This window comes from Schistocerca cancellata, chromosome 1 (assembly GCF_023864275.1).
Source record: "Schistocerca cancellata isolate TAMUIC-IGC-003103 chromosome 1, iqSchCanc2.1, whole genome shotgun sequence".
NCBI classification, from domain to species: Eukaryota; Metazoa; Arthropoda; class Insecta; order Orthoptera; family Acrididae; genus Schistocerca; species Schistocerca cancellata.
This window is the reverse complement of record NC_064626.1, coordinates 1,070,460,054-1,070,748,411: the sequence shown is the minus strand read 5'-3', so window position 1 is coordinate 1,070,748,411 and position 288,358 is coordinate 1,070,460,054. Positions and strand designations below refer to the sequence as shown.

Sequence of the window (288,358 nt, the reverse complement as noted above, 5' to 3'; positions counted from 1 at the left end):
TCGACGTCGACGGACATCCCGTCAAGTCGCAAGTGATTTTGTACCGGTGGCAGTTCACGTTGCACGAGACAGTCGCTCTTGTCGTCAGCAGGACAATAAACTTTTTGTGGACTTGGACATTCACGGCAAAGTGATCCCGTTCCAGCTCGATACAGGAGCTGCGGTTTCACTAATCAATCACGACACGTACCAACAGCTGGGCAAACCTCCGTTGCGTGCCGCAAATGTTAAGCTAACTACATATTCAGGTCACAAGATCCCTGTGTTAGGACAGTGCAGCCTTCTTGCAACATACAAGGGACAATCAAAACTTGTGTCTTTTTATGTCCTTCGTTCTTCTTCTGCTGTGAACTTGTTTGGTTTAGATTTGTTTCAGTTGTTTAACTTGTCTGTAGTCAATCAGGTCCTATCAGTGACCCAGACTGTGCCTTCAGACAGTGTTTCTCGTCTATGTGAAGAATTTGCAGACATTTTTGCACCGGGCCTCGGTTGCGCTAAGAACTATAAAGCACATTTGGAACTGAAAGTAAACGCGCAACCGAAATTTTTCAGAGCGCGCAATGTTCCCCGCGCATTGCGTGATGAGGTCGCACAAACGTTACACGATTTGGAATCACAAGGTGTCATTGAACGTGTGCAGGCTTCTCTCTGGGCATCACCCTTAGTCATTTAGCAAAAACCTTCCGGAAAATTGAGACTCTGTGTGGACTTCAAGGAAACAGTGAATCCACAACTAGTGACTGCAACTTTTCCTTTAACCCGCCCAGAAGATCTTTTTGACAAACTGTGCCCGGGTAAATATTTTTCGAAGTTGGACCTAGCAGATGCGTCCTTGCAAATACCGGTGGACGAGGAATCCCAGCGCGTATTGGTGGTTAACACGCATCTTGGTTTGTACCGATTCAAACGACTGCCATTCGGGTGTGCATCCGCCCCTGCATTGTTTCAACAATATTTACAAACTGTTTGTGCGTCGGTCCCTACTGCAGCAAACTATTTGGACGATACTGTGATCTCTGGCAAGACGGAAGAAGAACATTTAGCCAATCTCAGAACATTATTTCAGGTCTCGCGACAAAACGGTCTTCGCTTGCGGAAGGACAAATGTGTGTTTTTTGCTCGTGAATTGCCATATCTGGGACATGTACTCAATGACCAAGGCATACATACCAGTCCAGAGCACCTCCGTGCCATACAAGACTTGCCTTCGCCGCAGAATTTGAAGCAGCTCCAGAGTGTGCTGGGAAAAATTAATTATTACCATAAATATGTGCGCCACACCTCTTCCATTTCAGCTCCGCTTCATCGCTTACGCCGTAAAGGTGTTCCGTTCCTCTGGACGACGGACTGCGAACGCGCCTTTCGCAAGTTGAAATCGGCGTTGCTTTCCAATACTTGCCTTACGCCCTTCGATCCCCAGAAACCCCTTTTGTTGATGGTGGCTGCATCGGATTTCGGGATCGGTGCTGTGCTTGCGCACAAAGATGGATCGCACGATCGCCCTATTGCCTTTGTGTCCAAATTGCTGTCGTCTGCGCAACGGAATTATTCACAGATCGAGAAAGAAGCATTGGCTCTCGTCTTTGGTGTTACAAAGTTTCATGATTTCTTGTATGGTCGTCGCTTTACCATCATCACAGACCACAAACCTTTGACATCGCTTTTTCATCCGACCAAGCCTGTACCTCCAAGTACAGCGCAGAAATTCATTCGCTGGTCTATTTTCCTCTCGCAGTACCGCTACGATATCTTGTATCGGTCCACTGCTAAGTACGGAAACGCCGATGCGTTGTCCCGTTTGCCTGTTGCTGAGGATAGAGCATTCGATTCCTCCGAACTTGCTTGCATGTTCATTGATTCGGAAACCGATGACGTGGTCGAATCGTTTCCGATTGATTTTCGTCGTGTAGCTACAGCCACAGCTGCAGACCCTGTCCTTGCTACCGTTCTGCGTTTTGTTGCTACGCAGTGGCCCTTGTCCAAGTCACGGATCGAGGATCCGTTGGTTCGCCGATTTTTTGCTCACAAGGAGAGACTTTTTGTACGACGTAGTGTTTTGCTGTTGCGTTCTGATAATGATCAGTCCAGGGTCGTGGTCCCACGTTCGTTACAGTCCTCTGTCTTACAGCTTCTCCACCAAGGACATTGGGGTATAGTGAGAACGAAACAACTTGCTCGTCAGCACTGTACTTGGTTCGGAATCGATGCTGCGATTACGAATCTGTGCTCTTCTTGCATGGCGTGTGCCGACCAACAATCCGCACCACCGCGGAAATTCTTTGCATGGCCAAAAGCCACTTCCCTTTGGCAATGCTTACACATAGATTTTGCTGGTCCATTCTGGAATGCTCGATGGTTGGTTGTTGTCGATTCATTCAGTAATTTTCCTTTTGTTGTCCGGATGTCTTCCACGACGTCATCTGCCACCATCCAAGCGTTATCTGCTATCTTTTGCATTGAAGGTCTTCCACAGACTATTGTTTCCGACAATGGCCCACAATTCATGTCCGCAGAATTTCAGTCATTTTGCAAGGCCAATGGTATTCAACATCTGACGTCCGCGCCGTTTTCGCCACAGTCAAACGGTGCCGCTGAACGTTTGGTCAGGACTTTCAAGTCACAGATGTTGAAGTTGAAAGAGTCGCATTCGCGGGAGGACGCGTTATTGCTCTTTTTGTCCTCGTATCGCTCTCAGCCCCGAGATGGTCGCTCGCCGGTTGAGTTGCTCCACTGTCGTCCTCATCGAACCTTGATGTCTTTGCTGCATCCGCCGTATCAGGTTCCTGTGCAGCGGCAGACGCCTGCTTTTGCTCCAGGCGACATTGTATCCTATCGCAACTATCGATGTTCACGGCGTTGGCTCGCAGGGCGCATTCTTCGCTGCCTCGGCCGCGCTATGTATCTGGTTTTGGGGGCCTCTGGTGAGGTGCGTCGGCATCTCAATCAGCTGCGCCTCTGTCGTCGCCTGTGTTCTGCCGCTCCCCGTCTGCTTTCAGCGACGGTGCCGTCCGGTCAGCGCCCTGGGGATCCATCTACTGGCTCGCCTCATCCCCAGGTGTTACCGACGCTGCCTTCCATTTTGCCCCATGGCGACGCGCCGCCGCCGCCGCCGCCTGTTCTCCCGCCGGCGACGCCCGCAGTGGACGCTTCGCTGCAGCCGCCAAGCGCCTCCCTGGGACACGCGCCGCCGATCGCTTCCCGTGACCAGCTGTCCTCCGACATGGACCTCTTGCCCGCTCCGGACCACATGGCGTCTTCGCCCGTCGGGTGCCCCGACGCGGTGGAGGTCGACCCTTCGGCCCCTCCTGACTATCTACGGGCGCATACACCGCATGTTGGCGTGCACCCTGGACTAGGTTTTCAGGCGTTTCCTAGCTCCCCTCGGACCGAATGGCAGGGTGCGGGTGGCACAGCCTCGCCTGTTGTTAGGCTCCCCACCTCGTCGCATACGTCAACATGGGGTCCTCCCCACGGCGGGCGGAAGCCTTATAACACAACCGTTCGCCGATTTGCGGGGGAGGAATGTGGTGTCACCGCCAGACACCACACTTGCTAGGTGGTAGCCTTTAAATCGGCCGCGGTCCGCTAGTATACGTCGGACCCGCGTGTCGCCACTGTCAGTGATTGCAGACCGAGCGCCGCCACGCGGCAGGTCTAGAGAGACGTCCTAGCACTCGCCCCAGTTGTACAGACGACTTTGCTAGCGATGCTACACTGACAAATACGCTCTCATTTGCCGAGACGATAGTTAGCATAGCCTTCAGCTACGTCATTTGCTACGACCTAGCAAGGCGCCATGACCAGTTTATATTGAGATTATAATTCATGTATCAACAAGAGCGATGTTCTCCAATTATGGATTAAAGTTAAGTATTACATCAACTACGTACTTTATTTGCTACTATAATTCCCTTAACAGTTCCAGACCTCACACCAGCCTGCGTGAGCTTTAACGCGTGCCTTTCGGCTTCCTCGCATAGTGACTTGGCTGTCTTGCCAAGTCACAACACTATATTGTTATTAAATTACATGTGAACGCATGGAGCACATGACCATGCAGCGCCCCCTGCTGAGGGCGCTACGCTGCTAGTTGACTTGTTTAACGTTAGTATACGCTCTGCTTCAAGACTTCTTGTGTCGCAGTTATAGTCATATGTTATTGGACAGTTTCTTTGAGCTGTCAAGGCTGTACTCCTGGTTGATTAGGAAGGTGGTATGTAACTCATATGACCGATCTCATTTTCTTTAACGTTGAGACGTGATAGGTGTGCTGTTCACTTATGTTTTTTTACTTTTTTGTAACAGATTTTTGAAGATGGGTGTAATCCCGAAACGTGTAACATGGTGTAATAAAAGAGTCGATTGAACATCTCATGACTTTATTGCGATAATACAGCATTGGTTGCCAATTGTTAACATAAAAACGATAGCAGGCCTCAGACGGGATTTCATGTCCTGTATATCACCCCACAACAGTCCACAGCAGTCCACCCACCCCACCGCTGCCCCACACCGAACCCAGGGATATTGAACGGTTCGGCCCCCAGTGAATTTTTCCGTTCCTAGCGTTTCGTCTAGAACTGGGCTGGACATCTTCAAATATGCTCCTGATTCCGCTGAGTCTTGCAGTTCCAGATGAAACATTAGGAATGGAATAGTTTCATGGGTCACGACCATACAACCAGGAAGACTCACCAGCAACTTAATTGAAACTTTGTGTGTTGTAGGAGGAAATTTCCATCCAACGAGGAGGTAGTGGTCTTCATAATGATGTAGTCTGACAAGTGGGTTAAGACCAACTTCTGTTACTAACCCCATTGGAGACTCAAAGGAAGCTGTCTTCAGCAAGGTTTTGTTTTGTATGTGTACCATATGCTACAAATGAAAGTGAAGCACGAGTATGTCATTATAATTCAGTAATAGATAAATGTTGTATAAAAGATATTAACTGATAAATAAAGCAGACTAGCTGTGTATGCTTTCGTGGCCAGAGCACATTTTAATACAATTATTTTCCGTGCGTGAGTGCGTCATAAAGTAAATAAAACTACGCGTTTATCCATTAAAATTGCAAAGGCAGAAAGGATAGCAAATCATGAAATTTAATTTATTGGACGTATGTAGTGTAGTAGGAAGACTACCTGTAGACGTTTAAATGAGAGCATTTTAGGTTAGGCTTTACGGTGACTGTTATTGACATTAAATGATTTAACAAGTTTACTGTTACCAGTCACTGTTTATTTATCTCCACAACGTGTTTCAAAGGTTTAAACCTCCATCATGAGGTTGATTTACATTTGTTAGTATGACATTTGCGTGTATGATTGTGTTACGATTTTTTGGAGGAAGCTGTGGCAATGTCGACTGGAGAAACAAAACACTACACTATTTCAGAACATGGTTTTGGGTTTCTTATGACAAAAAATTAAACATATAACTAACGGTAAACGTAAAATTAGTAGAGTACCTCCAGTGGTCACAGGTTCCTTTCACTGTTGTAACAAATCACATGTATACTGTCATTTGGCCGGCCGAAGTGGCCGTGCGGTTAAAGGCACTGCAGTCTGGAACCGCAAGACCGCTACGGTCGCAGGTTCGAATCCTGCCTCGGGCATGGATGTTTGTGACGTCCTTAGGTTAGTTAGGTTTAACTAGTTCTAAGTTCTAGGGGACTAATGACCTCAGCAGTTGAGTCCCATAGTGCTCAGAGCCATTTTAACCATTTGAACTGTCATTTTTGTAAACAAATATGGCGTCTGGAAACTATTGGGTACAAGGATCGTATAGCAGAAGAGAAACCATTATCACAAAGTACATGCGTTGGAATAAATACTGCCGGCCGGAGTGGCCGAGCGGTTCTAGGCGCTACAGTCTGGAACCGCGCGACCGCATGGGTATGGATGTGTGTGATGTCCTTAGGTTAGTTAGGTTTAAGTAGTTCTAAGTTATAGGGGTCTTATGACCTCAGCAGTTGAGTCCCATAGTGCTCAGAGCCATTTGAACTATTTTTTGAATAAATACTTCAGGTGGTATGTAAATCCGATTTTGACAACTTGAAATAGCTTAAACTTCATACTCGTGCTTACGTTGTGGGATAACGTCTGTCCAATCTTGTTGTCTGTGGTAAAGGATACGATTATGCTTTTTCGTTATTACATGTAACAGATATAATTTTGAGACCCCCTTCTTTGTAAAGTTTGCTCTCATACAGTCACTCTTTCCAACCTCTCTCCCCCTCTCACTTTCTCCTTCTCATCCTCTCCCTCTGTCTCCAATCTTTCATATCCATCTCTGAATCCGAACAAAAACTGTTATTTGTATATAATTCTACCGCTGTAGCTAATATTATTATACACTCCTGGAAATTGAAATAAGAACACCGTGAATTCATTGTCCCAGGAAGGGGAAACTTTATTGACACATTCCTGGGGTCAGATACATCACATGATCACACTGACAGAACCACAGGCACATAGACACAGGCAACAGAGCATGCACAATGTCGGCACTAGTACAGTGTATATCCACCTTTCGCAGCAATGCAGGCTGCTATTCTCCCATGGAGACGATCGTAGAGATGCTGGATGTAGTCCTGTGGAACGGCTTGCCATGCCATTTCCACCTGGCGCCTCAGTTGGACCAGCGTTCGTGCTGGACGTGCAGACCGCGTGAGACGACGCTTCATCCAGTCCCAAACATGCTCAATGGGGGACAGATCCGGAGATCTTGCTGGCCAGGGTAGTTGACTTACACCTTCTAGAGCACGTTGGGTGGCACGGGATACATGCGGACGTGCATTGTCCTGTTGGAACAGCAAGTTCCCTTGCCGGTCTAGGAATGATAGAACGATGGGTTCGATGACGGTTTGGATGTACCGTGCACTATTCAGTGTCCCCTCGACGATCACCAGTGGTGTACGGCCAGTGTAGGAGATCGCTCCCCACACCATGATGCCGGGTGTTGGCCCTGTGTGCCCCGGTCGTATGCAGTCCTGATTGTGGCGCTCACTTGCACGGCGCCAAACACGCATACGACCATCATTGGCACCAAGGCAGAAGCGACTCTCATCGCTGAAGACGACATGTCTCCATTCGTCCCTCCATTCACGCCTGTCGCGACACCACTGGAGGCAGGCTGCACGATGTTGGGGCGTGAGCGGAAGACGGCCTAACGGTGTGCGGGACCGTAGCCCAGCTTCATGGAGACGGTTGCGAATGGTCCTCGCCGATACCCCAGGAGCAACAGTGTCCCTAATTTGCTGGGAAGTGGCGGTGCGGTCCCCTACGGCACTGCGTAGGATCCTACGGTCTTGGCGTGCATCCGTGCGTCGCTGCGGTCCGGTCCCAGGTCGACGGGCACGTGCACCTTCCGCCGACCACTGGCGACAACATCGATGTACTGTGGAGACCTCACGCCCCACGTGTTGAGCAATTCGGCGGTACGTCCACCCGGCCTCCCGCATGCCCACTATACGCCCTCGCTCGAAGTGCGTCAACTGCACATACGGTTCACGTCCACGCTGTCGCGGCATGCTACCAGTGTTAAAGACTGCGATGGAGCTCCGTATGCCACGGCAAACTGGCTGACACTGACGGCGGCGGTGCACAAATGCTGCGCAGCTAGCGCCATTCGACGGCCAACACCGCGGTTCCTGGTGTGTCCGCTGTGCCGTGCGTGTGATCATTGCTTGTACAGCCCTCTCGCAGTGTCCGGAGCAAGTATGGTGGGTCTGACACACCGGTGTCAATGTGTTCTTTTTTCCATTTCCAGGAGTGTAGATATCAAAGTCAAATTCGGTCAAAAATTTTATTGATATTTCCTCTACAAACCGGAAATGTCGAAGAGCAAAGGAGGAAGTGCCGTCGGAACAAAACAAAATTTCGATGTAGACCTCCAGGCGCGGTATGTCACAGGTCAGCTGGCTCGTCTGACATCAAAACTGTGTTGACGTTAGCGAAGTATATAAGATTCTTTAGGAGTTGGACCTCGCTTAAAATATTTGAACCATAGGCAACAAAATGGCGGCCATTTGAAAGAAAAAATGTTTTTTTTCATCGATTTTTCGACTTCGTCGCAAAGCAAAAATATTTATAGTTTATGGGTCGGAATAAAAGTGGTACATCTCTTAGACAATTTAGTTAGCTTCGTCAGAAACAAAGAATCATGGCAATCGTTTCAGTAGATTTGAAGTTACTATACCGCGCGATAAAAAAACACCATTTCGAGAAAAACGCGTTTGAAGTTTGACTACATATAAATGCAATATTATGCAACGTACGTTCAATTTGTTATTCCGAGTCAATAAACTAATCCTTCCTCTTCCTCATAGAGGACATTCTACCCGATCTGGGCCATCCTGCGCTGCTCCAGAGCCGCTCGTACGGCCGGTGACAAGCGTTTTTCGGCAGCTTGAATCCGGTGGTCGGCCGAATGCTTGGCGAACTGCGTCGAATAGTCCCAGGGTGACGTTCATCGTTGTCAAGGTCTTCAGAATTGCTGAATACCCTTCGTTGAAGTTGTTCACTGCCAGGAAAGTCGCAGTCTCCACACAGTCTTCGCACCAGAATGCGAATGCTTGGGGGCTAACTTCCAAACACACGCTTTCAAACTCTCATTTGAATTTTCTGTGTGTCCTCCCAAGCACCGGCACAATAACCCGTCCTTCGAAAGAAAAAAAACAGGTGCGCGAAAAACGCCGATTTCAGGCAGGTGCATCTTTTTGTTCAACGGCGAATAACGAACATTTCCGTTCTGTAAAAGTCCCCTTAAGAACGAAAATAACATCCGCACGATGTGTCTCTGTCAAGTAACATAGGTCGATGAAACTTGGACCAAACGTAGAAAGAACTGCTACAGTATAGTGCAAAAGGTAGCTGAAAGAATCGCGCAATGAGTACTACAGAAATAACATTTTTATTCAAGGAGAATACTTACGCTGAAGTCACCGCGATTTATGATGGTCCCCTTGACATAAAAAAGGCTGGACATGGTTCTTAGTAGGTTGTGGCATCATCAAGGACAGCAGTGCATGCTCTGCAAGGCACTCCCATGTTGACCACAAATTTAGTAGGCAGTTCCTGTAGTAGGGCGTTTCATTCCTCTACCAGCGCGATTGAGAGCTGCCTGATGGTCACTGGTGCATGTGGATGTGCTATAAACGCCTCCCCGACGCGTACTATACAGTTTCAATGGGATTTAACTCGAGGGTAAAGGGCAGGCTAGTGCAAGAGCTCCATCCACATTCGCTGTTCGATGCGGTAGCGCATTTACAAAAATAAAGTCGGACCGAACGCACCCCTGAAAAGATACAGTTGCGGAAGGAGTGAAGTGCCACAAAAACGTTTACCTGTGAGTGTACCGTGTTCAAAGATCTGCATGTCAGTGCACATACGCAACATTATGTCTCCCCACACCATTTCGAGAAAAACGCGTTGAAGTTTGACTACATATAAATGCAATATTATGCAACGTACGTTCAATTTGTTATTCCGAGTCAATAAACTAATCCTTCCTCTTGGATTACCAAGACGATCGTGTTTGGCAATGATGGACCTGCCCTCATATGGCGAAAAGTGGGGACACGTAGTTATTCTGATTATGTGGGACTCTTCTAAAGAAGTATTTTGATATTGTGCTAATATGATAGTTACCTGCTTCAGACACTGTTACAATAAATTACGCTTAACCATGTGCACATCTATGGTACTTTTTGCCTAAACACAGTAGGACAGACAAAGGAGGCGACAGAAATCATGAGTCACGCTGAAGGCCTACTCTCATGAGCTCTATATCCGGGTATTATAGAGATCAATGCGTATGTGAGATCTTACCAGAGAGGCGCAAATGGCGTACGAATGAAGGAATGACGTGGCTTTAACATGAAAAGAAGGCAGAATGGTGAAATCGCGTAAGAAAAGTGAAAGACGTTTCTACAGAGTGAAATTGTACCTTTTCGTCCGCCTGTATACATGACGAAACGCACATCTTACCACTTTTTGCCACTCTGTTTTCTTTTTCGACTCTGTATGGATCGAACGGAAAGTAATTGGCTGTACACTTACTTAAGCGAGTTAATCTTTCTTAGTTTTGATGAAGTGTGTGCATAAGCTCGTAGTCTTCTTTGTCCACTACCACAACAGTGCGATATTGAGGATTATATTTCGACGACATTTATCATTCATTATTTGGATTACCGTCCTTGTAAATTAACCTTGAACTTGGGTAAGGTGGAAAAATATACCTTATTTGTAACTCAACAAAATTTGTAATCACGCGAACAGAGAAACGAACAATCCACCGTATCCTTCATTTTAATAGAGAAAGTAAGGTAGAAGAGGCTATGAAACATTTATGCTGCAAAGGGAGAGACTACTATTGGAGAGAACACTTTTATGTCATTTTAAAGGGGCTCTGTTCGATACGGACGAATCCGCAAGTCAAGGAAGGCCATCACGTTTTGCTGAAGAATTACACACACTTTAATCCGGAATTATGTATATTGGCAAATTGGGAATTGCCAGATGTGATGAACTGGGGTCTATTACCTTTTATGCCATTTATACGTCATGTGAGGGATTTAGAAAAAGCAGTGTTTGGGTATTGTACGCTTTAAATAAAAGTTCCAAAAAATTTAATAGATGACCATTAACGTATCACTGCTTGCTTGTCACCAGTTATCTTGTGAGCTAATTCGAATTTCATTATACAAGAGTGTTGTTGGCGATAAGAACTAGTGCCTTTATGTAAAAGTCAAGGAGGAAGGAAAGCTGATGCCTTGGTGTAAACGCCAAAAAAGAAGGAAAATTGGTGGATTTATGTAAACATTAAGAAGGAAAAGAAGCTGAAGAAAGATCAACATAGACAGTGTCTATCCGAGATCCAACACGCAAGCTTCCTTCATTCGGACTCAGAGTAATAACCCATGGTTTCATAGATAAAGTGGTAGACAGTCGGTGCACTTTACTATGAGTTCCTGCTGGCTCTGCTGCGACTTGCGCACTAGTTCACACGACCATTTAATGTGACCGCAGAGAAGGGGACCAACATTTCGACGTGAAACTAAACCACGGTAAAACTTGGCTTTTTCCTCACGTCGCGAGCTTTGATACAGGTGAAAGTCGCGGTAAGAAACGAGACAAAGTCCGAGCACAAACAGAAAAAGCGCACAGGAAAGGAAAGGCCGAGAAAGGTGACGCGGGAGTAAGTACTGAAGACAATCACAAATTTTAATTATCACCTCAAAAAATCCAGCTGCGACCATGAAACGTGGTGCCAGATCGTCTCCACGTATTCACCGTTCAACGAGTCACACTCTACCCCAACGATGGATAACGTGCTGTAGATCTTGGTGATAAAGCTTATATTTCGGCCGTTCAGATAACGTTCCACCTCGGCAATCACCTCGTCGTCATTCTGGAAACGCCTGCCACGCAATGGTTTCTTCATTTGAGCAAAGAGGAGGAAGTTACCGGGTGCCATATCAGCAGAATATGGGTGGGCTGTGACAGAATTTGATATCCGGAAGGAGCAATACGTGTGCCCGTATTCTGTCCTTGGACAGCTACAAGTCACGCTTCGTTTTGCACCCTCCTGTAACTTGGTCAGGAGGTTTCGGTAGTGTGTTCCTGTGACGGTTTTCTCCCTATAGGCATCAACTGTTAGCAGAACACAAGGACAGTGTTGCAAATTTCAGAACACTTAAGAAAGTGATGAGAAACGACTGGTAAATAATACTTACAAGCAAGTATAGATTCACACACTTAAAAAGCCCTCGGTGTGAAGGAAAGCGGAGGTGGCTCCAAGAACAATCAGTCGGGATTGTATTCAACAGTTACATGCACAACACGCACACAAACACACATACACACAGACAAACACACACAGACACAGACACAGACAGACACACACAGACACACAGACACACACAGACAGACACAGACACAGACAGACACACACAGGCACACACACACACACACACACACACACACATACACACACACACACACACACACATAAACAGAAAGAGAGAGAGAGAGAGAGAGAGAGAGAGAGAAAGAAAGAAAATATGGAGAATGATAGGCTATGCTAGGCACAGAGCGTTCAACGTAAAAGAAGTAACGAAGATTGTTGTTGTGGTCTTCACACCAAAGACTAGTATGAGACACCTCTCCATGCTGTTCTATCCTATACAAGCCTACTCATCTCTGAGTAACTACTACAACCTACATCGTTCTGAATCTGCTTAGTGTAGTCATCTCTTGGTCTCCCTCTACGATTTCCCCCCCCCCCCCCCGCTTCCCTCCACTACTAAATTGGTGGTCCCTTGATGTCTCAGAGTGTGTCCTACCATCCGATCCCTTCTTTTAGTCAGGTTGTACCAAAACTTTCTCTTCTCCCCAGGTCTATTCAGCACCTCCTCATTAGCTACATGATCTACCCATCTAATCTTTAGCTGTCTTCCGTAGCACCACATTTTGAAAGCTTCTATTCTCTTCTTGTCCAAACTATTTATTGTCCATGTTTCACTTCCATACATGGCTACACTCCATACAAATACTTTCAGAAATGACTTCCTGACACTTAATTCTATACTCGATGTTAACAAATTTCTCTTCTTCAGAAACGCTTTCCTTGCCATTGCCAGTCTACATTTTATATCCTCTCTACTTCGACCATCATCAGTTATTTTGCTCCCCAAATATCAAGACTCCTTTACTGCTTTCCTAATCTGATTCCCTCAGCATCACCCGACGTAATTCGACTACTCACCCGACTTAATTCGACTACGTTCCATTATCTTCGTTTTGCTTTTGTTGATGTGAACCTTATGTCCTCCTTTCAAGACACTGTCCATTCCGCTCAACTGCTCTTCCAAGTCGCTGACAATGTCATCGGCAAACCTCAAAGTTTTTATTTCTTCTCCCTGGACATTAATCCCTACTCCAAATTTTTCTTTTGTTTGCGTTACAGCTTGCTCAATATGCACATTGAATAACCTCGGGGATAGGCTACAACCCTGTCTCACTCCCTTCTCAACCACTGCTTCCCTTTCATGTCCCTCGACTCTTATAACTGCCATCTGGTTTCTGTAAATATTGCAAATAGCCTTTCGCTACCTGGAATTTATCCCTACCACTATTAAAAATTGAAAGAAAGTATTCAAATCAACATTGTCAAAAGATTTCTTTAAGTCAACAAATACTATAAATATAGATTTATCTCTCCTTAGCCTATCTTATGAAAGAAGTCGTAGGTTCAGTATTGCCTCCCGTGTTCCTACGTTTCTTCAGAATCCAAACTGATCTTCCCCGAGGTCTGCTTCTACCAGCTTTTCCATTCTTTTGTAAAAGATTCGTGTTAGTATTTTGCAACCGTGACTTATTAAACTGATAGTTCGGTAATTTTCACACCTGCCAGCATCTGCTTCCTTTGGAATTGGAATTACTATATTCTTCTTGAAGTCTACGGATATTTCACCTGTCTCATACATCTTACTCACCAGATGGAAGAGTTACGTCATGGCTGGCTCTCCCAAGGCTATCAGTAACTCTAACGGAATGTTGTCTACTTCGGGCCCGTGTTTCGACTTGAGTCTTTCAGTGCTTTGTCAAATTCTTAAGGCAGTATCATATCTCCCTTCTCATCTTCATCTACGTCCTCTTCCATTTCCATAATGTTACCCTAAAGTACATCACCCTCTATATACTCCTTCCAACTTTTCTGCTTTCCCTTCTTTGCCGAGCTCTTGATATTCGTACAGGTGGTTCTCTATTCTCCAAAGGTCTCTAATTTTACTGTATGCAACATCCATTTTACTAAGCCTGATGTAGTCGTCCACCCTGCTCCAGAGGAAGCTTCTCGGCCCAAGGTCTGGGCATTCACAGAGGGTGTGTTTGCTGGTAGTTGGGAGCTCCAACGTTAGGCCCATAATGGGGCCCTTTAAAAACAAGGCTGCCAAGGAGGGGAAAGAAGCCAGTTTGCATACCGGGGGGAGTCATTCCGGATGTGGAAAGGGTGCTTCCAGATGCCATGAAGAGTACATGGTGCAGCCAACTGCAGGTGGTGGCCCGTGTCGGTACCAATGACGTGTGTCGCTTTGGATCGGAGGAGATTCTCTCTGGTTTCGGGTGGCTAACGGAAATAGTAAAGACTGCCAGTCTTGCTTGCGAGATTAAGACGGAGCTCACTATCTGCAGCATTTCGACAGAACCGACTTTGGTCCGTTGGCGCAGAGCCGATTGGAGAGTCTGAATCAGAGGCTCAGGCAGTTCTGTGACCATGTAGGCTGCAGATTCCTTGACTTGCGCCGTCGCGTGTTGGGTTTCCAGTTTCCGCTTAATAGGTCAGGAGTCCACTACACACAGAAGCAGCTACGCGGGTAGCGAGGGCTATGTGGAAGGGACTGGGTGGTTTTTTAGGTTAGAGGGTCTCAGGAAACTACAGAAAGGGCGTCCGTCTAAAAGGCGACAGGTAAAAACACAGTAACGTAATTGTAGAAACAATCGGTATTGTAGTTGTAAATTGTCGTAGCTGTGCTGGGAAAATATCAGAGCTCCAAGTCCTAATAGAAAGCACTGAAGCTCAAATAGTTATAGGTGCAGGAAGCTGGCTAAAGCAGGAAATAAGTCCAGCCGAAATTTTTTCAAACGACCTAACAGTGTTCAGAAAGGATATATTAAATACAGTTGGTGGTGGAGTATTTATTGCTGTCAGTAGGCCGGCCGGGGTGGCCGAGCGGTTCTAGGCGCTACAGTCTGGCACCGCGCGACCGCTACGGTCGCAAGTTCGAATCCTGCCTCGGGCATGGATGTGTGTGATGCCCTTAGGTTAGTTAGGTTTAAGTAGTTCTAAGTTCTAGGGAACTGATGACCTTAAAAGGTAAGTCCCATAGTGCTCAGAGTCAATTTGCTGTTAGTAGTAGTTTACCTTTTAGTGAAATTGAAGTAGATAGTTCCTGTGAAATAGTATGGGTAGAGGTTATACTTGACTATTGGACTGAACTATTAACTGGGTCGTTTTACCGACCCCCCGACTCAGAAGATATAGTTGTTGAACAGTTCAAAGAAAACTTGAGTCTTATTTCAAATAGGTACCCCCCTCAAACAATTATAGTCGGTGGTGACTTCTATCTAACCTCGCTATGCTGGAAAAATTATACGTTTAAAGCCGGCGGCAGGCATAAAACGCCATCCAAAATTGTACTGAATGTTTTCTCAGAAAATTATTTATTTAATCTCAAGTTATTTTAATGTAAATCCAGTATTTGGTATGTGTTTCAATATGTCTGTGAGTGTGCGTTGGTTTGGAGACACGGTGGGAGCGCTCTAGCCAATCACAGCGCTCGTTACTACGGTAGGCGACTATCGAAATCAATGGAGGGACTATGGAAGTGAGGGAGGAGCATCGGGTCGCACACGACACGGGGGAGTGCTGGATGGGAAGGCGCGACGGACGGTCACAGGAAATACTTGGAGAGTGTTGAGCAGTTTGCGCATGGTCGCGGGAGACTACGTTCACTTGTATTAACGTACCACAGCAATGCCTCTGCGACGTGGTTACCGTCGTCGCTGGCGGCGCAGTGTGCCTGTGTATCGCACTTTGAAGGCGATTGATATTGACTTGGCTGGTCAGTTTAATAAACAGCAACTGATTGGAGGTCCAAATGTTTTTCGTGGACTCCATCTGAACTTTACCTGTGATGTTCAAGCAGTGTTTGGAGGTAGTACCTGGCTCACACTTGCTGTTGTATGGGGCAATCAAGCAGATTATGGTGGCCTAGAAGCATTTCCAGATGCTAACATTTTGGCTTGGAAGCCATGGAGTATTGCTGAGACTAAAGGACTGTTGGCTAAACAACCTTATGGTACTCTTGTTCCAAGCATGCCGACTTGTGCACTTGTGAGATTTCCGTGGCTTCTGCAGTGAGGACGTAGTATGCGTTTAGAAGGGAATATCTCGCGAGCTATGTCGTTGTTCATAACTAATTTCGTGAAGCAGGAATCTACTGTTTCTCTGTTATTCAAGTTATATTTTATTTAACTGCTGGACCATAGACAAAAATAAGTGTTTTGCAGTAATAAACGGCATTCTTAAAAGTACTTCTGCTGTCATACTCATCAATTAAAGTCGTTAAAAATAGTACCTGCAGATTTTATTTAATTGCAATCTTTCATTTAGCCATACGGGGTGGCCGCTCGGTCTGAGGCGTCTTGTCGTGGTTTGCGCGGCTCCCCCCGTCGGAGGTTCGAGTCCTCCCTCTGGCATGAGTGTGTGTGTTGTCCTTAGCGTAAGTTAGTTTAAGTTAGATTAACTAGTGCGTAAGCCTAGGGACCGATGACCTCAGCATTGTGGTCCCCAATTTCCAATTATTTCTTTCACTTATAAATTTCTATGTTAAATTCAAAATTTGCAATGGCTGAGTGATAGGAACCTTCGACCATTCGATTCATGTGTATATTCATATTGTATACTGTACACTTAGTAGTATTTGGCTTGTAATGAGGCAACTACGTATCCCAGCCATAACTTATAATATTTCAACTCTGAGTCTGAGGGCCGGCCGGGGTGGCCAAGCGGTTAAAGGCGCTACAGTCTGGAACCGCGCGACCGCTACGGTCGCAGGTTCGAATCCTGCCTCGGGCATGGATGTGTGTGATGTCCTTAGGTTAGTTAGGTTTAAGTAGTTCTAAGTTCTAGGGGACTGATGACCTTAGAAGTTAAGTCCCATAGTGCTCAGAGCCATTTGAACCATTTTTTGAGTCTGAGGGTACGTAGTTGAGGGCCACCATTAATTATTTTTTGAAAGCCCGCAGACGGAAAGTCATTGTGTAAAACAGAAGTAATATCCTGCGTTCTCCAAGAAAATGTTATAGGTCCACTATTGTTCCTGATCTATATTAACGACGTGGGAGACAATCTGAGTAGCCCTCCTAGATTACTTGCAGATGATGCTGTCATTTACCGTCTTGTTAAGTCATCAGATGACCAAAACGAATTGCAAAATGATTTAGATAAGATATCTGTATGGTGTGGAAAGTGGCAATTGACCCTGGATAAAGAAAAGTGTGAATTTACTCATATGAATACTAAAAGAAATCCGCTAAATTTCTATTACGCGATAAGTCACACAAATCTGAAGGCTATAAATTCAACTAAATACTTAGAGACTGCAATTACAAATAACCTAAATTGGAACGATCACATATATAATGTTGTGGGTAGAGCAAGCCAAAGATTGCGATTCACTGGTAGAAGGTGCAACAGATCTACTAAAGAGACTGCTTACACCACACTTCTCGCCGTTCGAGAGTGGAACGGTAGAGAGACAGCTTGAAGGTTCATTGAACCCTCTGCCACGCACTTCATTGTGAATAGCATAGTAATCATGTAAATGTAGATGTAGTGATACATGCTCTACATCCTCACATTTGTCCTCTAGCCATTCCTGCTTAGCCATTTTGAAGCTCCTGTCGACCTCATTTTTCAGACTTTTGTATTCCCTTCAACCTACCTCATTTATTGCATTTTTATATTTTCTCCTTTCGTCTATTAAGTTCAATATCTCTTCTGTTACCCAAGTATTTATACCAGCCCTCGTCTTTTTACCTACTTGGTCCTCTGCTGCCTTCACTATTTCATCTCTCAAAGCTACCCATTCTTCTTATACTGTAATCCTTTCCCCTATTCTTGTCAGTCGTTCCCTAATGCTCCCTCTGAAACTCTCTACAACCTCCTGTTCTGTCAGTTTATCCAGGACCCATGTCGTTGAATCCCTCCCTTTTAGCAGTTTCTTCAGTTTTAATCTGCAGTTCATAACCAATAAATTGTGGTCATAGTGGACATCTGCCCATCGAAATGTCTTACAGTTTAAAACCTGGTTCCACAATCTCTGTTTTACTATTATATAATCTATCAGAAACCCTCCGGTGACTCCAGGTCTCTTAAACTTATACAACCTTCTTGCATGACTCTTAAAGCAAGTGTTAGCTGTGATTAATTAATGCCCTGTGCAAAATTCTACCAGATGGCTTCCTCTTTCGTTCCTTTCCCCCAGTCCATGTTCGCCTACTACTTTTCCCCCTCTTCCTTTTCATACTATAGAATTCTAGCCCCCTTGACTATTAAATTCTCATGTCCCTTAATTACCTAAATAATTTCTTTTATCTGATCATACATTTTCTCAATCTCCTTCTCATCTGCGGAGATAGCTGACATATAAACTTGTTTTATTGTGGTGGGTGTGGGCTTCATATCTAACTTCACTACAATAATGCGTTCACTATGCTGTTCATAGTAGCTTACCCGTGTTCCTATTTTGTGACCGAGCGAGGTGGCGCAGTGGTTAGACACTGGACTCGCATTCGGGAGGACGACGGTTCAATCCCGCGTCCGGCCATCCTGATTTGGGTTTTCCGTGATTTCCCTAAATCACTCCAGGCAAATGCCGGGATGGTTCCTCTGAAAGAGCACGGCCGACTTCCGTCCCCATCCTTCCCTAATCCGATGAGACCGATGACCACGCTGTCTGGTCTCCTTCGCCAAACAACCAACCAACCTATTTTGTGATTCATTACTAAACCTACTCCTGAATTGCCGCTGTTTGATCTTGTATTTATAACCCTATATTCACCTAACCAAAAGTCCTGTTCCTCCTGCCACCGAACTTCAATAATTCCCGCTGTATCTAGTTTTAACCTATCCATTTGCTTTTTTAAATTTTCTGGCCTACATACCCGATTAAGATGACGCTGAAAATTTCCTCAAGCACAGAGGTCATACAAGATGTAAGTCGGGGAAAGAGCCAGAGATGTGGTTTCCTACACAGACACTTGCATGGAGGAACCTCGGGAGGCCTAAATAACTTTGGTCCGATGGTGATTTGAGACTTTTTCGTCTCCTCCGTGCGTGAGCCGTAACGATCGTGAGTGGTAGTTACCTTTGAGATTGAACGTGGTGAGTTGATGCCAGTCAAGAATGACTTTAAGGCGACAAAGACGCCATTATCAATACCTCACTGAGTTTGAACGAGGTCGTGTAACAGGGCTACGAGAAGCTGGATGTTACTTCTGCGATATTGCAGAAAGAATTGGCAGGAATGTAACCTTGTACATGATTACTGGCAGCTGTAGTCGCAAGAAGAACGGGCTCTGTCTGCCACATGGCACTACCAAGAGGGAAGACCGTCGTGTTAGGCGTACGGCTCTGGCGCACCGCACTGCACCTGCAGCAGCAATCTGAGCAGCAGTTGGCACCACAGCGACACAAGGGTTACTTCAAGACCAGCTGCTGCGAGCCAGACGTCCTGTAGCGTGAACTCCACTGAACCCAAACCACCACCATTTGCGACTTCAGCGGCGTCAACCGAAAGATTATTGGAGGACAGGATGGAGATCTGTTGTGTTTTCTGATCAAAGCTGGTTCTGCCTCGGTGTCAGTGATGGCCGTGGTCGGTTCGGAGGAGGCCAGTTGAGGAGTTGCAGCCAACCTGTATCTTCGTGCTAGACACACTAGCCCTACATCTGGAATTAACTTCTGGGGTGCAATTTCGTATGACAGCAGGAGCACTCGTTGTTATCCCACGCACCCTGGCAACAAATTTGTACGTCAATCTGGTGATTCGACCTGTTGTGTTGCCATTCGTGAACAAAATTCCATGGGTATTTTCCAACAGGACAACGCTCGTCCACACACCGCTGTTGTAGACCAACGTGATCTACAGCAGGTCCGGCCACGGCGTGCCAAACTTCACGTGTATAGTGTGTGCAGGCTGCGGGCGGGCCAAGGCTTGGCATGTCATTCGGCATTGCTCGGTCCTTCCCGGAAGTATCCGGAAAAGCGCGACATTTCATTTAGCACTGCGTTGCGGCATTTTAAGGTCAGCACAACTCTCTGAGTTTGGCAGAATCGTGGTGTCGGCGCAAGCGCTGTATACCCTTCGCCATTTGTTCATGGTATGAAGGACGTTCACGTCTCCAGTGGCTGCTTGCACAAGAAGAGGCAGTTTAGCGATCTACAGACACAATTCTTTAAAATGAAGGGGAATGCCAGAAGATAGGAATGAGAATTCTCAATTCATATAAGCGAAGGCTACTGCTTATTTGCTATGAAATGGCATTATAGTACCATGCAGAAAGAATATATATTTTTAGATGACAACGATAGAGCAAAAAATTTCAACGATCGACAGACGGGATTCATTGTCATGTTCATCAAGAAGCACTTTGTGCTAAATTTACAGGCATGGAGCACTTGAAGAAATTGAGGTACGAATAGTAAAATTTCGGAAGTTGCTCCCATTATTCCATTTTCAGTTGCTTTCAATGGAAATAAATGAAGAGTATGGAGGCTTCACATATAACTGCAAAGTATGGTGGTTAAGTCAAGTGGAATGTCTGGCACGATTTTTCGATTTAAATCTCGCTATTGTTGAATTTATGAGGGGAAAAGGAGGGCAGGAATGAAAATTAGAACATCCGGAATGGATTGCAGCCTTCGTGTTTTGAGTGGACTTTGCACACTGCCAATAGTAAGACACTTCAAGATCAATTCTGTTTGATTTGATGGAAATGTACACTCCTGGAAATGGAAAAAAGAACACATTGACACCGGTGTGTCAGACCCACCATACTTGCTCCGGACACTGCGAGAGGGCTGTACAAGCAATGATCACACGCACGGCACAGCGGACACACCAGGAACCGCGGTGTTGGCCGTCGAATGGCGCTAGCTGCGCAGCATTTGTGCACCGCCGCCGTCAGTGTCAACCAGTTTGCCGTGGCATACGGAGCTCCATCGCAGTCTTTAACACTGGTAGCATGCCGCGACAGCGTGGACGTGAACCGTATGTGCAGTTGACGGACTTTGAGCGAGGGCGTATAGTGGGCATGCGGGAGGCCGGGTGGACGTACCGCCGAATTGCTCAACACGTGGGGCGTGAGGTCTCCACAGTACATCGATGTTGTCGCCAGTGGTCGGCGGAAGGTGCACGTGCCCGTCGACCTGGGACCGGACCGCAGCGACGCACGGATGCACGCCAAGACCGTAGGATCCTACGCAGTGCCGTAGGGGACCGCACCGCCACTTCCCAGCAAATTAGGGACACTGTTGCTCCTGGGGTATCGGCGAGGACCATTCGCAACCGTCTCCATGAAGCTGGGCTACGGTCCCGCACACCGTTAGGCCGTCTTCCGCTCACGCCCCAACATCGTGCAGCCCGCCTCCAGTGGTGTCGCGACAGGCGTGGATGGAGGGACGAATGGAGACGTGTCGTCTTCAGCGATGAGAGTCGCTTCTGCCTTGGTGCCAATGATGGTCGTATGCGTGTTTGGCACCGTGCAGGTGAGCGCCACAATCAGGACTGCATACGACCGAGGCACACAGGGCCAACACCAGGCATCATGGTGTGGGGAGCGATCTCCTACACTGGCCGTACACCACTGGTGATCGTCGAGGGGACACTGAATAGTGCACGGTACATCCAAACCGTCATCGAACCCATCGTTCTACCATTCCTAGACCGGCAAGGGAACTTGCTGTTCCAACAGGACAATGCACGTCCGCATGTATCCCGTGCCACCCAACGTGCTCTAGAAGGTGTAAGTCAACTACCCTGGCCAGCAAGATCTCCGGATCTGTCCCCCATTGAGCATGTTTGGGACTGAATGAAGCGTCGTCTCACGCGGTCTGCACGTCCAGCACGAACGCTGGTCCAACTGAGGCGCCAGGTGGAAATGGCATGGCAAGCCGTTCCACAGGACTACATCCAGCATCTCTACGATCGTCTCCATGGGAGAATAGCAGCCTGCATTGCTGCGAAAGGTGGATATACACTGTACTAGTGCCGACATTGTGCATGCTCTGTTGCCTGTGTCTATGTGCCTGTGGTTCTGTCAGTGTGATCATGTGATGTATCTGACCCCAGGAATGTGTCAATAAAGTTTCCCCTTCCTGGGACAATGAATTCACGGTGTTCTTATTTCAATTTCCAGGAGTGTATTTAAAAATCATTGTGGCCTGGAAAGAATTACAATGATAGTTCTATAACGGTTCTGAGGACACTGTCCATCTTACTTCTGTTTTCGTGCTGTTTTCCAGACCATTTGCCGTTTCAGTTGAAAGTACACCTGTGTATGTGAAGACGTAACTGACTGACCTGCAAGAAAATTTCAGTTTGAATTACAAATCTTTTCACGTTGAAACTGTCCAGAACATCTACATTGCCTTTTCCAGGTAGATTTTCCAAGCCTCCATAATGAGGTTGCCAAAGTGCTGCAATATATTGATCGACATGTTTGTGTGAAAGACCTTTTTTCGATTATGAAACTGAATAAGTCACAATACTTGAGTGTGAAACTCTGTGAAACTGTAAATGTCTGTCCATATGCCGATAGTTTGTACCAGATGAAAATTACAGCCGGCCGGTGTGGCCGTGCGATTCTAGACGCTTCAGTCTGGAACTGCGTGACCGCTACGGTTGCAGGTTCGAATCCTGCCTCGGGCATGGATGTGTGTGATGTCCTTAGGTTAGTTAGGTTTAAGTAGTTGTAAGTTCTAGGGGACTGATGACCACGGATGTTAAGTCCCATAGTGCTCAGAGCCATTTGAACCATTTTTTGAAAATTATTGTGTCTTCAGCGCGCCAAAAGTAAATGATTAATACAGAAAACTTAGTTTGTTGGTGATCTATATTCTTGAGAAACGTGAAATATAAAATCATGTCGTATGCAGTACAACTGCTCCACAATTTAAATGCAGCGCGTTTGCTGTTTCCCCTCTACCCCCTCCTCGCGCTCAGACAGCGTGGCGTGGCGGTGGGGGAAATGTGAAGCGAGGCTGAGCGCTTTGGCACTCAGGCCCATACACGACCTGCGAGCCGAAATCTTGGCCATCCCTACTCTACAGAGTGTTGACATGTTTCCTTAGCCTTGATCACCAGATCTGCATCCAGTGGACCACAAATGGGACATCATTGGACGACAACTCTAGCAACACCCAAGAACAGCATTAACCTTCCCTGTATTGACTGACCAAGTGCAACAGGCATGGAACCTATTACCACAAACTGACATCTGGCACTTGTACAACACAATGCATGCACATATGCATGCTTGCATTCAACATTTTGGTGGTTACACCGATTACTAATGTACCAACATTTCACATTTGCAATTGCTTATCTTGCACTTGTCCGACCCTGGTAGCTGAGTGGACAGCACAACAGAATGTCATGCCTAACGGCCCGTGTTCGATTTCTGGCTGGGTCGGAGATTTTCTCCACTCAGAGTCTGGGTTTTGTGTTGTCCTTATCATCATTATTTCATCCCCACCGACACGCAAGTCGCCGAAGTGGCGTCAAGTCGAAAGACTTGCACCAGGCGAATGGTCTACCTGACGAGAGGCCCTAGCCACACGGCATTTATTTATCTTGCACTTACATTAACCTATGATCTTGCAATGTTAATCACTTAAATATATCAACTGAACAAATATATCCCCAAAATTTCATTAATCTACATTAATTATTTTTTGGTGTTTGCAATTTTTTCTTTCAGTGTATGTAACAGCCTCCAGTGTGCTTCTTTCTGGAAAATCTTGTAAATAACCTTTTAGTCGTTATTAATGTATGATTTCTATGCCGTATTATGATATCCACTTGTACATGACAACCAATGTGTAGCGAAGTGAAACGAAAGGCAGACGACTGGCTACATCGAGGAGAAGATGTATGTGTTTAAACAACAGTATCTACTGGAAATACATAGTGGAGGAAAATAAAAAGTGATAGAGATAGCTAACTGTTTTAATTTATTTTTTGTACCATAAACAGTGGAATTTCCAAACTGTAGTCCAACATGCGTGAAATGAAAACGGAACATGCTAAACACCACTGCTAAATATTTTGAGTATAAGAGACCCAAGGTTTGAGAAAGCATATTTCCATTCAAGGTTATTATGCCGTACTAATGACGATTGCTTACACTGAAAGAGGTTTACGGAAAATGAGAAAAACTGAGGTTACAGCAGGCTGAGTCATGCTACATAGCAGGCTGAGTCATGCTACATACAGAAGCTGTACAGTACGTCACGCCATTGAAACCGACGTTGCTTGTGGATGGGAACCTCGCTTTAACTGATCCTGTGTAAGAGTGCAGGCTTTTCGTGGTTGGAATGAATGACTAATTTATGTAAGACTCCAGCTTAACTCTAGTTATATTAGTTGCGTGGATGAAAAGAATGTAAGTGGACACTGATTAGTCAGCCAACTGAATAGTTCATAATTATTGTGTCTCGAGAAACCTGACTGAATTTGTGTAGGCTTCCCTTACATTTGTTTCAGATTTGATGACTTGAGAGAACAGTTACAACCAGTGCCTGAGCAATTATTGCTCAACATTGTGTAGTGGCGCGTTATACTGTGTAATGAAAATGGTTAGTCAATCAGTAAATTGTAATTATCTCATCTCGATCAATTTTCAGTCCCAGCTACCCCCACCCCCTTTTTCATGCTAGCAAGTAACCGTTTAATGAGGATCCCGTGTTCAGGAAAGCGAGATGAAACGATGAGTGTGCTTGCCAAATGGGCAGTTCGCAAGACAAATACACTCGGTAACGCACAGGCTTCAAGGGGTAATGGAGATCGGCGTATGTATCAATCTAACATACAAAACACTGGGCCAAGACGAATAGGACGAAAGTTATTAGCAAAAAAGGAAAAAGAAAGAAATTTGGCCTTAGGATCTTGATTATAAAAATCCGTGTACGCTACACGTGTTTTGATACCTTTATTTATATGCAAAACTTAAGCAAGATGATACATTCACAGCAGAAAGTGAAGCCAATTTCTTTCACGCAAGAATGAAGTTCTGTCGTACACATTCAAATTACTCCTACATTGAAACTTCTAGAGAAATTCAAACTGTGTACCGGATGGAGGCTCGAACTCGGAACCTTCTCTTTCGCGTTCAGTGCTCATTCTCAACCCCCTATGTTGCTCGGATAACATCGCATGTGTTGAAGCATCTTGTTAGGATACCCTTCCAGTCTTCTGTCCACAAATCGGTACGAATTTAGAAAGCATACCTCCTGCGAAACTCAGCTTGCCCTTATCTCAGATGATATCCTGCGAATCATGGATGAAAGGTAACAGGTAGATTTCTTATTCCTAGATTCCCAGAAAGAGTTTAACACGGTGCCCCACTTCAGAAAGTTAACGAATGTCCGAGCACATAAAATAGGTTCCCACATATGTCAATGGCTCGAAGACCTGCTAAGGAATAGAACCGAGCATGTTGTCTTCGACGGCGGGTGTTCCTCAGAACAGGAATGCGCCAGGGAGGGATATGATGAGCAGCAATCTGCGTCTGCTTGTTGATGACGCTGTGATGTACGGGACGTTGTTGTCGTTGAGTGAAAATACATTATTACTTCGACAAAATTTCTAAATGGTGTGATGAATGGCAGATTTTCTAAACAAAAAAAAGTAAGTTAATGCAGATGAGTAGGAAAAAAATCCCGTAATGTTTGGATACAGCATTAGTAGTGTGCCGCTGGGTACACTGACGTCCTTTAAATAATATCTGTGCATAACACTGCAAAGAGATACGAAATGGAACGAGCATGTACGGACGACAGTAGCGAAGGCGAATGGTCGACATCGGTTTATTGAGAGGAGTTGTGCAAAGTGTAACACATCTGCAGAGGACACCTCGTATAGAGTACTAGTGCAACCCATTCTTAACTACTGCCCGAGTATCCCCATCAGGTCGGATTAAATCAGATTAAAGAAAGTCATCGAAGCAATTCAGAGACGGGCTGCTAGATTTGTTACCTGTTGGAGAGGTCAATGAGCAAGAGGTTCAAAATGGCAATCCGTAAAGGGAAGGCGACGTTTTCTCCGCGAAACACTATTGAGTAAATTTAGAGAACTAGCGCTTGAAACTGACTGAAAAACGGTTCTGAAGCCGCCAACGTAAGGGCCACGAAGATAAGCGAAATTAGGGATAAGGAATGGCAAATAATGATACAAGGTACCCTCCGCCATGCACCTTGTGGAGGATGTGTGATGCAGATGTACAGGAATCTTCAGGAGTCAGATCAGGTGAACTTACTGCCCACAGAACAGGACCTCATCTTCCCACTGTAATGATATGTGAGCCTCAATGCCCTTTTTTTAACTAATTTGTGTCTGATTTTATTCTGAGAAGCTCAGTAATGTATGTAAATACCGTAAATGTAAATGTGATTCAAAAAGTACTTGAAGTGAAGTGAAGCGCAGCCGGACAGCAAGAAACTCTTTAACGCGCAATCCCCGCAACGATAGTAGTTGTGAATATTTGAGTAAAAAGAAAAAAAAAAAAGACGATTGATTCATTTAAAAAAAAGCGGGACTGTTAATCTGTATCTTGTGGAAAGAGGACGTGTTGTTAGGCCGTCGCTCAGAACATATTGTTACATGTATTGAAAATTGCTATTGTAGCGATAAATCTGAGTAAAGTATGTGCAAGAGTTGCCAAACATTTATGTATACAAATTTTCTGAAAGTGAAGAATAGAAATATCTTGTTTTTAGAAAAGGAGGCGAACTTCATTGTCGTCACCGGCTATCAATCGACAGAATTGTAAGTGTGCAAATTTCACTAAAATACAGGAAAGGAAACGCATTCTCTATAGTTTTCATTCAATACGTAACAACCTCTCATAATTTCTTAATTACAGTAATTGCATTATGTTCTTGTACAATAGTATGGTGCTGAACTCCACTGACCAATTTTGATGTAGCAGGACGTGTAGTTTGAAGGAAGTTTGTGTGCCAAGCAATCTCCTTTTCTAACGAAAAGCAGATTGCTGTTTGATCTTATTTACTTACAACAGTGGTCCCTTAGGTATGATAAGCTTCTAATAGTTGGGCTCAAAGCTACCCGCAATACGGCCAAGTAACCAACAGAGTCGTACTTTAAATCTAAAAGAACAATAACTTCCTCCAAATTATAATACGTCACCAACTGGTGCAAAAACCGATCATTCAAGGAGGCAGCAACCAAAATTCAGGTACCAGTTACGACTTAAAATCTCAATCAAAATCAATCTCTCTCTCTCCAAACAGATACATAAATATTCATATTATTAAGATAAAAGTCATTTTATACCATCCACCTTTTAGGCTCCGCCTGACCCAATCGATCAGGAGGAAGAGGTTCAAAATGGGCTTGATCTTCATCACGCTGGAAACACATGCATGCAGGAAGCTGCAACCATTACAAAACATCGTTAGCAGAATTTCGTATCCCTGCCGCACATGGTGTACGTCCACACAATAATCGGAGCAGTTATACTGATGATCCAAAACATTATGGCCAACTCTCCAAAGCTAAACTGAACGACGCCTGATGGCCTTGCGGGCAAGGCGTACAAGGTGAGCAGAAGTGAATGGGGAATCAGTGTCGTAACAGGCCGGTAAAGTCCACTGACATAAGCAACTACGACGAAGGGCAGATTATTATGGCCCGGCACCGTGGAACGAGCATCTTGGAAACGGCGAAGCTATTGAAGTACGGTGAAACCACCAGTAGGCGACAAGGTGTTGGACGACCACCACTCATCACAGGAAATGATCGGAGGCTTGCCCGCTCTTTGAAGCAGGATAGGCAGACCTTACGACAGAGAGTAATGCTGGTGCAGGCAGAAGTGTTTCTACATCTACATCTATACTCTAGAGACCACCGTGAGATATATGGCAGAGGGTGCGTCCCATTGTACCAGTTATTAGGGTTTCTTCCTCTTCCATTCACGTACGGAGCGCGGGAAGAATGATTGTTCGAATGCCTCTGTGCGTGTAGTAGTTATTGTGTGAACGATACGTATGGGATTGTATTATATTCCTAGAGTCATCATTTAAAGCTGGTCCTTGAAACTTTGTTAGCAGACTTTCTCGGGATAGCTAACGTCCACCTTCAAGAGTCTTCCAGTTCAGTTCCTTCAGTACCTTTTGTGACACTCTCCCAAGGATTAAAGACACATGTGACCATTCATGCTGTCCGTCTCTGTAAACGTTCAATTTTCCTTGTTAGTCCCATTTGGTAAGGATCCCACTCATAATCGTAGTTTCGGAGCACACCATTTAGGGCCCGTTGTTGAGCTTGACGTTCCTCAGCATGCGATCCCTACGTGTTCCCTTATTGACCCAACGACATCGTCAATCCCGACTATAGTAGGCACTGGATCATGAAGACTGGACTGTGGATCAACGGAAACGTGTCGGAGAAATCACGTTTCCTATGGCACCAGGTCGATAGTCGTGTCCCGATACACCCTCGGCCTAGCGGTTCTAGGAGCTTCAGTATGGAACCGCGAGACCACTACTGTCGCAGGTTTGAATCCTGCCTCGGGCGTGGATGTGTGTGATGTCCTTAGGTTAGTTAGGTTTAAGTAGTTCTAAGTCTAGGGGACTGATGCCCTCAGATGTTAAGTCCCATAGCGCTCAGAGCCATTTGAACCATTTTGATACACCCTCATTCAGGTGCACATTGTTCGAACATGCACCGCACCACGGACGCAGGCTGGTGGTTTTGTTATTTTGCTATGGACGACATTCACTGCTGTATACATGGGACCTGCGATGGTAATTGAAGGTGTCATGACAGCTGTTGACTATGGGAGCACTATTGTGCATCCCTTCATACTTATCCTTGTCAATGGCATCTGCCAGCAGAATAATTATCAGTGTAGTTTAAAGGGCATGATACAGAACTCGCTTTGGTGTCTTGGCCACCAAATTCGTCTGATTTGAACCTGATGGACGACGTCTGGGGCGCTATAAGGAGACAGCAAATCATCTCCCGGTAACTTGCGGGAATCGCGTGACCTTTACGTAGATATCTAGTGTCACATGCCTCGAGATACCTACCAAGTACTTGTGGAATTTATGCCAAGCAGAATCGTTGTTGAATTGTTTCCAAAGGTGGACGAATTGACTGTTGAGAAGGTGGCCATAATTTTTCGACTTATCAGTGTATGTACCCAATAACATAGACGGCCCTAGTCTATCCGTCGCCGGGATGCGAGGCCTATCTTTGTGCCCCTTGCTGTTTTTTTTTTTAATTTATTTGCTGTGTGCTCCATTACTATTTGTAATACTACATGTATGTGTTGTGTCTGCGTGTAAAATTTAGTGTAATGTTAGTGTTGTATGGTGATGATGATGATGATGATGATGATGATGATGATGATGATGATGACGATGAGAGAAGGGCACATAGCCTACCCCTTGCGGCTAGCTAAGGCGGCCGCCGAACATAACGTCCCCATCCGACGGATAGATCACCACAAGCAGTGACACATGCCCTCACTTCATGAGACACTGCGGAGAGGTTTGGTATTTAAACCAGGACACTGGCGCAAAGTCTGGTGATCAGGATTCGAACCGGCTTACCCCCGGGTCGAGGGCCATCGCACAAGCGTGTGTTAGCGACCTCGGCCACGGAGCCTCTGCTGAGGTTGAAGTTACTTTGTGTAACAAATCCAACCTTAGCGTTCAAAAATTTGTTGTGGTACTAAGTGTATTTAGTGACTTTCACAAAAATAGTATTACACTCATACACGTCGCTAAAAACATTTGTTACTCATTTACCTTTGAAAATAAGAGTATGTTTACAGAAAAGCCATTTCCCGAGCTTCAGTATTCGAGAAATCTTTGACAATGTCATTATTTTCAATATGAATATCGCTTTCACTACTATTCAAAGATAAACTGTTTAGTCTACTCTTCGACGACGTCGACATGAGCTTAATTTTTATAATTTTTCAGTTAGAAAAATATGTTACAGTGTGAGCGATTGTGACTCGTAATGTTGACATAAAATCTAAGTGCTGTCGGTAAATTCGGGGATACAGAAATAAATTGTTTAGAAATAAAAAAAAGGAGTATGTGTAACTGGGTTGTGCAGTCATCCAGGAAGAATGGTCAAAGCGAATTACACTAGTCTTGCTTACCAATATGATTTTTATTAATTTCACATTACGTATTTCGCGATATCCCCTTCAAATCTGTGGTACAAATATACAACATAAGATAGGAAATGAAATTTATAATTACACATGTCATCATGCATTGAAGCTGACTGACGCACAAACAGGAAACCATACACAATCTCATGTCGTCTCCCACTACTTTCTGGCACACTATCAGTGCCCAAATTGACACAAGCAGTACACCATGGCACACTGGGAGCTAACAATTTTGCCTCTAGGTGGCATTCATAACAGTCTTCTTGTGACGACAGATTAAACTGTTATATGCCAAGACTGAGGATAGAATAATTAACTGATATATTATGTAACTTTTAGTTTGTGTAAAAGAATTTAAAATATTTTATGTAATACAAGAATCAATTGTAAAATAGCCGTGGCTGTTAATTCCGAGCTGCTATGTTCTACACGTATATCTACATCTACATCCATACTCCGCAAGCCACCTGCGGCGTGTGGCGGAGGGTACCTTGAGTACCTCTCAAGGTTCTCCCTTCTATTCCAGTCTCATATTATTCGTGGAAAGAAAGATTGTCGGTATGCTTCTGTGTGGGCTCTAATCTCTCTGATTTTATCCTCATGGTCTCTTCGCGAGGTATACGTAGGAGCGAGCAATATACTGCTTGACTCCTCGGTGAAGGTATATTCTCGAAACTTCAACAAAAGCCCGTACAGAGCTACTGAGCGTCTCTCTTGCAGAATCTTCCACTGGAGTTTATCTATCATCTCCGTAAGGCTTTCGCGATTACTAAATGATCCTGTAACGAAGCACGCTGCTCACCATTGGATCTTCTCTATCTCATCTATCAAACCTATTTGGTACGGATCCCACACCGGTGAGCAGTATTCAAGCAGTGGGCGAACAAGTGTACTGTAACCTACTTCCTTTGTTTTCGGACTGCATTTCCTTAGGATTCTTCCAAAGAATTTCAGTCTGGCATCTGCTTTACCGACGATTAATTTTATATGGTCATTCCATTTTAAATCACTCCTAATGCCTACTCCCAGATAATTTATGGAATTAACTGCTTCCAATTGCTGACCTGTTATATTGTAGCTAAATGATAAAGGATCTTTCTTTCTGTGTTTTCACAGCACATTACACATGTCTACATTGATATTCAGTTGTTGTAAGATAGGAGGGGACAACGTTAAAAGCAGTCTTACTTGCCGTAACAAAATTACAAATAGTTGTATATACACAAACTGTAAAAAGACAATGGTATGCAAGAGTCAAAAACAAAAGAACAGGAATATAACTTTTAAAAAGTGTTGATAGAAAGGCGCAAAGCATTTTTATTACGATAAAAGGAACCGTAAAAATTACGACTAATAACAGATTAATTTTATAGCATCATAAAAATTATATTACGCGTACTATCTCATTCAGTGTTAAAGATAGTCGTAGATCTTCTTGAATACGATCCAATGGTAAAAGCCCTGTTTTATTAAAGAGGTCATTTTGACCCGTATAGGAGTTTAAGCCGCTGCTCAGTTTATGTTGTACATTTTAAAAGGCTTCTTCTTCCTTCTGAATTTATTTTCTTTTTCTGTTGTGTAAGTTTTGTAGGAAGGAGAAAGTTGCGTGGTTTTCATTAAAAATAGTTCGAGACGTAAGTCGGATTTTATTAAATCGGTATTCAGCAAATAATAATAGAAAGTTCTTGGTTATGGATCATGACGTCAGCCTTCAGTGCCCCTCTGTAGACGGCACACGGGTGCATCGCATTCCTTGCATCTCCGGGTAGGTCCGCTTCTGCTTAATAAATCATTTCAGTAGATCGTACAGGCAACGTTTCATCGGCTCTCGCAGTCAGCTGGCAGGATTACCCCAAAACACTTATGCAATGATACATTTGCTCTCTTACTTCATCTAACCAGTTAATATCATCGTTTTGGGAACATCCTATTGTGACGTGGTTGTTGCAGATCACGTCACGATCCTGTATCGGTTCAGTTACTGTTATTTTATTATTAAAGCGGGCAGTGAAACTGCTGGTTTGCGGCTGAAGGGTTCTCATGTAAGCAGCGGATTCCAAGACATTACATGTTTGCTATGGAGTTGTGACAGATAAAGCTGGCCTCGAGCTGGGTGGTAGCCTGAGCTAATTTCCGGAGGCTGTTCGCCGGATTGTGAGGTTGTGGTTTCCGGTAATTGATCCCTGTCACACGGCCCTTCGGTGCCTTAGCCCCCAAGTGCCCACTTCAGATGTAGCAAGTATCTATTCGGCATGAAAGTCAACAAGAACCTTGTCTTCCGAATCCCATTAAAACGTGGATAACTTCGCACCATCTCAACAGTATTTCTATTGGGCCAATCCTATTTACTACCTCTCTACTAGACACTGTGTATACTTCGTCTACCAATAGTAAAAGTCCGGTCAGACTCGATAACAACCTTAAAAATTGCTTATGCATATTTGTATACCGTATCAGGGAAACTTCTGCACCATTTTCTTCTATTTTCGTGCTTAGTGGTACACTTATGTTCGTCAAATTGGCAACAAGATATCGCTGCCCCTCCAAAGAGAGTTTGGTTTGAGAATAGAGAACTTTGAATTCTTGTCATTCGCTTCTAAGAATCATCACGTGCCGGCTATCATTTGCTCCCTGGCTGTCGTCCAGCGCTGACTGTGCAGTCTGAAGATGCAAGTGTCGCTTTCTGCTATGGTATGAGGCGTCAGTTTCATACCTCAGAGACTGTACTCTGAGCAGCACGCATTTATCTGATTGTCTGCGCGTTTTGGAAGCGCAGTTCGTTGGGTTATTTCTCTTATTTACTTGAAAATGTGAGTTGCGCAGGTGAGGAAATCTTATTTTGTTCCTCTTTCAGTCTCCCTAACGGCGTCAATCATGGTTCCGCTTACTTAACTTCAGGATTTCATGTTAGTTTCCTGTGTTTCTGTTTCTCAAAAGTAGCATTGCAATAAGATTCCGTATGGTTTTGGTTTTGAATAAATATTTATATTGCGATATCGACTTCCGTTTATGAACCATACTTCACAAAACCTATCCCTTTAATAGCCAACGCATTTTTTACAAATATAATCAAGAACACACTAACGTGTTGTTTAAGTGTGATGGTGCTGCCGTTGTGCGTAGTGGCCAAATTATTAACACACCACTGCATAACACGTAAAGCTGTTTGTTATGGTGACGAGTGGGTGGTGCTCCTACGTTTTTATTTCCGAGCTCAAACCGTTGCTAATGCAGATTAGTTTCGTTGCATGTGGTGGGCAGCTGTTCGATCCAGCCTGGCGTTCACCACTTCGTTCGTCAGATAATATGAGGTTAACAGTCTTCTAGAACAAGATAAGATGTCACGTTGCTTTTAGATCAGCATTTCAATATCTTTGGGAGAAAGCAATTAGGATCTACATCTACATCTACATTTATACTCCGCAAGCCACCCAACGGTGTGTGGCGGAGGGCACTTTACGTGCCACTGTCATTATCTCCCTTTCCTGTTCCAGTCGCGTATGGTTCGCGGGAAGAACGACTGTCTGAAAGCCTCTGTGCGCGCTCTAATCTCTCTAATTTTACATTCGTGATCTCCTCGGGAGGTATAAGTAGGGGGAAGCAATATATTCGATACCTCATCCAGAAACGCACCCTCTCGAAACCTGGCGAGCAAGCTACACCGCGATGCAGAGCGCCTCTCTTGCAGAGTCTGCCACTTGAGTTTGTTAAACATCTCCGTAACGCTATCACGGTTACCAAATAACCCTGTGACGAAACGCGCCGCTCTTCTTTGGATCTTCTCTATCTCCTCCGTCAACCCGATCTGGTACGGATCCCACACTGATGAGCAATACTCAAGTATAGGTCGAACGAGTGTTTTGTAAGCCACCTCCTTTGTTGATGGACTACATTTTCTAAGGACTCTCCCAATGAATCTCAACCTGGTACCCGCCTTACCAACAATTAATTTTATATGATCATTCCACTTCAAATCGTTCCGCACGCATACTCCCAGATATTTTACAGAAGTAACTGCTACCAGTGTTTGTTCCGCTATCATATAATCATACAATAAAGGATCCTTCTTTCTATGTATTCGCAATACATTACATTTGTCTATGTTAAGGGTCAGTTGCCACTCCCTGCACCAAGTGCCTATCCGCTGCAGATCTTCCTGCATTTCGCTACAATTTTCTAATGCTGCAACTTCTCTGTATACTACAGCATCATCCGCGAAAAGCCGCATGGAACTTCCGACACTATCTACTAGGTCATTTATATATATTGTGAAAAGCAATGGTCCCATAACACTCCCCTGTGGCACGCCAGAGGTTACTTTAACGTCTGTAGATGTCTCTCCATTGAGAACAACATGCTGTGTTCTGTTTGCTAAAAACTCTTCAATCCAGCCACACAGCTGGTCTGATATTCCGTAGGCTCTTACTTTGTTTATCAGACGACAGTGCGGAACTGTATCGAACGCCTTCCGGAAGTCAAGGAAAATGGCATCTACCTGGGAGCCTGTATCTAATATTTTCTGGGTTTCATGAACAAATAATGCGAGTTGGGTTTCACACGATCGCTGTTTCCGGAATCCATGTTGATTCCTACATAATAGATTCTGAGTTTCCAAAAACGACATGATACTCGAGCAAAAGACATGTTCTAAAATTCTACAACAGATCGACGTCAGAGAGATAGGTCTATAGTTTTGCGCATCTGCTCGACGACCCTTCTTGAAGACTGGGACTACCTGTGCTCTTTTCCAATCATTTGGAACCTTCTGTTCCTCTAGAGACTTGCGGTACACGGCTGTTAGAAGGGGGGCAAGTTCTTTCGCGTACTCTGTGTAGAATCGAATTGGTATCCCGTCAGGTCCAGTGGACTTTCCTCTGTTGAGTGATTCCAGTTGCTTTTCTATTCCTTGGACACTTATTTCAATGTCAGCCATTTTTTCGTTGGTGCGAGGATTTAGAGAAGGAACTGCAGTGCGGTCTTCCTCTGTGAAACAGCTTTGGAAAAAGGTGTTTAGTATTTCAGCTTTACGCTTGTCATCCTCTGTTTCAATGCCATCATCATCCCGGAGTGTCTGGACATGATGTTTCGAGCCACTTACTGATTTAACGTAAGACCAGAACTTCCTAGGATTTTCTGTCAAGTCGGTACCTAGTATTTTACTTTCGAATTCACTGAACGCTTCACGCATAGCCCTCCTTACGCTAACTTTGACATCGTTTAGCTTCTGTTTGTCTGAGAGGTTTTGGCTGCGTTTAAACTTGGAGTGAAGCTCTCTTTGCTTTCGCAGTAGTTTCCTAACTTTGTTGTTGTACCACGGTGGGTTTTTCCCGTCCCTCACAGTTTTGCTCGGCACGTACCTGTCTAAAACGCATTTAACGATTGCCTTGAACTTTTTCCATAAACACTCAACATTGTCAGTGTCGGAACAGAAATTTTCGTTTTGATCTGTTAGGTAGTCTGAAATCTGCCTTCTATTACTCTTGCTAAACAGATAAACCTTCCTCCCTTTTTTTATATTCCTATTAACTTCCATATTCAGGGATGCTGCAACGGCCTTATGATCACTGATTCCCTGTTCTGCACTTACAGAGTCGAAAAGTTCGGGTCTGTTTGTTATCAGTAGGTCCAAGATGTTATCTCCACGAGTCGGTTCTCTGTTTAATTGCTCGAGGTAATTTTCGGATAGTGCACTCAGTATAATGTCACTCGATGCTCTGTCCCTACCACCCGTCCTAAACATCTGAGTGTCCCAGTCTATATCTGGTAAATTGAAATCTCCACCTAAGACCATAACATGCTGAGAAAATTTATGTGAAATGTATTCCAAATTTTCTCTCAGTTGTTCTGCCACTAATGCTGCTGAGTCGGGGGGTCGGTAAAAGGAGCCAATTATTAACCTTGCTCGGTTGTTGAGTGTAACCTCCACCCATAATAATTCACAGGAACTATCCACTTCTACTTCACTACAGGATAAACTACTACTAACAGCGACGAACACTCCGCCACCGGTTGCATGCAATCTATCCTTTCTAAACACCGTCTGTGCCTTTGTAAAAATTTCGGCAGAATTTATCTCTGGCTTCAGCCAGCTTTCTGTACCTATAACGATTTCAGCTTCGGTGCTTTCTATCAGCGCTTGAAGTTCCGGTACTTTACCAACGCAGCTTCGACAGTTTACAATTACAATACCGATTGCTGCTTGGTCCCCGCATGTCCTGACTTTGCCCCGCACCCGTTGAGGCTGTTGCCCTTTCTGCACTTGCCCGAGGCCATCTAACCTAAAAAACCGCCCAGCCCACGCCACACAACCCCTGCTACCCGTGTAGCCGCTTGTTGCGTGTAGTGGATGATTAATATTAGCGCTAAAAACTGTAAAAGACGATACGAATAAAGTGGGTTCAGTTCTGTGTGAACGATGAGCTCTTAAGTAACAGCCCTATTCAGCAAGCGGCCTTATTACGATACCGACTTGCTCACTGGAGCTTTTTTCATATACCGGTGGACAAAAATACGGGAACACCAAACACGCTTTCTGTTTTGAGCCATCAGTCTTCTGACTGGTTTGATGCGGCCCGCCACGATTTCCTCTCCTGTGCCAACCTGTTCCTATCAGAGTAGCACTTGCAACCTACACCCTCAATTATTTGCTGAATGTTTTCCAATGTCTGTCTTCCCCTACAGTTTTTGCCCTCTAAAGCTCTCTCTAGTACCGTGGAAGTCATTCCCTGATGTCTTAACAGATGCCCTATCACCCTGTCCCTCCTCTTTGTCAGTGTTTTCCACATATTCCTTCTCTGTCATATTCTGCGCAGAACCTCCTCATTCCTTACCTAATCAGTCCACCTAATTTTCAGCATTTGTTTGTAGCACCATATCTCAAATGCTGCGACTCTTTTCTGTTCCCGTTTTCCCGCAGCACATGTCTCACTACCATGCAATGCTGTGCTCCAAACATACATTCTCAGAAATTTCTTCCTCAAATTACTATGTTTGTTAGTAGTAGACTTCTCTTAGCCAGAAATGCCAGTTTTGCCAGTACTAGTCTGCTTTTTGATGTCCTCTTTGCTCCGTCCGTCATTAGTTATTTTGCCGCCTAGGTAATAGACTTCTTTAACTTCATCTACTTCGTGACCGTCAATCCTGATGTTAAGTTTCTCGCTCTACTCATTTCTGCTATTTCTCAATACTTTCGTCTTTCTTCGATTTACTCTCAGTCCGTATTCTGTAGTCATTAGGCTGTTCATTCCATTCACCAGATTAAGTAATTCTTCTTCACTTTCACTCAAGATAGCAATATCATCAGCGAATCGTGTCGTTGATATACTTTCGCCCTGAATTTTAATTCCACTCCTGAACCTTTCTTTCATTTCCAACATTGCTTCTTCGATGTACAGATTGAACACTAGGGGCGAATGACGACAGCCCTGTCTTAAACACTTTTTTATCCGAGCACTTAGCTCTTGTTCATCCACTCTTATTACTCCCTCTTGGCTCCTGTACATATTGTATATTGCTCGTCTTTTCCTGTAGCTAACCAACCCCTACTTTTCCCAGAATTTCGAACATCTTGCACCTTTTTACATTGTCAAAGGCTTTTTCCAGGTCGACGAACCCTATTAACGTGTCTTGATTTTTGTTTAGTCTTGCTTCCAATATCAATCGCAACGTCAGAATTGCTTCTCCGGTGCCTTTACCTATCCTAAAGCTCAACTGATCCGTGCCTAATGTCGTGTAGGAAAACTGTTGGCGTTGAAAACAGCTTCCAGTCGTCTCGAAAAGGATAAATACAAATCCCGTACGGTTTTCAAGGCAATATTAAACCATTCTTCCTGCAAAATAGTGACAACTGTAGCGAAGATGGAGGTGGATAGCGATCACGCATAATTCTATGCAAAGTAGACCACAAAGTCTCAATAATATTGAGATCTGGTGACTGTGCTGGTCAGGGGCAATGCGATAATAGAACCTCGTGTTCACAAAATTAGTCCTGGTCGATGCAAAGTGTTTAAACTGGGAATCTGTCGTCCTGGAGCATAGCATCACTGTTTGGGAACTGACATTGTACCATGGGATGGATCTGGTCGGGCAAAATGTGATCTTGCAGGATAATCATTTGGTACATGGAGTACTACGATATGGCTGCCCAAATCATCAGCGAATCTTCGCCATCTTTCACTCTTGGGACGTAAACTCGGCCCAAAGTTGGAAAAGGGTTGAAACAAGAAATCATTCGACCAAATGACTTTCTTCTATTGCTCCATAGTCCAGGATTTAAAGCTTAGGCACCACGTTTTCCTGTTACGGGCATTTACATAACTGACGAGTGCTTTCGGAACTTCGGTTCGACCTGCAATTCCCTGCTTATGGGGCTCCTTTCGTGTTGTTTTGATGCTGACATGGTTCGTGAGTGCGACATTCAGTTCTGCTCTTTTTAGCTGTCGTTCTCTTATTTTCCATCAGAACTTTCTCCAGTACTCGTCTGTCACGATCACTCAACAACCACTTTCGTCCGCGTTGTGGCTTAGCGGATGATGTCTTCCCACTTCTCCTGTATGCGATTATAAGAGGTCCATGACTAAGGAATTTATTGCTAGCGCACTCGAGCAGATGTAATTTCGATGGATTGCTCACGCGCTGCCAGCGATATGTAAGCTAGAATAGAACCGCAGGCCAGAGAGCAGTGTCGGCGGCAGTAGTTAGCAGCATCTCGCAGTCGGGCGGTTGGATCAGGTAGCTCTTAGGCTCGATTCACACGGCGGGCCACGTCACGTCAACGTCAGTTTGCCTGCCGGCCGGTATACTTCGAGGGAATAGTTTGACGTTGACGGTGGGGGTCACGTGGTTGGCGAACTGCTTACGATTGGCTGTTACTTTTCTCTCTGTTCTGCGGCTGCTCTCATGGCAAGAGTTTGATTCTGCTAGCAGCGTTCTCCACATCGAAAACATCTGCTGAGTTTTTAGTTATAAAATGTTTTTATATAAACATGAACGACGAGAAGTTAATCGAACTTGTTCGCCAAAATGTGGAGTTGTACGACATGAGCTGCAAAAAATACAGCGACACTTTGTTTACAGAAGAAAACTGGGTTGGTTATCGGTCGCCCAGGTAAATAACTGTATGAATATTATAGGCCTACTGCAGATTATATTTATTTTGTATGTAATGTATTTAGATGTATAACATCGCACCTGCATGTATTTATGTATGTATGTACTCACGATTAGGAGGTGAAAACGCTTAGCAGAGGTTAGAGCCTTCCTGCTTTCCAATTTCGCAATTATTCGCGAGTCGTGAAAGTTTATTTCGACCATATTTATATGTAATACTTATCATTCCGAAGCAAATATGAGTATTCTACGCCACATAGTCATTTTGGCTAGTAGTTTACTTATGTACAGTATTTATTTACATACTTTCTGGTACTGAGTCTCACTCAACATTTCGTATGGATACTGCTTATTTAAGTACAACTGCAGTAAAAAGTTCGATGTTCCATATTCATATACGCTGTGCAGTCGGTTGTCTGCAGTGCCAAAGTTACATTTGCTTTGCCGACGTCTCCTCTTCTTCCAGCTCTCTACACAATGTGTGATATTCGCCTTCACACATTCTCTTCAAAATCATTTTCTTCGCCCACGTTCGTTTTGATGGCTTTGCCAATTTCCGCCCTCTTTCCTCATCATCTAAAGCAATTGCAATCGTAGCAAGTTCACCAAGACTAAATTTAATGTCCGCCATCCTCTCTCGTGAACACTTCTGCGAGTTTCCAACAATGCGCCAAAATGTGGTTGAAGTTTTGCCGTCGCTTGACGTTCCGTCCAGTGTGAATGCAAGTGGATTTTTGACGGTGTGTGACGTCACTAACTTTGACGTGACGTCGCACACCGTGTGAATCGAGCCTTAGAGAGCAGTTGTCTAGTTGTGTAGCTCACAGAGAGTACTTGTGCCCTGTGTGGAATTACCAAGGCCGGTCGTGGAGAACGACGGCGCTGCCTGAGCGATGTAGTATAAGGTAAAAGCAAAAATTATTATTATTTATTGCCGCGCGCATATGTTATTTGCAACAACTCATTTGGTACTATTGTTATATCAAAGTCACATGTAAATAATTTTCAATAATTTTTCAATAATAATCTTTCTTACAAAGATAATTTTTTATAGTCATTCATCTGAATTTAAAGTTAATCAGTTATTTTTCATACACAACAAAATCTGGTGGCCAGCTCGGCACTGGACTGTGCCAAAAAAATTTCTTATAGGAGCAGATATGTAAGGGTTATCCGGCGACTTAATTGCGGTAAGAATTTTCAGTTTATTCAGAATGACTTTTCAGGGCCATGACGCAGCATTGCTGACGTCCAGATTTACCAGTTTAGGTTCACAGTCACTTAATTATTGAAAGGTTATATATGAGTCACATTTTCATTGGAAGTTTAGTCACATTTTTATTGGGAGGTTACGGAATACATTTGACTGTTGGGAGGTTACTCGGTGTAAATCGTTGGTACGGTACCTCTTGAAACACCAAACACTTTGGCTAACTTGGTTGCGGAAGCACGCACCACACTAGCACCAGCAATTTGCTCGAGATCGAATTCACTTAGCTCCGACGTAATGCCCTTAAAACTACACAGAACACCGCTCCGACCACAACTGACACCTGCAACGTATAGAGAACATTGCATAAGTGCCTTTCGTGGTTAAATACAACAGCTAAATCTGCAGGCTACGCTGGTATCTGCATTTACGTTCAAGTGTCGATTTCTCGCGAAGTTTTCATATTTTTGTCCAACTCCTGTACTTTTAGCATATCGCGTGTGATCGCTAGCGTCGGGTTACTCAACGTACCGACAATGGTCTATACTGACTCATATATCACGGTTGGATGCTGCAAATAAATTGTCATCAAATTTCTCATCATCGTGTGCTTTGTACTGCCACTGGAACTAGTCAGAATATAATGCTTTTATGAAACACATTTACTCTTCACTTAGCTAGCTTCCGTGTCACTAAAAGCTTATCCTCAAATGGTGAGCATTTACAAGCACTTTAAGTTTTATACCAGGTGCATCTAGTCGCTAGACTCGTGGCGCTGGTAAAAATAGTTGCAACGTACATAAATTCTGCTTTCTTTCGCAAATAAATAAAGGATTGACGACTGTAGCGACTTACAAAAGCATCTTCAGAGGACTGATGAATGGTGTATGGACTGGCAGTATCACGGTATAAGTGTATATGTGTGTGTGTGTGTGTGTGTTTATGTGTGTGTGTGTGTGTGTGTGTGTGGCCACTTATCACGGGATAATTATATATTTTTATTTTTATAATTATATTTTTTATGATTTTGGTTGAGGTGGCTTTAAATATTGTGGGTTAGCATGAGACTTTTAATTAACTTATACCGCCATAGCACTCGTGCGGACATAGGTTGCCCCGAAGCTCGTACGACATAATATTTTTAAACACAACGCGCGACTCACCGCCCTCTAATAAATAGTTTGCGTGAGCGCTGCTATTTACAAAAGAAAATTTGCATATTCTTACGCAAACTGTTATTATTAATATGGTTCTCAGGGGCTATTGGTAATTTATGTACCAAATGTCACAAAAATTAACTGAAATATTGCGGAGCTTATTGAATGGAATGATTTTTAATATTTCTTGTTCATTATTGGCAAGGCAGAACCGGAGAGAATCTCATCTGCCGTTGTTGTTGTTGTTGTGGTCTTCAGTCCCGAGACTGGTTTGATGCAGCTCTCCATGCTACTCTATCCTGTGCAAGCTTCTTCATCTCCCAGTACCTACTGCAACTTACATCCTTCTGAATCTGCTTAGTGTATTCATCTCTTGGTCTCCCTCTACGATTTTTACCCTCCACGCTGCCCTCCAAAACTAAATTGGTGATCCCTTGATGCCTCAGAACATGTCCTACCAACCGATCCCTTCTTCTGACCAAGTTGTGCCACAAACTTCTCTTCTCCCCAATCCTATTCAATACTTCCTCGTTAGTTATGTGATCTACCCATCTAATCTTCAGCATTCTTCTGTAGCACCACATTTCGAAAGCTTCTATTCTCTTCTTGTCCAAACTATTTATTGTCCATGTTTCACTTCCATACATGGCTACACTCCATACAAATACTTTCAGAAATGACTTCCTGACACTTAATTCTATACTCGATGTTAACAAATTTCTCTTCTTCAGAAACGCTTTCCTTGCCATTGCCAGTCTACATTTTATATCCTCTCTACTTCGACCATCATCAGTTATTTTGCTCCCCAAATAGCAAAACTCCTTTACTACTTTAAGTGTCTCATTTCCTAATCTAATTCCCTCAGCATCACCCGACTTAATTCGACTACATTCCATTATCCTCGTTTTGCTTTTGTTGATGTTCATCTTATATCCTCCTTTCAAGGCGCTATCCACTTCATTCAACTGCTCTTCCAAGTCCTCTGCTGTCTCTGACAGAATTACACTGTCATCAGCGAACCTCAAAGTTTTTATTTCTTCTCTCTGGATTTTAATACCTACGCCAAATTTTTCTTTTGTTTCCTTTACTGCTTGCTCAATATACAGATTGAATAACATCGAGCCGGCCGGTGTGGCCGTGCGGTTCTAAGCGCGTCAGTTTAGAACCGCGTGACCGCTACGGTCGCAGGTTCGAATCCTGCCTCGGGCATGGATGTGTGTGATGTACTTAGGTTAGTTAGGTTTAAGTAGTTCTAAGTTCTAGGGGACTGATGACCTCAGTAGTTAAGTCCCATAGTCCTCAGAGCCATTTGAACCATTTGAATAACATCGAGGAGAGGCTACAACCCTGTCTTACTCCCTTCCCAACAACTGCTTCCCTTTCATGTCCCTCGACTCTTATAACTGCCATCTGGTTTCTGTACAAATTATAAATAGCCTTTCGCTCAGCCGGCCGCGGTGGTGTAGCGGTTCAGGCGCTCAGTCCGGAACCGCGCGACTACTACGGTCGCAGGTTCGAATCCTGCCTCGGGCGTGGATGTGTGTGATGTCCTTAGGTTAGTTAGGTTTAAGTAGTTCTAAGTTCTAGGGGACTGATGACCACAGATGTTAAGTCCCATAGTGCTCAGAGCCATTTGAACCATTTTTTGAGCCTTTCGCTCCTTGCATTTTACCCCTGTCACCTTTAGAATTTGAAAGAGAGTATTCCAGTCAACATTGTCAAAAGCTTTCTCTAAGTCTACAAATGCTAGAAATGTAGGTTTGCTTTTCCTTAATCTTTCTTCTAAGATGAGTCGTAAGGTCAGTATTGCCTCACGTGTTCCAGTATTTCTACGGAATCCAAACTGATCTTCCCCGAGGTCGGCTTCTACTAGTTTTTCCATTCGTCTGTAAAGAATTCGTGTTAGTAATTTGCAGCTGTGGCTTATTAAACTGATTGTTCGGTAATTTTCACATCTGTCAACACCTGCTTTCTTTGGGATTGGAATTATTATATTCTTCTTGAAGTCTGAGGGTATTTCGCCTGTTTCATACATCTTGCTCACCAGATTGTAGAGTTTTGTCTGGACTGGCTCTCCCAAGGCCGTCAGTAGTTCCAATGGAATGTTGTCTATCCCGGTGGCCTTGTTTCGACTCAGGTCTTTCAGTGTTCTGTCAAACTCTTCACGCAGTATCATATCTCCCATTTCATCTTCATCTACATCCTCTTCCATTTCCATAATATTGTCCTCAAGTACATCGCTCTTGTATAGACCCTCTATATACTCCTTCCACCTTTCTGCTTTCCCTTCTTTGCTTAGAACTGGGTTTCCATCTGAGCTCTTGATGTTCATACAAGTGGTTCTCTTATCTCCAAAGGTCTCTTTAATTTTCCTGTAGGCTGTATCTATCTTACCCCTAGTGAGATAAGGCTCTACATCCTTACATTTGTCCTCTAGCCATCCCTGCTTAGCCATTTTGCACTTCCTGTCGATCTCATTTTTGAGACGTTTGTATTCCTTTTTGCCTGCTTCATTTACTGGATTTTTATATTTTCTCCTTTCATCAATTAAATTCAATATTTCTTCTGTTACCCAAGGATTTCTTCTAGCCCTCGTCTTTTTACCTACTTGATCCTCTGCTGCCTTCACTACTTCATCCCTCAAAGTTACCCATTCTTCTTCTACCGCATTTCTTTCCCCCATTCCTGTCAATTGTTCCCTTATGCTCTCCCTGAAACTCTGTACAACCTCTGGTTCTTTCAATTTATCCAGGTCCCATCTCCTTAAATTCCTACCTTTTTGCAGTTTCTTCCGTTTTAATCTACAGCTCATAACCAATAGATTGTGGTCAGAGTCCACATCTGCCCCTGGAAATGTCTTACAATTTAAAACTTGGTTCCTAAATCTCTGTCTTACCATTACATAATCTATCTGATACCTTTTAGTATCTCCAGGGTTCTTCCATGTATACAACCTTCTTTCATGATTCTTAAACCAAGTGTTAGCTATGATTAAGTTGTGCTCTGTGCAAAATTCTACCAGGCGGCTTCCTCTTTCATTTCTTAGCCCCAATCCATATTCACCTACTACGTTTCCTTCTCTCCCTTTTCCTACTACCGAATTCCAGTCACCAATGACTACTAAATTTTCGTCACCCTTCACTATCCGAATAATTTCTTTTATTTCATCATACATTTCTTCAATTTCTTCGTCATCTGCAGAGCTAGTTGGCATATAAACTTTTACTACTGTAGTAGGTGTGGGCTTTGTGTCGATCTTGTCCACAATAATGCGTTCACTATGCTGTTTGTAGTAGCTTACCCGCATTCCTATTTTCCTATTCATTATTAAACCTACTCCTGCATTACCCCTATTTGATTTTGTGTTTATAACCCTGTAGGCACCTGACCAGAAGTCTTGTTCCTCCTGCCACCGAACTTCACTAATTCCCACTATATCTAACTTTAAGCTATCCATTTCCCATTTTAAATTTTCTAACCTCCCTGCCCGATTAAGTGATCTGACATTCCACGCTACGATCCGTAGAACGCCAGTTTTCTTTCTCCTGATAACGACATCCTCTTGAGTAGTCCCCGCCCGGAGATCCGAATGAGGGACTATTTTACCTCTGGAATATTTTACCCAAGAGGATGCCATTATTTAACCATACAGTAAAGCTGCATGCCCTCGGGAAAAATTACGGCCTTAGTTTCCCCTCACTTTCAGCCGTTCGCAGTACCAGCACAGCAAGGCCGTTTTGGTTATTGTTACAAGGCCAGATCAGTCAATCATCCAGACTGTTGCCCTTGCAACTACTGAAAAGGCTGCTGCCCCTCTTCAGGAACCACACGTTTGTCTGGCCTCTCAACAGATACCCTTCCGTTGTGGTTGCACCTACGGTACAGCTATCTGTATCGCTGAGGCACACAAGCCTCCCCACCAACGGCAAGGTCCATGGTTCATGGCGGGAGGCATCTGCCGTTAGGCGGCCAAAATGAAACATACTAAACTCGTTCTGTGCTGTGAAATTTGGTAAATGAAATCTATCACTACTCTCTTTAACTTTGAAACTAATAAAAGATCAAAACTGAGAAGTCTCCCGCCTTTACATTTAATATTATGACATGAAATTTTAATTAAATAATACAGTCAGCGTAATGGCCGACTAAATCCTACTAGGGGAGATGAGCTCCCTGCACTACGAAGTTCTGTAAAAACTTTGTTATTTATAATTAATGGTTGCGATCATGAGAGGTGACAACTAAGTCAATAATACACACTTTCTAATAACGATTATATGTATATTTTACTAAGTTACAGCCAAACTTACATTAAATATTATCCAGCGCTTCAATGGCGGCCTACCTCTAGACGAAACCAAAAACAGCAGAGCTGGTTCAATCAAAGCATTGACTCTGATCTTCATTGACTACGTTCCACAGAGATCATACCAAAAAATTGTGTTTTGTTAGTTACATCGATATTTGTGTTTTGATAATAATAACTTACGTTCTTTACTATTTGTTATACATCGCGCAGACGTACTTAGTCTTTAGATAATTTACGTTTCACACGTCTCATTGCAAAAACTTCTTTTTCCTTTCTCCAAATGTACCGTCACAGCAGTTGACCCTGAACGTAAATAATTGTAACATATTGCGCGTACATAGGAGAAGAAATCCACTGCTGTACCACTACACCATTCACGACAAACTGCTGTAAACAGTATCTACCGCAAAATATCTAGGCATAACATTACGGAGCGACCTTAAGTGGAATTATTACTTAAAACAAATAGGAGGAAAAGCAGATGCCAGACTGAAATTCAAAGGAAAAATCTTACGGAAATGTAACTCCCCCACGAAAGAAGTGGCTTACAAAACACTTGTTCGGCCGATTCTCGAATACTGCTCATCACTATGGGACCATTACCACGTAGGACTAACAGAAGATATACAGAAGATCCACCGAGCAGCGGTATACTTCGTCACGGGGTCGTTTAGTCGGCGCGAGAGCGTTACAGAGATGGTCAACAAAGTATAGTGGCACACACTATTAAAGAGCCGTTTGCATCACTGTGAGATTTACTGTTGAAATTCCAAGAGATTACTTTCCGGAGAGAGTCGGACAACATATTATTTCTTCCTACATACGCCTTGCAAAATTACCGTAATGAGAAAATTAGAACTAATACAGAGGTTTACCGACAATCATTCTTCCCACGCGCCGTTCACGAATGGAATGTGAACGGGGGGTGAGGGCGGGAGGGGGGGAGGGAGGGGGTGGTGTCAGTGGAACCAGAAAAATACCCTTCGCCACTCATCGTGAGGTAGCTTGTGGAGAACAGCTGTAGATGTAGATGTAGAGGATTTTGGTGTTATTTTCTTACTTATTTGTAGTTGTAAGCACGGCACTTTAAAACCGTCCACTACGCTCGAGCGAGGAAAACACAACACCTACATGAATTTGGTTTAACAAGTGACCATTTTTTAGGATACTCCCTATCGACAACAACATACAATATAGTGACACGAAGGGTCTCATTCTTATCTAGGAAGAAGAGTGGCCTGGATATTAAGAACGCGTCTTTTAGAACCCTTGCGTCCATTAAGTTCTCATTCTAATTAAACAGGCTGGTCCCAGGCGGAACGATTGTATCGCTGCAGAGAAAGCGAGCTGCACGAGGTCTCTTGATGAGAGTTTTCGGAAAGTGTAGTACAATTATACGCCTATTGAAGGGAATGGCTGAGTTGCATAGGATTGCGCACGCAAGGAGAAGCAAGGTTGGATGTTTGCCACCCGGTCCCTCGACGTATTCTGTGTACATTCCCACCCCTAACTTCCAGTTGGTTTTTATTAGATATGATCTTGTAATCTGTTTCTCCTACTGTGTCAGAGTCAAGTTGATGCTGCTGTGGTCTTCAGAACGAAGACTGGTTTGATGCAGCTCTCCACGTCAGTTTATCCTGTGCAACGCTCTTCACCTCTGGATAACTACTGTAACCTAAGTACATTTGTAACTGCTTATTGTAGGCGACCTTTGGTCTCCCTCTATAATTTTTATCCTTCGACACTTCCTCCCATCATCAAACTGAAAATTCCTTGATGTTTCATAATGTGTCCTATCAACCGATCCCTTGTTTTATGTCATAATTTTTCTCCTCGATTCAATTAAGCACCTCCTCGTTAGTTATCTGATTTACCCACCAGTCTTTATTTGTCAGTCTTTATTTGTAGCACCAAGCACTCTAAGACAAAAAAAAGAAACAATGCAACACGAAGGCCCGCATCTCGTGGTCGTGCGGTAGCGTTCTCGCTTCCCACGCCCGGGTTCCCGGGTTCGATTCCCGGCGGGGTCAGGGATTTTCTCTCTGCCTCGTGATGGCTGGGTGTTGTGTGCTGTCCTTAGGTTAGTTAGGTTTAAGTAGTTCTAAGTTCTAGGGGACTTATGACCACAGCAGTTGAGTCCCATAGTGCTCAGAGCCATTTGAACCATTTGAGCAACACGAAGGAATTATCTGTCTCGTAAATGGAGCGGAAATCGGTAGATGTGATGTAGTTTAGAGACCAACAGATAATTAAATTTTCATAAAAATTGAATTATTTATTCAAGAGAAAGAGCTTCAAAAATTGTGCTAGTCAATAACGCGTTGGTCCACCTCTGGCCCCTATGCAAGCAGTTATTAGGCTTGGCATTGATTGACAGTGTTGTTGTACGCACTCCTGAGCGATATCGTCCCAAATTCTGTCCAACTGGCGCGTTAGATCGTCAAAATCGTGAGATGGTTTGGGGCTCTGCCTAGGCTCCAGACGTTCTCAATTGGGCAGAGGTCGGCGACCTTGCTGGCCAATGTAGAATTTGGCAAGCACGAAGAAAAGCAGTAAAAACTCTTGCTGTGTGCGGACAGGATTCTCTTGCTGACATGTAAGCCCAGGATGGCTTCCATGAAGGGCAACAAAACGGGTCGTAGAATACTGTCGGCATACCGTTGTACTTTAAGAGTGGCGGAAATGGTAACCAAAGGGGTAGTACGATGAAAATAAATGGCATCCCAGACCATCACTCCTGGCTGTTGGGCAGTCAGGTTGATACCCCACCACTGTCCACGGCTTCTCCAGACACGTCTTCGGCCTGTTATCTCACTGCCTGGAGAACTGTCTTCAGTGATGAGTCCCACTTCGAACTGAGGCCGAATGACAAACGAAGACGGACAATGGTGGGATACCAAGCTGACTGTCGCCCCATCATACGGCCCGACAACTGGTAGCGATGGTCTGTGGCGCCATTTCATTTCATAGTAGGCTCCCTTTGGTTATCAACCACCACGCCCTTACAGCATAGCTGTACGTCGATGGTATTCTACTCCCCGTTTTGTTGCTCTTCATGGCAAGCTATCCTGGACTTACGTTTCAGTAAGACAATGCCCGCCCGCACACGGCGACAGTTTCTACTGCTTGTCTTCGTACTTGCTAAAACTTACCTTGGCCAGCAAGGTCGCCAGATCTCTCCCTAGTTGAGAACGTTTAGACCATTACGGGCAGGACCCTACAACCAGCTCGGTATTTTGACGATCTAACGCTGCAGTTGGACAGAATTCGCCACGATATCCCTCAACAAGACATCCAACAACTCTATCAATAAATGCCAAGCCAAATAACTGCTGCTTGCATAAGGGCCAGAGGTTGACCAACGCGTTATTGACTTGCTCAATTTGTGAAGCTCTTTCTCTTATATAAATCATCCACTTTTTCTGAAACTGTATCCATTTGTTTGTTTGTACATGTACAACACATCTCTCGATTTCAGTCCCGTTCGGATAATTCCTTCGTGGTGCGTAGTTTCATTTTGTGCCAAAGTGCATAGTAGAACCTTCTGTTCTCTCCTTCTTCGAACTATTTCATTTCCGTACACTCTTGATACGTAACTGCAAAAAAACTTTCTAACACTTAAATTTATATTCGAAAAGCAAACGTAAACGCCACTAATTGATTAGGCCTGTTGTGACTCGCCACTAGCTGCCTACAAGTCAGTAAGAGGATCGATCTGTGATCATGGGACATGTGATCAGTATGTCGCCACTCCCTCCAGCCTTTATTGCCAGTAAATTCATCCTGATCATGCCGCTGCTTCTTTATTCAAGCAGCTCCTCATTCGATAACATAGGACAGAGTGGACTCTGTCCCAGACCTCCCTACCTGAGAAAAATACGAGGACGTACCGGGAATCGAACCCAGGTCTTTCCCATTGAATGAAACGACGCTAAGCACTCGTTCACAGAGGCCGCCTTTATATTCCACGTTTATAAATCTCATTTTTATGTTTTTCTTGATGTTCCTGGTCTGTGTTTTATATCCTGTAGACCACGGCCGGCGTCAGGTATTTTACTGTCTAACGCGCTGCTTCCCGACCGAGAAGGCGTGCCGGTCCCTGGCACGAATCTGCCGGCGGATTAGTGCCGAGATCTGGTGTGCCAGGCAACCTGTGGTTGGTTTTTAAGGCGATTTTCCACCTGCTTCGGCGAATGCAGGCTGGTTCCCCTTATTCCGCCTCAGTTACACTATTTCGGCGATTGCTACGCAAACACTGCCTCCACCTATGCATACACCACAATTACTCTACCACTCAAATATTTGGGGTTACACTCGTCTGGTGTGAGACGTTCCCGGGCAGTCCAGTGGGGGCCGAACCGTACAATAACCCTGGGTTCGGTGTGGGGCGGCGGTGGAGTGAGTGGACTGCTTTATTTTTGTTGATTGTTTTCAAATCTCTATACATCCCGTTCAGGTGATCTCACAAATCCTTTGCCATCTTATGGAATTACAGAGTCATCCGAAAAACTTAAAGTTTTTATTTCTTCCCCCTGAGCTTTAATTCCCTCTCTGAGTCATACGTCTCTGCGACAGACAATAATAAGTGGTACTTGCTTTCTCTCGTAGAATTTGGAACACAAGCTTCTTTATTTATCTCACAATGGTATGGGATTTTTCAGCAAAACGCACTGAAAATAAATAGCTAAGTATAGAAACACATAAAATATAGAAGTACGTTTTTACGAGAATAGAACAGGTGTACGGCCGTGGAAATTCTAAAGGCACGATCCCGTTATTCTCCTGAAACATTTTAGGGAAACTACGGAATACATAAACCAGACTGGCTGGACGGCTCTAACTCCATCTCCCCGAACTTGAGGCCAGTGTCTTAACAACAGCAGAACCTCATTCGGTTGCTCCCTATTGTACAAATTTCTCTTCATTACACATAATTTGCACAAGGCAGCTTTTAAATAAACATAGCTTTGTACTGCATCACTTTACAGACTATGGCCAACCACTGGTCCCTATTCGTTGTAGATATCTTACGCATTTCTAGAAATTATTGTCTGTGATTCAAGTAAATCGCAGTTTTAGTCTGTTCTGGCATTACGTTGCCATGTGTGATCGGAAACACTTTGTTTCAACAGCCGTTACATAGTTAAATTTGTTTGGCGGTCATGCTGTTCACGGTAAAATATTCCGTTACCTTTGGTCCAGCTCCACAAATAGCTCACTGCGAAATTCTAACCCTAATTTTTTTTAAAAAAACTAATATTCTACAGTTTCACAAAAAACTTAAAGTTCCTGAAATGGATATTAACAATCAGGAAATTAATAAAACCACATATACAAAATATACAAAATTCCTAAGCATCCAAATAGACACTCAGTTAAGAAAGACAGACCAAATTGATCAGCTGGTCAAGAAAACTAACTTACCATGCTTTGCACTGAGAACATTTCTCACTTTGTCGACAGAGAAATAATACTGTCGTCATGTTTTGCGTATTTCCTTTCTCTATCCTACTGCGGTATAATCTTCTCGGGACATGCTACAGGAGTTGGAAAAGTCTTCAAACTTCAAAAACGAGCACTAAGATTATTATATGGGGTCTCTGACAGAACATCCTACAGGGGTCTCTTCAAGTCTCTCAGGACACTTACTGGTACACATCAATATACATACTCACTAATGATATTTGCAGCGAACAACAGGGAACTGTTTCAGAAAAATTGTGCCATTCATAACCATGACACAAGACAGATGAAAAATTGCCGCTCGGAATCGACTCGAAAAGACCTCAGGGGGTGGCGCAAAGGGCGTAAATGAAACCATCCCCACCCCCTATTAGGGCGTTGAATTCCGACACGTTTTGCAGATGAAAACGACGACAGTTCGCAGTGCAGTGAGCAACAGGAGGACATTATTGACAACTTTGGACGCTGCTGACAGCCCTCGGGCCACTCAACCTTTGTCTAAGGACATCGTGGACCAGCAACCCCACTGAACGTGACAGTACCACTTTGGAGTGCCGTGTGACAACAGTTTGATGAACACTGCTGCTCTTGTTTCTGCTAACAGGCATACCGAATCGGAGGGATGTCGAGGGCTTACCTGCCTGCTGCGCCTAGAACCGTTCTCACTGATTGCCTCTCTACAGCTGTATTTTTGAAGTACTCAATGAAGGCAGGCAGGTGCCACCAAGTGTGTTGGTGGTGGAGGGGGGCTTAGAGGGACACTTTGGCATTTTATTCACGCATGTGTCAGTGTCGCACCCCTCTGTGAAACGCCACAGGACTGGAAGAAAGAGGAGGGCTGAGAAAGCATAAGCACCATTTGCTGCTTTGGATCATGTTCAAATTTCGTCGAATGGTTTTGAACGGTCTCTAGTGGTTCCATCCTGTACACCAGAGCAAAAACCGCGGTCGCACTGCTCTCCAAAGAGTTTCAATCACATTCAATTGGTTTGCTGGCCCACGGTGTTCTTAGAGAAAGGTCGAATCGTCCGAGGGGTGTCAGCAGTTTCAAAGGTTGTCAATAACGTCGTTCTACTTTTCACTGCATTGAGAACTGTCGGTTTCAACTGAGAAACGTGTGGAAATCAGTACCCTAAGGGGGAAGGAGTAGTTTCATTGAAATCCTTCGAGTTGACTCTGAGCGATGGTGTGCCTGAAATGTTTTTCCTCGGCTACCCATACGAAAACTGTGTGATTTCAATGTTGGGGGTCGCGGTTCTGATCTACAGCATAGATGCATCAAAAGAACAGGTGAAATGCGGGTAAGGCAAGATACGACTACCTGATACATCCACGGAGGCAATGGGTAGAACTGAGGTGAAATTTGGTGCCAATGGGACGTCATTAACCCACCTCACACCTCATATGAACTTCTGAGCTCTGGCCTTTTCTTTCTCATTTGTCGACACCTTGTTGTTGGAAGCGTCGCCGAGGTCGAGGATGATATCGCATGGTGCCGTGCTTTTTCACCTTTACAGAAGAAGGCCAAATTTCAAACTTCTACATCGCACTGGGAGACACCTACGGAGTTCAGAAAATTTATCTCTTAATTGTGTTGCACAGTATATGTCGAGCAATTTTCATCCGCAGGTAGGATTTATATTTATATTTTGTGGGTTATGTATATATTAAAATCACTGTGTTCATTTTAAAGTATTCGCAACAAGAAGGTTTAGCACTAGTATCTGTTGATGTGTAGAATGATTGTTTAAAAGAATGGAGGTTAAATAAGCGGTCCAGTCACATTAATGTAGCCACCTCCGATGTTCGACGTCAACGTGCCGTAACCACTCTCAGACGGCGTGTGGCAGCACTAGCAGTGGAGGGTGTAGCAAACGTGTCGGGGGACGCGGAATACAGTGCAGTCGTTGTCGTAATGCGAAAACAGAGCGATTTATGTGACGTCCAAAAGAGCATGATCATTGGCTTTAGGGCTAAGGGTGGAAGCATTTCCGAAACGGCTAAGTTTGTAAACTGTTGGCGTGACACAGTAATTAAAGTATACCAAGTACCGCAAAAAGGAACTATCCAAAACCGGTGTTGAGCCAACTGTGGTATTTCGCGGGCTTTAGATAACAGGGGTGTACGACGGCTGCAGATATGTGTATGGGTGATTATAGTTGAGCAACTGACCGCCCAGATGAACCAAGGAGCTACCAACGGTGTCCGACCGTTCAGCGAACGTTGCTGCGTCTGAGCCTCTGCAGCAGGTACCTGGTTCATGCACCCATGCTGACTGCTGTTCATCAGCATGAACGCATTGGACGTCCAATGGGTGGCGACAGATGGCCTTTTCAGATGAATCACGTTTTGTGTTCCATCAGACAGATGGTCCTTGGAGTGTACGGCGCGAAACGTCTGACAGCAAACACCCTCCAGCAATCGTCGGAAGAGTCCAGAAGGGAGCGTTATTGTCTGGGGAATGTTTTCGTACCATTCACTGAGTAATCTCGTAATCTGGAAAGCATAATCTGGAAGGCACAATGGATCAACATAAGTATGCCTCAATCTTTGGGGACCACATCTAGCCCTACACGAAGATTTTTTCCTCGGAACGATGGCATCTACCAGCACGATAATGCAACGTATCACAGTTCGCAATGTACAAGTATGGTACAAAGAGCACTAGTACTCAGCAGTGGCGGGCTCGCAATCGATTTCGCGTGCTTGGATTTCAGCACTTTTGGCAGCGCGAATCGACTGTAGCTTGTCGCTGATTATCTCTGGCAGAGCGAGTTCTAAAGCACGCTTTGAGCAGTGTTGGGAGGGCAGTAAGAGTGAGGCAGCGAGTCACAGCAGACTAAGAGGGCATCACGGACCGAGTTCCGGACACAGTGCGTCAGTCGGCCGTTGGCTCCGTTTATGTGCAGACGCGGTGTAACTGCTGAAATCGGAGTTACGACACCGAGCTCAGTACGGCGTCCTTCTTCCCGCGGCCGTGGATTTGCCCGGCTTTGATGTTCCATGCTGTGCGAGACTGGATGCTTGGAATTGCACTGGATTATCAAATAATGCCATATCTTGCGTTTATGGTCGGTATTTCTCGTACTACGATACTTCCACATCTACTGCCTGCGCTTGTTGGGTTGCTGAAATACTTGTATTTGTTTGAATGTAATTATCTGAGCCAAGATGTTTCAGATTACTCATATTTATTGTGGTGTCACCGCCAGACACCACAATTGCTAGGTGGTAGCTTTAAATCGGCCGCGGTCCATTAGTACATGTCGGACCCGCGTGTCGCCACTGTCAGTAATTGCAGACCGAGCGCCACCACACGGCAGGTCTTGAGAGACTTACTAGCACTCGGCCCCAGTTGTACGACGACTTTGCTAGCGACTACACTGACGAAGCCTTTCTCTCATTTGCCGAGAGATAGTTAGAATAGCCTTCAGCCAAGTCAAGGCGCCATTAGCATTACATTGCATGTATCTAAACAGTCTCACTTGTATCATCAAGAATGCTGTATACAAATGATGGATTAAAGTTAAGTATTCCAGCAGCTACGTACTTTTCTTTATAGCACTCATTACGTATCCTGTTTCAGACCAAACGCCAGACGGCATGTGTAAACGCGTGCCTTTCGGTTACCCGTCACTGTGGACTGGCTGTCTTGTCAGTTCACTACATTTATGATAAGTCAAATGTGGCTGTAAATATACTACTAGCCATTAAAATTGCTACAACACGAAGATGACGTGCTACAGATGCGAAATTTAACCGACAGGAAGAAGATGCTGTGATATGCAAATGATCAGCTTTTCAGAACATTCGCACAAGGTTGGCGCCGGTGGCGACACCTACAACGTTCTGACATGAGGAAAGTTTCCAAGCGATTTCTCATACACAAACAGCAGTCGCCCGGCGTTGCCTGGTGAAACGTTGTTGTGATGCCTCGTTAAGAAGGAGAAATACGTACCATCACGTTTCCGACTTTGATAAAGGTCGGATTGTAGCCTATCGCGATTGCTGTTTATCGTATCGCGACATTGCTGCTCGCGTTGGTCGAGATCCAATGACTGTTGGCAGAATATGGAATCGGTGGGCTCAGGAGGGTAATACGGAACGCCGTGCTGGATCCCAACGGCCTCGTATCACTAGCAGTCGAGATGACAGGCATCTTATCCGCATGGCTGTAACGGATCGTGCAGTCACGTCTCGATCCCTTAGTCAACAAATGGGGACGTTTGCAAGACAACAACCATCTGCACGAACAGTTCGACGACGATTGCAGCAGCATGGACTACCAGCTCGGAGACCATGGCTGCGGTTACCCTTGACGCTGCATCGCCGCGTGTGATTAGCCGACCGGTCTAGGGCGCTGCAGTCATGGACTGTGCGGCTGAGCCCGGCGAAGGTTCGAGTACCCCCTCGGGCATGGGTGTGTGTGTTTGTCTTTAGGATAATTTAGGTTAAGTAGTGTGTAAGCTTAGGGACTGATGACCTTAGCAGTCAAGTCCCATAAGATTTCACACACATTTGAACATTTGATTTGACACTGCATCACAGACAGGAGCGCCTGCGATGGTGTACTCAATGACGAACCTCGGTGCACGAATGGCAAAACGTCATTTTTTCGGATGAATCCAGGTTCTGTTTACAGCATCACGATGGTCGCATCCGTGTTTGGCGACATCGCGGTGAACGCACACTGGAAGTGTGTATTCGTCATCGCCATACTGGCGTATCAACCGGCGTGATGGTATGGGGTGCCATTGGTTACACGTCTCGGTCACCTCTTGCTCGCATTGACGGCGCTTTGGACAGTGGACGTTACATTTCAGATGAGTCACGACCCGTGGCTCTACCCTTCATTCGATCTCTGTGAAACCCTACAGGGTAATGTACGATCGCATGTTGCAGGTCCTGTACGGGCCTTTCTGTATACCGAAAATGTTCGACTGCTGCCCTGGCCAGCACACTCTCCAGATCTCTCACAAATTGAAAACGTCTGGTCAATGGTGGCCGAGCAACTGGCTCGTCACAATACGGCAGTCACTACTCTTGACGATCTGTGGTATCGTGTTGAAGCTGCATGGGCAGTTGTACCTGTACACGCTATCCAAGCTCTGTTTGACTCAATGCCCAGGCGTATCAAGGCCGTTATTACGGCCAGAGGTGGTTGTTCTGGGTACTGATTTTTCAGGATCTATGCACCCAAATTGTGTGAAAATGTAACCACATGTCAGTTCTAGTATAATATATTTGTCCAGTGAATACCCATTTATCGTATGTATTTCTTCTTGGTGTAGCAATTTTAATGGCCAGTAGTGTATATTTCTACCCGTATTTTCAGCGTTTTTAAGCATCTTGCGTTTAATCTTTTATTTTTTATTTATTTATTTTAACAGAAATTTTCCTGTATGTAATACATGTTTTAAAATTGTGTTGTAGATTTACATGTCTATATACAACGGAAGGAGGCATTATTTGAAAGATCTAAAGATGCCGCCTTGCAGGGATAAGCTTGTCATTTTCCTTACATAACTGCTTCACGCAAAGTTCCTTGCCGTGTGATTTGACTAACATACTGTCAGCTTTTTTTTCCACTGAGCGAGACGGCGCAGTGGTTTGAACACTGGACTCCCATTCGGGAGAATGGCGGTTCAAACCCGGGATCGGCTAACCTGATTTAGGTTTTCCGTGATTTCTGTAAATCGCTTCAGGCAAATGCCGGGATGGTTCCTTTGAGAGGGCACGGCCGACTTCCTTCCCCATCCTTCCGTATTCCGATGGGACCGATGACCTGGCTGTTTGGCCCCTCCTCCCAAATCAACAATCAAACCATATTATTCTGTGTCAAATTTTATTCTGCTAAATGCTGTAAGAGACGTTAACTTCAGCACTGCTACGCCTTTTGATATCAATGTAAATTTGGCTCAAATAGCTCTGAGCACTATGGGACTTAACATCTGAGGTCATCAGTCCCTATAACTTAGAACTACTTAAACCTAACTAACCTAAGGACATCACATACATCCACGCCCGAGGCAGGATTCAAACCTGCGACAGTAGTGGTCTCGCGGTTCCAGACTGAAGCGCCTTTAACCGCACGGCCAGGCCGGCCGGCTAGGCGCTTCAGTCTGGAACCGCTCGACCACTACAGTCGCAGGTTCGAATCCTGCCTCGGGCATGGATGTGTGTGATGTCCTTAGGTTAGTTAGGTTTAATTAGTTCTAAGTTCTAGGCGACTGATGACCTCAGAAGTTAAGTCGCATAGTGCTCAGAGCCATTTGAACCATTTTTTTGAAGCGCCTCTCGGCCACAACGGCCGGCATGTAAATTTGGTTAAGGATGAATTTTTGAAATTTTGTAGCAGATTAAGAGCACCTATGCTGATTTTTATCGAGATGGTGGCCATTAATATTTGCCTAACTTGTTTGTTTGGCCTGTGTTTCATCTACGTGGCGTTTCTTAACAGCCTTACGCGGCCGGGTTTTCAGCGGCTGGTGGCCGTATGGGCTTGTTGCCGTACGCACCGCTTTTGTGTTTCTCGGCTGCCTTTTAAACGTGTCCACGATCGTCTTAGCCCGCTGGTTCGCACTGCCTGCTAAAAGATTTTAAGTTAAGTAGTGGCTATATTACTTAATGTTCTGATTTATGAAACCTTATTTAAAGTTTAACATTTCCTTTGGAATCTGCTTGTACTGCACATTTTCTGAATTCCGGGTTGCTAGTTTCCATTAAACAAAGCACTGCCTTTATCATTACGGTACGCGAACGTTCCTAAATCAATCAACCATAATTACTGTTTGAGCCTAACTTGAGATTGTACTTTCCTCACGTGTGGATAACCTTAATCAATTTGCTGTTTTGGTACTTGATAAATTTTTCAATAGATTTTACGCTGATTTTTAGCAGCGTTTTTGCCGCCCTCCTGTGTGTTAAAGGCCTGTTTGATTTTTAAAAAATTGTCAGCTAGTTTCCCCAAAAACCCCTTGAACGCTTTGTCACCTTTTCTTAAATTATCTCAAGAGATCGATGCTGTTGCACTTTGAGCAGTTTCTGTTTTATGAGGAAAGCAGCTTTTTAAAATTTTTATCCTGTTTTATATTTAATCTGGCACTGAATTTTGCGGCTTCTTAAGGCAAAATCATTTGTTAAAGCAGATTATTGGCGTAAGCAACTAATTAGCTTTACCCTGTCACTCATAATCACGTGCGGTTATTATATCAATTTATTCATGCTCTAACGTGACGGTTAAATAAACGTAAACAATCAAAAGACAAATGGCGCTGTTATTCAGGGTTCGCCCTTCCATGCTTTCCTTGTCCTACCCCATCCTCTATTAACGGATTTCAAGGATGAGGTTGTTGTATTCTCCTGGCCTCCGAATTTAGACTCAAGCGAGAATCTGTAGGACTAGCTCGATCGGGCTGTGCTCGCGCTACGGATCCTCAGCCGGGAAACCTAACGACACGAGAACCGGCATGGATCCACTCGCCTGTCATCGGTCCCTTCCAGAAGCTCATTGACCCTCGTATTGTAGCGGTCCGCACTGCAAAATGTGGCTATTCAGCCTTCCGACAGATAGTCACATTAATGTGACTGGATATTGCATATAACGGCCTTGCCGCAGTGGATATACCGGTTCCCGTCAGATCACCGAAGTTAAGCGCTGTCGGGCCGCCATGCGTTGTTGCCATTTTTCAAGGTGCATTCAGCCTCGTGATGCCAATTGAGCAGCTACTCGACCGAATAGTAGCTGCTCCGGTCAAAGAAAACCGTCATAACGACCGGGAGAGCGGTGTGCTGACCAAACGCTCCTCCTATCCTCATCCTCAACTGAGGATGACACGGCGGTCGGATGGTCCCGATAGGTCACTTGTGGCCTGAAGACGGAGTGATTTTTTTTATAGTGCATATGCTACGTGAAAAAAAAAACAGTAGAATTTCGTTCCTAAAAAATTTCAAAGTGCGACAAATCATTAATTTGCTTTATATCATAATTCCGAATTCTATGGTTTTCAGGCCGCTTTCACTTTGGCGTAGTTGGACGGCACCATTTCGCAGTGCCACTGTAACATAAATTCAACACATCAAAAAACGTTTTACATCAACTCGGTTCCGAGAGTTCCGGAACCTGTACAGAAAACTGGTATAGAGATCAACATAAACATCATTTCCGATATTTTTATTGCTCGTGAAAACCACGCATTGCATGTTGTACCCCCATACAGCGAGATCTTCAGAGTTGGTGGTCCAGAATGCTGTACACACCGGTACCTCTAATACACAGTAGCACGCCCTCTTGCATTGATGCATGCCTGTATACGTTGTGGCATGCTATCCACAAGTTCATCAAGGCACTGTTGGTGCAGATTGTCCCACTCCTCAACGACTATTCGGCGTAGATCCCTCAGAGTGGTTGGTGGGTAACGTCGTCCACAAACACCCATTTTCAATCTACCCCAGGCATGTTCGATAGGGTTCATGTCTGGAAAACATGCTGGCCACTCTAGTCGAGCGATGTCGTTATCCTGAAGGAAGCCATTCACAATACGAGCACCGTTTATTGCAGATATCAGATGCAAATTACGAAAAGTGATTACGAAATCCATTGTACTTTATGTGGAGGTATCTCTGTACAAGCAACGCGGTTTCCTTTAGGTGGCCGAGGTAAAATTTTCAGACACATCACCGCTCAAAATCGACACAACGAGGCCGCAGTGGGTGGCATAAAGGGCGTCAATGAAGTCACTCCTTTCCTTACGGCGTTGACTCCCACAAATTCCGTTTTCGAAAACGACGGTTCGCAGTGCAATGAGCAACAGCGTTCAAAAACTGCAGAGCACTTCTGGACGAACCTTACGCCACATCAGACACGTGACTTTTTGAGTCAATGTATATTGGCGATAAAAAATCTATTCTGGACATCCGAATGCTCACTCCATAGACTAGAAATGTTCCCACCGTGTTTGATTCCACAGACATTCCTAATTTATGAGGTCCCCATAGAGAACACTATTTATTATTTTGTTGGTTCTTTATTCAGATAACACTATAAAAGAATAAGGTCAAGGAGACGTGCAGGCAACCGAACTTGTCTTATCTGTCTGTCTGGCATCGAAGATGTCATCCATCACATCTTGAAAAATGTGAGATGTTCTTAGGGTCGTAGCACTATGGAACTTAACATCTGAGGTCATCAGTCCCCTAGTCTTAGAACTACTTAAACCTAATTAACGTAAGGACATCACACACATCCATGCCCGAGACAGGATTCGAACCTGCGACCTTAGCAGCAGCGCGGTTCCGGACTGAAGCGCCTAGAACCGGCTTGTTCTTAAGCCGCAGAGTTCATTAACCAACTGTCCCCACTTATTTGCAGGGGACACCCTGTAGCAAGTCTGGGAGAGTGTTTTAAGTGAAGTTCTTGTAACTAACACACGCATAAGGAACTGGAAGAACGTATGAATCTAGCAGTCACCGACAATTCCAGCACACGCATTAAATTGGTCCTTCTGTCTAGCGTCACTTCTACCATGAGAATTTCCATTCGCCCTCAAAAATTGACTGGGAAAATATGCAATTTTATCTATTCCAAATGTTGCTTCATTTGAAAACAAGACTGAAAATACAAGCAACAAAGAGGCAGTCTGAGCAACAAACTATCAGCAAAAGTCCCCCCCCCCCCTCCCCGTGTTCAATGATCTGGCGCATGACATAACCATACACACACACAAGATGATACAAATAAATGAACCATCGGTGAAGTGCCATCCGTACGGTACCAACAGATGTATCACATGCTATGAGTACAAACCGTGTTCTTCGACATGAAATAGAATCCATTCTTCCTAGTCTGTTAAAGTAACCCTATTGTCTGGTGTTTCTAAGGTTCCTTATTCCAAGGATAAAAACAGAACCTTTATAGGATCTGTTTGTTTGTCTGTCTGTCCTACTGCTCAAAACCCTTTTCCTTCATAACAGGTAGGTGTATCAAACAGAAAATTATGTCACATACCAAGGTGTACGGTCTCTTGGCGATGCAAAAAGCGAAGCTGCCAAGTCAATGCAATGCAATCAAAAGATACGGCCATTTACGTCACATATTTAGACACTCGCAAACTCATTCATCAAAACCTACTTTTTTTGTAATTTGTCATCGGACTGTCTGTCAATCCGTCGGTCTGTTAAGACCCCTTTTTTTCTCAGGAACGAGTAGACGTATCAAGTTGAAATTTGTGTCACATGGTGCTCTATGGTTCCTTGGCAGTATAATAAACGTTAACTTGCAAACCAATGCAGGCAAAAGATACGGTCATTTATGTCACAATTTTGATATTCACAAACTAACTCATTAAAATCTATTGGATACTTCCCTTGTCGTAGAATCATGGAATCTGGTGAGAAGAGAGGTTTTACAAGTAAAGGAAAAAACTCAGAAATTTGTTAATTCGTAATTATATCACATGAAAAAGTATTCTTTTGTGTGTTACCCGACTTCAGATTCGAAATTAAAATAATCTCGAAAAACTTGGAATTCCTGGGATCGACATCTTGCCAGTATCAATGTCGATAACAGGCAAAACTCGTCGAGATCACCGACGTTTGTTTGTTGCTACTCTTGTTATACATAGATTCGTGGTGCTCCTCCCCCATGCTTTGCGCCCGTGTCTGTTCATCTACGTAGTTTTCTTGTGTCGTCGAGACTTTCTTCTGTGCGTACATAATCTCCTTGTGTGTAATCGTTTTCTTGTCGCCGTCGCCGTCATAGCCACCGCCACTGCCGCAGTCTACTCGTCGTCGCCGCCGCGGCCATTCTCATCTGCTGCAATCACATCACACCGGACTTCACTTCCATTATCCCCCATCATACTTGCGATGGTCCGCCACCGGTAATTATCATCGACCTTCTGTCTCCCGTTTCCTTGGACCCACAATGGACACTTCAGCCACCGCCGTCATTTACAGCGCCCCCTCCTCTGTTCCCACTATGGCTTTGTGGAGCACTTCATCTGGCCCATCACCCTATGTCCTCCCTCCCCTTCCAACAGTATCGTCTTCATCCACAGTCATTTCCTTTTCATACCCTGACCTTTGCATGATGCCTTCCATGTCTTCTACCACATCCTTTACCTATCCCCCACTTCCAACTTTTCCCACACCAAATACCTACACAGAATTTCCAGCTAAAATTAAAATTCGCTGAGCTACCATTGCAACACCTGAAACCATGTCACATCCCACCTCCTCCAGTTCCCCACCCCCTACCCAATCCCATATAAAAACCTGAAGGAGACCCTGCTACTAACATCATAACTAAGAAACCACAAACAACTCCTAATCCTACTGACCCTAACACCCTCACCTGCACCTCCTCCCCTGGCTGTTTCCATTTTCCTTCTCTCCAACTCTGACCCAAAATCCTTCAATGCCAAATCCCTCACTCCAGAAATTCTAAAATAAATTTCTCACATTTCCATCACTCACATCCCCGCAAAGAACTGGTCAATAAATCTGCGAATCCCAACTTCCACTCTGACCTCCTCCTCAAACTCCCCTGTATTGCCTTTGGCTCTCATGCCTCCCTCACTCTCTTCAGCACCACTTCCACACCCAAAAAACGCCAGCCTCCTTGTCGACCCCCCCCCCCTCCTACCTTCACTACCATGGTTCTGAAATCACAGTAGAGAAAGTGGTTTCCAAACTCTATTCCAGTTCTGCTTTAGACCTCCAAACAGCCCATCACATCTACAGTGAATCAGATCCCACCTACCTCATGCAAGTCTTCAGGGTCTGCCCCCTCCATAAATCGCCCCCTCAAAGAGGGAGCCCTGATTTACAGCCGCTGGTATAAAGTCGAACCCTCCAGTCCTACTGTTTTCAAAAATGCCTTGTTTATAATGACCACGTCACTCCCTATTATAAAAGTCCCCCCACCTGTCCTCACTGTAAAGACTCTCAACCTCGTTTCCCCTCCCACCTACAACACCTACAATGATGCCCATGCTACCTATTCCACCCCTCAAACCAGAATTAACAGTAATCATCGGTCCTATTGATCATCCTCTCCATCCCAATAAGTCACTCCACCCAATTTCCACTGCTAAAGACATCATCAGATTCACCACCACTTTCTTACCTTCCAATGACCACATACTCTACAATAAATTTCTCTTGCTGCCACCCTGTTGGATTTTCTTTATTTTCACATTCTTCATTTACTGTATTCCAAGCTGTTTTACTAACATGTCTGGATTCACTTATCTGTTCAGCATAACAGTGTGCATTAGAGTCTTCAGGGGTTCCCTGTATGTTCTTCTGGTATTTTAGTACTTTGTTAGGAAGTATTGCAATTTCATATCTCTGAATGGTACAGGTGGGTCTTACATATCTCCCTTTAATTTGTGGACTTCTGGAGGAATTTTACGATTCTTTGTGTAATCTGATTTCCTTTTTTTTACTATCGGACACACCCAATTAGAATTATATTTCAAAATTTCATAGAAATGGCCTCACTTTTCGTTAATACCATCTAATTTGCAAGATTGAGAGTCAGATGTTATTTTGGTTGCTAACGAATTTATGTGGGTATTGTTGCAGCAATATAACAAGCGAGAATACCTAAGACAATTTACATCATAGGTAAAGGGTCTATGTTCGTATCTCCTATTATTATAACGTGTTTTTTTGTCTGTTGATAGTTTTTCCGGAAGTTCTTCCAAATGGCAGAACAACTCATCTACATCACTATTTGGTGATCTACATAACCCTTCAATTATTAGGCTGTTTTTGCCTATATTTATTTTTACTGACGACGATTCAAAGGACATCTACACAACAAGTTCATCAGTGCAATCTATTTTTTAACACTAAATGTTATTTCTAACATACATGCCTGCACCACCACTCTTCTGTACCTTTCTACAATATGCACTCATGTTTTGTAATTGTTTAACTTAAAACTGTGCATCTCTTCAGTCTTGTGTGCAAGTTCATTCACGATATGTAAGTATGCCTATGGTTCACTCTCCCCTAGAAATTCATCAGCTTGTTTTATTTTTGTTTTGTAATTGCCTAGCTTAAAACTGTGCATCTCTTCAGTCTTGCATCCAAATTCATTCACAATATATAAGCGTGCCTCTCGTTTACTCTTCCCAAGAAATTCATCAGCTTGTTTTATTTTACCAATTATGTTCTGGACATTCTGGAACATTATTTTACATTTTTCTCGAGTGCTTTCAGCAAGTGTTTTGCCTTTTGTATGCATACTGATGGCTGACATATACTAACAAAGGGACTTCATGTTCACTCCAAACGAACTGTTTTCATATATTACGCTACTTCGGTCGTTATTTTCTGTAATTAGTTTGCTTAATTTTTCACAAAAAAACGATTTCCCTCATAGTTAAAAAGCAATCCATGTTTAGTGTGCATGCTTTTATCTAATGTTTCTATACTTAGAACTGAACATTTTTCGCATCTTGAACATAATTTAATTCTTCCATTTGTTGTTTTCTTATTTCGTTGTTAACACACGATTATTAAATCATGCTGCTGTGGAACGGTGGCAAAGTAGTGTTTTTCCGTTTTTTTTTTTTTTTGTTTTTTTTTTTGTTTTCAAGACACTTAGTCAAACCTCAAATACAAATGTCAGCTTCATTACACGTCACATCATTTGTACTGTTATACTACATCTACATCTACATTTATACTCCGCAAGCCACCCAACGGTGTGTGGCGGAGGGCACTTTACGTGCCACTGTCATTACCTCCCTTTCCTGTTCCAGTCGCGTATGGTTCGCGGGAAAAACGACTGTCTGAAAGCCTCCGTGCGCGCTCTAATCTCTCTAATTTTACATTCGTGATCTCCTCGGGAGGTATAAGTAGGGGGAAGCAATATATTCGATACCTCATCCAGAAACGCACCCTCTCGAAACCTGGCGAGCAAGCTACACCGCGATGCAGAGCGCCTCTCTTGCAGATTCTGCCACTTAAGTTTGTTAAACATCTCCGTAACGCTATCACGGTTACCAAATAACCCTGTGACGAATCGCGCCGCTCTTCTTTGGATCTTCTCTATCTCCTCCGTCAACCCGATCTGGTATGGATCCCACAATGATGAGCAATACTCAAGTATAGGTCGAACGAGTGTTTTGTAAGCTACCTCCTTTGTTGATGGACTACATTTTCTAAGGACTCTCCCAATGAATCTCAACCTGGTACCCGCCTTACCAACAATTAATTTTATATGATCATTCCACTTCAAATTGTTCCGCACGCATACTCCCAGATATTTTACAGATGTAACTGCTACCAGTGTTTGTTCCGCTATCATATAATCATACAATAAAGGATCCTTCTTTCTATGTATTCGCAATACATTACATTTGTCTATGTTAAGGGTCAGTTGCCACTCCCTGCACCAAGTGCCTATCCGCTGCAGATCTTCCTGCATTTCGCTACAATTTTCTAATGCTGCAACTTCTCTGTATATTACAGCATCATCCGCGAAAAGCCGCATGGAACTTCGGACACTATCTATTGGGTCATTTATATATATTGTGAAAAGCAATGGTCCCATAACACTCCCCGTGGTACGCCAGAGGTTACTTTAACGTCTGTAGACGTCTCTCCATTGATAACAACATGCTGTGTTCTGTTTGCTAAAAACTCTTCAATCCAGCCACACAGCTGGTCTGATATTCCGTAGGCTCTTACTTTGTTTATCAGGCGACAGTGCGGAACTGTATCGAACGCCTTCCGGAAGTCAAGAAAAATAGCATCTACCTGGGAGCCTGTATCTAATATTTTCTGGGTCTCATGAACAAATAAAGCGAGTTGGGTCTCACACGATCGCTGTTTCCGGAATCCATGTTGATTCGTACATAGTAGATTCTGGGTTTCCAAAAACGACATGATACTCGAGCAAAAAACATGTTCTAAAATTCTACAACAGATCGACGTCAGAGATATAGGTCTATAGTTTTGCGCATCTGCTCGACGACCCTTCTTGAAGACTGGGACTACCTGTGCTCATTTCCAATCATTTGGAACCTTCCGTTCCTCTAGAGACTTGCTTTTCTATTCCTTGGACACTTATTTCGATGTCAGCCATTTTTTCGTTTGTGCGAGGATTTAGAGAAGGAACTGCAGTGCGGTCCTCCTCTGTGAAACAGCTTTGGAAAAAGGTGTTTAGTATTTCAGCTTTACGCGTGTCATCCTCTGTTTCAATGCCTTCATCATCCCGGAGTGTCTGGATATGCTGTTTCGAGCCACTTACTGATTTAACGTAAGACCAGAACTTCCTAGGATTTTCTGTCAAGTCGGTACATAGAATTTTACTTTCGAATTCACTGAACGCTTCACGCATAGCCCTCCTTACGCTAACTTTGACATCGTTTAGCTTCTGTTTGTCTGAGAGGTTTTGGCTGCGTTTAAACTTGCAGTGAAGCTCTCTTTGCTTTCGCAGTAGTTTCCTAACTTTGTTGTTGTACCACGGTGGGTTTTTCCCGTCTCTCACAGTTTTACTCGGCACGTACCTGTCTAAAACGCATTTTACGATTGCCTTGAACTTTTTCTATAAACACTCAACATTGTCAGTGTCGGAACAGAAATTTTCGTTTTGATCTGTTAGGTAGTCTGAAATCTGCCTTCTATTACTCTTGCTAAACAGATAAACCTTCCTCCCTTTTTTTTATATTCCTATTAACTTCCATATTCAGGGATGCTGCAACGGCCTTATTATCACTGATTCCCTGTTCTGCACATACAGAATCGAAAAGTTCGGGTCTATTTGTTATCAGTAGGTCCAAGATGTTATCTCCACGAGACGGTTCTCTGTTTAATTGCTCGAGGTAATTTTCGGATAGTGCACTCAGTATAATGTCACTCGATGTTCTGTCCCTACCACCCGTCCTAAACATCTGAGTGTCCCATTCTATATCTGGTAAATTGAAATCTCCACCTAAGACTATAACATGCTGAGAAAATTTATGTGAAATGTATTCCAAATTTTCTCTCAGTTGTTCTGCCACTAATGCTGCTGAGTCGGGAGGTCGGTAAAAGGAGCCAATTATTAACCTAGCTCGGTTGTTGAGTGTAACCTCCACCCATAATTATTCACAGGAACTATCCACTTCTGCTTCACTACAGGATAAACTACTACTAACAGCGACGAACACTCCACCACCGGTTGCATGCAATCTATCCTTTTCTAAACACCGTCTGTGCCTTTGTATACTGATGACAAACTCATTGTCATGCAGCATTTTTCCTGCTAAATCTATGGCTACTATGATGCTTTTTGCTCTTGCTCCTGGATTCACGACACCACTATTATTTTTTATGCTTTGTAGAGTATGGTATCAGTAAGGTATCACCACCTATCAGCACGCAAAAGTATGTTCACTGTATACTTTCCGAGTGGACAGAGTTTGTTAACCTGTTAATTGTCTTTTTCCCATCTTATTCTGCAAGTTCACTACCTTTAGTCACTGGAGATTGATTTCTGTTGTATTCTTCTTTTGCAGACTTGTTTGTTTTTCTCTCCATATGCTGTTTAAGAAGTGCATCAACCTTACTGTAGTTATAGGAATGCTAACTTATTCTCACGTTCACAATAAATATCGTTCAGTATTCGAGAATGAACTTCTTTGCAGAAGCACAGAATGGCAATGCACAGTAAACTACACAACTGTAAGATATGTTGACAGCGGCAAAGATGCTTTTATGTTCGCAAAGATTTCGTCCATTTACCGTGGTGAAGTATAATATGGTGTCGCCACATCCACTACTTCCCGCTCCCACCCACCATTTTTTGTGATCCAGAGCTCCCGGAATGTGAGGGAACTTGTACTTAATCTGCCTGGCGGTCTTTGAGCAACATCTGATGCAGGCCAAGACTGCTCCCGATCCGAGGTAAATGTTCCGACGTCTGCTACCCATACTAAGGGCTCTAACTCCTCATTGTGATGTGTGAAGGCTGTGATGTTGTGGTATGCAGAGGGAACATACCCTTGCTGGTATATGCAGAAGTGAGTCACTCTACTGACAGCGTCTCCTGTTAATCATCTTTTTTAATCTAAAAAGTGTGGCTCCCCTACGTCATTAGTCTACATGAGTATTGGGGCAAACCTACATTCTGAGCCACTCTGCAATGTTGCCAGATGTATCCAAGATGGCGGCGATGACGTCATCCAAGATGGCAGTGTGTAGACTTGGCAACAGTGCATGACATCATCCAAGATGGCGGATTTTGGCAGTAAGTTTGAGTTTTGGGCTACCTCTACTAACCTAACCCCCCTCACTCTCCTACCCTATAAAAATGGAGGGGAACTTCAAATTCCAACAGGATAATGCTAACTAACCTAAGATAATCCGACGGCCACCTCTTCCTAGGAACTGGCCCCAAATTTGAATTTTGGTGGTAAGGAAAGGTCAATTGGGCTATTTCTACTAACCCAAGATAATGGCAGGAAAGAAAGGACAGTTGGGTTACCGCCACTAACCTAAGTCACCCAACCACCACCTCTTCCTAGGGATTGGCGGGAAAAGGACTCAGCCTGCACTGCACTGCTGGAGAGAGGAAGGAGTGTACTTTACTTACTTTGAACAATTTATTTAGGGATGGATTTCGAGAGATAGTATATTTATTACATGGACACAAAACACATGCTTTGACATGCTTGGAGTCACACCAAACACCCTACAGACATGCAAACCACTAAAAGACTCTGCAAACATGTTTTCTAATCGTCAATTGTCGAAATCATGGACCAGTCTTTATTTAAACAATTTGAGGCACTAAAGCCATCCAGTGTGTTCACCATGAGGCCCAGAGCCCAACTGACCTAGTACACAGTACCACCACCAGAGGGCACTGTCGTCCATTCCGTGACGTAATCCAAGATGGCGGCCATGACATCAGCTGATGACGCAAGTACCATTATCCAAGACGGCGGATTTTGGTGGGAAACAGTGTGTTCACCAGAAGGTCTAGAACAAATACACAATACTGCCACCAGAGTGCCCAGTCGTCCATTCCATGACGTAATCCAAGGTGGTGGAGGGAAATGGTGGGAAAGAGTGTGGTTGCCATGGGGTCTAAAGTCCAACTGACCTAGTACACAGTCCCACCATCAGAGGATGATATCATCCCTCCTGTGACATAATCTAAGATAGCGGTCTGGAGGGGGAAAATGGCGTGAAAATGACTCAGCCTGCGCTGGGCTGCTGGAGAGAGTAAGGAAGGAGTGTACTTTATTTATTTTGGAGCAATTTATTTAGGGATGGAGTATATATATCACACTGATACAGAACACATGCTCTGGCATGCTTGGGCTCATGCTACACAGCCCACAGGCCTGTGAACTACTCCTAAATAACACTCTGCGCAGACACAAAAAACTCCCAAATTACCGAAATAATTTCAGTACAGACATGCTACCTCACCCTAAATAATGCAGTACACAGATGTGTAGACACAAAATCTACTCGTAAACTGTTCAAATAGCACAGCCTACAGACCTGCTCACAAAATAATGCAACAGACACACAATCAACATGCACAAGCACCGTCCGCCACCCCGTATCCAGTACACTGCACGGGAGGCTACCTGCAGCCCCGTGAAGTAACGCAGCCATCAGCTGTCAAACCATACACAGATGCCCTCAAGCATGAGGTGACAACATTCCTTTCATACTTGGTACGTGAGAAATTCCTCTTGAAATATGTGTTCACCTAGGCACCATTGCTGACATGACCGGACGGGAGTGCAGCTGCTCCAGGGGCACGCACGCTGACACCGCTGCAAGACACCACCATACAGAAGCCAGTGCAACCCATTGGTCCCACGCCGCTGCAGGTGAAAGCTGCTTCTATTTTCGAGTATACAGTCAGTGTTATACTGGCGTCACAGAACTCCAAGGCACGCTCACACCACTCCCATATGCGAGACAGCACTGGGTGGCATGTTTGTTTACCATCGATGACAGAATAGCACAGTGTGCATTGTTCCTAGCTGGACATGTGAGCTGCATCTAACTGTGCATGCCAGCACGATTGATACAATGCCACGAAGTAGCTACAAACCATTGCAAGCTGTCAGACCATGCACAGGTGCCCTCAAGTATGTGGCAGCGACATCCCTTTAATACTTGGTATGTGAGAAATTCCTCTCGAAATACATGTTCACCTAGGCACCGTTGCTGACGCAACCGGATGGGAGTGCAGATGCTCCGGACACGTATTCTATGTTCAAAGTTTGGTCTACCATGCAGGTGACTGGGTCCTGGGAGCCGTCCACAACACATGCAAATACACAGACATACAGAAAAAAGAGCAAACACTCTCCAAATGTGAAAGGTGACTAGACACACTTGCAAACAATGTGATCAGCATAAAATAGGTTTTTACCGCTGAAGTCTCATCTGCAGAAATAAAAAGAAAAGGCAGAATGTGCTTCCAAACCGACGGCATCCATAATTCGGTGGGTAAATTTGATAATAGCCAATCATAATGCTCGATTCATTCACAAGACATTCTTTTTGCTGCGATATAGGAGTCTCTACATAGAGGAGGGGGCAACGGCCTTGCCGCAGTGGATGCACCAGTTCCCGTCAGATCACCGAAGTTAAGCGCTGTCGGGCGTGGCCGGCACTTGGATGGGTGACCATCCAGACGCCATGTGCTGTTGCCATTTTTCGGGGTGCACTCAGCCTCGTGATGCCATTTGAGGAGCTACTCGACCGAATAGTAGCGGCTCCGGTCAAAGAAAACCATCGTAAAGACCGGGAGAGCGGTGTGCTGACCACACGCCCCTCCTATCCGCATCCTCCACTGAGGATGACACGGCGGTCCGATGGTCCCGATGGGCCACTTTTGGCCTGAAGATGGAGTGCTAAGTGCTACATAGAGGAGGGAACGTTCGTGTATGTGTTGAAAGCAGGAAGGGTAACATGTGACGGAGGGGATGCCACGTTAGGACCGCTAGGAAGACTGCATTCAATATACAATTTCCGAGAGGTCGACTCGGTTCTGATTTTGCATAGCCATGTGACATCAGTATAAGATTGAGAACCTTGTTAGATGTCCTTGCAATGGTTTGTAGCCACGCACGCACACTTCGTGGCGTTGTGTTAGTCACTCTGGGCACTTAAGCATGGTTAGATGCAGCTCACATGTCCAGCTAGAAACAATTCACACTGTGCTACTCTGTCATCGACGGTAAACACACAGGCCACCCAGAGGTGTCTCGCATATGGGAGAGGCATTGGCACGCCTTTAAGTTCTGTAACGTCAGTATAACCCTAACTGCATCCTCGAAGATAGGAGCACCTTTCACCTGCAGGGGAGTGAGACCAATGGGTCACGCTGGCTTGCGTCTGGCGGTGTCTTGTGGCTGTGTCGGTGCACGTGCCCCTGGAGCATCTGCACTCCCGTCTGGTCACGTCAGCAATGGTGCCTAGGTGAACACATATTTCAAGAGGAATTTCTCACATACCAAGTATGAAAGGGATGTCGCCGCCACATGCTTGAGGGTCCCTGTGCATGGTCTGACAGCTGACGGCCGCGTCACTTCATGGGGCTGCAGGTAGCCTCCCGTGCGGTCTACTGGATACGGGTTGGCGGACGGGGCTTGTGCATGTCGATTGTGTGTCTGTTGCATTATTTTGCGAGCAGGTCTGTAGGCTGTGCTATGTGCTATTTGGACAGTTTATGATTTGATTTCGTGTCTGCACATCTGTGTACTGCATTATTTAGGATGAGATTGCATGTCTGTACTGACATTATTTCAGTAATTTTAGTAGTAGTTTACAGGTGTGTGGGACGTGTGGCATGAGCCCAAGCATGTCAGAGCACGTGTTCTGCATCAGTGTGACAAAGCCTACCAGTCTGGCACAGAGAAAGACACATATTTGTTCACAAGGACCTATGTACTAAATCACACATCTGCCTCCAAGACGATACAGTGCCCTTCCCCCACCCCACACTACGCCAACCATATACTAGACTGTACAAGGTACTCTCAAGGCACATAAACACCTTCAAAATTGACCAAAATGGTAGACAAGAAACACTCTCCATAGACTGGTTAAAGACAGTATATCCAGACATGGAGAAACTAGCACATCACCACTTCATCAATTCTACACTGGCACATGCAAATCCGACAGCACTGAGTGATGCGGAGGGCTTCAAGATGACTGTGGAAGACACTGCTGTGCCACTCACTGTTAACATACCAGAACCTCTGCAGCCCATTGTTACGAGGGCCGGGCGTCAAGCCCAGCACTAATACCCCAACATTTGTCGGACACGAGTTTTAAAAGATGTATGGGAAAGGGGGGTGTAGTGACATTAGTATTTCACTACAAAATACCAGACAAGAAAGTGAGAATAGAGCATTTTAGTGGCAAGGAACTTGTAAATTTTATGAACAGTTTTGTTGTTTAGTCCATGGTTTCACTGTTTACCACTGAGTGTTGAATAAAGTTGCACACTAGAGTATCTAGAGTCTGTGTTATTCAGAATTGGTCATAATTGGAGGAAAGGATCCACCAAAACTTGTTTTATTGTGTGTAACACAGCAGGACTTCTTCAGCTCAGAATTTTCACTTGTTAGATGTGAAATAAGACGTATCAGAACTTCAACAGTTATTTGTAAACTTCAAATGAGTTTGTCTAGTGTGATCATTTCACTATTACAATCCCCACAGATTCCTTTTTCTACAGTAGAACTGTAACTTTTATTCACTTGATCACTATGCATACTCCTTCTATTTGTGTCACATTGTGTGTATTAAAAACTTGCCTGAACAAGATTCTATCTCGTATGCTTACACAGGGAAGTATCATTGTTTTAGTTTCCTCAATCTGCACTCAAATACTGTTTTTGAGACATGTTTCACAATACGAAAAACAAAGGACAACTTTACAGCTTATGGGCTCACCACAAGTCAAATAAGTAAAGCACTATCTAGCCCGGTAGTATTTCATGCAAACAACAGGTGGCTTTATGTACCCAGCAGCCTAGCTTTTTTACAAGTTGCCTGGAATGCTAAGGAAGATCAGAAAATTAGAGGTTAATGCCTCTTCAATAATGAGATCATTACAGACAGGACATATGCTCAGACTGAACAAGGATAGAGGAAGGAACCACCTCAGCATTTACCTAAAGTGGTTCAAGGAAACCATAGAAAGCATAATCTGGAAGGCAAGAAAAATTTTTAGTCAGGCTCCTTCAAAATTCCAGTGGCTTGCATAACTTGATATGGTCATATCATCATCTCTGGCAAGTTAACATCTATATATAGTCTGATATAACGTAATCGGATAGAGAGGTGTAAAAATACCTATGGAATTGATGGTATAGCCAACCTGTGGATACTACAGCAATGATAAGTGTAACACACCAGGAGGGAACAATAAATAAGATGCAAACTTCGAGAATGTTAGGTGTCCACACTGATGAGAATTTTCACTGGAAAAAGCACATTTTGGAGCTCCTAAAACAACATAGTTCAGCCAGATTAGCACTTAAAATCATTGCGTATCTTAGGGAGAGACAAATCTGTAATATGACATACTTTCATTCAATAATGTATGGGGTAATGTTGAGGGGTAAATCAGCTTTAAGAAAAGTCTTCACTGCTTGAAAATGTGCGGCAAAAATAATATATGGTGCTTACCCGTGACATCTTTTTGACATCTATTTAAGGAGTTAGGCATTCTGACTACTGCTTAATAATATATTTATTTCCTAACTGTGCGTTGTAAATAATACATTGCTCTTCAAACCAGACAATAATGTACATAATTGCAATACCACAAGAAAAAAATTACATTTGTCACTTACCATTAAGACTGCATTTGGGCTGTACAGTGCTGCAACTACAATTTTTGGTCACTCATTCAAAGATACATAAAGCCTAACAGACAGCAAAGTAAAATTTGGAAATAAACAAAAAAAGGCACTCCTTGACCACGCCTACTATTATGACAAAGACTTTCTATTCTTGTAATCTGTAAAAGGGGGTGGTTATGAATTACTAACTCATTTCTGCCTTTAAAAAAAATACTGTAAATGTTGTGCATGTAGCCATGTTTACAAATATTTCATATCAACAATATGAGGAAAAGGATAGATTGCTTACTGTTACAATTTAACTTTTGTCCAAACCTTTCTTCAGAAAAGATCTCTCTCTCTCTCTCTCTCTCTTTCTCTCTCTCTCTCTCACACACACACACACACACACACACACACACACACACACACACACAAGCAAGCGCACCTCACACATGCTTGACTGCCAGAGCAGGCTATAGGTGGGGGGGGGGGGGGGGGGGGGGAGAGAAGAGCAGTGTCTGGTGGAGCAAGGGGGGGGGGGTTTAAGCTAACAGGAAAGGAGAGAAGGAGAGGAGTTGGAGAGGGAAAAGACGAGCGAGTGCATTGGCAAATGGTGGCACACAATGAGGGTGAGGGATGCGAATAGGGAGGTGACACGACACAGGAAGTGGAAACTGTTGGATGGAAGGTGTGGGGACAGTAGGTTCCCGTAGGTTGGCAACAGTAACAGAGAATTTGTTGTAAGGATAATTTCCATCTGCACAGTACAGAAAAGTTGGTGGTGGAGGGGAGGATCCAGGTAGCCTGGTTTGTGAAGCAGCCACTGAAATCAAACACATTATGTTCACCTGCATGTTGAGTCATGGAGTGATCTACATTGGTCTTGGCCACAGTTAAGTGGTGGCCGTTCATCCTGGTGGACAGCTGTTTGATGGTCATGCCAATATAAAAACTTGTGCAATGATTGCAGCAGAGCTCGTATTGACATGGCCACTTTCAGAGGTGGCCCAACATCTGATGGGGTAGGATAATCCTGTGACAGGCCTGAAATGGAAAATGCTGGGTGTGTGGATTTGGCAACTCTTACGTTTGGGTTTTTCACAGGGATAAGATACCTGTGGCAAGGGATTGGGATTGGGATTGGGAGTGGTATAGGGGAGGACTACAATGTTGTTGACGTTCGATGGGCAACAGACCATGACTTCAGGAGGGGTGGGAAGATTCTTGGGTAGGATGTCCCTCATTTCAGGGTATGATGGTAGGTAATCAAAGTCCTGATGAAGGATTTGGTTCAGTTGTTCCAGTCCAGTGTGCTATTGGGTCACAAAGGGGGCAATCTTTTGTTGCTGGTTATTAGGGGTGATGGAAGGATTGGGGAGTTGTGTGGAAATGGCACGATAGACCTGTTTGTAGACTGAGTCTGGGAGATAGTGGCTGTCCAAGAAGGCTTTGGCGAGACCTTCAGCATACTGGGCGAGGGAGTCCTTGTTGTTGCAGAGACACCATCCCAGGTGGCCAGGCTTTATGGGAGGGATTTTTTGGTGTGGAAGGGATGACAGCTGTCAAAATACAAGTACTGTTGGTGGGTTTAATGTAGACAGAGGTGTGGATGGAGCCTTCAGAGAGGAGGATGTCTAGGAAGGTGACGCAGTGGTTTGAGGAGGACCATGTGAAGCAGATGGGAGAAAAGGTGTTGAGATTGTGGAGGAATGAGGATAAAGTGTCTTGGCCTTTAGCCCAGGTTGTGAAAATATCATCAACGAACCTGAACCAGACTAGGGGTTTGGTGATTTGTGAGTTGGAAGGTCTCCTCTAGAGGTTCCATAAACAGGTTTGCTTAGGAACGTGTCATGTAGGTGACCATGGCTGTGCCACAGACTTTTTTTGTATACCTTCGCTTCAAAGAAGAATCAGTTGTGTTAAAATAAAGTTAGTAAGGTGTATGAGGAATGAGGTAGTGGGTTTGGAACGTTGGGAAAGGTGGTACTCAACAGCTGCAAGACCATGGGCATGAGGTATTTTGGTGTATAGATAAGCAGTGTCAACAATGACAAGTAGGGATCGAGAAGGTAAAGGGTGGGGATGGTGGAGAGTCTTTGAAGGAAGTGGTTGGTATCTTTAATGTAGCAGGCTAGGCTTTGGGCAATTGCTTGAAGGTGTTAGTCAATGATGGCTGAAATTCTTTCAGTAGGGGAGCATTTAGAAGATGGATGTGCAGGGTGTCATTTGGATGAGGAGGGAAATGGATTCGGGGAGAGGTTCTGGGAAGGGCTTTAAGCAGGGATTGGAGGTTAAGTTGGACTTCTGGGATGGGATCACTCTGGCAAAGATCATAGGTGAAGGAGTCAGATAATTGGCAGAGGCCTTCTGCCAGGTAGTAACTGCAACTCATAATGGCAGTGGTGGAAACTTTGTTTGCAGGAGGGATAAAAGGGACAGGATTTGTTTTGAGGTTGTATATGGCTGTCCTTTCTTCTGCTGAAAGGTTAGTGTCCTTAGGAAGGGACCTGGGGAAGGATAGTGAGGCCAAGTTGGAGGAAGGGAATTCCTGGGAGGTGACCAGGGGGTGATTAGGTGGGAGAGGATGAAAATCACAGTTGGATTGTGGTATGAACTGGGAGAGGCAGGGTTCAATGTTGGCTTTGGTTGGAGGAATTGATAGCAAAGAAGTGTTCCACAGTAGGGATAAAGGTAATGAGAGTAGATATTTGACAAGCCCAATATGCTTAAAGTTGTATGTAAATTGAAGGTGGAGAGAGGAGAAAGGAAAGGAAAGGGAAGAGATTATTGATGTCAGATGCATCAGCAAATTACACATAACCAGTGGCAATGAATGAAAATGTATGCCAGACCGGGATTCGAACCCAGGATCTCCTGCTTACTAGGCAGTTGTGTTAACCACTGCACCCAGATAGAGTGTTCAGTACAATGGCACAGACTATCTCAGCACAACTCTTGGGCAACCCACACTCCCATCGAGCACAGTCCCTGTCCATGCCTTCATGCTCGCTACTCTCAGATTCCCACGGGAGGTCAGATGTATTTGTACACGTGCACTGAAGAAGGTGGATTCATCACCCATTGACACGAATCAATTACATGAATGCGTGGTGTCTGTTCTTTCGGACATGTTGATGGGGGTGTGTGTCAGCCAAGAGGTGTGCCGAGATAGTCCGTACAGTTGTGATAAACACGGTATCCAGGTGGTGCAGTGCTTAACACAACTGCCTAGTAAACAGGTGATCTCAGGTTCGAATCTGGGTCCAGCACACAACTTCATTCGTTGCCACTGATTATACATAACTTCCCAATGCAGCTGACATAAATAAACACTCCCATTTCGTTTCCTTTCTCCTCCCTCCACCTTCAATTTACATATAATGCATCACAGCTGTGGATTAGCATGGTGTCTGTTCTTTCTGGTATGTCCAAGAAGGTGATCCTAAATGTGAGGCCATTGGATAGGACTGAAACTTCAGTGGGACTGAGTATTTTTGGCAGAAAAGTTAACAACAGAGTTCCAGGAATGTTTCATCATGTATTTAGAGGAGTGTTGATAGTGAGTTTTGGGGGATGTTGCAAGTTGAAAATTTCAGCTATATATGGCCTAGGCACTATGACAGCTTGACAATGGGGAACACTTTGCTTAGGATAGGGGTTGGATAGTAGTGCAAAAGGCATGATTCGGATTGCACCAGCTTAGATAACTTATGGAGGTGTCTGGAATTCTCCTCCAATTGCTGTCAAACATACCAACCGCTTCGTTCATAAGATCTCCACCATTCCCATCCCTTTACGTTCTGGATCCCTAGTCATCACTATTGACGCCACTCCGCTGTACATTGACATCCCTCATGTCCATGGCCTCACCGCTATTGAATACTATCTTCCTCAACGTCCTTCAGACTCCAAACCCACTACGCCATTCCTCATAAACTTTACTAACTTTATTCTAACACACAACTACTTCTCCTTTGAAGGTAATGAATACAAACAAATCTGTGGCACAGCCATGGGCACCATCCTATGCTGACATGTTTATGAGCCATCTAGAGGAGACATTCCTAGTCTCCCAAAACACCAAACCCCTAGTCTGGTTCAGGTTCATTGATGACATCTTCATGATTTGGACTCAGACAAGAAACTCTATCCTCATTCATTCACAACCTCAACACTTTCTCTCCCATCCACTGCATCTGGTCCTCCTCAACCCAGTGTGCCACTTTCCTGGACGTTGACCACCTCCTCCCTGATGGTTCCATCCACACCTCTGTCCACATTAAACCCACCAACAGTCAAGTATTTTGACAGCTGTAGTCCCTTCCACATCAAAAAGTCCTTCCCATAAAGCCTAGACACCCAGTGATAGTGTATCTGCACTGACAAAACTACTTTGTCCAGTATGCACCCCCCAGAAAAGCTACAAAGAAATGCCCCTTTTGTCACTCAACCCCACACCAGATTGGAACAATTGAACCATATCGTTCATCAGAGCTTCAATTACCTCATCATGCTGTGAAATGGGGAGCATCCTACCCAAGATCCTTTCCACATGTCCTAAAGTAATGTTCTGCCACCCACCCAACCTCTACAACATCCTAGTCCATTCTTACACCACTCCCAACCCCAGTCCCTTGCCACAGCATTCATATCCCCATGGAAGACCCAGGTGCAAGAGCTGCCCAATCCACACTCCCAGCACTTCCTATTCCAGTCCTGTCATAGGCTTATCCTACCCTATCAGAAACCAGGCCACCTGTGAAAGTGGCCATGTCATATATGAGCTCTGTGGCAATCAGATTTTTATATTGGTGTGACTACCAACCAGCTGTCCACCAGGATGAACAGCCACCGTTAAACTGTGGCCAAGAGCAACATACACCACTCTGTGACTCAATATGCAGATGAACGTAACATGTTTGATTTCAGTGGCTGTTTCACAACCCAGGCCACCTGGATCCTCCCTTCCACCACCAGTTTTTCTGAACTGCGCATACAGAAATTATCTGTACAACAAAATCTCTGCTCCTGTTGTCAACCTGTGGTAACCTACTATCCCAACACGCTCCCACCAATGTCTCCACCCTCTCTGTCCTGCCACCTCTCCCTATTCACATCCCCTCACCCTCATTGTGCGCCACCATTTGCCAATGCACCCAGTCGTCTTTTCCCTCTCCAGCTCCTCTCCTGTCCTGTTCACTCCCCACTCAACAACCTCCTGGCACTGTGCCTGGCAGCTTTCATACTCCCCCCCCCCCCCTGCACACTCCACTAGACAGTGCTCTCTCTCTCTCTCTCTCTCTCTCTCACCCCCCCCCCCCCCATACCCTGCTACCCCTTCCCCTTCCCACCCCAAGCAGATTGCTGCTTTCATTCTACGTGACAGGTCCTTTACAGTCCAAACTGCAAGTGATGGCAGTCATATATGCTTGACGTATGCTTGTTTGTGTGAATGAATTTGTGTGTTTTCTTTTCTGAAGGTGTTTTTGGCCAAAAGCTAAACTGCAACAGTCTTTTTGTTTGTGCACCCCAGTGTGTCATCTTTCTTATACTGTCACTGTCACTTCACTTCATTATGATTTATCACGCAAATGATCCACAGAACATGAAACTGACTGGTTATTTATGTATATAATGGAACAGCAGAAATCTAATATGAAGACAAAAGTGGCTGTTTCTTCCAATTCCCTATCAATTATTTTCATACTATCAACTACTGCAAAAATTCCTCTCTCTTCACAATATCGTTGTATTTACAGTAACTGAGTCACGGCTAGAGGTTCACTCTATCAAACTACTGTCATTAATTCTCGTACAGTACATAAATGATGTAGTAAATGGTAGGATAATGGGTAGTATTCGAAGGGAAATAAACACAAATGAATGTGTAAAAGAGGAACTAGGAGCTGAAAACTTCTCCTTCTGTTTGGTTTCTTTGTTTTGCATGTAATTAGAACTACACATCAAAAAAATGGTTCAAATGGCTCTGAGCACTATGGGACTTAACATCTATGGTCATCAGTCCCCTAGAACTTAGAACTACTTAAACCTAACTAACCTAAGGACGGCACACAACACCCAGTCATCACGAGGCAGAGAAAATCCCCGACCCCGCCGGGAATCGAACCCAGGACCCCGTGAACCACACATCATTCAGTGTTACTCCACTGTGTATTTTATATGCTTCAAAATCATAAATGACATTTTATAAGCAATAAAAATTAGCTGCTTGCAAACATCTGGACGTTTATGTAACCAAGCAACTACTTTTGATACAATTATTGTTTACATGCACAACAACAAAAAATATCTACATAATTATTGTTTTTATTTTGTGCTAAATGGAATGTTCATCATCATGATCAAGGCAAGAGCTTCCTGTTATTATTGATAAGTGGGAAAGTTGTTTAGCACTAACAGAAACATGTTTTATATAAGCTCAATGAAGAATTGAAGTGATGTTTGACATGTTTTGTCTTGCCTCTTTTTTTGTGAGGAAATTGCATTCTCCAGTAGTACAGTATATGATAAATCTATTTTTCATTTTATTTTTATTTATTTTTACTGTAACAACCATATTTTTCACATTGCAAATCAACAATTTCCTAATAAAACCTCAATTAAACATTGACATTTTTAATTTTACAATAAATATTGTTTGTTGTTAAGTAACAGAGTTAAGTAACAGAGAGGAGGACAATTAAGAGGAACAAAATGTTCTGTAGGTTAGGCAGACCTTTATATACCCTCAATCAGTTTTATACACGGTCCACCATGTACTGGTAACATGGTTAGTATCTTAACTGACCAAAGCTACTAGGAAAACTACCACAGTTTATACCTACTTATAATAGCCTATGGTAGTTCTACAACTCTAGCCACAGCTCACCCATAATGGATAAAGTTTCAGAAGCTGAACTTGATACTGTTATGTGGACTTTCTAATAATATCAATGTGTTGACAATATTTGATGTTTTTTAATATCCACTGGGGAAAGGGGATTGGGGATTTGGGTGGGGGGGGGGGGGGGGAGGCAACTATTTCAAGTTTTTGGGTGGGTGAAGAGACATTTGTTTTTTAATTACTCACCTTCTGCTTTTATTGGTATAAGAGCAATTGGTGGCATTGAGTATGTTTTGAGATGAGGTAAACTATCATAATTATTTAGATAAGTTTTCAGTATTCTTTGAACTGAATCATGGAGTGAACACTGCAGTGAGCTATACAATGCAGTCTTTCATGGATGGTATTTGCATGGCCAGAGGTAAAAAAACTAGGCTCATAAACATGCCTTGGGCCACAGCCTAATGCCCGATATAAAAAAATCACCAGTGTTGTGAACAGTAATTTCCATAATTGCAATAACAAAGGCGAGGTAGCGGGAAATTCACATTCTTCAGCATTTCTTCCATCTTGGAGTGCTATTCTCATGGTACTGTGGAAGAGTGTGAAGAGATTATTAGGAGTCAAGGGAAATTAGTGGCAAGTTGAAGTTCTGAATAAGTCTGTGATGTGTGCTCAAGTAGCTACCAAAAGAGATGTGATCAAAAAGACAAGCCACCATACAGTTAGTCTCACATATTCAAAATTAAATGAATTTGGATACAATATCCATAGTCACATTCTAGAAAGAAGAGTTCATAAACACTTCATTTTGCTCTGTATACTAAGATAACGTTTAAGTAAACAGAGGTATTATATAAAATTTTACTTAATTCCAATTTTCATTATAATCTAATCTACATCTACATACATGCATACTCTGCAAGCAGCATGTGGTGCATGGTAGAGGGTACTTTGTACCACTACTAGCCATTTCCTTTCCTGTTCCACTCAACAAATAGAGCATGGGAAAAACAACTATCTATATGCTTCTACATGAGCTATAATTTCTCTTATCTTCATGGTCCCTACACAAAATGTACGTTGGTGGCAGTAATCATTCTGCAGTAAGCTTCAGAGGCCAATTTTCTAAATTTTCTCAATAATGTTACTTGAAAAGAACATTACCTTCCCTCCAGGGATTCTCATTAGAGTTCCTGAAGCATCTCTGTAATACTCGTGTGTTTTTCAAACTTACTGGTAATAAATCTAGCAACCCACCTCTGAATTGCTTTGAGGTCTTCCTTTAAACCAACCTGGTGAGCATCCCAAATACTCAACCAGTACTCAAGAATGGGACATACTAGTTTTCTCTATGCTGTCTCCTTTACAGATGAACTGCACTTAAGCTATGGTTTCATTTTTTATGAGGAGGATAATATGATAAGGAAATTGGAATGTAAAAAGAGATAACAATTATATTTTATTGTGACAACAATTCAGTGGCAGTGCAAAGTAACATGATTACAACATATTAAAAATATCTTTAAAAAAACATTCTATTGAACAGCGCATGTAACAAATATTCAAGTTCATCAGTTAAGGCACTATTTCAACATATTGACATTTTTATATACAATGAACATCTGTCAAGAAATTATTAACTGAAACAGACAATACATTTTTAACTTTCAATATTCTGATTATGTTCTAAACATTAACAATAATAGAAAACCCATGTCAGTTTTCAATCTCTTAAAATTAGGTAATTGGCAATTGGAGCTGCTGCAACCATCTTGAGATAAAAATGTGTCATTGTTAAATGCAATAAAAACACAAATGAATATTGATCAGCTTGAAAGTAAATATGTACATGTTCATCTCCAGAAACAGTGCCTACCAGTATTGTCTGTCAGGAGAGCAAATTGTTTTAATAGAAAAAATAAGATTAACAATCTTGACCAGTTGGTTACTTTATTCTTAGCAACTTGTAGGCACTTTCTTGTTGTCAGTTATTGAAAATAAGCTCAATTGTAATTAAATTTTTAATTCAACAGCAGTGTATTTCAAAGTTCCATTACTTTATTGTTAATGTCAGATCAGTTAAACAGTGTAAAAGAAATTTATTCAGTAATGAGGTGAGGTCAAAGAATAATGCTAGTACTTACAATAGAGACCATTACACATTTTCATCATGTATTAAGGAAGACAATATCTATGATCCACTGCACATATAGCATAAATGAAATGAGAGATTCTTGCACTGTCAAGAATATGAAAACTGAATTTAGCTGAACGCTACAAAGAATTAGAGAAGTACTGCCAGATCATCTAGACAACAATTATTTCTCTACCCTCATGAGTGTTATGCTGTGTCTCCGTCTTGCAACAAACGGTGTCTGACTATGTGCGTACACTGGCTATGTTAGTTCTTCTTTGTGAGGTGTGAGTAATAAATTTAATGGTTCTCAGAAGCTGAAAGTTATAATGTTGACTATAACACAACTATAGTGGACTTATGTCCCAAATCCATGAATATGAAACGAATGCTGAACACAAGGGGATTAACCAACAGGACCCCACTCACAAAAAGGAAATGAACACCAGGGTTTCAAGCACGTTTTTAAGAATTGAGTGACCTAAAGCCTCTGAAGATATGTAACAGAAGAGAACTGTAAGTAATTTACACATTCTAGGGAATGCTAATTTGTAAATGGCTCTTCAGATATTCATAATACCATACCTGGGCACTGTTTCTCAATAGTAGTAACATTAAATTGCATGCAATGATTAACCGATTAGTTCTTTTATTTACAAACAATAAATGAAAAAAGAACAATGCTTCCTTCAGAGGAAACTTGTTATGTTTTTATGAGTTTGCCAAAAAAGTTGGTAGAACATTTAATGTGAGGAGGTACTGAAGAACCAGTAGGAGTAATATTTTCCAAAAAAGGTTACAACATGCAAACTGTTACTTACAATCAATATCCTAGAGGTTTTTTACCATAAGTAGTTTATTTAAGCACCAACTACACTTGACTTGGATAGCTGCCTCCCCCCCCCCTCCCCCCACCCTTTTTTGACAGGTCCACAACCATTACATTAAAGAAGCTGCTTGAAAGAAAAAAACAGATTCTTGCAAAATTACATTCGACATACAGATTTAGTACAATTCCAATGGCCTTAGAAATGCCTGAACCACAACACCATTGAGACAATACTTGTGCCAAAGAACATTCTGCTAATTGTTAGTTGTGCTGAATGAGAATTTTAGTTCATCCCCTGTAGTCTCTAATTATAATTTACAGTCTGATACTGTGCTTTAATAGAGCAAAGATTACACTTCAGTCAATCTAAGAAATTTAAGCAGAAGGCATGCTATTCCCATAATTAAATTGTATACAGGATAAGTTAATTTGTTCATGATGAAATTTTTGACAAGGTGGCAAAATTGAAACATTGGCATTCAGCAAAGGAGCTTTCCCATTATCGTCAGATTTTTACGTTCTAAATTGAATATATTGGTAACGAAATGTAAGGTAAAGCTGTCTTCATCCCAAAGCTAGGTATGAACACCACAGTGCTTTACTACACATGATCGTATTGGGAATGATATGCACTTGCTTTCCTACGATCTTGGAACTGACTCCCTGTTATAGAGAGACTTACAGTTTAAAATTGACTTCCAGTCATGGTCCAACTAGGCATTTTCCACATATACAAATTACTATCAGAGGCAAAAGATGTGCTATGTAACAGAGGAAAAGAAACCTAGGACTGAAAGAAGATTTAATCCTGAAACTGTGTATATGCCATCTGATACACCAAATAAAAATGCTCTTATATAAATGACAAGCTCATGCACGACACTGTAGCACCAAAGTAATTCAAGCAGACATACAATTTTACAATTTCAGTCTAAATTACAAAACAAATTACTATATCATTGTAATTCATAAGAAATAGGAAGATGTAAATGACAAACCCACATGACATTTGGGCATTGTTGCACCAAAGTAATTTAAGTAAACTATATACAAAGATCAGTAGGCTGCAGTAGTAACAGATTATTTAAACTCAAATCCGAACAGAATTTATAAAGATGATGTAAGGCAAATGAGAATCAACTATTTTTTGTATCAGAAGAATGAATGCCCTTTGACATAAAACAGTAACATGTAAGTCACTTTCTAATTAAAGCATTTCTGCTGGATTATCACCAATGGTGAGCATCTGTATTTAAAAAGATGAGGCAGTGCAGCATTCAAATATATAGCTCTTTGTCTGTCCATCTGTCTGTCTCCCCACCCCTTTGTTTTCTAAGTTAACAAAAACAACAAGCCTTCAACTGTGCTCAACCAATTTCCACTCTGCAGCCATAGTACAATGCAGTCATTTCGCATTGCTCGCAACGACACACATCAAAAAGATTTCAGTGATCTTATTTCTAGAAAGTACTTTTTCTTTTTATGTAGACAATAACAGTGTTTAAGACAAAAAATATATAGAAAAGTGGTATTACGAGTAGTAAAACATAACTGAATGAATCATACAGCATTACTTGCTGCTAAGCATGTTATACTGTGTGACAATTCAGACTGTACTGTATGCACTGTGGTAATAACTAGTTTATCACAAAAAATGCTTCTAAAATTACTTCAGAATCAAAACAGAAACAAGATAGGATTAATAAGTAACAAAAGAGTAACAGTCTGCATTATGCTATGCCACTTGATGAATAGAAGTTTTATTGTCTTCAGTCTTTAGATGGTTGTCATTACAGATCAGTGGCATACAGTCTTCCACAAACAATAAAATAAAGGAAAGAGTGCATAAATGTGAACACAGTCAAAAAGAACAATTAGTATGAGATTATTTTATAAGCATGAACAAATAACCAAAACACTGTGATGCTTTACTGTAATCACAAGCAATTAAACATCAGTGCTTGTCATTTACTAAGTTTTCTGGGTTGCTAATAATACATTTATTTACTTTTTATTGAAAACGAATTATTATTAGCTTGTTTACAGGGAGATTCACTCAACAGGCAATTCAAATTATTGTCTCATGTAAAAGAAAATCATGAGTAGCTACAGTAAATAATTATTACACTAATGAAAGATCCACGATGTAAACAAATACAAAGAACTATTTACTCCACAGATAGAAGGTGCTTAAGACATTTTAACACATACGCACATATACAGATAAGAGTGCACTTGGGATCTGGGCTGGGAGGACGGGGGTGGGGGAGGGGGGGGGGGGGGCACAGGGTGAGGTAACTCTTGTTGCTTTCATCATGAATGATATAGTTATAAATTTGCACAGCAAATGGTTCTAGGTGTTCTTGCTGCTGATCAGTATTCATTATATTTTCTGCCTTTCTTCAAACTGACATTGAATTGATAAGCCTGTGTGTCAGGGCAGGAAGCATATTTGGTTTCTGAATAAAGAACTCCACTAAAAAAACTTGAAGTGTGCAAGACCATGTCATGCAAAGGACACAGTCAATATTCACTTACAGATTTTTCTTTTTGTTTTTTGTAGAAACTGATTAATCTACAGAGTGTACACTTTTCATTTGCCAGTTAAGAGAGCAGATTTTTTTTTTTTTAGAAAAAATGTGAGGTGGCAGGCAGCTTGGAGGGTGTATGCCAGGAGTATATGTAGCTAAGTTTGTATAAATTGGTGTCTAATTACACAGAATTACTGAAAAGCAGCAGACATCTTCCTTGATGCTAAACAGCGTTATCATGGACAACAATGAATAAAATTTTTTCAGCATTAAAATATGGACACCTCACAGTATGGACGAGAATATTTATGGCCATGAAGTGTGAGTCACTGCAAGGTATCCAGAAAAAGGATCATCTCTTTGGTTGACAGTGATCTGTGGAGGCAGATGTGCAGATCAGTTGAAAACTGGGTAGCATTCTCAGAGGACATGTCACAGAATGGCTGAAAGGTGCAGATCTCAGAAGCTAAGGCAACCACTCTGTATGGTGAACACTACGAAATGCAGAGAGTAGTGAAATATTAATACCACCAAAGCCTACATGACCTGTATTTTGTTGTTAATAAGAAACAAAAATAATACGCAACAGTAAATTGGACTACTTCCTCATGAACAGCTTCAGGGAAGCTATACATGCCTTTTTATATTGCCTCTTTCTGAGGGTTGTTGCAAGGAGCAGAAGTCGTAAACAGAAATTTACTGCCTTCACAAGACTACATTATATCTAACCGGAGTTGCAATTGCTTCTCTAAGCAGCAGTCTTGAAAACATCTGTGAAAGATGTTTGGGACAGTACTTCGCGTACCACACAACAATGGCAGCGCAGATGATACTTTACATAGTATTTTTTGGTCACAGAAATTGGGCAAATTTGTCCCTTTTTTAGATTCATAATCACAGCAGCAACAAATACACACAGCATATGCACTAAGAGATTTGTTTGGGCAGAACAATACTTTTGAGCAATATAACCCAGGAACTCTCTCTTATTTTTATTCATCCCCTCATCTTTTATTGGCATTTCACTTTGCTTATACGTATCTGCTATCATTACTGTGGATCTCTGTATCTGCATCTACAGATATAGTTCCTGGCACCAGTATTGAATTCCAAATATTTTTGTGACTGGCTATTTATCTGGCCACCTACCCAGAACTCCACTTGCTTCAAGGCTATTCCCAAAGGGATGTTTGATTTCCTTATCAATCCCCCCTCCCCTATTCCCTTCCCAAAATTACTGGCATTATTATTTAACTTTTGAGAACTTCACCCTCCAACACAACACCTATGAAATTATGGTTTTAATACTCTCAACCCAGTACACATACTATAAAATGACCATCGCACCATCAGTTAAATTTACAGAAGAAATTCATACAAGTCTTGTATACAGTAATACACAGATAGCACCAGTTTCTGTGAGGAACTTCCTCTAAATGCTCAGCCATATTGTCATGTAGAGACTACAAAAAATATCATCACTTTCTAAACACCCTTCCACAGATACGTACTCTCTTGTTTCTGCTTCTGGTATGCTTACTAATAACACAAGTGAGTCTTTTTTGTTGCAGAAAAAAGATCTAACAGATTTCCAGCACAATGGTACAAAATATTCACACTTCATTTAACTGAAGGCATAGAGATTATACTAAAAGATGTCACACATATTTTGTTGGTCTCTTGGAGACACTACATTTCCACTGGTAACAAAAATGGATGATGTCATAGGAAGATCAACACATACAGTTATTGTCTTATTACTATAACAATAAAGAGTTTCATGCAAAAATATAAATCAACAAAAAGGAAAGTAAAAGTCGAATTAACACCATTCCAAGTGAACAGCTTTGCACAGAAACAGTCATGCATAACCATGAAATTATCATCAAATTTTAGTCCTAACTAGTATAGAACAATTGTAGCTTTGCTACAGCTGCATATGTGTCTCTTTTTGAACACATCACATTTCAGTTTTATCTAAACATTGTGTGTATATATATGTACATAATAATAAATAGAATCCATCCTTAAGTTTTACTGGCTGCATTTATAATTCATGCTTGCTCCAGTACTAAGCGTTCACACAAATGTTTCAGAAACAAATGTTTCAGAAGAATGCTTTCAGCAAAAATTTAATTTACAGAATTGGAACAAAGTGTATCTGCAGAGAAAGTCACTGATATCCCAAATAAAAGCTTTAAACTTTAAATTTAGCTCTAGACATGATTCTAATCCCCTCCCCTCCTTCTCTCTCTCTCTCTCTCTCTCTCTCTCTCTCTCTCTCTCTCTCATGCACAACAAACACATCAGTTGAGAGTGGGGACAGGAAGAGGTGAAAGAATGAAAGATAGATAAATAGGGAGAGTGACTTTCATGTATCATAAAAGTATCAGATCTACAATGCAAATATTATCTTTGCAATGGAAAGAAAAGTATTCCGCTGCACACAAAATAACAGAAAATAAATAACTAATTTTAAAAATGACAAAGTAATATAATGTGATGCCATAACGTGAGATAAATTTCTTTACTCATACTTCCTATAACAAAACACACACACACACACACACACACACACACACACACACACACACACACACACACACACACACACACTTCTTTTTTCAATATGTTGATAGAAACTGCAAAGCAACGATACTGTATGGTATCACAGATTAAGGTACAACGTGTCAACAGATGAATATCACAATGTGGAAGCATTTTTGCCAGTTAAAATGTAAATCTTCATACTCCAACTTCCATGGGAAGTGAAAAATCCTGCACAATGTGTCATTTTACAAAAAAGCCACGACATTTACAGAAATTAACAGGTACGATTCCAGTGCCTTAAGTGCAGCTATAGATTAGGTATCTATTAGTACAGAATATATGGAAACCAAAATCAGTCTGTGGTATCTGTGCTTTCACTACAAGTCCTGTCAAAAGGGTTTGAATCGCCACCATCTATCTTACTTGTCGAACGGTGGGTTCTGGTTGCACTGTCAGATCGCTCAGCACTTAAGTTAGCTCGGTGCTCACGCCTCCATTTGAGAATTGCTTTCCATACTCTCAACTCGACACCACCTCTAAAAAATTGAGAAAAAATGGAATACTCACTGAATAGTATCAGTAAATTAATACTGTGTATAATAAATTCAAGTCCTTGGGGTTGAGCATACATGACAACATTAACTTTTCTCTCTCTCTCTCTCTCTCTCTCTCTCTCTCTCTCTCTCACACACACACACACCACACACACACACACACACACACACACACACACATCAACATCCCAAAACCTAGTGCAGTATCTAATTAGGTGACATAACTAAAACGTACTGTGCAAGGGTTTAGAAGAGCTGGAGAAACACATGTTTTAATAGTTTTAATAAGTTACTGAAAGAAAAACCATTAGCTCACAATCATTTGAAGGATGGGAGAGGGAACTGCTCATGGCCCTATAGCCTTATTGACTGATCCATCTACGCTTTCGTATGATGAAATTTAAGATTCCGATAAGAAATTTGAAGCTGGATGATCCGCTGGAGATACGAGTTGGACCCTCACGCCTTCATATCCACAATGCTACATGGCACTGTTTCAGAAGAGGCACAGGTAGCAATAGTGGATAATGTACCGAATAATATGGTTGGGTGCAAGGGGCTTTTCAAAGAAACTGTCATGGATGAGAAGATCTCCATGAAGTGACAAAGAAGAAAGTTCCGTAGAGTTGTGGCAAAGGTTAACTGATCAATAACCTAGACATGATACCTGACACTATGGCACCAAAAACAGAACATGATTGTTGTTGTTGTGGTCTTCAGTCCTGAGACTGGTTTGATGCAGCTCTCCATGCTACTCTATCCTGTGCAAGCTCCTTCATCTCCCAGTACCTACTGCAGCCTACATCCTTCTGAATGAGCTTAGTGTATTCAACTCTTGGTCTCCCTCTATGATTTTTACCCTCCACACTGCCCTCCAATAGTAAATTGGTGATCTGTTGATGTCTCAGAACATGTCCTACCAACCGATCCCATCTTCTAGTCAAGTTGTGCCACAAGCTTTCCTTGCCATTGCCAGTCTACATTTTATATCCCTCTACTTCGACCATCATCAGTTATTTTGCTCCCCAAATAGCAAAACTCCTTTACTACTTTAAGTGTCTCATTTCCGAATCTAATTCCCTCAGCATCACCCAACTTAATTCGACTACATTCCATTATCCTCGTTTTGCTTTTGTTGATGTTCATCTTATATCCTCCTTTCACGACACTGTCCATTCCCTTCAACTGCTCTTCCATGTCCTTTGCTGTCTCTGACAGAATTACAGTATCTTCAGAGAACCTCAAAGTTTTTATTTCTTCTCCATGATTTTAATACCTACTCTGAACTTTTCTTTTGTTTCCTTTATTGCTTGCTCAATATACAGATTGAGTAACATTGGGGATAGGCTACAACCCTGTCTCACTCCCTTCCCAACCACTGCTTCCCTTTCATGTCCCTCGACTCTTATTACTGCCATCTGGTTTCTGTACAAATTGTAAATAGCCTTTTGCTCCCTGTATTTTACCCCTGCCACCTTCAGAATTTGAAAGAGAATATTCCAATCAACATTGTCAAAAGCTTTCTCTAAGTCTACAAATGCTAGAAACGTAGGTTTGCCTTTCCTTAATCTTTCTTCTAAGATAAGACGTAGGGTCAGTATTGCCTCACGTGTTCCAACATTTCTACAGAATCCGAACTGACCTTCCGCGAGGTAGGCTTCTATCACTTTTTCCATTTGTCTGTAAAGAATTCACATTAGTATTTTGCGGCTGTGACTTATTAAACTGATAGTTCGGTAATTTTCACATCTGTCAACACCTGCTTTCTTTGGGATTGGAATTGTTATATTCTTCTTGAAGTCTGAGGGTATTTCGCCTGTCTCATACATTTTGCTCACCAGATGGTAGAGTTATGTCAGGACTGGCTCTCCCAAGGCTGTCAGTTGTTCTAATGGAATGTTGTCTACTCCGGGAGCCTTGTTTCGACTCAGGTCTTTCAGTGTTCTGTCAAACTCTTCACGCAGTATCATATCTCCCATTTCATCTTCATCTACATCCTCTTCCATTTCCATAGTATTGTCCTCAAGTACATCGCCTTGTATAAACCCTCTATATACTCCTTCCACCTTTCTGCTTTCCCTTCTTTGCTTAGAACTGGGTTTCCATCTGAGCTCTTGATGTTCATACAAGTGGTTCTCTTATCTCCAAAAGTCTCTTTAATTTTCCTGTAGGCAGTATCTATCTTACCTCTAGTGAGATAAGCCTCTACATCCTTACATTTGTCCTCTAGCCATCCCTGCTTAGCCATTTTGCACTTCCTGTCGATCTCATTTTTGAGACGTTTGTATTCCTTTTTGCCTGCTTCATTTACTGCATTTTTATATTTTCTCCTTTCATCAATTAAATTCAATATTTCTTCTGTTACCCAAGGATTTCTACTAGCCCTCGTCTTTTTACCTACTTGATCCTCTGCTGCCTTTACTACTTCATCCCTCAAAGCTACCCATTCTTCTTCTACTGTATTTCTTTCCCCCATTCCTGTCAATTGTTCCCTTATGCTCTCCCTGAAACTCTGTACAACCTCTGGTTCTTTCAGTTTATCCAGGTCCCATCTCCTTAAGTTACCACCTTTTTGCAGTTTCTTCAGTTTTAATCTACAGGTCATAACCAATAGATTGTGGTCAGAGTCCACATCTGCCCCTGGAAATGTCTTACAATTTAAAACCTGGTTCCTAAATCTCTGTCTTACCATTATATAATATATCTGATACGTTTTTGTGTCTCCAGGGTTCTTCCATGTATACAACCTTCTATCATGATTCTTAAACCAAGTGTTACCTATCATTAAGTTGTGTTCTGTGCAAAATTCTACCAGGCGGCTTCCTCTTTCATTTCTTAGCCCCAATCCGTATTCACCTACTACGTTTCCTTCTCTCCCTTTTCCTACACTCGAATTCCAGTCACCAATGACTATTAAATTTTCGTCTCCCTTCACTGTCTGAATAATTTCTTTTATTTCATCATACATTTCTTCAATTTCTTCGTCATCTGCAGAGCTAGTTGGCATATAAACTTGTACTACTGTAGTAGGTGTGGGCTTTGTGTCTATCTTGTCCACAATAATGCGTTCACTATGCTGTTTGTAGTAGCTTACCCATACTCCTATTTTTTTATTCATTATTAAACCTACTCCTGCATTACCCCTATTTGATTTTTTATTTATAACCCTGTATTCACCTGACCAAAAGTCTTGTTCCTCCTGCCACCGAACTTCACTAATTCCCACTATATCTACCTTTAACCTATCCATTTCCCTTTTTAAATTTTCTAACCTACCTGCCCAATTAAGGGATCTGACATTCCACACTCCGGTCCGTAGAACGCCAGTTTTCTTTCTCCTTATAACAACGTCCTCTTGAGTAGCCCCCACCCAGAGATCCGAATGGGGGACTATTTTACCTCTGGAATATTTTACCCAAGAGGACGCCATCATCATTTAATCATACAGTGAAGCTGCATGCCCTCGGGAAAAATTACGGCTGTAGTTTCCCCTCACTTTCAGCCGTTCGCAGTACCAGAACAGCAAGGCCATTTTGGTTAGTGTTACAAGGCCAGATCAGTCAATCATCCAGACTGTTGCCCCTGCAACTACTGAAAAGGCTGCTGCCCCTCTTCAGGAACCACACGTTTGCCTGGCCTCTCATCAAATACCCCTCCATTGTGGTTGTACCTACAGTACGGCTATCTGTATCGCTGAGGCACGCAAGCCTCCCCACCAGCGGCAAGGTCCATGGTTCATGGGGGGGAGGACATGATTACAAATATGGGTCCAGTAGTTGTCTATTTTTCTTTTTTTATTTATTTAGAACATGATTACAAATACAAACAAAATAATAAACAAGTACTGGACCCATAAAACATTGTGTGATCTCATATCTTTTTAGTAATGTTGTTAAATGAAAAAGGATTGGAATAGGACATGTAAATGCAACTTAAGCCTAATGACAATATTATGAAAGGAATAGACTGCTATTCACCATATAGTGTCTGAAACATACCTTAAGCACAATTTGCGAAGATCTGCACGTGTGATGTACAGTAAAACATCATCTAAACAGTATTCTTCAAACAGAAACTGTAAATAAATTGAAAAAAAGATATAAATATGTTGAATAAATTATTTGTTGTTTGTAACAAAACAAAAAGAGAGAAAACATACCCTGTCAATAGTGGACTGGTCTAGTTTCAAGTTCTGCAACCATTCAATCAATCGTGCATCAGCTGAGCTATCGGTCACACTGATCTGTGGAAGCAGACCTGCAGGGGAGCTTGCAGCATCATTTGAGCTCACTGATCTATGTGATCCATAACTGTGAACATAAAACAATTGAAAATTTACAACTGAAATTCACTCTTGTTGAGAGTTAATTATTTTTCTATGGTTTATTGTTATATGTTGTGCAAGTTGTTTATCTACATGTTCCATGAATTTTTCAAGAATGCTGTAGTAATTCCTCTTTGGTCAGTCAGTTGTTTCTCATATAGGCATGGCATATGCGAATATGTTATTTTAAAGTGTACTCCTTTAAACATAATTAAAAGCAGAATCTGTCAAGAACACTTCAACATTCTAATGTTTATCACCATTGACCTTAACAGCTTACATAACCTACTCCAGGAAACCTGCAATGTAAGTTGTGAAACCACCTTTTTCTGTACTTGACAGGACTTGAAATTAAAATCACTTTTGTGAAAACTACAGGAGTCTATTTTCGAAACTTCATTTACTAGACATTATTACAATCACAAAATTGACATTACTGAACTGTAGTAGAAAATTATTACTTGGGATCAAATGACAACACCAGTTGCACTTGTATTTTTAATTTTGGTTACCATGAATGGTTTTGGCCACCATGGCTGCTTTTCAGAAGTTTCTGTACAAAAGTGCAAAACAAAGTGCAGTGGAATAAGTTACATGCAAAAGAAAGTGTCAACAAAGCTCAGTAAATAAATAATATTGCATAAGAATTTATCCACCAACACCATCAAAACAGCATAGGAAAAAGTAGTTTGTGGACAAGTTGTTATCCAACATTATTTATTGTACTATGCTTCTTTCACAACGTCTATTGTTAATTTCTTTCTCACATAACTTATTTGGGGCGATTATAGTGTACGAGTCCAATTCTTGGCTTTGAGCTACTTTTCATATGCGAAGGAAATATGCAGCCTGTATCAAATGCTATCTGTGGTGTCTTTAGTAAGTGGCATAAATTATTCTGTTTATTCTGATAAGTCACAGTTTCCAAGGGTGTGGTTAGGCAGGAAACCAAAAGCACAGCTTACATTACTGCAAGTAAAATGAGTAGCAATTATATTTATAATCTTGATTCTCACAAATATCTGGCTGTTTTTCCCAAACATGGCACGATTTCTCTCAGGATTTATTTTTTTGGTATTGCTTTGTCTACTTGAGCTGTAGAGCTCAATTTGTTATCAATTTCACATTTCACAATTTTTTGTGAATTTTAGCTGTATCTTGTACCTGTTGTGTTTTCTATATTTTACTATTACTGTGATACTGAGATTCTTACATTACATGTTAGTAGGGTGACCAGACATCCAGATTAATCCGGACATGTCCTCTTTTTTAGCTCTTTGTCCAAGGTTCGGGCGGATTTTTACAGTGTCCGGCTTTTTTGCAAAGTTGAGCATAATACAGTTAAATTTACAGTTTCTTAAATACTTTAACTATTGTCACAGCCTTCGCGATAAACACACACGAAGGCGGTGTTAGTAGGCGGCACAAGGATCGTCGATGTTATCGTTGATTGACCTATAAGCGAATGCAAATATCAATTATTTAAAATTTTTGTTTCGTATCTTCGCTTTGTATTGGCTTGGCTTCCTGTAATGCATGTCATTTGTGAGCATAATTTTTAACCGAGTGAGTTACGTAAAATATTTGGCTAAACCTAAACAAAAGTGTACATTTTCTGATGTCCTTTCCTGCAAATATCCTGCTTTCAAGAAAGGGAGAAATGAACTTGAAGTGGAATGTAAGATTTGTGGAGCTGGAATGTACGTCTCAGTGGCCAATAAAGGTAAGAAATAACTTGACAGATTAACTGTCATGGTTTTAGTTCATTGTTTCATAGTCACTCAGTTTATTTGTATTCAGAAGGTTAAAGTGCATGTTTTCATGTCGTCAGCTGCTGCTTGAATTGTAGATGTTGGTAGCGGTGCGTCAAATGAAGGGAGGTGAATGGTCTTAGGTTTTTCGCTTTTAAACAATTCCGTGTTGTTGACATAACAAAACAATTGACGCCACACTGTCACCACAATTACTGTTTTTAATTTTTTTGTATTGCTCAGTTAATCACCACCTGACCATCAGTAACAATTAACTACTAGTGTACCGGTAATTCCGGGCAGTCACGTGACTTGTCCAAAGCTGACGGGTGGTATCCTCATCTGCAGTTGACCCGTTTGATGTGTCCTCTTTTTTCTTTCTTTGTCCTCCTTTTTGAAGCTGTTTGTCCTCTTTTTAAACAATTGCATCTGGTCACTCTACATGTTAGCTTCTCGCTAGCAACAACCATATTTTTCTATAGTTGTACCATTAGTTTCTGCATCTATTATTAAGAATTTCATTATTCCATTTCAGCATCATGAAAACATTTACAAGTATTGGTCACCCTTTTGGGTTGTTGCGTGTGTTGCATCTTTGGTTCTGGTATGATGTAGCTAGAATTGCTAGAATTTACTTGCTTATTCCACTGTACTTTGTTTTTCAGTTTTGTTCAGATAACCACTGGAAATTGACCACTGGCCAAATCCCATTGTGGCAATCACAAATAAAATTGTAAGTGCAACTGGTGCTGTCATTTGATCCAAAGTAATACTACAGTTGCGGAACTTGCAGCTATATGATCCATAAGCTGGACAAAAAATGAAAAAGTGTATTGAACAACTGTATGCAAGCATATTCTGCTTAGAAAGACCTTTCTGAGGGCTTGCAAGTGTTGCAACACATTGAACCAAGTAGTTCAGAGTTCCTATAATAGCTTAAGTGCACTTACAGTATTGGAGGATTTTCGTTGCCCACTGCTGTTGGCAATTTGTTATCACTGATCATAGTATTGGTCATAGTATACAGTAACCAATGAGACTCACTCAATCTCGTCACTTTGAGTATCACAAATATTCAGTTATTCTGTGTATGACACTTTGTTAAGTGAACAAAGATTACTTTAATTTGTATGACACACAGACCATTTCTTGCTGCTCGGTTTTATCTTTGATCAGCTGGCCACTAGGTGCTGTCATATGTAGCTTAGTACATTATTATACTTGCAAGTGATTTATTTATTTTTATTTATTCACATGTCAAGTTCCGTAGGACCAAATTGAGGAGCAAATCTCCAAGGTCATGGAAAGTGTCAGTACATGAACTTACAACATAAAAGTAATAACAGATAAAAATAAATGTTCATGAAGCTGAAAGAAAATCAGTCCATAAGTTTAAGCAAACCTCGACAGAATAGAAGGAGTGACCCATGAGGAAAATCTTCAGTTTCGATTTGAAAGCGCGTGGATTACTGCTAAGATTTTTGAATTCGAGTGGCAGCTTATTGAAAATGGATGCAGCAGTATACTGCACACCTTTTTGCACAAGAGTTAAGGAAGTCCGATCCAAATGGAGGTTTGATTTCTGCCGAGTATTAAACGAGTGAAAACTGCTTATTGTTGGAAATAAACTAATAGTGGTAACAAGAAACGACAATAAGGAATATACATATTGAGAGGCCAATGTCAAAATACCCAGACTCGTGAACAGAGGTCGACAAGAGGTTCGTGAACTCACACCACTTATTGCCCGAACCGCCCGTTTCTGAGCCAAAAATATCCTTCTAGAATGGGAAGTGTTACCCCAAAACATAATACCATACGACAGAAGTGAATGAAAATAAGCAAAGTGGACTAATTTACTTGTCGAAGTATCACTCACTTTCGATACCGTTTGAATAGTGAAAATGGCAGTATTAAGTCTTTGAACAAGATCCTGAATGTGGGCTTTCCACGACAGCTTACTATCTATCTGAACACCCAGGAATTTGAACTGTTCAGTTTCACTAATCATAAGCCCGTTCTGTGAGATTAAAACGTCAGGTTTTGTTGAATTGTGTGTTAGAAACCGTAAGAACTGAGTCTTACTGTGATTTAACGTTAGTTTATTTTCTACAAGCCATGAACTGAGGTCATGTACTGCACTACTTGAAACCGAGTCAATGTTGCACACAACATCCTTTACTACCAAGCTAGTGTCATCAGCAAACAGAAATATTTTAGAGTTATCCATAATACTGGAGGGCATATCATTTATATAAATAAGGAACAGGAGCGGCCCCAACACTGATCCCTGGAGCACCCCCCACTTGACAGTACCCCACTCAGATCCCACATCACAGCCGTTATCAACATTGTGAATAATGACCTTTTGCTGCCTGTTGCTAAAGTAAGAGGTGAACCAATTGTGAGCTACTCCCCTTATTCCGTAATGGTCCAACTTCTGGAGCAATATTGTGAGATCAACACAGTCAACACAATCAAAAAATACGCCAAGCATTCGAAACTTTTTGTTTAGCCCATCCAGTACCTCACAGAGAAAAGAGAATATGGCATTTTCAGTTGTCAAACGACTTCTAAAGCCGAACTATACATTTGATAGCAAATCGCGTGATATAAAATGATCAATTAACCTTACATACACAGCGTTTTCGATAACTTTTGCAAATGTTGATGGCATAGAAATAGGTCTAAAATTATCTACATTATCCCTTTCTCCCTTTTTATAAAGCAGCTTTACTACTGAGTACTTTAATCGCTCAGGAAAACTGACCATTCCTAAAGGAAAAATTACAAATGTGGCTAAATACAGGGCTAACATGTGCAGTACAGTACTTTAATATTCTACTATACACTCCATCATAACCATGAGAGTCCTTAGTCTTCAGTGATTTAATTATCGACTCAATCTCCGTCTTGTCTGTATCACAGAGGAGTATTTCAGACGTCAATCTCGGAAAGGCACTTGCTAAGAAATTTATATGCTTTCCTGTTGAAACTAAATTTTTATTTAATTCACCAGCAATGCTCAGAAAATGGTTGTTAAATACTGTACATATATCTGATTTATCAGTAACAGAAATATTATGACTGCGAACTGACTTTATATCATCAACCTTGTGCTGCTGACCAGACACTTCCTTCACAACTGACCATATGGCTTTAATTTTATCCTGTGAATTAGCTATTCTATTTGCATACCACATACTTTTTGCCTTGCTAATAACATTTTTAAGCACCTTACAATACTGTTTGTAATGGGCTACTGTAGCTTGATTGTGACTACTTCTAACATTTTGATATAATTCCCACTTTGTTCTACATGATATCCTTACCCCACTAGTCAGCCAACCGGGCTGTCCATTACTGCTAGTACCCCGTTTAGAATGTTCTAATGGAAAGCAACTCTCAAAGAGCATGAGAAATGTGTTATGGAAAGCATTGTATTTATCATCTATATTATCGGCACTATAAACATCTTGCCACTTTTGTTCCTTGACAAGTTTTAAAAAACTCTCTATTGCTGTTGGATTAACTTTCCTACGTAGTTTGTAATTAAATATGACATTGGTTTGAGTACAAAAACCTTTTAGTGTTAAAATTTGTGTGTTATGGTCTGAAAGGCCATTCACCCTTTTACTAACAGAATGCCCATCTAGTAATGAAGAATGAATAAAAATATTGTCTATGACTGTGCTACTGTTCCCCTGCACCCTAGTTGGAAAAAACACAGTTTGCATCAGATCATATGAATTTAGGAGATCTACCAACATCCTTTTTCTTGCACAAACATGTACAAAATTAATATTGAAGTCACCACATATAACTACTTTCTGGTACTTCCTACAAAGTGAATCAAGAACCCTCTCTAGCTTAAGCAAAAATGCTCTGAAGTCGCAGTTAGGGGACCTATAAACAACAGCAATTAGAAGTTTAGTTTCACCAAATTCAACTAATGCTGCACAACTTTCAAATATTTGTTCAGTGTAGTGTCGTGATACATCTATGGACTCAAATGAAATACTGTTTTTTTATGTACAGAGCCACTCCCCCACCCCGCAAGGAACTACTTGAGAAACAGCCAGCTAATCTGTAGTCTGGTAAAGGAAGCCTCTGAATTATAAAATTATTTAAGTAGTGCTCTGATATACCAATAATTTCAGAGTTAACATCTATTAGCAGTTCACTAACTTTATCTCTAATATCTCTTATATTTTGATGAAATATGCTAATTCCTTCTCTACTTGGAAACAATACATCCTCTGGAGGTGAGCCCTTAGTTAGAGGCACTTCCTTTAAGCAGGTATACCTATCAGCTGACTTCAGTCTAAAAAAGGTGCAGCTCTAACACCAACTACTACAGGAATTTTTCCATGAGTGATACCACTACCACCACCACCACCACCACCACCACCACCACCACCACCACCACCACCACCCCCCACTACACTGTCACCTATAAGCTTAGCCAGCCTCCCCTTCCCATACCTATTGAGGTGCAGGCAATGCCTAGTGAAACCCCATCTACTGATAGACCCAACTGGCACCACTGAGATGTGATCCATGCCCTCCGCCATCAATGCCCTCCCCAGCCCCACATTAACGCGCCTAACAGCCGCATTAAGGTGAGGCCGATCATGACGCTGAAACAGTTGCACGAAATGCACATTAGTGCCACCAGTTTGAGTAGCTATCTTAACCAAGTCACCACTGACATCTTATTCCCCGTCCCTATCGAGACTGTTCCCTGTCAAATACACCGATGAGCCAAAACATTATGACTTCCTGTTTAATACCACGTTGTTCTACTTTTCAAACACAGTAAACAGAGATTCTGCTTGGCACAGATCCTATAAGTCCTTGACAGGATTCCAGAGTATGTGGCACCAAATGTCTATGCACAGGTCAAGCAATTACCGCAAATTATGGAATGGTAGTTTACGGGCATGCAGCTGCACCTGATATGTGTTCCAGTGGATACAGATCAGGCACATTTGCTAGCCAAGACATCTATGTGATTTCACTATAATGCGCCTCAAACCAATGTAGCACAACAAAGACAGTTATCCTTCTGGAAGATGTTACTGTAGTTCACTGCTGTCACTATGCCTTAGATTACAACAACAGATCCCATGGAAGCCCAACTCAATGTACCCCACAGCAGAGTTCTACCCTCACCGGCCTGCATCTGTTATGCAGTGCATGTTTCGTGCACCCACTCACCTGGATGATGGCATGTAAGGATCCAACCATCAACCTGGTGCAACAAGAAATGTGATTCATTTGATGGGCAACATGTTCCTTTTGATCCACAATGAAAACTCAGTGATGCGGTGACCACTCATAGATGACAATGTCATTGGGTCAACACAGGAACACATTCGGATGGTGTGACGTGGTGCTACATGTTCAACAACGTCCTTTGAATGGCATGCTGTGAAACACTTGTACCTATACCAGGATTGTACCCTTTCATCGGATCTGCCACAAATCGCAGTCTTCATGGATCACACAGTGGGCATCCTCTGGCCTCTATGTTTTGTGATGAGCCGTGGTTGTCCAATGCCATATGGCCTACTCATTATTTCACTATCTTTCAACCAATTTCCATAGGTGCTCATGACAGTAGTACGCCAACATGTGACCAGCTCTGCTGTTTCAAAGATTCTTGTTTCCAGCCGCAGCGCCACAACAATATGTACTTTGTCAAAACTCCTCATATTAGTTATATGGATATGGTGTCTGTTCTTTCGGACATGTCTGAAAGAACAGACGCCATTAATGACCTGCAGCTGTCTAGAATGAAATTAGAATTATATTAATACCGTCAGCTGCTGATGGGCGTTGATATATATCAACGGGGACAGATGAAAATGTGTGGCTGACCGGGACTCGAACCTGGGATCTCCTGCTTACATGGCACACACTCTATCCAGCCACCAAGGACACAGAGGATAGCGCGACTGCAGGGACTATCTCGCGCACACCTCCCACAAGACCCACATTCTCACCTTGTGTGTCCACACACTACATTAATACATTCATAGTGTCCAACCCCAACACACTCATTACTTGTGGAAGACATTCTAACCAAGTCCCGTAAGAGTTCAGGGAATATGTGTGCATCCGCACAGAAGAAGGAAGTCATGGCTAGTGTTGCCAGAATGATATACTTATATGGATATGGTGTCTGTCATTTCGGACATGTCCGAAAGAACAGACGCCATTAATGACCTGCCATGTAAGCAGGAGATCCCGGGTTCGAGTCCCGGTTGGGACACACATTTTCACCGGTCCCCGTTGATATATATCAACGCCCATCAGCAGCTGAAGGTTTAATATAATTCTAATTTAATTCTAGACGACTGCAGGTCATTAATGGTGTGTGGTTTTTCGGACATGTCCGAAAGAACAGACACCATATCCATATAAGTATATCATTCTGGCAACACCGGCCATGACCTCCTTCTTCTGTGCGGATGCACACATATTCCCAGAACTCTTACGGGACTTGGTAAGAATGTCTTCGATGAGTAATGTGTGTGTTGGGGCAGGACACTACGAATGTAGTGCGTGGACATACGAGGTGAGAATGTGGGTCTCGCGGGAGGCGTGCGCGAGATAGTCACTGCAGTTGCGCTATCCTCTGTGCCCTCGGTGGCTCAGATGGGTAGAGCGTCTGCCATGTAAGCAGGAGATCCCGGGTTCGAGTCTGAGTTGGGGCACACATTTTCACCTGTCCCTGTTGATATATATTAACGCCCATCCGCAGCTCAAGGTATTAATATAATTCTAATTCCTTATTTTAGTTGTGGATTTCTGTATCTGCGACCTGTATCTTCGCTTTAATGACTGCCTATCTGTCTCTTTTCCACTTATATTCGTTCCTTACTACATCATGTGCCCACAACACCACCAGCAGGCATTCAGTCTCATGGTGGGCAGTGGTCATAATATCTTGATTCATCAGTGCATATCTGAAACACACTTGGTACCCTGTTTATTTTGAAGTCAGGTACTGTAGTAAGATTTATATTATGTGATGTTATCCACTATCATATGTTAATTTTACATGTGTACTTTAGTCCATTACTAGGCCACCCCACATGTATTTTAGCAATGTTTGACTGATGTAAGTTTCACTGTAACCCAAATATTCTGTTTGACAGGTCATACCACATAAAGTTTATTAAATTTTATTTTAATTTTTATCTTGTGAATTACGTAGCTAATGGTTGTTTGTACTTCAATAATATTACATGTGGTATTTATTTCATACACTTTAAAATGGCTACACAGCCAAAACATGGCCTCAGTGAAAAATAAAAAATAAAAGGATATTCCAATCCAAGCTATGGAAGCTAGAAATAAGTGTTTTTCAACAAGGCAGCCTTGTTTCTATATCATCTCCTTAAAGCAGATGTAGTTGTGATAAGGCTGCAGCTTTTCAGGTGAATACAGAATGAGATGCGACTTCAGAGTCAGTAGGATATTGGTCGAGGTAGTGTTCAACAACAGCAAGGCCATGGGCAAGGGGGAAGAGGAAAATTGTGTCAACAGTGGCAAGTAGAAATCCACGTGGTGATAAGACGGTGTGAGGACTTCAATGGTTGCTTCACAAACTGTGTCCTCTACATCCTCTGCCCTAATATCAGTTTCTCTGGATTATGTACATGGAAACTGTCCTTACAACACAATACTTTTGGTCTCTATCTCCACTAGCCTCTGTCCACATTCGTTCCTAAGCCCTCGACTTTATTCAGTCCATCCTCACAACCTCTTCTTTGCGGCCTCCTCCTTCCTCTGTTCTATCTCTCCTACTCAAACCACTCCTCCAGTTCATTATGTGGCTCACACAACTCTCCCTGCTATACCTGAGGGAGCTCACTGGTACAATGCCCTACACAATCCACATATAATTTCTACCTCCCAGCAATCAATCATCATTCCCTCTAATGCTCACCCTCTCCTCACCTTCTTTATATCGCTGCCCACTCCAGCTGACACAAGCCCTCACCCCAGTTGAGCTGCAGCAGTCATACAATGTAGTTGGCACATGAGGAGAGAGTGGAGAGGGGTGGGGATATGATAACCATATAACCCTGTGTGTGTGTTTTCTCCAAAACTTGGCTGAAGGAGGACACTGTCCGAAAGCCTAGTAACGCTTTTGATCTGGTTTATAAGCCTGTTGACAGCCTCAACTTCATAACTGCCTCAAGTATTTTCATTACTTACATTCTACCCAGGACCTGCCATTATCATATTAAATTGTCCATACTGCTACCTACTCTACCCACCTCAACAGCAGTACGTGTTAAAGTGCTGCTCCGAAACAGGGGTAATGCGCTGGCCCCGGATTGAATCCACCTGGCTGATTAACAACAACGGGCAGTGTGCCGGCTAGCCTGGATGTGGTTGTTAGGTGGTTTCCCACAACTGAATAGGTAAAATACCAGGATGGTACCTCGAGTCCCAACTCAGTTACACAATTTGCAGACATTTAGAAAACTTTTACACTCTTTCACACCAACAATACTATATGCAGACAGTTGAGGGACACACATTCCATCCCAGTGGGTAATGAGGTCACAGCAAGAAGGGTATCCAGCCACACCTTAAATTAACAATGCCAATTCCGTTCATAATCAAGCCAACCTTGCACAGGAGTGGGACAAAGGTGAAGTAATAATAATAATAATAATAATAATAATAATAATAATAGTACTGCTACCTACTATGAGATTTGCTTTTCATTTTGAAGTGCTTTATACTATATACACCGGCACTCTCACCATTTTAAAAATGTCCTCTGCTTACATTAAAAATACAATGGCAAAGTCTCCAGTAAAGGGGGAGGAGAAATAATAGAAATAATAATAATAATAAATCCCGTGGAGGCGCGGGAAAAGAATAGGCCTCCGGTATGTTCTGCCAGTCGTAAAAGGCGACAAAAAGAACAAACCACTAATAGGGCTAACCCCCCTTTTAGTGTGATTACTTGGTTCAGGACAGAACTAAAGAAGCCTTGGACAAGCGCCGTCATGGTCGGGTCGACGCTTGAACCCTATGCCCGTCCACAATGGTAATGACACTGCTAGCCAACTGGAAAATGATTTAAATTCAAATAGAGGTGTTTTGCAGGATATGCTTCCTGCAACCACCCTAGAAGGAAAACAAAGACAGAGGATGAGATGGTCAGATGAAGTTAATCGACACCTCATGTTCTGTTATTACCAAGCAACAAACCTAGGAACCAACACAACTGGATACAGATCACAAGTATACACAACATTTATTACCAGATACCCAGAATTAAAATTTTTAACAGAATGACGACTAGCTGATCAGGTCTGTGTAATAATAAAAAATAACAGGATACCCCAGTCAGAATTAGAAAACATCAAACAACAAGTACAACAAATACTGGAACAAAATAATGTGCAATTAGAAGAAGAAGAAAATACAGTAACTGACTCAAACATCCCAGAGAAAACAAACAAAGAACAAAATGCATCAATTAAACAATCAGAGGAAAACGAAATCTTAAGACAGCCACCAGAACAAGCACAAATAGAACATGAAGTGACACACATGTTAGATATAGAAGAAAAATTTCAGTTGACATATATAGAATACAAAGACACAAATACAGACATTAGACCATTCTTGCATAGACCACCAAATAACACACAAGTCAAAACAACAATAACAACTATCAGCACAATCATATACAACAAAATAAATGAAAATACAACTATGGAAGAGTTACAACTACTGGTTTATGTAGGATCACTCACTACACTAAATATACACACTAGGCAGAGATCAGAACCAACCAACACACAGAAGAAACCCACAAAACCAGCATGGCAACACAGGCTACAGATCAGAATAGAAAAACTGAGAAAAGACATCGGAAGCTAACACAATTTATAAGAAATGAAATATCAGACAAAAAACGAAAAAGGTTAGGTAAAATCTCACAACAAGAAGCAATAGAGCAATTAGATGAAAAGAAGCAGAAATTACAAGCATTGGCCAAACAACTTAGAAGATACAAAAAAAGTGAAAATAGAAGGAAACAAAACCAAACATTCAACACAAACCAAAAGAAATTTTACCAGACAATAGATAACACATACATTAAAATAGACCATCCACCAAACATAACAGACATGGAACACTTCTGGGGCAACATATGGTCAAACCCGGTACAACATAATAGACATGCATGGTGGATACAAGCAGAAACAGTCTCATACAAGATGATACCACAAATGCCTGAAGTGATAATTTTGCAACATGAAGTCACCCGAGCAATTAATTCTACACACAACTGGAAAGCCCCTGGAAATGATAAAATAGCAAATTTCTGGCTAAAGAAATTCACCTCAACACATTCACATCTAACTAAATTATTTAACAGTTACATTGCAGACCCATACACATTCCCTGATACACTTACACATCGAATAACCTATCTGAAACCTAAAGATCAAGCAGACACAATAAACCCAGCTAAATATCGCCCCATAACATGCCTACCAACAATCTACAAAACATTAACTTCAATCATTACACAGAAATTAATGACACATACAACACAGAACAAAATTATAAATGAAGAACAAAAAGGCTGCTGCAAAAGAGCACGAGGATGTAAAGAGCAACTGATAATAGATACAGAGGTGACATATCAAGCTAAAACTAAACAAAGGTCGCTACACTACGCAGACATTGATTACCAAAAAGCTTTTGATAGTGTACCCCACTCATGGTTACTACAGATATTGGAAATATACAAAGTAGATCCTAAATTGATACAGTTCCTAAACATAGTAATGAAAAACTGGAAAACCACACTTAATATCCAAACAAATTCAGATAATATCACATCACAGACAATACAGATTAAGCGTGGAATATACCAAGGAGACTCATTAAGTCCTTTCTGGTTCTGTCTTGCTCTGAACCCACTATCCAACATGCTAAATAATACAAATTATGGATATAATATTACTGGAACATACCCACACAAAATCACACATTTGCTATACATGGATGCTCTAAAACTACTGGCAGCAACCAATCAACAATTCAACCAATTACTAAAGATAACAGAAGTATTCAGCAATGATATATATATGGCTTTTGGAAGAGACAAATGTAAGAAAAATAGCACAGTCAAGGGAAAACACACCTAACAAGAAGATTACATATTGAATAACCACAGTGACTCCATAGAAGCGATGGAAAAAACAGATGCCTATAAATATCTAGGATACAGACAAAAAATAGGAATAGATAATACAAATATTAAAGAAGAACTAAAAGAAAAATATAGACAAAGACTAACAAAAATACTGAAAACAGAATTGACAGCAAGAAACAAGGCAAAAGCTATAAATACTTATGCTATACCAATATTGACCTACTCATTTGGAGTAGTGAAATGGAGTAACACAGACCTAGAAGCACTCAATACACTTACACGATCCAAATGCCACAAATATAGAATACATCACATACATTCAGCAACAGAAAGATTCACATTAAGCAGAAAGGAAGGAGGAAGGGGATTCATCGACATAAAAAACCTGCATTACGGACAGGTAGACAATTTAAGAAAATTCTTTCTAGAACGAGCAGAAACTAGCAAACTACACAAAGCAACCACTCATATAAATACATCGGCTACACCACTGCAATTTCATAACCACTTCTACAACCCTTTAGATCACATAACATCAACAGATACGAAGAAAGTAAATTGGAAAAACAAAACACTACATGGCAAGCACCCGTATCATCTAACACAGCCACACATTGATCAAGACGCATCCAACACATGGCTAAGAAAAAGCAATATATACAGTGAGACGGGAGGATTCATGATTGCAATACAGGATCAAACAATAAACACCAGATATTACAGCAAGCATATTACTAAAGATCCCAATACCACAACACATAAATGCAGACTTTGCAAACAACAAACAGAAACAGTAGATCACATCACAAGTGGATGTACAATACTAGCAAATACAGAATACCCCAGAAGACATGACAATGTAGCAAAAATAATACATCAACAACTTGCCATAAAACATAAACTAGTAAAACAACACTTTCCCACATACAAGTATGCACCACAAAATGTACTGGAGAATGATGAATACAAATTATACTGGAACAGAACCATTATAACAGATAAAACAACACCACATAACAAACCTGACATCATACTCACCAATAAAAAGAAGAAATTAACACAACTAATCGAAATATCCATACCCAACACAACAAATATACAGAAGAAAACAGGAGAAAAAATTGAAAAATACATCCAACTGGCTGAGGAAGTCAAGGACATGTGGCATCAGGACAAAATTGACATTATACCGATTATACTATCAACTACAGGAGTCATACCACACAATATCCACCAGTACATCAACACAATACAGCTACATCCAAACGTATATATACACAACTACAGAAATCCGTAATTATTGATACATGTTCAATAACCCGAAAATTCCTAAATACAATGTAATGGTTATAATAGAAGGAAACATTCCACGAAGGAAAAATATATTTAAAAACAAAGATGATGTGACTTACCAAATGAAAGTGCTGGCAGGTCGACAGACACACAAACAAACACAAACATACACACAAAATTCAAGCTTTCGCAACCAACGGTTGCCTCGTCAGGAAAGAGGGAAGGAGAAGGAAAGACAAAAGGATATGGGTTTTAAGGGAGAGGGTAAGGAGTCATTCCAATCCCGGGAGCGGAAAGACTTACCTTAGGGGGAAAAAAGGACAGGTATACACTCGCACACACACACATATCCATCCACACATACACAGACACAAGCAGACATTTGTAAAGGCAAAGAGTTTGCTTGAATTTTGTGTGTATGTTTGTGTTTGTTTGTGTGTCTGTCGACCTGCCAGCACTTTCATTTGGTAAGTCACATCATCTTTGTTTTTAAATACAATGTAACATATACCATACAGTTAAAAGGGAATCACGCTTGATCAAGGTCCGCATCACTTTCCATTTTTAACCAGACCTAAGGTCTGAGAAAAATAGAAATAATAATCATACAAAGAAGAAGAAAAATGTGGTGTAGGAGGAGTAGGAGTAGAGGGAGGGAGGAGGTGGGAGGTGGGGAGGGGAGAAAGGGGGCTACTAGGGTCACAATATGAGCAGGCAGAATTATCCCAGTAGAGGTACATGGCCAGTTTGAAGAAAGAATATGCTACCTCTCTAAAACTATTCTTATTAACAGCAGAAACAGGAACAACTAAGTCAGTATACCAAAAGTACTGCCCTCTGACAACAACAAATATGAACCTGCTAATTATTTACATACGGCTTGTATGAGTAATCATCTTCGGTATCTTAGTGATTAAAAGCAAGTATTTCGCATATACTTTAAGGATAAGTACAGGAATGAGTGATAACAACAATATGACAAATGGAAAAAAAAATGATAGTGAATTCATACAGAGACAGAACAGCTCGCCAGTATTAACGCCCACGAAGTGAAATTTTTGGGCTACAAATAGACACGTTTAAAAAATGGAACTAAAAAATAAAATAAAAGAAAAACTTTTGAAATAATTAATTCCTTCCTCAAGTGGGAGACAGGAAGGCAGGGGAAGTTTAGAACAGATGGGTAGGGGACGTTAAATATGATTTCTGTTTCTCCCTGTCCTCACAACAAGTAGTCCCTCTGACCCTGGAGTCTTACTGCTCTTTCCCTCCTTTCTAACCTTCCCCAACATGTCCCTCCCTCCACCCTTAAGAGGAAACCAACAGTTCTAGAAACTAGGAACAGTTTTTTCGCTTTTAAATGTGTCTATCAGCAATATTAGATTTTCATCTCCTGAAGGTAACTTATTGCAAACCATTCTGCCTCTGGTTTATAGTTTTCTCAAGTGACTTTCCCTTCAATACAATGGCGAATAAGCAGTAATTTTGTCACCAATGTACCTTCAACTATTTCATAAAATGCTCAAGAGCCTCTCCCTCTTACCCTGTATCAGCATGTGATTGGCAAGTGCATGATGACACAAGGTTCAGCTGCTGCACAGTCTGAGAGAGTAATGCCAACTGCAAACGATGATCTTCTAAGGCCTGCCGCAACAGTGTCTGGTAGGATTTCTGGCTGTCCACTAATTCTTGCAGTAATCTCAAGTTTTCTGAGCGCAGGACACCAAGCTGCTCTCGGTACTCCAGGCGGAACTTGGCTGAATTGGAGAGGCTGTCGACAGTTTTCTGTGATTTCACCGAGTTAACGGTTGACATGCCAGATGTGGAGCTTCCATCAGGTCCATCAGGTACACTTTGTTCACGATTATCCTGACCTGCCAAGTTGGCACCGAGCTCTGGGGGGGGATACAGAAGCAAATAATAGCATTTTACATCTGCAACACTTTAATTACGCTTCAGTCAGTGAGGAAGGGGATTAAAATTAACATCTGGTTATAAGAGTGCAAATAAAAGGTTATAAGAATGTAAATAAAAATTAAGTATACTTATTATCAAATCTCAGATTCTAGTTAAACTGAAGCATCAAACATTCTTTTAATCAATTAAGGAACATATTTTACAACTGGTTTATAACTACAAACATAAAAATTGCAGGAAAAGCAGAATATACAGCTAAAATATTCAACACTTAAATTATTGCGTAAATTGAAGTCCAATATTAATTCAATAGAATTAACATATGCCTGCTTATGAATTGTAATAAGAAGTGGGCCCATAACTGGACAAACAAACAATGACTTTACTTTGGAAATACACTAAACAGTTCTTTCATCAGTAGAAAATCCTGCACCTTGTGCCTCCTCTGGCACAAGAGTAACAGTGATTTCTTCCCCTTGGCAGCTATGGATCTTGAAATGGCATATTTTACTCTTTAGTACAAGATGCACTGTAATGAACATATGAGACATGTTAACATTTTGTTCCCTTACTTTTTCTTATTGATATTGTATTATGTGTTGTGGCAGACTGTATTGGTACTGTCATTCAAAAAATTGAGGTGAAGATAGAGTACACAGAAAACAGAAAATCCCAAGTCTCTTGTCTTTAGAATACAACTACGTCCGCACATATGGGAAATCAGAAACAGAAAGACTGGGGAATATCTGACAAGTATGAAAATATGCTCATTAGAAAAATTCATAAGTACAATTTCAGAGAGAGAGAGAGAGAGAGAGAGAGAGAGAGAGAAGGGATAGGAGGGGGGCGGGGATTACAAAAAATAGACTGGAAATCCTGCAAAGCTAATACAAAAATAAATCACATTTAAGCTGCTACAATACAATCAATACCCATACACATCTGTTAATAGTAACAACAACATTCCTTCTTTGGCATAACTTAGTAACTGTATTTACATTTCACAAGTATGGCATTTTCTGCATCAATTATGGTTTAGAGAAATATAATCATCTCACCTGGTGACATGACTGTTATAGCTGCTTGAACAGCATTACGTACAAGATTGTCTAATGCAAACATCCAGTGAGGCTTGATACTATGAAGTCTTAACACCACATTCACCTATAAAAACAAGATACAGTAATCATAAGGAAATTTAGTGACATCCATACATTTACAGTTACATAGACTGAAATTAAATTCTATAAAAGAGACAAGGAAATTTCAGTTTCGTATGTTAGTGTATTTATAAAATCAAGTGTGATCATAGTAACTCCAATAAAAATACATATAAAATTCCCCTTCAGTCACAAAGGACTATTTTCTATTAACTATGGTGATATTTTAGACTCTGCATGTTTGTCTACTGGTGTTTTGATGTCTATTTCATATAATATGTATTCTTTCATAAGGTTTCATGTACCAAAGAGATAATACAATAGAACTAAACTTGCACCAAGTCAAGTACAATCCTGACAGACCTTTACTTCGAACGCAAATAATTCACAATACTTTCAGTTAGTTAACCAATTATTTGCATATTCAATGAATTTATTACAGTTATAGCTCATCTTCTCAGCAGAAAATTTGCCAACAAACTGACCCTTCACAAAAAAAAGAAAAATCACACACTGTGTTCAAAGACTTTTAGGGCTGATAAACTAATTCCCTTCTGTGACACACTAAGGATGAGTGACGTATAGCGTAAATCAATTTTACTTCTACTATTATGTTTATGACTGTTACTGTTGTTATGAAATTGTGATTGGTTCTTGACAACAAACTTCATAAGAGATTAAAATACAGTGAGGCTGTTGTCAGAATAGCTAACTGCATAAAGAGCTGTTTACAAAGGTTCTAGAGTGGACACTGCATGTTATCCTTATTGCATATTTCTGTGGAACAAACACCGTTTTCCTCAGAGATGAGTTACCTCAGAATATGATGACAGAGACCATTAGTCAAAGAAAACAAGAAAATTAAGTCACTTTTTCAACAGTTTCATGTCCATGCCCATTCTGTAAAGGAGGATAGGTGGCAATCTGTAGTAGATATGATGTCACAGTACAAGGTGGTGCAGGTACAAAGGTTTCAGAGCACACTATTCAGTGCACATTGTTGAACATGGGACTCTGCAACAGGTGACCCATACATGTTCCTGTATTGACACAGCATCATCATCCATTACAACTCCAGTGGCTACTGGATCATTGAGATTGGACCTTGGATCAATGAAAACGTGTTCAGCTGGTCAATTGAATAATGTTGCTTGTTACACCAGAATGATGGTTGTGAGCAGATACGCTGTCACCCAGGGAAATGGATACACACCGTGGATGCAGATCTGTGGCGGAACTATTATGCTACTGGGAACATCCATCTGGGCTTCCATGGGACCTGTGGTAGTAATTAAAGGCATCATGACAACTATGGACTACATGAACACTACTGTCGACAACCTGCACCCCTTCATGGTGATGGAATCTTCCAGCAGAATAACTGTCTGTGTCCAAGTCCAGAATCATGCTATAGTGGTTTGAGGAACATTGTAGTGAACTCATATGGATGTCTTGGCCACCAAATTCATCTGCTCTGACCCAGAAGGGACTCACCTGGGACACTATTGGGCAGTAGCACCACACCCACAAACCCCCATCATATATTTGTTTCATAAATAAAAGAACATCTTTTTCCTGCTGCATTGTACTTTATTTGTTCCTGTCATGTTTTGCCTTTTACTTTAAGTCATCTTCCATGGTATCTTGAATGATTCACTCTTATTTCAATTTGCCGTATTTACTGATTGTAAAACCGTTCACCTCTTATTTTTTATGTAAAGAAGTGATTACTTACAGTTTTTTGAGTTTTTGGTTGGCACCTGCATTTCCTCTCATCTGATAACAAGCTGGAGGTTGCACTGTAACTTCACTTACAAAACATAAGCACATTTTCAGGTTATGAACTTGTTTTCTTCACAGTTTCAGTGTTCTTTGTACTAGCTGCTGTAGAGCACTATCATTCTTTTGTCACAAGCTGTATACATTTTACTAGAAACTGTGATTTAAAGGTGTAACTAGTGTGTGTTCACTTTGTCTCTCTTACTGTTTTCTTTGTGTTTGTGTTTTTGTAATCACGGCAAGCTGTAGAAATTTCTGGTGTTCAGCTGATTTGAGTTGTTATTCTACTATAGTATCTACTCATGTAAACAATGAGTTATTCGTTATGTATACTTGATCAGTCAACTAGAAACCCTATTTGTATTACTAGGTTACATCCACACTCAACTTTTTACGACTTGCCCTCACTACCCCCCCCCCTAAAAAAAAATCCACCTCCCTCCCTCCTTTCACACGTGCGCACCCACACACACACACACACACACACACACACACACACACACAGATGCAATGAGAACCGAAATGAACAGATGTTAGTTTTCAGCATGTACTTTGTTGGGTTGGCAACATGTACATAAATAAATGAAACAAGAAGAGAGATACAGTGAACACACACACTAGTTACAACTTTAAATCCTAGTTTTTGGTAAAATGCTTGCAGCTAGTGACAGAAGAATAATAGTGCTTCACAGCTGTTAGCACAAATAACATGAAAATTATGAACAGCAAAATTCATAACAGGAAAATGTGCTTCCATTTCATAAGTGAAGTTAACGTGCGACCTCCAGCATGAGGCCTAATGAGAGGAAATGCAGATGCCATCCGAAAATTGAATAACTGTAAGTAATCAAGTATTTACATAAAAAGTAAGACACAAACTATTCTCTAAACTACAAATAGTGCACAACAAAACAAAACCATACCATTCTAGATGATACTGAAGATGTCAAAGTAAAAGATCAAATGCTTTGGAACAAATAAAGTACATTACTGCAAGAAAAAGGTGTTTTTTATTTACAAAACTAATATTTCTGTGCTTGCTGTGCATGATGCCCACGCAAACAAACTTGTTGTTCACCAGTCCATAATTTATGGGAATTGCATGACCTGTGTGTAGACATGTGGTGACACAAGGACGTTTCAAATCCATGATATGCAGAACTGCTGCTGCATTACTTTTAAAGATTAGATTAGATTAGACTAATAGTTGTTCCATAGATCATAACTATGACACTTTATAATTATGTGGAATGTGTCAATTTAACAAAAGGTTCCTTTGCATGTCATAATTAAAGTGTTTTTCTTTTTACCTTTTTTAAAGATTAATTTATGTCTGAAACTTCATCTATTGAGTAGAAGGAGTGGCCATTCAAAAATTCTTTTAATTTGTTTGTTTTTAAATTATGGCTGGGTATCTATCAGACTTTTGATGCTATTTGGTAAGTGATCAAAGATTTTTGTGGCAGCATAATTCACCCCTTTCTGTGCCGAAGTTAGATTTAACTCAAAGTGGAGAAGATCAGTCTTTCTCCTCGTGTTGTAGCTATGTACACTGCTATTGCTTTTGAATTGGGGTGGGTAATTAATAACAAATTTCGTAAGTAATATTGTGAAGCTACTGTGAATATCCCTAGTTCTCAAAATAAATGTCTGCGAGATGATCTCGGCTGGGCTCCAACTATTATTCTGATTACACGCCTTTGTGCAATGCATACTTTTTTCTTTAATGATGAATTACTCCAAAATATGATGCCATATGAAAGCAGTGAATGAATAATTTACTTATATGTTTATCACCAAAATTTGCAATAACCCCAACAATCGTTTCAGCAGATCATCAATGTGGTTCTTCCAATTCAATCTCTCATCAATGCACACACCCGAAAATATGAAATATTCTGCCCTAGCTACAGACTTCTGTTCAAACTCTACATTTATTAATGGAGTTGTGTCACTTACTGTACATAACTCTATATACTACATTTTATCAAAATTTAATGAGAGTCAATTTGCAGAGAAACACTTAATAATTTTCTAAAAGACATTATTTACAATTTCCTCTGCAAAGTCTTGTTTTTTGGGTGTGATTAGTATAATTTTATCATCAGCAAAAAGAATTAGCTTTGCATGTTCATGAATATAGAGTGGCAAGTCATAAATATACATTAGAACAATAAGGGACCCAAGATTGAACCTTGTGGGACCCCATTCTTGATACCTCGTTTGAGGAATCTGCTGATTTTTGCAGATTATGTGAGCTGTTTATTTCAACCTTCTGTACTCTACCAGTTAAATATGAATTAACCCACTTGTGCACTGTCCAGCTCATACACAACATTAAGCTTGCCTAGAAAAATTCCATGATTGCATCAAAAGCCTTTGAGAGACCAAAGAAAATCACAATTGGTGATGTTCGGGCTACTCAGAGCATTTAATATTTGTTCAGTGAAAGCAGATTTCTGTTGAAAAGCCTTTCTGAAAACCAAATTGGCATTTTGTTGGTACTTTACTTTTACAAATATGTGAAGTTATTTTAAACACATTACTTTTTCAAGAATTTTGGACAAAGCTGTCAGAAGTGAGATTGGGCATTAGTTGTTGGCATCAGACCTATCCTCCTTTTTATGCAATGGTTTAACAATAGTATAATTCATTCTGTCAGGAAAAATGCCCAGTTTCTTTACATATGTGGCTGAGAATTCAACTTGTGTGTTGGGAACAATCTTTTATTACTTTGTTGGAGATACCATCAATTCCATGTGAGATTTTACTTTTGAATGAGTTTATTATTTTCCTAACTTCAGCAGGACAGGTAGGTAGAATTTCAGTTTTATCCAATTGCATAGATGTTGCTTCTTCCATATATAGCTCCACAGCATCTAAAAATGATTATTAAAAATATTTTCCACTTCTGACTCTTTGTTAATAAACTTTTCATTCAGTTTGATGTTGCAGTTCACTGTTTTCTTAGGGAAACTGTTTTCAAAAATATTCACAAATGTACGATGAAATAAGTTATTTTTTACATTAGCATCAGGCTCCCGGTACTCCTCATGATGGTCTAACTGCTGCAAACTTTCCTTAAAAATTGCAATCATTAAATTGTTAACTGAATGCACCATTTTGGAGGACTGTTTTGCATTTATGTCTGGAGCTATGTCATATACTATCACTAGCTGTTCATCACATTCAGGAAGACCATTCTTAACAGGATAAATATCTATTTGATTACATATATTTTGGTCATGAAAATATTATCTATTAGTATGCTGCTTTCCAGTGCTAAATGAGTAGGGAACTCAATAACTGATGTCAAACTGAAAGAACTCAGTATTACTTCAAGATCATTCTTTGTATCAGACTCTTTCAGAAAATCTACACTGAAATCCCCACAAATAATAATTTGCTTCCCTCTGTCCGACAGATACCATAAAAAGGAACCAGAGTTTTTCAGAAATAGTTGAATATTTCCCAATGGGCACCTATACATAATTACAATTATAAAATTACCATTATTCAGTTTAAGCTCACAAACACTTGCTTCTATATATTCTCTACACAAAATTTTGTAGTTTCTAAAAGTGGATCAACATGCTATTAAGCAGGTTGTCATAATGTTTTTGCTCATCAGTGTATTTAGAATGGTGTGGTCAGGACTTGTACAGTATTGAACTGCACGTAGTGTATTTTATCTAACAACAACTTTCAGTTTGCAGAAAAACAAATAATATTTACTTTTCCAAATATGACATATTATATACATTCTTCCAGGTTTCTGCTGCAATTGACTCTTAATTCAGTATACTTACATCACAATGAGCTCATTTCAGCAATTTTTGCTATTTTAAGTGCAATGATGGCTCAGTTTTTCATTTAATACTATATGATAAAAATATATTGCTTACGTCTATGTTGGTAGCTGTTCTACAACATATTCTGTAATATATTATTGTCTTACAAGAGCATATGGATTATGTCTATATTAAAGTTTTTTTAGCTTATCCTTCAATATAGTGTAATAAAGTACATGGCTTATGTAAATGTTAGTAGCTGTTTGCCTTACGTTTGAGACATTAAGATATGTATTACAATATTGAATCCTAGAGCATCTTTTCAATTACCTCTCAGATTTTGTGCTACTAATAATTTTTGTATGTGATTACATTTATGACAGCACTTATATCTGTTCGTGATCATTTTTATAGTAACACTTAATATTTGACAGCCTCCTCTAGTGATAATAAAAGTTTCTTGGGCTTCCAGCCACGTCAAATAGTTTAAAATGCAAGAGCTTTCGGCAGAGTACTCCTCAGCCATTGTCAAGTGGTGACTGTCTTCTGGTTGCTGCTGCCATCCTTATACAGCTGCGCTGCCTTCTGTGACGTCACTGGTACCCCTCCGGCACCATATACAGTAATGTTTGCATTGTGCGGCTGCCGCGCCCATTTCAACCTTCCAATGGCCAGGTCTGACGCTGTGCTTAGCTGCAGGCCGCCGTCTTTATTGAGCGTTTTGTCATAAATTTTTATTTCAATCACTTCTTTTATTGTGCTATCCCAAAAACTGTTAGTCCATGCGATAATAGATATCTCGTCGAATGCAATACAATGACCGTGTTACACTTTGCTACCGCTGATTTCTCTGGGTACCGTAGACTAAAACATCTCTCCCCATTCTACACAGCGCTGCTCAATGGCACGCACAGTCTATCCAATATTGAACTGACCACACCCACATGGTATTTTATATACTCCTGGCGTTCTGAGGCCTACATCGTCTTTCACTGGCCTCAAGAGTTGTTGAATTTTTGCTAGAGCCCTGAAGACCAAATCAATTTTATGCCTCTTTAGGAGCCGGCTTAGCTTTCCTGTTACTGAGCGGTGAGAACGCAAACTTCTTCGAGTCCTCCTCTGAGTCTTTCTGCTTACATATTTTCAGAAAGATACCTTGAGAAATCTGGCAGTTGTTATAGCCATTTTCCTTGAATACTTTCCGTAAGTTACACAGTTCCTCTGGCAAGTTTAGTGAATCTGAGATGGTTTCGGCTTGATGCACACAGAACGTTTCTGCAACGGATGGTGATAACTGTTAGTGTGCAGATATCAATCTGTGCGGGTGGGATTGCGGTAAATGCTGTGGCTGAGACACCCATTTGCTTTGTGGCAGATGAGGAAATCAAGGACAGTACTCAGAGAAATCAGCTGTAGCAGAGCATGTCTTAGAAAATGGTCATAGTATCGTTTTCTACGAGACATTTATTATCAGATGGACTAACAGTTTTAGGGATAACATAAGAAAAGAAGCAATCGAAATAAAAATTCATGACAAAATGCTCAATAAAGATGGCGGCCTGCAGCTAAGCACAGTGCTGGCTCTGGCCATCGGGTGGTTGCAGCGAGCACGGCGGCTGCACAACGCAAACATTACCATATATGTTGCCAGAGTGGCTACCAGTGATCTCACAGAAGGCAGCACGGCTATATAAGGATGCTAGCAGCAACCCGAAGACAGTCACACTTGACAATGGCCTAGGAGTACTCGGCCGAAAGCTCATGCATTTTAAACCACTTGATGTGGCTGGAAGCCCAAGAAACTTTTATTACTACATATTGTTGTGAAACTATGCAGTCCTCTGATGATGCTTATATGTTTCCAATTAATTTTATTTGCAGAAAATCAGCAATTATAAGTATACTACAATGACTGTACAGCTATTTTTTTTTTTGAGGATATTTGTGTTTAGTATTATATTGTTTTTGTATGTCATGAAACATTCAAAATTTATCCTTTTTTGTTTTATGATGTCAATAAAGCTTCCTGGTTAAGTTCTGTTTATTCATTAACAATTTTGTTGAGTATATGTCTGTGTGAGTGTAGATTCCAAGTTCTTCCAAAATATTCATTTATGTCCTCAGGTTACCCTATGTGGAATATTCACTGCATTTTCCATTTTTTTCTGCTTTGTGTTTTTGGTTGTGTAGGTGCGCGTAAAATGTGGATTGATTGGTCACAGAGTCCCAGGCATGTTCCTTCAACCCCATTCTGAAATTCCTATCTGTTTGACTCATGTAAAATTATCTGCCATCATCACACGAGATTTTGCAAATTCTGAGATTTGATAAAACTTTGATTTGGGCTTTTCCTGATCACTTTTTTTTTCAAATTCTAATTGATATGAAATGCTAGTTTTACTTCCATATTTTAAAATAGGTTGTTCAGTTTTCTTGAAGTATGCCCAATGTTTGGTGCTGTGACATAGTGGAGGTTTATTTGTGATTCATTCCTCTCTTTTTAGTGTTATTCCCTACATGTATCATGTGCTGTTGACTGTATGCACTGTTCATATACACTGAGAACCCTTGGGGTGTTGAGGGTATTTTGCTGCCCTGTGTATTTCCTTTTGTATTGTGCAAGTGTCAAGTGGAAAAATAGTGGTTCTATTAACCATTGATGCAAAGAAAGCATATTTATGTGAATTAGGATGACAGGAGTGTGTGTTTATGTGATGATGTCTGTTTTGGTGGGTTTCCCATAAGTTTCAGATCTGTGGCAGTTGTTACTGTTACTTATTGTTAAGTCTAGAAAGTTTACTGAGTTGTTTTCTTCTTCTGAATCATTTGTACATCACTGTCATTACCATTTGCCAGTAATAGTGTGTCATCTACATATCTATTGTAGGAAGTAAGTAAGTTTGATAATGTTTAATTGACAGTAAATTTTATCAACTTTCTGAATATTAAGTGGATTGAATTTTGTGATACTGCGAATGAACTGGAAATTTGCATATAGTTTGAATCTACTGCCATAAAAGTAAATTTATTTTGTTAAGACACTCCCTCTTTGTCTGAAAGGCTTCATGGGGTGGCAGTTGTTCCTACTGCACACCTTGTGCTAAGCCAGAGAAAAGTCTCTGCTCTACAACATTTCCAGCTATGTTCTGTTTGTACATTAAGAAATTTGTTTGGCTATGTGTCTGTATGGATGTACACTTAAAGTTCCAAATATGCATTTATGTCCTTAGGGTAACCTATGTAGAAATTTTATTGTGTTTTCTATTTGGACTGAATAATTTCTCCTTTAGTGTATTAATAAACAAACCTGCAATTCTGCCTGCAATGCAATTATCCATTTCTATGCCATCAGACTGTTTCCAAATTTTATTCTCCAGTTCATAATAATTTATGATATGGCAAATTCTAATAGTTCTCTTATTCCATATGCTTCAATAGTAGATACATTCCCATTGTGTATCAGGTTGTTTCTTATCATTTTGATTGTTTATGTTACTGGGATATTTGTGTAGAGCAGGGTTTCCCATAACACTAGTGTTCTGAAGGAAATGATTAAGTGCTCCATGAAAAACTATCGATATAATAAAAAACATATAGTTTCTTTCTTTAAATACTTTTACTTATTCTCCTAAAATTTCTTAATGATTTTATGTTGTTAGTTATGATATAAAATTGATGTACTCACTGAATAAAACAACTTTCTCATTTTTTAATACCTTATTAACCTTCAAAAGACATATATGAGAGCAGAATGCTTTCAACTCTACAACGATGCTCAGATTATATGAACAGTAGACACAGTCACAAACACACTACATACACAGGGAAATAATGCTAAAAACAGAGGACCAAATCACAAATAAACCCATCCCTGTCACAGCACCACACAGTCACCAAATTTCAAGAGAACTGAAGAATCTATTTAAAGAGAGTGAAGTAAAACTATAATTTTATATCAATAATAATTTGAAAATAAAAATATGATCAGAAAAATGCCAAAAACCCAATTTTCTAAAATTCTGGAATTTGCAAAATCTCCTGCAGTGATTGCAGCATATTTTACATTGGACAAACAGGTACGAGTTGAAGGGTAAGATTGAAGGAACACATCACAGACTGAGAGACCAATCAGTCTACATTTTACAAGTACCTATGCAACCAACAACACAAAGCAGAAAAAAAATAGAAAACACAAAAAAATTTCTATGTAGATTATCCAAAGGACATAAGTGTATATTTTGGACGAACTTTAAATCTACAACCAGACACATAGCCAAACGAAATTCTTAATGAAGAAACAGAACATAACTGCGAAACATGTAGAGCAGAGACTTTTCTCTGGCCTAGCACAAGGTGTGCAGTAGGAATGACTGTCACCCCATCCAGCCTTTCTGACAAAGAGGGAGTGCCGTAACAAAATGCAGTTTACTTTTCTGGCAGTAGATTCAAACTATACACAAATTTACAGATCATTTGATATATCACAAAGGTAGATCCAATTAATACTCAGAAAAATGATGAAATTAACTGTCAACTACACGACATTAAACTAATTTTCCCTGCCAGTCCGATATCTTTGTAGGCTTGCCCAACCAGAGGATGGTTGTCTTGTGGGTTGCAGTAATTTTCCAAGCCCTGATTAAATATTCATAATAATTTGCAATATGACAAAGAGCCGCAAAGGTTGTTTGAACCATTATTTAGACTTACAGATCATGACTTCTTTATGGCAAATGGACACAAGTCTGTTCTGCCCCTTTCGACAAGTTGCTGCTACTCCAAGGAACCCAACTTTGGGACCGCAAGACCAGACCTTGCAGCCCAGAACAAAACTTAACCATCACTTTGGTTAGGTTGGCTATGGATTCCTCTTTCTGCCAGTGGACACTTTCCGGTCGTGAGACTCTTCGTAACAAAACACGAGAGAACCCGTCGAGTCCTCTGTTACTTGCAATGGTTCATTGGGGCAGGAGCACAGCAATTACTGCCATTTGTATGTCTCTGTGCTTGCCTACTTTTCTCAGTAGCAGCCATAGACCTTACAACTATGGTTCCAACTGTTTCGCATTAAAAGTAACAGAACTGCAATTATTTCAGTCATGAACCATCAGTAATGCAACAATTTGCATATTGATCTGTAGGAGCGACAAAGCCAACCATGTCTGCCCAACAGTACTATGTACTACCCCTGACTGAGCATCACTTTATTCTTTCCCGTGGATAATACTCATTACATTTTATCTATCAGTGCACAAATTCTCTCTCTCTCTCTCTCTCTCTCTCTCTCTCTCTCTCTCTCTCTCTCTGATCAGAGCTGGACATGTTAACAGGATGCTCTTTCGCATTGCAAATTGTTCCCTTTGGCTTGTCCTGCAGCAAGATGTTTGCTGTGTCAGGTTTGTGCTGTTCCTGTATGTGTAGTATCTGATATTGTAATTGTAACAAGTTGCATTCCATTTCCATGTGTGTGTTTATGGAGATATATGCAAGGTTTTAACAGATCTGTCTGACCTCTGGTCTGTAGAATTCCCCATTTCCCTCCTACAACCCCTTAATCAATAATCAGAAACCCCTGCTAGATGAGATGAGGTCCGATGCTGGCCACAGTTAAGATAGCAAAAGATTAGCAAGTAAGTCAAATGTATCTTTTAATTGGGAACTGAATGTTAGGCAGCCATTTTAATTTCTACCACCCCTATCATCATGTTCTTTCTTTTAAAAGAGAACAGACAGTAGCAGCAACATCTACAAACTGTATTTGATACCCTAAAAGAAAAAGGATAAATTTTTGATTTCATACACTTAAAAACAATACAATACTCAACACAAATATCTTTTGTACAAGAAGCAAAAAAATTATAGTTATACAATCACTGTAATGTACTTATTATTGCTGATTTTCTGCAAATGAAATTAACTGTAAAAACATAAGCGTCACTGAAGAAAGCTGTCAAACATTTAAAAGAAGTGCTGTTATAAATGTAATGACAAACAAAAATTACCAGTAGCACAAAACCTGAGATGCAATCATAAAGACATCGTAAAGTCAGAGACATAAAGGACACAGCTCCTAACATCTACAAGAGCTATATACTTCGTATTATATTATATTGAAACATAAGTTAAAAAACATTTAATACAGACATTAGCCTTATATTCCTGTAGCCTAATAAAATATTGTAGAATTTGTTGTACATCAAACAACTTCCAACACAGATATAAGAATACACTTTTATCAACAATATAAGAAAAAATTGTACTGTCACTGCAGGATCACTTGGAAATTCCAAAAATTGCAAAAACGAGATCAGAGTGATGAATGTATAATGAGTTAATAAAATATCAATGACAGTAAAAATCTGAAAGAATATAATAGAGGGAAACATTCCACGTAGGAAAAATATATCTAAAAACAAAGATGATGAGACTTACCAAACAAAAGCGCTGGCAGGTCGATAGACACACAAACAAACACAAACATACACACAAAATTCTAGCTTTCGCAACCAACGGCTGCTTCATCGGGAAAGAGGGGAGGAGAGGGAAAGACGAAAGGATGTGGGTTTTAAGGGAAAGGGTAAGGAGTCATTCCAATCCCGGGAGCGGAAAGACTTACCTTAGGGGGAAAAAAGGACAGGTATACACTCGCACACACACACACACATATCCATCCACACATATACAGACACAAGCAGACATATTAAAAGGCAAAGCAGCCGTTGGCTGCGAAAGCTAGAATTTTGTGTGTATGTTTGTGTGTCTATCGACCTGCCAGCGCTTTTGTTTGGTAAGTCTCATCATCTTTGTTGAGGGAAACATTCAACGTGGGAAAAATATATCTAAAAACAAAGATGATGAGACTTACCAAACAAAAGCACTGGCAGGTCGATAGACACACAAACAAACACAAACATACACACAAAATTCAAGCTTTCTTAACAAACCGTTGCTTCATCAGGAAGCAACGGTTTGTTGCGAAAGCTTGAATTTTGTGTGTATGTTTGTGTTTGTTTGTGTGTCTATATATCATTCTTTGAACTAATGCCTGCTGCGGGTCCGTCAGAAAGAAAGCAATTCCAAATGCTGAAGTTACTCCAGTAAGCTTGATTATAATACTTCCATCATCAACAAAAAGAACTATTTCTGCTTCTAGGATATATGATGGAAGACCATTTATATGCATATCAAGAATGAGCATGGATCCGATATCATTCCCTATGGAACAAAATGGTTCAAATGGGTCTGAGCACTATGGGACTCAACTGCTGTGGTCATCAGTCCCCTAGAACTTAGAACTACTTAAACCTACCTAACCTAAGGCCATCACACACATCCATGCCCGAGGAAGGATTCGAACCTGCGACCGTAGCAGCAGCGCGGCTCCGGACTGGAGCGCCTAGAACCGCACGGCCACTGCGGCCGGCCCTGTGGAACATCTGTAGTGATTATTCTGAAGATGCTATTTCATTGTGTACTGTACACTCCCTGAGTTCCTTAATGCAATACTCTGACCCTTTTAGTTAGGTGGACTGAAAATCAGTCACAAAACAAAATTTCTGTTACCATAATATTGGTTGTTCTCTAGGAGAATACTGCAAACCAAACAATCAAATGCTTTTGACAAGTCACAGATAATACCAGTTGACAATGTTTTGTGATTTCAGGTTTTTGTAATCTGATTAGTGAATTAAAAAACAGCTTGTTCTGCAGAGAGATTCTTTTAAAATCCAAATTTAGACTTAAGTATCTTATTTTGAGAAATGTTTGTTATGGTTATTGCATACATAATGCTTCCAGTGCCTTTGAGAAGCAGATAAGTAGTGAGGCTGACAAAATAAAACCGTCCTGAAAACATTTATAAGACTGACATGGAAGGGACACTTGTTAGTGAACAGGAGATCTGCCCATCAAGAAAATGTTGGAAATTGTGATTTCAATGCACCAATCAGTTTCTGTCACATGTCTGTACAAGTGCATCTCTTGCATGCTCTGTTCCAAGTACTTCGCTGTGTCATTATGTTTGAGTGGACAATCATAGACAAAGTGTGCAAAACTTACTGTGCAAGAGTTTAAGGTTGGAAGTGTTTTGGCAAAAACTATAGTAAAGTCTGCAATTTAAAACTTAGCAGCAAAATAGCCTGAAATGTACTCTGTAGTAAATAAGAATTTTAACTATCCAGAAAGAGTTTGAACTCCACAAACATTCCTCAAGTGAAGGAAAGCCTGGAACAAAGTCTGATGAAATCTCAATACTGTTTGTCTGTTCAAGTGGAAATTAAGAGATTGACATACCAAAACATCATTAGGACGGACCTCCATATGTATTCTTAAAAATGTACTGTCATGATATGGGTTAAAGTATCTAAATGAATTTTCAGAGCATCAGTTTTTCATTTCTTCAAATGATGCTTGGTTCAGCCTGTCATAGTATGTGACCTCTCAGGACATGCACCATTATCCACCTGAAATTCCCTGGCAGTACCTTGATGAGCCTTTCCATAATATCAAGATTGGTGTTTGTGTGCAATCTCTGGTATCCCCATCATGACACAATTCTTTTGCCAAACTGTTAATGCTAACAAGTAGGTAGAGAAATTGTTTAATCCATACATGGATCAACTCACAGAAAATGAATGACTTTATGCATATTTTCAGCAAGACAGAGCAACAGTACACATTACCTTGATAACCCTGTCATGAATACATAAGGTGTTCAATGAGGGATAAATTATCAGTAGAGGCAGTGTAATCTCCTAGGCACCTTAATGATTTGATCTCTTTCCCTATGATTTTTACCTGTGGGGAAAATTGAAGGATCAAGTGTACTCATGCAAACCCTCACACACTCAAGGAACTAAAGCAGAACTTGGAAATGTTACTGCTGCTGTCCCTCAGGCAGGACTACTATGCTATATTCTGATAATTCGAGCAAGTGCTGCATCAACACCGATGTTAGCTATTTCCAGCTTCTTCTGTGGTGTCATTAACGAGGGTCAATCCTGCATCTGCCACAATGTATATATTTTTCAGGACAGTTTTATTTCATCCCAACACTTTTGCCACATGCTTGAAACAGTTCTGGAACTCTGTTCAAAGCTGTTATTGTGTTTTCTTTTATACCATCCATGTCACTGAATCGCTTTCCTTTTCTAATTTTCAAAAAAGACGAGGTGGTCAGACAGAGACAGACAAGGTGAGGAGAGTGGAGGAGATACAAGCTTCATGTTGTTTTTTCCACGAACTGTCAGACCATCAGAGTTGTGTGCTCTGGAGCATTGTCGTAGTGGAGCAACCAGTTCCTATTTCTCCACAGTTCTGGCAGATTTCATTGCATATTCTCTTGTAATCTTTGTAACACATCCAGATAAAAATGTTGATTCACTGTTTGTCCTGGCAGAACAAACTGCTTGTGGACAATGCTATTGACATCAAAATAAAAAATCATCCTTGTTTTCACTTTGGATCACATTTGGCGTGCTTTCTTGGGTCATGGTGACGTCCGAGTTTTCCATTGGCTCAACACTTGCTGTAACTCTGGATCATACCCATAGCACCTGCTGTCATCACTAGTCACCATTCCTTCAAGAAAATTTGGAGTGTTCTGAATTTCAAATTGCAGCAAACATTCATGTGGTTTTCTCTTTGGTCATCTGTGAGCAGCTGAAGAACAAATTCTGCAGACACTCATCTTATGCGCAAATCTCCTGTTAAAATACTCTGGATCATGCTCCTTGACACTTTTGTGCCCTCAGAAATATTTTCAGTGGTCCTTTGAGGATAGTCGTCAATTGCACATTTGATTGTGGCAATATTTTCATTGTTTCTTCCTGTCAAAGGACGAAAGGGGCATGGCATGTCTTCAGTTGACACATGCCAGATTTGAAACAAGAAAACCACTCTAACACTTATTATTTCCACAAAGCATCATCATTATCGACTTGCCAAAGCAACCCAATGGTCTTTGCTGGAGTTTTCACCAAAAGAAAACAAAATTTCATGCAGACTCTTTGCTCCTTCTTGTCAATCATGTCATTAATTGCCAAAGGGTTCAAATAGGAACAAAAACAACAGAGCATCACAAACAAAGAAACTTAAGTCCAACTATGCCATCTTACTTAGTGATGTGGGAGATCCCGAACTAACATCTCCTAGTTGCACAATGCGTAACTACGAAGCGTGCGCATGCAACAGATCAATTCCAGTTATTTCTGGGATCTCCCTACCCCTCACATGAAGCATTGCTTCTTGCATATACTCTTTCGCTTCATTGTTTGAACTGTCCATGTGAATCTTCTGAGCTACTTCAAGGAAGTGATTTTTAAATACAATGGCTACCTGACTGCTGCCATTTAATTATTTGATGGTTTTCTTTTTAACAACAAAGTCCTCACATTCCTTAATGGATTTCCCAGTTTCTCTATTAAATATCATCCACATAGATTTGATTTTACTATCTGAAATACTCATTTCAAACATTATACAGAGATGTTTTGAGTTTTTAATCACTTCCCATAAGACAAGACAGTATTTCTTGTAATATGGAATCAGTCCTACTTCTCTGTTTGTCCTAACCATTTCAAGCAATTTCAACTAATCATTCAAACAGAGGTACAATTTTCCAACTTAGCACTGCATGGGATCCGGCAATGGCAATATTAAAGTGAATGCAGCCACTAATGGAAACTATTGGTCATGCATGACGACTTAAATATGTGGATGACAGCATTTCTCTAATTTCCTTCTTAATTGTAATTCCAACATATTTAGTTGAATCTATGGCCTTTAGATTTGACTGATTTATCACGTAATCGAAGATTAACAGATTCCTTTTAATACTCATATGGTTGGCCTCAAAACTTTTCATTATTTACAGTCAATTGCCAATTTTTGCACCATACAGGTATCTTTTCTAAATCATTTTGCAATTTGTTTTGATCTTCAGATGACTTTACTAGTCAATAGCAAACTACCTAAGACGGTTGCTCAGATTGTCTCCCAAATCTTTTATATAGATAAGGAACACCGAAGGACCTATAACACTACCTTGGGGGATGCTAGAAATCACATCTGTTTTACTCCAGGACTTTCTGTCAATTGCTATGAACTGTGACCTCTCAGATAGGAGAACATGAACTGAGACGATATTTCATGAGCACACAATTTCAATATAAGCTGCTTGTGTGGTACAGTGTCAAAAGCCATCTGGAAATCCAGGAATATGGAATCAATTTGAAATCCCTTGTCAATAGCACTCAACACTTCGTGGGAGTAAAGAGCTAGTTGTGTTTCGCAAGAACAACATTTTCTAAGACCATGTTGACTGTGTGTCAAAAGACCATTTTCTTTGAGGTGATTCACAATGTTCGAACACAATATATGCTCCAAACTCCTGCTGCATATTGACATTAATGAAATGGGCCTGTGATTTAGTGGACTTCTACTACTACTACTGCTACTACTACCATCTTTCTTGAATAGTGGTGTGACCTGTGCAACTTTCCAGTCTTTGGATAGACAGGTACGTGCCGAGTAAAACTGTGAGAGACGGGAAAAACCCACCGTGGTACAACAACAAAGTTAGGAAACTACTGCGAAAGCAAAGAGAGCTTCACTGCAAGTTTAAACGCAGCCAAAACCTCTCAGACAAACAGAAGCTAAACGATGTCAAAGTTAGCGTAAGGAGGGCTATGCGTGAAGCGTTCAGTGAATTCGAAAGTAAAATACTAGGTACCGACTTGACAGAAAATCCTAGGAAGTTCTGGTCTTACGTTAAATCAGTAAGTGGCTCGAAACATCATGTCCAGACACTCTGGGATGATGATGGCATTGAAACAGAGGATGACAAGCGTAAAGCTGAAATACTAAACACCTTTTTCCAAAGCTGTTTCACAGAGGAAGACCGCACTGCAGTTCCTTCTCTAAATCCTCGCACCAACGAAAAAATGGCTGACATTGAAATAAGTGTCCAAGGAATAGAAAAGCAACTGGAATCACTCAACAGAGGAAAGTCCACTGGACCTGACGGGATACCAATTCGATTCTACACAGAGTACGCGAAAGAACTTGCCCCCCTTCTAACAGCCGTGTACCGCAAGTCTCTAGAGGAACAGAAGGTTCCAAATGATTGGAAAAGAGCACAGGTAGTCCCAGTCTTCAAGAAGGGTCGTCGAGCAGATGCGCAAAACTATAGACCTATCTCTCTGACGTCGATCTGTTGTAGAATTTTAGAACATGTCTTTTGCTCGAGTATCATGTCGTTTTTGGAAACTCAGAATCTACTATGTAGGAATCAACATGGATTCCGGAAACAGCGATCGTGTGAAACCCAACTCGCATTATTTGTTCATGAAACCCAGAAAATATTAGATACAGGCTCCCAGGTAGATGCCATTTTCCTTGACTTCCGGAAGGCGTTCGATACAGTTCCGCACTGTCGTCTGATAAACAAAGTAAGAGCCTACGGAATATCAGACCAGCTGTGTGGCTGGATTGAAGAGTTTTTAGCAAACAGAACACAGCATGTTGTTCTCAATGGAGAGACATCTACAGACGTTAAAGTAACCTCTGGCGTGCCACAGGGGAGTGTTATGGGACCATTGCTTTTCACAATATATATAAATGACCTAGTAGATAGTGTCGGAAGTTCCATGCGGCTTTTCGCGGATGATGCTGTAGTATACAGAGAAGTTGCAGCATTAGAAAATTGTAGCGAAATGCAGGAAGATCTGCAGCGGATAGGCACTTGGTGCAGGGAGTGGCAACTGACCCTTAACATAGACAAATGTAATGTATTGCGAATACATAGAAAGAAGGATCCTTTATTGTATGATTATATGATAGCGGAACAAACACTGGTAGCAGTTACTTCTGTAAAATATCTGGGAGTATGCGTGCGGAACGATTTGAAGTGGAATGATCATATAAAATTAATTGTTGGTAAGGCGGGTACCAGGTTGAGATTCATTGGGAGAGTCCTTAGAAAATGTAGTCCATCAACAAAGGAGGTGGCTTACAAAACACTCGTTCGACCTATACTTGAGTATTGCTCATCAGTGTGGGATCCGTACCAGATCGGGTTGACGGAGGAGATAGAGAAGATCCAAAGAAGAGCGGCGCGTTTCGTCACAGGGTTATTTGGTAACCGTGATAGCGTTACGGAGATGTTTAACCAACTCAAGTGGCAGACTCTGCAAGAGAGGCGCTCTGCATCGCGGTGTAGCTTGCTCGCCAGGTTTCGAGAGGGTGCGTTTCTGGATGAGGTATCGAATATATTGCTTCCCCCTACTTATACCTCCCGAGGAGATCACGAATGTAAAATTAGAGAGATTAGAGCGCGCACAGAGGCTTTCAGACAGTCGTTCTTCCCGCGAACCATACGCGACTGGAACAGGAAAGGGAGATAATGACAGTGGCACGTAAAGTGCCCTCCGCCACACACCGTTGGATGGCTTGCGGAGTATAAATGTAGATGTAGATGTAAATGTAGATGTAGATCTTTCGTCGAGTGAACAGTTGTATATGATTGTTAAGTATGGAGTTAATGTGTCAGCATACTCCGAAAGGAAACTAACTGGTATGCAATGTGAACTGGATGACTTGCTTCTGTTAAGTGATTTAAGTTGCTTCACTACTCTGAGGATATCTACTTCTACATTACTAATGTTGGCAGCTGTTCTTGGTTCAGGTTCTGGAATATTTACTTTGGCTTCTTTGGTGAAGGAATTTTGGAAGGCTGTGTTTAGTAACTCTTCTCTGGCTTTGATAGTATCTTCATTGCTATCATGCAGAGAAGGCATTTTGTCTTACCACTTTTCACATACGACCAGAATCTCTTTGGATTTTCTGCCATGGTTTGAGACAAAGTTTCGTTGTGGAAACTATTATAAGCATCTCACACTTAATGCCATGCTAAATTTTGAACTTCTGTAAAAGATCGCCAATCTTGGAGATTTTGTGTCTGTTTAAATTTGGCATGTTTTTTTGTTGTTTCTGTGAAAGTGTTCTGACCTGTTTTGTGTAGCTAGGAGGATCAGCTCCATCGTTTGTTAATTTATTTGGATTAAATCTCTCAATTGCTGCTGATACCTTTTCTTTGAATTCAAGCCACATCTGGTCCACACTTACATTGTTAATTTGGAAGGAGTGGAGATTATCTCTTGGGAAGGCATCAAGTGAACTTTTATCTGATTTTTTGAATAGGTATATCTTCCATTTTGGAGGATTTGGGGGTAACAATATTCAATCTCCCTACGACAACCCTGTGTTCACTAATCCCTGAATCTGTTTTGATGCTCATTATTAGCTCAGGATTATTTATTGCTAAGAGGTCAAGTGTGTTTTCACAACCGTTTACTATTCGCATGGGCTCATGAACTAGCTGCTTGAAGTAATTTTCAGAGAATGCGTTTACCACAATTTTGGATGATGTTTCATGCATACCTCCAGAATTATACATGTATTTTCGCCAAAATATCAAAGGTAAATTAAAGTCACCACCAATTATAACGGTATGAGTCAGGTATGTGTTTGAAAACAAACTCAAGTTTTCTTTGAACCTTTTAGCATTTGTACCATCTGAAATGGGAGGTCGGTAAAAGGATCCAATTATTATTTTATTCCAGTTGCCAAGAATGACCTCTGCCCATACTAACTCATAGGAACTACCTACTTCAGTTTTACCGACAAGATAAACTACTTCTAACAGCAACAAACATCCACCGCCAACTGTGTTTAGCCTAACCAACCTTTCAGAACACCATTAGGTTCTTCAAAAAAATTGTGGCTGAACTTATCTCCGGCTTTAGTCAGCTTTCAGTGCCTATAACAATTTGAGCATCAGTGATTTCTATTATCACTTTGAGCTCCGCTACTTTCCCAACACAGCTACGACAATTTACAACTGTTATGCTTGATGGTTCCTGTATCTACGTTCTTCCTGTGTTCAGCCTGCACCATTTGTGACTGATGCCCTTTTTGTGTTTTCCTGAGACCCTCAAACCTAAAAAACCAACCAGTCCACGCCACACAGCCCCTGCTACCCGTGTAGCCACCTCTTGCGTATAGTGGACTTCTGACCTATTCAGGGGAACCTGAAAACCAACCACCCTATGGTGCAAGTCAAGGAATCTGCAGGCTATATGGTCTCATAACCATCTGAGCTCTGATCCAGACACTTCACTTGACTCAGCTTTGCAATCGGTCCTGTGAACTATGCTGCAAATGGTCAGCTCTGCTTCCTGTAAGGAAGCCTTGAAACTTTGTTGTCTGTTCATAAATTACTCTGTCTTCCATAATACCACTTCACTGTAAGCAAGTAAATTGTTTTCATGGTCAGAAGAGCCAATCACTACTGGATAAATATTTATATCAATGATCAAGTTACCATCTATAAAAATGTTGTCAGTTCATGTTCTACTTTCTTGCACAATTCTGGTGGGAAAATAAGCAACAGAACACATGTGTTAAAGTGTTCAGTAACATTATAAATTGTTATTTTTACCTGACTCTTTCAGAACATTGATATTAAAATCTTCACAGACTATCATCTGCTTTCTTTTGCCTACTAGGTGACACAATAAAGATTTTTCTTTATGAGAGAGTAGAAGTTCCCCTGAGGAGGTTGATATATTATGACAATTATAAGCTACTTTTCCAGTAGTAGCAGTTCACAAGCACAGGCATCCAGTTGTTGATCTAAGCAGAAACTAGTACTGTCAACAGATTTTAACTTTATTTTATTTTTTACATATAAGATGACTCCACCTGTCTCCATATTTTCCCTACAGGAATAAGCTGCTAATTTATGCTCTCCTATGTTTAACATGCAGATTTCTATGTTTACAAGGTCCTCCAACATAATACAGTCACTTCCTTTCCACATTCTAGACTTTGTAAGCAGAGAAGAAGTTAATCAACTTCATTTCTTAGTTTTCTAACATGTTAAAAAAAATAAAAAAGAGAGAGAGAAAAAAAATAAAAAGAGGATAAATGTATACAAAAAAAGATAGGTTAACATCACTTTTACAGATCCTAAGCAAATCGGTTCTTGAGAAGGATGTAGAAGAAGTAGAAAACATCATATACACTTTAATTGAAAAGCTAACCACAGATCTTTAAATGTGTGCAAATAAAATGCAGAAGTTAATTACTAGGCTACTGCAGCCAAGAATCGTCAAAATTAAAACAGGTGTACTTACACAGGTTGGATAACTGAACTGTAGGCATCATGAAGTAAGATATTACATAGCACTCATGTGACATGGTTAATAACATGTAAATCAATCAGTTTGACTAAGAAATTCATCAATGGATTAAATCAGCGAGAACTCTCCCTGCTACATTACCTCTGTTCCTACAAACCCTTTGCTCTAAATCTCCTCAAGCTTCTCATTCCACCTTTACTCACACAATGGAAATTTCCCATTTCTCTTTCCTAGTATGTATCAATCAACTACTTTATTTACTCTTCCTTTTCCTACTTTTAATTTTTTTCCTAGCAGTCCTGTAACACATTCCTACCTGCTTGCATCCTACACCCTAGCATCATCTTTCCTAATCCTGTCTTGTCCTGTACACCCCTTCCCATTCATCCAGTACCCACCACAGATTATATATCTAAAAACAAAGATGATGTGACTTACCAAATGAAAGTGCTGGCAGGTCGACAGACACACAAACGAACACAAACATACACACAAAATTCAAGCTTTCGCAACAAACTGTTGCCTCATCAGGAAAGAGGGAAGGAGAGGGAAAGACGAAAGGATGTGGGTTTTAAGGGAGAGGGTAAGGAGTCATTCCAGTCCCGGGAGCGGAAAGACTTACCTTAGGGGGAAAAAAGGACGGGTATACACTCACACACACACATATCCATCCACACATATATATGTGGATGGATATGTGTGTGCGAGACATACCTTAGGGGGAAAAAAGGACGGGTATACACTCACACACACACATATCCATCCACACATATATATGTGGATGGATATGTGTGTGCGAGTGTATACCCGTCCTTTTTTCCCCCTAAGGTAAGTCTTTCCGCTCCCGGGACTGGAATGACTCCTTACCCTCTCCCTTAAAACCCACATCCTTTCGTCTTTCCCTCTCCTTCCCTCTTTCCTAATGAGGCAACAGTTTGTTGCGAAAGCTTGAATTTTGTGTGTATGTTTGTGTTCGTTTGTGTGTCTGTCGACCTGCCAGCACTTTCATTTGGTAAGTCACATCATCTTTGTTTTTAGATATATTTTTCCTACGTGGAATGTTTCCCTCTATTATAACCATATATATATATATATATATATCTGTGTGTGTGTGTGTGTGTGTGTGTGTGTGTTCATAGCAGTCTTTGTTGGTAGCTTATATACACTTTTACTTACAGCATCTTGGATGAGGTACAATGAGAAATGCAGCTGGTTAATAGCATCTGCATCAAAATCCAGCTCTTCTTTCAATGTATGTATTGCGTTTTCAAGTGATTCTTTGTTTTGATCTGATATATAGTTTCTCAGGCTGCGAATCATTGCCACCAGATGTGTCTACAAGAGAAAATGACTAAAGAATAACAATATAATGTAAAAAAAATACTTAATTATATCACACTGAACTAAATGGAGATTACATTAGATTTTCCTACGCAATTTACATTAATCAAAGACAAAAACAAACACTAAAATTTTAGGATACAGTTTTTAAAAAACTAAAAAACCTAAAAGAAAAAGAATAAGCTGTCATTTGATTGTATGTTACTATATCTTTTCTTTTGTACAACCTATATTTCAGCTTTTCGCCATTATCAAGTACAATTCTAGAAGTTCTTAGACCAATAACAATGCCATGTTAGTGGTGGTTCATTCTTTCAAAACATACTGCACAGCTATAGCTCAGCACTATCGAAAATCTATATATTCTTCTTCATGCAACTTAAGAAAACAAAGGGGTTTTCTCTACCCCCAAGTCTTCACATTGTTTTGGCATAGCCCACCATGGATTCCTCTCTTGTGCAACCTTTTCATCTCAAGAGTAGCACTTGCAACCTACATCCTCAATTATTTGCTGAAAATATTCTGATATCTGTCTTTCCCTATAGCTCTTACCGTCTACAGCTCCCTCTAGCATCATGGAAGTTATTCGCTTATGTCTTAACATGTGTTCTATCATCCTGCCCCTTCCTTTTGTCAGTATTTCCCACATGTTCCTTTCCTTGCCAGTTCTGCAGAGAATCTACTCATTCTTTATCTTATCGGTTTACCTACATTTCAATATCCTTCATAGCACCATGTCTGAAACACTGGGATCTCTTCTTTTCTGTTTACCCCACAGTTTGTGATTCACTACTTTACAACACTGTGCACCAGCCACACATTCTTAGAAATTTCTTCATCAAATTAAGGTTGTTGCTTGATACTAGTGGACTTCTCTTGGCCAGGATTGCCCTTTTTGCCTGTGCTAGTCTGCTGTTTTGTTCTCCTTTCTTTGTGTGTCATGTCATTTTGCTTCCAAGGTAGCAAAATTCTTTACTTTGTCTACATGGTTCCATGTACCACTAATCTCATTTCCGCTACTCCTAAGTACTTTTGTCTTTCTTCAGTTTACTCTCAGTCCACAGTCTACACCGAATAGACTGTTCATTCTGTTCAACAAGTCCTGTAATTCTTCAAAATTTTCATTCAGGATAGTAAGGTCACAAGCAAATCTTATCATTGATATCAGAGTACCCTAAATTTTAATACCATTCTTGAAACTTCCTTTTATTTTTGCCACTGCTTCCTTGATGTACAGATTGTACAGTATGAGCAAAAGACTACACCTGTTTTACATCCTTTTTAATCCAAGCACTTTGTTCTTGGTCTTCCATATCTGTCACTGTTATAACGTTAAGTTTAACACATATATTTCAGAATGACACAACACATATAAGTCACAGAGTAAGTTGACAAGCAAGACATGTGTACACGTTAGCATTCGAATGAGCACTGTGTCCCAGTCTAGCGGCCGCTGCGCGGCTGGCCGCTTAGGTGGCGCAGCTGCTGCATGGCTGGCAGACAGCGCCGCACGTAGAGGACGTGCGTAATTGCGCGGCGGCACTTTGAATGATCGGCGAGTCACAACACTTTTCCCCCCTTTGAAATTGTTGCACTGGTCTTGATGGAGGTGTCCTGGAGATGGCTAATGTCCATAGGCGTTGTTTGACTTGCCGTAAAGTCTCGAGGAGGAGGCTTCCCTTACGGACGGAAGTGTCCCCGATGATAACGGGTCGAGATGACAGGAGACGTAGGGGTCGAATCTGCTGGGGCCCCATGCACCAATCTGCCCGTTGCGGCAAGTCCAGTTGATATGACAGGAGACATGGGCGACGTGTCGGCATCCTTTGGAGGAGGAGGCGAGTAGATTTGCTCTGACTCAGGATGGTCATCCAGTTCCTGCATGGGCACGTCTCCTGCTGGCGTCCGTTCTTGTGCTGGCATCGCGATGACGGTGAGAGGGCTGCTTTATGAGTATTGAGAGATGCCAAGATCCCGAGCGTCAGGCCGAAGCTGGCCCAAATGACGCACTGCAATACCCGTGTCCATCTGGATTTCATACAGGCGTCTGCCACAGTGTCTTAAGATGCGGCCCGGGCTCAATTTTGGCCACCTGCTATATCCCCGTACCCAGACGTGGTCGTCGACGGTGAACCGGCCAAGAGAAGGCACCCGCGGCTGTGAGCTGGAAGGCCGCAGAAGATGAAGTAGCGTGCGGGGCTGTTGGCCATGTAAGAGTTCAGCCGGGCTGTGGTCACCCATGGGGGTGAAACGGTAAGACGCCATAAACTGGAGAAGCGCATCATCAGCAGCAGAAGAAGTCAGAAGTTTCCACATCTGAGCCTTAAATGTGCGGACCAGTCGTTCAGCCTCACCGTTGGATTGTGGATGGAACGGTGGGGCCGTGACATGCGTAACGCCATGACGAGCACAAAAATCCGCGAAGTCGGAAGAGGCAAATTGCGGACCATTATCAGTAACAAGAGTAGAGGGGAGGCCTTCCAAAGAAAAAATGCGGGCGAGAGCACTGGTGGTTGCCACGGTGGTAGGTGACGTGCAACGGACAATGAAAGGAAAGTTAGAATAGGCGTCAATTACGAGGAGCCAATAAGTACCTATAAAGGGTCCCACAAAGTCAGCATGAATGCGCTCCCAGGGCTTCTCAGGCGAAGGCCACGGTGACAAAGATGACTTCGGGGCAGCGGCCTGTGACGCACAAGGGCCGCAGGCAGCGACCATGTGTGCTATTTCAGAGTCGATGCCAGGCCAGTACACATGACGGCGCGCCAGAGATTTTGTGCGAGACACACCCCAGTGCCCTTGGTGAAGGAGGCGCAAGACCGAAGCACGCAAAGACGCAGGTACCACAACATGCGGCGAAGCATTGTCAGTGGAGAGGAGGATAACACCATCCCTAGCCGTGAGGCGGTAGCGCAAAGCGTAGTAGTTCCGCAATGGATCAGAAGTCTTAGCGGACGGGCGATCTGGCCAACCCTTCTGAATAAAGCGTAAAACCCGGGAGAGGGTAGGGTCAGAACCCGTAGCAGCTGCCAGCCTGTTCCCAGTGATGGGGAACCCGTCCACAACCCGCTGCTCGGCAACATCCAGGTGGAAACACAAAAGTTCGTCCCTATCGAATGCCTCATCAGGACCCACGGGAAGGCGAGACAGAGCATCAGCATTTGCATGTGGAGCCGTTGGCCGGAAATGAATCTCATAATTGAAACAAGACAAGTAAAGAGCCCAACGCTGGAGGCGGTGTGCAGCCTTGTCGGGAAGTGACGTTGATGGATGAAACAAGGAAACAAGTGGTTTTTGATCCGCAACAAGATGAAAGTTTGAGCCATAGAGAAAAACACCAAACTTATGAAGAGCATAAATAATGGCCAAAGCTTCTTTCTCAATTTGAGAATACTTTTGTTGGGCATCCGTGAGCGTTTTGAGGGCATAAGCAATGGGTTTTTCCGAACCGTCAGAAAAACGGTGCGCAAGGACTGCACCGACCCCGTATTGAGAGGTGTCTGTGGCAAGAACGAGATGTTGGCCAGGTCGATAAGTAGCCAGGCACGGGGCCTGTTTCAACATAGTCTTCAATTTCTGGAAAGCCGCTTCGCATGACGCGGACCAGTGAAAAGGCACGTTTTTATGCAACAGGCGATGCAACGGCTGAGCCACCGAAGCCGCAGACGGTAAAAACTTGTGATAGTATGCTATTTTCCCCAAGAAAGCCTGCATTTCTTTAACAGATGTAGGGAGAGGAAGGGCATCGATCGCAGTGCCAATTTGCTGAAGCGGACGAATACCATCCTGAGGGAGCTGAAACCCCAAGTACGTGATAGATGCCTGAAAAAATTGTGATTTCTGAAGATTACACTTAAGACCGGCAGTCTGTAAGACATGAAAAAGTGTGCGGAGATTTTGAAGATGTTCTTCAGCGGTGGAGCCAGTGACAACAATGTCGTCCATGTAATTGATACACCCCAGGACAGGGAGCAATAATTGTTCCAAGAATCGCTGAAAGAGAGCAGGGGTGCTAGCAACCCCGAATGGCAAGCGTTGGTATTGATAGAGGCCGAAAGGCGTGTTAAGGACAAGAAACTGCCGGGAAGCAGTGTCGAGAGGAAGTTGATGATAAACTTCTGACAGGTCAATTTTAGAAAAATACTGGCCTCCAGCAAGTTTAGTGAACAGTTCTTCAGGACGGGGCATAGGGTAAGTGTCGATGAGGCATTGAGCATTTACAGTGGCTTTGAAATTGCCACAGAGACGAATATCACCATTTGGCTTAGCAACGACAACGACAGGAGAGGACCACTCACTGAAAGTGACAGGAAGCAAGACCCCTGAAGTAGTGAGATGATCCAACTCCCGTTTTACCCGATCACGAAGGGCCACAGGAATGGGCCGAGCCTGAAAATACTTAGGCCGAGCAGTGGGTTTGAGCGTGATATGAGCTTCAAAGTCGTTTGCACGGCCTAACCCAGGAGAAAAAAGGGAAGAAAATGTCGTCGACAAGGAATCCAGTTGAGCATAAGGAATAGCATCAGAGACAACATTGACAGAGTCATCTATGGAGAACCCAAAAACACGATAGGCATCGAAACCAAAAAGATTTTCTGTGTTGCTCTGGTCGACCACAAATATGGGAACAGTGCAAACGACGGATTTGTAAGGTACCTCAGCATTAAACTGTCCCAAGAGAGAAATCTTCTGTTTATTGTACGTCCGTAATTGCCGAGTGACAGGTGGCAGGAGTGGAGAACCCAACTGAAGATACATCTGAGAATTAATTATAGTGGCAGCAGAACCGGTATCCACTTGCATGCGAACATCTCAACCTAGGATTTGGACAGTGAGGAATAACTTCCCTGAAAGGGAAGAAGTGCAATTGACAGACAACACACAATCAGAATCAGCGTCATGTTCATGAACATCATGTATGCGGTCGGATTTGCAAACTGAAGACACTTGACTTTTCTTTTTGCAATTGTGACACACAGCCCAACGTTGGGGACAATCCTCGTGTGAATGTTTCGTAAAATACCGCAGACATGAAGGAAGTTGCCGGGGGTTTTGCTGCAGTTTCTTAATGGGTTGTTTACGGCTAGGCCGAGGCTGCGCGTGCGAGCGCACTGCGGCCACGTCGGCTGGCGGGGACGCGCCGTACGTGTCGTCAACAGCGCACAGAGGTTGTATTTCCCCAACATCACCCCATGCCTCTATTTGCGCCCCAGTGGCGCGAGAAATTTCAAAAGACTGCGCAATGGAGAGAACTTCATCTAGAGTCGGATTCGCCAACAGAAGGGCATGTTGCAAAATTCTTTGTCGGGCGCCGAGCGGATAATAGCATCCTGTACCATGGAATCGGCATAGGATTCTTTGTGAACGTCAGTGACAAATTGACACTTCCAACTGAGGCCTTGAAGTTCAGCAGCCCAAGCACGATAGGACTGATGTGGCTGTTTTTGACAACAATAAAAGGCAACACCAGAGGCTACCACATGTGTTTGCTTTTGAAAACAGACAGACAGAAGTGAGCACATTTCAGCAAAGGACAAAGACGCAGGATCCTTCAAAGGAGCCAATTGCGACAACAACCGATACATTTGAGGTGAAATCCAGGAAAGGAACAGAGACTTACATGGTTGTTCGTCCGTGACATGAAATGCCAAGAAGTGCTGTCGAAGACTTTTTCATAATCAGACTAGTCTTCCTCCGTCTCGTCGTAAGGAGGAAAAGGAGGTATAGCCAACAACGAGAAACGCCCCGCATTTGACGCCGTGACGAAATCGCGAATCGCCGCTGTTAGAAGCGTTTGCTGTTCAAGGAGATTTTGCAATAATTGCTCGGAAAAAAAGGAAAAAACCCATCCTCGTCGCCAATTGTTATAATGTCAAGTTTAACACATATATTTCAGAACGACACAATGCATATAAGTCACAGAGTAAGTTGACAAGCAAGACATGTGTACACGTTAGCATTCGAATGAGCACTGAGGTCCAGTCTAGTGGCCGCTGCTTGGCTGGGCGCTTAAGTGGCGCAGCTGCTGCATGGCTGGCAGACAGCGCCGCACTTACAGGACGCACGTAATTGCGCGGCGGCGCTTTCAATGATCGGCAAGTCACAACAGTCACTCTCTCTTTGTTATTGTACATATTGTGTATTACCCATCTTTCCGTATGGCATACTCCTATTTCTCTCAGAATTTTGAACATCTTTGATTGATGAACACTTTTTTCCAGTTCAACAAATCCTATGAACATATCTTGATTTTTCTTAAGTCTTGCTTCTGTTATCAATTGCCATATCAGAATTGCCTCTCTGCTTCCTTTACCTTTCCAAAACTCAAACTGATTGTCATCAAATAGAGCCTGAATTTTCTTTTTCATTTTCTGTACATTATGCTTGTCAGCAGCTTGAATGCATTAGTTCTCACTCTTACATGCCCTTGCTATATTTGGGATTGTGTGAACATATTTTTTTGAAAGTCTACTGTAAATGAAGATGTACATGTTGATGTACATCTACAGACTTGTAGATTCTACAAACCAACCTGAATAGCCATTGGCTGTCACTTTCCCAATGATTTCAGAAATTCCAAAGTAATGTTATCAATTCCTTCTGCCGTATTTGATTACAAGTCTTCCAAAGCCCGTTGAACTCTAATATTGGATCCCTTATGTCTTATACATCAATTCTCATTTGTTCTTCAGTCACAGCATGCCACAAGTCCTCCCTCTTGCTGAGGCCTTCAGTGTATTCTTTCCACTTACCCATTCCCACCTCTGCATTTAACAGTGTAATTCCCACTGTACTCTCAATGCTGATATCCTTGCTTTCAATTTCACTGAAGGTTGTTTAGGCTTTTCTATATCCTGAATCAATCATTCTGATAACCATTTCTTTTTTTATTTCTTCACATTTTTCCTGCAGCCATTTCACCTTCACTTCCCTGCACTTCCTATTTATTTTATTCCTCAATGGATTATATTTATGCATTCCTGAATTTCCCTGAACATTTTTGCACTTCATTTTTTGTCAATCAGTTGAAGTAGTTCTTTTGTTACCAAAGATTTTTCACAGTTACTTTGCTTGTATACTGTACTTTCCTATCCAACTTCCATGATTGTTCTTCTTATAAACATCCATTCCTGTACAACTGAACTGCCTGCTGTGGTATTCACTACCATAGTATCTGCAGTCTCAAAGAACTTCAAAAACATCTCATTACTCATCAGTACTCCACTAGCCCACTTCTTTTCACAAATATCTAACTTCAGAATCTCTGTCTGACCACGATGTAAGCCAGCTGGAATCTTTCCATATCTCCAAACCCTTTCCATGTATACCTTCTCCTCTTGTGATTTTTGAAGCATTAAAAAAGTTAACACAGTTTACCATTGTTTGATAGATTATATATTTCACTCAACTTAGATATCTAAACATTAACTGTTGTTGAACAAGACTAAAGTATATCACTCGAGGGTCTGCACTACTCCAACTGCTTGCCTACCTCAACTCACAGATATATCTTCCAAAGGAGGATGCTTTTTGCGAGTTTAGCAAATGCAGAATAGCACTATTTTTGCAGGTCTGCAACTATTATTACACAAAAACAATTAAGCAAATGCTCAATATTAAAAATAAATCAAACATCTACAAAACCCATCTTAAATATCTGAAGCATATATTGGTTTATATTTGGATGCAACTTTCAAAATTTTCACAGCTCCTGGCCAGCTATCGAAATTCATTTGTACAACCAATCTTCCCTAATATTCTATTTTTCTTACATAATTTCTTCTCTCTATCTGATACATAACATCTGGTCCTCCTTTCCGTGCAGTCTTCTTCTAACTTTACGTCTTAAAAGCTTTTCAGTTCTCCTCCTGCTCTCCAACCTCAAAACAAGAACAGTGTGACAGCCAATGTGCATGATGTTTCACACTGACTTTCCAGTGAATATGACTATATCATCTTTACTTCATTTTTATGACCAATAAAAACCACTGTGCTACTACAGTGTTAAATGTAGATGCAACATAACAAAAACAAGAAAACTAAGAATTATTATGCTTAAGGTGCTTCAGCAGAGGAACTGCACCATGGGTGATTACCTATGGGCTATTCAGCATAGCTGACATTTACAAATCAAGGCAGCCACTACTAGCTGCTGCACATCCGAAAGAACAGTTAATTTGACAACAGATAGGGAGCAAAACAGCTTTGAATGAGTGCACCAAGAATACTACTCAAAGTAAAATATGTAATCACTGGCAGTCTTTGTCTTGTGATTTTATCGGGAGCTCCAATGTTGAGTGCATTTTGGAGCCTCTTAGGAAAAGAGTGTCCAGGGCTGGAAAGAAGTCCAATGTGCTCTTGGGTATGTCTGCTGGAGGGCCTCATCCAAGATGTGGAAGAGGCCCTGTCTTTGGCTACTGAGGGTGCAGAGTGCAATCGTTACAAGTTTTGGCTCATAGAATCACCAATTATGCCTATCCTTGGGTTCTGAGGTCATCCTCAGCTCATAGGTGTGACTGGCAGGTTGCCAGACCTCATGGGTTGCAAGCAGAGCTTACAATCTGCAGTATCATGTCCAGAATTGATTGGAATCCTTTGGTTTGGAACCAAGCGAGAGCCTCAACCAGAGGCGACATCAATTCTGTGACGGTCTTGGCTGGAGGTTTCACGACCTGCATTATGGGGTGTAGAATTGTACGACTTCCCCTGATAAGTAATGATTGTGCTACTCAGAGGCAGAAGCTATTTGGGTAGCAGAGAATTGTGGAGTGCACATGAGGCTCTTTTACATTAGCAATTAGTCTGAGGTCTTTGATGAACACTCACGAGTCGATATGCAGTGAGTGAAATCAGATCACATACAAAGGAAAGCCATTTCAAATGTCAAAATACCAGTAAATTGCTGAAGCATTCACAAAAAGTTCCTGAATTTACTGCCGTCCAGGAAAGCTGTCAAAATCAAATTACACTCCGAACCAAGGGTTTAGTGAAGCCTAAAGTAGAAAGCTCTGAAATACGAGGCATGTTCAACAAAGCACGACCATAAATTCTTTCTTCCTTTTTTTCCCAACGTACCTTTACTCATCCTGGTAATTTTGATGGTCCTTCTCAAAATAATCTCTTTTGGAAGTGATACACTTGTCCCAGTTTCTGTCTGTCTGCCTCTGCAGCCTTCACTACTGCTTCTGAAGATTTTTGCAAGGGTTTTTCAAGATCTCTGTTTGCATAATCCATGTTAATTTTTATGGGAAAAAGATTAATGTCAGTGATATAAGACTATAATTATGTGCATCTGTCCTATGATCCCTCTTGAAAATGGGAATAACCTGCACTTTTTCCAGTTGCTAGGTACCTTTTATTGCTCAGCAACCTACAACAAACAGCTGCTAGTATGGTAGCAAGTTCTTTCACATAATCTCTGTAGAATTTTAAAGGTATCGCATCTGATCCTGGTGCCTTGCCACTAATAATTGACTGTAGTTGTTTTTCTATTCTGTGAATGGTTATACCAATATTTACCATTTCGAAGTTCTTACGGTGATTGAAAGAAGGGACCATGTTATGATCTTCTGTGTATTATGGTCTTCTGTTCTTTGGAAGATTGAATTCAATGTTTTCACCTTCTCTTTGTCATCTTGTGTTCTGGTGAGAGTATGATCCCCAAGTGACTGAACAAATGCTTACTATTTTATATACAATGAAAACATCTAAGGGTTTTTAGTCAGATCAATTGATAAAACTTACTTTCAAAGTCACTGAACACTTCTATCATTCCTCCCAGCTTTCATTTCTCTGATAGGTTTTTATTTCTCCTGAATCTGTGATGAAGCTCTCTCTGTTCACGTAGCAGTTTTCTAACAAGGTAGGTCTTTCCCATCCCTTTAGACCCTGCTCAGAACAGACTTCCCTAGGACATACTGAATGATGCTTTTAAATTTTTTCTATTTGTATTGTACATCTTCATCCTCAGCACTGAATATTTGATGTTGACACTATAGAAAGTATGTGACACTGATGTCTGGAATGGGATGTAAGTGAATTTCTTTTTAACTTTCTAACAGGCTAAATTTGTGTACTGAACCTAGACTGAATGGATCTGTGCTCTTTGTGGATGGTTACTCTAATAACTGAACTGTCTGTGTATGCCTCACAACCCAACTCACATTTAAAAATAAGTCTTATTCACTGTACATCAGCTACAGATATTGGTAGCGAAACTTACAGAATTTTCAATCTGTGAGAATCTCTCCTCTATGTTCCCAAAGTATGCAACTAAACACCTGCAGAAAGTTCTACATCACCTGGAATATTCACACCAGCACACACACTATTCCAGAATGAAGTTTCATTCTGAAAGCAATCCTACAAGATGTGGCTAGGTCATCCTAGCAACATTCTTATATTAAGAGAATTACTGCAGTAGATTATGCAGGAAAGTTTGGGGAAATAGAAGAAATGTACCCATATACTGAAGCATTTGAGATGGACCATGAGGAGTGTTCAGGTGACTCTGTTAGTAATGTTACTCCCAAAGAAAGATACCTGAGCTCACATTTCAGTTTTAAACAACAGCCTTAATCAAACAGAAGGTTCATATTGGATGAGACACGACTTTGTAATATCTAATTTCAATTACAGTTTGTAGTTAAATATAAACTTACTGTGGAAAGAACTGTTGCTAGCAGCTCCCTTTGTATGTTCTGCATCCACACCTCACAGATCTTTTGCTCATCTTGGCTGATAACTCTTGACAGAGTCATGCGTCTCTGGGAATCTTTCTTCAACAAATAAAATCCATCTTGTTCTGAGGCCTCTCCCAATCCCAAAACTCCACCTCCTTTAGGTGTAGGTATGTCAACTTCTGGGGAAAGTAAGCCACCTGATGAACTTCGTCGTGTCATATTTACACCACCCTCTTGATCTGTCTCGTATGTGGGTGTACTGAGACTGTGAACAATTAATAAAGATCGTTACTGTAGTCATCTGGCTTTTACAGCAATCTGAATAGTTTTCACAATAAAATAGGATGCACACTTCAAGAATTCCATTATACTTCAAAGAGTTCAACTTACTTTGATATGCTTGGATAAGTAAAAAAATAAATAAAGATCTGTACATAGAACTTGTTCTTACTGTAAACTGGTTTTTGCTACTACAATTTCGTTGTTCTGGTAGAATCAAAATTTCAGTCTATAATTCCTCATTCATTGTGTGAGAATATAAAAAATTTTAAAAACAATGTCAACAATAGATGAAAGTATGAAATTCCACAGGTGAACACGCACATACCCACACACACATACATGTGGTTACAGAGTAAAACTGCTTATGAGAGGTTGCCCAGGATGGGATAGGAGTAGGGTTGTGGGTGAAGCAGGAGAAAGGCGTAGGGGACAGTGGCAGGGGGAGGGGAAAGAGCACAGGGGAGAAGGGGGGAGGGGGAGAGAGAGGGGGGATGGAGGGGGAGAGAGGGGGGATGGAGGGGGAGAGAGGGGGGGGGGAGAGAGAGAGAGAGAGAGAGAGAGAGAGAGAGAGAGAGAGAGAGAGAGAGTGTGTGTGTGTGTGTGTGTGTACGCGCACTGCTTTCGCAAGTAATACTGGGGCAAGTGAGTGGGAAGGGAGCAGCTGATGATAAGAGAAAAAAGGCAATTTAGGCCAGGCGGTTTGGGGGAAAGAGACGACGTGCTGGTGAAACTGTGTAGTTCCGAGGAGCTGGTGCTGTGAGAAAGTATCCAAAAAGCACAGGTATTGAAGCACTTGTTGAAGTCATGTTGTGTGGTGGCACACAGCATGCTCAGCAAATCAATGAGTTTGTAGTTATCCACAGCCTGGCAGTGAGCTTTCAAGTTGCACAGTAATTGCAGGGCAGCTGGTAGTGATATGGCTGTTTTCACAAGTAACCCCGCATGTGATTGGACATGAAATGCCTGTGACTGGTTTGCAGTAGGAAGTGGTGGTTAGGCATATGTAGCTGATCTTATACTTGAGTAGCCTGCAGTGAAACAACCTGTGAGGTGCAGGTTTTGGGACCCATGATGGAAATTTAACTCAGGACTAGCTGGACAAGACAACATCCTTCTATAAGGGTCCTGAAAAGGTTGTCAGCATATCTCATGTAATTCCAGTTTCCCAATAAAGATGCAGCACCCCAAGTGTACCAAGGAAGTCTACGAGCGATTTTTTGACATATAACATATGATAGCTGCCTACATCAAAGTAAAATTGGTGGTTATTCCATTTGATAAGGACACAGTTTTCCTCTATGTTGCACATATGCAGAATGGCATTGGCAGGTGGCATTTTGGAACCCCTAACTTGCACAAAATTTTTTTTAGATTTGGCCTATGGAGGAGAAACAGCTGTGTGTCAGAATGTGATTGCTCAAAAGGATTAGGGAGAAGGTTGTCAGTTTAATATCAATGACAACATGGTGGTATTTCACTGTAGTAAGGGCGTGGATGTGAGGGACGTTTGTTTACGGGGACATAATATCGGCAGTGACAAGCAGTATCTGGTGGTATTGGGAAATGAAGTGATTAGTGATTTGAATGTAGGAAAGTAGACTATGGACAATTGGTTGGAGATGCCTGTCACCAAAGGCAGATATCTTACCAAAGTGAAACGATCAGCAGGGACTCTAGTTAACTTTGTAGAACTGAGGGTGCAAGTAAAAGATAGATGCACACTGGATTACCGGTATAAGGAGGGAAATGGCATCTTCATATTTTCACGGCACAAAGACTGTTCCATAAATTTCAGGCATGCATCCGCATAAATTCAACTTCTTCTTCTAATATTTCAGCTGAATACCATCTAGCCATCTTCAGAGTGAGCCAAGGTGACTGACACTCCAGCACCTGCTCCATCCTTTCAAACTTGAGGACCGAACCACTGAGCATGCGGCCACAGACACACAAGGCGTCAGTGATGCTGATCAGCAGCAAAGAGGTATGACATAAGCATATGTGTGGATGGAATAAATCTGTGGCTGTGCAGTAGATCCATACAGTGATATCGATGTATCACTGCAAGCTGCATAGTCTTTGTTATTTAATTACATAAATTATTAGAGATAGTCGCTTCAGCTTTAACAAATCATGGAATCTAGCAATTTCTGTAATTAAATCACAAACATCACGGCAGTGCAGCTCACAGTGATACATCGATATCACCATGTGGATTGACTGCACAGCCATAGATTTATTCCATGCATATGTCATACCTCTTTGCTGCCGATCAACATCTCTGGCACCTTGTGTATCTGTGGCCGCATGCGCAGTGGTTCAGTCCTTGGGTTTAAAAGGACAGAGAAAGTGCTGGAGCATCAGTCACCTTGGCTCACTCTGAAGATGGCTGGTGGTATTCAGCCACAATATTAGAAGAAGTTGAATTTATGTGGCTGCACACCTGAGATTTTATGAAACAAGTGACATATTTTGAGAAGGGTCTATACGACATATTTTGAGATGGTCCTACATGTTTTAAGGAGTTGCTGAACACCCAGATGGGATTATAGTGGCAAAGTCTATAAGCAGAAGTGTCAGCAAGTTGATGGAGACCCTCATTCTATTGTCACTGGTTTATGAACATGGTTCAAAAATGGTTCAAATGGCTCTGAGCCCTATGGGACTTAACATCTTAGGTCATTAGTCCCCTAGAACTTAGAACTACTTAAACCTAACTAACCTAAGGACATCACACACAGCCATGCCTGAGGCAGGATTCAAACCTGCGACCGTAGCAGTCCCGCGGTTCCGGACTGCAGCGCCTAGAACCGCACGGCCACTGCGACCGGCATGAACATGGTAGGTTAACAGAGTCTGGCTGTATGGAAAGGATGGTCAGGGGCGATAATGGGTAGGGAGAGGTCAGAAATGGTTAAGACAATTTTCAGTGAGTTGTCTGAGCTAGTAGTGGCATGGACAGCAAAGAAATATTTCCACTGATAAGAATTAGCAAATGAAAGCTGTTTCTTGACAAGTGAAGTTATTAGCAATACTGAGGTATCTACAGGGATCGGTTTAGGATGTATGGGGTGAAAGCAGGTTTGTGGCTAGTTGAATGAGACTGATGGGTCATCTGGTGGTAAGTGGAACTCCCAAGCGGCAGCAAGATGTAAATAGCTTACATAACTTCCTCAGATGGTGCTGAGAAAGTTGTACCAGCCACCTGAGGGCAAAGGGTATCAATTTCTTAGGTACCTTTATGGACAGACAATATCGTTCCCAATTAGTCCTGAAAACTGATTTCCCATGTCATACCTTCCTGTGACACCAACAAATCCATCACTAAAGAAAACCAGCCAATGACCACCATCACTTGGGCTTTGAAAACTAAATCACATCCATTGCCAGGACTTCAAATACCTCTCATCACATGCTTAAATGTGGGATATCTACTCAAAAGCTTATCCTCATCAAAGTGGTATTTATTCACCCAACAGGCTGACATAATATTTTTGTCCATCCCCACAACAATCTAAACCACAATCCTGAACCACATGAATCATTGCTCTGTGGATGAACCATCTGCAAGAGCTGTCCCATTCACTCAGTCCTCCTGCACTTCAATCATAGGTGTTTCCTATCAAACCAACTGCATGGCTCCATGAGAGTGCAGCCAAGACATAAACAAGTTACAGCCAAGACATAAACAAGCTATGCTGCAATCATTCTGCTGGATTCTACATAGGAAACACAACTGATCAGCTGTCTACCCACATGAATGATCATCATGAATCTCTAACTCTACCACTTAGTAGCTGAAACTACTGCATATCATCAAGTTTTATGACTTTTTCCATCATCAATCCTTATTTTATCCCTTCTGCTGAGAACCTGGTATCTCCTCCTCTCCTATCTGGGAGACAGGAAACTCCTACAAGACTTCCCTACTCCCTCTTGCCTCACTCCTTTCTTTCTGTCTGTCCAATCACCTTGCCTATAAACAATCAAGGTGGTGGCCAGGTGCTCTGTGTGTGTGTGTGTGTGTGTGTGTGTGTGTGTGTGTGTGTGGAGGAGGGGGAGAGGTTGGTTGATGTGGGGGAGGAGACCAACCAGCAAGGTCATTGATCCCATTGCATTAGGGAAGGAAGTTGGCCATGCCCTTTCCCAGGAACTGACATTTACCTGAAGCTATTTATGGAAATCACGGAAAATCTATATCAGGCTGGCCAAATGCAAGTCTAATGTGCTGAATGGGAGGGGCAGCATTTGCAAGTGAGTGTAATTGACTACCCAGCATAGAAGAAAATTTCATGGATACGGTGTACAAATTGTTGCAGAGAGAGGTGAGCTGAGAATGGTAGATGAAAAACGAGACAAACAGAAGATGGATGTAGTAGGTTTAGCTGTTAAAACACATGGATGTCAGAGAAAGTTACAAAAATCTAAATAAACAGCCTGGGTGAATAAGATTATTAAAAATTCTGTCAAAACTACAAACCGTGTTACAAGCATCTCTTATGAGGAAAACAAAAGGGGACCCAAGTAGCACATAAGGACTGCTCTCATTTTCAACACGCATAAAGAATCTGATAACCAGGGTAAGCAAATATCTGTAACTTTCTGACAATGTAGTTGTAGTGTACGGGAAAGTACTGCCTTTGAGTGACTGTAGAAGGATACAAGATTATCTGGATAGATTTTCTACAGCATATGGTGTGATACGTGGCAGCTTGCTCTCAGTGTTGGAAAAAATAGGTTAACACAGATGAGTACACAAAAAAAATGTATAATGTCTTAACACAGTAATGCTGGTCTGCTTGAGACAGCAATGCTGATTAAATATCTAATGTAAATAGACATAAAAAATCCACTCACCAAGCAGTGGCAAGAAAACACAAACAGGTTTAACTTTTACAAGCTTCTTCTGGCAGAAGTGTTGAGGGGGAAGGAAGAGGAGTGAAGGAAAAGGACTGGAGAGGTTTAGGAAATAGGGTAAAGTTCAGAATAGTCACCCAGAGCTCCAGGTCAGAGGAGACTTACTAAGCATGATGAGAAGGAAAGACTATCTATCTATTATCTTCCATTTACATTACATCTATTTATCCCTTTACAGTATATTGTCGATAACTGATTATTTTCATTGTGATTAAATATCTCCCCCCCATGAACCATGGACCTTGCCGTTGGTGGGGAGGCTTGCGTGCCTCAGCGATACAGATAGCCGTACTGTAGGTACAACCACAACGGAGGGGTATCTGTTGAGAGGCCAGACAAACGTGTGGTTCCTGAAGAGGGGCAGCAGCCTTTTCAGTAGTTGCAAGGGCAACAGTCTGGATGATTGACTGATCTGGCCTTGTAACAATAACCAAAACGGCCTTGCTGTGCTGGTACTGCGAACGGCTGAAAGCAAGGGGAAACTACGGCCGTAATTTTTCCCGAGGGCATGCAGGTTTACTGTATGATTAAATGATGATGGCGTCCTCTTGGGTAAAATATTCCGGAGGTAAAATAGTCCCCCATTCGGATCTCCGGGCGGGGACTACTCAAGAGGATGTCGTTATCAGCAGAAAGAAAACTGGCGTTCTACGGATCGGAGCGTGGAATGTCAAATCCCTTAATCGCGCAGGTAGGTTAGAAAATTTAAAAAGGGAAATGTATAGGTTAAAGTTAGATATAGTGGGAATTAGTGAAGTTCGGTGGCAGGAGGAACAAGACTTCTGGTCAGGTGACTACAGGGTTATAAACACAAAGTCAAATAAGGGTAATGCAGGAGTAGGTTTAATAATGAATAGGAAAATAGGAATGCGGGTAAGCTACTACAAACAGCATAGTGAACGCATTATTGTGGCCAAGATAGATACGAAGCCCACACCTACTACAGTAGTACAAGTTTATATGCCAACTAGCTCTGCAGATGACGAAGAAATTGAAGAAATGTATGATGAAATAAAAGAAATTATTCAGACAGTGAAGGGAGACGAAAATTTAATAGTCATTGGTGACTGGAATTCGAGTGTAGGAAAAGGGAGAGAAGGAAACGTAGTAGGTGAATACGGATTGGGGCTAAGAAATGAAAGAGGAAGCCGCCTGGTAGAATTTTGCACAGAACACAACTTAATGATAGGTAACACTTGGTTTAAGAATCATGATAGAAGGTTGTATACATGGAAGAACCCTGGAGACACAAAAACGTATCAGATATATTATATAATGGTAAGACAGAGATTTAGGAACCAGGTTTTAAATTGTAAGACATTTCCAGGGGCAGATGTGGACTCTGACCACAATCTATTGGTTATGACCTGTAGATTAAAACTGAAGAAACTGCAAAAAGGTGGTAACTTAAGGAGATGGGACCTGGATAAACTGAAAGAACCAGAGGTTGTACAGAGTTTCAGGGAGAGCATAAGGGAACAATTGACAGGAATGGGGGAAAGAAATACAGTAGAAGAAGAATGGGTAGCTTTGAGGGATGAAGTAGTAAAGGCAGCAGAGGATCAAGTAGGTAAAAAGACGAGGGCTAGTAGAAATCCTTGGGTAACAGAAGAAATATTGAATTTAATTGATGAAAGGAGAAAATATAAAAATGCAGTAAATGAAGCAGGCAAAAAGGAATACAAACGTCTCAAAAATGAGATCGACAGGAAGTGCAAAATGGCTAAGCAGGGATGGCTAGAGGACAAATGTAAGGATGTAGAGGCTTATCTCACTAGAGGTAAGATAGATACTGCCTACAGGAAAATTAAAGAGACTTTTGGAGATAAGAGAACCACTTGTATGAACATCAAGAGCTCAGATGGAAACCCAGTTCTAAGCAAAGAAGGGAAAGCAGAAAGGTGGAAGGAGTATATAGAGGGTCTATACAAGGGCGATGCACTTGAGGACAATATTATGGAAATGGAGGAGGATGTAGATGAAGATGAAATGGGAGATACGATACTGTGTGAAGAGTTTGACAGAGCACTGAAAGACCTGAGTCGAAACAAGACCCCCGGAGTAGACAACATTCCATTGGAACTACTGACGGCCTTGGGAGAGCCAGTCATGACAAAACTCTACCATCTGGTGAGCAAGATGTATGAAACAGGCGAAATACCCTCAGACTTCAAGAAGAATATAATCATTCCAATCCCAAAGAAAGCAGGTGTTGACAGATGTGAAAATTACCGAACAATCAGTTTAATAAGCCACAGCTGCAAAATACTAACACGAATTCTTTACAGACGAATGGAAAAACTAGTAGAAGCCGACCTCGGGGAAGATCAGTTTGGATTCCGTAGAAATACTGGAACACGTGAGGCAATACTGACCTTACGACTTATCTTAGAAGAAAGATTAAGGAAAGGCAAACCTACATTTCTAGCATTTGTAGACTTAGAGAAAGCTTTTGACAATGTTGACTGGAATACTTTCTTTCAAATTCTGAAGGTGGCAAGGGTAAAATACAGGGAGCGAAATGCTATTTACAATTTGTACAGAAACCAGATGGCAGTTATAAGAGTCGAGGGGCATGAAAGGGAAGCAGTGGTTGGGAAGGGAGTGAGACAGGGTTGTAGCCTCTCCCCGATGTTATTCAATCTGTATATTGAGCAAGCAGTAAAGGAAACAAAAGAAAATTCGGAGTAGGTATTAAAATCCAGGGAGAAGAAATAAAAACTTTGAGGTTCGCCGATGACATTGTAATTCTGTCAGAGACAGCAAAGGACTTGGAAGAGCAGTTGAACGGAATGGATGGTGTCTTGAAGGGAGGATATAAGATGAACATCAACAAAAACAAAACAAGAATAATGGAATGTAGTCGAATTAAGTCGGGTGATGTTGAGGGTATTAGATCAGGAAATGAGACACTTAAAGTAGTAAAGGAGTTTTGCTATTTGGGGAGCAAAATAACTGATGATGGTCGAAGTAGAGAGGAAATAAAATGTAGACTGGCAATGGCAAGGAAAGCGTTCCTGAAGAAGAGAAATTTGTTAACATCGAGTATAGATTTAAGTGTCAGGAAGTCATTTCTGAAAGTATTTGTATGGAGTGTAGCCATGTGTGGAAGTGAAACATGGACGATAAATAGTTTGGACAAGAAGAGAACAGAAGCTTTCGAAATGTGGTGCTACAGAAGAATGCTGAAGATTAGATGGGTAGATCACATAACTAATGAGGAAGTATTGAATAGGATTGGGGAAAAGAGAAGTTTGTGGCACAACTTGACCAGAAGAAGGGATCGGTTGGTAGGACATGTTCTGAGGCATCAAGGGATCACAAATCTAGCATTGGAGGGCAGCGTGGAGGGTAAAAATCGTAGGGGGAGACCAAGAGATGAATACACTAAGCAGATTCAGAAGGATGTAGGTTGCAGTAGGTACTGGGAGATGAAGAAGCTTGCACAGGATAGAGTAGCATGGAGAGCTGCATCAAACCAGTCTCAGGACTGAAGACCACAACAACAACAACAACAACAACAACATTAAATATCTAGGCATAATGTTGCATAGCAACATGAATGACAAGCAACAAGTTGTAGGGAAACTGAATGGTCAACTTTGGTTTACTGTGAGAATTGAAGGAAAGTGTAGCTCATCTTTAAAGGAGACTGTGTACAAAACACTTGTGAAACCCATTCTTGACTACTGTTTAAACATTTGGGATCTCCACCAGGTCAATTTAAGGAAGACATCGAAGTAATTCAGAATGCACTGCTAGATTTGTTACCAGTAGGAAATGCTCTGTGGATTCAAATGGAAGACACTGGATGGAAGACGATGTTTTCTCATGAAATACTACGGCAAAATTTTAAAGAACTGGTATTTGTAACAGATTATAGAATGATCCTACAGCTACCAATAAACATCTCATGGAAGGATCACGAAGACACGAAAGAAAAATCAGGGCTCATTCAGAAGCATATAGAAAGTAAGTTTTCCTTGCTCCATTTGTGAGTGTAACAGGAAAGGGAATGCCTGATGATGGTACAAATTACAGATAAATAGTTGGTTTCAGCTGTGAAGGAAAAATGTAAAGAGCAAGTGACAAGAATAACTTGAATATTTAAAAGTGTGATGTCAACACAGAATCTCGGTATTACAAGGATTTCAAAAGTACTTCCACATTCAAACTGTAGAGGGAATGAAATTATTTTAATTGATGGGCTGCATGATTCTAGTAGTATACATACTGATCATTTGAGCAGACTGGAAAGGGGTCAACAGTAAATGAACTGAAAAACATCAAGGCAGGCAGACCAGATGTTGTTGTTGTTGTTGTTGTTGTTTTTGGGGAAGGAGACCAGACAGCGAGGTCATCTGTCTCATCGGATTAGGGAAGGACGGGGAAGGAAGTCGGCCGTGCCCTGTGAAAGGAACCATCCCGGCATTTGCCTGGAGCGATTTAGGGAAATCACGGAAAACCTAAATCAGGATGGCTGGACGCGGGATTGAACCGTCGTCCTCCCGAATGAGAGTCCAGTGTCTAACCACTGCAAGACCAGATGAACTTGGTGGAAACTCAATCAAAGCAATTGGAGGGCTTGAGCAGCAACGGCTATATGGAGTATTCAACAGAATGTGGAACGAAAATGTAACACACACTGTTTAAAAAGGGTGACAGGAAGAAATGTACAAACTAAATAAGTTTAATTTTGATCTCATATGGCCTAAAAAATTCTGAATTAGTTCTTGAGGGCAGACTTACAAAAAATCTGTTGAACCTGAACCAGAGGAAGAACAACATGGCTTTAGGACTTACAGATTCATTATTGAATTGGTTTTTGCAGCAACTATGCTTTATGAGAAGTGCTGAGAAGAGGAGGACAGAGGAGGAGGAGGTGGGGGGGGGGGGGGGCACTTAGAGCTCTTAATGGACACCAAGATTCTATGATCATTTATAGTTTAAGCGTATTTGAGAATGTTGGAGCTATAATAAAGAGCTTGTGAATGTCACTGCAAGGTTATGACAATCACCTGGAGACCATGAGTAGTGAACTTGTCCAGAACACAAAATCAGAATGGCTCACAATGATCATGATGATGATTGGTTTGTTGGGTGATCAACTGTTCGGTCATCAGCACCCGTACAAGATCCCAATCTTTTCACAGACCAATTTTTTCACAGTCCAATCTAGCCACTGTCACAAATGATGAGGATGATGATGAAATGATGAGGACAACATAAACACCCAGTCCCCAGGCAGAGAAAATCCCCACCCGGCCGGGAAACAAACCCGGGACTCCATGATAAAGAGGTAGCAACGCTAGCCGCTAGACCACGAGCTGCAGACAGAATCGCTCAGAATGATGAACATAATCCAATGAGGAAATTGGTTCTCACCATTCTTATTTATCATCATAATGGATGAAGTTTTAAAAGCACAAAATGAAAAAATCCTACAGCTTATGCCTTAGTCTTTGCCAATGATGCAATAGTACAAAGTGAAAGCAATGTGTGTCAAAATCAGCAATACCAAGACTGTAGGTTGACTTTGAGCAAAAATTCTACAACTAAGATTTGGAAATGAAGAAAGAGAAATTGTGTACAATTTTCAGTGCATTGTCTCTTCAGATAATACCATATACCAAGAGATTAGCAACAGAATACAACAAAACCCCCATATACTACGACATAGAACATATGTCAGGTATTGTGCAATGACACATTTCCAAAGGCTTCCAAAATCAATCTAAGTTAAATATATCTTGTACCTATAATGAAGTTTAAATTGGTGACCAGAACAATTACTGAACCAGCAAAACATTTTCCCAAGTCCACAGAAATGAAGTTTCACCTATCTTGTCTATAAGACAAAAAGAGAGAAGCCACTGCAAATGCAAAACACTGGTACATTGCTAACTGCCGCAACCGCCAGACTGTTAAATGCTAGCATGCAAATGTGCATGCATTGTGTTGTACAGTCACCAGAAGTCAGTTTGTGGTATGGAATTGCATGTCTGTTGCACCTGGTCGGACAATGTAGGGACAGTTAATGCTGGTTGTAGATGACCCTGGAGCTGTCATCTGATGATGTCCCATATGTGCTTGACTGGAGACAGATGGTGATTGAGCACGACAAGGCAACAAGCTGACACTCTGTAGACCATGTTGAGTTACAACAATGATATGTGGGCGAGCGTTATCCTGCTGGGAAACACTCCCTGGAATGTTATATATGGATGGCAGCACAACAGGTCAAATCACCAGATTGACGTACAAATTTTCAGTCAGGATGCAAGGGATAGCCAAAAGAGTACTCGTGCTGTCATACAAAATCGCAATCCAGACCTTAATTACAGGTGTTGGTCTAGTGTGTCTAGCACGCAGGCAGCTTGGCCTCCTCCTAGTCAACACATGGCCATCACTGGCACCAAGGCAGAACCAACCTTCATTAGAAAACATGACAGACCTCTACCCTGCCCTCTCAAACTATATATACCAATTGTAGTCAAAAATATGAACAAAGACTGTGGGTGTACAAAGCCTTATAGAGAAGAGACATACAGAATTGCTTTTAGCTTGCTGGAGTGGGGAAATAACAAGGATGATAAGCTTTTTATTTTTTACTAATTACAGTCTTTCTTCGACTACAACTATTACTCATTTGTGCCTGTATGCATCAATTCACCTCAAATTTTTCCTGTTAATAATGTTTGAAATATGTTACTATCAGAATGGTGATGTGCAATATAATAAGAACCACTGATAAGAAAATACATACCAATAACAATTTTTGTTCCATGACATTTGGAAACCTGGTTACAAAATTAACACTGTCAATTGCTGTTTCTCATCATGCAAAAATATACTGTTTGTATAATTTAAATGGAAATATATCTTTTTAAAATTAAAATTTAGATGGTACATTTTCAAAACACAGCAACCTAACTTATGCATAAGACACTTATTATTTCACAGAGTTCACTACAGTAACAAATCTACATGGGCAATACAGTATCTCTTGACATGTTGCTATTAATATAAATTAGTTACAAGCAGATTTTCAGTAATATACTGTTGATAAAACTCATAAATAAGTTCCACATTATGAGACAAAAACAATTAGTACTTGTAACTGGGAACAGATTAATATGGTACATACATTTACAGCTCATATAAACACACAGCAATGGGTGCATTGACCACGTTTTTGCCATTCATCATGTCCAATTTTAATTTGTTTAAAACCATATGCTCTCCATTATTTAAAAAAGGAGCAATTCAAGAAGGAGGAATGTTCCATTCAGAAACCATGCAACTGTAAATTGGTGTGGCAAGGCCCAAGCAAAACACAATTCACGGCACAGAAATACAAACACTACAACACATCAAGCATTTAGCTTAATCAGTATTTTGGTATTTTATCATAAAACTCTTTTTATATGTGCTACTTTAGCATATCATTTTAATTAATTCTATGTGTAGAAATTTACTCATTTAAAGCATTCAGGTTCAGTGATTCAATTTATTAGATTTTATTAAGAAGCCTTCTGAAACATAACTCTGCACATTTATTTTAAAAATACCAAAGCCCAATGTTAATATCATTACAAAAAACCATAAAAACTTTACCTGGAGAAAGACAGAGCTGCAGGCATGCTGATTGGGGAGAGCAGTGAAGGTCCCCTTGATTTCACAGGGTTCGACTTAGTATTGAAGCCACTACAGCACATGAAGAAGGTAGGACCAAACATGTGTCAGTATGCAAATTGTGGGAGTCAGATGTTGGATTTGCCATTTAATACTCAAAAAATCAAAGAATTAAAAGAATTTGGTAATCGTGGCTCCATTAGTTATAAAAATTCCTCTACAAAAGAGTTAGTAAACACTTGAAAACGACCAAGCATATAAATAAGGAGTGAAAAATTATGCGGGTTTCTTGCAAATAAATTATATTTAATGAGACCAAACATTTCATCATACTGAAATAGCTAATTAAAACAAAATAAAAACAATACAGTAAACAAAAAAATATGGATTTCAATTCATATGCTACAGCTTAAATGCCACATATTGCAAATTACAACTTAAATGTGCCAAATCTATTGAAATTCAAAATAAAAACTCTCTTTTTTAATTACTGTATGTACCTGTTTAAAAGAGAATATGCACTGCAGGGGAATGGATGACACAACAGTTGTCTTTTCTGTAAACTGTTAGATTTAGACTGCCTGGTAAAGTAAGGAATCTTATGTTCTCAACATTCAATTGTATTAGTGCACCAGCAAACAGGCCATTTAGGGGGTTATAAATTGATGGCAATATGCATTAACAAGCTGACAACGTGCAACAGCCCAAAGTAAAACAACAGGACATTAACAGCTTCTAATGCTCCATGACACTCAGTTTCAACCACCAATAGCACAAGCACATATGCTGAAATTTACAGTTAAGGTGCCAGGTTATCAAAAAACTAAGAAACTGCAGCATATGAAACACAGTTTCTGTTATGAAGTCATCAATGCAATCCTTTATCAAGAAACAGGAACCAACCACCTGTATCAAGATCTCACATACTTTTATTTATCCACAGAGGATATACTGCATCACACTTCTCTATTATATTAGAAAAAGGCATTTACAGTATCACACATGTTCCTTACAGTTCAGATCAGAAAAAGTTATTTCTGTACCTTAAATGATATATACACATATATATCTCTTTGTACCAAAGGAATAGTCAATTGAGAAAAAGTAATAAATTATGATGCAGAATAGAACTTACCTTCAGGAGGCAAAATGTTTAGTACTAACTATAAATACATTTAAAAGTAAGAAAGAGATATTATTCTAGCTTTTGGAACAATTAGTTCCTTCCTTGGAGAGGAGAGAGGAATAGGTTATGGAAGGTTAAAAATGAAAGGCTGGTCACTCAGACCTCTAGATATGAGGGGCCTACCCGAAGTGAGAACAAGGGTAGTCCGAGATGGAGGAAGCATTAGAGAGTGAGTGAGAGTAAGCACTGGTAAGCACTTCAGTCTAGAGATGGTAAAGATAGATTATTGGAAGAGGAATGGATAGAGCAAGCAATGAGAATAATAGGAAAGAGTGGGGATGGAGGAATACATGTTGACACCAGATCTTTTTTCTCACCAGCCTCCTCCTTATTTATTATATTTCATTCATTTTCTGTATCACTTCTTTCTTTTCTTTCTTTTTTTTCATTTTTGTTCTCCCCTTGCACTATCCCCTCCCTGAAAAAGGAACTGCCTCAAAATCTACAGCAAGCAGTCTGTCACTTTTATTTTTGTTTGTATGAGTACTAAACATTTCACCTTCTGAGGGTAAGCAGAGGTCAGAAATTCTGTTTCACAATGTGTTAAATTATATTTTCTGTGGAATCAACTTGTACATGAAACTGATTTCATAGGCTCATAACTTACCTTTCACTTCATATACAAACAACTACCTCACTATATCTTATAACTTGTTCATTTCTCCTCCCTTGTTACAAGGATGGTCCCATAAGTATCTGATCCAACAAAGAAAACACAAAAATTCTGGAAAAAAATTATTTATTTTTAAACATAATCTCCTTTCAGCTCTATACACTTTTCCCAGTGATGTTCAACAAGTCTGATGCGCTTTTTATAATGAGAAGCCATTAACTGCCAACATCACACCTTCATTTGTTGAAAATCTTTGACCACCAAGCTGTTTTTTCAAGTTTTGGAACAGAAAATAATCCGAGGGGGCTAAATGTGGTGAATAGATATGAGGTAGTAATTCAAAATTTAATTCATTAATTTTGGCCATTTCAATAACGGACTTGTGAGTTGGTGCATTGTCCAAAAGAAACAACACTTTCTTCTTGGCCAAATGCGGCCATTTATGCTTGATTTCTTCGCCCAAACACTGCAATAAGTTTGCATAATACTTGCCGTTGATATTTTTTTCCTTTTTCAAGGTAATCAATGAAAGTTATCCTACACGCATCCCAAAAAACCAACACCATGACCTTGCCTGCAGATGAAACGCTCTTCGCCTTCTTTGGAGTCAATTCTCCAATTTGTGTCCATTGTTTTGATTGTTCTTTCGGCTCGGGAGTGAAGTTGTGGGCCCATGTTTCATCCACGGATATGAAATGGCACAAAAAAAAAAAAAAAAAAAAAAAAAAAAAAAAAAAAAAAAAAAAAAAAAAAAAAAAAAAAAAAAAAAAATCACCTTTGTTGCTGCGAAACTTCACTAAACATTCAATTGAGACATCTTCATGAAACTGTTTTTGCTAAAGTGTGAGCAAATGTGGCACAAACCTTGCAGACAGTTTTCTCATGTCCAAATTTTCAGACAGTATACGATGTACCACACTTTTTGAAATGCCTACTATGACTGCCAGCTCTGCTCTTTCAGTTGACAATCATCCAGTACCACTTTGTGGATTTTCTTCACAATTTCTGGAGTCGTCACCATATTGGTCGATCACTGCAATGCTCATCTTGGCAGCTTGTACGGCCTCGTTTAAACTCAGCTACCCAATATTTTATTGTTGTCAACAAAGGAGCAGATTCTCCCAAAGTAAAATCTAGCTCAGATTTAAATTGGTTGCGCTGAGGCCTTTAAAAAAAATATTGTAACACATAACAATGACCAATTTTCTCCAGTTTCACAAGTTCACTCACAATGTTCACTATTGATGGCTGCCAAACAAGTACTAAACAATGTGGCATCTTCAAACTTGAAACATAAGCTTCGTAGATCATGTACTTTCTAATCCAGAGATATTTTTCAACAATGACTGCCATCTCTCGGTCAGGCCAGGTACTTATAGGATCACCCTTGTAAATAGTTCTTATCCTTCCAGATCATCTAATGTCAGACACTTCTTTATTGTTGCGCATTTGGAAGCCAGTACTGAGGTGAATCAGTTCAAAGCAGATGGTAGGTGAAGCAAAGTCTCTGGCCACATTATTGAACTAATTGTAAGTAGAATACAGCCATGCTTCGCTGCCTGTGGCACTAGGAGAGGGCAAATGGCCTGACCACCTTTTAGCCCAGGAAAACTCCTCAGTACTAATTTTACAGCAGGCTGAGTGGACCTACTGCTGTCCTGGAGGGACTGGAATGAGACAAAACCCCGCCCCTATCTGTACTTACTTAATTTTTTTTTCCTCGGATTTTGTGACACACACTATATAATTTCATGGTGCTTATCATTAAAAATGAGGTATCATAAAATGGGGAGAAGAAGAAAAAGAAAAAACAAAGGTTCAATTTAGAAAGAAAAATGCAACTAATACAAGAGCAATATGGGAGCCAAGGAAAGTTATGTGTTGGTTGTAAGTGCACTTAACATCTAAAACAAGTAAAACTAATCAGTGGACAACTGATTACATGGAACATCAAGGGGCTCCAATGATACTGAACAACTGTCTGTTATTTCAACTTTAACAGGAAGAATTTAATATGGTCTTTCATGCACAGAGGAAAATAAGAGGCACACTCACAAAACATTAAGGAAGTTTCAGCAGTTGAACTTAATGAAAGATAACTACAGACTATCTGTTCCATAGTATGGCCTATCAAATAAAAACCGTAATTGGGAGGTTCAGTTCTATATGATAATACCTAATGTATGGAGGTTAGCCATAGATTGATAGTGAACTATTCATTATCATTTAACACGCACGAGAGTGAGTTTGTGTGTGTGTGTGTGTGTGTGTGTGTGTGTGTGTGGTTTTTTTTTTTTTTTTTGGGGGGGGGGGGGGGGGGGGCATTAGTGGTGGGGTCAAGAATGAGAGTAAGGAGGGTGGGGATTGAGTCTGAAAACTAGGTTGCAAGTCTTTGTGAATGTGCAATTATATGGAGAATAAAATCAACACTAAATACATAAGAGTATTTCACCAACAGCTGAGTGTCAATAATCTCATAAATTTGCCATCCCTCTACATACATCAATAACTTACATTATTTACACTTAAAGTGAGGAGATTGCAAACAACTACATTGCCTTTCCACACTCCTAAGCTTCTGTTCTACAATCTGTCCACAGTTTATTCAAAATAATGTGTACTGCTAACAGACTATATCATAAAATTCACTATTTGCAAATGGTTTGCTTTTGAATTTTATACAGCAGTTCACAACAGTAAAGAATATTTAGAGCGAATTGTATTTTATTCTTCAGATGAGGAATCTAACAGCAAAAAAAGCCATCACAAGGTTAATGTTACTTATGTCATAAATAATTATTGCACTTCTATGAGTATCATACCAACTGTATCTGAATGAACAACTGTGTGTATCCAAATGTAGGTCATATAAAGATTTCATTATATATAAAACGCATCACTGCAGCTGGTACCACCACAGCACTTGTTTTCTGTGAACCAGATTCTGTGGTAATGCTCTGAAGGGAGTATTCTGTTATCATGTCACGTCACACTCACTTCCTTTCAGATATCACGATGACTCTCGCACACACATCCCAACAGCATCTACAACAGCTGCCTCTTGGTTCAGAGCACAGTAAACCACTTACTAGTGAAAACGTTAGAAGTATGTGACCATCACTAGAATTCAATCATAGGAAATAACTGCAAGAACTCCTAGAATACGTTTGTCATGTGATGAAATGATACTAGCAGCAATTTTCCATCAAACAGTGGAAAAAATGTTTTCCTAAAAAGAAGCATATCAAAACAAGAGAAACATAAAATATATAAATGTACTTTGTATGGAGTTTCAAAGTAATCATTTGTTTTCCTGGAAGAATAAATCAAAGATGACAGAGTAAAAGAAGTGAAGAGAACATAAAACAGAAGGAAACAGTCTCTGGCATATTGTTTGTCAGTGCATCACATATCATGGTTGATCTTCTTAATTAATACATTGTAAGAATGAATGAGAATGGTGGAGTACATGTAAAAAAGGGGAGATAGCATCAAGGTTTAGCAAGGAGAGAGATTTAGAAAGAGGAAAGCAGAAAGTATTGACAGTAAAGATATGTATAATAAAGAGATGCCAGAGGTCTTGAACAGGTAGTTAATAGATTCATTTAGGTAGTTAATAACTGGAAATTTGTGTGTTGGATATCAACCTACTTTCTGAAGACACAACTGTACAGGTGTTACTGGCAGCAAAGTATTGCAAAAGGGCTCAACTAATAAATCGGCAATTAAGTAGTGAAATTCTACATTTTATGAGCATACGCTAATGCTAAAAAGTGAGTAACTGACTGAATCACTATTATGATTCTTTCAATTCAACTACGGTATCTCATATACCCAAAAAAGCTGACATACAATAGGTAATTATGTTAAAATATGAACGTTAAACTTCAGCTAATCTTGAATCTGTTTAACAAAATTTTGGTCACTAATCAAACCCATTAGGAGACTAGACTGTATAAAACACATTGTTTAAACACAAGCTTTTAATGCACTTCCCATTAGACACAATATAACGTGAAGGAGCATATTGATACTGGCGGTTGTTTAAACTATTCAAGTCACAAAAGAATAATTTCAGCACAAAAGTGGAGAGGCTCTGAAAGAACTGGTATAGTAATCTTTATTATACGAGGTGCATTCAAGTTCTAAGGCCTCCGATTTTTTTTCTCCGGACTGAAAAGAGATAGAAACATGCGCATTGTTTTAAAATGAGGCCGCGTTCATTGTCAATACGTCCCAGAGATGGCAGCACTGTACGGCAGATTGAATTTTACCGCCAGCGGCGAGAAGGAGAACTGTTTTAAATACTTAAAATGGCGATGTTTTCCTTACTTGAACAGCGTGCAATCATTCGTTTTCTGAATTTGCGTGGTGTGAAACCAATTGAAATTCATCGACAGTTGAAGGAGACATGTGGTGATGGAGTTATGGATGTGTCGAAAGTGCGTTCGTGGGTGCGACAGTTTAATGAAGGCAGAACATCGCGTGACAACAAACCGAAACAACCTCGGGCTTGCACAAGCCGGTCTGACGACATGATCGAGAAAGTGGAGAGAATTGTTTTGGGGGATCGCCGAATGACTGTTGAACAGATCGCCTCCAGAGTTGGCATTTCTGTGGGTTCTGTGCATACAATCCTGTATGAAGACCTGAAAATGCGAAAAGTGTCATCCAGGTGGGTGCCACGAGCCAGCCGTTGTGGCCGTGCGATTCTAGGCGCTTCAGGCTGGAACCACGTGACCGCTACGGTCGCAGGTTCGAATCCTGCCTCGGGCATGGATGTGTGTGATGTCCTTAGGTTAGTTAGGTTTAATTAGTTCTAAGTTCTAGGCGACTGATGACCTAAGAAGTTAAGTCGCATAGTGCTCAGAGCCATTTGAACCATTTGGGTGCCACGAATGCTGCCCGTGTGGCATGTTGCCAAGCAATGTTGACACGCAACGACAGCATGAATGGGACTTTCTTTTCATCGGTTGTGACAATGGATGAGACGTGGATGCCATTTTTCAATCCAGAAACAAAGCGCCAGTCAGCTCAATGGAAGCACACAGATGCAACGCCACCAAAGAAATTTCGTGTAACCGCCAGTGCTGAAAAAATGATGGTGTCCATGTTCTGGGACAGCGAGGGCGTAATCCTTACCCATTGCATTCCAAAGGGCACTACAGTAACAGGTGCATCCTACAAAAATGTTTTGAAGAACAAATTCCTTCCTGCACTGCAACAAAAACGTCCGGGAAGGGCTGCGTGTGTGCTGTTTCACCAAGACAACGCACCCGCACATCGAGCTAACGTTACGCAACAGTTTCTTCGTGATAACAACTTTGAAGTGATTCCTCATGCTCCCTACTCACCTGACCTGGCTCCTAGTGACTTTTGGCTTTTTCCAACAATGAAAGACACTCTCTGTGGCCGCACATTCACCAGCCGTGCTGCTATTGCCTCAGCGATTTTCCAGTGGTCAAAACAGACTCCTAAAGAAGCCTTCGCCACTGCCATGGAATCATGGCGTCAGCGTTGTGAAAAATGTGTACGTCTGCAGGGTGATTACGTCGAGAAGTAATGCCAGTTTCATCGATTTCGGGTGAGTAGTTAATTAGAAAAAAAAATCGGAGGCCTTATAACTTGAATGCACCTCGTATATGCAGTTTACATACACATTAGAGCTATTACTGGGAAACAAACAATTTCCAATGCCTATTAAGACGATCTCTCTGACTCACCTCACAATATGTTTTCCCCCTATGAGTGCAGGAGTCAAAAAGACAAGTATTAATACAAAATCAGTATAACTAATCCCCATCTATATCTACATCCAAACTCTGCAAATCAGTGTGAAGTGTATGGCAGAGGGTACATCCCATTGTACCAGTTATTAGAGTTTCTTGCTGTTCCATTCACAGATGGAGTGCAGGGAGAATGATTATTTGAATTCCTCTGTGCATGCTGTAATTAATCTAATATTGTCCTCACTATCCTTATGTGAGCCATACATAAGGTATTTTTTAATTTTTTTCAGGGCACAAAAAAAAAAACTGGGGTCATACATGCCCAAGTCAGAATTATAGAACACGAACACAGAGAGGAGTTGAACAACTATGTGTCAGTCCCAATTGACAGAAGAGAAGATAGCTAAAAACAAGCATGTGGAAAAAGGGCTAAAAAAGACAACATACAGAAACGGAAATCCAAAACTAAAAATTAAATGGTCTTTGCCATATTGCTTCGGCAGATAAAAAGTAAAACATAATCATCAGACGGCAAACCCAAGCTGGAACATAAATGGTTACAAAAAGGGCAGTCTATCAGCAAGAGGCAGACATTTAAAATTTAAGTGCAATACGTACAAAGTGGTAGGGTAGTGCCCCCTGGCAAATGATGTAGGCTAAAAAGGCAGTGCCCAATATGTAGTTGAGTTAAAATAATCTCCTCCTGGCGGGAGGGCCGAGAGGAGGTCGTCTGAGGCACTGTAAGAGGCATAATAAGCTGAAGCTGATTCCCATGAAGGGAGGACCATTAGAGATGCCAAAGGGACACCACCTCCTGATAGATGGCAATGCAGAGCTCATCGGAGTGAATATAGGTACTCACGGGCTGAGGTACGAGGACTGTAGCCTTGGCAGCAGTGTCAGCTGCCTCGTGTCCTAGCAGACCAACATGGCCAGAAACTCACAGAAACATGACCCTGGCTCCACCGAGAGTGAGCAAGTGTCAGTTTTCCTGGACCTGCTGCACTAAGGGATGGGCAGTGTACAGTGCACATAAACTTTGGAGGGCATTGAGTGAATCTGACCAGAGGACACAATTGAAAAGCCTGTGTCGCCGGATGTACTCTGTGTCCTGATGCAGGGCGAAGAGCTCATCTGTAAATACTGAGGAGTGTGCCGGAAGCAGATATCGAAAGACACAGGTAACAATGACAAATACACACCCGACCCCACAGTCAGTCTGAGAGCCATCAGTGTATCCAAAGGTACTATCACAAAGTTCCATGATAAGGTCGTGAATCTGAAGGCGATAGACTGAGGCTGAGGTAGTGTCATTAGGAAGCAAATGAAGGCCAAGGTTAACATGGGCTGCTTCACGAAGCAAAGGTGGTGAAGGGTACACAACCACCAGGAAAGATGCAGGTAGTGTGAAGTTAAGCCGACATAAGAAGTGCCGAAAGTGGACTCCAGGAGGTAATAGAGAAGAAGGACGAGCCCCACACTCACGATCAAAGGAATCAAAGGAGGCATAGGAGGGGTGGCCACACATTGCAGACAAACAGCATGCATACCTGCTGAGGAGAAAGTCACGGCAGTATGACAGTGGCAGTTTAGCTGCTTCAGCATACAGACACTCAACCGGGCTACAGTAAAAGGCACCCGTGGCCAAACAGATGCCAGGATGATGGATAGTGTTGAGATGGCTTAAGAGGGACAGGCTTGCACACGCATAAACAAAGCTCTCATAGTCAAGTTTCAAACGGACAAAGAACCAGTACAAACAGAGGAGGGTGGTTCGATTGGCTCCCCAGGAAGTACTATTGAGGACAGGTAGGACAATGAGGACTGCTTACAGCAGGCTGCCAGGTAAGATACATGGGAGGACTAAGAGAGTTTCCTATAGAGTATGAGCCCCAGGAATTTCGTAGTATCAACGAACAGAAGGGCAATAGGTCCAAGATGGAGAGATGATGGGAGAAGCCATTTGCATCACAAAAAATTCATACAGAAGGTTTTGCCAGTGGAAAAGGGAAAGCCATTGTTGATGCTCCAGGAGTAAAGGCGATCAAGACAGCACTGTAGATGCTGCTCAGTGAGACATGTTCATGGTGAAATGCAATAGATGGCAAAATTGTCTACAAAAAGGGAGCCGGAGATGCACAGCAGGAGACAGGCCATTATAGGGTTAATGGCGATAGCAAAGAGGATGACGCCCAGGACAAAACACTGAGGCACACCAGTTTCCTGGAAAAAGGTGTCCGACAAGGCAGAACCCACACACACCTTGAAAACTCAGTCTTGTAAAAATGCCCAAGAAAACAGGGCAGGCACCCACAAAAGCCCCACATATAAAGAGTAAAGAGGATACCAGCTCTCCAGCAGGTGTCGTAGGCCTTCTCCAAATTGAAAAACACAGCCACAGTCTGGGATTTCTACGGAAAACCATTCATGATATGTGTGGACAAAGTAAAGAGATGGTCAACTGCAGAATGCCGCACTCGAACTCCACACTGTGCACTCGTTAGTAAATGGTGAGATTCGAGTCACTACATCAGCCGGACAAGAAACATTCATTCCATCACCTTGCAAACGCAGCTGATAAGAGAGGTGGGGCAGTAGCTAGAAGGAAGGTTTTTGTCCTTACTGAGCTTAGGGATGGGTATGATGGTGGCTTCACGCCAGTGTCCAGGAAATGTGCCCTGTGCCCAGATGCGGTTGTATATGTTAAGCAGAAAGCGCTTGCTCACAAGAGAAAGGTGCTGCAACATCTGAATGTGGATGGCGGCTGGCCCTGGGGTGGAGGATCGGGATGAACTGAGAGCTTGACGTAGCTTCCTCATAGTCAAGGCAGCATAGTAGCACTCATGATTCAGAGAATGGTATCGCCTGAGCCTTCTCCACTCATTTCCAATGGAGGAAGGCAGGGTGATAGAGGGAAGAGCTCAAAACATCTGGAAAATGGTGGCCCAAGGTGTTGGAGATAGCACTAAGGTCCACGATGACATTGTCAGCTACTCTAAGGCCAGAAACTGGGGAATGGATCTTGGTTCCAGAGAGCCATCAGAGGTTGTCCCACATGACAGAGGAAGGTATTGAACTGTTGAAAGAATCACTGAATGAACTCCAGCTAGCTCTTTTGCTATCCCAAAGAATGCAACAACACTTTGCACGCACATGTTTATAATGAATGCAGTTTGCCCATGTTGGGTGGCGGTTAAAAACACGGAGAGTACATCTCTGTGTGCGAACTGCATCAGTGGCATGCCTCAGTCCATCAAGGGACTGGGACACGATGTGGTAAAGAGGAAGTGTGAAGGATTGGAACGTTCTGCAGCAGTAAGGATAACATTTGTGAGATATTCCACCTGGTCATCACAACTGGAGAAATCACGTTCTTTGTAGGTCACCAGGGAGGAGTAAAGCTGCCAGTCAGCCTTAGGAAGCTGCCATTTAGGCATGAACGCAGATGGGGCAGGAGTCAGCAAACGGGAAATGGCCGCTCAAGTAGGTGTCAGAAAGAACGGAGCACTCAAGATGAGGAGCAAGCTGGGCAGTGCACAAGGAGAGGTCCAAATGGGAATGGGTGTATGAGGAGTCGGAAAAGAAAGTGGGTGCTCCGGTTTTAAGACAGAAGAGGTAAAGTTGGTTAAGAAGGTCAACCAAGAGGGCACCTCTCTGACAGGTCCTGGGAAAACCCCAAAGGAGATGATGTGCATTAAAGTCACCAAGTAGCAAAAAGAAGGTAGGTAGCTACCCAGTAAGTTGAAGGACGTCTGCCCTGGTGACAGCGAATGATGGAAGGATGTACATGGTACAGAGGGAAAAAGTCAGGTGGGGAAGGAAAAGGCAAACTGCAACAGCTTGAAGATGCATAGTCAGGGAGATGGGCTGACTATGAATGTCATCCCATATGAGCAACATGACACCCTCATGAGATGGAATACCGACCTCAAGAGAAAGAACAAAACGAATCAGTAAGAAATGTAAAAGCTCAAAGTAGTCATGAGGGCGCAATTTCGTTTCCTGAAGGCAGAGTACAAGGGGACACTGCAATGCTAAAAGCAACTGAAAAACCTCTTTGTGGGACTGAAGGTCATGAATGTTCCATTGGAGGCGAGTCAGGACGATGAAGAGATGTGGAGGTGTCACCTCGGCAGCTGCTGAGAGGCGCTGCTACAGGACACAAATGCAGGAGGGTCCTGCTCCATGTGGTCCACAGAAGCATCAACTTGCTTTTGCAGTCAGTCTGTGGAGTCCAACGCTGAAAAATGGTTGTTGGTGCACACCAGCGACACGGAGGCTGGCCAGTCTGAAGTACCACATGGTGACACCATCAAAGAGGATCTGCGAGGTGGTGAAGTAGAAGACTGTTTGCCTTTGGTGGACTTCTTTGAGCCTATCCAGACGAAGACACGGGTGTTGTTTGGCTGGAAGGACGGAGGAAGTCTTTGCGGAGTATTCCTTCTGTCCTTTCCGGCCTACTGGTTGTGTAGCAGGTGGCTTCGCCCCTTGAGGCAAGAGTTTGACAGCTTGTTGCACATCTGGACGGGAGGGGGAGGGGGGGGTGGTATGGTGATGCTACCATGACACTGGGTGACTTCACAACCTCAGAGCTGAATTGGAGGTCGCACGTCTGCGTGGCCATGTCCTTCACGGAGTGAGAGGTAACAAGAACAGAACTATAGGTACCAGACGGGAGAACGCAGGATTTGCGACTAGCCAGTAACTTGCGAGCGACTGGATAAGACATCTTTTCCTTTACCCGGATCTCTTGAACAGCTCGCTCATCAAAATACACTGGAGAATCCCAAGAGAAGAAGGCACGGCTGCCATTGCAGTTGATACAGTGGGGAGAAGGAGGTGGACAATCTCCCTTGTGCGCTTCCTTACCACAGGTGACACATGTGGCTGGATGTCAACAAGATGTTCTAGTGTGATTGAAACGAAGACACTGGTAGCAGTGCAGTGTGTTGGGTTCGGAATGTACGGCCAGATGGTGATAATTTCATAGCCTGCTTTGAGCTTGGACGGAAGCAGCACTCTATCAGAGGTGAGAAAGAGAGTGTGGGTGGGCACTAAGGAGGACTCTACCTTTTTCATTACACTATGGACAGCAATGACACCTTGATCAGAGAGGTAAGACTGGATTTCGGCCTCTGTTAGACCATCAAACAGCCTGGTGTAAATTACACCATGGGAAGAATTCAAAGTTCTATGGGCCTCGATACGAACAGGGTAACCATGGAGAAGCAGGCAGTTGTGCTTGAGAATCAGAAGGTCTCCAAAATCAAAGTGCCATTCTGTAAACAAGAGCAAGATTTGCATCTACACTGTTTTAAACAATAAACAGATTTACCGTGGCAAAGGACTGGCCGTCTTCAGTACGCAAGACCATGAGGAACCGTGGAGCAGTGACAAGTGTCTTTGAATCAGTAGCCTCATTACATTTACGTTTTGTAGATGTTGAGTGGGAAGAGGACTGATTCATCACAAGGAAATCCCCCATGATTGTCAGCGTCTCCAATGGCACACTCCTTCCAACTGGGGGGCCCCTTCAACAAACACCTGACGGAGGGACCAATCGGCAATTTGGGAAGGTTACAGCTCAGGCAGTCACCCCTCCTTAGGCCTGGCCTGTGCCAGGGGGTACGTGCAAACCCTACCTGTCAACCCAGGGCTGGGAATTATGCGTTACTCAGTCACCTGTTATACGTCAGAGTGTGGGCCAGCCTTCAGGAGCGCACAGGGAGGAAGAAGAAAAAAAAGAGGATCCTCAAACGCCAAAGTGGAGGAACAAGAGGAGAAGGAAAACTAAGAAAGGAAAAGGGAGAGAAAAACAAAGGTGAGACTGTTCGCTGGTCAGCGACAAAATGCAGAACATTCCCAATAATACACCAGACATGTTCCCCAAGGGAGGGGAAAAAGAATAGCAAGAGGTTAGACATGCAGCACAGAAGGGAAAAAATGCTGCAAATGCTGGGGCCCCATGGTAGCCAAGCACCAACCCACCAAAGGGTTGCGAGCCCCCTGGAATTATATCATTCCTGATATACAGTATAACAAGAAATTGTCACATTGGTAATTCTAACCTTGTCATCCACCACCTACTGAGATTCCCTAATATCAATATTTACAATATGCTTGGAGTCTTTCACAGTGGCATGCCTGAATAAACTCTTCTAAGCTTACAGGGCACATTATTTCAAATAAAACAGTTGGAGCTTTAGACAGCTATCTGCGCCATTGTTGTCAAGAGTTAAAAACAACTACTGCTGGGGCTGGCATGGTGTTCCCATTATATGGGCACAATTTCAGCATCTAGAACCAATCAGAGGGGGGTCCATCAGGCTCAAATAGCTTTAAGCACTATGGGACTTAACATGGTCCATCAGGGTTTCGACTCCCTCTCACATTGTGCCCTGAAATGAGGAATATTATACCCACTATCCTCCACTCCCATTCCACAGTGGTATTTCACTGTCCACCGAATCTATGCAACATCTTTGTCCATACTTCCTCCAACCCTGCTCTCAATCCCTTCCCTCCCGGTTGATATCCCTGCAACAGATCTAGATGCAAGACCTTTGCTATATATCACTCCACTACTACCTACTCCGATCCTGTCACGGACTTTTCCCATCCAATCAAAGGCAGGGCTAACTGTGAAAGCAGCCATGTGATCTACAAAAAAGTTGTAACCACTATGCAGCTTTCTGTGTGGACATTACAACTAACAAGCTGTCTGTCCAGATGAAAGGCTACCTCTAAACTGTAGCCAAGAAACTGCTGGAACACCCACTTGCTGAACACGCTGCCCAACACGATGTGCTTCATTTCAATGACTGCTTTGCAGCCTGTGCCATTTGTATTCTCCCTAACAACACTAACTTTTCTCAACTGTACAGGTGGAACTCTCCCTACAACATATATTTCCCGTAATGTGCCTGGCTTCAACATTCGGTAGTCTGTGTCCTCCACCTACCTATAACCTTCCGTTCCAGCACGAGGCATGCCTTTTATTCCACCAATGCACCCACTGGTCTCTTACCCCTCTCTACCTCTCTCCACTTCCCTTTCCCTCTCCCTTTCCCCACTCACCCCATCCCCCCCCCCCTGCCCCCTCCCCAAACTAGCAAAGCCAACAGACTCTGCATCTATCAGCCCTATCCTGACATTACCACATACCTGCAGGCACTCACAAGTAGCACACCTTTCCCCTACATTGCTATCCCTCCCCTCCCCACTTCATGATACTCCTTACCCCCAGGTCACAGTGGCCGGAGATAGTGGCCACATGTGTGTGAGTTGTGCTTGTGTGAACGTATGTATGTGTTCTCTATTTCCAAAGAAGGCTATTCAGCCAAAAACTTAAATGTTTGAAAGTCCTTTTGTTGTGGCTGCAACTCATTGTCTCCTCCATGTGGTGAGTAACAATCCATCCTTTTCATAATACTGTTGTTATTCCATCATGGACTCTGCATCAAAGTTTGTATTGAGTTAGTTCACAGTTCCTTCATTCATTCCTTAAACTGTTTATCAATGGAGGCATTTAGCGATTAAAAATGGCTATTAGGAACTCCTAAAATTACAGGTACACATGTTTTAAGTCCTTGAGCTTGTTTTTGGTATAATTAGTCCAATAGGAATTAAACTGATTTAATAGTAGCTTAGCAGGTATTTTCAAGTTTCCCACAATACTTTTAATGACTTTATTTATCATCATCGTTACTCCTCAATTCAACCAGCCTTTTCCACTGATAGCTGCATGAACTGTTTCCCTACAGTTTCTTTCCGAGTTACATCTTTGTGTTGTCTGTCTATGAAAAATTGACTACAGCAATAATTTCGGTGAATTAGTACAATAAGACAAAATAATCATGTAACAAGGTCTTTTAGCAATCTATAGCTTTAAAAAAGAAAAACTGTGTCCACTTGGACTCTAAATCACGATTTGACATCTACATTTTTCTGTCTGTGGAAGTGAAAGATATTCTAACTTTATTATACAATGGAAAATCCACTATGAATGTAACAATATTATGAAAAGGATAGTTGCTACTCACCATACAGCAGAGATGTTAAGTCGCAGATCGCAGATAGGCACAACAAAAAGATTGTCACAAAATAAGCTTTCAGCCAACAAGGCCTTCATCAAAAATAGAAAAAACACAAACACAACCATAGTCTCCGACAGCTAAAGCCTGTGTGTGTGTGTGTGTGTGTGTGTGTGTGTGTGTGTGTGTGTGAGAGCGCGCGTGCGCGCGCACGCACGCGTACTCTCATGCACTGTTGCAACATCTTTGTGAGTTTATCACAGCAAGTGCCGTATTCCATGCTTTGTCCAAGTTGAAGCCGCTATCTCTATAAATTATATACGCTGCCACCTGAATTTCAATTGCTTCTTTCACTACCGAGTCACGAAAATTGAAGTCGAGGCTAAAATTTTGATGTTATCATTCATTATAGAGTGCCCAGTGTCAATACAGTGCTCTGCCACAGTAGATTTATTGAGTTGTAAGAGCCAGGTGTACCTGCAGTGCTCTGAGCATCTTTCATGGATTGTATGCGTCATCTGTTTGATGTATGAAAGGCCACACTCATAGGGGATCTTGTACACACCAGGTTTCTGAAGCACTTAATCATCTTTAATGGAACCCAAGAGTGGTGCTGTCTTTGGTGGAGGGCAAAAAATCACTTTCACTTTGTGTTTACAAGGATCCATCCTATTTTTGATGACAGGCTTCCCATGTATGGCAGAAAAGCCATGGATTTAAAACTTTCCAGGTCTTATTCTGCATTCCTTATACCCACCGTTGGTTTCATTTGTAGTGCCTTAATGTATCTGCTGTGGAGAGTACCTGTTGGCTTCAAAAAATCTTCTCAAGTGTAGAAGCTCATCCTCCAAACTGCTTTCGTCAGAAATGAAGTGTGTTCTGTGTACGAGAGATCTGAGTACACTCAGTGTCTGAAGGATGGTAGCAGTTATTTTCATGTAAATCCATATGGGCGAGTTTTCAGTATACTGCATGTCCCACAGTGCCATCTTCTTTGTGTCATAGCAAAATATCCAGAAATGGAAGACACCATCTTTTCAATTTCCATTGTGAACTGAACTGTCTTCTTTTAATCTGTCTTCGCCATGGGCCCACACTACAAACATGTCATCAACATATCTCCAAAACACTATGGACTTCAAGCTAGCTGATTTCAGCGCCTTCACCTCGAAGTCCTCCGTAATAGAGTTTGCCACCAAGGGTGACAAAGGACTACCCATGGCGATGTCAGCCAGTTCATAACATTCGGTACTGAATAAAAAATATGTAAAGATCAAAACATGTTCAAATGAAGCTGAAATATCTTTATCGAACATTTGTCAATGAGAAACAATGATTCTGAAAGAGGAACCTTTGTGAACGACACCACTACATCGAAACTGACTGACATATCAGAACTGTTCAGTTTTACTGAATTTTATTTGCCAATGAAGTCCACGGGGTTACATATGTGATGAGTGCATTTTCCCACCAGAGGCCTCAATAACAACGCTACGTGTTTGCCAGGATCGTAGGTTGGAGAGCCAATGTCACTCGCTACTGGTCACAGAAGAACATCATTCTTATGGATCTTTGGAAATCCATAAACCCTTGGAGGAACCACACCACTTGGTTTCAATCTTCGCACAATTTCTGGTGGAAAGGTGGAGGCATTCAGAAGTGAAGCAACCTTCCTTACCAACTGGTTGGTGGGATCTTTACTGATCTTCTGGTATGTGCTGTCACTCAGTAAACCATTCATTTTATCATGATAGTTGTCACGAGACATTAATACAGTGGCATTACCTTCACCAGCTGGAAGAACCACCGTCTCAGTATCCTGGCAAAGCTTACATAGTGCAACCCTCTCTGCCACAGATATGTTACTCCTATGTGGGTGAGCCTTCACAATTGCTCAACAAGTTTCAGGTTTTATTTCTTCTGCAGTACCGTATATTGAAAACCAACGCGTATGGATTCAAGTGCAAATAGCTGCTACCATCCTTCAGACACGATGAGTATACTCAGAGCTCTGGTACACAGAACACACTTCACTGCTAATGAGAGCAGTTTGGAGGATGAGCTTCTACACTTGGAAAGAGTTTTTGAATCCAACGGGTACTCTCCAAAGCAGATACATTAAGGCACTACAAATGAAACCAACAATGGGTATAAGGAATGGAGAAGAGGACACAGAAAGTTTTAAATTCATGGCTTTTCTGCCATACATGGGAAGCCTGTCATCAAAAATAGGATGGATCCTAGTAAACACAAAGTGAAAGTGATTTCTTGCCCTCCACCAAAGACAGCACCACTCTTGGGTTCCATTAGAGATGATTTAGTGCTTCAGAAACCTGGATTGTACAAGATCCCCAATGAGTGTGGCCTTTCATACATCAAACAGATGACACATACAATCCATGAAAGATGCTCAGAGCACCGCAGGTACATCTGGCTCTTACAACCCAATAAATCTATGGTAGTAGAGCACTGTATTGACACTAGGCACTCTATGGTGAATGGGAACACTGAAATTTTAGCCTCAACTTCATCTTTCTGGACTCAGTAGTGAAAGAAGCAATTGAAATTCGGTTGGCAGCGAATTTAATTAATAGAGATAGCGTCTTCAACTTGGTCAAAGCATGGAATCCGGCATTTTCTGTAATAAACTCACAAAGATGTTGCAACAGTGCAGCTCGCAGTATACATTGATATAACCATGTGCATTGACCGTGCAGCCTCAGATCTAATTCCATGCATATGTTAAATCTCTTTGCACCCAATCACCATCTCTGGCACTTTGTGTATCTGTGGCCACATGTGAGTGATACAGTACATGTGTTTCAATGGACAGCGCAAGTGCTGGAGAATCAGTCTCCTCGGCTCACTCTGAAGATGACTGGGCAGTATACAGCCGAAATATTATAAGAAGAGGTGGAATTTATTTGGCTGCACACCTGAAATTTTATGTAACAGTCAAAATTATTGTTCTGAAGTTATGGTAGGACAAAGTGTTGCTGGCAACAGGAAGAGAAATCAAAGAGAAATTGAAAAGTGATATGCTACTCAAGCTCGTGGGAGTCAAATAGTAAGCAAGACTTGTTGAAATGTAAGCATAAATAAGTTGAGAAAAATTTATATTTGTGGAATGAACTTTTAAGAGGGAAAGGTTTGCCCATTACTGGGTCAATATTGCGGAAAAAGCATTGCAATCTCAGTGGAAAATAGAAAGAGAAGATTCAGAATATAGTACCAGTGATGAATGGTTCAGTATTTGCCAGATTACCAGAAGTGAAGAGGCTTTACCTGCTGACAAAGAGGCTATGGCACTGTTTAAAGACTATCTTTTATGAAGGTAATTGACGAGGAAGGAATTTCACGCTAACAATTGTACGACTGTGATGAGAGCGGTTTTAATTAGAAGATGCTCCCTACATAAACACTTGCTTTAAAAAAGGAAGCTGCAGCATCCAGGTACAAGAAAAGTAAGGCACAAGTTACTCTATTGGTTTGCAATAATGCAAGTGACAACCAGAAGATTAGGCTTACATCAATAGGGAAATTGTAGAAACCCAGAGATGGAGACATCAAAGCATTACTTCCACCACAAAATGTACTGCTCTTTGTCAGCCAGTGCACCACGATATCTGTGAAATCCTAAAGAAGTAGTATCACTGCCATCTTCTTATTTTGTTGACATAAGCAATTGATGATAATGAAGACTGTGGTACAGTGCTGAAGAGGATTGACTCGCTAGATACCATAAGGTGGTTGGCTGAAGCATGGGAAGAGATTCCAAACATAAGACTTACAAGGTCTTGGAAAATTTCTTTTAAATCATGAAGGTGGATATTTTAACTCTGAATCCATGTGTGAAACCAAAGTAAAAAATGGAAATGATGGTATCATTTTGTTGCTCAAAAATGTACTGTACGGACAGGATGTCAATGCAGAAGACATCGCAGAATGGATGCAATTGATGAAGTTGATGAACTAACTGACAATAATAGTGTGGAACTGGTAACTAAGGAGGAAGTAACACAAGAGGAGGAGGCAAACCTGGATGACACGAGGAATCTTGTCATGCATTCAGAAGGATTCACGAGAACTGAGGAAGTACTGCAGTATATTAATGAGCAGGAGGAAGGAAAACCAGCTGATATAATCTGTTTGCGTAAGTGGAGGGATATTGCAGCATGCAAGAGAACTAAAAGAGGGAAACAGTCATCATCAAACACGTTTTTTAAAACCTCAAACTTGTAAGTTTCATCTTTTTTTAGGTCTGGCTTTTAACACGTGTAATCATACATTCATACTTTACAATGCAAATGATTTTATGTTTCATGTAATAATCTTTGAAGGGTACAATGTGTACATAACAAACACCCATAATTAGCATGTATCATGTAAGACAGTATAACATGTTAAGAAAGTCAGCTTTTGGTATAAAATAGTGTGTTTTGAATAGTATGGCTGGGGTCAGGATAGAGAATTTGTAGAGCTCCGGCCAGTCTGGCTTTTTTTATATCTGGCTTGACCTTCTGCCAATTTGGTCAGATAGTCAAGAGATTACTGTTATTTGATTCTTGTGTTGGGTGTTTAATGATTTTGAACTTATGATACCTTTTGTTGGATTTTCCATTTAGGAGTTGGTGGCTAACTAGGTTGAGTGTTGTTACTTTTGGCAGTTTTTTGACTACCGTAGGATCACAGTTGAGCTTTTTGACTAAATTATGGGCACTTTTGGTAGTCTGGGTCATGTCCATTCCCTCCAGGGTTTCTGATATGTCCATACCTTCCACGATTTCAATTCACTTCCCTTCTTGTCACACTCAGTACTTCCATTAGTGCAGTTCTGCACAATATAGTCTATTCTCAAAAGGGTCCTGCTTGCATAGAAGGAGCCTCAGGGACAAGGAAGAAATCTTCATGTATGCACTCTTCAACGAGAGAATGTGGGTGCCCTGGAAACATTGCATTAAAAACCAATGCCCAACACTTCCACAACGAGAAATCAAAGTGAAATGAGACATGGCACCAACAACAGCTAACATTAACCATTGTAAGTACTTTATGATCATTACTAACTTTCTTTTTTGATACCAGAATAATAGTGCAACAAAGGAATACCCTAAAATAGTGACAGTTGGAAGATAAATGAGAAAAAATATAAAAGTGATCAGAATAGCTTTTGTTTGACAGCCAGGACAAAGAAGTGAGTTTAAAAATACAGGGTTTGCATGAGAGGAGACTACAAGAGCATAAATATTAATTCATTCAGCATTAAAAATTAACAATCAAACTGAACAACACACATTTCACATGTTGCCAAAGACAATACAATACTTTTAGTGCAATAAGGACAATATACATAAGCTAATACCGGAAAATACAAAACATAAACACAAAAATAAGCAAGGAAATAGGAAACATGTATGCCAAGCACTTGGCATGCAAAGACTGCATAAGATTGTAAACTTACCCGTCCTCAGGTGATGTCTGGCCATGAGTGCTGTTGTGACTACTTGCACCTTTATCAATTTTAACTGTTACTCTGTCTGCTGGTACTGAAATGCTCCGACTGAACTCTTGAGGAGTACTAAGTCGAGAGCTCTTCTTTTTACTGAAAAAGATTATAGCTGTCATAATTTGATAATACCATGAATTAATAGACAAGTTTTTTTGTACATGAAAAACACACACACGATCCTCACACTATATGCTCATTATGTTGTTGTTGTGGTCTTCAGTCCTGAGACTGGTTTGATGCTCTCTCCATGCTACTCTATCCTGTGCAAGCTTCTTCATCTCCCAGTACTTACTGCAACCTACATCCTTCTGAATCTGCTTAATGTATTCATCTATTGGTCTCCCTATACAATTTTTACCCTCCACGCTGCCCTCCAATGCTAAATTTGTGATCCCTTGAAGCCTCAGAACATGCCCTACCAACCGGTCCCCTCTTCTTGTCAAGTTGTGCCACAAACTCCTCTTCTCCCCTATTGTATTCAATACCTCCTCATTATTTACGTGATCTACCCATCTAATCTTTAGCATTCTTATGTAGCACCCCATTTCGGAAAGCTTCTATTCCCTTCCTGTCCAAACTATTTATCATCCATGTTTCACTTCCATACATGGCTACACTCCATACAAATACTTTCAGAAATGACTTCCTGACACTTAAATCTATACTCGATGTTAACAAATTCCTCTTCTTCAGAAACGCTTTCCTTGCCATTGCCAGTCTACTTTTTATATCCTCTCTACTTCGACCATCATCAGTTATTTTGCTCCCCAAATAGCAAAAGTCATTTACTACTTTAAGCGTCTCATTTCCTAATCTAATTCCTTCAGCTCACCCAACTTAATACAACTACATTCCATGATCCTCGTTTTGCTTTTGTTGATTTTCATCTTATATCCTCCTTTCAAGACACTGTCCATTCCGTTCAACTGCTCTTCCAAGTCCTTTGCTGTCTCTGACAGAATTACAAAGTCATTGGCGAACCTCAAAGTTTTTATTTCTTCTCCATGGATTTTAATACCTACTCTGAATTTTTCTTCTGTTTCCTTTAGTGCTTGCTCAATATACAGATTGAATAACATAGGTGAGAGGCTACAGCCCTGTCTCACTCCCTTCCCAACCATTGCTTCCCCTTCATGCCAATCGACTCTTATAACTGCCATCTGGTTTCTGTAAAATTTGTAAATAGCCTTTCGCTCCCTGTATTTTACCCCTGCAACCTTTAGAATTTGAAAGAGAGTATTCCAGTCAACATTGTCAAAAGCTTTCTCTAAGTCTACAAATACTACAAATGTAGGTTTGCCTTTCCTTAATCTTTCTTCTAAGATAAGTCGTAGGGTCAATATTGCCTCACGTGTTCCAACATTTCTACGGAATCCAAACTGATCTTCCCCGAGGTCGACTTCTACCAGTTTTTCCATTCATCTATAAAGAATTCGTGTTAGTATTTTGCAGCTGTGACTTATTAATATGATAGTTCGGTAATTTTCACATCTGTCAACACCTGCTTTCTTTGGGATTGGAATTATTATATTCTTCTTGAAGTCTGAGGGTATTTCGCCTGTCTCATACATCTTGCTCACCAGATGGTAGAGTTTTGTCATGACTGGCGTTCCCAAGGCCGTCAGTAGTTCTAATGGAATGTTGTCTACTCCCGGGGCGTTGTTTCGACTCAGGTCTTTCAGCACTCTGTCAAACTCTTCACGCAGCATCATATCTCCCATTTCATCTTCATCTACATCCTCTTCCATTTCTATAATATTGTCCTCAAGTACATCACCCTTGTATAGATCCTCTATATACTCCCTCCACCTTTCTGCTTTCCCTTCTTTGCTTAGAACTGGGTTTCCATCTGAGCTCTTGATATTCATACAAGTAAAGCCAAAAATTGGCAACTAGATCTCTTATTTTGCATAATGTGTTTATAACTGTAAGAGTTTCTCAGTTATCATAATTTTAATTGAAGTATATACTCTCTATTTAAAATATTTTGTTTCTTGGTCCAAAACTAAAACGTGGACATGAGTACTTTATTTCCCCCAAACCATCTTCCATGTGTTGAAACTAGCTGCTGGCAATTAAATTTATTAAAAGACAATTTTCTTAAGTAAATTTTACCAAGTGAATTTTTTATGGCAAGCAAATATTTCAAATAGTTATGTGTAGTGCAGTAAATTCATACCATGTTTCATAGTTCACTTGCAAACTCGGAAAGTCGTATCGGTTTACAGGTTGTATACAACTGTTCTGTTTATGGATGGCATCACATGCTGGCCATTCACAGATTACTAAATAGCATAATGGCTTAAATTTAATAATTATTTAAATAAAAATAAATCTTTATAACAACACATTTTTAAATTACATTAAAAGATAGAAAATAATTTCTCCTAGCCCCATACAGATTCCTAACACTACATGTATAGTCCCGAAAATTTGTGATTTGAATTTTTGACAGCTATGAAAATATTTTTAAGATTTATAATGTAAAATGTGGGGCACATGTGATACACAATTGATGCAGGAATAATTCACCTTCTTACTATTATCCCTTTCATGCACCCCACATTTGTCATTAAAAATCTTATAAGATTTTTTGTAACTATTAAAAATTCAAAAGCACAAATTTTCAAACCTATCTGTATGGGATTAGGAGAAATTATTATATATATTTTTAGCCCAATTTGAAAAGCCAACATATTAAAAAAAATGTAAATAATTATTTTCTGCTTTTTAGTTTTCTATGTGTGAAATTTCTCAATGGATTGGTGTGTAATGAGAACAATATAAAAGCACAGCGAATACACAACTGAAGGCAGAGCTGCAGAGCATCTAGGTATATAGTGCAGCTGTGAATATGAATTGATCGGCAAGATGGATGTGGCCCTTTGGTATCAACAGACCAGTGCTGCAAAGGCAATACTAGACCTGCAGACGTAGCAGTGTCATCTAGTTGCCATCATACAGTTCTACGTATACCGCCTGGAATGCATTCCAATACTACCCACACAAGACACCAGACCTCCAGGGCAGCCGAGACATCAGCAGTTACCAACCCTATTCACCCCTGCCTCCACCACTGTGGGAGCTAGGTGGACCAGACAGATGAGAAAGCGAGTTAATATTGCACTGTCATTCAGTTCTGAGCTGTGTTTAAAATTTCAAGTCTCTAGCTCATGAAGAATTATTTTAAAATCAACTGCAAATTTTGCACCCAAAAGACAGACAAAAAAGCAACATAACAAAACTGAGTTAATAAAGATGAACACATTAGTTGTCCATAGCAGACACATTAGTGAATTTAGCAAAAATAAACACCTCAGTATTCTACACCATCCTTACTGCTGCACTCTAATTAAGAATTTGTTCAGAGTTAAGTTATATAAGGGACGACCAAACAGTTTCCGTTTGAGGGTACTGCTGCAGAATACATGCAACATAGTGCACCTCTGATGCTAGGTTATAAGCACTGACCTGTCAGCAAGGGATTAGTGTACCGATCATGTCTTTTCAATGTGCCTGTGGTAAATGCGGAAACATCAACAACAATGTCATTATTCCCAGATGTGTCCAAACAGGACCAACTCACTGTTATTCTTTTCCTGACTGCTGAAGGACAAACAAAGGTAGAGATCCATCACAGAGAAAAGAATATGTATGAGCTATCATGTCTGTCAAAAGCCACCACTGTGGAATGTTGCACCAAGCTCCAGGCTGCTGCTTCATGATAACCCACACATCCAGTAGTGCTACAGAATGGTTCCAGCAACACTCTTCTGAATTTAAACACTTCTGCTGGCCACCAAACTCCCCAGACATGAACATTATTGAACATATTTGTGATGCTTTGCAACATGCTGTTCAAAAGAGATCTCCACCCACTCTTACTCTTACGGGTTTATGGACAGCCCTGTAGGATTCACAGTTTCAGTGCCCTCCAGTACTACTTCAGACATTAGTCAAGTCCATGCCATGCTGGTATTGCAAATGTCACAATGCAGACATTACGCCAACTCAAGTGGGAGATACTCAAGCACCCATCCTACAACCCCAATCTCTCGCCATGTGATTATCACACCTTCAGCCCTTAAAATGGGCTTGAAGGGTTGATGATTCCTGTCAGACAAGAATGTACAGCAGGCAGTTATGGACTTCTTTACTCGGCAGGACATGATGCTTATCAAACAGGCACCTTTAACTTGGTGCATAGGTGAGATGATTACCTCGATGCTCCTGTGATTTTGCCTGATTGGCATGCCAGTCCTCGACTGTACGGCCTCCAAACAGAAATTTTTTGATTGACCCTTGTAAATATACTTCTTTTGAAGTATCAGAGGCAATCAGTTGAGCAATGTAAGAGGAAAAACAATGGTTTTTCTTTTTCCTTCAAAGTAGTTATTCTGCTAAGAAATACAGTAATAAAGTAATTTACAAGTAATCCCTGTAATTACTAATATGAATATTTAGCACTAGCTGTGATTGACTGCACTAAAAATGCAGTTACAGTATCTAATTTGTAGAGGCATCAGATGACTGTGGGCAAACAGTTACTATTCTCACTTTTGTGCAATAAATACTTTTCTCCTAAGTGACAATTAACCCAGGATAATGTCTTCTTTTTGACTGCTATTATCCCATATCTTCAAGGCTAAACATATGAATCTGGATTTGGTAATGTTAATGGTGTAGTCTGGCCAGGTGCCCTTCCTGTCAGCAGTATAAGGGCTAGTAATCAGTAACCCATTCCAAAGAAAAGCACACTGCATTATCCCTGATCTAAGGATGAAACAGATAGTAGGGTACAACTTTATGAATGGTTTCAGAGAATAGTTATTCGTGAACCAGGACTTATGGGTAGCATTGCTTTGCCAGATGAAACACAATTCAAACTTTTGAAATTGTCAATTTGAAATACTATGCACTGAACCAGACGTAGTCTTCGCATTACTGGTTAAAAGGATCCTGATTTCCCTAGTGCGTACATGTGGCATTGTTTATCTATGACGGAGCTCATAGGGCATTTCCATTTTGAAGGTATCGTGACTGGAGAAAAGTACCTAACAACGCTTGCTGATTATATTTTCCCTTCTATTATCACCATCCAGTGACAGACTTTGTTAATAATGAGATGAGGCCCAACCACCATGTAATAGGGATATGTGTGTGCATAATTGTATAAAAATATACCAGACCAAGTGATGGCACACAGGGGTCCAATCGAGTTTCTTGCACACACTCCAGACTGCTCAATTTTTTTAAATTTTTTTTTAGCCTTATGGGGCACAATATAAGAGAAAGTGAACAATAGTAAACCATACTACATATATTTTGGGATAAGAATCAAGTGGTGTATGGACAAATCAGGAAACTGGTGCAAGCTACAGGATATTTCATGACTTGTATTCAGGAATATATTGATGTTGAGCAGGACACAGGCCTGCAAGATGAAATTTCAAAGAAGCAGAATAGGATTTCTGGAATGGATAGAGTAAGGAATGAGATGATGAGAGACATAGTGACAGAGAAGCCCATGCAAAAGGCCATAGAAGATACAAGATTAAGATGGTATGGGTACGTTAAACAATGGGAGTGGGCAGGATACTGAGACAGGTCCACTGAAATGACAGTAGTGGGCAAGAAACCCAGAGGAGGGGTGGGAGGGGGGAGGGGAGAGAGAGGGGGAGGGGGGGAGAGAGAGAGAGAGAGAGAGAGAGAGAGAGAGAGAGAGAGAGTTATGCATCATTGGCTGAAGGATGATGATGATGATGATGATGATGACGATAACTGCTAAAAGGTCAACAATTTGAAAATTTCTTTTAATCACCATTTATAACATTTAATTAAACCAGAAAGTACAAATGATGGTACAAAAATACATTTTCTATGATACACTGAAGCGCTAAAGAAACTGGTATAGGCATGCACGTTCAAATACAGAGATAGGTAAACAGGCAGAATATGGTGCTGTGGTCAGCAACGCCTGTATAAGACAACAAGTGCCTGGTGCAGTTGTTAGATTGGTTACCGCTGCTACAATGGCTGGTTATCAAGATTTAAGTGAGTTTGAATGTGGTGTTACAGTTGGCACATGAGCGATGGGACACAGCATCTCCGATATAGTGATGAAGTGGGGAGTTACCCATACGACCATTTCACGAGTGTACCTTGAACATCAGGAATCTGGTAAAACATCAAATCTCCAAAATCACTGCAAGAATGGGACCAATGATGAGTGAAGAGAATTGTTCAACGTGACAGACATGCAACCCTACCACAAATTGCTGCAGATTTCAGTGCTAGGCCATCAACAAGTGTCAGTGAGTGAACCATTCATTGAAACATCATGTACCCTTGATGATTGTATGGCACACAGCTTTACACCTCATCTCCAAGATTGTATTGTTGATGACTGGAACCTTGTTGCCTGGTTGGATGAGTCTCATTCCAAATGGTATTGAGCGGATTGACATGTACGGGTATGGAGACAACCTCATGAATCCATGAACTCTGCCTGTCTGCAGGGGACTGTTCAAGCTGGTGGAGGCTCTGTAATGATGCTGGGTGTGTGCAGTTGGAGTGATATAGGACTCTTGATATGTCTAGATATGACACTGATAGGTGACATGTACGTAAGCATCCTGTATGATCACCTGCATCCATTCATGTCCATTGTGCATTCCAACGGACTTGGGCAATTCCAGCAGGATAATGCAACATCCCACACATCCAGAATTGCTACAGAATGGCTCCAGCAACACTCTTCTGAGTTTAAACATTTCTGCTGGCCACCAAATTGTCCAGACATGAACATTATTGAGCATATCTGGGATGCATTGCAATGTGCTGTTCAGAAGAGATCTGCACCGCTCGTACTCTTACGGGTTTATGGACAGCCCTCCAGGATTCATAGTGTTTGTTCCCTCCAGCACTACTTCAGACACTAGCCGAATTCATGCCATGTCTTGTTGCGGCACTTCTGCATACTCACAGGGGCCCTACATGGTATTAGGCAGGGGTACCAGTTTCTTCGGCTCTTCAGTGTAGTTCAAAGTGTGTACACAACTGAAATTTCTTACCATTCTGCTCTAGGCAGTAACTGTTCTACAAAAACAACCATTGTTGGTGTTTAATTCCTGTATAGTATTGCATATATTATGTTTTTCATCAATTAATTAAACAAATGTATTTTACAATACATTCCATAATAGAAATTTAATTATATTTAAAATTTGTGAAAAACAGTAAGCTTACATGAAGTTAGTAATTTTTTTATACAACTCCATCATAGATGCAAAATGTTTGTATTACATTAGAGCAGCAATGAATCAAGTTGCTCAGCAACACCTTTCTGTGATAATGTCAGTATTCTCGAATTAGATCCATACACACAGCAACACACTACACCAATTCTAAATGTTTCACTGGCAAGCTTTCTCAAAAGAATGAGTGAATGACCAGGTCTCAGTTGCATTAGGCTGTTGACAATAAACTTCTAATTTAATTAACAAATTTTCACGTGACTCGCCAAACAAGTAACAAGTTTACAAAACACACACTGTTAGATAAAATAACCTTGAAGATAACACTATGGAACAAAGATTTTGGTCCCTGAGAAACTGCAACTGAAGTTAGTAATATCCAACTAACTATCAATTTATCTGCAGTCCATTAATTTTCATCACCCACAGTTTTTGGCTGGTTGGAGGGTTGGGGTTAAGGTACAAAACAGCAAGGTTCCTTGATCAAGAGAGAGTTCATCTGGGAATAGAAGCATCAGCCAGGAATTTGAATGAATTATGAAAGACTGTGGGAGTGGTAAAGTCGAGGTCTTGACAGTAATACTGATGCCAGAGCTGAGAAATAATTTAAAGAGAAATATAAGTGTATGGGTTGGACTAGCATGTAGGTCAGAGCAGATAAGAGGTCTCCAGGGCTCCTCTGTGGCAAGAGAAACTCTATCCACACCTGACCCTTTATCTGCCTAGAAACTGGTGTCTGTGGCGTAGAGAAGCAACTGAAAGAGTAGAAAACAAATAAGTCACCAGTTCATGATGAAAACCCAATTTGGTTTTCAGAAAGCACTCTGCGGCATTTTCCCCTTCCTTAGCTTGCATTTATCAAGAATTTCTCACCCAGTGAAAACTCCAGGGCAAATGGCAAAAAGTGCAGGTGACTCCTGTATGTAAGAAACATAAAAGAACTGCCCAGCATAATCACACACCAATATACTGAACATCAGTTTGCTGCAGAAATCTTGAATACATCCTGAGTTGAAATATAATAAATTTCCTTGAGACAGAAAAGCTTTTGTCCAAAAATCAACAAGGAATTAGAGAGCATCATCGCTTCAGCGAAACTCAGCTTGCCCTTTTCTCTCATAATGTCCTATACACAATGGAGGACAACAGGCATATTCCATATTCCTAGATCTCCAGAAAGCACTGTACACAGTGTCCCACTGTGGAATCACTGACGACGGTCTGAGCATATGGTTTCAGTTCCCTGTGGTTCAAAGACTTCTTAGGCAATAGTGGTCCTTGACAGTGAGTGTACATCAGAGATAAATGTATCGTGATGAGACCCCAGGGAAATGTGATAGGACTGTTTTTATTCTCTATATACATGAATGACCTGACGGACAGAGCAATTTACAGCTGTTTGCTGATGACACTGTGGTGTGCAGGAAGGTGTTGTCATTGAGCAATTGTAGGACAAAATTTCTAGTTGGTATGATAAATGGCAGCTTGTTCTAAATGTAGAAAAACGTAAGTTAATCTGATCATGTGGGAAAACAGTCCTGTAACATTTAAATACAGCATTAGTAGGATGCAACTTGATACAGTCACCTGAATTAAATATCTAAGTGTAACACTGCAAAATGATATGAAATGGAATGGGTACATCAGATTGGTAGTGGGGAAGGTTTGACTTTGTTTTATTGGGATAATTCTATGAAAGTGTAGCGCATCCATAAAGGAAACGGTTTACAGAACTCTACTGTGACCCATTCTTGAGTACTTTTTGAGTGTTTGGGATTCCCACCAGGTAAGATTAAAGGAAGACATTGAAGCAATTCATTGTTGGACTGCTAGATTTGTTACCGGTAGGTTCAATCAAAACACAGGTATTACAGAGATGCTTCGAGAACTCAAACAGAAATCCTTGGAGGAAAGAGGACGGTCTTTCCACAAGGCACCAGTGTGCAAATTTAGAGAATCAGCATTTGAGCCTGACTGCCAACATACATTTCGTGTAAAGACCACGAAGATAAGATGCAAGAAAAGGTTTGTACAGAGGCTTTTAGACAGTTATTTTTTCCTCGATTTATTTGTGAGTGGTACAGGAGAGGAAATAACTAGTAGTGGTACAAAGTACTCTCCAAAATGCACTGAGCGGTGGTTCGCGGAGTATATCTATGTAAATGTTGATGAAGGTGAACTTGATTAAGGACACAGACTGTTACAGAGTAAAGAATGTCTTATATCCAGGATATTCGTACTAATGAAAGTGAGGAGGTCAAAATGTAATGGATTTCAATTGAACCAAAAATAACAAACTAAGGGCAGAGAAATAATAATATCAGCAGGTGGGTGGAGCCAGTGAGTGCCCAGTAGACATCCTCATGCACTCATAATCCAACCTGAGCATAGGTGTCAATGCCCTTTGTATATTTGTAAAATATAAAAAAATATAAAAAATTTAAAAAAAACCAGTTTGAGAAGTTGGATGGTTAGGATATTGTCAGCTGGTGATTACACAAGTGACAAGAGTTGGTATTGTGGGAAATGAAGAGGGTAGATTCTCACTTCAGCAAGATGTGTCTTTGGGACTATTTTGGAAGACACCTGTGGCCAGCCTTATTCCATGATGATGGACTGGGTCCAACAATTTCAAAGCTAAAGATTCTGCTGAGCCACAAACCTGAAAACCACAGTCCAACAGGGGTGAAACCAGGATCCAGTAAATAGGAATGAGAGTAGTGCAACATGCAGCACACAAGGTGTGGGCAAGAAAGTAGAGAGGGTTAAGCTTTCACATGCAGCTAGTCTTTAGGCGACGAATATGGGCTGGCCATGTCAGCTTTCTGTCAAAGATTTGTCCCAAAAACCAGGACTGTGCTACAACGTCCAAGCACTGTGTGTCTGTAGAGTTCTGGGTCAAGATGGATGGTGGTACAATGACAGAAATGCATGAATCTCATTTTCATGGGAGTGAACTGGAAGGAATGGGAAAGAGTCAAATTAAGCAAATCCCCAACACTTGGCAGCACTTTTGACGGCTTTCATCTGCGAAGCACAAATCGCTGTAGGTGAAAACAGTAGCCGTTTATAGAGCAATTAAGAGGCATTGCCATACACACTTTTACAAAACTGCATTGTACACATGCAAAAGCAACTGCAACCAGCATACAGAAAATGTCCAGAGTCATGATTCTTAATTTGGATACTATACTTACAATCTGTACATTATACATATTTCTTTGTAAGACTGTCTCATAATTTCAAAGGTGTTTTCACAAATACATCAAAATGAAACTTTTTTGATACTTCAATACAAACGAAGTTCATTTTGTGTTTTCGTTTCTAATAGAAAATAAGCAAGACCCAACTCGCTCTATTTGTTCATGAGACCCAGAAAATATTAGATACAGGCTCCCAGGTAGATGCTATTTTTCTTGACTTCCGGAAGGCGTTCGATACAGTTCCGCACTGTCGCCTCATAAACAAAGTAAGAGCCTACGGAATATCAGACCAGCTGTGTGGCTGGATTGAAGAGTTTTTAGCAAACAGAACACAGCATGTTGTTATCAATGGAGAGACGTCTACAGACGTTAAAGTAACCTCTGGCGTGCCACAGGGGAGTGTTATGGGACCATTGCTTTTCACAATATATATAAATGACCTAGTAGATAGTGTCGGAAGTTCCATGCGGCTTTTCGCGGATGATGCTGTAGTATACAGAGAAGTTGCAGCATTAGAAAATTGTAGCGAAATGCAGGAAGATCTGCAGCGGATAGGCACTTGGTGCAGGGAGTGGCAACTGACCCTTAACATAGACAAATGTAACGTATTGAGAATACATAGAAAGAAGGATCCTTTATTGTATGATTATATGATAGCGGAACAAACACTGGTAGCAGTTACTTCTGTAAAATATCTGGGAGTATGCGTGCGGAACGATTTGAAGTGGAATGATCATATAAAATTAATTGTTGGTAAGGCGGGTACCAGGTTGAGATTCATTGGGAGAGTCCTTAGAAAATGTAGTCCATCAACAAAGGAGGTGGCTTACAAAACACTCGTTCGACCTATACTTGAGTATTGCTCATCAGTGTGGGATCCGCACCAGATCGGGTTGACGGAGGAGATAGAGAAGATCCAAAGAAGAGCGGCGCGTTTCGTCACAGGGTTATTTGGTAACCGTGATGGCATTACGGAGATGTTTAACAAACTCAAGTGGCAGACTCTGCAAGAGAGGCGCTCTGCATCGCGGTGTAGCTTGCTCGCCAGGTTTCGAGAGGGTGCGTTTCTGGATGAGGTATCGAATATATTGCTTCCCCCTACTTATACCTCCCAAGGAGATCACGAATGTAAAATTAGAGAGATTAGAGCGCGCACAGAGGCTTTCAGACAGTCGTTCTTCCCGCGAACCATACGCGACTGGAACAGGAAAGGGAGGTAATGACAGTGGCACGTAAAGTGCCCTCCGCCACACACCGTCGGGTGGCTTGCGGAGTATAAATGTAGATGTAGATGTAAATACCTGGGCAATGCCGGGTTTTTCAGCTGGTAATTTATAAGGTTTTGAAACTCTGAGAAAAACACTCATAAGGAATCTAGCAGTACCACCAAGAAACACAAAAGTGTGTCTCCCCCTCAGCCACAACAGATGTGTATCCCACTTCTCCACTCCTTACTTATCTTTTGTCTCTTTTTTTTTCTTCAATTTTTGTGAAAAACAGTCACCTCTCGAAGACATCTAAAATGACAAAAAAAATTCTAGTGAAATTGTGTGCTAGAATGAGAGAGGGAGGTGGCCCAAAAATTGTTAAAAATGAGTTCCTGACATTTGGATACTACCATTATATAGTTATAGTTCCCCAATATGTTAATAGTTAATACACACCTTTACTGTTCCACGGTACAGAAGAAAGATTTTGGAATATCTCAGAATCACACTGAAACTCAAAATATTTATGTTCCATGTCTGTGTGGGTTAGCTCCCTCTCACATTCTAATACTCAATTCTGTTCAAAAATGGTCATACAAATGTTTTAAGCAAGGTAACCAGTTCTCAATACATCTTACATGGAAGAGCAAAAATCCATTATCCTACAAGTTTGACATAATTTAGTTTCAACTTCAGTTTTAATTCAGTTAAGCCTTTCTTCTGTTTCTCCACAATACTTGCCTTTATACACATAAAACACGTATGTAGCACATAAATGTTACTATTAACATCTGAAGGTGTGTATGAGGGAGAGTTTTTTGTTCAGTATTATGAACCTTATGATTTGTCAATAAAGAATTATTGTAGAATTAATCAGTACATTTGCAGTCGTCATATTTACACCACCTACACAACTAAAATGCCACAATATCTGTTGAACAAATAATCTGTTGTATACAATTATTTACAGAAAAATCATCCTTCAAATCTTGTAAAGCATCAGGAACTGCAACTTCAGCATTCTAAGTCAAGTCAGTGAGATCTGGATAATTGGCAGTACTGTAAGGAGTCATTCTTGTATCTCCGTACTGCAGTTGCTTCCATTATTCTCATATCTTTTTACAGGCAGCTCATTCATTCTAGCTTGAATCAACGATTTGTGACTACTGGCGTGAAAACAAACAGGTGTTTTTTTCTTCTTTTTCTGGCATTGTGGCAAACAGCATTCCACACTATTGTGTTCAGTCAACTTTTTTTGAGTTCTTATGGTCATTTTATCTCCTTCTGGAAGAAATTCAGTACCTCTCTGTAATAAATCATGCAGTGAAAAATAATATTCCTCTCAAGGATCTACTAAATTGTATGCTTCTTGCAAAGCAGTACCAAAGCTGATGTCATGAGGGCAGCCTCATTTTCAAACAGAGGAAGGATTCAACATTAATTTAGCACAGCAATCTTGATGATAAAGGGCTTCTGCTGCTACAAGCACAAGACACTGTTGATGTTTTGGCAACTTTTCTATCAAAGTCATCAAGTTTCTTTGCTTTCTCAAGCAGTGTGTGATTCATAGTTAAAGAACGAATTTCAAATATTCCACAAAGTTTTAGGAGTTTTTCTTTCTTTCTTTCTTTCAGCCTCTTAGTCACATTTTTCAGCACATATAAGAGAAGTGTATTTGAAATTGAATGGATTAAGACAAAGACAGTTTTAAATTTCTGTCAACTACTTGAGCAGCTATCTAGTTAATTAGTTTCTTTGCTTTACATTGTTTAATATGTCCACATCAACATACCTGATGCACTTCAGTCACTGCAACATTCTGTAGAAGAGTATGAGCCTTACACGAAGTGAAGTTTCCAACCTCTTTATCACTTTTGATGTCCCTCCTTGCGAAATAGATTATCCACAAATAAAACAGTGGGTACAGTCCAGCATTATTTTCTTCCCAGACCACAAAAAAGAAAACAGTAAGAAGAGACACTACATAAAACAACAAACTGAACTGTCCCACAGGGCTTTAATAAACTCATGATATAAACTCAACTAAACTGGACATGTGTAGGGAAAACAGGCAGCAACAGTGATAGGTGAACTTTGAGTGAATGAGAATGGGAACTCACAGTTTTCATTGTTGGGCACCTAATCCCAATTTCAATAATACTCAACACACAATAAATTTCATCAAATAGAAAATGTACAAAATATTTCCATACACTTAATAATTCTCTTCATTTACATAACGGACTAACCAACAAAAGCTGCAAAAATTATGGATTAACAGACTCCTTTTCCATTTCATATACCTCTAAAACTATTCATCTGACTTAAAATATGCAAGAGTTTTTGTGTAGAGTTTTATGAGGATTTTTTTTATAATTACAGTTTTCTTCTAAAAATAAACCATTTTGTGTAAATTTTAAAAAATGGAAGAAACTGATGGGGAGGGATAAGAGGACACCCTCCCTCCCTACAATGGGGGAGGGAGGCAACCACTACACCTTACACAAGTATTTTCCCAAAGTTTCAAAACTTTATATAATAGACTTGAATTCAGAAGTGGAAACGAACGTGAGGGATTCTAACTGCAGGGACAATGCCTCAGAGCCTCGCACAGTGTAACAGTCAAGAGCTTATTCATTGTACAGGGTGTTTCAAAAAGGGCTTCACAACTTTAAAAAATTCATATAAATTAAATTAAAGAAGATATAGGGCTGGGTTTAGTGTTATTTTGTAGGAAAACCATCATGTTTTTTCACCTTAAACTAAAGATGAAAGATGTTGTATGTGGCTTCCATTGGTTATCCTGCATACATCACAGGTTTGCTCAGTGGTGGCGTAAATTCTCGCTCTAAGTTCAGGTAGAGAAGCCAGCACACGAGATACAAACATGATATCCTTGATGAATACCCACTTTAAAAAAAAGAGTGGCATCAGTTTCGGGCCATGCAATTGGCGCATCATGGCCAATCTGTTGACCTGGAAAGCAGCCGCTGAGAAAATTCCAGATGTCAGCCAGGTAGTGGGTTGGTGCACCATCTTGCATGAAGTACACATTTTGTTCTTGGTCATCCTCATCAATCTGTGGTATCAAAAATTGTTGTAACCCATCCAGGTACACTATCCTGTTGATGGTTCTCTCAAGGAAAGAAAGGGACCATACACTTTGTTCTCATTCAATGCACAAAAAAAATGTTCAGTTTAAGACTATCACAAACATGTTGCAATGTTTGATGTGGATTATCACTGAACAGTTGTCGCCAACTTCGATCCAAAACACACAGCTAGCACGCTTGGATCCAGTGAAGGCAGCCATCTTTAACGCAGCTGCTGCTAGCACTCCTTATAGTGCAATTCAGCACTTATTGTGAATAGCAGAGCAATCATGTAGATGTAGCAAACTATTTAAGACAAAACTTCATGTATTTCCCTACAAATTGACATTACAATTACCTCTGTAGGTTCTAGGAATTTGATTTGATTTGATTTTGACAGGGAAGCTAAAATAGCTTAGGTCTAACCTGCCACTGCCCACACCAAAACCGAGTTTATTGTGCCGTATCGCTCCTTGTATATCTAGTAAAGCCAACCAATGCCCTTAAATAGTGCAAGGAGCCCTTTACCACTTTTTTGTTAGACACAATTTCTTCAGGTCTAGTTGTCCCGAAGATCCTGTATCTTTTGCTCTCCAATGCTAGGCATTCAAAGATTAGGTGTGATGCAGTGTCTTCACTCTCATCACAGATCCTACATTCATTCAGGGTCTTCTTTCATTATACCCATTGTGTGTATGTCTTTTTTGAAATTCCCATGGCCAGTCATCAGTCCAGTCCTGAGTTTGATCTCTTTCCTGTTCAATCCCAGGATTACAGAGCTTCTTTTAAAATATGGCTTGGGCATCATTACCTTGCCATGTTTTTGTTTACGGATCTTGGTCCAATTTTCTACGTGCTGTTTCCTAAGCCAGTTCCGTAGTTCTAGTTTGATCATAGCCTCGGTGATTGTCAGGGCAGGTTCCGGTCCAATAAATGGAGTCGTCGTCCCCATCCTGACCAATCTGTCAGCTTGTTCATTGCCAGAGTGGCCAGGGATCCACACTAGGTTTACCCTACTGCTCCCCCTAGCTCCACTAGAGCCCTGTGGCATTCTGCAACAATCTTAGATCTCATTGCAGGTGCTGCCACTGATTTCAGGGCTGCCTGGTTGTCTGAATAGATGTAGATGCTACAGTCCTTGTAGCACCTACACATATTCTCTTCCGCACTTGCCCTGATTGCAGTAATTTCAGGTTGGAATACAGAGGCCAGTTTTCCTAGAGAGATGATGCCCTCCAGCCTTGGCTGAACCCTGTACATCCCTGCCCCACCACCTTGGTCTGATTTCGACCCATCGGTGAACCAAACAATGTCCCCCTTAGTGTGGTGTCGAACTGTTTTTTTCCCTCTGCTCTCTGCTTCCAATTATTATATTGTAAGGCTTGTCGAAGCAGTTGGCGAGCTATTATATAGGCGGCAGGCATTTCCCCAGCCATTCCTTTACTTACCTCACTCACCATGTTAGTGTGTAATTCTGGATATCCCAATGAGATCCAATTTTTGCCAGTTTTAAGTCTGTATGCCCTAGCTGCTGCCTCCATCTTGACCCAAAGGTGTAGCGGAGGCATGTGCAGCATGGCTTCCATCCCAGCAGTTGGTGTATTGCTAATTCCACCTGTTATGGCTAAGCAGGCCAGTCTCTGCACTGTAGCAAGCTCCTTAGCTGCAACCTGCTGTTCTAGCTTCTTCCACCACACTACAGCCCCATAGGAAATCCTAGGTCTAACCACCGTGGTGTATATCCAGTGCATACCTCTGGGGCTTAAGGCTCAGTTTTTACCACAAGCCCATCTGGTACTCACTAGAGTAATTTTTGCCTCAGAGCTGATGCTCTTAATGTTAGGGGTCCATGTTAGTTTCTCATCAAAGGTTACCCCTAGATATTTCACTATCCCCTTCATACATAGAGTTTCATTGAACAGTTTTAGATTCCAACTTGAGTGTTGGATGTGCCTCTTTGTAAATGGCACCACAACAGTCCTCTTAGGATTAAACCTCAGATCCTGTTTAATGCAACAGTCTTGCACAATGTCCAATCCTCCTTGTGCCATACTTCTAACTACGTCGGTAAATTTGCCAAGTATTACTATGACAAGGTCATCTGCATATCCTTAGCAGAAGCACTGTCTGGAATTTAGTTCCTCAATGAGTTTGTTCACCACTAGGTTTCGCAATAGAGGGGACAGAACTACTCCTTGTGGGCAACCTCTAGTGGCGTTAATTACCATCTTTTCATTCATCATAGTAGCCTCTACCTACCTTCCACTAAGCACGGCCCTGGTCCACCTCTGCTGCCCTTACCATGAAATCGAAGGTCATGTTACTGAAGGCCCCCTCAATATCCAGGAAGATGCAGAGGGCTATTTCTTGGAAGTGAAGTGCTTTCTTCACCCTCCCAAAGAGTTGATGGAGAGCTGTCTCGCATGATTTACCTCGTTGATATGCATGTTGGTTTGAATGTAGAGGGGCCCTAATTAGCCTCCTCTCCCCAATGTATACATTAACCAGTTTTTCCAATGTTTTGAGAATGAAGGAGGACAGATGATTGGTCTCATATCCTTGGCCTTGGTATGATCATTTCTCCCTGGCTTTGGAATGAAAACAACCTTTACTGCCCTCCAAGCACTGGGAATGATTCCTACTGCTAGGCTAACCCTGAATAACCTGCATAGGACTCTTATGAGATTCTTTCCTGCCTTTTGCAGAAGAGCTGGAAAGATTCCATCTGGGCTAGGTGACTTGAACAGTTGGAATGTTCCCACTACCCATTGGATTTCATTGAAGTTGCTATAAATTAATTTATATGAATTTTCAAAGTTGTTAAGTCCCTGTATTTGTGACCTAGATTTATAAAAAATGAATGTAGAATGACATGCTTCGATGATACAAGAGTGAAATTTTGTACAGAAGCATGTCAAAATATCTCTGTATCATAATCATAAGAAAGAATTCTTGTCATTCTTTCCCTCAAAAGAGAATATGGTCTTCTGTATTCGTATTAATGGATTAATTAAGTATTTGGAAAATAATCGTAATTCAGAAGAATGGCAGGTGTTCATAAACTCATATAAAGGAAGCATTAGCGGTGGTTTTCTAAACACAGGAAAACAAGCCTCAAAGTCTGCCAATTTTCCATGAAACATAAATCAAAGAAACTTACAAGAACATGCAACTTTTGTTAAAATCTGTGCATTGAAGCATACACTGTTGACATATATGTGAAGATTTAAAAATTACTGTTATTCTTATAAGACTACAAACAGATTATACCAAGTTTCAAGGAGTAAACGTAACAACTCACCAAATAGCAGAGTCATTGAAAGGAACATAAGAAGAATGAAAAAGAGTTTGTGTGTGTGTGTGTGTGTGTGTGTGTGTGTGTGTGTGTGTGTGTGTGTGTGAGAGAGAGAGAGAGAGAGAGAGAGAGAGAGAGTCGTTAATGTACTTTTCAATGAGTCAACACCTCTACTTTAGCTGAGTTGTCATATTTACTTCTTAAATCTACATCTACATCTACATTCATACTCTGCAAGCCACCTGACGATGTGTGGCGGACGGTACCTTCAGTACCTCTATCGGTTCTCCCTTCTATTCCAGTCTCGTATTGTTCGTGGAAAGAAGGATTGTCGGTATGCTTCTGTGTGGGCTCTAATCTCTCTGATTTTATCCTCATGGTCTCTTCGCGAGATATATGTAGGAGGGAGCAATATACTGCTTGACTCTTCGGTGAAGGTATGTTCTCGAAACTTCAACAAAAGCCTGTACCGAGCTACTGAGCATCTCTCCTGCAGAGTCTTCCACTGGAGTTTATCTATCATCTCTGTAACGCTTTCGCGATTACTAAATGATCCTGTAACGAAGCGCGCTGCTCTCTGTTGAATCTTCTCTATCTCTTCTATCAACCTTATCTGGTACGGATCCCACACTGCTGAGCAGTATTCAAGCAGTGGGTGAACAAGCATACTGTAACCTACTTCCTTTGTTTTCGAATTGCATTTCCTTCGGATTCTTCCAATGAATCTCAGTCTGGCATCTGCTTTACCAACAATTAACTTTATATGATCATTCCATTTTAAATCACTCCTAATGCGTACTCCCAGATAATTTATGGAATTAACTGCTTCCAATTGCTGACCTGCTATTTTGTAGCTAAATGATAAGGGATCTATCTTTCTATGTATTTGCAGCACATTACACTTGTCTACATTGAGGTTCAATTGCCATTCCCTGCACCATGTGTCAATTTGCTGCAGATCCTCCTGCATTTCAGTACAATTTTCCATTGTTACAACCTCTCGATATACCACAGCATCATCCGCAGAAAGCCTCAGTGAACATCTGATGTCATCCACCAGGTCATTTATGTATATTGTGAATAGCAACGGTCCTACGACACTCCCCTGCGGCACACCTGAAATCACTCTTACTTCGGAAGACTTCTCTCCATTGAGAATGACATGCTGCGTTCTGTTATCTAGGAACTCTTCAAGCCAATCACACAATTGGTCTGATAGTCCGTCTGCTCTTACTTTGTTCATGAAACGACTGTGGGGAACTGTATTGAATGTCTTGCGGAAGTCAAGAAACACGGCATCTACCTGGGAACCCGTGTCTATGGCCCTCTGAGTCTCATGGACGAATAGCGTGAGCTGGGTTTCACACGACCGTCTTTTTCGAAACCCATGCTGATTCTTACAGAGTAGATTTCCAGTCTCCTGAAAAGTCATTATACTCGAACATAATATGTGTTCCAAAATTCTACAACTGATCGACGTTAGAGATATAGGTCTATAGTTCTGCATATCTGTTCGATGTCCCTTCTTGAAAACAGGGATGACCTGTGCCCTTTTCCAACCCTTTGGAACGCTACGCTCTTCTAGAGACCTACGGTACTCCGCTGCAAGAAGGGGGGCAAGTTTCTTCGCGTACTCTGTGTAAAATCGAACTGGTATCCCATCAGGTCCAGCGGCCTTTCCTCTTTTGAGCAATTTTAATTGTTTCTCTATCCTTCTGTCGTCTATTTCGAGATCTACCATTTTGTCATCTGTGCAACAATCTAGAGAAGGAACTACAGTGCAGTCTTCCTCTGTGAAACAGCTTTGGAAAAAGACATTTAGTATTTCGGCCTTTAGTCTGTCATCCTCTGTTTCAGTACCATTTTGGTCACAGAGTGTCTGGACATTTTGTTTTGATCCACCTACCGCTTTGGCATAAGACCAAAATTTCTTAGGATTTTCTGCCAAGTCAGTACATAGAACTTTACTTTCGAATTCATTGAATGCCTCTCGCATAGCCCTCCTCACACTACATTTTGCTTCGCATAATTTTTGTTTGTCTGCAAGGCCTTGGCTATGTTTATGTTTGCTGTGAAGTTCCCTTTGCTTCCGCAGCAGTTTTGTAACTCGGTTGTTGTACCACGGTGGCTCTTTTCCATCTCTTACGAACTTGCTTGGCACATACTCATCTAACGCATATTGTACTATGGTTTTGAACTTTGTCCACTGATACTCAACACTATCTGTACTTGAGACAAAACTTTTGTGTTGAGTCATCAGGTAATCTGTAATCTGCTTTTTGTCGCTTTTGCTAAACAGAAAAATCTTCCTACCTTTCTTAATATCTCTATTTACGGCTGAAATCATCGATGCAGTAACCGCTTTACGATTGCTGATTCCCTGTTCTGCGTTAACTGTTTCAAATAGTTCAGGTCTGTTTGTCACCAGGTGGTCTAATATGTTGTCGCCACGAGTCGGTTCTCTGTTTAACTGCTCAAGATAGTTTTCAGATAAAGCACTTAAAAAAATTTCACTGGATTCTTTGTCCCTGCCACCCGTTATGAACGTCTGAGTCTCCCAGTCTATATTGGGCAAATTAAAATCTCCACCCAGAACTATAACATGGTGGGGAAATCTACTCGAAATATTTTCCAAATTATCCTTCAGGTGCTCAGCCACAACAGTTGCTGAGCCAGGGGGCCTTTAGAGACATCCAATTACCATGTCTGAGCCTGCTTTAACCATGACCTTCACCCAAATTATTTCACATTTCGGATCTCCGTCAATTTCCTTCGATACTATTGCACTTCTTATCGCTATAAACACGCCTCCCCCTTCACTATCCAGCCTGTCTCTGCGGTATACATTCCAATCTGAGTTTAGGATTTCATTACTGTTTACGTCTGGTTTCAGCCAACTTTCTGTCCCTAGTACTGTATGGGCATTGTGACCGTTTATTGATTATTTACATTCCAAAAGGACTTCCATTACCCTACTTATATCAAAAAACAATCTAATGTGAGTGGAACAGTAGTATAAGAGTCAGTCATTTTTCTGTAAGACAATGACCTAAGTGTTAACACTATGAACCTGATGTGAAGAATGTTAAAAATGTACAACTTTTCGATCCACTGCATATCAAACTTAGTTTGATAAAAAATTATGTGAAAGTATGTATTATGATGGAAGAGCATGTCAATATACACAGAATAAATTTTCCCAGGTCTGTGAGGTTAAAACACCAGATCTCAAAACAGAATTTTATGAAAGAAAGAAATTTTGTTGAATCACTACAAAGAAACGAAAATGTAGCATGGAGGCATTTAAAAAAATTTGGCATGAACAAAGCACCTAATTACAAGGAGATAGTTGGAAACCTGATTGATGCATTCATAAATTCTTTAAAAATGTATTTTCTCTATAGCCGTTCAGATTTATTTCCAAACAACCTGTCAAATGACAGTGACAGACACGATGAGAGATTTCATCAGGAAGTCTCTAACATGGACTTGTGCTACTAATGCAAATGGACTCCAACAATGCTTGCAGATTTACTATTGGCATCTTAGAAGGGAGACAACATATAAATGAAAATCATATCCAAAATACCCTGCTGGGAATTTTGTTTGACAATGCAGTTAGGAGGATAGAAAGAGAGGTGCTCAAAGATACAAATGAAAACTGAGTCATTAATTAGTATTTGCATTACTCTGATGTCATATTGTATATATAGAGGAAAACGAGGAAAAATTAAATTAACTCTTTTTCAAAAACAGTATTTCTGCTGCCAAGCTGCATTCATAGGATCAAAAACACTTTCTCTAATGACCTTGACGGTGACAGGACATACCCTAATTCTGCTTCTCTTTTTTATATCAAAATCTATTAGAAACACCCAGTTTTGTGCAAGAAGTATCAAAAAAAGTTCTGATTGGTTCCACAGTGTAACGCTTGCCTCAGTATTTAAGAGTGGCACAGTATTGAATTATGTGATACATACAACAAATTTTTGCAGTCAGGTTATTGTAACTTTTCTTCTTATACGTAGTGTTATGTTTCAAAATAACACAGAAACAAACTTACTCTGTGAGGAAGGGATGTTCCAACAAATCTGCTGCTGTAGCTCTTTTCTCAGGATCAGGTTCAAAACAACATAAAATAAAATTCTTTGCCTTTTCTGATAATTCAGGAGGGATTTCAGGATGAATCTTGTAATAGCCTACCTGCAATAATAACAAACTTTTGTTAATAATGAGATAACTGGAAATATTTGCCTATGTTTTGGAGAGTTATTTTATCAACAATAAAACTAAATACAGTAATATGTACTAATTCTGGGAACAGAGCACAACTTTAAGATACATTCAGAAAAGAAAGGTGCAAAGGAAAGTGTGTGGAAAGTTGGTGGACAGATTTGTCATTGAAAATTCTGGATGCTGAGACAAACATGGTCTTGCAGAAAAAGTGAATGGAAGTTACCGAGTGCAATTAATGGAGATTCAGAATCTCAGCTCTAAAAGAGAGAAGATTGTCAACTGCTCATATAGGAAAATCTGAGCATGTGTGACAATGATAGCAATGATAAATAGAAATGAAAATCAGTTAAATAAAAGGAAATTACAGAATATAAAGAGAAGAGTAGATTTGCATTCAAAGAGAGAGAAAACTAAATGCAATGACAGAGAGAAAGTGAAGAGTGGATTTAGCTATCAAGAAGTGGGATGAAATAAAGAAAAGGACAAACATGAGAGTAGGAAATACTGAAGTACTGGGGAAGGTAATTGGATAAAACAGGGATGCAAATTTTTAATATCACACATTAATGTAAATAAAATTCCCTTCTCCTCCTTGTGAGATCATGGCATAGACGTATAAATCATTATTACCAGGCACTAATCAAAGACAAAGTCTGTGTACAGAAAAGGCAAGTCACCACAGTCAAAGTGCCAATATTTTAACATGGCATCTACCTTTGAGAAGCGATGGAAGTTATGAGACTTTCAGCATATGTAAATATATACAGTTGGGTAATTAACTGTGCACTGTAGTATGATTCTTTTCTGTTCTGTGTGTTTGTTTCACAATTGCTATGATGATTTGAATCTGTGTTAGTCTGCCAGTCACATTTAGTTAACAAATAGAAGTTTTGGCAGAGCATTGTGGGATACAAACTGCATTTCATCTTTTGCGGTCTGTCTGACTTGAAAGGGTGTTATAGATAATTATTCTGCTTCTGTCACTCTCATTTGCATGTGAACTTTATTACTTCTTCACAAATGTACCATCACATTAAAACATAAAGAACAGATTAAAATTGCAGGTCATTATTGAGACTAGTCAGTTTCCTTGTACTCCACAATGGATATCACATTGTCTTTCTCCTGATTATTGGCTTCTGATTGAACATTTAAAGGCTGTATCCATCTCACTGATCAGATAAAAGTACTTTCCTATTTGTGCCATCCCTCCCTAATTGCAGATTATATCCTGTTTTGGAGAGCTTTACATATGGTCTTACACTGACCAGTAGCAGAGAGAGATTCTTTTCATGATCAGTGCCACTTTAAGAATTCTTTCTGTTCCTACACTGTGGATCTCATCACATTTCTCATCCCATTATTCTCTCTTACTGAAGAGAATGGTTTCTGTGTGGCCTTGATTAATGTTCTTTCAGATACTCTTACTTTTTCGTCTTTCCATAACATTTTTCATGGTTTTCTTTTTCTCTCTTGATTTTTGTCAACTATAATTTGTGTGTTTACCCCTTTGTGAAGTTATATTTTGATGATCGGGAAGTAACTGTCAGGTTCACAACTGATGTTTTCACCATCTTTTTCATTGACGCTATTTTTATTTTCCTGTTTTCTTTTCTCCTCGTTTTTAATGTGATGGATTTCATACTATATACCTGGTACAATGCAATCAGTTCTTGAACGCAAGGAATTCGAGCAGTAGCAGTGATGAACTGTTAAAATTTTGTGGACTCTGGCTCCTAAGAGTTAACATCTTTCTGCTACATGTGAGTTATTCTTACTGTTCGCACTATTTTAGCATGAATGTTGAAAGAAATTTACAGACTATAAGCAGATTTTCTTTTCCTAAAAGAGGAGACACTATCTTACAAACTAAAAAGCAACCTCTTCCACTTCAAGTTCTAATACACTAGGGTAGCAATTTCTGACCTAAACCGGGAAATTAGATTACGAAAGTAGTACATGAGGTTTTTTTTTTTTTTTATTTGGGCAGCAAAAAAACTGATGGTGGCAGAAGTAGAGAGGATATAAAATGTAGACTGGCAATGGCTACTGAAAGTATTTATATGGAGTGTAGCCATGTATGGAAGTAAAATGTGGACAGTAAGCAGTTTAGACAAGAAGAGAATAGAAGTTTTTGAAATATGGTGTTACAAAAGAATGCTGAAGATTAGATGGGTAGATCATATAACTAATGAGGAATACTGAACAGACAGAGAGAGAAATGAAATTTGTGGAAAAACTTAACTATAAGAAGGGATTGGTTGGTAGGACACATTCTGTGATGTCAAGAGACCACCAATTTAGTACTGCAGGGAAATGTGGGAAATAAAACTTATAGAGTGAGACCAACAGATGAATACAGTACTAAGCAGATTCAGAATGATGTAAGTTGCAGTAGTTAATTGGAGATAAAGAGGCTTGCACACGATAGAGTTGCACAGAGAGCTGTGTCAAACTAGTCTACGGACTGAAGACCACAACAACAACAAATAGGGAAAAACAATTAGTCATAGCTACTTTAATGAAGAATGAATATGCAAAAAGATATTATATGTTGCCATGGCATATGCCCTACAAGCAACTATTAATCCTAGTACGAAGAATTGTTCTGGTTATACCAGTGCCTAACTCTGAAAATCAAAGGCACAGGAGTACATGCATAAATTTATTAGGCTCCTCAGGAAGAACGAAAACAGCTGTCCAAAAAAGGCACCCTACTTCAAATACTGAGGGATTACTAGGTGTAATCTAATCCCACATTAACCATTTTTTTTTACCTGAGAAAAAGATCAAACTTGGAAATTTTTGCATGTGTGTCTTCATGCTAAATGTCTCGATTTTAATGCCATGTATTATAATTTATTGTGTAGCAGTTAGCTTTCTGATTACTATTTATTATGTTTTCTCCACTATTGACTCTTAATTCAGAAGATATTATCTCATTAACATTAAATTTTGTGGAACAGAACAATTGGACTTTCCACTGTTTGAAATACATATTAGTCTTTTGATAATTACAGAATTCTGCATAAAAAGTAACACTAGAATTTTCTACACCTTCAGTGAATAATAGTATTTTGCAGTGAGTAATCCAGCTAAAAATGTACAGTTTTGTATATACAGAAAAGCTTAGAATGTACGGGTATGTTCAGATATACTACTAGCACCACTATTTCAAAAGCTGTTTGCAAGTAAATTTTCATTGCTCTGAATTATAAATTTAAATTGGTAATTGTCAATGACTAGGTCACTCCACACTGTTCAGATAAAAGATAAAAGAAAGAAATGTTTCTGTGTGTGTTTTCTATTTCAGAAATTTTTTTGGAACATTAGTTATGTACAATTTCTGCAGAATAAGTGACTATACAAGTAGTAGGTAAAAATGATAGTGTGCTTCCAGTTTCAACACCACAAAAATTGTATAGATCATAATTATGAAACATGAGGTACGTGTTCCAAATGCTGGCACCATAAACCACATCATACACTGAAACATTAACGAGTTACAGTATACATGATCTATATTTTCTTCAACTGACCATCCATGTCACACAATTCACAATCTTTAGAAAGGAATGTAACACAAAAATATTTACAGTGGAAGTTTACCTTAAATACGGCTGCCTGTGGAGAACCAAGTTCAATGAACGGTGGCTTTCCAGTTGCCATTTCCACTATGGTGCACCCCAATGACCATATGTCTGCCTGTTAAAATACAAATGCAGAAATGTTGAACTTACAGTATAGCCTAATGAAACTGGAAATGTAATTTTCACAAACACTGATCAATAATGAAAACCAATCCAATAGATCATATGACTTCTCCTTATATGACTTCATCATACCTGCTGTGAACCATTTTCTATCTATGCCAGTTGTGGAACAAGTACAAAACAAAATCAAAAATACTAAACTCATAAGGTATCAGCACTCCATTATTTTCCTACGTGAATGGAATTTGTATTGTTTCTAAATGCATTATTCTTGATTCTCAGACTAAAGGTGCCAGAAATTCTCTCTCTCTCTCTCTCTCTCTCTCTCTCTCTCTCTCTCTCTCTCTCTCTCTCTCATTTCCCTGAGGTCCACTTTTCCCCCCTGTGTGTGCGTGTGAGTTGTTTATACCCAAATTTAAGTTATGGTTATGACTAGCAGAATGAAGCGTTTTCTATGTTTAATCAAAACCAATGTTTGTACCCCAATGATTTACACAATGTTTGTAAATTACATTACAATGACCCTTAGACATGCATGCCAATATGAATTGACACCAGTTGTGCATTTTGTTGATGACACATGTAACTTTGTGCTGGAATGGTACTCGAACCCAGGTGTCCTGCCTGTTGCTGTCGGCTATCCAAGCACACCTCCTAGACCAACCCAAGCTTCCTTAAGAACCCCCTATGCTCGCACATTGTGATTCTCGCACAGGGAGAGATTGCATTTTATTGTTGCCGATTTAGCCCACTGAGGCATATATATACCAATGATTTACACAACGTCCACGTTTATCAGTGTCTGCACATTACATTACATACATACATGCATGTCTGAAGGACATTGGAATGTACTTGAATGGATAAAAAATCTACTCACCAAGTTTTGACAGGAGAACACACATACAAAAGCGTATAGAAATGTACAAGCTTTCGGAATCAGTGGCTCCTCCTCCTGGCAGAAAGGTTGAAGGGGAAGGGTGTAGGAAAAGAACTGGTGAGGTCTTCTGCCTGAAGGAAGAGTTAACTGATTTTGAAAGCTTGCAAATTTCAAGACCTTTTTATATGCTTGTTCTTTATCTAATTACATCATATATTCTCAAAAAGTGATTTCTTTCATCGACATTGTAATGTAATACACATAGACATTGTGTAAATCATTGGTATATATGCCTTGAGGGGCTAAAATGGCAATAATAAAAAGCTGTCTGTCACTGTGTGGGTATCACAAAGTGTGAGCATAAGGAATAGTTCTGCTCTGGCACAAATTTTCATGTGTCATTAATGAAATGCACAGCTGACATCAATATGTATTCGCAGTTTTTGAGTGCTTTTCCTAATATTTTTTGTGTCATCACAGACTTTCAATAATTATGTTTATAAGAGAAAAAGAAATAAAGTACAAGAACCTATGTTCTGAAAAGGACAATACACATAGAACTAATTTATTTCCCATTATACTGGCAAGGTATTAATTACCAATAATACACTGACTCTCATGCTGGTTAGTTGTTAAGTCTTAGTGGACGTACATACTACAGAAAAATAGCCTTATATACACAAGTTTACAGTAACAGTTGATGCACCAATTAAACAGATGTGTTACATTATTTGGGTATTGGTCATATTTCTAGGTCTAAAGTGCAAACAACTTTGCCCACATGACTGCAACTTTTTTTACCTTTGTTTTGTTACCAATGGTGTAGTCAAATATTGTTTTAAAGATCTTTTTACATAACTAGCGATGCACATGTTTCTTTAATTACTCTACAATAAAACATCAGGCAGGGCAGTGGTGCCATAATTTGGCTCTGCAGATTTAAATGAAGTCCAGCAAAGGATCACAAATGCTGCAAGTTCCAACACCAATCCCCATTGTTTGAATGTTATCAGTTATGACTCTTTAAGTGCAGTAACAGTGTTATAATATATTCCCCGTGATCTCAGGCCCTGAAATACACAAATTACGAACAAACATTTTGATAATATTCCTTCATGTAATATATCCACACCTACTAAGCAAATGACTGAGATGGGAAAAAAATTAAGGCCACCATCAACCACACACATAGCTATCAGATGTGCATTTGTAATTGCAGGGAAAGTGATGCTATGTGCCCATCTGCCCCCCCTCCCCCCTGCAGATAGATCCCCCTATAACTGGCTGAGTCAGTCAGTTCCAAGGTCAGAAGAAGGCAACAGCATACCACCTCAACAGGACCATGCCTAGTAAAGCACGGTGGTATTAAATAAAGCTTTAGATTTTCTGGCTATCTACTTTTTGTCACATTCAGTAAATACGAATGCAAGAGGAAACAGGGGGGGGGGGGGGGGGTAAAAACAAGGTGATTAGATGAAATTAAGCAAATATAATTTAACACACTACATACTTACAGGAGCACCATATCCCCTCTGCCCCTTATCAATAACTTCAGGTGCCATATACTGCAGAGTTCCTGCAAATGTTTCTGTACTAGATGCCAATCCAGCAAGGCGTTTTGAGGTTCCAAAATCTGATATTTTCACAACACCACTATATGTGTTCACTAAGACATTGTCGCCTGTTGAAAAGAAAATCTCATATTTATATATCAAAGTCATTTTTATTCATCATTACTTAACAGCAATTGGAAACATTCTGAAACACATGAAAATACTACAGAATAAAAGTACCAGAACAAGTAATTAAAACAGAGCTAACATTTGTCCAAAATACTGAGAAATAACAAATCTTTTGGAAATGGTACGCAGAAATCCAAAGTAGAAACAGATGAAAAATATGTAGACAGATACCACAGAAATTTCAGGTATACATACGTGTACTATAGTGTGTTTAATATTAGTTGCGACTTTTGATATTTGACTGACCAGAGAGGGAAGTGACACCATTGCCCAGATAACACCCATGGCGAGACAGCTTTCCCTTCCACGCCGCCAGCAGTTCGGTTGTCAAAGCGCCCCTGTTGCCATGCCGTGAGTAAACAGTACCATGTGGTGTCGCACATTAGATGCAGCAACATTCGTCAGCTTTTGTAGTCAAGTGGTATGTTCTGGCAATGACGTAGTCTGTAGTTGTCCAGTATTGTGAACAAGTGTTTTGTGTTGGCGTTGCATTAATAACAACAGTGCAGTATGTCTGAATACAAGATTAGCAATAGGTGTCGTCCACGAACATGTTCACCAGCTGAGAGGATAACGTCCTACTGCATAAAGCTCCAACAATGCAATGGAGGAAAACAAATATTTTGCTCTGGTTACAAAGACATGTTCCATGTGATAAACTTTCACGTAGCATGTATAAGGCGAACTTAAAGGAACTTGTAGGGCTGTACAAGTGAAACTTCATGCTATCGCATCAACAAAGTGGCTAACAGTAAAGGGAATAGTTTAATCAGGGTTTAATGATGTTGATGATTTTTTAAAATGCTGTAAGCAAGGATACTGGCCAGTAATTATTGATATCTGTGGGGTCCCCTTTTTTGTAGAGAGGCCTGACAATGGCATATTTTAACCTGTCTGGGAAAAATACCTTGAGTTAGTGATGCATTACATATGTGACTCAGAAAATCAGCTGTAGCTGCTCCATATTGTTTTAATATCTTGTTAGATATATCATCTACTCAACAGAACAATTAAACAAAACTCAAACAATAGAAAATCCAGGATGGAATGTAACAATACTATGTAAAAAGAAAGTTGCAACTCATCATATAACAAGATGCTGAGTCATAGATAGGCACAACAAAAAGACTGTCACAATATAAGCTTTCGGCCAGTAAGGCCTTTCTCGAAAATAGACGACACACACACAAGCGCGCGCGCGCCCACACACACACACACACACACACACGCGCGCGCGTACGTACGTGTGCGCAACTGCAGCCAGTGCTAGCTGAAGCCACATTGCGAACAACAGCAGCAGTGCAAGATGGGAGTGACAACTGGGTGGGGGTAAAGAGGAGGCTGAGGTGGGGAGGAGGAGGGATAGCAGGGTAGGGATGGCGGACAGTGAAGTTCTGCTGGGGAGCACGCAAGGATGAGGTGGAGAGAGGGTAAGGCAGCTAAGTGCAGTTGGGAGGTTAGACGGAGGGCAGGGGATCAGGGGAGATGGAGGGGGAGGGGCGGAGGGGGAGGAGTTAGTGGAAAAGGAGAGAATTAAAAAGACTGGGTGCATTGATGGAATGATGGGTGTGTAGTGCTGGAATGGGAATAGGGAAGGGGCTGAATGAGTGAGAAAAATGACTAACGAATGTTGAGGCAAAGGAGTCACTTTCATACACCCTAGACACCTGTGGTCATTGGCATCTGCAGCGACGAGCGCTCCCTCTTGAAATATACTGAGGGTATCACTGAGACTTTCACAGACTGTAAGTATCTGCCCAACCTTGTATAAAAACAAATCTCCCATGCCTTATCTTTCCAGTCTCCCACACCCTCCCAGAGTCTCACCGCCCGGCCACAGAGGAGCATTCCCCTCGTAACTCAGTACCATCCAGGACTAGAGCAACTGAATTACATTCTCCACCAGGGTTTTGGCTGCCTCTCGCCGTGCTCTGAAATGAGAAATGTCCTGCCTACTACCCTTCCCACCGCTCCCACAGTGGTATTCCGCTGTCCATCGAACCTACACAGTATACCCCTCCATCCCTACATAACCCTGCTCCCAACCCACTGCCTCATGGCTCATATCCCTGCAATAGACCTAGATGCAAGACCTGTCCCACACATCCTCCCACCATCACCTACCCCAATACGGTCACAAACATCGCCCATCCCATCAAAAGTGGGGCTACTGTGAAACCAGTCATGTAATCTACAAGCTAAGCTGCAACCACTGTGCTGCATTCTATGTGGGCTTGACAACCAACAAGTTGTCTGTCTGCATGAATGGCCACCGACTAACAGTGGTCAAGAAACAAGTGGACCACCCTGTTGCTGAGCACACTGCCCAACATGACATCCTTCATTTCAAGGACTGCTTCACAGCCTGTGCCATAAGGATCCTTCCCACCAACACCAGCTTTTCTGAAATGTGCAAGTGAGAACTCTCCTTGCAATATAAGCTATGTTCCCATAACCCTCCTGGCCTCAACCTTCATTAGTCATTTTTCTCACCCATCCAGCCCCTTCCCTGTTCCCATTCCAGCACTACCCAGCCATGATTCCACCAATGCCCCCAGTCTTTTTACTTCTTTCCTTTTCTGCTACCTCCCTCCCCCACCCGCCTCTCACCTGCCCTCCGTCTACCCTCCTGACTGCTGCACCTAGCTGCTCTACCCCTCTCCACCTCATCCTTGCATGCTCCGCAGCAGCACTTCACTGTCCCCCATCCCTACCCTGCTATCCCTCCCACTCCCCACCCCAGCTTCTTCCTTACCCCAACCCAGTTGCCACACCTATCATGCACTGCTGCTTTTGCTCACAGTGTGGCTGCAACTGCCAGAGGCTGTAGTCATGAGTGTGTGAGTTGCACTTGCATTTAAGAGAGAGAGAGAGAGAGTGTGTGTGTGTGTGTGTTTTCGAAAAAGGCCTTATTGACCAAAAGTTTCTATTGTAACAGTCTTTTTATTGTGCCTGTCTGTGACTTAGCATCTCCCCAACAGAACATTTATTTTTCAAATATTTAATGACTTTCCTTATTTCACAAGAGGTTGTTAGGTGAAAATTAATCTAAGATTTCTCAAAACTGACTCTTCTATGTGCTGCTTGGCTTTTTCTTCTGAACTATTCTCACCGTTTTTTTCACCTACACTTAAGACATGGCTGTTAAATACATTAGCTACTTGTGTACAGTTGGTTAAGATAGACTTATTCTCTTTAATAGTAATACTACTTACCCCAGTAGTTACTTTTCCTGTCTGCCTTCTAACAGCATTCCATACTGATTTGATTTTATTATCCGAGTTGTTAATCTCATCTCCAACACATATTTTCTGACAACTTTTCTCAGTACATTACAATAATTTTGTGGTGTAAAATTACTTCTGGGTCTTCACTACTTCTTGTTGTCTCATACAGTTTTCTTTTTCTTTCCCAAGACACTTTAATAGCTGTAGTAGTTCCAGGTTTCTTTGAAAACTGTTTGGTGTTACATTTAGTAATTTCTTTGGGCAACAATGGTTGAAAAGGGGTATAAATTTATGAAGAAATGTGTTGCACTTATCTTTAGCCTTTGACTCATTATATACATCTCCCCAATTAACATCTCTTAAAATTTCTCTGAAGTGCTCTATAGATACCAAGTTGAGCAACATTACACTTTTACTTAATGGTTTCTGAACTGTACACACTGCTAGGTTTTGTAAGTTAATCAATTGTGCATCATGGTCTGATAATCTTTTTATCAAGGGAAAGCATGTGTTAGTTTTACATCCTTTTGCTGTACAAACACATTATTAGAGTGCTACTGAACTGATGCCAAGGCTGGAAACTATCATCCTGATAGGCCCCCTTACCAAACACAGCACATGTGTTGTGTACCACAAGACCTACTCCCATGATTGGGCTTGTAGCACCACCCACTGTAGAACACTGGCACCAACAATGTACCACATTCAAAGACTATCCTCAATGTTGTATTTTGATATGACGTAGTACAGGATTCAGTGTTCTGCTAAAAGGAGAACCCTTGTCTCTGTTAATCTCACTGTCTGCCAACCAGATTTCCATTGCTTCCTTATAAATACTGCCCTAAAAACCAGACTTACTGGTCTCATAAAATTTCATCCTGTGTCACTCTGTTAGACAACATTTCGCTACCACCGATTTTTCACTTCTTGTAGCCTCATGCAACGGGAATGCTGTGTGTACCTGTCCTGAACTGTGCAAATTGCCTGCCCAATGTAAGCCTTCCAGTACCGACATGGAATTTTGTATCTGCCAAGCTTTGTAAGTCCCAAAAAATGCTTGACAGAACCAAGTAGTGCTCTAATCTTGGCAGGTGGATTAAAGGATATGCCTCCAGCATAACAAATCAAGGAGACAGATTTATGCTCCTTTATTTCTGACGTGTACAGTCTAACACAGAAATTTTCATACTTGACATCTGTGTTTAAGGAAAATGGATACTCCACGAGGCAGATCCAACAGGCTGTTGAGTTTATGCTACTCCAAGAGGTGCATGAAGAGCAGATTAGATCTGTGGCCTTTATTCCTTATGCTGAGGGCATATCTTTTAAGGAGATTTGACATTAAGAGTGTGTTGGGACTTATAGGCAGATACAAAATTCTGTGTCAATGTGGGAAGGCTTACATTTACCATTTGATTCACACAGTTCAGGCAGGACATGTGCATGGAGTGTCATCATCACACAAGGCTACAACAATCTGAAAAATTGGCGGCAGCAGAAAACTGTTCAAGCGAAGAACAGGGGTCAAAATTTGATGAGACCTGGTAGTTGTCAGTACGCCAAGTTATTAGGACAGTTTGTAAATTTTTATTTCTTCTTCCCTTTTCAAACTTCTACTCGATTTCCTTCACAGCTTGCTGATTGTACAGACTGAATGACATTGGGAATAAGCTACAACCCTATCTCACTCCTTTCTCTAGCATTGCTTCCTTTTCATGCCCTTGGATCTTTAGTAACTGCCACCTGCGTTCTGTAGAAGTTGCAAATAACTTTTTACTCCTAGTACTTCAGAGTGTATTCTAGTCAACATCGAACACTGTCAAAAGTTTCCACTAAATCTACAAATGCTATAAACATAGCTTTTGTTTCCTTAACCTGTCTTCCAGGTACGTCATATAGTCAGTATTGCCTCGTGTGTTCTCTCATTTCTCCAGAACACAAACTGATCTCCCCGAGGTCGGCTTCTACCAGTTTTTCATTCTTCTGTAAATAATTTGTGTTAGTATTTGCAATCATGACTTATTAAACTGGTAGTTCAGTAATATTCACACCTTTCAGCACATGATTTCTTCGAAATTGGAATTATTACATTCTTCTTGAAGTGGTAGGGTATTTCACCTGTCTCATACATCTTGCACACTAGATGGAGGAGTTTTGTCATGGCTGGCTCTCCCAAGGCTATCAGTCATTTACTCAAAGGGTCTTGTGTCGACTTAGGTCTTTCAGTGTTCTGTCAAATTCTTCTCACAGTATCATCTCTCCTATTTCATCTTCACCTACTTCCTCTTCTCTCTCTATAATGTTGCCTTCAATTACATTTCCCTTTTACTGTCTCTTTAGATATTCCTTCCACCTTTCCCTCCTTTGCTCAGTACTGGTTTTCCATCGGAGCTCTGGATGTCCATTCTTTTCTCCAAAGGCCTATTTAACTTACCTACAGTCAGGTCCGACCTTTCCACTGTTACACATGCTTCTATCGACTTACATCAGTTCTCTAGCCACTCCCACTCAGCCAATTTGCACTTCTTGTCTATCTCATTTTTAGATGTTTGATTTCCTTTTGCCTGCTTCATTTCCTGCATTTTTATATTTTCTCCTCTCATCAATTAAATTCAATAGCTCCAATGATATCCAAGGATTACTATTAGGCCTTGTCTTTTTATCTGCTTGACCCTCTCCTGCCTCTCTCAAAGCTACCCACTTGTCTTCTACTGTGGGAAAATTGTACAGACACCTAAATGATACTGTGCATTCTGTTAACTAAATGGGAGCTAAAATGCTACTAGTAGCATCCACAGTGTAATAACAGTTCACATAAATACCTTAGATAAGCACCATAAAATCACAAATAAAGATTTGTTGAGCTTTTAAATGTTTCATTATTTGCTATTTCTATCAAAAATATATCATTATATAAAATAAAAAATATCATTTAGAAAATTATTATATGCACAAAGAAACAAATGGGCTGACCAGCTCTATCTTCAGGAGGTGCAACTATCAACATAACTGATAGAAAACATAAAAACACATTTTCTTTACATGTGGTTCCAAGGCAGTGATGAAATGTTTGGAACACTCTCTCACTCACTCAGACCACTGCTGACAAGCTCATCAACAAACATACTTTGTCTCTGTTTAAGATTCATACTTCCATCAATTCACAACTTCTTTTATGCTACATCTTACCTTTTATATCCCTATGAACAATTTTCTGATCATGGAGGTACTTAAGGCCTTCTAAGATTTGTTTTGTGTAATAAACAATAGTAGATTCATTTTCTTTCAGTGGTCCCCACTTGGAGCTCAGCAAGGCAGACAGGCTTCCTTTAAAAACAACAAAAATAGTATACATTATATTTGGCACAACTGTAGAAATGGAAGCCAACAAAACAAATTTTATCAGTTATTTTTCTTCATATTCAGCTAGCACATTTCGTAACACAGGCCACTTAACATGTACGAGGTGCATTCAAGTTCTAAGACCTCCGATTTTTTTTCTAATTAACTACTCATCCGAAATCGATGAAACTGGCGTTACTTCTTGACGTAATTGCCCTGCAGAAATAAACATTTTTCACAACGCTGACGCCATGATTCCATGGCAGGGGCGAAGGCTTCTTTAGGAGTCTGTTTTGGCCACTCGAAAATCGCTGAGGCAATAGCAGCATGGCTGGTGAATGTGCAGCCACGGAGAGTGTCTTTCATTGTTGGAAAAAGCCAAAAGTCACTTGGAGCCAGGTCAGGTGAGTAGGGAGCATGAGGGATCACTTCAAAGTTGTTATCACGAAGAAACTGTTGCGTAACGTTAGCTCGATGTGAGGGTGCATTGTCTTGGTGAAACAGCACATGCGCAGCCCTTCCCGGACGTTTTTGTTGCAGTGCAGGAAGGAATTTGTTCTTCAAACCATTTTCGTAGGATGTACCTGTTACCGTAGTGCCCTTTGGAACGCAATGGGTAAGGATTACGCCCTCGCTGTCCCAGAACATGGACACCATCATTTTTTCAGCACTGACGGTTACCCGAAATTTTTTTGGTGGCGGTGAATTTGTGTGCTTCCATTGAGCTGACTGGCGCTTTGTTTCTGGATTGAAAAATGGCATCCACGTCTCATCCATTGTCACAACCGACAAAAAGAAAGTCCCATTCATGCTGTCGTTGCGCGTCAACATTGCTTGGCAACACACCACACGGGCAGCCATGTGGTCGTCCGTCAGCATTCTTGGCATCCACCTGGATGACACTTTTCGCATTTTCAGGTCGTCATGCAGGATTGTGTGCACAGAACCCACAGAAATGCCAACTCTGGAGGCGATCTGCTCAACAGTCATTCGGCGATCCCCCAAAACAATTCTCTCCACTTTCTCGATCATGTCGTCAGACCGGCTTGTGCAAGCCCGAGGTTGTTTCGGTTTGTTGTCACGCGATGTTCTGCCTTCATTAAACTGTCGCACCCACGAACGCACTTTCGACACATCCATAACTCCATCACCACATGTCTCCTTCAACTGTCGATGAATTTCAATTGGTTTCACACCACGCAAATTCAGAAAACGAATGATTGCACGCTATCCAAGTAAGGAAAATGTCGCCATTTTAAGTATTTAAAACAGTTCTCATTCTCGCCACTGGCGGTAAAATTCCATCTGCCGTACGGTGCTGCCATCTCTGGGACGTATTGACAATGAACGCGGCCTCATTTTAAAACTATGTGCATGTTTCTATCTCTTTCCAGTCCGGAGAAAAAAAATCGGAGGCCTTAGAACTTGAATGCACCTCCAATATCATGCTTCTCAGTATTTGAAGCTGGAAGTTTTAAATAGACAGAAAATTATGTCACACAATAGTTTTTGTCTTTTACTGTATCAGACATTACCACAGAAGATTAGCTGGTGAAATGTCAAGAAATTCTTTAAGACAATGTACATCTCAATTGAACAACCATATTATCAACACTTATTTGCTTCTGTGGGTCAGGTGTAGCTTTGATAAGTTAAATAATCAGTACACTGGAGGTTGCTGAAAAACATAAATGTCATTTGCTGCAAGAATTGTGTTTGTGTGCCTTTTTTGTTTAGTTTCTTTTTGTCTCAATTTCTTTTTCTTTTGTTTATGAATGATTTTACAGTTTTTACTGTCCCACATCCAAATAAAGTAGGATCCAATACATATTATCAAAATATCACACTTCAGATAAACTTACTTCCAAGCGAACACAATCTTTATCACAAAACTGCAATCCTCAAATTCATTGATTCCCACTTTTACCATTTCACACAGTCAATACAAATACATTCTCTCAAAATTAATTCACACTCTGCAACAACTCTTTCCTGTTTTACCTAATGAGTGAAAATTAGGAAAAGAAACCGAACTTTTGAACAAATATACAGGGGGTAACCAATAACTATTAAAAACATACTACAGTGGTGCATGTGAAGTCGAGATGAAACACTCAACATAGAAATCTTGTGACCCATTAAGCCAGGAAACAATCTCAGACTGGCCTATAAAAGACACTGAGGCTACAGTGCATGTGCGTCACATGAGATTTGAAAGATCATCTCGTCCTCTTAGCCACCAGCTTAGTCGAACAGATTTCTTTAAATTTTTTATTTAGTGAAAATGACCAATTTAAGCTTTCCATTATTGAGAGTACTGAAAGAAAAAGAGACTTTTGTGAATGTTATGTGAAAGCTAATTACATTTACAATTTGATCTAAACTTGATCTAGACTTACAAGTAAAGTAGTCTCACAGTAAGAAGGGCAGAGGAAAAAGAAAGCTATTTAATTGATAATTTTGTGCTGTTAATTCATAAAAATTTATAGTAAAATTTATACATACATCAATTTTATGATCTGTAAGTGCAAACGTGAGGTGTGATTAATACTCGACAATGATTTCTGTCAGAGACAGAAATGAGCTTCAACCAGTGAAGACCAACTTAGCCAGTGGTATACGAGGGCAAGAAGATATTCAAAGTCTCATGCACATGAGCTATAACTTAAGTGGCTTTTGTAGACCAATTTGAGGCTGTTTGCTATCTTGATAGACCACTATATCAAACTGTCTCAACTTCCCCTGCACTACTGTGGTGAAAAAGTTACTGTAACTTGCAAAAAGTTACTGCTTACATCCTGTAGAGCTAATTAAAACAAATATATTCAGTCATGAAAACTAGTTTCATTAACCATGAACCTGATGAGGAAAACTGCTAATGATTTGAACATCAAAGTAATTCAGTACAACTGTACACCCAGAAAATATATTAGAAATCCACTTACCCCCTGGTACTTGCTCCATGAAAATCTTGAAGTAACCATCTTCTGACACTGAACCCAAATACTGCACAATGTTTCTGTGTCTCAACTGAGAGTGTAGCTTTATTTCTTCATGCAATGGCTGAACATCTCTGCAATGAAAAACAAACAAATATATTGCTAAGATAACCTACTATGGAAGTCCCTAGTAGTATTTACTTTGCTTCCAACTGTGTCAGTTGTCTCTCAGTGCTCAAACATAATATATGCAAGCAAAAAGTGATCAGTTTAGGTGTCCAATACTTACCTTCACAAATACTGTGTAGATTACCAATTCTCACCTTACATATAACATAAAAAGCAAGAAAATATGATAAAAGTCAGCAATAATGGTTACAAAATAGATAAACAGGATGTGTGTAAGTACGTCCAGCACCTTCTCCTAAACAATATGATTAATTTCAACCAAGTACTGTACACATACTGCTTGCTATAGGAGACTCACCACCAAGTTAGAATCTTCTAGCTCCCATAGGTGCAGAGATACGAGCAACTGTTTTCTATTGCTAGCATGTAGGCTGCCCTGCACGACAAGCCTGTTGTGCAGGCAGTATTGGCAAGCTTTGCAGGGGCTACACCCGCAGGTAGGCACAAGAGAGGAAGGGGGGGGGGAGGTGGAGGTAGCTGGGTAGTGAGAGAGAGGAAGGATAAGATGGACAGAGAAAGAAGGGAGGAGGAGATGAAGGTGGTGGGAAGATGAGGTAGACAGAGAGACAGGAAGACAGGAGGTGGACAGAGAGACAAGGAAGGAGGAGAGGGGGCTGGAGGACATGGAGGAGAGTGAGAGTGAAAGAGAGAGAGAGGGGGGGGGGAGAAGGACAGAGGTAGGTGAAAGGAGAAGGTGGAAAGAGAGAGAGGAGGAAGGTAGGAGTCAGAAAGAGAGGGGTAAAGGAGAGTTAGTCAGAGAGAGGAGTGAGGAGGGGATGGACAGAAGAGGAAGGAAGAGTTAGATAAAGAAAGGATGAGGAAGAGATAGGAAGAGATGGACAGAGATATGAGAGATGGATAAAAAGATTGGGGAGGAGGACATAGAGTGATGGTGACAGGAGATGGACAGAGAGACGGGGGTAGAGGCTATGGACAGACATGTGGTACACATATTAAATGGACCACAGATACATGTACTGTGGTGATAAGACACCCCTGTAGGCGATACAACTAAAGTCCTCATGGTTGGTTATACTCCAGACAGCTTTCAACAGCAAAGCGCTATTCAACATAGCATTCCTATACTTATACAAATGGAAGGATACCAGCACTGGGATGATACATTGCAAGATGCCAAATTAGTCTCCCTTTCTCAACACATAAGGAACCTTCCTGCTAAAATACTGATGACATGTAGTCCACCTAATCAAAATAATAATAATAATAATAATGAGGCACTGAGTGAAGACCTACTTACATAGTCCTCCATTTGCATGATTCTCTCTTTGAACAGTTCGTAATTCCTATGTTACAGTCTCAATTAAATGAGAATGTCATTTTATAAAACAGCACTGCAAAGATAGGGCACATTATTTGATTTACAATTACAGACTGGAATAAACAAACACTTCACGTTTCCTGCACAGAGACAAGGGGAAGAGACGGACAGAGGGAGGAGGAGGAGATGTGTACAACATACGTGCAAAATGCATACACGGGTGAAGCTGCAGGGGAAAAGGATAGTACTTAGATATATGCACTTCGCATTACTGTAATAAACAGACAACAAACATCCACCTACAAAGCGGAAAAACGCTGAAAGTAGCATACAAATGCTGACATCATTCACTTTTGAAACCTATGCATTCACATACTGTGTCCTATTTGCTAAAATATCTATCTATTCACATGGTTGAGCCAGCATTCTGTATACTTATTTTTTTTCCACTAGGCAATAATGCTTTTTGAAGTCAAGGCCTCAGTGTGGGTGCCACTATCTGCTGAATTCTGTGACTCATGAATGAACAGAATAAGTGGAGTTTCACACAATCACATTTTCCTCAATCCATATGGATTCCTACAGACGCAAGTTAAAGCCTCCCAAATTATCACAATGTGGAAGCATAAAACTTATCCAATTATTCTACAGTAGAACATTGTCTGTGGTAAAAAAAAAATCAACAGTTACATGTATCTGCTTGATGACCTCTTGGAAATGGGTACAGCTTGTGCCTTACACCTGTCATCTGGGACACAGAGTTTATCCAGCAAACTATGACAAACTGTTGTTACAATGGAAGCAAATTCTTTTGTGTAATCTTTATAAAATCAAACAGGTAGAACAACAGGCCCAGTGGCCATTATTTTACTGCATTCCCTATATTTTTGAATTTAGGTTCTCTCTATGCACCTGCTAAACTGTGTTTCTTAATTAACAAAAATTTCAATTTGATTTACTAAAAACATTGTTAATAGTTGTAGTTTCCTCGTGTCTCTCACTTACAACAGATCATTTTACCTCCTTGTACATCTTACAGCTACTCTTGTCAGTGGCACTGAATTTATCATCATGCAAGTGGGCTTTTAGTTATCCTATAAAAAATTAGAGAGTTTCTGTTCCTCATTGTGTAACAATTAATTGCTCTTACCCATCACTCAATTTATTGGTGGTAATCTTTGTCAAATGTTTCAATAATTCGTTAACAACTTGATGTCACTTCTCTTATTACACATTCAAGATTGGCAAAGAAGGAAATATGGTTAGGGATAGAATGTTATAATTTATTTACTTCAAAATTAGCACTCACACAAAGTAACTTTCAGTATTCTTCTAAGAACATGTTACAAAGTGACGATTTAATGAGCATATCACACATAATTTATGACTAATAAGACTTCTGGAAGCAAAGATATAGTCACTAAGACCAGTTACAAGAAATTACTTTTATTTTTCTACAATTCCTGGACATTGATTTAGTCCAGTAATGCAACACAATTTAGCGGTCCACATATTAAAAACCATAATCAAAACTGCATAGCTGAACCTTACCCTTTATTTTTCTCTGGAATTTCTTTCACTGCTATCCTTACTTGGGTTATTAGATCTCTGGCAGCAAATACAACTCCAAAAGTGCCCTTTCCTAACACAATTCTTTTTCCTTGTTCATCTTGCTCATATTCATACTAAAAAAAGACACACACTAATTAATAAGCTTCTGCAATAAACTTTAATTATAAATATTTTACTCACAAACAATTCTTGTAAGTTCAAACAATAGAAAATCCAGGATGGAATGTAACAATATTATGAAAAGGAAAGTCACTATCCACCATATAGCAGAGATGCTGAGTCGCATATAGGCACAACAAAGAGACTCTCACAATTAAAGCTTTCTGCCCTTAAGGCCTTCATCAACAATAGATGACAGACACACACACATACAAACTCACGCAAACGCAATCTGCAGACATGACTGCAGTCTCAGGCAACTGAAAACATCCGCCTGAGACTGCAGATGTTTGTGCGAGTTGAGTTTGCGTGTGTATGTGTGTCTGTCATCTATTGTTGACAAAGTCCTTAATAGTCGAAAGCTTAAATTGTGAGAGTCTTTTTGTTGTGCCTATCTACGACTCAGTTTATATTTGCATTTAACCAGTTCATAATGCATCTATTGCACATTTCTATGTTTGGTCATGTAAGAGTGTCAAAATGGTAGGTATGCTGTGCACAGTTAGTTGAATGTTTATCACTGTATCTGTTGGAAGTAGCAATTTGTGGTAGCCATGCTAGGTAGAGTTGATGTCAGTGGTGGCCTGTCATCTTAATCCTGCTACAAGCAGATAGTTCCAAAAGGTACCTGACGATATAGCAGTGCCCAAATTTCACCCCTGGATGATGTCTGGTCAGCCATTGCTGTTCAAGAAATGTTCCAATCTTGACGTGTGTCTATACTATCCAGCTGTCCAGAAACTGGCCTGCAGGTGTCTGAATGTTCCACAAATCACTTCTGAAAGCTGCGACACACCACCTGTACCACACTGTGCACAACTTGTGCACCAATCTGTCAATACGTCCAACCAGCTGCCCACAGGCCTATAACACTATTCTGTTAAAATGGCTGAAACTGTTCAGCAGGAGTATGTACTCAATGATGGGATATGATAGTACCCTAGAAACAATGTTGCAAATGCTGTTCACCTCTAAACTTGGCACAGTTACTCCCTGCACAGTCAAAACAGAGGGTAAACCAACAAGCCCCCTGAGTACCATCTCTTCGCTGCTCACTATGCACATATGCTGGTGCTACTGAACACAGCCCTTGAGGGTACTGCATTTTTTTTTTTTTCAGCTGTATACATAAAAATGGATGTATCTGTGTATTCAAGTTCCACGTCTCCTCCTAAACCACTACATAGATTTCAACCAAATCTGACACACATACCACTTGTTGCTTGGAAAGTAGTATCAGGGTGGGGGGTGGGGTGGTCAGTAAGCACCACATAGCTCCCACAGGTGTGAGTGTGGGGGTGAAAAAAGATTGGTAGTGCCTGACATCTAGACAGCCCTGCACAACTGGCATGTTGTGTGGGTAGTATCAGATTTTGTTCCTGTGGCACACATGTGGATAGGCACGTACAGTAGAGAGAGGGGAGATGGATAGTAAGAAGAGGGAAGTTTGTCACATACATTGCACACTTTTCCGTCTCCCCCTCTCTATGTTCATCTCCTCTTCCTTCCCTCTTTCAGTCCTCTCTTTGCCCCTCCCTGTCCCCATCAGAGGGGAAGAAGAGATGGATATTGAGATGGGGGAGAATGAATTGGATAGAGAAAGGGAGAGGAGGAGTTGGACAGTGAGAGGGAGAGTATGAGGTGGACAGAGAAGGGGGAGTAGGAAATGAGCAGAGGCAGAGAGAGAGAGAGAGAAGTGTAAGGCTTTCAAGTTTTGCCTTGCTACTGGTTTTATGATAAACTGATTTAATTGAAAGCAAAAACAAAATAAGGTCATGTGCATCACAGCCTAAAGTAAATTTTTGATATGATGCCACTTAGGTAACTTGCATGTCTGTATCTCTGCTGATTTATTCATGCAGATTTATCACACCACAGAAAAATCTGTAGTGGTGTGCAGGAACTGAACATGGGACCTCAATGTTTGTGGCCAGCAATGCTTGCCACTACGCCAGTTAGCTTGGTATTTGTACTTCAATCTACAGCTGTCAGCTGCTCATTTCTTGAAAACTTTTAATGTGCAAAAAAGGTCCTACTAACAATTAAATAGCAATCTTGTTATTATACAGGATGAGTCACGTAAAATGTAACGACCCCCATTATTTTGGGTGCGATTGCACGTATCAATAAGCGGTGTTCGGCAAATCATAGCGGACTATGGGGCACATACGATGGTACATGCACAATAATCACAATGTTTGTATTGACCAAGATAATGAGTCAAGTACATGTTTTTTAAATGGGACAGTATACTTTTCTTTTACCATCATTTAAATTCTCTGGAAAAGACGCATATAGTAATGTAACGCACGTTGCTATTGTGATTCAAACTTTGCTTAAAAGACGCTGGGAAATATTGTACGATTGAAGGTCGACGCGGTCGGAAGCGGCTGCAGACTGTAAACACACCTCGCGCGACCCGCAGGCCGAGTTACTGTACTCTATGCAGCATGCACGGCCTACGCTACGTAGGTACATCCTCATCCGCCCTCTTTTAAGCGAAGTTTGAATCACAGTAGCAACATACGCTACATCACTATACGCGTCTTTTCCAGTGTGTTCGAATGGTGGTAAAGAAAGTATAGCGTCCCATTTAAAAACCATGTACTTGCCTCATTATCTCGATCAATATAAACATTGTGATTATTGTGCATGTACCAATTTATGTGACCCATAGTTCGCTATGATTCGCCAAAAACCGCATGCCGATATGTGCAATCGTTACGTCTTACGTGACTCACCCTCTATAAAGCAGTGTGTATGTCCGGGACCTCCTGCCAAACCCCTGGGTCAATTTCAACCCAATTTGGTTCAGAAACAGCAGGCCTCCCAATTATCAGAACTATGATGTTTGTAACCTTCTATCTCCAATAGGAGTGGAGCTAGAGGCAAACATGTTTTTTTCCAGCTCATGGTGCTCACTGCATGACAGGCATGTTGTGTGGAAACAATGTGAGCCTGTCAGGTCAACCTGCTTTGTAGAGTAGCCTGCATCTCAGGGCAATAAATGGTTTTCCAGGCCCCAACATGTAGGCTGCTCTGCATGACAGGCATGTTGCAGGAGTAGTATCAACCTGCCTGCTTTATTAAACTGTATTGCAAGGGCTAAATGTGCTGATGAGCATGGCTGGGAACAGGTTGAGATGGATGGACAGAGTGATAGAGTGAGGGAGAGGAGGAAATGGACAGAGAGAAGAAATGGAAGGGGGAGGGGAGAGATTCGTAAGGCAAGTGGAGTGTGTGTGTTTTAGATTAGAAGTGCTCAATGACAAGATTATCAGTGGATAAGATGACTAAAATTGTTGTCACACTGTGAGGAAGCAACTTACAAAATGACACTCATTAAATCACTCCCACCTCACTCACATTGACCCACAGAATCACTAACTCACACACATTAGGGCAATGGAGAAAGTATGAAAGATGCTATCTCTGGGATTAAAACAGAAGTAAAATGACAGAAGAGCTAAAAGAAGTGCACAGGAAAATGTGACTGGCTGAGTACTTTAAAAAAAAAAGAAAAAAACCGGTGGTAGGCCACTTAAGCTGTTAACACATTGAGAACATCTTCCTAAAATTTTAGGAAGCAAGTGGGACAAGTCACAAAACCTTTAAACTCTCAGCAAACCTGCCGCTGCCCTCTGGTCTGAAAATAAAGCAAAGTCTAACAAGCACCACAGTCTTGAGCATCCTCTCGTTGGAGCAAGAAGCCATGCATCATAGGGCTATGGCCTATGTGAAGATGAGTAACAAGAGCCTCATCCCGTCTGAGTAGCTGGAAGGAGGTATGCCACGGCTGCACTGCGTGATTTACTAGATGGAGCTTTATTTTCTGACACTTCCAGCCACTCATCTTCCCACTGACATAAAATTCTTCACCTCAACAGTGAGGTGATAGCGTGTAGGGGGATGAACCACTGAAATATCTGAGGATCATGACATGCCTCCTTGGCTGCTATATCTGCCCTTTCATTTCCCGCAATACCAATGTGCCTTGGCACCCAGCAAGACACCTCCTTCTCCAGCCTTCGTACTTGGAGTAGGGTGTCCGGGATATGCTGGACTATTTTATTGGCTGGAAGCATTGCTGAGAATGAAGGGCACTCAGAGAATCTCAACAGATAATAAATTTAGCACTCAAAACATGTCCCATCTGTTCCAGTCCCCACAATATTACATATAATTCTGGCTCAAAGACAGTAAAGCCTGGAGGCAGTCCGACATTGAGCACACAATCAGTGAAAACAACAGAGCAACCAACAGAGTTCCCTGTTCAGACCCATCTGTAAACACAGCTACATAGTTGGGTTGCTCAGTTAAACTGTCATAAAATAATGTGTTAAAAACATATGCAAGAGGGAAACCTTTCCTGTACTGCATTAAATTTAAATTCCTCTAGGCGTCTGCAGCAACCTGGCCGGCAATCAGTTAAAACATCGAATTTGAGCCTGTACATGCCTCACACTATTGGGCTCAACCACACATTTCACACAGATCCCAAACAGCCTCATTCCCCATGGATTATAGGTAAAGAGGTGTTCCATAGCCAGACCAACAACAGTATGGTATGCTGGGGAGGTGGAAGTAGCAAGGAACTGACACACCTTACACACCATGACGAGTTGCCTCTGGATGGTAAGCAGCAGTTCACCAGTCTTAGCACAGAGACTGGGAATGAGACTGGTCTTGTAAGTACCCGTGATCCTTTCATGGTGTATAGCATCAATGGTCTTTAGATAAATAAGGACTTACTGACCCATACACTGTGCACCATAGTCCAGCCATGATCAGGCAAAGGCCCTATAAAACTGGAGCGGACACACCTTGTCCACTCCCCAGGACATGTGGCAAAGACACTTCAAGATGTTCATCGTCTTCTTGGCCTTGCCTTCAGGTCCTTGAGTTGTGGTAACCATCACAATTTTGAGTCATAGATGAGGCCCAGAAACTTCACACAGTTCTGGAGTGCAGAGGAAGATATGGTTAGAGAGAGGGGGTTGAGGAAATGGACAGAAAGACAGATAGAGATTGGAGGATGACATGGATGGACAGACAGACAGACAGAGGAAGAACTGGACACAGAGAGGAGGTGTGTTCAATATGTGTGTCAAACACATATGTAGGTGAAGCCGCAAGGAAAGGGCTAGTCTTCAATAATTTTCAGTAGTTTTACATACAGAACTAACTCAACACACATTTCAGCAACACAGTACTGCTCATCATTTCACTCCACAGGTTGGTATATGCATGTAAAATTTTAATGATATCTTAAGTTACTTTTGTTCTGGCATAACCACAAGTGCCGGAACGAAGAGGAAAAACACAATACCAGAGAAGGCGATGAGGAAACATCAGCCAAAAGCCCACTGACAAGGACAGTGCCATGTCAGGAGCGACCTCCGCAAGACGTGAATATAACTGTCACTCCTGCTAGACTCGGCCACTCAGATCGGATCAGTGTACGGATATTTGTGGAATGTATTTGGGGAGCTTAGTATAGGCTAGGAGAGAGTGCTACGAATTCAGTATTGGTCATCCACAGACTGGGTGACAAACTTGCATGAACTCTGACTTGGCTGCATGTCCCCCTCCTTTTGCAACACCTTTATAAATTCAAGTTAAGTATTGTAAATTATGCTTCATAGAAATAAAACTACTAATGTTATTTGCTTGAATTGTTGTATAGCATTCCGAGAACGCCGCATTCCTTAGACAGCCTACACGAGACCAGTGGGCAAAACCCAACAACTGGCAACAAGAATCCTCCAAATTCCATGCCTGGTGGCCACGGCCTTTCAAGAATATTGTCCTCCTGCTTTAATTCTCCATCTTTACTTTGTAGGGGTGCTTCTTGTTTTAACAGTTTGTCATTTTTGCTAATCAATGTTTTCAGGTAGGCGTTGTAGAAAATTTCTTTGATTTTGTCATTATTTAGATTTCTTGCTTTGTCTATTTGTTGCTTTTGTGTCTTCCAACATGTCCCCCCACCTGTCCCACCCCCTGCTCAGGCGCCACAGCCGCAAGCTTTAGATGCCACACAGCTAATGCAGATGTTCCTGTTTCAGATGCAGCAAATATCAGCATTACTCAACAAGGCGCTGCAGCCAATGCTAAGCACCTGGCGGAACAAGCACCGCCTACTACAGCTGCCGTATCACCTTTTCGACAGTTTAGTGAACAAGAAGAGGAATGGCTTGAGGCACATTTGCTAGCTCACAATATCCCAGGTACTGTGAAACTTCCGTATCTACCATCCATGGTAGGAAGTGCAGTGTTAGATTAATCCAAAGACTCTTTCCTTAATGCCACTTCGAGCAGACTGTCGTACAACCAAGTAGTACAGTCCCTAACAAACTTTTATGACCAGCAAGTGAATGTGGTAGCATCTGGGTATCTATTCTTTAATTGCAAAAAATGGTCAGAACAAACGTATCGCGAGGGTAACAGATTTGCAACATATGACAAGGAAACGTAAATTTAAATGGGCTTGCAGTCCTTTATATTCAGGTGCTATGTTGCGTGATGCGATCATCTAAAATGTACATGATGTGAAACTCGGAGAACAAATTCTGAAACACTCCGATCCGTCACTTCAACAAGTAGTACAAATACTAGATCAGTATGATTCTGGTGCTTTGTTGGCTCATACATTTGAGCAGCCAGATATTTGTTGGGTTGAGTCCCTTGCTTATAATTGCCCCATTCTGCAGTGGCGGCGTGTGCTAGCCATGCTGAGTAAACAACCTTCCATGCCATGTAAGCAGTTCACTTTCCATGCCATGTAAGCAGTTTGCTACAAAGGCGAACAGAATTAAGTCTTGCCCTTGGTGTTACTCACGGCAAAACGCCAAGACTGCCCCTCCCGACAAGTTCAGTGTTGCGCTTGTGGTAGGAAAGGACATGTACAATCCCTAAGTTTGCAACGGAAGAAGCATAAGAATTCAGCCCATTCACAAAAATCCAGTCACAAGACCAATGTCATTAATGCACTATATTCCAAGTCTGCAACTAGCAAGCATGCAGTTTTGTCACTGATACATCAGTCAAACAAACTTGTTGTTTATTTACTCACTTGTGGGAAATACGAAATTTCAGTTGGACACGGGTGCCTCAGTCACATTGCTCAATCGTCACACATGAACTGTTAGGATCCCCATGCCTGTCTAAAACTAGCATGCAACTGACGGCTTATAATGGACAAGACATTCCCATTCTTGGAACATGTACTTTGCCTGCTATGTATCGCTCGCATAAGCAAACAGTGACTTTTACAGTGCTATAGTCATGCGAGTGTGAGAACATATGTGGTCTTCATTCTTTTGAATTGTTTGGCTTTAAAATGCAGGACAATGTGTTGTCAGTGTCTGCATTCAATGCAAAAGACAGAGTAGCTAGCTTGCTAAAAGAATTCCTGGAACTCTTTTATGAAGATTTAGGCAAACCTAAAAATTTTGTTACACATTTTATTCTGAAAGACAAAACTCAGCTGAAATTTTGTTGAGCCAGAACTGTTCCCATTGCGTTACAGGACAAAGTTACTGCTGAACTTAAAGAATTGCAAGTTAACGGAGTTATTACACCCATATCAGCTAATGAATGGCCAAGTCCACTGGTTTTGCTCCACAAATCTACATGTGATATTAACCTCTGCATTGACTTTAAGTCCACAGTCAACCCATAAACTGTCATTGACACTTATCCATTGCCACGCCCAGAGGATCTCATGGACAGATTAGGCAATGGATGCTATTTTTCAAAAATTGATTTGCGTGAAGCATATCTTCAAATACTGCTCGATGAAGAATCTCAAAACGTGTATGTAGTGAATACTATTTGGGCTTGTTTAAATATTTGCATTTGCCTTTTGGCAGTGCTTCCGCACCCACCATTTTTCAACAGTATTTGGAACAGCTGACTGCATAAGTGCCAAACCGTTCAAACTATTTACACAATATTGCAGTAGCAGGTTGTACACCTGAAGAACATATTGCAAATTTACATGCTTTGTTTCGTGTGTTATCTGATGCAGGACTAAAGTGTAAGCTGGATAAGTGTGATTCTTTTAAACCTGAGTTGCAGTATCTTGGTCATGTCATAAACAGTCAAGGTGTACATCCTCTTAAGTCACATTTGTTAGTCATACGAGATTTGCCAGTCCCTCACAATGTCACCGAATTGCAGTCAGTTTTAGGAAAATGAAGTATTATATTCAGTTCATACCGAATGCTGCACAAATAGCAGCTCCACTGCATCGGTTGCGCCACAAGAATGTCCCTTTTGTTTGGACATATGAGTGCCAAGTAGCTTTTCAAAAACTTAAAGATGCATTGCTCAGTGATCAATGCTTAGTTCATTTTGATCCGAACAAACCACTTGTATTGCAAGTTGATGCTTCCTCTTACAGAATTGGTGCAGTGCTTTCGCACAGAACTGTTGATATAGACAGGCCAATTGCTTTCCCATGAAAAGTGTTGTCCAAAGCTCAGTGTAACTTTTCAAAAATTGAAAAAAGAGGCTTTGGTTCTTGTGTATGGTGTCACCAAATTCCACCACTATTTGTGTGGCAGAAAATTCTACTTAGTCATGGATCACAAGCCTTCACAGTCCTTGTTTCATACAATGAAATCACTGCTGTACGAACTGCCCAAAAATAGCAAAGATGGGCTTTGTTGGTGTCTCAATACCAATATGAGATTGTGCATCATCCGGCAGCTCAACATGGTAATGCGGATGCACTTTCATGTCTTCCGATTGGCCCTGATACAGACTTTGATGCTTCTGCTGCATCTTGTTGTCACATCAAGGCTCGGGATTCAGAAATGCGTCCGTCTTTCCTGCTGAACGATAAGAAAATTGCACAGGCCACAGACTCTGACCCAGATTTGAACATTTTGCTCAATTATATTCACACATCTTGGCTCACTCATTGAATAACATAAAGAACTCTGTAGTGTGCCGATACTTTGCACATCAGCATAGCCTTGCTGTACAAAAAGGCATGCTTCTTGTTCTAAATGGCAGTGGACAGTCACACGTATTGATCCCTAAAGCTTTGCACAAAAAAAGTGTTGCAGTTACTTCACCAAGCACACTGGGGAATTGTTCGTACGAAACAGTTAGTGCATCAGCACTGTACTTGGCACGGTATGGATGCCCTAATAGAACATATAACGTCACCGTGTCACGCAGGTGTGGAAAATCTGTCCGCTCCACCACAAAATTCTCTGCTAGGCCTAAGTCACAATCGCCATGGCAACGTGTGCACATAGACTTTACGGGACCTTTTTGGAACATTTGCTGGTTGATTGTGGTTGACTCGTACAGCAAGTTTCCTTTTGCTGTGCCAATGAACTTGCCAACATCACTTAGCACAATTCAGGTGTTGTCACCGATTTTTTGCCTCAAAGATTTACCTGAAGTAATAGTGCCAGACAACAGACCTCAGTTCATTTCAAATTAATTTGAAACATTCTGTGAACGCAATGGCATACAGCATCTAACTAGTGCACCATTCCATCCACAGTCAAACGGCAAAGCGGAATGTTTTGTCAGAAACTTCAAGTAGCAGGTGGCCAAACTTCGCTCCACACACACCAGGGATCAAGCACTACATCTGTTTCTCAACTCTTATCATTTGCACATTTGCACCCATGCGACAGGCCACTGTCGGCAGAATTGCTTCACGGCCTCCGCCATCGGACACTGCTCCACCCTCCTCAGCATCTGGCACTGATCGAAGGCCACAAATATCACTTCGCACTCCATGATATTGTCTTTTACATGGTTTTTAGTGACAGAAGACGGTGGGCATGAGGCGAGATCGTGTGTCGACTTGGCACTTGCATGTATCTTCTTTCAGGTCCCAATGGCTTGCAGCGCTGCCATCAAAATCAACTTCACCTCTGTCATGTACACAATGATCTTTCAGTCTCTCTTCAATTAGATTCATGGGTCAGGAGGACAGTATGGCTACAGCAACCACCAGAGAGTGTCATCACGACACTGTGGGACAACCTCTTCGAGACTGAGCCTTCACCTCCTCTCATCCAACTGATGGAGTTCGACCCACCCACAATGCAGCAGTCGCCACCTTCTTCATCTGGTTCCTGGCAGCAGGAAGTGGAAGCATACCCTTCTGGTCATTTTCAGGGGGGACGTTTGTGCCAGAGCATGGGCCAGATGGCACGGAATGGCCAGAAGCTTGATGTCCCCTGCCACAGCTTCTGGCTTAACGTTGCACCCACACTCCTGCCTCCCCCACGGTGGTCACACTCCATACAAAATGATGGTCCATGGTCCATCACTTTGGGGAGGGGGGGGAAGGGGGGGGATGTTCTGGCATAACCCCAAGTGCCGGAACGAAGAGAAAGAATGCAAGACCAGAGAAGGCGAGAAGGCAGTGAGGAATCGTCAGCCAATAACCCGCTCACAAGGACCGTGCCATGCCAGGAGCGACCTCTGCAAGAAGTGAGTATAAGTGCCGCTCCTGCTAGCCTCGGTCGCTCAGATCAGATCAGTGTACGAACATTAGTGGAACGTATTCACGGAGCATAGCATGGCCTAGGAGAGAGCGCTACGAATTCAGTATTGGTCATCCACAAACTGGGTGACAAACTTGCATGAACTCCGACTTGGTTGCATGTTGCCCTTTGTTTGCGACACTTTTGTAAATTCAAAGTTAAGTGTAGTAAATTCTGCTTCACAAAAATAAAACTACTAATGTTATTTGCTTGAATTGTTGTATAGCAACACCGCATCCCTTAGGCACACTAAACGAGACGAGTGGGCAAGAACCAACAATTTTTGTTTGAGTTCTGTTGGATAACTGAACCAAAGCAATTTGATCAACAAACACATTACAACACAAACCTCACAGACCATACATAAAAATACAAAAACATTTACAATACTACCTACCAATAAGAAATACTATACAGTAAATGGTCTAAACCAATGCAAGGAACTTTTGAACAGGATCAAATGAGCAAACCTTTCAACTTGAATGTGTAAAACGGGGGTTTATCACTCACACTTAGTAATGAAGCATACTGACAATGGAAACTGAAAAACAGAGCACACCTTTCCATACAATTGTTAATGACATCTTCTTTAAGTGAAAATCACTTTCAAGATGGTTTAACTGAAATCCATCAATACGCATAAATAAGAAGATTAGTTTCTGTTAATCAGTCATTGTAGTTTTACAAATGCTATATCTAAAATTATTGATAATGGTGATTAACAGTATGACAATGTAGCATTACCTAGAAATATACACGTACTTTTATCTGATCCTCTGCCTGCTGAGCATCCAGGTCCATAACCATTCCTTCTTGGTCCCCTGTCATCTCTTTCACCAAATCAAAAAACCTTTGACGACACTGGACTGATGGAAAGTACATTTGAAAGTCATCAGAGTTTTGGTGTACATACAGGAACAAGCAGCGCTCATCTCTCTTGTATAAACTGGAAGAAGCATGAAAATGTGAGATCAGGTTCAATTTTGAGTTATATAAAACTGGCACAAAAATGTTTTTGATATTTTGTGACAGGCACTGCTGGGTGTGATTATTATGTAAAGTTCACTTCTGTTCATTAGCTTTAGTAATTTATTTTGTCAGAAATATAAATATTGTTCAGGTAAGTTTGAATATGGCCACCTAGTAATCATTTAACACAATACCTATGAGTAAAGCACAAGGACAAAGCAGTTGTTTACCAAAAATAAATGAGTATTCATCTTACCTAACACTTCTAATCTGACTAGCTGCAAAAAGCCATTTGTGCACCTTTCGACATTTTCCCTTCATGCTATCCAGACACATGTTCCATATCTCAATTGACTTTTCTTCTGCTCCAAGATTCACAGTTACATAACTTGGCATGAATACCTTATCTGGCTCCAAAACAAGCATCTATTGAAGATATTCAAAATTAAGATAAGTGATCAAGGAAACCATGAGAAATAAATAAATTACCTCTGCTAATAAACAATCCTTAAAAAAGAAAACAATTACAAATCTAATGCACAACAAAGTCAATGAAAGGCAGAAAGAGAAGATTTGATAGAGAAGAAGAGTATCTAGAAACCACACAACTAAAACAAAAAGGCCATGACAGAGTTTATACTTACAAGACTGAATATCTCACTTTTAGAGCTTTTAATAATTCCTTAATTAGAAGAAAAGCATAAACAGGCAACAAGAGAGAGGTGTCACTCAACCAATATGGAAGTTACCAATACTTTTCAGGTGCACAAACTGGAATTTTGTGCAATATCTTTTCGAACAATTAACTAGTGGTATTTTTCCCCAAATGTTCACATCAGTAACAAACTCATTTACGCAGTTAATTTCTGTACAATATGTAGCAGAGAAACCAATCCAAGGTCTGCATAAAGATACACTTCGTCACATTTTGGAAATGTCACTTGCACAATAACGCCCCACCCCTGCACTCAGTGTATGCTTCACTGAAATTCACATGCATGCTCAGCCAGAATTAGAAACCATCAAAGTATTATTCTATCAAAATGTTCACATTTACCACCATCACCATCTACTTTCCACCTCCTCAAATACAGCATGAATATGAATATGCATGTTCTATGCTGTTCTGTATTGCTACTGTAGTCCAGAAATAAAACCCACATTTATTTCACAACATTTATTTTTCTTTATCACATTCAGAAGCAACAGTTCTAAATCTGCAAGATTAAAGGTCTTACGCCAAAATCCACTACACTTTCAAGGAATAAATAGTGCATTTCACTGGTTGGTTTCTCATTTCCACACCATACTTGTTTCAGTATCATTCCAAAAACTTGAGAAATCCTGTCTGTTTAAGAGAGAAAGATGCTATTATTGCACTTTAAATTAAGGAGAGCTGCCAGCACACACAGTAGCTCTGACAGCAAAGGGTGCTACTGCTTAGCTTTAGATGAGTTGTTACACTTGAAGGTAGGTTACCAATATTTTCTTGGCCAAAAGAGGCCAAAATAGCACAGATGCTGTCTTGTAATGTGGCACTGACTGCATAATACTAGTAGATAAATTTCTTTTTAAGAAGATATCTGATCTTCTAAAACAGATGCTAGAGCACCTCAAACACAGCCAATGAGAGCCAAATCGTTATCAACTCTTAACACCAGTACAAGCGTGTGATATATGAATTATGTTCCACAGTTTGTAAGGTCTCAACAATAGATGAAATACTGAAATACATTGTTGCTGATCAGGTGATGGTTGGTCTACTGAACAAAACTGAGTAAAGAAAAGAGCACATATAGCAGGAAATATACCCTTAGATGGCAAGATATATGGGAGTGTATTGAAATCACCCTGCACACTCATGTGAAGAAAATCATAGAGAAGAGGAACACTACAGGCATAAAGAATTATAAAGAAAAGAGATATTGTTAATGCTTACAGTCAATATTCCTCAGTTGCTACTTCACATTGTTTTTCTTGTAGGAAAGTATAACTATTATCCATCTTTTCCAACTGAAATTTATTTTTGTGTTCTTTTATAGATCACAGAAGAACCCAAAAATAATTATAATGAAACATGTTTGATTAAAGTAAAGAATAAATTTCAGCTGCAAAATATGAGCCATTCTTATCTACAAACAGCAAATACAATGATGTGACGTGAAAGTTAGTAATAGTGACCTGACAAGACAACACTAGTGAACGAAAGACTTAGACAACTCACTGAGAATAATGCACGCGACATGAAGAAACAAAAACTAGGACCTACTCAGGAAAGAAACAGTGGTTGAAGGCAAAGGGTTCCAGAGTGATAACAGTAGTGGAAGGGCCATAATAGTGAAAATAAAGCTAAGGAAATAATGGAAAAGCATCATGTGCTCATACATATAGCTCATGCAGACAGCTCAAAACAGCTGGTATTCAATGGAACACTCAGTATGAACTTTGCTGTGAGGCAACTACAAGAGTGTTTAATACAGGGGTTCACCAAATGTATTAGTATTTACCCAAGAAACAGCTTTTCAACAACCAGATTTTGTTATGGATCACATCAGAGATTCTACTGTGAAATGGTGCCTTCAGCATAAGTTACAGTTTACAAGATGCTTTTTCACATATTACCTTATTAACCTTCCCATTTTCCAAATACTTTGCTTTTGTTTCACCTACCTAAACTGTTATTTCCTGAGCCATAATCCTTCAATCTCATTAAGTTCTCTTTCCCTCAAGACACTCCATATAGCATCTGTAAGAATACATGTGGCTAAAAATCTTGCTTCCAACAAATCATAACATCTTACAAACACCTAAACAGTGTGCAGTTGCTTGCATCATTCATAACTCTTGACTGCTGAGTCATGAGTTTGTAAATACATGTGGTTGTTTTTTATTTTCTCTTCTTTTGTTCCAGAAACCTAACATAATCTTGAACTCCAAAAGAGTTCTTTCAATAAAATATGAATAGATGAGTGCTGCTAAATGTGATGGGTATTTACATCCTAAGGGTCTGAACTGCACAAAAGTTTCCCTGAAAGTTCCAACAAATCACATACCTCAGTGCACTGCACCCAAACCAACAGTAGGAGCTCTCCACAAAATTGTGACATCAGAGACACATGCCACATATTCATATGACTATAGCAGGAGAGATCACTTGGTCAAACAGTCAAGCACAGCATTAATATTCATAGACAAAAATGTGTACTGTGAAAGCAGGAAGTGAGAAAAAATAAGAGAATCAAGAGCACACTTAATACAAACAGCTTGAAACTGCAGGCAATGGCTAGGTTCTCTCCAAAATGGAAAGAAAGAAAAAGTTGTTACTGCTTTAGTGTACGACTGCAAACTCATAGGTTAGATAATTCATGCACATAGCTCTGAAGTGCGAGGAGTAATTTCAATTAAACTTGGTACACCAATTACTTAATATTTGAGACACTTACCATAGGGTAAGACACCACTAGCATCTATAAACATAATGGTGGGTAGGGAGTGAGAAAATTGTGACATGTAAGCATAAATGTATAATGGCTGTAGCATTTTCAGTCAGTGTTGGTGTGTATGTGATTATTATTCAAAAAATTCACTCAAGAAATCTACACAACTAGGCGTCAGAATTACCTTCACAAGGAAAAATATTTAATACTACCGATAGGTACATATAATAATATATTTTAGTGTTGAAGCTTTTGAAATTACTAGCTCCTTCCTCAGAGAGGAGACAGGGACAGATTGGGGAAAGTAAAAAGAAAGGAAGGGCAGGTCACTCAGGCCACAGGATTGGAGGAACCAGATGATGGCAGTACAAGGGGAGACAAAGACAAATATAGTTAAGCTAGGTTAGGGTCAAATACTTTTTTATGCATGTTGCATGTTGCAGCAGTGCTAAATATCCCCCCCCCCCCCCCCCCCCCCCGAAGATAAGCGCTGATGAATAGTTATGTGCCACAATTTTAAAGTTATCTGTAAAAATACATTGTTGAGGTAAAAGAGCCCTTGCACAGTTAGGAATGTGTAGGGGGTGTTGCATAAAAATATTTGAAAACAAACTACACTACTGTCAGACATATAGTTTTCAGAGTTGCTGTGCTAACTGGCGAGTCTCAACGTCATTTGGCCCCAAGGGATGAGAGTGGCTGTAAGAAAGGGTCGTACGAAAAATATAACTTTTTAGCAAAATTTGGTACAAATATGACCTACAATCTGGAATATATAGGGTAAAAATGAGGTAGGGTGAAGAGGGGGAGGGGGGAGGGGGGAGACTAAGTGCCCGACCACTGCTAGGATTGCGAGTATTTCATCGTTGGGGATTGATGGTGGTGCAGTTGGGTGACAGCAAAAAAAAGTTGAAAGTGACTCACATACGTGTGTCAGATCCATAGTATTGAGGGTTGTTAAACTGAATGGCATGACAATAACTAACTGATACAGGTGGGTGTTGGAGTGGAAGTGGGGGTGAGAAATGGGTAATGTACAAACCCTCATAGCAAAATGTGCATGGTAAATTCAGCCAAACTTGGTGCACATACAACATACTATCTGGAAGCACCAAGGGGTGAAAACCTTGCCTAACCCCAATGCACGGGTGGGTTTGGGAAGGTGATGACATGGAAAACAATAAAAAAAATGGCCAATATTAATGTAACACTCAAAGTCATTTGGGGTTATAACCTGATCAGTGAATACAATGGTGACATTTCATCCCTACTTGTAGGGTAGGAGAGAAAATAGAGTAACATAAAAATAGGCAATCAACAACATCAGGTAATCAGCTTTTGTGTGTGTGTGTGTGTGTGTGTGTGTGTGTGTGTGTGTGTGTGTGTGTGCTGCACCTAAACTTCACTAAAAAATCACCACACAAATATTAAGTAACTGTAAAAAGATATCAGAGACTTAATTCAACTGTACTGTCAGTTAACTGTACATAAGCATATAAAATATGTTTTCACCCATTCATAATAAATTTCTATAAAACTATAGTCTTCTTCTTCTCTTAACAATGCCATAAATCGTACCGTCTTCTGATACAGATTTTGTAAGACATTTCTAACCACACTGATGAATTTTTGGAATATCTCCCTCTTTACTTTTTTAACTGTCCTCCAGGTCTACCTTTCTGATTATCTCCATTGTTTCTGCAGCACATAAGCACTCTTGTTTATGAACTATGTCAACAGTTTTCAATTTAGACTCATACAAGAGCAGTTTCTTGTTATATAGGTATTTTAAGTTAGCTGATAAGTGATCTTCATTTTTCTTGCAGTCTCTTTAACCGTAACCTTCTCCAATCCACTCAATTGAATTCTTTGTTTGTAATTTTCACTCATCACTGTGGAAAGTATTAAGAGCATTTTTAAAGTTGGTCATAAATCCAGTTTTACAGAGAGAGATTTGTTGCCCTGTCATTTTTCCTGTTCTTTAGAGCTCTTCTGTTCTTTCCTTTGCTCTTTTCCAAGTCACAAGCAAATACAACATCATCTACATACAGCATCTTCCAAGGTGAAATGCTTATGGATCCAGGATTCTTTTTTTCCATTTCCTCATCACCTTTTCCTAGACACAATTGGATAGTACTAGTGACAGTTCATCTTGGTCTCATCCCAGTCTTGACCTCAAAGGAATCCATGATCTCTCATGAAGTTAGCCTTTAGTTTGGTGTTTGTATGCATTGCTTGGTGATAATACCCAGTTTTTATATCCAATTCGTACCCTTCCAGAACTTCAAGCACTGCCTCTCTATTTACAGTGTTGCAGAGTTTCTTAAAGTTAACAAAACAGCTACAAATTTGTTTCAGCCCAACATCTTAAGGATTTTCTTATGTTGAAAGTCTGTTAAGGAGGTGATCACCCCTTTCTAGAACCGAATTTGGTACTTGCCCAGATCATGATCCAATCTTTCTTCTATCTTGGTCTGAAGCACTTTGTATTGTATTTTGTGCGGAAACAAAAGTTGGGAAATTCCTCTGTGATTATTAACATTACTTTTGTTCTCTTTCTTATCGAGTGACTGTATTAGGGTAATTGTTCAGAGATTCTTTCCATCTTTTTAAGGTCTTAAATAAAGGAGGCCAGAATGAGATTAATTTCTGACTTTCCCATTTTATTAAGTTCTTCCACCACGCTATCTTCATCTGCAGTTCTTGAATGCTGTTGATTACAGCATTTTTATCAGCTTTGAGTTAGTTACTCTGGGAGAAGAAATAAAATTTTGAGATTCACCGATGACAACATAATCCTGTCAGAATGAGCAAAGAACTTGAAAGAACAGGTAATGGAAAGTAGTTGAATTAAACCAGGATATAAAACGCAGACTGTCTACAGCAAGGAAAGCATTTCTGATAAATTGGTATTAAATGGTAACAAATTCCTCTGTAAGTATCAAATATTGTTTAACAGTCAGGTTCTGGCACCCTGAGACAGTGAGCACTTGCATGCGAGTTGGGCTTGTGTCAATATGTGTATGTATTCTACTCCAGAAGGACTTTGTCTGTGAGCCTTAATATTTTAGTTCTCTTTCCCATTTTGTCTTTCTGCAACTCAGTGCCTCCTCTATATGATGAGTACGAATATATCTGTTTCATATTGTTGTTGTTCTATCCTAAACTTTCCATTGTTTGACTTTAAGGATGAGCTACACACAAAAAGCAGATGAAGTTATGTCATATCTGGGAACAGAAACAATTTCAGTAACATTAATAAATGCCAAATCAGTATGGCCACTGATAACATGATTACTTACAGGAAATCTTATGCTATCTCCCACTTCTGTTTTTGTTGATTCCACGAAGTATTCCATCCAAAATCCAAATACTTGTTCCTCAGGAGAAATTTCTGCATCTTCATTTTTCTTTCTGAACCTGTCTATGAGAGAGATGTTTCCTATCGTAGATTTAACGTGCCTGTAAGATGGGTAACAAGTATTAAATTCATCTCTGTATCAGCACTGCATTAAACTGAAAGAAAAATTATCGTCATATTTAACAACATACAGGTAATGCAGATTTTTTTAAAGAAATTTCCAAGATTATGTGAAAGTAAAACAAGCATTCCACTGGCACAGAAACATGCATTTTCATGAGACAGGCACTTCAGCCTTATAAATTAGGATACAGTGATACGTTAATCAAAATACTGCTATATCCACATTCCTATTACTCAAATTATCATAGTGTGTGATAAAGGGTACATAACATACCAGGATAGTCACCCTCCCTCCTTTCCCCTTTTCACCCTCCACTCACAATAGTATGCAAGAAGGAATATTGTGGTTCCCTTGTGCATAAAGTCAATTTCCTCAAATTTTATTGTCGTGGTCACAACAAAAGATGTACGCTGGAAGAACATTCTCGACTCGTACTGGAACACAAGAGCTCAGAATTGTGAGTGTAGGGGGCATTATTGAGTCACAACATTTCTTACGTATCCTCCAACTGCAGTTTATTGAGAATTTTTTGGTCTCTCTTGTACTCATGTAACAAACCAGTGACACACAACACTGTTCTTATCTGTGTATTTCCTATCACTCCCGTCAAGCTTGACTGGCGTCCCTTACTATGTCACAATACTCAAAAACTGATCAAGTGAAGGTTTTGTAAATAACCTAAATATTCCTACACCAGAAAAAGTAGAAATAATATTTCATAATTAGGAATATGGAAACGCTTTTAATGTCATATTACATGTTTCAGTGTAACAAATCTTGTCACCAAACAATGGGAACTCCAGGTAGTAATATCAATAATGTAGGAAAAGAGAGATTGCTACTTGCTGCACAAAGATAACACACAAAGTTGCAAACAGGCACAATTAAAAGACACTTACACACAAGTTTTCAGCCACAGCCTTCAATGGAAAAAGAGAAGCACACACCTTCTATTCACACTAGCAAGCACACCTCACACACACTTGAACACCAACTCCGGCAGCCAAGCCAGAATGCAACTATCAAGTGGGGTGGTAGCAGCAATCGGGGGAGGGGGGGGGGGAGTAGAAGGGGAAGAGGAAGGAATAAAGAAATAACAGTGTTGGGTGAGGGAAGAGAAGAGCACTGTTTGGCTGAGTGTGCAGGGACTAGAATGCCAACGGGCGCAGCGTCAAGAGGTCGTGAGGCAAGGTGGTGGGGAAAACAGTATGAAAAAGGGGAGGAGCAGGGTAAGGTAGGCAGGTGCATTGGCTGAGAGTGGCAAACAAAGAATGTAGGAGACAGGGTTGGAGAGGAGGTGATAGGACAGAGGGGGTGGAAACTGCTGGGTGAAGGGTGTGGGGACGATATGTTACTGTAGGTTGAGTCCGAATAAATTATGGGAGCTGAGAATGTGTCATAAAAATAACTCCAAAAGCAGCCACCGAAATCAAGAATGTGCAATGATTGCAGTAAAGCTGGTAAATAAATGGCTGCCTTCACAGGTGACCCAGCCCCTGATGGGGTAGGATAAACCTATGACAGGACTTCCCATTCCAGCTTTTTATACTGGTACGACAACCAACCAGCTGCCTACCATGATGAATGGCCACCGCCAAACTGTGGCCGAAATCAAAGTAGACCATTCTGTGGCACATCATGCAGCTGAACATAACATCCTTGATTTCAGTGGCTCCTTCACTACCTGAGCCATATGGAATCCTCACCTCCACCATCAGTTTTTCTGAACTGCGCAGATGGGAATTATCATTACAAAACATTCTCCACTCTTGTAACATACTGTCCCCTCACCCTTCACATAACAATTTTCACCCCCTCTGTCTTATCACCTCTCATTCCCCGTACCGTTCAGACTGCTGCTACCATCCCATGAGATAGTTGCATTCTGGCCCGAAGTGACAGAGTCGCCAGCCATGTGTGAGAGGTATGCTTGCTAGTATGAATGAATGGTGTATTTCTCTTTCTCTAAAAAGGCTGTGGCCAAAAGCTTACGTGTAAGTGTCTTTTGCTTGCGCACATTTGCAAATCTTATCACCCCTACAGTTAATACAGAAAAGCAACAAAAGTCATCTGTAAGATACACTAGGTATTACACCATATTAACACACGCAAAGCCAATAAATCTGTTCACGTTTAGATAAATACACAGAACGAACCTTTGCTAAGTATGAAATTAGGTAAATGAAATATTCCCTAAAGTCTATTCATGTGATCCCTTATCTCTGGCTGAATTATTAGTGTTTCCCGTATGTTTAAAACAGTGGCTTGTTCCAATGGTTTCTGCTGCATTTCTTTCAGAGGGATCAGTCAATGACTGTTGAGACTACTGCCTCATAATCAATTTAGTTGATTAATTTGATCTATAATTCGTAGGGGGTGAACCCGATTGTAACAAATACACAAGAAGTATGATAAACAACGTCTTCAGTCTCAAATGTTTGTGTCCATTTGTGTTACACAGAGTGGCACACACAAATCCAGCCCCTGCACTGAAAGGAATATGAATGAAGAAAATCAACTTACATCATAGCTTTCTTAGATTTTGATTGCACAGTTTCATTATTAACTATGTAATTAACAGTTTAAGTAACAGATTTACTTTTATAAGTTTAATAAGCATATTTCAGAAAGGAATTGAAAGTCTATGTTCAAAATGTTCTCTGCCAACATCCAAGCAAAGTTGTGCACGTCAAAGTATGTTAAGGAAAACGCTTTTCAGTACTCATTGAGGAATGTTCGAAATTTCTTCATATATGTTGTTTTTTAATGTGTCAAGTGTTCTGGGATTGTTGTGGTAGACTCTAGCCTTTAGAAATCCCCAGAGGTAAAAGTCACATGGTGACAAGTCAGGAGAGTGGAGTGACCACAAGCCCTTACTAGTGATCCCATCATCTGTAAAATCAGTATGTATATGAGATAAGGACAAATCCGACATATGAGAAGTTGCCCCATCTTGCTGGAAATATGCACAACATTTTTTGTTTGGTGTTAACAGGGCCGAAAATTCATTGTAGAGTTGCAAGTAAATGTGTGTTGACAGTTTTGTTGAAGAACAATAGCCCGATAATTCTATTACCAGATACAGCACACCATACGTGAATTTTTAAATCGTGTAATGGCTTTTGCAGTATGCCTTGGGGATTCTCTGTAGCACAGTGTCTTGTGTTTCATGAATTAACATAATCCGACAGATGAAACCAAGCTTCATCTGTCGGAAAAAGGAGGAACGGATCAATATGTCCCCCCAGCGACATTTTCCAGCAACCAATTACAGTAATGTGTCCGTTTCTTTTACTTGCTGAACAACACTCGCACAGTAAGGTTTCATTTTTAAGTCATGAAGGATGCATTGACATTACCTGCGAGATATTCCACATCGCTGTGATAATCGTTGTGTTGACTTGCAGGGACTTCTTTCAATGTGTGCCATCATCTTTGCCACAACTTCAGGTGTACATACAGTTGATGTCTTATTTCTCTTTGAATTAACAACACTGCCTGTCAAACACCACTTTCTCACTAGATCCTGAATCGTTGATTTTGCAAGAATATAACTTTCAGGAAGCTTTTCATGAAAAGTGTCATGAACAACTTTAATGGAATCAGACCGCACATATTCTTCAACAATTAACAAACATTCTTCAATGGAGTAAGGCAAGACAATGAAGTACACAGTTTATAACAACTACTTTCTGTATGAACTACTTACACGCTACTGCTGTTGGAAGGTGGCATAGAAACTGACAAGCTAGTAATGCTACTCACGCGCATTCGCATTCCGGTTCGGGCCGGTTTTATGTGCGCCACTCTGTACAACCCTATGGGTTCATCATCTGATGTAACTTACTTGTTTACCAGTTCTCTTGCTCTTGAGCAAGATGACATTGAAATGTGCATTCCTGTTATGTGATTACTATATCTTAAATGTTGGAACTCTAGGGAGCAAAGAAAACAAAAGAAAAGGAAACAGTGAGCACATTTAAGAAATTTAAAATGTAAACTATGAGGAATATTTCTTGATGTTACAAAACACATTTCCCTTATGGTATACATGTTTCTTTGTACATAAAAACAAATAAACAAATGTCCTTACACTTTTAAGTTACAATAAAATTTAAAATGACTAAAATAACTCTGACTTGCAACATCTACATGCTAAATGTGCTTAGATTTCAGTCTTTTGTTTTTTATGGGCATTTACTTCTATTTGCTCTACCACATCTAGATTCTCGACTTAGGCTGAATACGTAGTACTGTCAAATTCAAACAATGGAAAATCCAGGATGGAATAACAACAATATTATGAAAAGGACATATTGCTACTCACCGCATACTGGAGACATTGGGTTGCAGACAGGTACAGCAAAAAGAATGCTATACATTTAAGCTTTTGGCCAAAAGGCAATCTTCTAAAGTTGAAAGCGTGTGCGCGCACCCCCAAAACACACACACGACCGCCTCTGGCCGCTGAGTCTGGCCTCAGTGGCCAGACACAGTGGTCATCTCATGTGTGTGTGTGTGTGTGTGTGTTTGTTTTCTACTTTGGAAGAAGGCTGCATGGGTGAAAGCCTAAATGTATAGCAGTATTTTTGTTGAGGCTGTCTGCAACTCAATGTCTCCACTATATGGTGAGTAGCAATCTATCCTTTTCATAATATAGTTGTACTATCAGATTGTATTGTATGAATAATAATGTGTTTCTTGATGCAATAATTTACCAACAGCCATATGTATTGTAGAACTTTATTTTATTTTATGAACTTCTATGTGCTACCAGTTTCAGCATTACATTGATGCCACCTTCAGGCCCCACTCGTCATAGTCATAAAATCGCTATACACGGAAGGAGCCACAGCTGCAACAGCTCTTGGTGGCCAGGCAACACAGAGTCTGTGTCACCTGGCCTCCAAGAGCTGTTGCAGGACGATTTGATTCACAGATCCAGTTATATGGCTCCTTCCGTGTATAGCGATTTTACAACTATGACAAGTGGGGCCTGAAGATGGCATCAATGTAATGCCGAAACTGGTAGCACATAGAAGTTCATAAAATAAAATAAATTTCTACAATACATACGGCTGATGGTAAATTAGTGCATCAAGAAGTTCATGCCAGCCGTCGTCCCACGATCCATAATGGATCAATGAAGATTTAATAATGTGTTTAGTGCCAGGTATGTGCTGTGCAATGGCAGACTTTTTCTTGTTCTTCACTTTCAGTGTTTCCCCTTAGGAATTAGCCATTTTTGATCTCCACAGGCCTCTTTTGTTCCAATCTTCCATGGCTTCCCATATGTATTTTTCCCACCCACGTTAGCACTGGCCTTCCTCTCCCTCCTCCTTCGGGCAGATGTTTTAAAGTAATTTAATGTGAATGCATTCGTAAGCTATGAGCGCTTCTTTGTGACACAGCATGTAGCATAACAAAGCTATGATTTTTTACACTCACGCACACACACACACACACACACACACACACACACACACACACACACACACTCACTCACTCACTCACTCACTCTCTCTCTCTCTCTCTCTCTCTCTCTCTCTCTCCTGTAACCTTCCCTACATATTAAATTATCTCATTCAGAAACAAGGAAAGACTGTAAGAAGCAAATTATCCTTATGATAGACCCACAGGGACTGAAACACACTGTGCAACACACGAAGACAGAAATAGTTACATGTAGGATTACCATCTTATACCATCAGCATAAAGATACTGGATCTATAGTTCAGTCCCAAACACTCTTTTGATTTTGAATAAAAAATCATAAGCTATGGTGCCAAAGAGTTCCACTAAAAGGAGTCATTCTCATTCTATCAACAGCCTTGCCAAAAGAAGGTGGGAAATTGATCCCAAACGCAAAAGAATTAGCAGTGATCAATGACGAGAGCAAGCAGAAGGCAATGGAAGCCATAGCATGATAGACACAAAGGGTAGCTGTGGGGCATACGGTCTTAAAAAATGGCCATTTTCTTAGCAAAGAATTTTGGAAGTAAACTAACCCTCTTTGGCTCTCCAGAAAGGATTTATTCAGGAGAGGCTTATCAATAAGAGGATGAACAAGTTTAACATTCTATGAATTGTAGTAAACAATAAAATGGGATACTTAAAATACAGGGCAGAATGAGATGAAATGCAAATTTTCTGAAGCAGTTGTGAGCAGTTCAGTAAAAGAGGAGTGGAATACAATCAAAATGGAAGTGTTACATATACAGGCAGTTGGTGTGACTACATTGAGGGTCTATCAGATGGAACAGAACTGTCCCAAAAGTGCAATAGAAGAGAAAGGGATCATAAACAACAAAGACAAAGGTGATTAAATGTAAAAAGCATAATAACTACTTGCTGAACATTAGGAACAACACAACAGAAAGGATCCTACCTGGAAAGTGCCATCAGTGTGGGACTAATAATACAGAGAGTACAGTGATTACATTGGATGGGCCAAGTGGGATGTGGGTGGAATCGAGGAGACAAAGTTGTCAGGGGCAACTCTGGGTTACAAGAGGACCCTCCATGATAGACATCATAATTCCATATGCCAGTTGTGTAAACAACAGGGGTAGGTGGTCAAAAGTTAAAAGACATCAGAAACAACAGTGATCTTAAAGGACAAGAAAACTGAAACAAACACAAGTTACAAACGAACAGCAGCAGAGGAAAAGCTGATATACAAGAGAGACTGAGGCAGATGCCCTAAAGCCATTTGCGCTGCAAGAAGCACTACACACAAGAGAGTGCCTTGGAAGCGATGCTAAGTACAACAGAGCATAATTCAGAAGTGTCTCTCTGCAGGCAGAGATGAGAAGCAAGAAAAGCTGGACTATGCTGTGTCTTGGTATGAGCTCCTTGGACATTATCACACGTTGTGGCAATAACATTTGGGTACTGAATGTAAAATCTTAACAATATACAAGGCAATAAAAATGATTAAATTACTGGGGTCCTCGGTGCAACTATTAATTGGGATTGCAGAAGCAAGAGCTAAGAGTAGCTGGAGGGGGGGGGGGGGGGGGGGGGGGGCGGATGTGGGCGGGGGTGGCGCGAGGTGCCTCATATGCACTGTTGTCTATGCCTTGCATTCAAGAGTGAACAACACTTGTGTAAAGAGATAGTAATAATATTATTTCATAAAATGGCTTGTGAAATAGTTAGTACAGACAGTCCAAGCAAAGTAACTTGTTATGCTAATTTTATATATGAGGGAGCCACAATGTTACAAAGTACAAAAATAAATGGTTTTTCTATCACATTGTTTGATAATTCTGTGTAGTGTACAGTTCCAAAAACTCACCAGTTTGGTGGCTTTAACTTGAACATGCATTCTGCTGCTTGGATAGCTTTTGAGTAATCTTCTGCTAAAACACTAATTTCGAAGAAAGTGGCAACATCCCAGTAGTCTTGTAATGACGACAGGCTACCCTTTTTACCAATTAAATTGTTGAGGACCATACCTATAATTAAATGAGCACACAAACTTCAGTTTAAAAACCTGAAATATATGTTTAATACAGATTATTCTCACATTCAATTAGCTTCTTACCTATATGCTGCAGCTCTTCTGATTTGAAAACTCATTACCAGCTATAACAAGCAATGTGCTAAAATTAATGCCAGCATATTCATTCGGTTGCACTTCAAATCCTTTTCCTATACCAATGAATAGCATTCATTAAACTATCTTTATCTTGATGCTGAGATTCAACAAACTTGTCTTTGTATATCCTACCACAAAGACAAACTATATCAGGTACATGATTTTCCTTCTTTTCCAAAGCTTTCTCAATCACTCTGAGAGCTCGTTCTCTGTCGCCTTCTTTATTGCGCCTTGTAGTATTTATAAAAAAGAAAAATGATACTTCATATTCTGAGAAGCAGAAGCACAAATTTAAAATAAGTAGAAAATTAAGATTTAATTTCAATACATAATAATAAAACGGTAAGTGTAATAACATTTAGGACAAATGAACTTGATCAACAACTTTTAAACTGATATATTACATATTACAGCCCATTTCAATGAAAGAACAATATGTGCATTAAAGGTAAAATAGACATGCCATAATTTCAAGGTGTGATAACGAATGAATGAATGAATGAATGAAAACTTGCTACAATGAATTCCAGTTTTAAGTGCTCACATTTTATGTTTTCCAGTTTACATTCATTTTTGTCAGTCCCAACAGAAGTCCTATTCTCTCAATATAATGCTTTACCGTCATTAATGATTCCATTTTAAGTTTTTGTTGATGTTATCATGACCTTAAACAGTGATTTTCATACAGATGTCTGGAAAAAGTGCATCAAATTCCTGCTCAATGTCATCTTGGAACAAAGCAGAAAACACATACTATACATAAAGTTATTGATCATGTAATGTAGCATTACCATGGTAAGTGAGATATTTCACTGGCAGCTTATTGGGTCACGGCTGCCTGTCTTATACGTTTGCAGTGTCTGGAAGGGTGGGAAAGTATGCTGAGCCACTGACTTAACGATAATCATGAACTGACAATAGTGACTCTAGTAGCAACCTTCCTTCTACTCACTGTGTTGTATTAAAACAGCTTTAAATTAATTTCATAGTCATTTGTACAAATAAACACCGCTTTTGAAGATGGCCATCTTTATAATGGGCTTTCACGATCTGCCTACTTTCCTGTGAAAGCCACACTAGGTGTGCAGTCTTAAGTTGGTATGACCTGATGTCAGACATAAACATACCTCCTCAAGATGTTCCGTAACATGAAGACAATTTCTGCTCTCCTCCTATTGTTCTCTGTTTACAAAAGACTTTCAACTTCAGTATTTTAATCAACATTGTATTACAAGTTTTATTTACTGTAGTTTTATAATGATTATCAATAATAAGTGTCACATTAGAACATCAATATCTTTTTAATGTGATTTCTTGAAAGAATTTTGTTTCCATGTTTTATTTACACCATTGGACATGATCAGAACAAAGAGGGAGCCCACATATGCATTTGTGTGAGTCAGCACTCAGCCAATGTCTTTGTGATTATCATGAAGGCAGTGGCTGAGTGCTAACACAAATATATGTATTTCCTTATATGTTCTGATCATTTCCAATGGTGAACATAAGACACAAAAGCCAAAGTCTTTCATGAAACCAGACTAAAAAGATACTCGTATCCTAATGTGAGACTTATTATCGATAATCATTATAAAATTACAGTAAATAAACTTATAAGGTAATTGTATATCTAAAAACAAAGATGATGTGACTTACCAAACGAAAGCGCTGGCACGTCGATAGACACACAAACATACAAAAACTTACACACAAAATTCTAGCTTTCGCAACCAACGGTTGCCTCGTCAGAAAAGAGGGAAGGAGAGGGAAAGACGAAAGGATTTGGGTTTTAAGGGAGAGGGTAAGGAGTCATTCCAATCCCGGGAGCGCAAAGACTTACCTTAGGGGGAAAAAAGGACGGGTATACACTCGCGCTCACACACACACACACACACACACACACACACACACACACACATATCCATCCACACATATACAGACACAAGCAGACATATACAGAGGCTCGACTGACATCTCTGCCCAAACTCTTTGCCTCTGTATATGTCTGCTTGTGTCTGTATATGTGTGGATGGATATGTGTGTGTGTGCGAGTGTATACCCGTCCTTTTTTCCCCCTATGGTAAGTCTTTCCGCTCCCGGGATTGGAATGACTCCTTACCCTCTCCCTTAAAACCCAAATCCTTTCGTCTTTCCCTCTCCTTCCCTCTTTCCTGACGAAGCAACCGTTGGTTGCGAAAGCTAGAATTTTGTGTGTATGTTTGTGTTTGTTTGTGTGTCTACCGACGTGCCAGCGCTTTCGTTTGGTAAGTCACATCATCATTGTTTTTAGATATATTTTTTCCCACATGGAATGTTTCCCTCTATTGTATTTATAAGGAAATTGGATAGATAAATAATCTACTCACCAAGCAACAGCAGAAAACACACATTAAAAAAACGTTATAATTAGGCAAACTTCGGAGTCAGTGGCTCCTTCTTCAGGCAGAAGGATTGAAGAAGAAGGAAGAGGGGTGAAAGAAAAGGACTGGAGTGGTCTAGGAAAAGGGGCAGATTTTGGAAAAGTCACCCAGAACCGCGGGTCAGCGGAGACTTACCAGGCAGGGTGGGAATGAGAGACTGATTCTTGGGGAATGCACAGGACAAGATCTGAAAACCTGAGAGCTTAAAGGTGGAAGACAGGGTAATATTCAAAACAGAGATGACTGCTAAAACATCACGTACATGTTAATAAGAGTGGAAAGCTAAGTGCATTGTACATAACAGAGGTGGGAGGGGGACAGCAAAAAATAAACAGGTAAGAGAATGAAAGATGTAGAAAACTAAAACGGAATGAAGAAAGGAGTAGTTACTGTGAAGAAGTGCTGATATGGAAGAAATCAACATAAATTAAGACCAGGTGAGCAGCAAGAACCAAGGACATGTTGTAGCACTAGTTCCCACCTGTGGAGTTCTGAAAAACTAGCATCTGGGGGAAGAATCCAGATGGTGCATGTGATGAAACAGGGACCTAGGTCATGATTGTCGTGTTGTAGCACATGCTCTGCAATGCTAGTATTGCCAGTATACATCCTCTCCCTATGACCATTCATCCTGACTGATAAAATTTGGTGGTAGACATGCCGTGTAAAAGGCTGCTATCCCTTGTGTGTGTGTGTGTGTGTGTGTGTGTGTGTGTTTGTGTACTTTCCCTCCCTTTTTGTCTTTTGCACATAAAAGGTATTTTTTTAGACTTTTTGGTCAACCATTCATTCCTATCATCACTATTACCCTCTTCTTTTGCCCTACTAGCCCTAGAAACAAATTTGGGGTTTATCACTCCATAACTGTTATCAAGTAAGTCTCATTCATCTTCACATAGATTAGCTTAACCTACTGTCATTATTTTCCTCTCCCCCCTAGTTATTTCCAACATGCTCCTCTCCATTTCATGCTGACTAACCCTTAGTGTTTGAATTATTTTTGCCTTTAAACTACATTTCTGATTGCCACAAGTCCAAAACAGTAATACACACTGATAGTAACTGTCTTCATGTACTGATAGCAAACTTTTCTTTCCACGCACATTGGCCTTCCACTCTTAACCATTTATCCTTCAGAGTCACCTCTTGAAACACAAACATTTACAGGTGAGCAGCAAGAACCAAGGACATGTTGTAGCACTAGTTCTGCAAGTACAGCACTCTTGCTTTCAATATGACAAGTTTCTTCTTCATGGAAGAAAGAGGAATTGTGTAGCCACCTTTCTCCTCTTACAAGGTGAGACTATTTCAGCCTGGGTTTCGAAAGTCCTGGCTCCCTCACCGCCCACCCATCGCCCTTGTCCCACCTTCCCCAACACTCTCCTCTTTTGTTTCATTAGGAAACTAGTTTTATATGATTCTGTCAGCAGTACAGGAAGTACTGCCAACTGCATATATGAACTGACCAGTCCTACTGTCTCTTTGTGTACTTAAGAATTTTTCATACTTAAATTACCTTTCTGTATGATTGTATCCAAATTTATTTATATCGCAATTGCAGTTCTTATTCTAGGAAATTAAATAAAATTTAGTTTCAGCACTGAGTAGAACAGATAAAAAGATTTTTCCTGTCTTCATAAATGTTGCATATACACCAAACTTTATGAACTCACCAATAGTTTCTAGGGGTATCATTTATGAAGCAATATGTAAAAGAAAAGTACAAAAAAATCTCAAAATCTTACTAACCTGTTCAGTGCAAATGCATAGAGGTATCCTATTGCTGAAGTAGTTATATAATTCCTCTTATTTGGTACAGTTCGCAAGTCGTCAACAAGTTGCACCATGGCATCATAATCTTGAATTTCTCTAAATGATATTAACACATTCAACAGCACTTCACCAGAGAGCACATTGGGATCATCAAGTCTTTTCCTCATATTATGAAGCACTCTTGCTAATTCCTCTCCCGTATATGTTTCTCTCGCTTTACGCAAGTCGGCTAAAAACTTCTCCTTCATGTGTGCTCTGAAACAAGTAATTGTGACATTCAATTATTTCTAAATAAAAAAAATGTGTTGTTAACAATCACATTCAGGTAATATAAATAATACACTTAATATGATCAACCAATTTCCTAGGACACAATAAACTATGGCTAAGTTTACTAAACTTCATCAACTTATTCACTATTATGCAGTAAGTCTCATTCTGTTTCATCAGTTGAATACATGTGAGGTATCAAAATTTCCTGCACATGTTGACACAGTACACACAACACACCCTGTACAATGAATACATAAGTAATAGTTCCCAACATTTAGAAATCCTCTCAGTGGTGGTCCCCCTCCCCCCCCCCCCCCCCACACACACACACACCACCACCCTCACCCCTCCCCCATGTATACTGGCACTTACAAGATAATTAGAACAGTAGTTAACTAAACTGTCCGCTGAAAAAATATGCAGAACACATTACACATGAATTGCCATAGCAAAGTACAGTTACTGGTTGTGTAAGGCAAAATACAGTTACTCTTTGTGTAACAGGTTCTCAGATGGAAACAAAAAGGTGTTTTATAATCACGTGGAGCAACTTATGGAATACATTCAATCTCGCAAGAAAAATACAATCATATGTAATGACTTCAGTACTCGTTTCTCAAAGCCCAAGAAATTCAAAGACAAAATTATAGGTTATGCAGATATTTTTATTAATAATATTCCATCTCCAGTCACAATACTTTTATTTTCTACTATCCACCACAATTCAGAGCTCCAATTCCATTTTCAAGGACTGTATGGAAATAATCAGTGTTACATCTGCATCAGTTTTGCAACTACTAGTAACAGAATGACACAGCTGCTATCTTTACAGGAAAAACTGTCTCAGATGGGATTAACGAGAGAATTGACGTACTGAAACATATTATCTGTGCTTGACAACATAACATTTGTCTTCTGCGCTGATGGAAAACTTCGGCATTTACACTTACATTTGGAATGATTTAGCAGCACGAGTATGACAGTACTGTATCATTTGAGTTATATAGTACCATCATAACTGTCCCAACAATCAGTAGTCTCTCTCTCTCTCTCTCTCTCTCTCTCTCTCTCTCTCTCTCTCTCTCTCTCTAAGGATACGTAAATTAAATGTATTTTATTTATCAGCCCAGCACACCAGTTCATTTCATACAGCCTCCAACTCTGGCATTTTCAACAACTTATATGTTAAATGGTAGACAATTATTATTCACATATAGTAACTATTCACTTAGCAAAAGCAGTAACTTTTTAAGGTTGTTTTCCCTAAATGTACTTACTTTGACTGAATTTCTACATCTTGGAGTAACTTTTTCAGTTTGATTGTTAAATGTTGTTTAGGATCCAGAGAGCCTTCTTCTCCTGTAAGTCTTGCAGCTGCAGGATTTGTTGTAACGCACGTCCCACAGTCAAGAAGTCGATACGACACAAAGGTGTAGCTGCCACATGATATCTGTAAAACACCTACTACTGTAAATCAAAAATAATTACAGCTTCATATTATAAAGGAATATTAAAGAATACAGTGAATTAAAAACCACCATCATATGAATAAAGGAAGGAAGGTAATAACAGTACCATCATCATCAATGTCACAAGCAACATAGCTGTATCACAGGTCAGGAAGGAAGACGAAAAAAATGAAAAAGATAATTGATGCAAGAACAAATGAGTTTTAATGTGGATTGCTATTATTATTGTTATTATTATTGCAGTACAAGTACAGTAAAAAAATTGTCAGTGGATGTAAATTTACAGCTGACAAGTCTGATGAAATTCAGTTACAAAGTTTGAAACATTATAAAGGCCAACCGTAAAAAAAAGTAAACTGTAAAAAGCAGATTCACTGCATAATATGCACTGCAAGTAATTACAAAATCTTACAAAATTTTTAAACACATTTAATTTACATGTAGTGCCAGTACAAGATGATCTGTGGAATTTTAATAAATGTTATGCACTGCTAGTAAAAATGGTGTTTAAATTGATAACTACCTGTAAGAACACTCTCACAACTTCTTTTTGAATATTGGTCGAATGCATTCCAACTTAGGGAATATGCCACATAAAAACTGGCAGATTTCCCAGGAAAATACCAAGTAAACTCTCCACAGTGAATCTAATAAACAAACATAAATGTAGCAATGCAGTGATAACAAGAAGATAAACAGTTGCAATTGAAATACTGAGATTCGAACACTCAAGTAATAGACACAGGACCTTTTTTTTTTCCTTCTAGTGTGGTTACAATTGGAAATTGCATGCACATAATAAGTTTCTGGAGATTTTAATAGTGTGGTTACACACATGAGGTGTATGCACACTGCAAGCTTCTGGGAAGGCAGAACAAGAGGAGACAGAAGTTTTAAAGCAACCAATGTAACACATAAAGATGAAAATATGTCAAAGTAAAAAAAATATAGTCAGAAAGAATTTTAAGAACAGAAGAGGATTCATTTGTAGACTACAGTATGAAACTCACATGAAAGAAGAGAGCAAGGACGAAGAGAAACTGTGAAGCATCCGGTATCAAAGAGATACTGAGGAAAGTGAACTGAGGGGGAGAAGAAAAGCCAAAACAAAGTTAGGTACAGATAAAAGTCCTATAAATAAGAAAAAAATATGAAATACTGTTGAGAAAAAAAAAGGGGGGGCAGACTTCAGAAACATCAAGACGCTTCCATAGGACTTGTAGTCTTAGAAAACACTTTCAACAGCATAAACTGGTGTTTGATGTTTGAAATCCTCATAAAAATAGTTGCACGCTACAGGCAAAGACTAGTAATATACAATGATAGGAATGCAGTTCTTGTCTACTGCTCAACCCGCTTACCACAGAAGACATAAAAATGAGAAAAAGTTCAGAAGAGGGATTAAAGTTCAAAGTTAAAGGATAACCAATGATAAGATTCCCTGATGAAACTGCTGCCCTCTGTGAAAGTAAAGCATTACAGGACTTGCTGTATGGACTGTATCACCTACTGAGCAAAGAATATGGACTGCGTGTAAATCAGAGAAAGATTGCACTATTAAGGAGTAACAGCAGTAGCATATGCGACAAATGTAATGTCAAAATTAGGGAACTCATAGTAGATAAAGTGACAGCGTTCTGCTTTCTTGGAAGCAAAACAAGGCATGGAGGAAAAAGAAACAAACTGGTACAAGCAAGGAGTGCATTCCTCAATAAAAAGAATTCCACTAGTATCAAACTTTCTGAAAGCATTGTACAGAAGACTGAGAAAACTAGAAAAGAACAGAAACAAAGTATTTGAATGTGATTCTACAAAAACGATACTGAAAATTAAGTAGGCTGATAAGGTAAGAAATGAGTTTCTCCACATAAATGGTGGGGAAAGAAATACAATCATACACACACACACCACACACACACACACACACACACACACACACAAACCAGCAGAAGGGACATGATATTAGGACATGTGTCACAACATCAGAGAATAATGTCCAGGGTACTAAGAGTGACCCACAATGGGGCAAAACTTGTAGAGGAAGGCAGAGACTGGAATATATAGGACAAGTAACAATCCTGGGTGATGTGCTACTCTGAGATGAGATTGGTGGACCAGAGGATATCATCAAACTCGCCAGAGGACTGATAACCTCTCCTACCCCCAAAAATGATACAAATGCCACACCTATCACCCAATCATCAGTCAAAATTGATGAGCTATTGTTTCAAAACTTTGGAAAGGAGAGAACATAGTGAAGTCATCCGCAAATGATGAAGATTAGACAGGTGTCATAACGTCAGATGTAATACAACTGACTGCTATAGCAGACTACTATACTTATCATAGATCCCTTAGAGATATCATTTTCCTGTTCAAAGGTATGTGAGAGTACAACTAACTAACTAAAAAAAGGGGGGAGGGGGGACCTTGACAGAAAGAACCATATAAAGATGAAAGACCTAATTGTACAGCTGACCAAAAAATTATTGTCTACTCTAATTTGATTACTGTGAGTGACAATGGAGTAAAAGATGAAAAATTATCACTTGTCACTAGAATGTAATTCTAGCATTGCTCCATAATATACTCATATTTGGTGTTGTTTCACCGTATAATCAGATTTTAATGAAAGAGACTGCACCACTCGGAGGACATTGCTCACAAAGCATGTTTGTATTCAGAACTGGAAGGAACAATACATACCATCACTTCCATACCTGGGCACGTCTCAGATGGCTAGATAAATATCAGTATAAAGCACTTAAAATGTTTCCAAGAGCAATGAAATCTAATCCAAGTAATGCTCTCTTAGTGCTGGCCACAGAGCCATACCACGTCACAAATACTTAAGTAGGAACTTTTTATTAAAATGGTCCCAGCCCACACAATCCTGACTTTGGCTACGGTTATTCAAATGACAGTGTTTTGAATTAGTATATATCTAATCATAAAAACTCAAGGGTCATCTAGACCAACACTTTGAAAAAAAGAGATGAATGTGGGTGCGCATACTGGGTTATCATCTATCAGAGCAGTTAAAAAGTCATGCTGTACGAGGAAATTATTATTATGACAGTTGATTGGTTGGTTGTTTTGGGGAAGGAGACCAGACAGCGTGGTCATCGGTCTCATCAGATTAGGGAAGGATGGGGAAGGAAGTCGGTCGTGCCCTTTCAGAGGAACCATCCCGGCATTTGCCTGGAGTGATTTAGGGAAATCACGGAAAACCTAAATCAAGATGGCCGGACGCAGGATTGAACCGTCGTACTCCCGAATGACAGTTGAGCTAGTGACTAAACAAGCACTTCTTTATGCTGAGAAACATCTTTCTGATCAGATCGTTAACCTCTCTTATTTCAGATCAGCACTTGAATTACTGAGCTACCTCTACAGTGGACAAAACAATCGTCCAGTGACATACAATACAATGAATCTAACACTGAAGCTCACCAGTGGAAATCAGCAGACTGATACCCCAAAGCAACAGTGAAGAGAGGTAACATACCAACAGCAGATCTTTTAAATATCCTCACAGCAATACTCAGAGACAAGTGGAATACATAATGGCAAGAGTCATTCAAATACAAAGGCACCAAATATGTGAAGATTAATCGAGTACTGGTTATTAACTTCTGGCATGAGAAGCATCAATGCTCCAAAAGATTAAAAAACATTATAACAACCTCACTTTCAATGACAGCTGCCGCAGGAAACACCAACATCATATTGGCTTGGTGGCATCTTCTCTATGTTACTGTGGTAAATACAGGAATGCCAACCTCATCTTCTTTGGCTGTCCAAAGAGAGATGAAGTAACAATTCAACTACCACAACTTTTGTATGAAGCAACAAGTCAACTACCACAACTTTTGGTCAACACAGGCTGTCCTCCGTCACTTTCTATAACCACATTGCTACGCCTAAATGACTTATAGTACACCCACAAATATATTCACTCTTAATGGATCTGCAGGTCACCTTTTAATGTATATGAGGAGCGAACAGAGAGAGAAAAGTAAGTAAACTGTTCATTATTTCAAAAGTAATTGCCATAACTGTTAATACATTTTTCCACTGTGAGGCAACATGCAGAACGCCTTCACAGAAAAATGTCTGCAGTTGTCTACAGAACCAGGAGTGTACCCAGGTGTTTACCTCCTCGCCTGAAGCAATCTGAAAGCCACAAATGTCTTTCTTAAGGGCTCTAAAAATCTGGAAATTGCACGGGGAGAGATCAGAACTGAATGAAGGATGTGTAAGGGATTCTTAGTGAAACTGCTGCAGTGCAGTTGAAACAACAAGCACTCCAGCTCCATGATGACCTTTTTCTTTGATTACAAGGGCCCACTGCTCACTCACTTTCTGGAACAAGGTGCCACAATTAATGCCCAATGATCTGTAAACACTTTGCAAAAATTGAAGCATGCCCAGGAATGTTGACGGATGGCAACATTCTGTTGCAGGATAATGCCAGTCCACACACTGTCCTGGTTCTTTTGACTATTTTGCACAATTTTCACTGGGAAACCTTTACACATTTGCCATATAGTCCCAATATTTTGCCATGTGATCTCCACTTTTTTGGAGCCCTGAAGAAAGATATTTGTAGCTGAAGAGGCGCATCGCAAGAGTACAATCATGGTTCTGTAGGCAATGACAAACAATTTTTCATGAAGGAACTGACCATCTCACAATGGGATAAACTTATTCACAGTTATGGCAATTACTTTTGAAATAAAAACAATTTACTTACTTTTCTCCCGATGTCTATTTTTCATTTGGTTCACCCTTATCCATTGGTTCGAATACTTGCTTGAGTCCTACTCATGTGCCAAATAAGAAAGTGAAATATTTCTTATTGCAACATCTATTTACGTTTTACACTACTTCACATATTACACCTTACCTTCAGTCTTAAAGTTGCCTCTGTATCAAAGTCATTATATAGTAATATATTCTCCTTCATCCCAAAGCTTTCACGAACTCCCAAATGATAGAAGAGAGAACTCTGCTGAATCTGTACTGACAGATCCACGACTGCCACATCAGCATTATAAAATGTATCCAACACATTTGTTTCACCAAAATCCAGTTTTTCAAACTAGAAAAGAAAGTACAGTTAAGAAATAATTACAAATTGATAAATAGAGCTGAAGTACGAATGGGTACAAAAAAATTTGTCTAAAAGAAAACTAACCCTCATTATCCCCCCTCCCCCCTTCCAACACACACACAGTTTTATCATTGGTTTAACAGGTCTAACAACAATATTACAAAAAGTACATGACATAGAAATGGAGTTAAATACCAGACAGGAACAATGAAACAGCTGCTAAAAATTTAAGCTTTACTAACAAAGTAGGCTAATAGTCCTTAGATCATTAATATTGCATTACCAAACAAATGTTCAATGCACAGATTTCTTGGTCCACCACAACTGAAGAATCAGCTAAATACTGTGACCCATATCAGAACTGCTCCTCATCAGATGTTCTCACTGCTGGATTTTTTAAATATTGATCATACAATTCCATCAATCTGTCACATACTTACAACATTTAAATAGTATCAATGTAAGTACGCTTAGTAATACTATGGACTATGGCTATGACAGCTCATAGAGCACTGCAGTTTCTTATGGATGAGTGTGGGCCTTTACAGAATTTTTGTGATATAACAACCCACAGTAGTTTCATTTACAAAAGATCAACCTGTCCACAATGAGATAATAACAAATATTGACCAATTTCATTTTATTAAGCACTGTATTTTCATCAAATAATTTTATTCCTGCTCATGAAAAGAATGTCGTTACTGAGAGAAGAAGCAAAACACCTTTATCTCTGATGACACTCACCATACAGGACAAAGTACAGGGTTTGATTACTTAGAGAGTCTTTAAGCCACTCACAAATCTGAGAACTGATTCCACATGCATAGGCCTTTGTTAACAGTCTGCAGTGGAGCACCATTTTAAAAACTTTCCAAAGATCTAGGAATATGGAATCTGCTGTTGTCCTTCATATGTGGTTCACAGATATTGTGCGAGAAAGGTCAAGCTGAGTTTTGCACAAGCGAAAGTTTCTAATCTGTGAATGGAAACTTTTCTGTCTCAAGGATTTTTATCATATTCAAACATTAAATACACTCAAAAATACTGCAGCAAACTGATATAAGGACACTGGTCTGTAACTTTATAGGTTCTTTCTTTTACCTTTCATATACCACAGGAGTCACCTGTGCTTTTTTTTTTTTTTTTTTTTTTTTTGGAACTTGGCTACGAGTGATAGAACCATGATAAATGCAAGCTAAGTAAGGAGTCAGTGCCGAGGAGTACTCTCTATAAAACTGAACTGGGATTCTATCCGAACCCACCCATTTATTTGTTTTCAACTCTTTTGGCTGCTTCTCATATGCCAGGGAAGCCTATTTCTACACCTAGCTTACTGGAGTCTGGGTGACGATCAAACCAAGGTACAGCTGTACAGTCCTCCTGCCCAACTGATTTTTCACGAGGTTTAAAATATTTCCATTGCTTGTGAGTTGTTGAACGAACTGCTCAAGACTATTTTCGGACAATGTGTTCACAACTGATTCACAATACTGTCTGTACCACCTGTAATAAATCCACAGATGTCCCAGTATATATTCGATATGTTGAAGTTGTCTCCGACTAATATTCAAAGTCGAGGTGTTTCCATACTACTAGTGTAGACTTTCTTCGAATGATTCTAAAACTGTTACGATGGCATTGGGTGGATGGTAAAAGTAATTAACTTCAGTTCATCTAGGGCAGATACTCATGTCCAAATACTTTAGCAGTCAGTCTCAATTTGAACCTCGGTAGATGCAATATTTTTATCGACTGCGATGAATACTGCCACTCCTATGACATTTAACCCATCTTTCTGATATACACATTCCACGTCCCATTAAATATTTTGGAGCTTTCTACTTCAAGTTCCATCTAGCTCTCAGTTCCGAGCATAATTTGAATGTGGCAGCTTTCCTGGAGGGCAGTAAATTCAGGAACTTTGTTACCAATACTACAGTAATTTACTGCTAAAATCTTACCATTCAAAGCATCTACTTTGTACACAATCTAATATCAGCCTTTTTCACATCAACTGGTGATCATTCATCAGATAATTGCCTAGCATTAAAATGCCCCATATGCACACCATAAGTACTCTGCTACTCAAGTACCTGCAGCTCGCCATCCGCAACGACGAGGAGCTCAACAAGCTCTAGTCGGGCGTCACCACCGCACAGGGTGGTGTCCTGCCCAACATCCAGGCCGTCCTGCTGCCAAAGAAGACTGAAAAGAAGGCCTAAAGAGCGTATCGGCATGCGGCCCAGCCCAACAGTGCTGCGTGCTCCCTGCACGCAACGCGCTTTGCCAGCTCGGCTCAAAGCAGACAAGACCTCTGTGTAGTGCACCCGACTTATCGAGGGGAATCCCACAATTCTCTGTCCCATAATGCAGGTCCAGAAATCTGAGCCAACACCATCACAGAATCAACCGAGTCTCTAGTTGAGACCTCCCACTCGGCTCCAAACCACAGGATACCAAACAATTCTCTCTCTCTCTCTCTCTCTCTCTCTCTCTCTCTCTCTCTCTCTCTCTCTCTGTGTGTGTGTGTGTGTGTGTGTGTGTGTGTGTGTGTGTGTGTGTGTGTGTGTGTGTGTGTGTGTTATTTTGTGCAATTACCTGTATATGATTCATAGCAGCATTAACTAGAGCACACGCTTGGCGGACTTCTTCTAGAGCTCTCTTTCTATGAGCCAGATAGTCTGGTTGATGCAGGTCAATTACACAAACAACATCCATACGTGGACGCTGCAACTGTGTCTGTGCTGTCGATGCAGTGTGCACAGACAGGTCACTATGACTTCCGACACTGTCTGTCACACTGCGACAGTCCGCTGAAAATAAAAATTAGTATTTATATATAACATATTGATTTTACAGTATAGCTTGCTCTTATCAGTGAAGTAGCCAATAAATATTAAAAAGCTACAAATGAAATACAAAAAAGGAAACCCTTGACAAAAAATCACGACACTTATTCAAAATAAATTAGAAAAAAAGAACACAATAAAAAAATGCAATAAAAGTGTTCCATCAAATTATTTTCTAACACTATTTTTGATTCTTCAGTCTAAGTTAGAATAATGTCCTCTTCTTTTTACAAATTAGCTGAAGGACATTCTGTAAAATTTTAAAACTAACAGATACCGCTAGTTTATTTTTAGTTTGAATGCTAACAGAAACTTATTTCCCAGTGGCGTCTTACACTTAGGCACAACCCTGGAAACTCTAATGAAAATATTGCTTAGTCTGTTAATTTTTAGAATCTATTCATGTATCCCAGTCTTGTAAAATTAGCTACAACACATTAATAAATTTTGACTGAAGCCCATTTGCTAGGTCCTAATCTTACATCACTGCCATGTCACACTTCACATCACAAATTTCAGGTCTGATGTAATATGTCCCAGATATTATGCACTTTAAAAATACGTTATATGAAATTTAAAACTACCTTCCTTGTGAAAGAGATTTTCTAAACCTAGTTCATATAGAAGGTGAAACAATTGAAAGTATTTATTAAATTGTCTGAATGCTGCATTTTGAACAGGAATAATTTGCACATTTTCAATGGCAATAAACCTAGAACATAATGAAACAAGTAACAATCTGTTTTTCAGTCATGTCATTCAACATAGCAGGGAGCACTGGGTTCGAGGATAGGGAGTACAGAGGATGGTGGTGAGATGTAGAAGGGTGAATTAATATGGGTTGGTGGTTGATTTGGGAGAAGGGACCAAACAGTGAGGTCATCGGCGCCATTGGATTAGGGAAGGATGGGGAAGGAATTCCGCCATGCCCTTTCAAAGGAACCATCCCGGCATTTGCCCGAAATGATGTAGGGAAATCACGGAAAACCTAAATCAGGATGGCCGGACGTGGGTTTGAACCATCGTCCTCTCAAATCCGAGTCCAGTGTGCTAACCACTGCACCATTGTATGAATATGGGGTGGGTGAGAACAGGTCAGAGGATATAGTGGGGACAGGAGGACGGGGGGGGGGGGGGGGGGGGGATGAGGACGATGGAAGACAGGTTGCTCAGGTGTGAGGCTATGGGATCAGGTTGCCTGCATTGGGTTGGGAAGGGACGGGGTAGGTGGTAGCCATCAGATTGAGCTAGTGGCTAGACTAAATGAGTGCATCAGAATGCAGCACGATTGAGAGCAGGGCAGGACATAAAAAGAATGTTCATGGTATGCAAACCTTCAAAACAGTACACTGCAAGACTAAACACAAAATATACATGTAGATCTCACTTCACAATCAGAGAGCCCTGTAAACTTTTTGTCTTTCCGCATTCTTTCACTCACAATGAATTTTTGTCCCAGTAAAAAATCTAGCTGTTCTGGAAGATAGTTTTTCATTGGTTACCTCCATTTCTGTTGTTAGTCTGTTTACAGGTGAACAAAACCTTGTACTTGGCTGATAAGTGCCATATTTCTGTGTCATCGTTAATCTGTAACTCCGACTTCTGTATTTTGAATTTACATTAGACAGATAATGAAGTGGAATGTAGTGTTGCAAGTTAACAGCCTATGTTCAATCTGTTATATGAATGAGAAAGTCTATAAACTATGCATTTTTATGTGGGTTGCAAGCTTCACCAATGTTACTATTACCATCTCATTAGTGCAGATAACCTTTGAGCATTCAATGCCATTGTTCCTACATCAAATCCTCTGTCCTGAGAAGTGCAATGCACAGTGGTACACAAGTTGGATTGTGGTTTCTGTATTCCAAATCAAGAGAATGATTCTGGATGGCGTGGCTGATACCCAATTTTTTATAGCCAGCAATGTATTTGCAAGTGATTTATTGTGCTGTGGCACATCTATGCACAGTGACAGGTGACACTAACTTGTCATCAACACCCATAGCAGCTGATTCTCGGTGGCAGTAATTTTCCCCAAATCAAGGTACTCACACCACATCCCTGACAGGGAGGCATGTGAAAAGTCCACTGTTTGGATTACCTATCCAACACTGACAATCTCACCACAAACAAACTGATTTACACATCTATCACATCCTGTGGTGAGGTGTCACAGCAGCATCCATTACGAGGTGTGACGGTGTCCCAGTCCCATGACATACTGCAACTATCTAGTTCATCATGGCAGGAGCACCCCCCTGTCCTCCACCCCCTTCTCTCTCTATCTCTATCTCTCTTACCCTCTGCCGCAGCAACTATACTGAAGTGATGGATGTGCACTTGTGTTGTTTTGTTCAAACTGCTTCAGCCATTCAATCTCGCATCTTCATACCCACAAACTACAAAATTAATTAATCTCTTTAACTATTAAAACACTTGAAATAAGTATCAGTCCTAAAGAAACTTCTCATTGGCAGTAGGTGGCATACACAAGTATCCACTGATGAGCAAGAACGTTATGATCAACTGCATCATAGCATGTAGGTCCACCTTTGTAATGCAGTAAGGCAGCAACTACTTGGTCGGTTTCCAGAGGTATTTGGCACTAGATGTTGACAAACAAGTTACACAATTCTCATAAGTTATGAACCACTGGTTTGTGTGTGTGGTGGCAATGCCTGATAGTGTCCCAGAGGTCTTGTATCAGGCTCAGATCAGGTACATTAATTGTCAAACATATCAATATGAGTTCGCAACAGACCACTGTAGCATGATTCTGGCCTTGTGTCACAAGACAGTTATCCTGCTAGAAGACACTATAGCTATTGGGGAAGACACCCAGCATGAAGGGATGTAGGTGGTCTGCAACACTGTTCATGCAGTCCACGGCCACCACAGTGCTTTCACTTACTACCATAGATTCCGTGCAACCCAGGTGAACATCCCCCAAACCATAATATTGCCCGCACCAGTCGGCATCTGAGGCACAGTGCATGTTTTGAACATTCGTTTGCATGAATGACAACCTGTCCAGATATGACCACTGACCTGGTATAACAAGAAAAGTAATTTGCCTGACCAGCCAACACATTTCCATCAAGCCAGAGTCCAATTACAATGATCCCATGCCCACAGCAATCATAATTGATGACATTGTTGAGTCAATACAGGAACACATGGGGACCATCATCTGTAGAGCCCAACGTTGAACAATGTGCACTGCGTGGCGTGCTCCGAAGCACGTGCAGCTCCACGAGCATCACATCTGCCACATGTAACCACCTATCTTGCTTTGCAGAGCAAGTAAATTGTGGACATCCAACACCTTGCCATCTACTAGTGCTTTCTTCATCTTTCAACTACTTTCCATTGATTCCAACGAAAGTTATTAACAGCTTTAGAGACAGTAGATTATATGATGTCATATCTCAAGCAAGAGCTGAAAGGCTTCACTGTTTCTGAGATGTCTATTCCCAGGCAATGGGCATAAAAATCTGCCCTTTGTTCATGTTGCTTGTGTCAGTGGACTTCCCCACTTGCAGCTCTTGTCATTGCTAGAATGATTTCCCATATGTCTCTATTCTGCTTACATACTTTCTTTAATATGTGATGCACTCACAATGCCACAAGACAGCACTAAATCTACAGCTGGAAAGTGTCATAATGTTTTGGTTTGGCTCATCATTATGTGTAACTGTCATTACTGACTTGCATCAAAAATTACTCTCCCACAAAACTATAAGCACACATTAATGTACATAAAATGTGAGCTTATGTTACTGTCACATAACACATAGCACAAAAACACAAAACCACATTTATGGAACACACGTCTGTGTCACAAGAACATAAAAAAGGGTAATATTTCCATATGAGAAGAAATCCATGCACGTGTCATGATAATACGTGAATTCATTAAATGAATGGGTTATTGCTACTTTGTTGTCCTATCTTTACCAAGGGAAAGTAGGTTGTTCTGAATGTCTCAATGGTCATAGGCATTAGAGATTGTGTACTACCTCTGTCAGATAATGATGGAAAGGAAAACATGTTTCACTCAGATATTTTATTGCTATGCTGCACACCTACTTAATGTGATCATACATGATGGATCACTCACAACATTGGTGGATTGTTTGATGGAAGACACCATAATATGTCTTATCAAATAATTCCTATCAGACATGAAATGTGTGTGTTCCATTTAATATGGCAAAAAGATATAGCAACTGAAAATATCTGTAAAACAGAGTTTAAATTGAATCATATTTAAACAGGAACTACTTATTCTACAAAAAAATGTTACTGCCACTTTGTGACATTTTTCACCTTTCACATTACTTAACTAAATCATCCTGTGGATAACATGGTGTATACATCATTAATTGGGAGGAATGTGATACTAAAATTTTAGAAATTTTCAGATCTGCTTTGTGAAGTAATTGAGTAAATTTTGTATAAAAATAACAAACAGAAAGGGAGAAGTTCCTGAATGTATGCATTGAGGTCACAGTTTCTTATGTAACAAAAAACGTGAGCAAAAGCTATAATTAACAGCTTTAAAGACAGTAGAGTATATGATGCCATATCTCCACAGTGAAGATGAGTGAGAAGCTAAGTTTTCACAATTCCAGATAATACAATTACAAGTGAAAATAGTTACCACTGCTAACAAAAATTATTTCCTTTCGCCATTCATTAGTCACAGAATGTTTCCACCCAATGACTCTCCAGTAGTATCACTAGGAATGTGCTTGATGGACAACATACTAGTTACCCCCTTCAAAGAGCTTTGGATGGCTGTGGGGGTGGTATAGTACTGGTAAATTAGATTAGATATAAAGTTTTCGTTCCATAGACCCAAAAATGAGATGATTCTCGTGGGTGTGGAACATGTTAGAATGAATAATATAAAAAACATAAAACATTTCAATACTATAGCCACTACCCTGATCATTTTTTACAAGATTGTCAAAATAGGTGACTACATTATAGTAAACTGGAACTGCTAATATTTACAGAATTAATCCACTGTCAGAATGAAACACTGTTAGGCACTTTTAATAAATTTATCATGTACAAAATACCTAATCTTGACTGTTGTGACCTAGTGCTGTCAAAACTGAAATCCAACATACATTTTTACTTCATCTGGTCTAACAGTCCCTAGTAAGATATTCGTCTAAAGATTAGAACAATTTGCCCATCAAAAAGTCTTTCAAACTCTGTCTAAACTGTGCTTAATCTGAAACTAAGTTTTTAATGATTGCTGGCAATTTAATGAAAAGTGTGTTTCTGAATATTGGACCCCTTTTTGGTCCAAGGTATGTGATTTTAGGTCTTTATGTAGATTGTTCTTATTTCTAGTACTGAAAGTGTGAATTGAGCAGCTGGTTGGGAATCGAGATATATTACTTGCAAAAAAATTTCATTACGGAATAAATATGCTGAGACGCAATGGTTATAAATAGACATTCATGTCACGTCCCAGTTGATTGTACGGGATGAGCATAGTAAGATGGAGTGATGTGGAGACATGATAGATTGGCAAAAAGGAGCTACACTCGATTTGTTGGTGTATCAATGCAGACTGTCCATCATGTCTACAAGGAATGGTGTACTACTCACAGCTATGTAACATGACAGAACCGTGATCACAAAAACATCCAAATCAACAGGGACCAGAGATGATTGTCATACCTTTTATGAATAGCAATTGGTTCAAAAACCAAGAAGAATTTCTGCCGTCCGTGAATAATACATCTGTTTCAACCAGTTTTTGAACAAATACTGAGAAGGGAACTGCATGAAAGGGACATCTGGACTGGTACCTCACAAAAGTCCATTGTTCATTGTGTCACATAAATAGGCACATGTTCAATGGGCCAAACAACACAAACTGGTGGTGTGGTCCAATTAGTAATGATTTTAATTCTTTTCAAAGGACGCAAGGTGCCATGTGTACCGAGAACCAAATGAAGCCTCTGACCTGCAGTGTATGGAGGTTGTAATGCAGGCTGGAGGTAGTTATTGACGTTTTGTGAATGTTTTACATACCATGACTTGGGACCACTCATTCAGGTTATCGTGAACATGAATCAGTATACTTATTTAAACAGTCTCAGTGACTAAGTGTAGTCTTTTCTCCAATATCATCATAATGATAATGTTATGTACACTCCCACCTTACCAGACATAGCTGACATCTGGTATTGGCAGTTCAATTTACTTGGCTTCACATATTTTGTCATAATATGCTAGTACATGACCCCACACAAAGTTTTTTTGTAAAATAATGCTACTTTTTGAAACTTAGCATCAGAAGAAGAGCAGCCACTAATGATTGCTGAGCAAACAGGAACTGAATCAAGACCAACAGATGTGTAAAAAACCATGCACATAAACCTCAAGATTTCAATATTCTTAAAATAGTTCATCAGCAAACATAGATAAATTTATGATATCTTTAAGAGAATTTGTAAGAAGTATAAGGGTGTTTCTCAACTGTTTTCTGTGGCAAAAGTCTAGATCAGGGCCAGCAGCCGGCACGGGTGTTTCTCTACTGCTCATAGGTTGGCAATGTGTCAGTTTTGTCATTAGGAAGTACTTTCATGTAAAGTGAGAAAAGAGGCAATGAACTTTTAGTGTCGAAACAGGCACCATCCTCTTCTTCACTAGAGGTTGAAAATACCACATCATTGGTAAATTTATTTTATTATCACAACCAGTTTTGGGCTCCCATTCTTCAGTGTTGTCATTAGAATTTGACTGTTTTCTCTGTATATGTCATTAATAATGAGACTGTGGATAGGCTGGGACCAGCTTAAATTGCTTCAAGTGAAGTGCTCAACAAATAAATTTATAACCTTCATTGTCACAAATATTTGATTTTTTTCTGAATGTGTCACAAATTACTAGGTTGTGGTGAGGTTGAAATGTGACAGTTTGGTTGTGAGTTGGCCAAGCCAATGAATGTGAGTGCTAAAAAACCTGGTTTTGGTGAAAAACAGACCTGTAACTTACCCCAAGGTCTAGGTTAGGTTGGAATATGACAGTTTTACTCAGAAAAATTCAATCAATAGTCTATTGTCACATATATTAGTTTCATTCAAACACACTACGAAATATTTTATTAAACTAAGACAGCCAATATCGGTAATACTCTTCATTATTCTTCAAACTGTTGTAATACACTGATGTGATAACGTGACAATATTCCATCGAAAAACAATATCTGTTCACTGCTGTCTCACTGGCTGTGTAGATCCAGCAGCTGATACATCTCCTTCCTTCCCATCATACCTCACTTCAAATGTTGACAACAATCCAGCGCAAATCATACAAGCAAACCACTAGCCCAGATCTAGACTTTTACTGTTTTCTATTCTCGATTAAGAAACTTATATTTAAAATTCCGAAGCTTTACCGCAAACCCCTGCTTAGTCTCAGTAGCAGCTACCCTTGCTGTGATTGCTCTAATCTTACTTTCTCAGTAAACTATTCTCTCCTTTTTTCCTCACCACATCAATTTGGATGGGGATTTGTATTTCATATTTTGGTTTTTTTAATGCAAAAATCGCAATTGCAAGTACCTACTAGAGATTAAAGAACTTAACATGCAACACTTATGCTGCTTCTTCTTCTTCTTCTTCTTCTTCTTCTTCTTCTTCTTCTTCTTCTCCTCCTCCTCGTTGTGATTCCTCAATGTTTCATACCGAGATGCATAGTACACTAGATCTGTTATGACAAGGACAGTGACAGGTAACAGAGGAAACCTTCTCTTTTGCATTTTTTCAGTATTCATTTGGACTTAACCATTAATGCTTGGATAAAATAAATGAGGGTGGCCACAATAGGCTATGAACCCAGTTCCTCTAAAAAACAAAACTATCATTTTAACACTGCACCACCTCTGTGCAAATACACTGATGCACAGGAAGTGTACACAAGTCACATATGAACATGCTAAAATGAAATCAAAAGATAATGAAATTATGCTTCCAAGAATAGCAAACTTATTTGCATTCATGTGTCACAAAAAGAATGGACTATTGCCTCTGCATGAATATTCGTGTCATTGCGTACACTCACTTTATTATTATTCTCAACACAAAACTAATTAATATGTTTTCTCTACTGTCAAGAGGATTTGTTAATAAGCTCAGGTTTGTCATAACAGCAGCAAACATTTAAACAGCTCCTGACTCTCACATGCACCTTGCATACACAAAAATTTTACCTTTTGCCTGGCTCCACATTTGAATCCTCCCGTAAGCACCATATAACAAACTGACCATGTCTGTCAATGTATTTCTCCTCATATCAGTGATAACATGATGAAGAAAGTTTCCAGGCATTTTTATAGAGAATACTTCAGTTAACTACTATATCTTCCACAATTATACGTTCTCATCCAGCTGGTATGACAAATGAGAGATTTATTTGGTTTTTGAGTTCTGTCTCTTGCATGAATTCTTGTTTAATGTAACAACTTTAATTTACAGCCTCTGATAAGTAGAGGAAAACATTTTACATGCTAGATGTTGATATAAAACAATAACATGTTGCTGAAGCCCATATACAAAAATATGATATAATTTCATCAACAAAGAGAGCTTCATTTTATGTGACACACTGGAATAAGTTAAACAACACTAGTAGTGAGAGTCATTCCAACAGTAACATCAATATGCTAATTGCACAGTTATATTATGTTGATTTATTTCCATAGAACACATTATCTACAAGATTAATTGGCTACCTTCTTTGAAACAAAAAAAAATCCAAAAACACTTTAATGTCTTCAACAGCTGTCACTTATTATTGTGGTGAATAATCATTAAAATTACATACCACTATATTTACGATCTTGGCCATGGTCATTAACTATTATGTTACACATATTTTAGAATGGCTGCTAACCTGCAGGCTCCATATCATTGGTAGCTGGCATGATTTTTTTTTTTTTTTTTCTATCTAAGTTTCAGAGATGATGGCTGTGTATGTAACACAAGAAAGCAATGCACCAGAAGAAAGAATCTTTGTTAATCTGCATTTGACCCCCAAACAAGCTGGAGTTAAAGAGTGAGTGCCATATGTTCTAGCATACTGCTCTGAAAAAGCAAAGAATGTATATTGTTAGATAAGAAACTTGAAAGAGGAGGTGAAAAATAAAAAGCAACCTATGTCAAGTAAGCACGTGGTAAAACATTACACTGACAGTACAAGAAATTTAAATACATATAAAGCATAAAGAAGATACCAGATTCTTTAAAATGAGGAGACACCTCACACACACAACTGCACAAATATTTAATGTCTCTACACAAACCCCTATCCTTTGCCCAGCCTTCCCCTAAGGCATGACAGAAATTTTAGGAAGAAAAGGATGGTTACACCCTAATGTCAGCATTGGTGCCGTTAAAGACAGTACACAAGCTGAAATTTACCCCTGGTAGAGAAGGAATTTGTCAGTGGTATTGTTGAGGAATCACTCAAGCATTAGCTTCTTTTGGTTTAGAGAAACAATGTAAGAGTTAAAACTGGATGGTTGTAGAAGCATTTGAATCAAACTGTCTCAAAATTGAACCCAGTGTCTTAACCACTGTAGCATATTATTGAGTGGTGAAATTTATGAGATTTGAAAGGGTCAAGGCAGTGAAACAAGTTCAATAGCTAATTCTATCACTTGAAGAAGAAGAAAAAAAAAACATTCCAGATTATATAAGAAGGCCTATGTTTATCATGAATATCATAAAAACAATATTTATACATCATATTTCAGAAATTCTAAATGAATCATAATAAAAAAGGGATAGCATCCTCATCATTAAACGATGAAAAGTAAATTAAATATAGTAATGAGTCTGTGTAAAATGAGAACTGTGTTGTTTCAGGTAGGCCTATTAGGTTAAATAGACGTTCAATATTTACAGCTGCAATTTGCTTATTGATTCTTAAATTCAATGCACATTGGTTCTTTGTCATTAAGATGTGCAAATATAAATAAATAAATAAATAAGTGGTGAGTATATGAAACGTGTATTGAGCATAAGTGTTAATTAGATCACCAAAGTGATGTACCAACTGCGAAAAGGTGGGAATAAAAATGATATACTATTGCAATCTCTTTATTCAAGAGAATATGTTTCAGAAATATGAAAGTTATACAGTATGAAACGCTCTGCGTTTGAATTTTTTTCTCGAAACGAGCGGTATGGGAGAGGTGATGGAGGAGCAGAGGGCAATGCTTTAAATGCGTTTTCTTCTTTAATATTGAATATGTACCGTGCGAGTAACAGATGAAGAGTGCTAGTCACTAAAATTGTGTCCACTCTGTCTGCATTTAAATGTTTGATCAAATTTATTCTATTACCGCCCACCGGATCCCAACATTATGTTTAATACTCTGTACAGAGGTTTTTTGTTGATTCTCTGAGTCAACAGAAGGGAAGAAGGGCAAAGTTTGATTAAACTGACATAACTGATGCAAAGATTTGTGGATGTAAACAAACCCAATACCTGCTGACATCTTCCAGTTTCTGACACATATACACCACAATACCACTTTGCACTCTTCGTCCTATCGCACTTTGTAACACCAGTATTCGATGACCGATAAATATGTTTCTTAACGGTTAAACAGGATAATTATTTTTATTCGAAGTCAAGGACACTGCTTTTACAGACGGCGATGTTCGATTTAGCGTAATGTAAATATGAATTACTCTTTTAATCGTATATATCACTCAGTTAGTAATACGCGTAGTTCAGGACAGCTGTCTATTTCACATGTTAATCTACTGTTCAAATCTACAGACACTATTTTCAAAATTTTCAAGCACTCAGCACTGTACCACCGCATGACCACTCGCACCAGATCCAACGGCCACCTACTGGGAATGCTAGAAACTAAACAACTTCACTGCGGCATTCCATAACACATCACGCTCCACCACAAGATCGCCACCTGTGAGCCACATTTTGAGCTAATATAGGGACGTGGGCGTACCGCTCTCGAACAAGTTAATAATATGTCGGTATTCGTTAAGAGCAGACACATTAATAGCTCGATAATTTTGTTTGCATCCTATTTTTACTGATAGAAGCACTTGTCCTGTCGGAATGTAAAACTGCGGTAAGAAGTGCATGAAATGAAATCTCAAACGAGAACTTATTTATTGTCCTCTTACGGCTCATAAATTATACTTCGGTTTGCTGCCGGTAATCAGCTTCACCCTACTACTCCTGATGACGTACCAAAATTAGGAAGGCAATGTGCACAAAGCGCAAATGAAAATTTAACAACAGAATAGGATCTTGCGAGAGGCAAAAATGTTTTTATTGAGAAAATAGTTTCTGGTGTATTTTGCGCCACATATCTCAGTATTAGAGTGTTCTACCTCGGGACGCTTTATATTTATTACACATTAATTGATAGCGTTGTTGAGCACAACACAAGTTGTAAAGACCGTTAGTTAGCGAATAGAAAAATCGGATTACCAGCTGATCCCTTTATAGCTCAGGGAAAACTTTAAAATAGGGTGGAAGTGCGGACAGTTGGGTGGGAACAGAGCTGTGAGTATGATGGATTTTACTTAGTTTCAGCATTTCCATTCTATTATTTTCGCGAATGGTACGAGGGAACGATAACTGTCCCTGCGCCTCGGTGTGTGTTCTAAGCGTTCTATATCTTAATTTGCAAGGGCACTACGTACGAGTAGGCGAAAATCTGTCAGGAATAATAACACGCGAGATTGCTGTCATTACTAATTAACTATCTGTCGCAGCGTGACTGTGCTTGAGTACCTAACGCCGAGAAAGGCGTGGACAAAGAGTTGCTACAAACATATTCTTGCACTTCGCTGGACAATGTAGTGAACGAAGACTGAACAGCGATTAAACACAAAATTTCACACGAAAATAATGAGTTAAGGGCCATACTTCTAGCACACAAGTCTATTATGTGTTTACTTACACAAATAATATGTGCGTGTATAACGTTATTACTCAAATAATATGTAGACATGCATAGCAAAACTGGAAAGAAGAATGGCGTACTTGTTCATGCATGTAGATAGAAATGTAAAATACTGCTTTGCATGTATTTGTGTGTAAATGTACTAATTGTGTAAAAGTAAACCTCGCACTGACGAAGCCGAACATACTGAAAGGCTAATAAAGATTCTGTTGTATTGTAATTTAAAATACAACAACACAGATTTGTTACGTGCGGCTTGCGGATATGAGTGTTGCGTACGAGTTTTGTTGAATGTCGAAGAGATTTTCTACAGGCTCTCCGTGGGAGATCACGGCCAACCAGGTCGCCCACGCATATCAAGAATCGAGGAAAAAGATTGCAAAAGTTCGAGAAGCAATGGACAGACACGGAAGGCTGTGTGTTCATGGTGCTGCTGAAATGTAAATGAATGAAGGAGCTGTTAGACGTGTATTAGCAGAAGAGAGTAGAGGAAAATTTGTTTGCGAAATAAGTCCAGAAGAATTCGGCAACGGGCGAAAGGAGGGGAGAAAATGAATTTGTTCTGACCTTTTGAAAGGGCTTAGAGAAGAATCCAGTTTATTTTAAAAAAAGAAAATGAGACGAAGAAATTTACGTACGATCTAGAAACAAAGCGGCAATTCATGCTCTGGAAATCGAACATCTTCGCTGCGAGCGACGGAAGAATGTATTAGTCTTCAAAGGTCGAGGTAATCTTTATCATTTTCTTCAACATCCAATACATTATTATGGCTGTTCGAAGAGCTAACGAAAAAATCACGAAGTTTTAGAAGTACTGCGCGAAAATGTGGGACTGAGGCGGCCTCAGGGCAATGTGTCCACTTGCAACGCTTTGTCAGCAAAGTAATTTTTTGTCTGCTAAAAAATCACAGACAGTGAACTTTAACTTACGTACCTGATTTGGCATTCTGTGAGTTTATTCTGTTTCTGAACTTTGGCGACTTAAGCTAAGAGTGATTCAATTTGAGACTGAAGAGGTAAAGGCAAAAACGACACAGCTCCTTCGAAGCCTCACGGAAACTGATATATAAAAGTTTTGTGCAGCAAAAATGACTTCTTGACTGGCATATAAGATGACCTGTAAGGTCAACAAAGTACTGGAAACATCCAACAGGCTTTCAGAAAAAATTCCCACTGACGCATACTTCATCCCGCATAACAGTGGGCCTCTAACCGACAACCTCTCCAAAGCCAACAACTTTGTGTTCTATCTGACAGACACCCTTACCGTCCTACTTGACCCAAACATTGATTACTGCGTAATCACACAAACACAGATATACACTACGTGATATAAGGTATCTGGACACCTGGCTGAAAATGGCTTACAAGTTCGAGGCGCACTCCATCGGTGATGGTGGAATTCGATATGGTATTGGCCTTGATGACAGCTTCCACTCTCGCAGGCATACGTCCAGTCAGGTGGTGGAAGGTTTCTTGGGGAATGGCAGCCAATTCTTCACGGAATGCTGCACTGAGGAGAGGTATCGATGTCAGTCGGTGAGACCTGGCACGAGGTCGGTGTTACAAAACTTCTCAAAGGTGTTCTACAGAATTCAGGTCAGCCCTCTGTGCAGGATAGTCCATTACAGGGATGTTATTGTCGTGTAACCACTCTGCCACAGGCCGTGCATTATGAACAGGTGCCCGATCATATTGAAAGATGCAATCGGCATCCCCGAATTCCTCTTCAACAGTGGGAAGCAAGAAGGTGCATAAAACATCAATGTAGGCCTGTGCTGTGATAGTGCCACGCAAAACAATAGGGGGTGAAAGCCCCCTCCATGAAAAACACGACCATACAATAACACCACCGCCTCCGAATTTTACTGTAGGCACTACACACGCTGGCAGGTGCCGTTCACCGGGCATTCGCCATACCGACACCCTGCCATCGGATTGCCACATTGTGTACCGTGATTCGTCCTCCACACAACTTTTTCCCACTGTTCAATCGTCCAATGTTTACGCTCCTTACACCAAATGAGGAGTCGTTTGGCATTTACCGGCGTGATGTGTGGCTTATGAGCAGCCGCTCGACCGTGAAATCCAAGTTTTCTCACCTCCCGCGCCGCGCGGGATTAGCCGAGCGGTCTCAGGCGCTGCAGCCATTGCCTGTGCGGCTGGTCCCGGCGGAGGTTCGAGTCCTCCCTCGGGCAAGGTTGTGTGTGTTTGTCCTTAGGATAAATTAGGTTAAGTAGTGTGTAAGCTTAGGGACTGATGACCTTACCAGTTAAGTCCCATAAGATTTCACACACATCTGAATTTTTTTCACCTCCCGCCTAACTGTCATAGTACTTGCAGCGGATCCTGATGCAGTTTGGAATTCCTGTGTGATGGTCTGGATAGATGTCTGCCTGCTACACATTACGACCCTCTTCAGCTGTCGGCGGTCTCTGTCAGTCAACAGACGAGGTCGGCATGTACGCTTTTGTGCTGTACGTGTCCCTTCACGTTTCCACTTCACTATCACATCGGTAACAGTGAACCTAGAGATGTTTAGGAATGTGGAAATCTCGCGTACGGACGTATGACTCAAGCGACACCCAATCACCTGACCACGTTCTAAGTCCGTGAGTTCCGCGGAGCGCCCCATTCTGTTCTCTCACGATGTCTAATGAGTACTGAGGTAGCTGATGTGGAGTACCTGGCAGCAGGTGGCAGCACAATCCACCTAATATGAAAAACGTATGGTTTTGGGGGTTTCTGGATACTTTTGATCACATAGTGTATTATAAAAATGTATATATGTTGCACATCTCCTCCTATACCACTGGACTGATTTCAACCAAACTAGGTACACTTGACATTTGAAGGGCTTATTTCAATAGTGGTACAAGTCCATTTTTGTTCATGTTGAGACACAGAGACCTAAAGTTAAATGAGCGCTGAAAAATCTGCAGTTGAGATACCAGAAATATACAAGCATATGACTTCTTGCTAGAGATGAAGCTTTCTTTCTGTTTGTTTGGCTCATTAATTTCAGAAGCATTATAGACAGAAAAGTGGAGGTAATGGACTTGTACCACTATTGAAATAAGCCCTGCATTTAATGTCTGGAATGAATCGCTCTGGGGGTAAGGACCACCTACCTTATCAAACGGGTCGGAGTGGAGTTGAAAAAGTATAGCCCATGACGCGCGAGTACCCACACGTTGTTCATCCAGTATTTGAGAATGAGAGCACTTAGTTACTTACAATAAACTTTAAATGTAATTTCAAACCTTTACGAAATGTTTTCAAGCTGACAACCCCAATAAAATGGTGAAAGGAAAAAAGTTAATCGCTCCCTACATTTTCGCTGTTCAAGCAGTAAAACTGCAGCATAATGCACGATGTTTTAATTTATCATTTCTTTATTACTAAATATATTCGCGACACATTTTGCAGGCAGTATTTATAAACACCACTGAACGTGCCTGCAAAATTATGTCACTGTACGGCACGTAATTCAGGAGATATGACGTCATAAAAATTGAGATACGTAAAAAACTGCCGCATCAGTCAAGGCGTTTAAATCGACGACTTCTTCGCCACTACTTCTACTCGCAAAACATTTTGCACACAGCATCCACATATGCCGCTGAATCTACCTACAAAATTATATCATTGTTCAGGAGATATGATGTCATAAACATTAAGCTGCGTGAAAGCGAAACTGCAGGGGCAAAATTCGCCAAAGTACAGGTGAACTATGTGTGCAAATATGTATAAAATACTGTATATTGAATATTTGTTAAATATGTGACACGTGCATACCAGGGCAAAGCCAGGTGTAAAAAGCACCTCCTAAGCTCCCGGATCGATTTCAAACAAACTTGGCCGGCCGCGATGACCGAGCGGTTCTAGGCGCTTCAGTCCGGAACCGCGCGACTGCTACGGTCGCAGGTTCGAACCCTGCCTCGGGCATGGATGTGTGCGATGTCCTTAGGTTAGTTAGGTTTACGTAGTTCTAAGTTCTAGGGGACTGATGACTTCAGATGTTCAGTCCCATAGTGCTCGAGCCATTTGAACCATTTTTCAACCAAACTTAGTACACATACTACTTATTGTCTGGGAAGAAATACTGTGGAGGTAAGAAACAGCAACCTCCTATTGAGTTAGGAGTGATAACACGGAGAGAGCGAGAAGGGGACAGGAAGAGATGGACAGACAAGAGGGAGAAGAAGTAGACACACACAGATAGGGGGCTGGATGAGATAGAGAGAGGGCGAGTGGGAAATGAACACAGCAGGAAGAGGAGTAGGTGGGCAGAGAGAGGAGAGAGGAGGAGATGGACAGAGAAAGGATAGAGCAGGATATGGACAGGGAGAGGAAGGAGGGAGAGATGGGCAAGGAGAGGTGGAGGAGGAGATTGACTTAGAGGGGGGAACAGGAGATGGACAAAGGAGAAAGGAGCAGATGGACAGAGGGAGAAGAAGAAGAAGATGGGCACAGGGAGGGTAGAGGAGGATATGGATAGAGAGGAGAAAGAGGAAATGTACAGGGGAAGAGGAAGGAGTACATGGAGTAAAAGAAGATTGGAATGAACACAGTAGACAACGGGGCGACGCTAGGAACTCTCAGGAGGACACCCAGAGTTAGATTTTCCGTGGTATCCCTACATCGCTTAAGGCAAATGCCGTGACAATTTCTTTGAAAAAGACAAGGCCGATTTCCTTGCCCATTTATCCCCAACCCGAGCTTGTGCTTCGTCTCTGACGACCTCGTAGGCAAAATTGCGTTAAAGCGTTAATCTTTCTTTCTTCCTAGTACCGACCCTGTCTACTGCAAACACCGAATGTGGCTTCTGACTCTAAAGGTCTACATATGTGACCATTTCCTTCACACTATCTATCTTAACACCTATCAACTAAATAAACGAAAAACTGACCAGGTGCCAGCACGACTCGCCTTCTGAGGATTCCGTACAAACTTGATTATGAATATAGACAGTTCATCAATTCCGGGAATAGAAAATCTCGGCGATTTTTGCCTACTATAGACATTGATACTGGAAAGATATCGGTCCCAGGTATTCCAAGATACACTACTGGCCATTAAAATTGCTACACCACCAAGATGACGTGCTACAGACGCGAAATTTAACCGACAGGAATAAGATGCTGTAATATGCAAATGATTAGCTTTTCAGAGCATTCACACAAGGCTGGCGCCGATGGCGACACCTACAACGTGCTGACATGAGGAAATTTTCCAACCGATTTCTCATACACAAACAGCAATTGACCGGCGTTGCCTGGTGAAACGTTGTTGTGATGCCTCGTGCAAGGAGGAGAAATGCGTACCATCACATTTCCGACTTTGATAAAGGTCGGATTGTAGCCTATCGCGACTGGGGTTTATCGTATCGCGACATTTCTGCTCGCGTTGGTCGAGATCCAATGACTGTTAGCAGAATATGGAATCGGTGGGTTCAGGAGGGTAATACGCAACGCCGTGCTGGATCCCAACGGCCTCGTATCACTAACAGTCGAGATGACAGGCATCTTATCCGCATGGCTGTAACGGATCGTGCAGCCACGTCTCGATCTCTGAGTCAACAGATGGGGACGTTTGCAAGACAACAACAATCTGCACGAGCAGTTCGACGACGTTTGCTGCAGCATTGACTATCAGCTCGGAGACCATGGCTGCGGTTACCCTTAACGCTGCATCACAGACAGGAGCGCCTGCGATGGTGTAGCCCTACTCAACGACGAACCTGGGTGCACGAATGGCAAAACGTCGTTTTTTCGGATGAATCCAGGTTCTGTTTACAGCATCATGATGGTCGCATCCGTATTTGGCGACATCGCGGTGAACGCACATTGGAATCGTGTATTCGTCATCGCCATACTGGCGTATCATGCCAGTGTTCGACTGCTGCCCTGGCCAGCACATTCTCCAGATCTCTCATCAACTTAAAACGTCTAGTCAATGGTGGCCGAGCAACTGGCTCGTCACAATACGCCGGTCACTACTCTTGATGAACTGTGGTATCGTGTTGAAGCTGCATGGGCAGCTGTATCTGTACACGCCATCCAAGCTCTGTTTATCTCAATGCCCAGTGGTATCAAGGCCGTTATTACGGCCAGAGGTGGTTGTTCTGGGTACTGATTTCTCAGGATCTATGCACCCAAATTGCGTGAAAATGTAATCACATGTCAGTTCTAGTATAATATATTCGTCTAATGAATACCCGTTTATCATCTGCATTTATTCTTGTGTAACAATTTAATGGTCAGTAGTGTATTTGAGGATGTTTTAATTTTAAATCTGAAGTCGGATAACAAATGGCAAAAGAAATTTTTTTTCATGTGATATAATTACAAGTTAACAACTTTCCAACTTTTTCCTTTACGTGTACTGTAAACCCTTGCTTCTTGCGAAATTTCATGCCCCTGCATCAATGGGAAATACCCTAAAGGGTTTAACGAATGAGTTTGCGAGTGTCAAAATATCTGACATAAATGGCCGCATCTTTTGATTACACTGACTTAGAAGCGTACATTTATTACACCACCAAGGAACTATCGACCTTAGTACACGACGTAAAGTTGAGCTTGACACGTCGACCTGTACCTGAGAAAAAGACCTCTTAACAGACGGACGGACAGAGAGATAGTCTGACAACAAACGACAAAATTTTTTCATGTGGTATAATTACAAATTAACAATTTTCTGATTTTTTGCCGTTACTTGGTATTGTGAAACCTTGCTTGTTTCCAAATTTCGTGATTCTAGACCAACGCGTAGTATCCTATAGGTTTTGATGAGTGGGTTTCCGAGTATCAAAATATGTGACATAAGTGGCCGTATCTTTTGATTTCATTGACATAGCAGCTTATATTTATTACATCGCCAAAGGACTATAGATCTTGATATATGACATAAATCTGAGCTTGAGACGTCTACCCATTCCTGACAAAAAGGGGCCTTAACGGATGGGAGGGTCGATAGATAGTCGGATAACAAATGTCAAAAAATATTTTTTTCTTTTGACATAAATACAAATTGCCAATTTTCGTTTTTTATCCTTTAGTTTTACGGTGAAACTTTTCTTCTAGTAAAGTTCATGATCATAGTTCAACTAGAGTTACTAAACACAGCCTTCCGAAATGCCTTCACAGAAGAAGACGAAGTATATATTCCAGAATTCGCTGCCAACGTGAGTAACGTAGAAATAGATATCCTCAGAGTAGTGAAGCAACTTAAATCACTTAATAAAAACAAGTATTCTGGACCAGACTGTATACCAATTAGGTTCCTTTCAGAGTATGCTGATGCAATAGCTCCATACTTAACAATCATTTACAACCGTTCGCTCTACGAAAGATCCGTACCTAAAGACTGGAAAGTTGCACAGTTCCGGAAGGCTCTTGACACCGTACCACACAAGCGGCTTGTAGTGAAATTGCGTGCTTATGGAATATCGTCTCAGTTATGTGACCGGACTCGTGATTTCCTGTCAGAGAGGTCACAGTTCGTAGTAATTGACGGAAAGTCTTCGAGTAAGACAGAAGTGATTTCTGGCGTTCCCCAAGATAGCATTATAGGCCCTTCGCTGTTCCTTATCTATATAAACGATTTGGGATACAATCTGAACAGCCGATTTAGGCTGTTTGCAGAAGATGCTGTCGTTAATCGTCTAGTAAAGTCATTGTTGTTGTTGTTGTTGTTGTTGTGGTCTTCAGTCCTGAGACCGGTTTGATGCAGCTCTCCATGTAACTCTATCCTGTGCAAGCTTCTTCATCTCCCAGTACCTACTGCAATCTACATCCTTCTGAATCTGCTAAGTGTATTCATCTCTTGGTCTCCCTCTACGATTTTTACCCTCCATGCTGACCTCCAATATTAAATTGGTGATCCCTTGATGCCTCAGAACGTGTCCTACCAACCGATCCCTTCTTCTAGTCAAATAGTGCCACAAACTCCTCTTCTCCCCAATTCTATTCAATGCCTCCTCATTAGTTATGTGATCTACCCATCTAATCTTCAGCATTCTTCTGTAGCACCACATTTCGAAAGCTTCTATTCTCTTCTTGTCCAAACTATTTATCGTCCACGCTTCACTTCCACATGGCTACACGCCATACAAATACTTTCAGAAACGACTTCCCTACACTTAAATCTATACTCGATATTAACAAATTTCTCTTCTTCAGAAACGCTTTCCTTGCCATTGCCAGTCTACATTTTATACCCTCTCTACTTCGACCATCATCAGTTATTTTGCTCCCCAAATAGCAAAACTCATTTACTACTTTAAGTGTCTCATTTCCTAATCTAATTCCCTCAGCATCACCCGACTTAATTCGACTACATTCCATTATCCTCGTTTTGCTTTTGTTGATGTTCATCTTATATCCTCCTTTCAAGACACTATCCATTCCGTTCAACTGCTCTTCCAAGTCCTTTGCTGTCTCTGACAGAATTACAACGTCATCGGCAAACCTCTCCAAGGATTTTAATACCTACTCAGATTTTTTCTTTTTTTTACTTTACAGCTTGCCCAATATACAGATTGAATAACAACGGGGAAAAAGTCATTAGAAGATCAAAACAAGTAGCAAAACGGTTTAGAAGAAATGTCTGTATGGTGCGAAAATTGGCAATTGATGCTAAATAACGAAAAGTGTGAAGTCATCCAAGTGAGTGCTAAAACGAATCCGTTAAACTTCGGTTACACGATAAATCAGTCAAATCTAAAGGCCGTAAATTCAACTAAATACCTAGGAATTACAGTTACGAACAACTTAAATTGGAAGGAACACACAGAAAATGTTGTGGGGAAAGCTAACTAAAGACCGCGTTTTATTGGCAGGACACTCAGAAACTGTAACAGATCTACTGAAGAATGCCTACACTACGCTTGTCCATCCTTATTTAGAAAACTGCTGCGCGGTGTAGGATCCTTACCAGATAGAATTGACGGAGTACATCGAAAAAGTTCAAAGAAGGGCAGCACGTGTTGTATTATCGCGAAATAGGGGAGGGAGTGTCACTGAAATGATACAGAATTTGGGAAGGACATCATAAAACAAAGGTGTGTTTCGTTGTGGAGAAATCTCCTCACGAAATTCCAATCACCAGCATTCTCCTCCGAATGCGAAAATATTTTGTTGACGTCGACCTACATAGGGAGAAACGATCAACATGATAAAATAAGGGAAATCAGACCTCGTACGGAAAGACATAGGTTTTCGTTCTTTCCGCGCGTTACACGAGATTGGAATAATAGAGAATTGTGAAGGTGGTTCGATGAACCCGCTGCCAGAGACTTACACGCGATTTGCAGAGTATCCATGTAGATGCAGATAGATGTAGATGAAGAAGTACTCTATAGGTCTAGACGAGTGAGTTTGCGAGTGTCAAAATATGTGACAAAATGGCTGTATCTTCAGACTGTATTGGCTTAGATGATTCAATTTTTTCATCGACAAGAGATCATGGACCTTAGTACGTGACACAAATTTCAACTTTAATTGTCTGCCCGTTCCTGAGACAAAGAGTTTTTAACAGACGGACAGACAGACAGACGGACAACAATGTGATCCTGTACGGGTTCCGTTTTTGCCGGTTGAGGTACAGAACCCTAAAAACCACGAAATCCTTATACACTGAAGAGCCAAAGAAATTAGTATTCCTGCCTAATATCATGTAGGGCCCAAGCGAGCACCTGGCATGGACTCGACTCATGGCTGAAGTAGTGCTGGAGGGAACCGACGCCATGAATCCTGCAGAGCTGCCCATAAATCCGTAAAAGTACGAGGGAGTGGAGATCACTTCTGAACAGCATGTTGCAAGACATCCCAGATATGCTCAATAATATTCATGTCTGGAGAGTCTGGTGGCCAGTGGAAGTGTTTAAACTCAGAAGAGTGTTCCTGGAGCCACTCTGTAGCAATTCTGGATTTGTGTAGTGTCGCATTGTCCGGCTGGAATTGCCTAAAGACCGCCGGAATGTATAATGGACATGAATGGGTGCAGGTGACCAGACAGGATGCTTACACACATGTCACCTGTCAGCTGCGCACGCCCCACACCAGTACAGAGCCTCCACTAGCTTGAACAGTCCCATGCTGACATGCAGGGTCCATGGATTCATGAGGGTGTCTCCATACCCGTACACGACCATCCGCTCGATACAATTTGAAATGAGACTCGGCCGACCAGGCAACATGTTTCCAGTCATCAACAGTCCAATGTCGGTGTTGACGGGCCCAGGCGAGGCGTAAAAGTTTGTGTCGTGCAGTCAACAAGGGTACACGGGTGGACCATCGTCTCCGAAAGCCCATATCGATGATGTTTCGTTGAATGCTTCACACTCTGACACTTGTTGATGGCCCCAGCACTGAAATCTGCAGCAATTTGCTGTAGGGTTGCACTTCTGTCACGTTGAACGATTCTCTTCAGTCGTCGTTGGTCTCGTTCTTGCAGGATCTTTTCCCGGCCGCAGCGATGTCAGAGACTTGCTGTTTTACCAGATTCCTGATATTCACGGTCCACTCGTGAAATGGTCGTATGGGAAAATCCCCACTTCATCGCTACCTCGGAGATGCTGTGTCCCATAGCTCGTGCGCCGACTATAACACCACGTTCAGACTCTTTTAAATCTTGATAACCTGCCATTGTAGCAGCAGAAAGCGATCTAAAAACTGCGCCAGACACTTGTCTTATATAGCCGTTACCGACCACAGCGCCGTATTCTGCCTGTTTACACATCTCTGTATTTGAATACGCATGCCTGCACCAGTTTCTTTGGCGCTTTAGGGTAACTGTGATGATGTTCCTTATGGTGAAAGGATGCGTAAGTGATACATGTATGATGGTCACCGGCATATTTTCATGTGGCTTTAGTTAGTAACTCTATGCAATCTGATCATCAATGATTGCCTTCAGCTGCATTTTATGTTCCTGAAGGAATTTGTCGACTCTCTCCCTCTCCAAATTGAAGCCATTATCAAGGCTAGCGGCGATGTTACAATGTATTAATGTGATGTCTCCTGGTTGCGCAAAACTTAAGGACTAAACTAACCTATGCATGAAGTATCATCGCGAAGTATTATAGATCAATGAAACTTGGACTATACACAGAAGAACTGCCACAGTATAGTACAGAAAGTAACTGAAATACACCGAGATATGAACACAAACAACGTTTTTATTCAAAGACAATAATTACGCTGAAGTAGCCGCGATTTATGATGGTCCCCAGGACATTACAAAAGGCTGGATATGGCTCTTAAAAGGTTTTGTATCCACTACAGACAGCAATAGAGGCTCTGTAACGTGTTCCACGTTTTCCGCATGCAAGGGCGTCCAATCAATAGTTTATTGGCGCGGGGAAGGAGAGTGAGGGGCTAGATCTGTGTGTACGGTATATTTTTAATACACTACTGGCCATTAAAATTGCTACACCACCAAGATGACGTGCTACAGACGCGAAATTTAACCGACAGGAAGAAGATGCCGTGATATCCAAATGATTAGCTTTTCAGAGCATTCACACAAGGTTGGCGCCGGTGGTGACACCTACAACGTGCTCACATGAGGCAACTTTCCAACCGATTTCTCATACACAAACAGCAGTTGACCAGCGTTGCCTGGTGAAACGTTGTTGTGATGCCTCGTGTAAGGAGGAGAAATGCGTACCATAACGTTTCCGACTTTGATGTAGGTCGGATTGTAGCCTATAGCGATTGGTGTTTATCGTATCGCGACATTGCTGCTCGCGTTGGTCGAGATCCAATGACTGTTAGCAGAATGTAGAATCGGTGGGTAATACGGAACGCCGTGCAGGATCCCAATGACCTCGTATCGCTAGCAGTCGAGATGACAGGCATCTTATCCGCATGGCTGTAACGGATCGTGCAGCCATGTCTCGATCCCTGAGTCAACAGATGGGGACGTTTGCAAGACAACAACCATCTGCACGAACAGTTCGACGACGTTTGCAGCAGCATGAACTATCAGCTCAGAGACCATGGCTGCGGCTACCCTTGACGCTGCATCACAGACAGGAGCGCCTGCGATAGTGTACTCAACCACGAACCTGGATGCACGAACGGCAAAACGTCATTTTTTCAGATGAATCCAGGTTCTGTTTACAGCATCATGATGGTCGCATCCGTGTTTGGCGACATTGCGGTGAATGCACATTGGAAGCGTGTATTCGTCATCGCCATACTGGCGTATCACCTGGCGTAATGGTATGGGGTGCCATTGGTTACACGTCTCGGTCACCTCTTGTTCGCATTGATGGCACTTTGAACAGTGGACGTTACATTTCAGATGTGTTACGACCCGTGGCTGTACCCTTCATTCGATCCCTGCGAAACCCTACATTTCAGCAGGATATTGCACGACCCCATGTTGCAGGTCCTGTACGGGCCTTTCTGGATGCACAAAATGTTCGACTGCTACCCTGGCCAGCACATTCTCCAGATCTCTCATCAATTGAAAACGCCTATTCAATGGTGGCCGAGCAACTGGCTCCTCACAATACGCCAGTCACTACTCTTGATGAACTGTGTGTATCGTTTTGAAGCTGCATGGGCAGCTGTACCTGTACACGCCATCCAAGCTCTGTTTGCCTCAATGCCCAGGCGTATCAAGGCCGTTATTACGGCCAGAGGTGGTTGGTCTGGGTACTGATTTCTCAGGATCTATGCACCCAAATTGCGTGAAAATGTAATCACATGTCAGTTCTAGTATAATATATTTGTCCAGTGAATACCCGTTTATCATCTGCATTTCTTCTTGGTGTAGCTATTTTAATGGCCAGTAGCGTATTTTGGAAGACGATTGTCGACTGGTAAGTAACCATAAAAATTTTTCAGATCCTACATGTTACAGTGTAATACTGACTTTTAAATGTTTTCTTGAAACAAAAATACCTGAATACACCATATTTTTTCCATTCTCTGGGAGCTAAGGGGGAGGGGGCGGAGGGCGCCCACCCCTTGTTGGCGTACTTGTCGACGTGGATGGTAAGGATTTCTTCTGCGTAGACCGCTTCATTCCTCCACCAGCACGGACACTGGATGGCCGTTGGTGCATGCAATGAAAATGAAGTTAGAGGCGAATACACCCCTGAAACGAAGCACTGTACCTTGTTCAAAAATCTGAAGGTAAATGCGCCCGTGCAACATTATGCCTCCTGGCATCAAAACACCTGGAAAACCAAAACGATCATGATCGAAGCAGGAGAAATGAATTAAAATTTGTGCTGTGGCCGGGATTCGAACCCGGATCTTCTTGCTTACTAGGCGGAAGTGCTAACCATTACAATACCACAGCACAGTTGTTCACATTGCTGCACGAACTATCTAAGCTGAGTGCCCTCCCCAACACAAACTTCAATTCATTTTTCCCTTATATATTGTCACTGTTGCCAGGGCTCTCCGATACTGGCAAGCACCCCAGCATTGGACGTAATGGGTCGTCATTGTATCATTGGTGATCTTATAGAACTTATACTTAAATGTTTCCCTGAGACATTTAAGTCTCTTTTTATTATCTACGATAATGATCGAAGCAGCTCCAATTTTAATTCATTTCGTCTGCTTCGATCATTATCGTAGGTAATAAAAAGAGACTTAAATGTCTCAGGGAAACATTTAATTACAAAACTATCACGTTCGACAATGTTCATGGGTGCATTGAGTGTTCCCACAGTTCACCATATGAACGTGAGACACCACTGAAGAGCGCATCTGGAGGAGCTCTTGGAACGTGAAGATATCCGGCAAATGGACACTACTGCTAGTCCCCCCGCGGCTTAAATCCCATCGAGGATTCGTTGTGAAAACGTATTGCAGCACATGCACATGCTCCAACGACCATACAGCAGTTGCCACCCGCGCTGGTGAAGGCATGAAACGCCTTACCACGAGAAACCCTTTTCGACATTGTGGGCAGCATGGGAGCGCGTTGCAGCGCATGCAGTGCAGTTCGTGGTGGTCACACGTCCTATTGGGAATTATGTCCTGCCTTTTGTAATGCCCCAGAAACTATCATAAATCTCAGTGAAACACGTGTGTGACCAGTCTGTTTTTCCCATCCCTGCCACTTCCTTCAGCTCACGATCGGAGCTGGACCGACGGTGTCTTAAAGCGTCTTAAAATTTACAAAACACATAAAAATCCGACATAACGAGACTGTCACTCTATGCAGTACACTCCAACAACCTCAGTTCACTAGTATGTAAGTTCCACAATTATACTGTAACTATCGGACGAGACTTCAATCATCCAATAATCAAATGTAATAAATACAGTTTTGTTAGTTGTCGGCCTGAAAAGACATCCTCTGAAACATTACTGAATGCCTTCTTCGAAAATTTCCTCGAACAGATGGTTCGAAACCCCACTGTTTATGGTAATATGTTGATCTAATGGCAACAAATGGACTTGACCTTTTTAAGGATGTCCGTATCGAAGCTAGTATCAGTGACGACAAAGCAGTTGTAGCAGCAATGACTAACAAAGTACAAAGGGCAACTAAAGCATGTAGAAAGATTTATGTGCTCAGCAGGTTAGACAAGGAGACATCAATGTCATATATCAGTGAGGAACTTGAAACTTTGAGCTCAGGACAGGAGTGTGCTCAGAATGATGGCTCAAGTTTAAAAGAAAAGTTGAACATGCACTGGATAGATATGTACTCAGTAGAACAGTTTGTGACACTACATACAATACAGTCACTGTAAAGAAACATATTAAAGAAACAGACTACTGCACAGCAGGTTGTAAAGATGCAAATGCGCACGGTGGTCAATTGGAATTGGTGATGTACACCCTAACTGCTGATTTGAGATTGCGAGATCGTGTGTGTTTGTGTTTATATACGAGTATATCCGAGGGTCTTTCAATAAGTAATGAACCACATTTTTTTCTCAAAACGTACTTATTATTAAGAGTCAGAATTTGATAAGACATCTACGAGCCTTGTCCATGTGCTATTTTTCTACGCAGTTTCCATCAAGTTTTATGGCCGTACGCCAACCTTGTGGGAGAGCATGTATTCCCTGTTGGTAAAAGCTCTTGTCCTGTAGGCGCAGCCATGTTTTCACTGAATGACTGACACTCTCATCATCTTCAAAGTTTGTTCCCCGTAGAGAATCTTTAAGGGTCCCAAAAATATGGAAGTCCGAAGGTGCCAGGTCTGGACTGTAGGGAGGACGAGGAAATTATCTCGAAACCAATTTGGTGATGTGTTCCCGTGTTCTCAGACTTGTGTGTGGGTGTGCATTATCGTGTTGGAGCAAGATTTCTGCTGGATTCTTGTCCGATCGAACATGTCGGAAACGGTTCTTGAGTTTATTCAGAGTCTTCGCGTATGCTTCTGTATTGATGGTTGAACCTTTTTGCATAACATATGAAGAGAATGAGCGGTGTAAGCATTGGTATGTGGATGTACATTGCCATGGAGCAGAAGAACACCTTCTGCGTTTATTGCGAATTATAGGCTTCAACTGTTTTAACATCATCAGCAGTCCCTCATTTGTTATTCAGAACCAAGCCACGGACTTCTTCAGTATTATAATAATGAAAGCCTTCTATGAATTGCCGCTCCTGGTACACTTTCAGATAACAAAAAAAAACGGACTACGGAACGGTCTTCTTCTATGGTGCAAACAGAGAATGGCGTGGCCATCCTTAGGTCGGAACAGCGCAAAGGGGACTGATGTGATAACGTAGCAACGTACTACAGGTGAAGACAATTGTGCTATCTTACATTGGTAAGCACAAAACGTCGCAGAGCCAACCTAAAGACAATAAGAGCAAAATTGCAGATACTCATTGACTTACTTCGAAGTTCGCGCTTGGTAGAAGGCTGTACTGGGCCGGCGCGATTGATGTGTAGTTTGATTAGTATCACGCACAAGGCTGTCTGTGTATTAGTAGTAAATGATCTTTAGAAGAGTTAATCACATTCACGCTGGATGTTTTGTTGTAATGAGACAGAACTGTTAAAATAAACGTAGTCTTTGGACCGTGTCTGACGACTTCCTTGTTAAACTGCGACAGGAACCTGGGAACCTGGCAGAACAGGATCCTACCATCAACCATATTTGCGAGTATGCTCCCATGCTTCCCACACATTAGGTCAGAATTACAATCACCGATATTGGGCGGTACCTAACTTAATCCTGACCGTCGGAGTCGCCAATTTAACACCAAAAAAGAGACGGGTCCACATAGAGACTCATTCTCACGCATACT

The 288,358-nt window shown here is 41.0% G+C and overlaps 1 protein-coding gene, 1 non-coding gene and 1 pseudogene across 2 annotated transcripts; 1 reads left to right on the top strand and 2 right to left on the bottom strand.

Annotated features, from left to right (window-relative positions):
• Window positions 1-70,814: 70,814 nt before the first annotated feature.
• LOC126103604 (5S ribosomal RNA) lies at window positions 70,815-70,931 on the top strand (annotated as a pseudogene).
• Window positions 70,932-87,708: 16,777 nt separating this feature from the next.
• LOC126090833 (mitogen-activated protein kinase kinase kinase 15-like) lies at window positions 87,709-271,010 on the bottom strand. The gene is given in 28 exon segments (XM_049907015.1): window positions 87,709-89,508; window positions 93,525-93,601; window positions 93,686-93,836; window positions 109,647-109,998; window positions 111,079-111,184; window positions 134,129-134,287; window positions 144,955-145,240; window positions 157,792-157,881; window positions 178,832-178,972; window positions 200,997-201,136; window positions 204,779-204,874; window positions 207,277-207,443; window positions 213,921-214,058; window positions 217,019-217,146; window positions 220,032-220,165; window positions 231,494-231,677; window positions 231,957-232,126; window positions 238,440-238,599; window positions 245,923-246,082; window positions 246,172-246,198; window positions 246,201-246,276; window positions 246,278-246,455; window positions 250,395-250,673; window positions 251,969-252,141; window positions 257,070-257,264; window positions 259,875-260,089; window positions 269,051-269,241; window positions 270,650-271,010. Coding segments are annotated over 27 exon segments (4,197 nt in total). The 5' UTR covers window positions 269,082-269,241; window positions 270,650-271,010; the 3' UTR covers window positions 87,709-89,324.
• Window positions 271,011-285,358: 14,348 nt separating this feature from the next.
• Window positions 285,359-285,431, bottom strand: Trnat-agu (transfer RNA threonine (anticodon AGU)). The gene has a single exon. It is a non-coding gene; the product is annotated as a tRNA-Thr (tRNA).
• Between the last annotated feature and the right edge of the window lie 2,927 nt (window positions 285,432-288,358).